This window comes from Mobula birostris, chromosome 30 (genome assembly GCF_030028105.1).
Source record: "Mobula birostris isolate sMobBir1 chromosome 30, sMobBir1.hap1, whole genome shotgun sequence".
Lineage (NCBI taxonomy): Eukaryota > Metazoa > Chordata > Chondrichthyes > Myliobatiformes > Myliobatidae > Mobula > Mobula birostris.
The window spans coordinates 31,345,304-31,562,099 of NC_092399.1; the positions used below are offsets into that span (position 1 = coordinate 31,345,304).

The 216,796-nt window shown below is 44.6% G+C and overlaps 1 protein-coding gene across 2 annotated transcripts; it reads right to left on the reverse strand.

The window, feature by feature from the left end:
• Positions 1 to 49,840: 49,840 nt before the first annotated feature.
• Positions 49,841 to 171,127, reverse strand: sh3d21 (SH3 domain containing 21). 2 transcript variants are annotated; one of them, XM_072247098.1, is made up of 17 exons: positions 171,056 to 171,127; positions 146,906 to 147,018; positions 144,608 to 144,695; positions 142,185 to 142,288; positions 138,982 to 139,051; positions 135,363 to 135,457; positions 130,077 to 130,172; positions 126,901 to 126,946; positions 117,622 to 117,716; positions 115,375 to 115,470; positions 114,852 to 114,897; positions 82,287 to 82,407; positions 76,388 to 76,458; positions 64,396 to 64,511; positions 60,630 to 60,877; positions 55,237 to 55,300; positions 49,841 to 50,212 (listed from the first exon to the last, which is right to left on the reverse strand). In XM_072247098.1, the coding sequence occupies exons 1-17, from the start codon at positions 171,105 to 171,107 to the stop codon at positions 50,162 to 50,164; spliced, it is 1,572 nt and encodes a 523-aa protein (XP_072103199.1). In that variant the 5' UTR covers positions 171,108 to 171,127; the 3' UTR covers positions 49,841 to 50,161. The 2 variants fall into 2 exon arrangements, with proteins under 2 accessions (XP_072103199.1, XP_072103198.1); XM_072247097.1 differs by having other exon boundaries at positions 60,630 to 60,880.
• Between the last annotated feature and the right edge of the window lie 45,669 nt (positions 171,128 to 216,796).

Consider the following 216,796-nt stretch of genomic DNA (forward strand, 5'->3'; position numbering starts at 1 on the left):
ACTTACTAGTCTGTTGCTAATTTAATGGCTCCACTGACCCCTGCGAATCACCAACCCGTGGCATCTGAAGGTAAAGAAAGAGCACGCAAAATGGTGCCGAGAACTTTGAGTTCATGAATCAACAACACGCAGAAGTTGTGTGAAACGAGAAGGAGCGGGTAACACCTCATTAACTACCCACCACCTACCCCACCTGTCCCACCTGTACCTCCCACATTGGCCTCATTGGTCACCTCAGAACCCACCAACCAGACAGATTGTAAGTCAGCCCAAGAAGCTGTTTAAACAGTTCATCATTTTATTCTAAGAAAATTAAAGTTTTCTTGTTTATCAAAGCACCAAATCCTCCAGGTTTCCACCTCACTTTGTTGGCGTACTCTCACAATCGAAAGTTTCCCTCCAATTATGTTTACAGGTAGAAAGACCACAGCTTGCATTGTGAGAGCAGTACCTCTTGTATATCAAACATGTTGCACCAAACCAGTCTACATATCTGAAAAAAATATGCTTCATCCTTCACAATGCCTCAAAATTAACAGTTGAATGGTCACAATGCAGTCAATTAGTACTGAGCAATATTCTGCCTACAACACCGGGTAAATGGATAGTTAAACTAATTTTGGTAGGTTTGAAGAAACTTAAATGTTCATTGGAATATTGGGAATTCTATTGAGCTCTCTGTTACCCTCATTCTTCCTCTTGGGTTCTTAGCTTGCAGTGTGACAAAGGTCATCGATTACCTCCTATCTCCATTGTCCAAAGATGATGGCATGGCTGGAGCTCTGTAATCCATTGTATCAACTGTACAAGGGATTGGTCCATACAGCTTCACCAGTGCCTTGTTGGCTGGCCTTGCCTGTTTCCACCTCTCACAACATATATTTCTCAAATTTTCTTCCAACATAGAAGAGAACATTCAACCCATTGAGTCAATGCCCAGGAGTCCCACTCCCCACTTATTTCCCTGTCACCTATCCTCTCTTGCATGCGAGTTTTCCCCCCTCCCTATTCTCCCGCCGGCCACCGCACTAGGAGGAATTTGAAGCGGCGACCACTGTAAGTTAACCCATCGACTAGTGTTTGTCTTTGGGATTTGGGAGGAAAGCGGAGCAGCCAGGGGTAACCCATGCAATTGCAGAAAGAACCTGCAAACTTCTCGCAGACAGCACTGGAGATCAGGATTCGTGGTCCCACTGCAGCCCAACTTGCACCACCAATGTGCTGCCCTACGTCTTCACTCTGTGGGTGGTGAGACTGCGGAATGAACTGGCAGTGGAAGTGGTAGGTAGGGTTTCAATTTCAGCATTTAAGAGAAATTTGGATAAGGAAGAGTTAAGGAATAGAGTACATTCCTTAATGTTGGGAAAGAATTCAACATTTAAGAAATATACATGAACGGGAGGAGGATGGAGGATATGGTCCAGGTGAAGGTCGATGGGACTGAGCAGAATAATGGTCCAACATGGACAAGAAGGGCTGAAGGACCTGTTGTTTGTGCTGTAGCACTCTGTGACCCTATGCCCATCCCTGTACAATTAATTCCCAGCAGAGACACCTCAGAAGAAAAATTCAAACTCAAAGGAGGTCAATTTTTCACAAAACTTTATGGGTTGCTTTATTGAGATTCTTAATAAGAATCAGAATCAGAAACACCCTGCAACATTTACATCAAAGCCCTTCCCTCGCAGGAATGGTTTCTCTATCGACAACTCCGTTTTTTGTGTTAAAGTGCTCCTTGACTCCTGCTGTACCTAACAAAATGGCCGCTGAGTGTATGTTAGAAACATAAAAAACCTACAGCACAATACAGGCCCTTCGGCCCACAGAGTTGTGCCAAACATGTCCCTACCTCAGAAATTACTAGGTTTACCTATAGCCCTCTATTTCACTAAGCTCCATGTACCTATCTAAAAGTCTCTTAAAAGACCCTATCGTATCTGCCTCCACCACCGTTGCCGGTAGCCCATTCCACACACTCACCACTCTCTGAGTAAAAAAACCTACCCCTGACATCTCCTCCGTACCTACTCCCCAGCACCTTAAACCTGTGCCCTCTCGCGCTAGCCATTTCAGCCCTGGGAAAAAGCCTCTGACTATCCACATGATCGATGCCTCTCATCATCTTATACACCTCTATCAGGTCACCTCTCATCCTCCGTCGCTCCAAGGAGAAAAGGTCGAGTTTGCTCAATCTACTCTCATAGGGCATGCTCCCCAATCCAGGCAACATGTTCATGGTCTTCTGCTGCTGTAGCCCATCCGCTTCCAAATTTCAATGTGCTGTGCACTCACAGATTCTCTTCTACACACCACGGCTGCAACGCGTGTTTCTTTGAGTTACTGTCACCTTCCTGTCAGCTTGAACCCATCTGGCCGTTCTCCTCCGACCTCTCTCATTAACAAGCCACTTTTGCCCACAGAGCTGCCCCTCACTTGATGTTTTTTTGTCTTGCGTACAATCCTCTGTAAACTCTGGACACCGTCGTGTGTGAGAAACCCAGCAGCTTCTGAAATACTCCGAAGGCAGCAACAATCATTCCATGGACAAAGTCACTTCACAATTCTTCCCCATTCCAATGTTTAGCCTGAACAACAACTGAACCTCTTGACCATGTCTGCATGCTTTTATGAATTGTGCTGCTGCCACATGATTGGCTGATTAGATATTAATGATCTGGTGTACAAGTATCCCTAGTAAGGTGACCACTGGGTACGCTGTGGGATTATTCCATTCCCGTAGTACTGGTGGACAATTTAACATCTCATTTAAAAGCCAGAACTTCTGGCAGTGTAGCATTCTCTCAGTACTGCCTGGTTCTTGTACTCAGATCCCTGGAAAGTTAATTAATATTCACTCAGTGGCAGGAGTATTACAAACTGGGAAAAAAAAGCTGTAGCTTTGAGTAGAGCTTCATCTAGACTGTGAGAGAAACAGGATCGGGAAAATCATGATGCATAGAAATTCCCACAGCATCTTCCTGCCTTACTGATGGCAATCACAGCTGCTACAGCGTTTTATTTCTTTTTCCTTTTACTAGGTAAAAATGATGGCTCATTTCATTGTAAGGATTTAGCGAATAAAGAACACAAAAAAAATGGCAACACGCATTTTGATGCAGACACAGATTGCAAAAATACTGACTTGATCATGACGCCGCTTAATCCAATGCAAACAAAGTGGCCAAGTATTTAGCATTAAAGTAATATCCATTTAAGAAGCCAATAATCTTGCAATGGTTCCTGAATTCCAAAAGCCTCTGGGTTAGTAGATTAGGAACATGTTAGCTTGTTGGCAGGCAAGTACCAGATATGATCTAATTGCTGCCAGGCACTCAGCTGGACCTGTGTGACTTGCCATTGACAAACTTTTTCCTGAATGGGGGCATGCCAAAAAACTGAGGCAAATCTACGAAGCACATTCAATGCATGATCTGTCCCTCAGAGGACTGGAATGATGTTTAAGCTCAGGACCTAAATGACTTACGATAACCTGCGTGTGTGCGTTTGATGTTTTCTTTGAATGGGTTCCATGGTGCTTCATTGCTTTGTGGGAAGTTGAAACTCAAGGTTGCACACAGCATGGAAACTTTGATAATAAACATACTTTGACTTTGAATCCATCACCATGGTCAAAACCCTTTTAGTGGGCAGCACCAGGAGTACAACTAGGGAAGCTTTCCTTGGGGTATACCTTCCAAGGAGGAGGAGGGATGTAAAATAATATCCAAAATTGTGAGGGGCTGTGATAGGAGTTTAGAAAACCTGTTTACATTGGCTGTGTTGGGAGGGTGATGTGAGGGATGAGTGGTGGAGGTTGGACGTTGGGTGGCAGGATTTTGGCAACCAAGCCACACAGATTTATAAACTTTGCAAAACTAACCAGACGGCAGAGGGATATATTGTGCAGTGGCCTCTCCCATCAGTGCTGCCCTCCAGTGTTGGATCAGTGGAATTACAGGCTGGTCTGCCGGGAACCATCAATTTGCAGGATTTATTTCTCAGGGTCTTGGACTACAAATGTGTTTTCTCACAGGAGGCCACACCTGAACATCGGATACAGAAGATAACCCCAGCAGACTCACAGGTGAAGTGTCGCCTCACCTGGAAGGACCGTTTCGGGTCCTGAGTGGTAGTGAGGGAGGAGGTGTAGGATTAGGGTTAGGGTTATCAATGGAGAGGGTCAAATGGAGAAGGGAGTTGCATAGGGGGTGATCCCTGTGGAGAGTGGAAAGTTGGGATGGGGTCGGCAAAGATGTGCTCGGTGGTGGGAAACCATTGGAGAGAAGGAAGTTGTTTAGAATTATGTGCTGGACGCAGAGGCTAGTGGGGGGGGTAGGTGAGGACAAGAGGAACCCTATCCTGGGTGGGGTGGCGGAAGGATGCAGTGAGGGCAGACGTGCGCAAAATGGAGTAGATGCAGGTGAGGTCAGCATTGACAGTGGAGGAAGGAAGAAGGAGGACATCTCATGACCTGGATGAGGAAGTGGAGGGAAGGGTTAGTAAATTTGCTGACGACACAAAGGTTGGGGGTGTTGTGGATAGGGTGGAGGGCTGTCAGAGGTTACAGTGGGACATTGATAGGATGCAAAACTGGGCTGAGAAGTGGCAGATGGAGTTCAACCCAGATAAGTGTGAGGTGGTTCATTCTGGGAGGTCAAATATGATGGTAGAATATAGCATTAATGGAGCGAGATTTTTGGCAGTGTGGAGGATCAGTGGGATCTTGGAGTCCGAGTCCATAGGATACTCAAAGCTGCTACACAGGTTGACTCTGTGGTTAAGAAGGCATACGATGCATTGGCCTTCATCGATCGTGGGATTGAGTTTAAGAGCCGAGAGGTAATGTTGCAGCTATATAGGACTCTGGTCAGACCCCACTTGGGGTACTGTGCTCAGTTCTGGTTGCCTCACTTCAGGAAGGTCATGGAAACCATAGAAAGGGTGCAGAGGAGATTCACAAGGACGTTGCCTGGATTGGGGAGCATGCCTTATGAGAACAGGTTGAGTGAACTCAGCCTTTTCTCCTTGGAGCGACAGAGGATGAGAAGTGACCTGACAGAGGTGTACAAGATAATGAGAGGCATTGATCGCATGGATAGTCAGAGGCTTTTTCCCAGGGCTGAAATGGCTAGCACGAGAGGGCATATTTTTAAGGTGCTTGGAAGTAGATACAGAGGAGATGTCAGAGGTAAGCTTTCTCACTCAGAGATTGGTGAGTGTGTGGAATGGGCTGCCGGCGGTGGTGGTAGCGGAAACAATAGGGACTTTTAAGATACTCCTAGATGGATACATGGAGCTTAGAAAAATAGAGGGCTCTGGGTAACCCTAGGTAGTTCTAAGGTAAGGACATGTTCGGCACAGCTTTGTGGGCCGAAGGGCCTGTATTGTGCTGTAGGTCTTCTATGTTTCATTTGTTCTCAGGATGAGGCTTTTCATTCCAGAACTAATGAGATGTCCTCCTTCTTCAAAGAAAGGGGCTTTCTCTCTCCACTATCAACACTGCCCTCACCTGATTCTCTTCCATTTTATGCACATCTGCCCTCACCCCATCCTCCCGCCACCCCTCCAAGGATAGGGTTCTCCTTGTCCTCACCTACTACCCCCACTAGGCTCCGCGTCCGGCACGTAATTCTCCACAACTTCCGCCACCTCCAACGGGATCCCACCACCAAACATATCTTTCCCCCCTCCCCACTTTCCACTTTCTACAGGGATCGCCCCCTATGCAACTCCCTTCTCCATTCGCCCTTCCCACTGATCTCTTTCCTGGTACTTATCCTTGTAAGTGGAACAAGTGCCACACTTGCCCCTATGCCTCATCCCTCACAACCATTCAGAACCCAAACAGTCCTTCCCGGCGAGGTCATACTCCACCTGTGAGCCTGTTGGGGCCATGTACTGTGTCTGGTGATCCCGGTGTGGCCTCCTGACGGAGATAGGGAGACAACTTCACTGAGCACCTATGCCCCATCGCCAGAAAAACCAGGATCTCCTGGTAGCCACTCATCTCAAGTCTACTTCCCATTCCCATTCCAGAATGTCAGTCTATAGCCTCCTCCATACCGCTGCAATGAAGCCACACTCAGCTTGGAGGGGCAACACCTTATCAGGGTCGCCTCCAACCTGATGGCATGAACATCTACTTCTCAAACTTCCAGTAATTGTCCTTCCTCTCTCCTTCACCATTCTCTTTACCCGTTTCCCTTTCTCACCTTATCTCCTTACTTACCCATCACCCCCCTCTAGTTCTCCTCTTCTTTCCTTTCTTCCTTGACCTTCTTTCCTCTCCTACCTGATTCCCCCTTCTCCAGCCCTTTCTCTTTCACCAATTGACTTCCCAGCTCTTAACTTTTCACCCCTCCGTTTCACCTGTCACCTACCAGCTAATACTTCTTCCCCCTTTTCTTACTCTGAATTCTCAGCTTTTTTTTGATTCTTTAATGAAGAGTCTCACCTGAAGTGTCGACTGCTTACTCTTTTCCATAGATGCTGCCTGTCCTGCTGAGTTTACCCAGCCTTTTGAGCGTTTTGTTTGGATTTCCAGCATCTGAAGATTTTTTCGTGTTTGTTGTTCTTGTGAACCTCCCCTGAACCATCTCCAATGCCAGTACATCTTTTCTTAGGTCAGGGCCCAGAAACAGCTCATAACACTCTGAGTATGGTCTGACCAATGTTTTATAAAGCCTCAGCATTACATCCTTGCATTTACAGTACACTCTAGTCCTTTCGAAATGAATGCTAACATTAAATTCCTTACCTAGGAATCTAAGTTCCTTATGAAGGAATTTAAGGTGGGGGGTTATATGGGAGGCAATGTTTAAGGGTCAGCACAACATTGTGGGCCAAAGGGCCTGTACTGTGCTCTATGTTACCACTGACTCAGCCAGCAAATTAATCTATAGGGAGTAGTGCACGAGGACTCTTCAGTCCCTTTGCATCTCTGAATTCTGAATTGGCTCCCAATTTGGAAAATAATTTGCACCTTTATTTATTCTACCCAAATGCATGATGATGTACTTCCCTGTTCTGTATTCCACTTGCCAATTCTTTGCTCATTCTCCTAACCTGTCAAAGCCCATCTCCTGCTTCCTCAACACTACCTGCCCCCCATACATGCCTTGTTTCATCTGCAACCTTGGCACAAAACCATCAGTTTTATCATTCAAATCACGAAAAGAAGCGGTCCCAACCAGCTGTTACAGAACACCACTTGTCACCAGCAACCAACCAGAAAAGGCCCCCTTTATTCTCACTCTTTGCTTCCTGTCAGTCAGCCAATCTTATATCCACGCCAGTATCTTTCCAGTAAGATCATCGGCTCTAATTTTGTTTAGTAGTCTCATGTGCGACAACTTGTCAAAGATCTTCTGAATATCCAAGTAAACAACATCCATTGACTCTCCATTATCTACCCTGCCTGTTATTTCCTCAAAGAATTCCAACAGATTTGTCAGGCAAGATTTTCCCTTCAGGAAACCATGATGACATCAACCTATTTTATCATGTGCCTCCAACTACCCTGAGACCTCATCCTCAATAATGGACTCCAACATCTTCCCAACCACTGAAGTCAGGCTAACTGGCCTACATTTGCAATTTTCCAGTCCTCTGGAACCATTCCAGAATCTAGTGATCCATGTAAGATCACTCCTCATGCCTCCACAATCTCTTCAGTTACCTTGTTCAGAATCCTGGTGATTTATCTACCTTCTGTCCTTCCAGATTCCCAAGCACCTTCTCCTTAGTAATAGCAACTACACTCACTTCTGTCCCATAACAATCTCGAAAAGAACATCATTGATGAATTTCTGGAAAAGAATGAGAGGGTGGGACATTGTGGACTGGTCTTTTGTAGAGGCAGTCGAGACATAGTTAGAGAATGAAGGCTAGGTAGGATTCTTAGCCAGAGCAACTAGGATCAAAAGTAAAGTCAGATTGTGGAAGAGGTAATTGACTTGAACTGTTAATTCTGTTCCTTTCTCCACAGACACTGCCTGAGAGGCTGAGTGATTTCACAATATAATGTACTTATTTCAGTTTTCCAGCATCTGCTATAATAGTTTTTTTTTGGTTTTGAAGATGGGAGATTCTGCTGAGATGTGATTTTAAAGGGCCATTTGGCATTTTAAGAGATTTTGCACAGTTGCTCACCTGAGGGAATCACCTGTTACTGAATGGATAAAGTGTTAAAATTCAAACACACACCACATCAGCTGGGAAGCTAGGAGAACCAACGTCAGTGTACTAAATGAAGCAAAAACAACAAGCATTGAAGCCTACGTCATCAAGAACCAACTAAGATGGAATGGTCATGTTGTTCGGATGAAAGACAAACGTCTGCCGAAACAAATCTACTGCCAGCTTAAAGAAGGCAAACATAAAAGAGGCAGACGACAGAAGAGATTCAAAGTCGTCTTAAAAGCCAACATGAAGAAATGTAACATCGACATCAACAATTGGGAAACCAATGCCAAGGACAGGAAACTCTGGCAAGCCATCATCCGAGAAGGAACAGCAACTTTCAAAGCCAACAGATGTGCTGAATTACAAGAAAAGTGAAGAAAATGGAAAGAGAGGCAGCAACAACCAAAGTCCGATCTGCCAGCTGGAACTACCTGTCCTCAATGTGGAAGAACTTACAGAGCCAAGACTGGACTCATAAGCCACTTGAGAGCCCATAAGTAGATCTACAGAATGAAGACCATCATCCTCGACCTTGAGGGATAGCCACGACGATGACGACGACATGGGAACAGTTTTGAAGGTTAGATAAAATTAGTTGGTGGTGAAGCTACTTACAGAAGGGTGCCTCTTGGCCCATCAGTTATGCACTTACAGAATATTTGAACATTAATATAAAAACCTAGAAATCAAGTATGCAATTCGTCATCTATGTTATCTGATCAGATCTTCAGCCTCAAGGAGGAAGGGTTTCTGGAGACCACTGTGATGATCTTCCCTGTTGCAGGCAACAGGGAGACATTTCTGTAGCTTGCTGCAGACAGTGTCATCTCCACTTGTGAGAAGTCATGACTGTAGCATCTCAGGATCTGGAATATCCTTCTCTTCCCAACAATTCTGTGGATTTGGGACAGAGATTCTTTACCACTGAGCTTCAGCATTTCAGTAGGGATAGCATCTGCTCCCCAGGTCTCGTTGGAGTTGAACTGGGATTGTGGCCATCTGTTTTGGGCTGGATTGAATTGGCAGCAAGACTGTGCCAGTTTGAGTATGAATACCATACCAGTGTCTTCAATTTAAATGAGAGTAATCATAATGGTGTGAGCTGGGAGTTGGGGAGCTGTCGAAGATACACTAGGTAAACATGATAACCAACAGGTCAGCAGATACAGAACGACAGATAAACAACATTGTGGGTTGAAGGACATGTCTATGATGCCCAACAAGTTTACCCAATGAGAAAGGGGGATTCCATGAGATTCAATGAGAGCAATTCCATTCTGTTCAACTTGGGAAATGAAAGGGTTAATGTACGAGGTGCGTTTGATGGCCCTGGGCCTGTGCTTACTGGAGTTTAGAAGAATGAGAGGGCATCTTATTGAAATCCACTGATTATTGAAAGGCCTAGATGGAGAGGGTGATTCAGGTAGCTAGAGAGTCTATGACCAGAGGTATCATAGAGGTGAGGAGGAATTTCTTTAGGCAGAGGGCTGGTGAATGTCATGATCTCTGTGATTTGCCATGGAGCATTGAGACTCTCGGATTTCTGAGCATCTGTACTTGCTCATTGTTATCTTAACTAGAGTTGTTAAGCCCTTGAGTTTTTGGTTTAATCTTGTCAAGTTAAGTGTGACTGGCATGTGTTGTCCACAGTCTATGATTACTTAAAGAGGACTCTCAGTCAGCCCCATAGTGGGGTCATTGTGTTGGAGAGGATGAATTACCTTGTGGTGTTGCTCCTCTGGTTCTGAAATTTAACCTCTTGTTTCTGTCTCTTCCTGGGGATCCTGCTGTTCCTCTGCACCTGGGTCCAATCTTCTGTGAGTGCACCAAGACAGAGTGACCCCACTCATATTGGAAACATGACATATGAGCCAGCAGAGGTTCTGAGCTTTTCCAGTCTATTCAAGGTTTTTTCCTGAGGTTCTCTGGGTCCACAAGGTTTGTAATACTTTTTTTTTTGGAGTTATGTGCTATGTTTCTGAGTCAGAGGCCTGAAACATTGACTGTACTTCTTCCTATAGATGCTGCCTGGCCTACTGAGTTCACCAGCATTCTGTAATAGTAATGCCTCTTGTGTATCTCAAGAGCACTAAAGGAAAAACAAACTTCCCAGATTAGACTGAATAAAAAGGCTTGGATTGTATTGGGACTGAAATGAAAAATGCACAGATGGATAATTCAGGAACTCTGAAGCTTTTGTGTTTAGGCTGTGGAATCTAGAGCACAAGATCAGGCCCTTCACCTCACATTATTGTGCCAAATTATTTAAGTAATTGTCTATTTACACTTAACCCTCCTGCCTACTCATCTGTATTCACATGCCCATGCAAAGGGCCTCTCAAGTGCCTCTATTGAAACATTCTTCACCACCTGCACCCCCCAGCAGTGCGCACTAGCCCCCCACCACTCTGTAACAATCTTGCCTCATAATGGTTCCTCCAAAATTCCCCCTCACATTACAGCTGTGTCTTCCTGTACCTGATATTTGTATTCTGAGTAAAAGATCTTGTCTATCTTTTACCTCCCTATCATCAACCTACCAAAACCTCTTTCAGGTCCCCCCCACAACCCCCCAGCCTCTGATGCTCCAGAGGAAACAAGCCAAGCTTGTCCAACCTTTCCCTTTTATCTAATACACTCTAATCCAGGCAACATCCTTCTGCACCCTCTCCGGAGCCTGCACATCTTTCCTATAGTGGGGCAACTAGAACTGCACCAGATACTCTGCATGCGACCTTTGTAATGGTTTATAGAGCTTAGCCAACCTTGATACTCGGTGCCCCAGCCAATGAAAGCAAGCATGCCATACTCTTTAGAATATTGGACATAGAACATCACAGTACAGCACAGCCTCTTCAGTCCACAATGTTGTGCTGACCTTCTAACCTACTCTGTCTAACCCTTCCCTCCTACACAGCCCTCCACAGTAGCATAACGGTCAGCTGTAACACTATAAATAGCTCGGGGCATCGGAGTTCAGAGTTCGGTTCCGGCATCCTCTCCAAGAAGTCTGTGCGTCCTTTCCGTGGGTGTGTGGGCACCGGGTGCTCTAGTTTCCTCCCACAGTCCAAAATAGTACCGGTTCGTAGATTTAACAGGTCACTGTAAATTTCTCTGTGATGAGGCTGGTGTTAATAGGTGAGTTGCTGGGTGGTGAATCTCATTGGGCTGGAAGAGAGTGTTCTGTGCTGTACCTCTAAATAAATCAACAACCTTTTCTTATCATCAATGTGCCTATCTAAGAGTTTCTTAAATGTCCCTGGTGTATTTGCATCTACCACCGCCCCTGTGTAAAACACCTACTTCTGACAACCCCAACTGTACTTTCCCTCATCCCCCCAAGCCTCTCATATTAGCCAGTTCTGCCCAATGGAAAAAGTTTTTTGCTACCCATTCCATCTATGCCTCTTATCTTGTACATCTCTAACTTGCCTCTCATCATGCTTCACTATGCGGAGAAAAGGCCTAGCTCACTCAAAGACATTTGTAAAAATCTCAAAGAGCAGAGGGTCCAAGCAGATTCCTGCAGAACACCACTGGTCACCGACCTCTGGGAAGAATACTCTCCAGTTACAACCACTTTCTTTACCATACGAAACACTTCTGTTGCCAACTACGGAACCAGTGCAGGCATCTGTGCTAAGAGCCTCCAAATTCCAATATGAGACACTTGTATTTTAGACCGTTAATCCCTGGAATACCGACAACTCGGTGGGGTAAGAGTATAAAGCTACAGGATCAGAGAACAGGCTTACACCATAGCTTAGTATTTATACATACATTAGGGTTCCCAGACTTTGATACAGATGGCTGTGCATAAGGTATTATGGGTAAGCCTGGGTAGTTCTAAGGTAAGGACATGTCCAGCACAGCTTTGTGGGCCAAAGGGCCTGTATTGTGCTGTAGGTTTTCTATGTTTCTATTCTTCATTTTGCCCTTTATCTCTCAGCCGTTTCTATTCTTTTTCTTGGAAAGAATTCAAGCATGCATGATATTCTTACAGAATGGCTACAAGGTGAAGAAGTTCAATCGTGCCCTTAAAGCTGACAGAAAAACCAGAAACCTAACGGTGAGGAGGAACCCATCCCTAAGTTTCAACTGTTTCTCAAACGATTGCCAGGATCCTGAATAAATACCGGATTAACAGCATCCACATACCCATAGGGAAGCTCAAATCACAACTTATGTAGGTCAAAGGTGACCTGGGACTCAGGACGGCTGGCATTTACAGGATTCCCTGTGAATGCAGAGCAGCGTATACCAGCCAGAGAGGACGCACGGTGGAAACCCATCTTAAGGGACACAGGAGGTGTATCCATTTTTGGGTTACCCAGAGAAATCGACAGTAACAGAACATTGCACATGCAATGGCCACAGGATTGACCTTGGCACAGAACTACTGTGCCATGCCAATGGCTTTTTAGACCACCTGGTAAAGGAAGCCATTGGAATAAGATGAGAAGAAAAGATTTTTAACAACGATGAAGGTCTTGCTCTAAGTAAGAATTGGAATTCAATTGTAAACAAGTTGGGACAGTGGAAAGCTGATTGGATGAGGACCAACCAATCAGGAGGGATGGACAATGGGGGTATAAATACCATCGGATTAGATATGTCCAGGCATCGTCCCTGATGAAGATGGCAAAGTTTGTCACCAAAACTTCAGTTAAAATCGATACCTGTACCTGACTGGAAGATCTAAGAGTTTGTTCATCAAGAATTCAAGATGTTAACTTTCTGATTTTAGCCAATTTTATCCTCCCCAAACTGCCTGACTCCCATTGAGGCCCAATTCTAACCATGCTGGCCCCATTCCAACACTTCTCTGATATAATACCTTCAGTCCTGTATTCACCCTTTTTGACCTTGTCCACCTTGTACATTGCAATTCATCCAGTTGAATGCAATTTTGCCTTATCAGTCTCTCCTTGTTAGGAGTCTCACTACATATTGCCTCTGTTTGTCAACCAACTACCTCATCTTCAGCACGATCACTCCAGTTCCCATCCCCCTGCCAAATTAGCTTAAACCCACCCAAATAACTCTAGCCAACCTGCCCACAGGAATATTGGACCCCCTCAGGTTCAGGTGTAACCCGTCCCTTTTGTAAAGGTCACGCCTTCCACAGAAGAGATCTGAACCCCTGCTCTCTGCACTAGTTGTTCAGCTATGCATTCACCCGTCAAATTATTTACCCTCTTTGGCATGTGGCACAGGCAGCAACCCAAAGATTAGTCACATTTCCCCTCCTTCTGACAGACCCCCAGTTACCCATCTCCTGCAGCCCCGGGGTGACTACCTCCCTGTAGCTCTTATCTATCACCTCCTCATTCTCCAGTATGAGTCGAAGGCTGTTGAGCTGCATCTCCAGTTCCTCGATACAGTCTCGTATGAGCTGCAACTCTGTTCACCTGGTGCAGATGTCTCCCAGACATCCAACATCCCACAGAGACTCCTGCCCCAACAGATGAGGAATGAACAAGAACAGAGAGAGTAATTTACAAGACAATGTATCTCACCTAAGCCTGGTGAGCCAAAGCCATTCTAGACACTGGCACACTCAAAGAGAATGGCTGGTCCAAGAAAGGTCACTCCCCTTGACCTTGAATTATTCTTATTGGCCCTTTCTAATTAATCTCTCTCACTGATTGGTCTCTCCTCAACTCAGAGAAACTGCCACGAAACTCTGCCTTTAAAATCTCTATCGCCCTCCTGATTTTTAAAAGGTAGCTCTTTTTCTGCAGCCTTGATGTGGATTGTCCAACTCGGAGAGAACCTGGTGCTTTTAAATCCTGAATGTGGACCTGACTGAAAGGTAGCTCTTCTCATGCACTGCCACTCGCTGACTGGTCGCTCCTCACCCAGAAACTGCAGCGAAACGCTGCCTTTGAAATCCCAATCCTGATTAAAAGGTAGCTCTTTTGGCCCAGCCCTGACGTGGATTGTCCAGCTCTGGGAGGAAGCAGGAGGTGCACAGAGAATTGATATCAGGTACGTAATCTAAACACCACATGCACTGGAAAGGGATGGGCTCAGACTAGTTTCCTGATGTGTATGAGTTAACCTGGAATTTTTACAGCAGAATTGGCAAATAATAAATCTGCTTTTAAAAGCTCAATTTTCTGGACTTCTGTGTGTGGATACACTGTGATTCTCTTGGAAGGATACCCATGTAGTGTGTCTGTACAGTAACTGTTGTGTCTGTACAACTACATGTGTGGCCTCAGTTAGTCAGAGTTGGCCATGGGTATTGCATCCTAGCTGTCTAGATACGCCAGTCTGGGCAGTACGATATGGAGAGCAAGTTGTTGCCCATGTAGCAAACACCCCCTCTCCATACATCTGATGAACCAAGGGAATAGTAGAGACCAATACAGTTTGGTACCAGAAGCATCGCAGAAGTTGCCAGTCGGCATTGAACTCAATGTAGGACTGCCTTGGGGACTCCAGCTCCAGATTTATCCCTCGGGGTTCACTCCCGAAGCCTGCCCCATGAATGGGTAGAGCTGCAAGGCAGTGGAGGTTTGAGATCAGAGTTTTCAATCTTCTAGATGAGCTGCCGACCACGGCTGATGAGCCCCATCAGTCATGATTAGTGCTAAGGGGAGTCATTGTCTAAAAGAAACAGATCCATACATTACACTTCCTCCCCTTTTACATTAATCTCTTTCTCTCTCTCCATCTTGTTTTACGGCGGTTGGCACCCAGCTTAATGGTGCATTACCGCCACCTTCTGCTCCGGAGTGTGTAATAGACTTGCATTCTAAATCCCTTCACCCAATCTCTCTCTCTCTCTCTCTCTCTCTCTCTCACACACACACACACACACACACACACACACACACACACACACACACACACACACACACACACACACACACACACACACACACACACACACACACACACACACACCCTAACCTACACTTTATCCTCCCATCTTTGGCCATCCTAGTACCCTATTCCTGCTAATCCATCATATCCTATTAAAAAAAACCCTGTACCCCTTAAGAAAGCTAAAAATACTCTGACCTGTGCTCTCTCACCCATGCCCAGCAACCCTTTTAATGTGAATTCCTGCACCCCCAATTCCCTTAATAAAATTCTCATCAGCTCTCTCTGTATCCCATACTTCCTGCAACTCAGAACTACATGTTCTACTGACTCCTCTTCCTGACATTCCTCACACAATCCTGTCTGGTGTTTCCCTATCATTTTCAATGTTTTGTTTAATGCACAATGCCCCAGACTTAACCTAGTCCACACAGTCTCCTCTCTTCTGTTTCCACTACCTACCCTAGTACCTGCTACACTTTTTTGTATTGGATATAAATGCCTCCCTGTCCCATCTTTCTTGCCACATTTGGTTGATTTTTTCCCAGATTACACACTTAACCTTTGCTTTACTGATACTAATGTGCATTTCTATATTCTCTTTCTTTAATGCCCTCTTTGCCAACTCATCCACCCTCTCATTCCCCTTCACCCCTACATGTGCTGGAACCCATAAAAATTTTACCTGACCTCCCTGATTTTCAATTCTTGTGACTAACTGAAGGACTTCATAAAGTACATCTTAGATTTAGATTAGATTATGAGGACACGCAGTCCTCTTTTATTGTCATTTAGTAATGCATGCATTAAGAAATGATACAATGTTTTTCCAGAATGATATTACAAAAACACATGACAAACCGACTTAAAAACTAACAAAAAACACATAATTGTAACATATAGTTACAACAGTGCAAAGCAATACCATAATTCGATAAGAACAGACCATGGACAGTAAAAGTCTCAAAGTCTCTCAAAAGTCCCATCATCTCACGCAGGCGGTGAACCTCCAGCGCCACAAACTTGCCGATGCAGCATCCTGGAAGCATCTGACCACAGTCCGACTCTGAGTCCATCTGAAAAACTCCGAGCCTCCAACCGAGCACCATCTCTGCTGAGCGCTTCGACCCCGGCCCCGGCAACAGGCAATAGGCAAAGCCGAGGATTTGGGGCCTTCCTCTCCAGAGATTCTCAATTGTACAGTAGCAGCGGCAGCGAAGCAGGCATTTCAGAAGTTCCTCCAGGTGTTTCTCCGTGATTCTCACTGCTGTCTCCATCAAATCTGGATTGTGCGTGGTCCCCTAGTTAACACGTACGATATTCATTTGGAACGGCCGCGTGCGCTGCGTCTTGCCACCATCTTCTCCTCTTGCTGACTGTTTGAGTGAAAAGACCTTAAACTTGCTAGAACTGAGGATGAATCTGAGCATATCAACGCTTTGACTTGTCTAGCTTTCTCCACCCATTGCAACGCAACCAACACTGCCAGCATCTCCACTGTATACACCCCTAACTTATTAGATGTTCTTTTGCTGATTCCAATTTCTTTTGCTGGTATAGCCACCCCAAACCCTTTCAGGTTCCTTAGCACCATCCATATAAATCTGAGTATAATCACTATCCTTTTCCATCACATGACAGTTAAATGCACTTACCAAATCAGTTTTATATTTTCCTTTTCTTTTTATCTCTAACAAATGCCAGTCTATGTCAGGCCATACAAGCTTCCACGGAGTTACAACCCGATAAACTACTGAAGGACTTATCCTTAGATCAAACACTCCACATTCTTTAGCAATATCATTCCCTACCCGACTAAAGTTATCCCTCTGAAACTTCCCATTTTCCCAGCACTCCTGCAACACTCCTTTAGCAGGGTGAGAATCATTGTGCCCCTGCAAATTAGCCCAGTAGTTTGCCATCAATTGCATCCTTCTTAGTTCCAAAGACACTTCTCCCATTTCTACCTGTAGGGCTGACACTGGTGATGTGTTAAAAGCCCCATGGCACACTCTCAAAGCCTGAGCCTGAATCACATCCAGTTTCCTTATGAGACCTAGCATAATGTAACATTAAACTGTACATGTAACAAAACATTTAATTTCTCTTTAACAAGCCATATTCAAATAAACATGCTTTCACAATAACCCTCCATAACTAACTTCACTATACTAAAGGTTCAGTCTTTTGGGTGGTGCTCTGTTTCTTTCAGGATCGCGCCTCCGGACCTGTGGAGTGACATCAGCTTTGACAGGTGTCTTGTCAAAGGTAACGTTCTCTGTTGCTGGTATCACGTTGCTGTTGGTGGCATGATCATCACTGAGAGATAAGTCTGATGGCTGTAATGTGTCCATCTTTTGGATGCGGTCAACTCGGGTATGTTATTCAGCTGAGCATTCAGTATCTGATCCACATGATGACTCTATATATGATCTCCGACATCCACTGTGTGCAACTTGTAGCTATCCTATCGGGTGTCCACTGTTCTTCTCAGTAATCACGCACTAGGACTTCCTGTCCAATCTCGAAACTCCTTGCCGGTTGATCTGTTTATTCTGCACTTCCCTCAGTAGGTCCGGTTTCAGGAGGTCTACGCGGGATCTGTTTCCTGGTCATGAACAGCATTGCAGGTGTTTGATTTGTCGTCGAATGAACAGAGTTCTGATACACAAAAAGGAAATTGTCCACCTTGTGCTCTAGAGGAATGTCCTCCTTGTCCATTGCTTTGATGGACTTCTTGGAGGTTCGGACAAACCTCTCAGCTATCCCATTCATTGCTGGGTGGTGAGGAGCTGACTTGAAATGTTTGATGCCATTTTTCTTCATGAATGGTCTGAACGCTCGTTCGCTGCTGCTGTTACTGCGCGGTCGGGAATCTATCGGAGGGTAGGCCTCAAAATTCCTGGCTTTGTCTGCTGTTGGCAACCGAGATTGAGGTCGAATTGTTCAGACAGAGATGACGCTCAGTACTCGGTGTCGGAGAGCTGATCAGAGCTCGAAGTTTTCAGATGACTCAGAGTCAGACTGTGGTCGGCATGGCAAGGAGAGTTCTTCCTTCTCCCGTCTGTGTGAGGCATGGGACATTTGAGAGGTTTTGAACTTTTACTGTGCTCATGGACTTCTTCATCAAGTTATGGTATTGTTGCACTGTTGTTATAATTAAGTGGTTTTGTCAGTTTTTTCAGTCTTGGTCTGTCCTGTGTTTTGTGATATCACACCGGACGAAATGTTGTATCATTTCTTAATGCATGCATTGCTAAATGACAATAAAAGAGGACTGCATGTCTTCATAATCTAAACTCCTCTGATGTGTATTGTGGTCTGTTGTCACTCACAATTTGTTCAGATAAGCCATTTCTGGTGAAGATGGTCCTCGGAGTGGAAGCGGTCTTTTGCTGAGGTGGTTGGCTTCATTGGTATAACTTCTAGCCACTTGGAATGAGCATCGGCAGCAAAGAAGAACCTGTAGTCCATGAATGGCCCTGCAAAGTCAATATGCACTCTGTCATGGTGAAGACAGCCACTGTGTAACGGTGTCTGTGGTGGTGCATTTTGAACTTTTTGGCATCCCAAACAGCTTTTGGTCAAGTCTTCAATCTGTCTATCTATCCCTGGTCACCACACATAGCTCTGAGTGAGGTTCATCATTTTGACTGTACCCAAGTGTCCTTCGTGTAGATTCTCTAGCACTCTGCTGCACCGTTTAGCAGGAACTACAACATGAGATGCACACATCAGCATTCTTTGACATACAGTTGGCCTGGTCTCACTGAGAACTCTGGAAACATGGGTTTACCAGGAGCTAGCCACCCTTGTATGGTGATGTCATAGACTTTTGACAATGTCAGGTCATTCCTTGTTTCATGTTGTAATTCAGCATTTGTTACCGGCAACTGGTCCACCAATGTTGCGTGAAACAATCCTGCTTGGTCACAGTCTGAAAACTTTTCTTCTTCAGTTGCCAACAGTGGAAGACATGACAAGCCATCAGTGTTGCTGTGTTGTTTGATCCCCTCATAAGAGTGGGAGAAGAACCCAATGTTGTAACTGGATAGCAGACATCACTGGAATTCCCTTCCTGCGATTGAAAATTGACACAAGGTGCTGGTGGTCTGTCACTAGAGTAAACTTTTGTCCATAGGGGTAGTGGTGCAACTTCTTTATTCCCCATACTAGACTAAGGGCCTCTTGGTCGATCGGTGCGTAGTTGCATTCTGCGCTCATGTGATCTTGAAGTAAATGCAAACATTCAGATCCTTCTTTCATAATGCGTGACAAAATGGCTCCAATGCCTTAAGGGGATGCATCACATGCCAGTCTGATGGGCAGGGATGAGTCATAATGGGTGAGCAGTTCATCTGATGTTGTTAGTCTCTTTGTTTCCTGGAATGTCTTTTCATATCTTTCCGACCACTCCCACTTTGATCCTGCCTGCAACAATGTGTTTAATGGGTGCAGCACTGTAGCAATATTTGGGAGAAACCAATGGCAGTAGTTTACAAAGTCCAAGTATGACCTGTGTTGTGACATATTTTCTGATTTGGGTGCCTGTAGCACCTATTCCAGTCTTCTCTTGTGACTTGTGTAAGCCATGCTTGTCAAAGACATGCTTACAACGTGAGACTTCATTCTTGAAAAACTCATACTTTTCTCTCTTTGCACGCAGACCATACGCACTCAGCCTGGTAAGCACTTTAGACCGCCACAATGATGTCATCAAACTAACATTGTGTTCTTGGGATATCTTGGAGAACTTGGTCCATTGCTGTTTGCCAAACCGCTGGAGCTGATACAACGCCAAAGACAAGATGATTTACACCGGAACAGTACCTTGTGAATGTTGATTGTGAGGAACTTCCTGGTTGACTCCTCAATCTCCACCTGCAGATAGGCTTGTGACAAGTCAATCTTTGAATGCCTCTCCTTGCCTGCCAAAGATGCCGAAACGTCCTCTATTCATGCCAGGGGATACCGCACAGTACGCAGCACAGGGTTGATGCTCACTTTGAAGTCTCCGCGTATGCGAGCAGCTCCAGCCTTCCCTTTCTTGATCATAAGGGCAATAGTCATGGCCCAATCACTTCACTCAACCTCGGAGACAATGCCAGACGCCTCCAAGCTCTTTAGTTCAGCATCCACTTCAGTGCGCAAGGCACTGGACACGTATAATGGAATCTTGGTGTTGCTGCTCCATCCAGTTCAATTCTGGCCTTCCTGCCTTTTGAGTTTACCAATACCCTTCTCAAACACCTTTTCACTAGCATCAAGTAGCTGTACCAGCCTCTGGTTAGTGCTACCATTGCCTCTTGATGCCACATTGAGAGCTTTGAGTGCCAGTCTAGTTAGATTTTTCTCAACCATTCATGTCTGAAAAGTGCCAGCCCTCCATTTTTCAACAAATAAAGCTCAACTGCTGTGTTTTGCCTCCATACATCACATTTACTTTCAGTTTCCCTTTGGGAACTGCTTTTTCACCTATGTAGATCTTTAGCATCGCTGAGATCTTCTTAGTATCTTAGAAAACAGTCTGTTGTAGTCAGCCTCGGAATTATAGACAAGACTGACCCTGTATCCAGCTCCATTTTCAGTTTACACCAGACACATCTATTCTGATCCATATAATTTTGTGTTCTGCTTCTGTAATGCTATGCAGCTATAGGCATGACAGCTCTCCTTTGTCAGACTCTGTGTTGTCTGACTCTGGTTCACATTTAGTCTCTTTATGCATTTGTTTAATTTTGTGTTTGAAACTTTTCACTCTTGTTTTTTCTCTTTGGTTGCGCTTTTTGTCTGACTTGCACACTGTCACTGTGTGACCTTGTCTGCAACACTTCCTGCAAACTTTTTCTTTGAACCAACAGTCATTTGTATCATGGAAGAGTTTGCAACATCAATAACATTTTTGGCTTTTTGCACCATTCAGAAGTATTTTGTGCATTTCACGTTCTAAACTTTTTTTTTCCTGTAGTTCTGCTACATCCTTTGCTGCAGTCTCTAATGATATTGCATTGGTTAATGCCCATTCTAAGATTAGGTCTCTTTCTGACAGTGGCCTATTTTGAGTGCTTCAAATATGCATGCCACATACAAGCCTGTCCCTCAATGCATCAGAAAGTCCATCTTAAAGTCACAATACTGGGACAGTGTGCGCAGTTCTGCAATGTATTCAGAAGTGTTTTCGTCCTTTGACTGGTTCCTTTTGAGAAATCTAAATCTCTCAGCTATTACCAGTGGTTTAGGACTCAAGTGATTTTGTAAAATTGTAACAACTTTGTCGATTGTCTTGCTGACTTTTCAGGAGTTGCGAAGTTGTATAAGAGCCTGTACGTTTTACCACCCATTAAGCGAAGAAGCATGGGGGATTTCTTTTCTTCATTCACGTCATCCGCGTTACAATACAATTTAACCCTCTCGATATACGATTCCCAGTCCTCATAAGTACTATCAAATTCATCAACTCTTCCAACTCAGGACATTGTCATGATATTTTCACTTTAAACTTGCTAGTTGTGTCTTTCACCGTGTCCTGTACTCTCTTACAGACACGTTCCTGACTCCATGACTGTTGTGACTGATTAACTCTTTCTCCTCACTGTCTCTCTCTGAAATAACTGTTAGTGCAGTTGATGATATTCGCTGACAGTCAACTAGTTGCCAATTTGTTGTCTCTGTACAATTACATATAAAGTAAGTAAAAGCATGGATGAGGGAGGTTAAGTTAACCAGTGTATTCACACTGCAGCAAGAGAGAGAGCAGATCAATGTGCATAGGAAAATTATCAGTCCATAAGTCGTGCTAAGTGGAGTCATTGCTCTAAAAGGAATAGATCCATTCATTACAGTAACAATAACATGAACTGGAGTAGGCAGTCTGTAACGCGACTGTGATTCGAGGTGTACATAGGTTAATAGCTTTGCCTTTCTAGTAAACTACATAACATGCCATAAAGCTCTTGTGTAAAAACCACAAGCTGTCAGTGAGACAATAGCTCAGGTAGATTTTCTACATGATCATTGAGAGATGTTGACGATTCTTGAGCGAAAATTTTACGTGATTTTCCAGCACTTGAACAATTTTTTAGCAGAGTTTTCCTGATGATCACATGTCCACAATATTGTTTGTCTGAGGCCTCTGTGTGTGCTGTAGAGGGAGCAAAGCCCAGCAAGCCACAGTGGTGTCGATAAATCGCTGGACTACTGCACGCACCTCAGTTAGCTACTGTCTACTTGTCAGTGGGTGTGGGATATAATACATACCCAGGTTACATTGGGAGAGTATCATGTATGGTCATACTTGAAATCAACAAATTAAAACCAGGCGTAGACATTTCAGGCCTGCTTGGCCATTCAATGTGATCATGACAGATCATCTTTCTCAACCTCACCTTCTCCGCATTCCCATCTTCTAGTCTAGAAGTCCGCTTACTTCATCAATCGCAGGATTGAGTTTAGGAGCCGAGAGGTAATGTTGCAGCTCTACAGGTGAGACCACACTTGGGGTACTGTGCTCATTTCTGGTTGCCTCACTACAGAAAGGGCGTAAATCCATAGAAAGAGTGCAGAGGAGATCTACAAGGACGTTGCCTGGATTGGGATGCATGCCTTATGAGAATAGGTTGAGTGAACTCGGCCTTTGCTCCTTGGAGGAGCAGAGGATGACAGGTGACCTGATTTAAAGGCAGCTGTTAGTCTTGTGAGACCATGGATCTGCGCCTGGAAAGTCTTCACTCTCCAGGGCGCAGGCCTGGGCAAGGTTGTATGGAAGACCAGCAGTTGCCCATGCTGCAAGTCTCCCCTCTCCAATGTTGTCCAAGGGAAGGGCATTAGGACCCGTACAGCTTGGCACCAGTGTCATCGCAGAGCAATGTGTGATTAAGTGCCTCGCTCAAGGACACAATACGTTGCCTCGGCTGGGGCTCGAACTCACGACCTTTAGGTCGCTAGTCCAATGCCTTAACCACTTGGCCACATGCCCACACATGATAGAGGTGTACAAGATAATGAGAGGCATTGATTGTGTGGATAGTCAGAGGCTTTTTCCCAAGGCTGAAATGGCTAGCACGAGAGGGCATAATTTTACAGTGCTTGGAAATAGGTACAGAAGAGATGTCAGGGATAAGTTTTTTACGCAGAGAGTTGTGAGTGTGTGGAATGGGCTGCCAGCAGCGGTGGTGGAGGCGGGAACAATAGGGTCTTTTAAGAGACTCCTGGACGGATACATGGAGCTTGTAAACATAGAGGGCTATGGGTAGGCCTAGGTAGTTCTGAAGTAAGGACATGTTCAGCACAGCTTTGTGGTCCGAAGGGCCTGTATTGTGCTGTAGGTTTTCTATTTTTCTATGAATACTGCATATTTAGCAATTTAGCCTCAGCAGCCTTCTGTAGTAAACAGTTACACAATTTACCTCCTCACAGAAGCACTGAGCCCTAACATGTCTCCCCACATGTTTTAAGCATCTCCGGACCGAGGAAACATCTGCCTGCATTCAGCCTGTCGAGCACTGGCAGAATGTTCAAGAAATGGGCATTATCTGGCCTTGACATTAAAATTTAACACTTTGAGAACCGGCCCAGAATGAAATTACCTCAATTTTTCTCTGGGTATTTAGCTCCAAAAGTCATAGGAGGAGAATTAGGTCATTCAGTCCATTGAGTCTGCTCTGCCATATGATCATGGCTGATTTGTAATCCCTTTTCAACCCCATTCTCCTGCCTTCTCCCCATAACCTTCTGACGCGCTTTCTAATCAAAAATGCATTAACTTCCACTTTAAATAAACCCAATGACTTGGGCTCCGAAGCCATCTGTGGTAACAAATTCCACAGATTCACTACCCTCTGGCTAAACAAATTTCTCATCTTTGTTCTAAAGGGGGTATCCTTCTGTTCCATTACTCCTGGTTATAATTGTGTGTATTTTTTTTTTAAATGCATAGATCAATTGAATAGTATTGACAATTTCTCCCAGGCAGAAATGGCTAATGTGGAGGGGAATACGAGGGGTGATTGATAAGCTCGTGGCCTAAGGTAGAAGGAGTCAATTTTAGAAAACCTAGCACATTTATTTTTCAACATAGTTCCTTCCTATATTTACACATAGGAGGGGGCTATGTTGAAAAATATAGTCCCCTCCTATGTGTAAATATAGGAGGGGACTATGTAACGCTCAGTTATATTGGCTCGTGTATGTCTAGGGGAAATCCCACCCAGCACCTGCCTCAATGCTTCCCATGGAGTCGGTTGTCGCCCGAATCAATCCCAAACATCAATCATCAGCCAGCACACCCAGTACGTTTTACCAAGTACACTTTATAGATATTACTAATTCTATGACATTAATGTAAATTCAATACAGAAAAGGAAGTAATGAAAAAAAAGGCACCAAGACTTATCAAATTCCAAGTTCTTCGCGCGCAACTGTTGGAGCTCAATCGATTCCTGTCGACTCACGACTCAGGACCACCCGAAGTGACCGACCGGAGCCTTTCCGCACGTCCGCCGTCCTCCCCGTCTCTCCTCCGACTCCCCGCCAAAACCCCGTCCCCAGTCATATGAGATAGCTTTATCATCCGAAAACAAAACGATACATAATCACCCATTAGCTAATAGCACCCTGCTATCTGTATTAACCCAAGCAAATGTCTAGCAAGAGACTTTCTCAGCATTTAACATAACAAAGAAGCATTCCCCAGTATAACATAACAAAGAAGCCATTTTAAATTTAACATTAAAAAAAAAGACCCCATACACACACTGAGTCCAGTGGTCGTGGAACATATAGATCTTGGACCTCCAGAAAGTGTCCACAGCAGGGGTGATTGATAAGTTCGTGGCCTAAGGTACAGGGAGATGAGTTATACAGCTCTCGTTACATGCACATGCAGTTCAACTCTTTCAGTGATTTATGCAGAAAGTTTGAAGTTAATAACTCATCAAGGGTGATGGATAAGTTTGTGGCCTAAGGTAGAAGGAGATGAGTTATAAACTTCACAAGCTTTCTGCATAATCATGCAAAGAGTTGAACTGCATGTGCATGTAATGAGAGCTGTATAACTCATCTCCCTGTACCTTAGGTCACGAACTTATCAATCACCAGTCTGTGGAGACTTTCTGGAGGTCCAAGATCCGTATGCTCCAGGACTGCTGCACTAAGTGTGTAAGTGTAGGAGGGGACTATGTTGAAAAATAAATGTGCTAGGTTTTCTAAAATTGACTCCTTCTACCTCAGGCCACAAACTTATCAATCACCCCTTGTAATTTTAGGGTGATTTGAGGAAGTGTGGCAAAGTGTCAAAAGTAAGTTCCTTACACAGAGACGTGGGTGCATGGGACTGCCAGAAGAGGTGGTAGGGCAGATACATACATTAGGGACATCGAGGAGACTCTTGGATAGACACCTGGATGAGAGAAAAATGAAGGGCTATGATTGATCTTAGAGTAAATTAAAAGGGCAGCACAACATTGTGGGCCGAAGGGCCTGTACTGTGCTGTAGTGCTCTATGTTCTAAATCTCCTCTCATTCTTCCAAGCTCTGGACCATACAGACCAAGTCAACTCAAACTCATATAACAATCCTGCAAGTCATGTGAATTCCCTCTGTGACAAGAATACTCTTCCTTAGGCAAAGAGACTAAACTTCATACCATGCTTTAAGTATGATTTTTTTTTCTCTCTGCCCTGTGCATGGACATCCCTATTCCTGAACTGATGTTCTTCAGGAGACAAATCTGCCGTCTTTACCCGATCCAGTCTCCTCGTGACTCCAGACTCATCCCTTGCAGTTGATTCTGAAATGGTACAGCCAACTAACTAACTTAACAAACAGTGGAAGAATAAAACTGGGCCATCTGGAAGCTAAAACAGCAATGTTAACCTCAGCCGTATTAACTTGGCAAAGTCATCCTCACACACATTTGGGGATTGGTGTCTAAATTGGGAAAGCTGTCCCCCAGACTGGTCAATGGGCACGACTATCCTCACAGACCGAGTGACAGAGTCTTCTATCACAATCTTGATTACATCATATTCCACCTTCTGGGCAGATCCACTAGGGGTGGCATCACAGTCAGGAGAGATTAGCCCCTGAGAGCCTCCACCTTGACTCCCTGTATGCCAAAAGATGATGGGATTATTGTTGTCTGTGACATGTATAAATGACTTGGGTGAGAAAGTAAGTGGTCGTAAGTTTACAAATTGATGGAGTTTTAGATAGCAAAGAAGTTTGTCAAAGGAAAGAGTGGGACACTTATCATGCAATAAAATTAACCCATCTCAGCTTAAAGCTATACCCTCTGACACTGGATTTTCCATCCTAGAAAAAGACTCCATCTGCCCTGTCTATGCCTGATTTTATGTTTCTATCATGTCATCCCTCAGCTTCCAATGCTCTAGAGAAAACCGCAGGCTAACAGTCAGGAATGTGAAGGAATCTATTTCACTCACATAGCATCTCATCTACCAGCCTAAATGAACACTCATTTTTGTTTTCCCCAAGTGGCTGTGGTGTGAACCAATTACAAGATGCACTGTAGTTGTTCGGCTTAGGCCCTCGGCCAAAACCTCTCATACCCGCAACCTTAAATGAGACGAGCAACTGGTGCATTTGGGGACGTGCAGGATAGGTGCATCTTAACGATGAAAATGTATTCCAAAGGGAGCATGTGCCAGCTGTGGTTGACAAGGAAAATCAAAGACAACATAAGAGCCAAAGAGAGGGCATATACTATGCCATAGAAAAAAAATACTGGGAAGTTATAAGATTGGGAAGTTTTTTAAAACCAACAGAAAGCAACTTAAAAAAACTAAGAAGAGAAAAAAGTGAAATATAAAGTTAAGCCACCAAAAACTATCAAGGAGGATACCAGAAGTTTTTTTCAGATACATAGAGCAAAAGAGAGATGAGTGAATATTGGACCACTGGAAAGTGATATGAGAGGGGTAGTAATGGAGGGGGGTGGGAGGAGAAACAAAGAAATGGCGGATAAACTTGCAACAGTCTACTGATAGTATGCCAGTAGAAGACACTAGCAGATTCGAGAGTGTCAGGAGATGGAAGTGACTGTAGTTGCTATTGTTAAGTAGATGGTGCTTGGGAAGCTGAAAGAGCTGAAGGTAGATAAGTCACCTGGACCAGATGGACTACACTGCAGTGTTCTGAAAGAGATAGTTGCAGAGATTGTGCAGGCACTAGTCACAATTTTTTAAGAAACTTTAGTTTCTGGAATGGTTCCGGAGGACAGGCAAATTGCAACTGTCACTCAACTCTTTAAGAAGGGCTGGAGGCAGAAGAAAGAAAATTCGCTTGACTTCAGTGGTTAGGAAGATGGTGCAGTCCATCATTAAGGATGAGGTACTTGGAGGTGCGTGATAAGATAGGCCAAAGTCATCATGGTTTCTTTAAGGGTGAAATTTACCTGACAAATTTGTTGGAATTCTTTGCAGAAATAACAGGCAGGGTAGACAAAGGAGAGTTGGTGGATACTGTTTACTTAGATTTTCAGAAGGCCTTTGACAAGGTGCTGCACATGAGGCTGCTGGTCCCGTGGTATTACAGGAAAGATACTAGCATGGATAGAAGATTGGCTGATTGTCAGGCAGCCTATTCTGGTGGGCTGCTGGTGACAAATGTTCTTCTACGGAGGTCAATATTGGGACTACTTCGTTTCACATTATATGGATTATATGATTTGGATAACTGAATTGATGGCTTTGAGGCCAAGTCTGAAGAAGATACAAGTATAGGTGGAGGGGTAGGTGGTGTTGAGGAAGCAGGGAGTCTGCCAAAGGACCTAGGTAAATTGGAAGAATGGGCAAAGAAGTAGCAGATGGAATATAGTGTGTGGAAGTGTATGGTCATGCACTTTGATAGAAGGAATAAAGGCATATACTATTTTCTAAATAAGGAGGCAATTCAAAAATCGTAGGTGCAAAGGGACTTGGGAGTCCTCATGAAGGATTCCCTAAAGGTTAACTTGCAGGCTGGGTTGGTGGTAAGGAAGGCAAATGCAAATTTAGCATTTATTTGAGAGGACAAGAATATGAGATCAAGGATGTGGGACTGAGGCTTTATAAGGCTTTGGTCAGACTGCACCCTAGAGTTTTGGGCCCCATATCAAAGAAAAGATGTGCTGGTATTTGAGAGGGTCCAGTAGAGTCTTGGGAGAATGATTTTGGGAATAAAAGGTTTACCACGTGGGGAGTGTTTCATGACTCTGGGCCTGTACTCACTAGAGTTTGGAAGAATAAGGGGAGATCTTATTGAAACTTATTGAATATTGAGACAGTAAATGTGGAGAGGCTATTTCCTATCATGGGTGAGCCTAGGACCAGAGGGCACAGTCTTGGAATAGAGGGACATCCATTTAGAACAGAGATGAGAAGGAATTTCTTTAGCCAGAGGGTGGTAAATCTATGGAATTCATTCCCATGGATGGCAGTGGAGGCCAAGTTATTGAGTATATTTAAGGCAGAGGTTGACAGTTTCTGGGTTAGTCAGGATGTCAAAGGTTACGGGGAGAAGGCAGGAGAATGGGATTGAGAGGGATAATAAATCAACCGTGTTGGAATAGCAGAGTGGACTCAATGGGCCGAGTAGCCTAATTCTGCTCCTATGTCTTATGGTCTTGGGTGCTAAGGAAGCACCACCACAATATGGTTCCCTTCCATATTCCACACCACTTTTAATTTTGAAATGTATCACTGGTCTTTCACCTTGGAACACTTTACCAAATAGCAATTTGGGGATACATTCCTCACATTCAAGATGGTCCCTCATCACAATCTTTTCAGGGGGAGTTGGTGTTGAGGAATACTTACGGACCTTCCAAGTGACACACAGCTCACGGGAAAAAGTATCAATAAATATAAACTTTAATTCCATAAAGTAGCTGGAAGTTATAAGAAAGAGAGAAACAAAGTGAAATGGGGTGAAACATTGACAAGAAAAATAATGGATATATTGCTTGATTCAATGACTTGTTATCATTATGGTGTGCTTTGGTGTTTGATATGTTGGTCTGGACTAGTAGATGAGCGAATTCATTTAAGAACATAAGAACTTAAGAAATAGAAGCAGGAGTCGGCCATCTGGCCCATTGAGTCTGCTCCGTCGTTCAATAAGATCATGGCTGATCTGACCATGGACTCATTTCCACCTACCTGCCTTTTCCCCATAACCCTTAATTTCCCTACTATGCAAAAATCTATCCAGCCTAGTCTTAAATATATTTATTGAGGTGGCTTCCACTGCTTCATTGGGCAGGGAATTCCACAGATTCACCACCCTCTGGGAAAAGCAGTTCCTCCTCATCTCCATCCTAAATCTACTCTCCTGAATCTTGAGGCTATGTCCCCTAGCTCTAGTCTCACCTACCAGTGGAAACAACTTTCCTGCCTCTATCTTATCTATCCCTTTCATAATTTTATATGTTTCTATAAGATCTCCTCTCATCCTTCTGAATTCCAGCAAGTACAGTCCCAGGCGACTCAATCAGTCCTCATAGTCTCTGGAATCAACCTGGTGAACCTTCTCTGCACTGCCTCCTTAAAGCTGTCAGAATCAGGTTTATTATGTCTTGCCTTGTGGCAGCAGTACATAAAATATATATTATCAGTTACAATAAGAAATATAAATTAATAAGTAGTGTGAAAAAAGAACAGAGTAGTGAGGTTGTGTTCATGTATTCATGGTTTGTTCAGAAATCTGATGGCAGAGGGGAAAAAGCTATTCCTAAAATATTGAGTGTGTGTCTTCAGGCTCCTGTAGCTCCTTTCTGAAGGTAGTAATGAGAAGAGTGTTGTCTTTTTTCTGCCTCGGGCTCAACTACAATTGGAGTGACGTACTCCCTTTGGTCCTTAATGAAGGATGTCGCCTTTTACAGATATAAATGCGAACATAGACCGAGGATGCATTCTACTCATGGCATACCTCGAATTATCAAAAGCTGAAATCCTGAGATGAGATGGGATTTGTCTCCCACTGACATCAAGGCAGCTTCTGAGCAAGTGTGGCAGAAGAAGCCCGGGGAGAACTGAAGTCAGTTGCTTGAGAACTGGTTATATGTCCAATACTGATGAATTCTGGCCACCATCTGGCATAGCTGCAGCCACGCACAGGAACTGTAGCAAATCCAAGGCTGCATTATAGCGTCAGAAGGCTACCGGTGAGAATAGCTTAATCAATGTCACAATCTCCGTGACTTCCAACAGCCCTGTGATTCAAGAGTAGCTGACAGATTGTTTGCCAGAGACCACATTTCGACATCGGATGCGAGGCCAAGACAAGCAACAGAAGTAATTTGAAGCAAAGTTCAAAACAATAACAGAAAACAGAGCTTCACAGAGAGCAAGTTCATACAGACAATTAGGAACCTGGGCTGCACAGAATTTCATGATTTATAACAGCTGCAAACTGGCTGCTGAGCTAAGGCATTGATTAATTTTGACATGTGAATTGATGCTGTAGCAGGCTGTTTGAGAATGACTCAAAGGCACTTAATCTAACATGTTCGAGCTGATAATATCGAATGAAAGCACTATCGTACTCGAAACAGTCTCTGGGGGAGTCAGAGATGGGTAATGCATACTGATCTTCCAATTGACACTCATCTCCTGAAAGAAAAATCAATGAAAACATTTTGGTGTTTTATATGATTGTTAGTGTATTTGAATTACTTAGTACTGGAAATACTTGAAAGCACCGTTGTTGAAAACTTGGAAAACCTGTCAGTCAACTTTAATAGGGAAGGACAGCATGAGCAACACAAACTGGATTTGAAGGATGTCTCATCACCGATGCTTCAAGCTCTTAATTTGCCAAAGTGTTAAGAGACATGTCTGCAGACAGCTACGGTGGCATATTACAGTGCACATCAATCCAGGTGCAAAGCCAGTTTACAGCAAGCCCTCACTAGTCCTGCACGCTCTGCAAACTGGGCAGGGACTGGCTGAGCTGGAACACACAGGTGAACTTGTGGAAAAAGCCATACGAACTGCAGTTAAGCCTAAGGCAGAGAAAAATCACCAAGCCACACAAAAAAAATGAAGCTGATATTGATGAGCAGTATCTGCCACCACTTCACAAGACTTATACATGAATTAAAGGTATTCAAAAAAAAACAAATGTCTCTCATGCCTACACATATTTTGCTCTTATTTCAATTTAACTTCCTCTTGTCATGGTCCGAATCGGGTTCCCTTTAAATTTACTTTGTTTGCGTTACGATCCGGACCGTTGACTCCCTGTTGCCCTTTGGTTCCCTGTTTTCCCGTGTCCCTCGGGCTTGGTGATTGGAGGCAATTTACTCTTGGCTGAACCGGCAGTTTATAGTCTCCGGCTTTCAGCCATTCGGCGTGAGAGCGTTAACGAGGTCACCGAAGGTAGTTGCGAGCCAATGTCATCTGGTTGGAGCAAGCCTAGTCTCTTCCCAAAGCAAGTGCTAGCAAGCCGCTTTCCCTTGCCAGAGCGGGTCAGTCAAAGTTAACCCGTCGGGATGAGTCAAGAGCTCGCCTCTGCTTGGAGCGTACTTGTGCCCAGTTAAAGTACTGGCTATCGTTGTGTGGTCTCCGTATCCATGTCCTGTGTCTAAAAGGGGTCCCAGCCCTGTACCCTGGAAGGGTCCTGACCCTGTGTCAAGTAGAGTCCTGACTCTGTCCTGTGTCTAAGGAGGATTCCCGGCTCAATGTTTTATGTACTGTGCCTGAGTCTGTCCCGTGAATAAGAGGAGTCCCTGGCTGGCCCTGGAGGCTCCAAGTATCAAGTCCTGGCCCTGGCAGTCCGTGATTCCGAGTCCTAGCCCAGACCCTTAGTCCCAGCCTAGTCCATGACCTGAGTCCTTGTCCAGTACACTATCCCTGCTTCTGCTTTGCTCTCCTTGTAATGAGCAATAAACTTAATTTAAGTTAACCTCACAAGATGTGTCTTGCACCCTTACTCACAGCACCCCCCTTTTGTGACACCTCTTCCATTCCAACATAGTTGTCCATGGCCTCCTCTACTGCCATGATGAGGCCACACTCAGTTTGGAGAAGCAGCACCTCATATTCCATCTAGATGTCCTCTAAACTGATGACATGAATGTTGGTAATATCTTCCCCCCTCTTCCTTATCTCTTTTTCCTTTCCTCATTCTTGTTCCCCTCTCATCTGTTCTGTCTCTTCATCAGCCATCACATTCCTCTGGTATTCCTCTGTCCACTGTCCTCTCCTTTAAGATTCCTCCTTCTTCAGCCCTTTATCTCTTCCCCCTCAGTAATGCAACACAAACTCTGATGGATAGGTCATGTTATTCAGACACCCAATTCACATCTCCCCAGACAGATCCTTTACCCCCAGTTGAAAGAGGTCAGTGAGCCCCAAGTGGGCAAATGAAACACTTCAAAGATAACATCAAACTCAGCCTGAAGAAATTCAACATTACTGAGAAAACACTGCAATCAACATAGATACATCTGGAGGAAATCTGTTCAAGGGGGAGCTGTGAGAGGAGAGACAGAACAACCAAAAGACATCACTAACACAGCAACACACATAAAAGTTGCTGGTGAACGTAGCAGGCCAGGCAGCATCTCTAGGAAGAGGTACAGTCGACATTTCAGGCCGAGACCCTTCGTCAGGACTAACTGAAAGAAGAACTAGTAAGAGATTTGAAAGACTAACCACAGCAATCACTTTCTCTTTCCCACAGTGCGCCAGAATATGTAGATCCTGGATTGACTTCTACAACCACCTGAGGACCCACCAATAGACAACCCTTGGGAGAACATCATACTCAACTTGAATAGTTGCTTTACTACTTCCTTTTCCATCTATCACCTCCCAGCTTCTTAGTTCATCATCTCCTCCCTCACCCACCCACCTTCCCCCTCACCTTGTTTCACCCATCATCTACCAGTTTCTACACCACCTTATTCTGGCTTCTGCCCCCTTCCTTTCCTGTCCTAATGAAGGGGCTCTGCTCAAAATGTTGACTTTAATACTTTCCACAGATGCAGCCTGACCTGCTCAGTTCCTCCAGCACTTTGTTTGTGTTACACATGGTTAACAAAGTTGACGCAGTACTATCCATGAATTCTTCCAGATCTTGTCACGTCAGAGGTACAATCGCAACGTGTAATGATTAAGCATCTGTGCCAGTTTTTATCTGTGCACTTGTCAAAATCTGATTGCCATTGTCTGTTCATGACACTACTTCAAGACGAGCCCTTCTTGAGTCTTGCCTGCAACCACACAGTTGCCAGATGTTGGGCAAGAGAAACCCATCAATTCCTGCTTCTGTTACTTTCAGAAGGGCAAAGGGCAACTGAGAACGAGGCACATGGTGCAAGGCATCCCATCGTTTCTTATTGGTCTGATGCTTTGCTCCATTTGCTCTCAGTGTTTGGATCGCCAGTTAGTAAGGATGGAATGATGAATAATTCTTCCATCCCAGTACACCATACTATCGGCACGGATATTCTGAGCAGAACACCACTGTGGATGTTCTGCAGTGGCCACTGCGTGACAACTCTAATGCTGGAGAGAAAATCGTAGTGGAGTGTGGCTGGTGAGGACTCTCCAGGAGTTGTCCTTGAAATCACAAACCAGACCCAGGGAGACCTGGTGTTTAAAAAATGTCTAAAAGCAATCATTGAAATGATGGGTGAGCAAACAAGACTGAAATCATTAAATAGTCATCAGGGCGAGTTGCCACAAGTACAGTCCTACACCAAGTGAGCTAATAACATTGGAGCAGCTACTACACAAGGGGAAAGTTTTCATGCCGAATATGCATCTACAATCAGCAACAAATCAATTGCTCAAAGGTTTGTTACTGATGCTATTTGGTCCTCTGAGAAGATCTTCACCATGTTGTGGTGGAGAAGTGTGTGAGATGCTGAGATCCCAAGAGTGATGCTGCCTGGAGTTTAGCCATCTGGTGTTTGGGTGCTGGTAGGATCACCCATGGCTGTAAAGTCAAGGATGAGGTTCCTGGCAAGAGTGATCCAACCAAGAGTGGAGCTGACAGAAGCTGGTGGCACATCACAAAGGCAGCGCAGGCAGAGGAAGGCTGCAATAGTGAAGGGTTCCCAGTCGTCTTGCACTCAATGCCTCTGGATCCTGACCCCAATCTGTCAAGGACCATGTAGAGGCTTCCTGTGCATCAGCCTCCTGACATTAAACAAAGTCATGTTCAGGCATTCTCCATTATGGAAATCCAACAGCCACTTGGGAGGATATCATACTCGACTTGAGTGATTGCACCACCACTGCTGTTTGGGCAGTGGACCTCAAATTTTTGGAGAGCTAATAATACTTTCCAAAGTTGCAGAAAAAAATCCATGATAAAAATTCCTTTGTAGTTATAGTTATAGTCGAGTTGATTACTGTCATGGCATGATTGCAGTGTGTCACGTGACCAGCAACAATGAATATAGGATTGAGTCAGGTTTTATAAAAACAATCAAACATTTAATAATCTCTGCTCAATATTAAAAAAAAACAAACAAAAATCTCAACCGGAAGTAAACTGCTATGCGGCCATTTAACAAACCGTCACTCAGTACTAGTTCTTAAAGCGATAAATGCGAAAACAGTTCTTAAAGTGATAAATTCAAACACAGTTCTTAGAACGGTAAATTCGAGAGTCCAAGAGATTTATACAGTCAATTAGGAGAGACTTTCCTGAAGTAAAGAATTCCTCGAAGGCACAACATCACTGCCGATCCCAGCTGGATCCTGCCTTGTCCGCATGATTCACGACGACAGAAATAAGATGGTTCAAAGGCACTGACCTTTCCTTCTGGATACTAGATACTGCACAACCTTTTCTGCTGCTTTTAGCAGAGGCTATCTCATGCAGGTCACTCTTTCTTGAATGAATTCAATAATAGTCGATCCTTTCAACCATCGAACAACTCCTTCAGGGTCCCGTCTTCACTCTCCAATACTACTGAAAAGATACATCAACAAACCTGGCAGCAATTGGTTAAACTGCCGGCCCAACATTTTTGTACCTTACAATAGAACGTAAAACTCCGTTTTAAATCAAAACTGCGTCATAAGGCAAAAACACAGCTGAGCGGCGTATCTGGCTGACGTTCTAACTGGAAAAACCCTACTGCGTCACCACAGGGGAACCTTTTATACCCGTGGGGAGCGTGTCATCATGTGACCTCACTTCAGCGGAAAAATTACATCAGGTGACCTCCAAAAGACCATTATATCATGCTCATCAGCTACTCAATTACATCATGGTCATAAGACAGTCACAAGATATCCACGAGGTATGTAACAAGTGACATACAGGTACAATGAAATGCTTGCAGCAACTTTGTTGGCACGCAGTCCAGACAATGAGCCCACTTTGGTAGCACTGGTCACTCCTGCACATGGGTGCCTGCAGCACTAGTGAACATATGTAGATAAGCTGATGTACATATTGTACATAGATACACACACAGTGGACATTTTATTAGGTATCTCCTGTACTTAATAAGGTGGCCATTGAGTGTATGTTTGGATATTTCAAGGTCCAATATGTTGTGCGTTCAGGGATGCTCTTCTGCACACCAGTGTTGTAATGCACGGTTAGCTGAGTTATTGTCACCATCCTGTCAGCTTGAACCACTCTGGCCATTCTCCCCTGACCTCGCTCATTAACAAGGCATTTTTCCTCCAGAGAATTGCTGCTCAGTGGATGTTGCCTTTCATTTTTCACACCATTCTCTGCAAACACTAGAGACTGCTCTGCATGAAGTCCACAGGAGATCATCAGTTTCTGAGATATTCAAATCATCCCACCTAACACCAACAATCATTCCATGGTCAAAGTCACTTGGATCACATTTCCTCCCCATTCTGATGGTTGGTCTGAACAACAACTGAACCTCTTGACCATGTCTGCATGCTTTTATGCACTAAGTTACTGTCACATGATTGGCCGATTATATATGCATAACAAGCAGGTGTACCGAATAAAGTGAGTGTATGTGAAGAGCCAGTCGAGAGAACACATTAGTGATGGCACTCATTTTTGATCTACTCCATTTGCAGAATTCATGAGAAGATGTACTCTTGTTCCTTCCTATCACCCACCTTCAAATGGAGTTCCTGGGAGGTGAATCTAAATGGTTAAAGAAAATGTCAAGAAGCAAAAGTTGCAAAGATATTCCAAACTCAACATGAATCATCACTTGCCCAATTTCTTACCAAACATCTCTATACTCAACCTTAGTTAACCTTACTTAACTGTTCATGAGGAAGAGCAGTGAAAACGTGGTTATCCCCAGTTTCATTTCACCCAGGTTGGATGAACTTTGGATGGTGCCCTGGTGACATTGGCCCAACTTTGCTTGTTTCATTTCCCTTCAAGCTAAAAATTTTGCTGAGGTCCAGTTCTACTGCATGGTGTTGACTAAGAATACTTTGACAATAGGATGCTGGCATACTGTTCAGTCATCTGGTGTCAGAGGATATTCAGGTGATGATTAGTCAGGTACGTGGACAGCTTTTTATCCCCTTCCATATAATGCAGTAACGGGAAGTATTTGTAGCAATCAGTCTATGACCAGTCTGGATTAGAATCTGACTGCTTGACAGAAACTGCCTCATGTACATGAGAAGCTGGCACGACATTGCAATCCTTTCCCTTTGGAAGGTTATTTCAATCCATGGTTCACTGAGAGAGTGGGCTTGGTCCAACATCACATCATCCCATATTACTCCATGTGTAACATAGAAGACAAGGTGACCAGTGAGAATAGAACTGGTCAGTCCTTTACACCAGTGGTCCCCAACCTCCGGGCCGCGGACCGATACCAGGCCGCGAAGCATGCAGGGGTGCAGTGGTAGCCGGAGCGCACCCAGCACAAATTTAAGAAAAAGGCCGTAGTAAACAAGCTAATTAATTAGGTAAATATAAATGTCGTCCCAGATCAGAGGCGATTGCCGATTTCACTTGCTCTACGCGATGTTCACTCCTCTTCCCAGGGCACTGGAGCCTTTAGCTGTTCCATTGTTTGGTCAATTTAAATGCCAGCCCAGACAGGCTGAAAAGACAGGGCTGTCAGGATTGAGGTGACATGTAGAGTCTACACAAACTTCTGATAAAGTATAGGCGCTGCCGTGCTTTCTTTGTAATGACAGTTACGTGCTGGTCCCAGGACAGATAATCTGACATTTTTCAGAGAGAGAAACGTCGATCCTTAACGCTGAAGAATTTAAAGTTATTGACCCTCTCCACCTCAGTTCCTCTAATGAAGACTGGCTTCTGGGCAGTACCTAATTAATTAGCTTGTTTATTTCAGCTTTTTTCTTGAAGTTGTGCTGGGTGCGCTCTGGCTACCACTGCACCCCGGCATGCTTTGCGGCCCAAAGGTTCAGACCACTGCTTTACACAACCGTATCCTGGCAATGAAAGCCATTCACTGATGCCTTCCCTCTTCCCATGACGCGTTGTTAGGTTTCTAGTTTGATAACTAGCTCCATCTTGCTCATTTTCCCACAGCCAAAGTTACTGATAACCCCATGTGTCCGATATTTGATACAAATGGCAGTTGATATTTTCTCACTTAAATTTGTTGATTGTGAGCTTTCCCTTTGTGTTGGGTCAAATGTGGAGAGGCTGCTGCCTGTGGAATAAGCAGCACCTGCTGGAAGTGTCTCTGGGCTCTTCCTACCAACCTTTCCAATGGAAGGAGACAGCACTGGGAGTATCCCTGAAAATCCATCAGTTCCAAGGGCATTCCCCACCCCTCCCACGGGATGGTGACAAGTTCTACATCTTATCAGCACAGACATAGGCTGCAGTGGAATTTCTAGGCTTTTCTGTTTTCACCTGCGATGCTTACCTTGTGAATAATGCCAGAGCCCACCTCCATTAAAGCTCTCCATATCTGCAGAGCTGCTTAACCTGCCTAAAACCTGATGATCAGGCTCAGGATCCCAGGGAGTTCCAGCTCAAAAATGATGATCAGGGGCCAAACACTTGAAAATGTTCGATAAAGCTCTCAAAGATAGTGCAGTCAAGGGATGTGGGGAGAAGACAGGAACGGGGTACTGACTGCGGATGATCAGCCATGATCACAGTGAATGGCGGTGCTGGCTCGAAGGGCCGAATGGCCTACCCCTGCACCTATTGTCTATTGTCTATTAAAATCTGATTATAAACTTGTAAAGCAAACATATATTTCCAGACACAGTTCATATCAATGGAGCCAGTCCGAGAGAGGGCAGACCAAGGTCATTTGAAATAAGACTGTAAAAACTTTGGTGTTTAGAGAGGAAAGAAAGATAGAGGACTATGGGGGAGAGAAGGGTTGGATTGATCTTAGAGAAGGTTAAGAGGTCAGCACGACTCTAAAGGTCCAGTACTGTGCTCGTACATTTTTTTGTTCTACATTCTGTTTCTGGACCATTGAAAACAGACTGCATTGCCATAATGGGTTACTTTTTATAAACTGATTATGTTCTCCCTTCTATTTATCCTTTGCTGCATGTGCTAATTATGTAATAAGATTTCAAGACCTGTTTTTTCAGAAGCGGATTTTAACATGCAGGAAGCATTATGTTCTGTCGTGTAACTGAATGGGGTATTTCTGTCTCGAAAGGCTGAGTTCAAGGTCTAGTCTGAGGCTCCTGGAGTGGTGCCAAGGACGGGTTGCTGTGCAACGACAGCTCCCCGTTCACCAAGACATGAGACAGACCTCTGGTCCAGATGCAAGCAAGGGGTTCCATAGGACAGTTCTGTAAAACAGCAGAAGAGTTCTTTTGGAGTTGCAGCCATTCAACACAGGTCATATTTTGCCTTAGTAGTCTCCAACCTCTTTGCAGCCTCTCTCTCTTATCCCACTGGCTCCCATCATTCCATCTCTTTGTCACTTCCACCTAGCGCTTCCCAGCTTTTTACATCATTCCCGCTCTTCCCCTCTCCCTCACCTGCCGATCACACCCTTACCTGGATTCACCTATACCTGCCAGCTCTCGCTCTACCCTTCTCCCACACCCACAGTTACTGGCTCATGAGCTGGAAATATTCCCTCGTTCTTTCCAGTCCTGATGAGGGGTCTCAACATGAAATATTGACCATCCATTCCTTCCGCAGATACTGCATGACCCACTGAGTTTTTCCAGCTCTTGGTGTGTTACTCCAGGTTCCCAGCACCTGCAGTCTTTTCTTTTTGTCTCCAGTTAGTAGATCCATATGCTGTTTTTGCATTAAAAATACCACAGGAACCACACTGCCTCCAGCAGTTTCTGTTTGTGCTTCAGATTTACAGCATCTGCACTATTTTGCCTTTTGTAGTATCTTTCTGTGCGCAGTATTGCCAAAAAAAACCCCTCATAACTGGGTGCTGCTGTTGAGATAAAGATTAGTGTCAGCACATTGGAAATCCATAAGCCACCCAGCACCCTAACTTATCAGAGCAATATGTCAATGCTAAGTTCCACATCCTCTTTTTCTCTGTTCTGAAGCATCAGTTTCAGATTCACTTTATTTGTCACATGTATATTGAAGCATATTTGAAATACATGATTTGTGGTGACAGCTAACACAACCTAAGGAAGTGTTGGGGGCAACCCACAAGTGCCACCACACATCCTGGCACCAGTGCAACATGCCCACGGTGCTGAGCAGAACAACACAGAACAGCAAAGCGGAACAAACCAAGCCGCAACGGCAATGCAGGTCCCATTTCTCCCGCACAGTCCTCCAAAATTAGGACAGACCCTCTCCAGGTTCCAGTCTCCAATGGACTTCGTCCCTCCCAGTGGGCTCAGGGCACCGGCGGTCAAGCCTCAACTTTTGATCTTCCGAACTTCCGACTGGCCTTCAGGCTTCAATCTTCATGTAAGGGGTTTCTTCTTTTATGTTACTGCTAAGGCTAATAAAAATGGCTTCTTTGTTATGTTAGAATAAAATGGCTTCTTTGTTATGTTAACTGCTGAGAAAGTGCTTCTCTATAGCAGCTTGCCTGGGTTATAATTACTGATAGAGAGAATTGTATTCATTTGCTAACCAATTGGGATAGATGTTATTCTTTCTTGTGTGTCTGTAAGTAATTGTTTTCGCGGGCTTTGGGGGAGAAGGCGCGATGGGGACAGAGAGAGGAGATGCGATGCTGAAAGATGTCCAAGGCCCAGGGTCTTCAGCGAGGAGAGGAGACGAGGACAGATTCGTGTGGAGCGTCTGGTTGACCACCGTGGTTGGTCCCAGGTGGCGGGTTGAGGAGGTCGGAGGGGATGGAATGGTAGAAAGAAGACTCCGTTAATTGAGCTCCAATGGTTGTGCACGAGGTGATTGAACTCTGATAGGTTTGGCGCCTTTTACTTTTCCTTTTGTACTGTATCTCTATTAATTACATAGTCCCAGTAAGATCTATAAATTGTATTCTGTAAATCGCATATGGTGTACTGTCTGTTATTTGGCGTGGTGGGGTACATCACACAGCATCTACACCAACTTAATTACCGAGTATGGCGGGGCCGAAGGCTGCTCCTCCTAGATGAAAGCGAGCTGAGCGAGCCTTTGGCTTACCAGGGGGCTACATTTGTATTGACCCTAGCACTATTCCAACCTGAAACACTCTTTCCACTGACGCTGCCCGAGTTTTCCAGCACTTCCTATTTTTATTTCAGATTTTGATCTCCACTGATCAGATGTAACTAGTTTTATGGAGATACGGAAGGATGCAGATGATGGAATCTGGAGGAGCAGACAACCTGCTGGAGAGCTCAGCGACTCAAGGGAGGAATTGAATAAGTCTAAAGGCAGGGTTTGACTCGAAGCATCAAGAGCTCCTTCCCCCACCCCCCAACACATATGCTGCTAGACCCACTGAGTTCCTCCAGCAGATTGTTTATTACTAACTTTATTGTAGGTTTTTTAAATATAAATCTGCAGAACTGATGTCCATGTGGCCAAGTTTGTGGATGATACAAAGACAGGTGGAGGAGCAGGTAGTTTTAAGAAAGCAGAGAGGCTACAAAGACTTAGACAGATTAGGAGAATGAGCAAAGAAGTGGCAGATGGAATACAGCATCAATATGTGTATGGTCATGCATTTTGTTAGGAGAAATACAAGCATAGACTATTTTCTAAATGGAGAGAGAATTCTAAAATCTGAGGTGCAAAGGGATTTTGGAGTTCTTGTGCAGGATTCCCTAGAGATTAACTTGCAGGTTGAGTCGGTGGTGAGGAAGGCAAATGCAATGTTGGCACTCATTTTGCGAGGACTAGGATATAAAAGCAAAGATGTAATGTTGAGACTTTATAAAGCACTGGTGAGGCCTCATTTGGAGTACTGTAAGTAGTTTTGGGCTCCTTATCAAAGAAAGAATGTGCTGACATTGGACAGTGTTCAAAGGAGGTTCATGAAAATGTAACGTTCCGTTATATTGGCTCGTGTATGTCTAGGGGAAATCCCGCCCAGCACCTGCTTCAACACTCTCCTCGGGGTCAGTCGCCGCCCGAATCAATCACAAACATCAATCATCAGCCAGCACACCCAGTAAATTTTAACACATACACTTTATAGATATTACTAATTCTATGACATTAATATACATTTGATACAGAGAGGAAAGTAATGGGAAAAAAAAGGTGCCAACACTTATCAAAGTCCAAGTTCTTCGCGCGCTACCGTTGGAGCTCAGTTCGACGTCAGACGACCACCCGAATTCCGTCGACCCACGGCTCGGGACCACCCGGAGTGATCGACCGGAGCCTCTCCGCACGTCCGCCGTCCTCCTCGTCTCTCCTCCGACTCCCCGCCAAAACTCAGTCCACAGTCATATCATGCAGCATGGCATCCGAAAACAAAACGATACATAACCACCCATTGGCTAATAGAACCTGGTTATCTCATTTAAAGTAAAACAAACTGTTAGCGCAAACTCTCTGCAGCGTTAAAACACAACAAAGCCGCATTCCACAGATTAACATAACAAAATCGCCATTTTAAATGTAACAAAAGAAAGACCCCATACAAAAATAATTCCAGGATTGAAAGGCTTGTCATACGAGGAACGTTTGATGGCTCTGGGCCTATAGTCACTGTAAATGAGAAGAATGAGGGGTGACCTCTTTGTAACCTATTGAATGGTGACAGTGTGGATAAAGAGGGAGAATGTTTCCTATGGTGCAGAAGTCTAAGACTAGCAGACACAGCTTCAGAATAAAGGGATGTCACCTAGAATGGAGATAAGGAGAAATTTCAGAGAATGTTGAATTAGTTTGCCACGGGCGACTCTAAAGGCCAAGTCATTGTGTATATTTAAGGCAGAGGTTGACAGATTAGCATGAAGAAACACAGGGAGAAGGCAGGATTCTGGGGCTGAAAGGGAAAATGGATTTGCCATGATGAAATGGCGGAGCATACTCGCTTGGCTAAATGGCCAAATTCTGTTCCTATACCTTATGGTCTTATACAGCACAGTAAAGGGCCTTTCTGGAACGAAGAACCAGTGCTGCCCAGTTACACCGACGTAACTAATTAACCCACTGATCCATAAATCTTTGGAATGGCACGGTAACATAGTGGTTAGGGCAAGACTTTTACAGCGCCAACTGTAAGATCGGGGTTCAGTTCCTGCCGCTCCCCGTAAGGAGTTTCTTCTCTCTGTGACAGCGTGAGTTAGCTCTGGGTGCTCTCGCTTTCCCCCAGTCCAAAGACCTACGGTTAGGGTTAGTAAGTTATGGGCTATGCTGGGGCTGGAGATCTGGTGACACTTCTGGGCAGCCCAGCACAATCCTCACTGATTTGATCTGGCACAGGCAATACATTTCAGTGTTTATATGCACATGTGACAAATAAAGCTAATCTTTAACTTTTAACTTTCCTGCAGCAGGATGTTTGTTGCTAACTTTCCTTTATTGTTTATTTAGATACACAGCATGGTGACAGTCCCTTGTAGCCTATCAAGCCTGTCCTGTCCAATTACAACCACATGACTAATTAACTTGGCTTAAGATGGCACTGGTGAAGCTCAGCGACAGCTTGCTGGTGGCAAATAAAACAAGGAAAACAATGAAATTCTTCATCAATTTCACTTTTTCTGCTGAACAATCACTGCAAACAATACACTGTAACCTCCCCGTTGGAGCTGAGCTTCTGAACCGATGGTATGACCTGGAATTTTTGCGCTGGGAACTGAAGTCTCGAAGCTGCGGCGTGGAGTGTACGGCTGGATCGAGGCAGCAGGATCCAGGCTGGAGTGCGGGGAACGAGCCAACGTTTGAATGGTGGGGACTTGGAGGCAATTTGATTTGGCGGAACCGAGGTGAGGAGAGCGGATGTGATGCAGAGGGCCCGGAGTCGCACCTGAGGACGAGTAAAGACCTGAGGTCCGATCGATTTGGAAAAGTTGGGTACAGACCGAATTGAGGCAGTGGGGCAATGGCCTGAGAGCAAAATCTGGATGATTAATGCGCCAGGCCAGATTGAAAAGGACAGGGTGTCGGCGCCAGAGGTGAGGAATGGTCCGGTTCAAATCGCTGCCCCGTGAGTTTTACTCATCTCTACACTGAACTGTGGCTATCACACTGTGAGCTCGCTTTTGTGAGCTTCAGTTCCGAATGCTGTTTGCTTTCTTCAATTGCTTGCATGTCTTTCTCTTTTCACTCTACACATTGGGTGCTTGCTGGTCTTCTTTCATTTTACTGGGTTCAGTTGGGTTTCTTTGTTTTGTAGCTGCCTGTAAGAGGACAAATGTTAATGTTCTATGAAGTGTGCACACTTTGATAATAAGTATATTTTGACTTTGACCCTACTAATGTGTACTGTCTTGGGAATGTGGGAGGCTTCAATTATACTGGTGCCCAAGCAGAAAGTGATAATCTGCCTCAGTGACTATCATTCAGTGGCACTGATATCCTCTGCCATGAAGTGCTTTGAGAGGTTGCTGATCATAATCATCAACTTGGATTTACTCCAGCTTGCCCACCGTCACAACAGATGCCATTTCATTTGCTCTTCACTCAACCCTAGAACATCTGGACAGTGAAGATGGACACATCAGCACGCTCTACATTGAATATAGCTCTGCATTCAATACTATCGTCCCCTCAAAACCAATCTATAAGCTTCAAGACCTAGGCCTCAATACCTCCTCGTGCAACAGGATCCTCGATTTCCTCACTTCCAATCCGTTCGGATTGGCAACAACATCACCTCCACAATCTCCATCAGCACAGATGCACCCCAAGGCTGTGTGCTTAGCCCCCTGCTCTACTCATTTTATGCTTATGACTGTGTGGCTAAGCACAGTTCCAATGCCATATTCAAGTTTGCCGCCAACGCCACTGTCATTGGCCATACCCAGGATGGTGACAAATCAGCATATAGGAGGGAGATAGAGAATCGTACTGAGTGACGCCACAGCATCAGCCCTTCACTCAATGTTAATAAATTTTATGACATATGCCAGTGATATTAAACCTGACTCTGACTCCGATGTCAGCAAAATCAAAGTGCTGATTATTGACTTCAGGAGGAGAAAGTCAGAGGTCCATGAGCCAGTCCACATCAGGGGATCAGAGGCGGAGAGGGTCAGCGACTTTGAATTGTGCAGAGTTCTCATTGCAAAGGATCTGTCCTGGGTCTAACACAAAAGTGTTGTAACAAAGAAGGCATGGCAGCATCTCTTCTTTCTCAGCAGTTTGCAAAGATTTGGTGTGTCACCTAAAAATTTGGCAACCTTCCAAAGATACATGGTGGATCTGTTTGCATCATGGCTTGCTATGGATACCCTTGAATGTAAACGCCTACAGGAAGCAGTGAATGCAGCCCAGTTCATTACACATCGAAACACATCTACAAGGAACACTGTCACAGGAAAGCAGCATCCATTATCAAGGACCCCCTCCATCCGTGCCTTGCTCTCTTCTCACTGTTGCCGTCAGGAAGGAGATGTAGGATGCTCAGGTCCCACACCACCAGGTTTAAGAGCAGTTATGATCTCTCAGCCATCAGGCCCTTGAATCAGAGTGGATAACTTCACTCACCGCGACACTGATCTGATTCTGCAACCTATGGACTCGCTTTCAAGGACCCTGCAACTCGTGTTCTCAATATTATTTGTTTACTTTTCTCTTTTGTACTTGCACAATGTTCTGTCTTTTGTAACGAGAGCAAATAGAGCAACGCACACACACACGCAGTGATGGATGAACTCAGCGGGTCAGGGAGTGTCTATGGAGGAGAATAAACTGTCGACGTTTCAGGCCAAGACACTTCATCAAAACTGGAGGGGAAGGCAATAGAACCCAGAATAAGAAGGTGGGGGTGAGGGAAGTAGCACAAGGTGGTTGGTAATAGGTGGGACAAGGTGAGGGGAGAGGGGATAGGTGGTAAAGGTAAAGGGTTGAAAAAGAAGGAATTTAGTAGGACAGTATAGCGGACGAGGGAAGAACGGGAGGAGGAGGGGAGTTAGTGGAGGATGATGGGTAGTGAGGACAATAGAAGGAATGAGTGGGGAAATGAAAAAGAGAGAAGGATTGAGGGAGGGAGAGATTTCAGAAAGTTAGAGAAATCAATGTTCATGCCATCAGGTTGGAGGCTATGAGAAAAAGAGGTGTTGCTCCTCCAACCTGAGTTTGGCCTCATCTTGGCAATAGAGGAGGCTATGGGCAGATGTGCAGCCACCAGGAGATCCTGCCTTTTGTAGCAGACAGCGAGAAAGTGCTTGACAAAGCGGAACCCCAAAATGTGTCGGGTCTCACTGATACGGAGGATAGTCCAATGGGAGCGCTGGATGCAACAGATGAGCCCAACAGACTCTCAGGTGAAGTGTCATCTCACCTGGAAGGCCTGTTCGAAGCCATGAATGGTAGAGGAGGAGGAGATGTAACACCTGTCCCATATGCAGGGATAAGTGCTAGGAGGGAGATCAGTGGTGAAGGATGAGTGGACAAGGGAGTCATGGAAAGAGCGACCCCTATGGAATGTGGAGAGTTGATGGGGGGCAGGGGACTTGGGGAAGATGTGCTTAGTGGTACAGTCCCATTGGAGATAGATTCAAGTTGAGTGAGATTCACTAGTTAAAGGTGACCCGACTTGCTTAGTATCTCTAGTGCGTTCGGCTCTTATTACGCTAAATCCTCATTAACCTCTGGCCTGTGGACCTGTGAACTTGTAAGGTTAGCCACCCTTTGCTGGGAGTGCCTGCTCAGACCTCGATGTCATGAGCAGAATTGCAATGGGCCAAATGGCCTATGTTTGGTCAAATGTCTTATGGTCTTTTGGTCTGTGGCTTTAGTTTTGTTGTCCATGCGAAGTCTGTGCCCTATCCCCACATAAATAATGAGGACTAGATGTAAATGGACAAGTAAATGGATAAATTTGCCACTTGAAAGAAACTTAATTTCAGCATTATTAGATTCCAATGCGCATACTTGAAGAACACTCTCAGATTCTGGTGAGTATTACTGCATTCTTGGAAGAAACTGTTTGACCATATCATGGGTGATCAGGGGTCATGAGTCTGGTGGTGTCCAAAACTTCCAGGCAGAGCTAGAAGCAGGGAGCCTTTGTATTATATCCCAGAAGCCAGTTACCCACACCAGAAACACCCCCACCCCCCCAGACATTTTCTCTTCTCCCTTCTCCCATTGGGCAGAAGTTAGAAAAATCTGAAAGCACATACCAAGTTGAAAGACAGCTTCTACCCCACTGTTATAAAACTATTGAATGTTTCCCAACGTGATAAGATAGACTCCTGACCCCACAATCTACCACATTAAGATCTTGCACCTTTTTGTTTCCCTGAACTGCACTTCCTCTATAGTAGTTACACTTTGCTCGACATTCTGTTATTGTGTGCCCTTGTACTACCTGTTCCATTACAACAAAAAGTTCATGAATCCAGCTCAGTAAGACAGAAAGACGCAAACTCCAGTTGTCTATTTAGAAATTTAAAACTTCATTTACTGGACAGAAAAGCACTACAGACTGGTCCCCAGCGCCGGTCACAGCCAGCACGTCAGTGAAGACTCAAAGAACTACTCCCAATTCCCCTGAACACTCTAATTTTGGATCCTCTCCACTGATAAGGAATGTTGCTGTAGGCTCACCAATACATTAGCACCAGACCAGAACCAATCATCACTTTTCACCACGAGTCTCGCCCTTGTGACCACCTAACTTTCCTCGGTAACTTACACCAAATGTTCCGACAGTTCTATTCCCACAGTCGGCGAGTTTCAATCCCGCATTCGTAATCAAAGCTTCCGCAGCTAGTTCACATATGCCCAAGGCTGCAGCGGTGAAGACAGCCAGCAAGCAGAAAGGTGAGCCCTTTGTGATATATTATCTCAATGTACTGTGTGTAACCATCTGATCTGCATGAACAGTATGCAAGACAAGCTTTTCACTGTATCCCAGCCCACGTGACAATAATAAACCAATCCAATTCCAGTTACAGTTATGGCGATTACATTCAGGGAGGTGACCGTGGTACACCAGCACTTCATCCTGATGTGCAGCCTCTTCCATCAAGCAGAACCTACCTGGAAACCAAGGCAGGATCTTTGCCCTCTACAGTTCCCCACCCCATCTCCGCAAGAAATAGAAGTGCTCGATTAGCAGTTGCAATCAGCATTTGCAGTCTGAATTAATCTGGTTTTATATTTTCCACGTTTGCTTTGGTAACCTTTGACTCCTTTCTTCCCTTTATCTTGCATCCTTTTTTTATTTTGCTCAGTATATTTTGTCCTGGTACCCAGAGCTCCGTGTTCCTTCCTATACAGGGACAATATGTCTATAACTTGCTCTGTTTTCCTCTGCTGGCAAATGGAGATCAAAAGTTCAGATGAACTCTGCCCTTAACTCAACCGCAACCTCTGCAGTTTAGCTTCCCATCACAAAAAAGCACAGCCTCTGCCTGTAGTCATCAGTTGCTTGCCCATTAATGAAGGTATGACTCTGTGTATCTCACACTCTACCTATTTGTGCTATTGTGTGTGTCTGTGTGCATATTTTTGCTTCCCTCTACCTCTGTGTATGTCACAGTTTTTCCCTGGTGTGTGTGTGTGTGTGTGGGTGTGTGTGTGTGTTTGTGTGTGTGTGTGTGTGTGTGTGTGTGTGCAGAGTGCCCTCTCATTTTGTTTATGTCTTCCCTATCTCCATTTGCTTTTGTGCATCTTTCAACATTTTCTTCTGTCGGACTGCCTCTCCCTCTCACTCTCTTCCTCTCTCTCTGTCTCTCTCGGTCACTCCATAGCTCTCTTTTGTTTCTCTCTCTTTCCCCTCCTTGCCTTCACACTGCCTGCCTTTCTCCCTATCTCAGAATCAGGTTTATTATCATATAAGTCGTAAAACTTGTGTCAAATTTGTTGTCTTGCAACAGCGGTACAGTGCAAAACTTAAAAAAGAATGCTACAATAAGAAATATAAAAGATAAATCAATAGTGCCAAAAGAGCTAAATAGTGAAATAGATCAGACACCTGATGGCAGAAGGGAAGAAGCTGGTTCCTAAAACATTGAGTATGTGTCTTCTGGCTCCTGATTGATTTTGGATCAAACATCACAATTTTTCAGCACAGTGTAATTCATTTTCTAGGTTGAGCTGTATAAAAGGCTGTGTATTGGAAATAGATGTGTCTAGAAACTGGAGCTTATATATGACAAACTATGTGGGTTCCATATGTAATGCTAAATCCCAATCGATTGATCCCACAAAATAATGAGAAATTAGAAAGATTACATTACAGTTTTTGGTCTGGGTGTTTTTCACCCTGATTCGTGGATATACAGTAAGTCTTGTGGTCCCGGACTGCAACTGCCTGCAGAGGTCTCACCCCTTCTGTCAGTACCAACCAGGAGCTTGGGAGTGTGGTCAGAGCCTTAGAGCATGTCTCAGCTTGGTAGCTGGTGAACTGGCGGCAGAAAATGCTGCTGTAGAGGAGGGAGGGAGATACAAGGGGTTTGGTATCAGTCACCCCCTCTTTGCAGTCACCTGCTCAGGCCAACTCCAACTACTCAAGAGGCGTGCCACGCCAGTGAGACTCGGACTCAACACTCTACAGCATGAATTTCTGCTTATTATGTCAAAAGCAGTGAGGACACACAAAAAATGTTGTTTGAGATATATTGTGTAATAACTGCTGTTCCTAGCAGGCCCATTGATGTGTGATTGTTAGTCAGTTTCCAGGGCCCTGGAGGCTTATTGCTAACCTCAGCTTTCCAGCACAGTCTACTTTGGGTCTCACCTGGAAGGACTGTTTGGGGCCCTGAGTGCAGGTGAGGGAGGAGGCATAGGGGACATATGTAGCACTTGTTCCTCTTGCTGGGGTACAGTAGATGGTCAGTGGAAACTCAGCTCTTTCTGCTCGTTGCCTTCTACAATGTCTTGCCTGACACTATCTCTCACCTGGTGCAGTCTCACCCTGATGTGGGCAGGCAGGCTGTGACCCACTGCTGCAGACTTACTTGGAAAGGTGCGGGCCTGGATCTGGTACAGCTCCACACCAAAATCACTGATCGAGGTTCACACCCAAAGCAGGGCTCTCGTCTGACATGATCTACCACCATTACATTGGCCGTTTTCTCGTGCCAAGAAGCCAGGAATGCACTGGATATCGGCAATTTCCTTGGGTGAACCTGGAGTAATTCATTCCTGGTTTTTCCCGGCCTTAACCAGCCGCTAAGCCATTTTCACTGCCTCATCACCCGAAATGTAATCCAATTTTGTTCATTGCAGTGTTTGTGACTGGAATCCTCAGAACGTCAAGTACTTAAAGAGTTCAATATGTTCGACTGGATGTGAAGGCCGAAACTACGGAAAAAAGTCCAGGCAATGCCTTTTACCCAACTGACATATTGGATTCACAGTACAACAGCAACCATGCTTCAAAAGTTATTTTATTGACAGTTATTGGGTGTATTGAAAGTTGTCACAAATATTGAGTCTTTTCAAGTCCTACTTTCAGAGTTGTGTGGAGCTTCATATCGCAGGATTCCTGAGGATTCTTGATGCCCACGGGATTCAGAAGAGGACACACAGGAAAGACCTGTGAAGATCCTGTAACTGCGGGAGCCAGATTCAGGTTTGTGAGACTCCCAGTACTGGTGGGTAATGTAACACGGGTAAGAGTCTGGTATTGGCTTCTCAGGTGCTGGACATATGCCCTCTATCCAGCAGAGGAGAGAGAAGGAAGGTTTGATCGAGGTTAGTGATCTGGCAGGGATGTCAACAATTTTTTCAGGTTTTCAACCTCCATCTGCAATAAAAGTTGTACAAAAAAAATCAAATAACGTTGTTAAAATACTTTACTTTCTTTTTGTTTTCATTCGGATATGCTAATTTCTGACATGATATCACTCCCAGGGCAGATAAGTCGGGTTCTTCCTGGAAGTCTTCTTCAAATGACTCTCCTGTCGGCTCAGGTTGCTGCAGATCTGCTCAGTAGTGCCACCATCAGGCCCTGCAATGACACTGCAGGGATGGAGCTTTCAGAATCAGAATCAGGTTTATTATCACTAACGGATGTTGTGAAATTTGATGCTTTGTAGCAGCAGTACAATGCAAAACACAAAGAGTTATAAATGATTTAAAAATTACATAAATAAATATATGAGGAATAGCAGGGTAGTGCTGATCCAGGCTGCTGTCCCCACATGCTTCAAATCAGCCACCATCATCCCTGGTACCAAAGAAATCTACACCTTCAGGACTAAATGACAACTGTCCAGTGGCACTGACCCAATCATCATGAAGTGCTTTGAACAGCTGATATCAAAGGCTCCATTCCTGCCACAATGGACACTCACCAATACGCTTAACAACAGGACCGTTCTACGACAGATGTCATAGGATCTGTCGTGCACCTGGCCCTGACACACCTAGAAAACAAGGATACTCATATCAGGATGCTGTTTCTGGATTCCAGTTCAGCATTCAACACTATCGCTTGCTTTGACCATCAATACATGAAGGAACTTCTACAAACTCCCGCAGCCCCCGATGACCCTGTGGTTTGTCTCTGAGACCAACATTAGAGCCTCTTTCAGGAGGGTGAATCCATGGAAAGCCTCCAGCCCAGATGGGGTAAATGGCTGAGTACTAAAGACCTCTGCTGATCAACTGTCTGGAGCGTTCACCTGTATCTTTAACCTGATATTTTGGCAATCAAAGGTACTCACTTGCTTCAAGCAGGCTTCAATTATACAAGTGCCCAAAAAGAATGTGGTAACCTGCCTCAATGAATATTATCCAGTAGCACTTACATCCACAGTGATGAAGTTCTTGGAGAGGTTGGTGATGCAATATATCAACTCCTTTCTGGGAAGCGACTTGGATCCATTCCAATTTACCTACCAGTGTAAGAGCTCCACAACAGATGCCATTCCATTGGCTCTTCGATCAACGCTCAAACATCTTGACAGCAAAGGTGCATACATCAGGATGCTCTTTATCGACCACAGGTCAGCATTCAACACTATAATCCCCTCAAAACTAATCAATAAGCTTCAAGACCTTGGCCTCATTACCTCCATGTGCAACTGGATCCTCAATTTCCTCACTTGCAGACTCCAGTCAGTTCAGATCAGCAACAACATCTCCTCCACAATCTCCATCATAGCCCCCTGTTCTGCTCACTTTATACTTATGACTTTAAGCCTCAGCACAGCTCCAATGCCATATTTAAGTTCACTGATGACACCATTGTCATTGGCCGAATCAAAGGTGGTGAAAAATCAGCACTTAGGAAGGAGATTGAAAATCTGGCTGAGTGGTACCACAACAACAACCTCTCACTCAATGTCAATAAGATCAAAGAGCTAATTATTGACTTCAGGAGGAAGAAACCAGAGGTCCATGAGCCAGTTCTCATTGGGGGATCAGAGGTGGGGAGGGTTGGCAACATTACATTCCTTGGTGTTATCATTTCAAGGGATCTGTCCAGCATGTAAGTGCAATTAAGAAGAAAGCATGGCATTGCCTTGACTTCCTTAGAGGTTTGCAAACATTCAGCATGACATCTAAAACTTTGACAAACTTCATGGAGAGTGTACACGTTGGTTGCATTACACCTTTGTGTGATAATACTAATGCCGTTGAATGGAAAATCCTACAGGAAGCAGTGGATATGGCCCAGTCCATCACAAGTAAAGTCCTTCCTATCCACCCTGGTCATGGTCCGTTTGTCCCACTTCCATCATGGAGGAGGTATGTGGCATCCATGACAGAACAACCAGACTCAAAAACAGTTACTTGCCCCAGGTAGTAAGGCTGATCAACACCTCCAACCACTAACACAAGCACTACTTTATTATTTCCCTCAGTTATCTTATGTGCAGCCTAGTGTCACTTTATATACAATCAATCTATGTATATAAACTATATTATGCATTTATATTTATTATGTTTTTTATTATTATTGCATACTTCATCTTTTGTGGGAGGGGGGTTGTGCTGCATCAGATCTGGAATAATAATTATTTTGTTCTTTACACTTGTGCAGGAAATGACATTAAACAATCGTGAATCTTGAATCTAGTGTTTGTGAATTCATGGACCGTTCAGAAATCAAACGGCAGAGGGAAAGAAGCTGTTCCTAAAGAGGTGAATGTGGACTGCTATTATGAATGAGTTAGTCTTCCCATTAAGTGTTAACTCAGTTAACTAGGTTTGTTAACTAAACCAGATAAGAAGATGTAGATGCTGATATTTATTGTCCTGGCTGGACGTCGCCAGAGTTGTCACTGCCAACCTCAGCATACCATTCATAGCAACTACGTGGCAGCCATATAGGACTGTAGTACTGGAGTCATATATACTGTAGGTCAGACTTGGTAAGTACAGTAAGCACCTACATTGGTCATTGACAAATCATAAACACGAGAAATTCTGCTGACGCTGGCCAGGCAGCATCTATGGAGGGGAGTATGTTTTGTCCTGAGACCTTTCATCATAATAAGAAGTGGGAAAAGGGGAAGGATTACAAGCTAGCAGGTGAGAAGTGAGACCAGGTGAGGGTGAAGGTAGGGAGGTGGGGGATCGAGGATGAAGTATGAAGCTGGGACGTGATAGGTGGAAGAGGTAAAGGATTGAAGAAGAAGGAATCTGATAAGAGAGGACAGTGGACAATGGAAGAGAGGGAAGGAGGAGGAGCACTAGAAGGAGGTAACAGGCTGGTGAGGAGAAGAGAGGGGATGAGAGGGAACAGGACAGGAAATGGAAAAGGAGAAAAAGGAGGGAGAAATTACTGGAAATTAGAGAAATTGATGGTCATGACACCAGGTTGGAAGTTACCCAGGCAGAATATGAGGTGTTGCTCTTCCACCGTGAGAGTGGCCTCATCATGACAGTTGAGGAGGCCATGGACTAACATGTCGGAATGGGAGGGAGAAGTTGAATTGAAATGAGTGGGCACCAGAAAGACCCAACATTTGCGGTGGATGACACCAACAGGCTCAGAGACTTGGTATTGCCTCACACGAAAGGACCGTTTTGGGACCATGAGTGCTGGTGAAGGGGCTGATGTAGCACCCGTCCTGTATGCAAGGGGAGATCAGTGGGGAGGGGTAGATATGCTTAGTGGTACGATCCCATTGTAAGTGAGGAAAATTATGAAAAATGGTGTGCTAGATATGGAGGATTGTGGAGCAGTAGGTAAGGACAAGAGGAACCCTATCCCTGTTAGAGTGTCAGAAGGGTGGGATGAGGGCAAATATGCAGGAAATGGAAATTGGATGAAGGTAGCACTGACGATGAGGTAAGGAAGAAGGAGGACTATCTCACTGCTGTGCACTATATCTAACATTTATACTTGAGTGCAGCTTTCACGGAATATGTCAATTTCAATGCAGTCTGGCAGAAGAGGTACCAATTGGAAAAACCTGTTGAGATGCATTGAAGTCTTTCGCTCCAGTGCATGTTTCAACTGCCCAATCTGGATGAACCTGCCCTGCCTCTGCATTCCCAGTCAGTCGCCAGGGAAGATGCCACGCTGTTGCATTGTAATCAATCTCCTGGACCATGCCCATGGTGGGGAGGTTTCGTTGGAAGGAGAGGGAGAGCCCTAGGTTTCTCGAGGAATTCTGTTCAGCACAATTGAGTGCCTGGCTGAAGTGAAAAATGAGGTGCTATCCTTGTGTTATGGTGTGTTAAATTTTGGAAAATATTAGACAAGAGTCTGAACAGTTCCAAGTGACACTCTAACTCTTTGTGAGCTCACAGCATGTAAAGTGTCTGTACAAGTTAAACATGTTTGCTGATAGCAGCTGGAGTCTTTCTTGGTCCCAGGGCACCAGTGGCATGAGGATGTCTGTCAATGAACACATGAGTTGTTAGAAGGAAAGAAGCCATGCCGAGATAGTGGTATGAGAACAAAAGACCAAAGAGTTTCTCTGTCTCTGTGTGCCTCTGAACGCTTGTGGATTGAACTCCTCTTTATTGAGTCACCTTTCGTTCATTTCTTGTGATTTCACCTAGATTGAAGAATTGTGATCAATCGATGCCTAGGATAGATCTACACGTCAGAATTCAGAGATCCCCTGACAACAGCAACAATCAAGTGGAGACTAAGAACTGTGAGCCCCGAAATCTTTGTAACTTACTACGTAGCATTTTGTGTGATTCATTGTGCTTTCTATTCTATGATAATAAATTAGGCTTAAGTTACTTTGTTGTGCGTGTACATTTATTACCACATCTCCTGGACACACGAATTGTCTGGGTCAATCCAGCCCATTACAATCCTGCACCATTCAAACACTCTGAGCAAGATTATTTGAGTTTCCTCATCACCCACCTGCAGGCACAGGCACCACCAAAGGAAAATTATTTGGAACAAAACTGCACAGTCTATTAGAAAGGGTAGACGAGGATCTGATGGTGATATTAGAAATTGATTCTGAACAGGGGAACAACAGCTTTTAGTTGGCTCATCAAGTTCACCGTGTCTGATCTGCTCCTCTCTGTCTGCCCTTAGCACGCTCCGCTGACAAAGATGATCAGTCTCAGGTTAGCTATTTTCCATGACTCCATGGGAGGATCCATGAAATGAGTCAACTTCAGATGATACAAGTCTTATAGACAAGGTAATAAGTGGGAAATCCTATAGAGGTTTCATATTACTCGATTCTTTGTGTTATGTAGTGTGCCATGACATTGCCTGTGAATGTCTTACATCCCTTGTTACAGACACCTCACCAGGAGAAAATTTCTCACTACCTGTTCTACCAAATCCATTAATAACAACAGATCCAATGGAGACAGTGGTCATTGTAAGAGGTTTACCTGCAGTGTATTCCATTTGATTCGCTCCTCTGCAATCTCTTCTTTTATGTCAGTTACATCTCTCCTGTCAAGCATCAAGGGAACACTCATTCAGCTGAAGTCATGCGCTGTATGCTCCAAAAAAACTTTCAACATCAAGGCACAGAGCCGCCGCATCATCTCAAGAGTATGAATCGTGTCCCTTTCCCCTTCTAAACTTGATATTGTACCGGGCTTGGTCATGGGATACTTTTCCAAATCTTACTCTGGTTAATTGATGTCCTGTAGCGTCAGAGCAAGGTTTAGATGTCACTTTGCTCCACCTTCCCACCAGCCACCATACAGAAGTCAAAAGCTGTCTGGGGAGCCTTGGGTGGCTTTGGGCTTTACTCACTGAAGCTTAGAAGAATGAGGGGGAGCAGATCTCATTGGAACCTATCCAATATTGAAATGCTTAGAGGATGTTTCCTTTAGTGAGGGAGTCTAGGATCAGGGATGAGGAGGAATTTCAGAGCAGACTTGATGGGCAAAATGGCCTAATTCTGCTTCTATGTATTATGGTCTTATGGCTGGACTCCCAAAGCTGAGGTCTGGGGTAACTACCAGACCAGTAGGTAGGTACCTCACAACCCATCTCTTTTGACATCTCTTTTAGCCTGTAACTTCCAGAAATTTTCCTCAATTAGCTTCAGTTATACGCCTCCATACCCTTATCTGCTCTCAGTCTCAAAGCAATCCATATTAGTCCTGACTCTACTAATCCATGTTTTGGCTGACCAATCCCATTTCTTCGAATAAAAAAAAGGCTACAAAGGCTGGAAATCTGAAATTAAAACTGAAAATGCTGGAAATGTTCAACAGCAGGTCAGAAGAACAGACATCATTGCACATAGGTGTTGTGCAATGAACCAGAATTAATTAGGGAGCTGAAGGTAAAAGAGCACCAAGGGGAAAGTGATTATAATATAATGAATTCCACCCTGAAATTTGAGAAGCAGAAGTTAAAGTTAGATGTAACAGTATTACAGTGGAGTAAAGAGAATTACAGAGGAGAGGAGTTGGCCAGAATTGATTGGAAAAGAACACTGGCAGGGATGACGGCAGAGCAGCAATGGCTGGGATTTCTGGAAGCAATTTGAAAGACACAGGATATATACATCCCAAAGAGGAAGAAGTATTCTGAAGGAAAGATGACATAGCTGTGGCTAATAAGGGAAGTCAAAGCCAACATAAAAGCCAAAGAGAGGGCATATAATAGAGCAAAAATTGGTGGGAAGTCAGAAGCAAACTGAAGACAACTGGAAAAAAGTCATTAAGAAGGTAAAGATGGAATATGAAATTAAGATAGCCAATAATATTAAAGAGGATACCAAAATTTTCTTCAGATACATAAAGTGTAAAAAAGAGGTGACAATGAATATCAAACCACTGAAAACTGATGTTGGGGAGGTAGTAATAGACAACAAAATGGTGGATGAACTGAATAAGTATTTACATCAGTCTTCACTGTGGAAGACACTAGCAGTATGGTGGAAGTTCCAGGTGTTAGGGGTGATGAAGTATGTGAAGTTACCATAACAAGAGAGAAGGTTCTTGGGAAATTGAAAGGTTTGAAGGTAGATAAGTCACTGGACCAGATGGTCTACACTTCAGGGTTTTGAAAGAGGTGGCTGAAGAGATCGTGGAGGCATTAATAATGATGTTTCAAGAATCACTAGATTCTGGAATTGTTCAGGAAGACTGGAAAATTGCAAATGTCACTCCACTCTTCAAGAAAAGAGAGAGGCAGAAGAAAGGAAACTATAGGCCAGCTAGTTGACCTCAGTGGTTGGGAGGATGTTGGAGATGATTATTAAGGATGAGGTCTCAGGGTACTTGGAGTCACATGATTAAATAAATCATAGTTAGTGTGGTTTCCTCAAGGGAAAATCTTGCCTGAAAAAGCTGTTGGAATTCTTTGAAGAAATAACAAGCAGGAGAGTTGGCTGAAGTTGTGTACTTGGATTTTAAGAGGCATCTGACAAGGTGCCATACATGAGGCTGCTTAAAAAGCTACAAGCCCATGGTATTACAGGAAAGATTCTAGCATGCATAAAGCAGTGGCCAATTGGAGGCAAAGAGTGGGAATAAAGGGAGCTTTTTCTGGTTGGCTGTCAGTGACTAGTGGTGTTCCATAGGGGTCTGTGTTGAGACTGATCCGTTCTATATTATATATCAATGATTTGGATGATGGAATTGATGGCTTTGTTGCAAAGTTTGCAGATGATATGAAGATAGGTGGAGGGGCAGGTAGCTTTGAGGAAGTAGAGAGGCTACAGAAGGACTTAGACAGAGTAGTAGAATGGACAAAGAAATGGTAGATGGAATACAGTGTTGGGAAGTGTATGGTCATGCACTTCTGTAGAATAAATGAAAGGGTTGACTATTTTATAAATGGAGGGAAAATTTTCTTCATTTTCTCTAGGCGCATAGGGACTTGGGAGTCTTTGTGCAGGATTTGTTAAAGGTTAATTTGCAGGTTGAGTCTGTGGTGAAGAAGGCAAATGCAATGTTAGTATTCATTTCAAGACTAGAGTACAAGAGCAAGAATATAATGTTGAGGCTTTATAAAGCACCGGTGAGGCCTCGGTGAGCATTGTTGTACCCTTTACCTCAGAAAGGATGTGCTGAAACTGAAGAGGGTTCTAAGGAAGTTCACAAAAATGATTCCAGGATTGAATGGCTTGTCATATGAAGAGTGTTTGATGGCTCTGGGCCTGTATTCACTAGAATTCAGAGGAATGAGGGGTGACCTCATTGAGATCTATCAAATGGTGAAAGGCCTTGATAGAGTGGATGTGGAGAGAATGTTTCCTATGGTGGGACAGTCTAACACCAGAGGATACAGCCTCAGAATAGAGGGTGTCTTTTTAGAACAGAGATGAGGAAGAATTTCTTCAGCCAGAGAGTAGTAAATCTGTGGAATTCTTTGCCACAGGCAGCTGTGGAGGCCAAATCTTTCTGCATATTTAAGGCAGAGGTTTATGGATTTTTGATTGGTCAGTGCATGAAGGGATATGGAGAGAAGGCAGGAGAATGGGTTTGAGAGGGAAATTGGATCAGCATGTTGAAATGGCAGAGTAGACTCGATGAGCCATATGACCTAATTCTGCTCCTATATCTTATTTCTGTTTCTCCTCTGTTCCACCAACATGCTGTGCATTTCCAGCCATTTCCTGCTTTAATCCCAGTTACTTTCTCAGATCTATGCTGTTCCAGATGACTTTTCTGGTTTGTCTATTCCCACGTGGTGGATATTTTCCCATGAGTCATCAATATTCTACCTTAACCCAGTTTCTTGATACCTCTCTGCCCTGTCCCAGTACAGTAATGCTGAACTGTTGAAACCCAGGTAGAATTTCATGGTCTAAATCTTCAATCCCCTCTCCAACAGTACCATGGGTGTACAGTGGCATGCAAAGGTTTGGGCACCCCTGGTCAAAATCTCTGTTACTGTGAACAGTTAAGTGAGTAGAAGATGAACTGATCTCCAAAAGTCATAAAGTTAAAGACGAAACATTCTTTTCAACATCTTAAGCAAAATTAGTGTATTATTTTTGTTTTGTACAATTTTAGAGTGAGAAAAAGGAAAGGAGCACCATGCAAAAGTTTGGGCACCCCAAGAGATTTGAGTTCTCAGATAACTTTTACCACGGTCTCAGACCTTAAGTAGCTTGTTAGGGCTATGGCTTGTTTACAATCATCATTAGGAAAGGCCAGGTGATGCAAATTTCAAAGCTTTATAAATACCCTGACTCCTCAAACCTTGTCCCAAAAATCAGCAGCCGTGGGCTCCTCTAAGCTGCTGCCTAGCACTCTGAAAATTAAAATAAATGATGCCCACAAAGCAGGAGAAGGCTATAAGATAGCTTGTTTTCAGGTAGCCATTTCCTCAATTCGTAATGTAATTAAGAAATGGCAGTTAACAGGAATGGTGGAGGTCAAGTTGAGGTCTGGAAGACCAAGAAACTTTCTGAGAGAACTGCTTGTAGGATTGCTAGAAAGGCAAATCAAAACCCCCGTCTGACTGCAAAAGACCTTCAGGAAGATTTAACAGACTCTGGAGTGGTGGTGCACTGTTCTACTGCGCAGCGACACCTGCACAAATATGATCTTCATGGAAGAGTCATCAGAAGAAAACCTTTCCTATGTCCTCACCACAAAATTCAGCATCAGAAGTTTAGTTTGCAAAGGAACATCTAAACAAGCCTGATGCATTTTGGAAACAGATCCTGTGGACTGGTGAAATTAAAATAGAACTTTTTGGCCGCAATGAGCAAAGGTATGTTTGGAGAAAAAAAGGTGCAGAATTTCATGAAAAGAACACCTCTCCAACTGTTAAACACAGGGGTGGATCGATCATGCTTTGGGCTTGTGTTGCAGCCAGTGGCACGGGGAACATTTCACTGGTACAGGGAAAAATGAATTCATTTAAATACCAGCAAATTCTGGAAACAAACATCACACCGTCTGTAAAAAGGCCAAAGATGAAAAGAGGATGGCCTCTACAACAGGATAATGATCCTAAACACACCTCAAAATCCACAATGGACTACCTCAAGCAAGCTGAAGGTTTTGCCATGGCCCTCGCGACCTAAACATCATTGAAAGTCTGTGGATAGACCTCAGAAGAGCAGTGCATGCAAGACGGCCCAAGAATCTCACAGAACTAGAAGCCTTTTGCAAGGAAGAATGGGCGAAAATCACCCAAACAAGAAGTGAAAGACATTTAGCTGGCTACAGAAAGCGTTTACAAGCTGTGATACTTGCCAAAGGGGGTGTTACTAACTACTGAGCATGCAGGGTGCCCAAACTTTTGCTTCAGGCCCTTTTCCTTTTCTGTTATTTTGAAACTGTAAAAGATGGAAATAAAAAAGTAATCTTGCTTAAAATATTAAAGAAATGTGTCATCTTTAACTTTATACCTTTTGGAAATCAGTTCACCTTTTACTCGCTTAGCTATTCACAGTAACAGAAATTATGACCGGGGTTCCCAAACTTTTGCATACCACTGTGCATGTTCCAGAAGAACTAGCAGTTTACCACCTCAAGGGGGGTTAAGAATGGGCAATAAATGCTTATCAATTAAAAAATAAATTCTCTGTCAGGTCCCAGTGAGTTGATACCGAGCTGTCTTATCCCAGGTAGTTGGTGTGGGCTTATCCAATATCGTTTGATGTTTTCTATTTTGTTATGGTCAATTAATGTAGGAATGGTCAGACCCAATTAATTGGCATTGTCTTGTCTCCTCCCGGTTACTTGCATGTCCCTCCAATCCCATCTAGATCATGCAGGCCCCTCCTTTTCCAATTACTTGATGTTGCCTTTGAAGCTAGCTGAAATAGGGGGTCATTCCCCAGTTGAGGATTACTTACGAATGCTGATTCTTTAGCAGGTTGATGGATAGTTTCAGCCTTCTTAGTTCCTCTTGCAGGCCTGCAACAGAATCCACCTTGTCCTCCCTTTCTTCATATCCCTGTGTTTTGTTTGGTGAACTAGCCGGAACAGGGCCTGCTCTTCCTGCAGTCAACTGATGCCTTTTGACTGATGGAGGCTCAAACAGCTGGACAGTTGGAGGCTTGACTTTAGCTGGTACTAGTGGTGACACTGACCCCTTGGCATTCTGCTGCAGGTGGTTTAAGCAAAGAGAATTGTAAGAGCAGCCGTAAACAGCCCATAAAATTAGAGCAAAATTAACCTTGGAAAGACTGCAGAGGACTGTTGGTGGATCAGGTCAAGGGATGAGAGACTTCAGTCGCAAGGATCTGGGTCAGGGTAGGGATTCCTTATTGAGCAGAGGAGGTTAAAGAAAGATCTACCAAGCATTGTACAAGATTATTATTGGATATGGAGGAGTAGATCATGACAAACTAAACCAAAGGACACAGATTTATTTTTGAAATACTGTTTGGGATGGGAGAGGGAAAGTAGAGAAGTTTGAGAGGATCAGAATGCATTCCATGACTATTATTTTCCCAGTGGTTTTGGATAAACACCCAACTAGAGAAAGAATTTGGATGATGCAGTGACACATGTTGTAGAGCCTCCACCTCACACCTTCTGCAGCCCAAGTTCAATCTATGCTGTGCGTGCGGTTTCCACATCCTCGTGATGATAGCACGGGTTTCCTCCGCGTGCTGTGGCTTCCTCTCATGTCTCACAGAAGCAAGAGAAGTCTGGGATGGTAAAGTAAACACTGGAATATTCAGACATCTGTAGAAAGATCTGCATTGATAGAGTGAAAAGCTGGAGAGGGTGAAATAGGGAGGGAGACAGCTCATTAGAGAGGGAGAAGTGGGGAAGGAGTGAGAGGGGAGGGAGAGGAGGGGAGAGAGGGAGAAGTGGGGAAGGAGCAGGGGGAAGGGTGAGAGAGGGGGGGAGGGGTGAGAGACGGGGAGAGAGGGGGTAGAGAGGGGGAGAGAAGGGGAGGGGAGGAGGGAGAGAGGGGGGAGTGAGGGGGAAGAGAGAGGGGGAAGAGAGAGGGAGGGGGAGAGAGGGAGAAGTGGGGAAGGAGCAGGGGGAAGGGTGAGAGAGGGGGGGAGGGGTGAGAGACGGGGAGAGAGGGGGTAGAGAGGGGGAGAGAAGGGGAGGGGAGGAGGGAGAGAGGGGGGAGTGAGGGGGAAGAGAGAGGGGGAAGAGAGAGGGAGGGGGAGAGAGGGAGAAGTGGGGAAGGAGCAGGGGGAAGGGTGAAAGAGGGGGAGGGGGAGGGGTGAGAGACGGGGAGAGAGGGGGAAGAGAGAGGAGGAAGAGAGAGGGAGGGGGAGAGAAGGAGGGAGAGAGAGGGGAGAGAGAGGGGCAGAGAGAGAGGGAGGAGAAAGAAATAGAAAGAGAGGGAGAAAAAGGGAGAGGTGGCTACACACTGTCATCAGAACCCACCACAGACCCATGATGGGCTGAGAAATAGTTTCACTTTGGAGGAAAGTGAAGAACTGAGCTCAGTTTCCCTCCCCGTTTCACCCCTGCTGGCTTTCCGCTATCCCTGCGGATCTTTCCACAGATGTCTGAATGTCCCAGGGAAGGAAAACACAAATGCTTTTGTATTCTAATTCTGTGAAGTTCATGATTTCACTTGCTGTTGGTTTTGTTCACTTCCTGATTCACACTCTTGACACTAATATTTAACCAGCTGTTATTGAAACTCAGAAATTGGATTTCACCTTACTTGGTTGCGCTAGACATAATGTCGATAGGGCTAATCCACCAGCACAACCATCAGGAAATTGGCCAAAGACGTGTATGACAACACAATAATGAATTACTCTGGGATTCATGTTAAAGGGGGATCTGTGATTACCTTAACAAAAGTTTCATGGAGAACTTCCGGCTACTGCATCTTTGCCATGCTGGTCATTGAGAAGGGCGTCAGAATTTGAAACAGTTCTCCCCCTGGCAGCCACAGGACAGTTATGGTAAAATGCCCCGCTCTGATTTCATGCCAACTGTTTGGTTTGGGATGATCAATGAAGCTGGGATGACAATTTGAAGATCAGGTTTGTACAACGTAGAAAGCAGCAACCGGTGATGGAACAGGCAAAGATGAGGGTCAGAACATGAAAACTGAGGCTGGCAGAGGCTGTGTGCAATATATCATTGCCAATGACATCTCACTGCTAGCCCCACGCAATATGCTCTTAGCATTTCTGGGACTGGTCTACCAAAGTCTTAGATTGTCCCAAAGGCTCCTACTTGCTTTAGCAGAGAAGGAAGTGGGTGAAGCGTGACTTGTGACAGCACTGATTGTATGACAAACCCTGGAAGGTGTCAGATGCCAAGGTGGTGTGATCAGGGTGGTTGATGTGAAGCCAAGCAAGTGGGCACATTATCCTGAGCTTCTTGAGGGTTGCTGGAGGTGCAGTTATGGACAGAGACGTCAGGAAAACAGGCTCTCCAGCCCGTCAACCTTCAGGTACTCATTTGCTCTAATCACAATTTATTCTTCACACATCCCACAAACTCTCCCCAGGCTTTTATACTCACCAATCCCCTCCCATCGTCAAAGCCTGGAGACTGGAGACTGGAGACTGGAAACCCGGCGGCCTGTCCTCGGGCTGGAGACTGTCCGCGTGTGTGCGTGGGTGGAGGTGAGGAAAGGGGCTTGCTCTGCTGCTGTTGTTGTGTTCTTTGTTGTTCTGCCGGGCATTGTGGGCACCAAAATGTGTGGTGACACTCATGGGTTGTTTCCCTTAGGATGTGTTGCAAATGACACTTTTCACTCTATGTTCCAATATACGTGTAATAAATGGATTAATCTAAACCTGAGCACTCGGAAAGAATTTACAGTGGCGATTTAATCTACGAAGCTGCACGTCTTTGGGTTGTGGGAAAGACAGGAGCACCTGGAGGAAACCCACATGGATACACACAAAATCCCACACATACACTATCCGAGGTCGGGATTGAACCCAGGGGACAGGAATCACGAGGCAACATCTTCATCAATTGCACTACCAAATCTTCCTAATCCAAGCCAGTGGAGAGTATTCCTTCTCATTCATAATCTGTGGATGGTGGAATGGCTTTGGCCATGCCAGGAGCTGAGACAGTCACCACAGCACCTCCGGCCTCTGATTTACACTTTTAGCCCCGGGATTTCTGCAGCCGGTGAATACGGCTTTCTGTTCAGTGATGATCCTCTGGGCAAAGATGGTGAGGACTTGGCAATGATATCTTCTTCTTTTGGTATAATTGTGCATTTATGGTAAGGGGGAAAGTTGAAGGGAAGTGTGTTGGACAAAACTTTTACACAGAGTGGAGAGAACTTGGAACGGGCTGCCAGGGATGATGCTGGGAACAGATAAGAGGTGTTTAAGAAGCTTTTAGAAGGACACATGAAAAGGCAATGAACGGAGAGCATAGGCAGAAAGGACTAGTTTGATTTTGCACTGTGCCTGGTACAGATATCGAGGGCCGAAGAGCCCATTAATGGGCTGGTCAGTTTATGTTCTATGCTCTTAGGTTATCAAGCAGCAGTTAGACTCTGGCTCAAGATGTTGTTTGTCTCACCCTTGGGGCTATCGGCCGCTTATCGCCCTGTGCCTGACTGCTGCCTAGCTTATGCTGCAGACATTTGGCATTTATTTGACAGCCTCTAAGCAATGGCTGCCGCTCAGGGTCAGAAGCTGCAGTGAAATGTCTACTCACAGCAGCTGTAGCTCTAAGGTGAGTGGGTGGTCTTCGCCCCTGGGCCCTGGGTCTGTCTGCCGTCAAGTGCCTCAGTGTCCCTGCAGATGGTACCACTATGTCAAACGTCAGAGATTCTAAATGGGGAAAGTATGAGAGAAAAAAATTGTGAATCACGGGATTTCCTGATTTGCAACAATTGTTTCTCATCCATTTCAGGTCCACAGCACTGATTATTAACCATCAGCTGTTGATAATTTTGAACATTGCCACTTTAAGAAATACATCATCTGCAGTGGTCATGTGATCTATTGCCCTCGTCTGGTTCAGCACACAATACTGTGTATTTCAGCAAGGCTCTGGGTTCGGTGTTTGATTGTAAGTCGACCGCAGCACTTCATCCTGATCCAGCGCTGTCCCAGCTGCACTTCACCCTGACAGAAGTGACGCCCCGCTGCCAGCCCATGCACCACCAAAGCTGTCATTGTCAACCATTTATCGAATACTTTTGTAATATATTTTTAAAAGTTCTCACATTTCATAAACGTAGCGGCATACCCATTCAGAAAAATTCGAATGAAGTGAAATAAACTTAAGTACTCGTCTTTCTCCTGGGAAGTGACTTCTCTCATTCAGTTCACCCGGCGCAGGTTCACGGGCTGGTTTCCGAGCCAGGGAGCCGGGAGCTCTGTGGGACTTTAGGCTGCCCAGCTGGTCTCCCCAAGGACCCACAGGATAGACGGGTCAGCAACACAGGTGGCTGGGCAGAAGGTGCCACCTTGAGCTCAGGCCAGCTCTGGATATCAAGGCTACTGCAGTGAAACCTTCCCCTTCCCTGAATTCCCAGCATTAGAACCGTGTCGGTTCGGAAAATCTGCCCCTTTAATCTCGTCTGTCATCTGTAGAAATAACATAGAAGAAAGAACACTACAGTACAGGCCCTTCAGCCCATGAAGTTGTGCCAAACTTTTATCCCTCTCTCCGATCAATTTAACCCTTTCCTCCTACATAGGCCTCTATTTTTCTATTATTCATGAGTCTATCTAAGATTCTGTTAAATATCCCACATGTCTTTGCTTCTGCCACCAGCCCCAACAGTGCATTCAAAGCACATAGTGGAAAAAAAACTTACCTAGGACATCCCCCCATATTCTCCTCCAATCAGCTTAAATGTATCCTCTCGTCTTAGCCAGGCTGCCCCAAGGAAAAGGCACAGGCTGGCCACTGTATCATCTTATACGCCACTATCATTGCTGTGTCTCATCCTCCTTCACGCCAGCAAGGAAAGCCCTAATTCGTTCAACCGTTCCTCATAAGACATGCTCTTTAATCCAGGCGGCATGCTGGTAAATCTCCTCTGCACTCTCTCTAAAGCTTCCACGTCCTTCTTATAATGAGGTGATCAGAACTGAACAAAATGCTCCAGAGGTGGTCCAGTCAGAGTTGTATAAAGCTGCAACTTTACCTCATGTCTCCCAAACTCCGTCCCCCAACCAGAGAAGGTCAGCACACCGTGCACTGCCTTAACATCCAGTCTTTGTTACCTTCCTGTGCCTAATACTTTATACTTTATTGTCGCCAAACAATTGATACTAGAACGTACAATCATCACAGCGGTACTTGATTCTGCGCTTCCCACTCCCTGGAGTACAAATCGATAGTAAGTATTAAAAATTTAAATTATAAATCATAAATAGAAAATAGAAAAATGGAAAGTAAAGTAGTGCAAAAAAACCGAGAGGCAGGTCTGGATATTTGGAGGGTACGGCCCAGATCTGGGTCAGGATCCGTTCAGCAGTCTTAGCACAGATGGAAAGAAGCTGTTCCCAAATCTGGCCGTACGAGCCTTCTGAAGTGGTCACTGAGTTTTGCCACGTTGAGAGATATTAAACACGAAAAATGCTGGGGGTGCTGGAAATCCGAAGAAACACACACAAAACTCAGCAGGTCAGGCAGCGTCAATGGAGAGAGGAATAAACAGTGGAGTTTTCAGGCTGAGACTCTTCTCCAGGACTGAAAAGGAAAGGGGAAGATGCCAGGATAAAAAGAGTTGTGGGGGGGGGAGGGGAACGATGATAGCTAGAAGGTGACAGGTGAAGCCAGCTGGGTGGGAAAGGTAAAGGGCTGGATAGGAAGGAGTCCGATAGGAGAGGAGAGTGAACCACAGGAGAAAGGGAAGACAGAGGATGCCTAGGGGAGGTGAGGGGTGGCTGAGGTCGACTGTGGACATTCCAGCTCTCAAGAAGAAAGGATCTGCATTTGCAATGTATCTTTTAGAAGCAGAATCAGGTTTATTATCACTAACAAATGTCGTGAAAATTACTGCTTGTAGTAGCAGTACAGTGCAACGCAAAAAAATTTACTGTAAGTTACAATAAGAAATATATTAAAAGAACAAGTAGAATAAATGAGCGAAAAGTGAGGTTGTGTTAATAAATTCATGGTCCTTTCAGAAATCTGATGGCAGAGGAGAAGCTGTAACCAAAATGTTGAGTGCATGGTTTCGGGTTCCTGTATCTTCTCCCTGGATAGTAGCAATCAAATGAGGGCACGTCCAGGGCAGTGGGGTTATTTAACGATTGATACCGCCTTCTTGAGGCATTGCCTATTGAAGCTGTTCTCGATGCTGGGAAGGCTAGTGCCCACAATAGAGCTACCTGGGTTTGCAGCCCGAGGCAGGTTTTTCCGAACCCTGTGCAGTGATCCATATAAACCAGATGGTGATGCACCAGTACATCTGTAGAAATTTGCTAGTCTTTGGTGACCAAATCTGCTCAAGCTTCTAATCGAATACAGCTACTGCCATGCCTTCTTCATAACCACATCAATATGTTTGGTCCAGGATATATACGAGGGGTGACTGATAAGTTTGTGGCCTAAGGTAGAAGGAATCAATTTTAGAAAACCTAGCACATTTATTTTCCAACATAGTCCCCTCCTAAGGTAGAAGGAGATGAGTTATTAACTTCAAACTTTCTGCATTATCACTCAAAGAGTTGAACTGCACGTGCATGTAGCGAGAGCGCCTTGGACCTCCAGGTGGTCCACAGCAGGGGTGATTGATAAGTTCGTGGCCTACGGTAGAAGGAGATGAGTTATACCGCTCTCGTTACATGCATGTGCAGTTCAACTCTTCGAGTGAAAATGCAGAAAGTTTGAAGTTAATAACTCATCTCCTTCTACCGTAGGAACTTATCAATCACGCCTGCTGTGGACCACTTTCTGGACGTCCAAGACGCTGACTTCTACAAAGAAGGGATCTGTATGCTCCACGACTGCTGGACCAAGTGTGTAGATGTAGGAAAAATAAATGTGCTAGGTTTTCTAAAATTGACTCCTTCTACCCAAGGCCACGAACTTATCAATCACCCCTCGTATATATCATCAGAAATGCTGACATCCAGGAACTTGAAGCCAATCAGCCGATCATATACAGTACAAGGGTATATGTTCTCCCGGTTTCGCCATCCTGAAGTCAGTTCCTTGGTGCAAGGTTGTTGTTGTGACATCACTGAACTAGCTGATCTACCTCACTCCTGTACACTTCCTTGTCACCGTCTGAGATGGTGCCCACAACCATTCTGTCATCAGCAAGTTTATTGACGACACAACTCAAGGCATGTCAAAGAACCTTTTGGCCAATTAAATACATCAGAAGTAAGTAATGCAGCAGCTAATTAGTGCACAGCAAGCTGCCATAGACATCAGTGTAACCTTGATCCATCCATTGTGGTGTTCATATTGGCAAGGATATCAGGACCTGCTCCCTTCAAAATGCAGGTCAGAAACAGGCCATTCAGTCCACTGTCTGTCGATCATCAAACCCCTATTTACACCGTTCCTGCACTACTCCTCATTTTTGTCTCCCCACATTCTCACCACCTCCTTTAGATTCTATCATTCACCTACACGCTGGCGGCCAACTAACCTACCAATGTACGGTTTTTGAAGACATGGGAGAAAACTGCAGCACCCAGGGGAAAACATGAAAACTGCCCGCAGACTGCGTCCGAGGTCAGGATCGAGCCCAGGTTTCTGGCACTGTGAGACAAGGGCTCTACAAGTGGGGCCATTATGTTACTTTCTGTGTTGAGGGACCTTTCACGTGTGTGAGAACTGGAGAACATGTTGGCTATCCGTCGATTTTGACAAAGGCGACAGGAACCCGTGCGGGAGAGCTTTTTAAAGTGGGAAAGCTGTTGCACTGCGGCAGTTCCAGAAGCCGTATTCCAGTGGTACGAGTGATCGTCACAACTGGAGACCTCCCTGGTTGCAGGGGCTGATCGCGACGTCTTCTGTGCCTCACCATGCCCTTCGTTCTCCGTGGCGCGCTCCCTTCCTGGCCGTTGGCTCTCACACATGATCTCATCCGCCCAGTCCACCAGGACTGGCTTTGGATGCTGGGATAGGCGTGTCCCCACCTCACTGGTGTTTGAGACAAACTGGCTGCCCTCACGTGGTTTAGCCCGCCTGTCGCAGCGGTGTACCGGGGCGCGGCCGTCGCAGCGGCGTACCAGGGCGTGGCCGCCGCACAGAAACAGCCACTTGGAGCCAGAGGTGGATGCTGAGTGACAGATGAGGTGGATGAGCTGTCTCGAGGGGGACACGACAAGCCCTTTCAGTAGAGATACTACCCTGGCCATCCCATATACTGAAGGAAAAGATCTTAGTATAATGTCCCATCCAAAAAGCAGCAATTTAGAATCTGAATGGAGCCAACAAGGTGGCACTAATGGGACTTAAATCCTCCGTGAGTGCAGCACTGCCTTGGAATTGACTTAGTCCATCAGTTTCATAAACTAGGACTTGAACCCTGAACCTGAGAATCTTTAACAAGCTGCTGCCCACTGGGCTGCAGTTCAAGACTCCAGAGTGGAAGACCCACGCTAAATCAAAGCCTGAGACTGAAAGGACGCACCCAGTAAACTTCTATAAGCAAAGTCAATCCAACTGAATAAGGTAAAATAAATTTCTACCATGCCAGACTTCTGGATACAAACTGAGGTTGGTTTTCCTTTAACTTTGAAATAAATCTGTCTGAATGAAGTCTCCTTTATTCTTAAGCTTCCAAGGCTGTTGTTGCTGTGGTTTCAAAAATCAGAATCTGAGTCAGGTTTTTATTCATTGGCTTATGTTGTGGAGTTTGTTGTTTTGCAGCAGTAGTAGACTGCTGGACACAAAAACTACTATAAGTTACAAAAAAGTCCTGTTACAGTGGAGGATGACGCTTTTTTATTTTCTGTGTCTGGCCCATTTCAACCCTGCTGTAGATTGCTTAATGGATGAAATGTCTCACGGTGGCGTAATGGCGCGATGCTCTTACAGCTTGCAACGTTCCAGTGTTTGGAGCTCAATTCCGGCGTTCCATGGGGAGGACATACAGGGACTTGCTTAAGGAGTCTCTGTATGTCCTCTCCGTGAAATGCGTGGGTCTTCAACGGGTCCTCCGGCTTCCTTCCACCATCCAAAGACGTGCCTGTTAGTAGGTTAATTGGTTATTGCAAATTGTCCTGCGATTAGGTTAGCATTAATTAAGTTTGCCGGGGTTGCTGGGGCAGTGCGGCTCAAAGGCCGGAAGGGCTGTATCACTAAATAAGTAAATATATATATTGGGAGAGTTCACACGCTACTGAAGGAATGCAGTGGGTCAGGCAGCATCTCAGCTCTCTTGTTCCACCCTTTCCCTCCACCATTTTATCCTTTCTATCTTTCAGTCAAATGTTGACTGCATTGATGCTACCTGACACATTGAGCTCCTCAGCGTTTCGTGTATTGCTCTAGAATCCAGCGTCTCAAGTCCCTTGTGACTCCATTGAGAGGGTTTGTACCAGTCAATGTTGCCATTGGGAATAATATTCATTTGATTACTTTTTCCATATTTCCTTTCAGCATAAAGGAGACAATTTCAGCCCACTGCGTCCATGCCAGCTCACAGAGCAAACCTTCTCCCCACTAATTTACTCTGCAATCTATTCTTCTGGCATTCCCATCACCTATCCCAGATTCTCCCACTCAATTAGACACTAGGCTGATTAACAATGGATAATTAGCTTACCAACTCACACATCTTAGGGATGTATGAATAAATCAGAGCACCCAGAGAAAACTATACGATAATGGGAAGTACTATACAATAATGGGAAGAACATGCAGACATCTCAGAGATGTGTGAATACGTCAGAGCACCCAGAGAAAACTATATAATATTGGGAAGAACATGCAGACTCCACACAGACAGCAAAGGGGTCAGGATTGAATATTTCCGAAGGACTAGCCAGTCAGTCTGGTAGGAGAAGCGATGGCCAGGCATTATGTGACACATGCGAAGTCCTCACATCTAGTAGGTGAACATCTAATGACAGTGGCGTAGCTTTTAGCACTATCACTTTACAGTGCCATCTGTAAGATCGTGGTTTGATTCCTGCTGCTGCCTACAAGGAGCTTGTATGTTCTTTCCGTTAGCATGTGTTTTTCTTTCCACAATCCAAGGATGTATGGGTGGGCATGTTGACCTTTAGCCCTGGGAGCATGGTGACACTTGTGGGTTTCTCAGCACAGTCCTCGCTGATTTGATTTAATACAAACAACACATTTTGAGTGCTACACCTGCTCATACACCTCCCCCCTCACCTCCAATCAGAGCCCCAAACAGTCCTTTCAGGTGAGGTGACACATCACCTGTGAGCCTGCTGAGGTTGTCCATTGCGTCCGGTGCTCACGATGCGGCCTCCTCTACATTGGTGAGACTTGTCATAAATTGGAGGACAGCTTCGTCGAGCACCTCCACTCCATCCGCCACAAGCCGAACTTCCTGGTGGCCAAGCATTTTAATTCCAATTCCCATTCTGACAGGTCGGTGCATATGCCAAGGTGAGGTCACCCCCCGGGATGGAGGAGCAACAACCTTTTATTCCATCTGGGGTAGCCTCAAACCTTCTCCCCCCTTTCTCTATTCTCCACTTTGACCTTTTACCTCTGCTCACCTGCCCATTGTTGCCCCCTTCCTCCTTCTCTTTCTCCAATGCTCCATTCTCCTCTCCTATCAGAATCCAGCCCTTGACCTTTCCTACTTACCACCTTCCAACTAGCCTCCTTCCCCTCCCCCCCCCGCCCACCTTTTTATTCTGGCATCTTCCCCCTTCCTCCCCAGTCCTGAAGAAGAATCTAGGCCCGAAACGTCGAATGATTCCTTAGCTCCATAGATGCTGCCTGACCTGCTGAGTTCCTTCAGCATTTTATGTGTGTTACACTTCAGTGTATGTTTCAATTATGTGTGATAAACAAAGCTGATCTTTATCTCTTTGTAATGAAATCAGGTTGCGACTGAGAGGGCAATAATGCATCCTTAGCTCAGGTGTCCCTCTGCTGGTTTCCTTGGTTACGACGATAATAAGACCATAGGGCAGCAAGGTGGCGCAGTGATCAACACACTTTACAGTACCAGAGACTCAGGGTTTAATTCCCACTGCTGCCTGTAAGCAGTTTGTACGTTCTCCCCGTACCTACATGGGTTTCCTCCGGTTGTTCCAGTTTCCTCCTACAAAGATGGACCGGTTAGTAGGTTAATTGGTCAATGTAAATTGTCCTATGATTAGGCTAGAACTAAATCAGGGGATTGCTGTGTGGCATGGTTCGAAAAAACTATTCCACGCTGTATTTCAATAATTAAATAAATAAACCATAGGAACGGAATTAGGACATTCTTCTCCATCTTCCATCATGGCTGATTTAATATCCCAGTTTACCCCATTCTCCTGCTTTCTCTCTGTAACCCTTGACAACCATCTTAATCAAAAACCTGCTTTAAATGTAGATTCAGAGTACATTTATTATCAAAGGATGTATAAATTATACAACCTTGAGATTTGGTTGCTTACAGGTAGCCGCAAGGCAAGAAACTCTGAACAAGCTAATTAAGAAAAAATAAAGACCAAACCCCAATGGGCAGAGAAAGAGAAAAAAAAAGCACAACTCACTTAAACTATAGAGAAGAGCAACAACAACAGCATTCCGAACCAAAGTGAGTCCTTCGATCCAAATCCTCGGAGCAGTCTGGAGTAGGCCCAAAGCCTCAGTATTCAGTTCATCATACCTATACCTAATATACCCAATAACTTGGCCTCAACAGCCACCTGTGGCAATGAATTCCACAGATTCACCACACTCTGCTGAAAGAAATTCCTCCTCATCTCTGTTCTTCTAGTCTGAGGCTGTGCCCTCTGGTCCTAAGTCCCTTTGCACCTCTGATTCCGACTTGGCCCCCCGTTTAGAAAATAGTTTACACTTTTATTTCTTCTACCTGGGTGCATGACCACACACTTCCATACATTGTATTCCATCTGCCTCTTCTTCACCCATTCTCCTAATCAGTCTAAGTCTCAGTCTTTCTGCAGAGTCCCTGCTTCCTTAGCACTACTTGCCCCTCCACCTATCTGTATCATTCACAAATTTGGTCATAGAGCCATCCATTCCATCATGAAAATCATTGGCATACGACGTGAAGAGAAGCAGTCCCAACATCAACCCCTGAGGAACACCACTAGTCACTGGCAGCCAACCAGAAAAGGCTCCCTTTGTTCCTACTCTTTCCCTCCTGCCAGTCAAGAAATCTTCTATCCTTGCTAGTCTCTTTCCAGTAATACCATGGGCTCTTACCTTGTTTAGCAGCCTCATATGCAGCACCTTCTGAAAATCCAACTAAACAACGTCCACTGACTCTCCTTTTTCTATCCTGATAGAATTGTTATTTCCTTAGGGAACTCCAACAGTTATGTCAAGCAAGGTTTCCTCTCAAGGAAACCATGCTGACATTGGCTTATTGTATCATTTGCCTGCAAGTACCCAGAAACCTAATCCTTCATGCTAACTGCCCTATAATTTCCTTTCTTTTATCTCCCTCCCTCTTAAAGAGTGGAATGAGATTTGCAATTTTCCAGCCCTCCAAACCAATCCAGAATCCAGTTGTTCTTGAAAGATCACTACTAATGCCTCTATAATCCATCTGGTCCAAGTGACCTGTCTACCGCAGACCTTTCAGCTTCCCCAAATGCCTTCTCCTGACAAATAGCATTCATTTCTGCCCCTTGACGCTCTCAGATTTCTGGTATACTGCCCGTGTCTTTCCCAGTTCATCTGCCATTTCTCTGACCCCCATTAATACTACTACAGCATCACTTCTAGTGGTCCGATGTCCACTCTCCTTTATATTTTTGCCAAGCTTACCTTCATATTTCATCCTTTCTCTCCTTTTTGCTTTTTAAGTTGCCTTCTGTTGGAAGCTTCAATCCTCTAGTTTAATTAATTAGTTAATTGATTTGCATTCATTTCTTTTCTATTGTATGTCCTCTCTTTTGATTTTATGCTGTCTTTGACTTCCCCTGTCAGCCATGGTGCTTTGCCTTTCCTGTAGGATATATTTTCTTCTTTGGGATGTGATTATCCTATGCCTTCTGAATTTCTCCCAGAAACTCTAGCCATTGATGTTCTGCCATCATCCCTGGTAATGTCCTCTTCCAATCAGCTTTGGCCAGCTCCTCTCTCATCCGTCTGTAGTTCCCTTTACTCCACGTAATACTGAAGTCTCTGACTTAGCTTCTCCTTCTCAATCCGCAGGGTGAATTCTATAATAATATGATTACTGCCTCTTAAGAGCTCCTTTGCCTTAAGCTCCCTGATCAAATTTGATTCATTACACAACACAAATCCAGAATTATCTTTCCCTGAGTAGGCTCAACCACACAAAAAGCCATTCTACAAGTTCACCCTCTTGGGATCCAGCAGCAACCTAACTTTTCCAATCTACCTGCATATTGAAATCCCACATGATTATCGCAATATTTCCCTTTTTACATGCCTTTTCTAAATCTCATTGTAATTAGTACCCCAAATCTTAGCTACTGTTTGAGGGACTGTATACAACTCCCAAAAGAGTGTTTTTACCCTTGTAGTTTCTGAACTCTACCCACAAGGATTCTACTTCTTCTGATCCCATGTCACCTCTTTCTAAGGACTTGTTTTCATTTCTTAGCAAATCACCCCACCCCCTCTGCCTACCTGCTTATTCTTTCGATACAATGTTTATCCTTAGATGCTAAGCTCCCAACTATGATCTTCTTTCAGCCATGACTCAGTGATGTCCACAGTCATACCTGCTTATCCCTAACTGACAACCTCATGATCATTTACATTATTCTGTACACTGCATAAATTCAGATCTCACACCTTCAGTCCTGTATTCATTGCCGTTTTTGATCTTGCCCTCATGTTACCAGAAGTTAAATTCTTATCCCTTTCTAAACATTTTGTTGTTTTATTTATTCTGGAGACTTTCATGATCTTTCCTGCATTCTCCTTCCCTTTTACTTTATCCTCACTTTTCTAAACTGTTAAATGGTTGAACCTGCTATACAGTTTAAAGACATACTTCTACCCATCCCACTGACCGTCATTTTGCCCTGGCCTTGCTCACAGCCTCACTACATACTACACCCTCTTCCAAATTAGTTTAAACTCTCCCCTTCAGCTCCAGCAAACCTGCCCACTAGGATATTGGTCCCCCTTGAGTTCAGGTGAAACCCGTCTTTTTTGCACAGGTCATAGCTTCCCCAGAAGGGATTCCAACGATCCAGAAATTTGAAACCCTGCTGCATACACCACTTTGTCAGCCACACTTTCATTTGCTAAATCGTCGTTTTCTTACCCTCACTAGCGCATGGCACAGCCAGCAATTCAGAGAATACTACCCTTGGGGGTCCAGCTTTTCAGCTTTCTACCTAGCTCCCTATATTCTCTCTTCAGGACTTTGCCTCTTTTTCTACTTACTGTATGTCATTGGTTCCAATATGGACCATGTCTTCTAGCTGTGACACCCTCCCTTCTTAGAATGCTGTGGATCCAATCTGAGACATCCCTGGCCCTGGTACCTTGGAGACAATATCTGGGTGTCTCTTTAACATCCACAGAATATCCCTTCTGCTCCTCTAACTACTGAATCCTTTCTCAATATTGAACTCCTGCCCCCTTTCCATCTGAGCCATTGAACCAATCTCAGTGCCAAGGATCTGGTTGCTGTGGATTTCCCCTGGTAGGTCACCCCCCTCAAAAGCATCCAAAGCTGTATACATTATTTAAAGGAATGGTCATAGGGGTACTCTGAATTGTCTGTCTATTCCCCTTCCCTCTCCTGACTGACACACGGCTACCTGTCTCCTGCAACTTAGGTATGACTGCCTCCCTGTAGCTCCTAGTTATCACCTCCTCATTGTCATGTCTGTGCCAAAGGTCATCCAGCTGCAGCTCCAGTTCTCTAACGTGGCTTGCAAGGAGCTGCAGCTTGATGTATTTCATGCAGATGTAATTATCATGGAGACTGCGGGTCTCCTGAGTTTCCAAATCTCACAGGAAGAACACACTTCCAACCCCAGACCCATTCCCACTGTACTAACTATGCACTAATAGACAAAGAAAGAAAGAAACATACGGGCTGGCTGGTGGCGCAACGACATCGGCGCGGGACCCAGGAGCGGAGGTTCCCGGGTTCGAAACCAGTCGGGTCCGCTCCTGAGTACGCTTTCCATCCGTGCCGGGTTGAGTGTCAAGATCACAACTCGACCTCGTAAAACAAAGGGAAAAATTCTGCGAGAATGTCTGTGCGAGGACAGCGCGCCACACAGTCTCTCTCTCGCTCTGCACCTTGGAAAAGCCATGAAAAAGACATCATCACGGACGCACAGACGCACACACACAGACTCGCACGCACGCGGGCACACGCCAAAAAACAAGAAAGAAACTTACCTGAAACCTACCAAGAGCTCTCACTTCTTCTTGTCTACGCGTCTTGAGCCGCTTGAAACTGACCACTCTAACACTGTCCACTCATACAATGGTCACTCCATTCATACTTAAACTTCTTTTATTGGCCTTCACCAAGTGCCTCATAAATCACAGTGGCTGAAGTCCACTGAAAAAGTTAAGCATTGCATTGTACCACGTCTGCTGCTGCTGTCCCCTTTACCTGAATCACTGCTCCTTTCTCTGGCTGGTTTGCTGAGTTCCCAAGGAGTCGACACCTGTTCCCCACCGACTCTGCAAGGAAAACATTGCAAATCACCACCTGTCCAACACCTTACCGTCTGAGCTCTTTTCAAACACAGATTAAAGCCTCGGTATATAAATATTCTTCTTTCAGGACTTTCTCTCTCAGTACATGTGACAAACCTGCCAAGAAATTCAATAGTTTGACAGTCCAAATTTGCCTTCCTCGCAGCCCAACATTACCAGTCCCAGCTCCCCCAACCATCACCATTCAGACCAACATACATCTGATTATGATTCTGACCTCATCCACCACCCACTCTCACCCCATCACGAACCTCTTACAGGCAGTGATGGGAATTGAACTTCCAGCACAGTGATCACTGAATGGAGTTCAGTTCCGGCCGCTGCCTGTAAGGACGTTCTCCCCATGACCACGTGGGTTTCCTCCACTTGCTCTGGTTTCTTCCCACATTCCCAAAAGACATACAGTTAGGGTTAGTGAGTTGTGGCCATGTTATGCTGGCATTATGAAGCATGGCGATACTTGCCCAGTGAAATCCTCACTAAATTGATTTAACGTAAACAACACATTTCTCTCTATGTCTCGATATACAGTCAGTCAGTCAGTCAGTCAGTGGGTGCCGTCCCGAATCCAGGGTTGGCGGCTATGTACCTCCATCTTCTTCGATCTTGCGACAGCACCGAGTACAGCCTCTCCTCTAGTTTGTTCTCGCTGGCCACCTTGGCACTGCCCACTGCCGCCCCCGCCGAACTCGAGCCCGAGGCCGTGTTGGCCTCCAGCCGCGGCTGCTTCTTTGAGCTCAGCCCCTCCTTAGACGGAGGCCTTGGGCAGGTCCAGGCACATGGTGCAGCGCCCAAGTTCATCATGTCTCTTCTAACTAGGTGCATAGCTTACGATTCGTAGATACGTGGTGAGGCTTTAATCTCTTCCACGGAAGATGGCCGTTGGCTCACAAGGAGCTCATCCGCCCTTTGTCAGGTCTTGTTTGTTTTCAGTCCTGCTGGGTGTCCTCACACTGTCCTCACCAGACTCAGTCTGGTGGGGGAGCCGGCCCAAATCGCCGACCACCTGACCACGGCCCCTGGCCGAGCACCGGACGCCCGCTCCCCATCAAATCTCTCCGAGTGTCCAGCACCCGACTGAAAAACCATGGTCGAGTGGCCGGTGACCAAACCAGAAATACAGTACATGTGACAAATAAAGCTCACCTTTATGTCTTTATAGTCACTGCTGAAATCACTGAACCCCAGCACCACTTCTTTCCAATTCAAACCCCTTATTCTTCTCACTCCACCATCCGAATGGCCAATCCCAGCTCTGCTTCATACCCGCATCCAAGCTGCTGGGCTCCAGTGCCTGATTGGCTCATCCTCAGCCACTCACACCCCACCTCCCTCATCCGGAGCCACCAACCGTCATGAGCCTGGCTGACTGGGAAGTGCACCTTCAAAGCTTCAATGCCTTCAGCCTTTTGGGAAGGTCCAGTAGCATACACAGTGCAAAGGAGAATGAGGGGAGGTATACAAAATTATGAGGGTTAATGTAAGTAGTGCTTTTCCACTGAGGTTGGGTGACACTAGAACTAGAGGTTAAAGGTTAAGGGTGAAAGGTCAACCTGAGGGGGGACTTCTTCACTCAGAGGGTGCTGAGAGTGTGGAATGAGCTGCCAGTGGAAGTGATGGATGAGGGTTCAATTTCAGCATCTAAGAGAAATTTGGGTAAGTACACAGATGGGAGGGGTACAGAGGGCTATGGTCCAGGTGCATGTCGAAGAGGTTAGGCAGAATAATAGGTCAGCAGGGACTAAATGGGCTGAATGGCCTGCTTCTGTGCTGTACTGGTCTATGTCTCCATGCACAACTTGTTCCCAGCAGAGGCACTTCAGGAGAAAAACTCAAACTCAAAAGAGAACTGTTTTTCACCGGACTTTAAGGCTTGACTTTATTTTAAGATTGCTGATAACAAACACCTTGCAAAATTTTCATCAACGCCCTACTCCATTGATACCTCAGGTTTGATAAGAGAACTGGGGCATGTGGAATCAGGTGAGAAATTGAGCGTTAGAGAATCCTGGTGTTGATCTGCTGCCTTTCCTCCAATGGAGATGGGGAGAGGCGGAATGTACTCTGCTCTCTTGTTCCTACATCTGCAAACATATGTGCTTCCCAACATCGTCACTGGATTAAAAACAGAAAATGCAGGAAATACCCAGTGTATCATATCTATAAACCCTTACTGAGTAATGGTCTTCCCTCAGACATAACTAGGCCTCTTTTAACTAATTCTCAATCAATAGAACTAAATCGACCATGAGTAAGTTTCTAGAGAAGGGAAATAGTAGTAGTATTAGTCATACTTTATTGATCCGGGGGGAAATTGATTTCCGTTACAGTTGCACCATAAATAATAAATAGTAATAGAACCATAAATAGTTAAATAGTAATATGTAAATTATGCCAGTAAATTATGAAATAAGTCCAGGACCAGCCTATTAGCTCAGGGTGTCTGACCCTCCAAGGGAGGAGTTGTAAAGTTTGATGGCCACAGGCAGGAATGACTTCCTATGATGCTCTGTGCTGCATCTCGGTGGAATGAGTCTTTGGCTGAATGTACTCCTGTGCCCACCCAGTACATTATGTAGTGGATGGGAGACATTGTCCAAGATGGCATGCAACTTAGACAGCATCCTCTTTTCAGACACCACCGCCAAAGAGTCCAGTTCCATCCCCACAACATCACTGGCCTTACAAAATGTGGCTAACAATCCAACTGGCTTGGAATCTTTAGGTATATTTATGAGAAGGGACTTAGAGTGATAAAGTGGGAGAGAGTATTGAGAACACAGGCAGGTCTGCAGACATTAAGACCTTCACCAGTTCCCCTGCCTCAAGTAGAATTCATCATCATTCTCCAGCCTCATAAGGTGAGCTCACCACAAGCCTCACGACCAAACCAGTTGCATGATTACATCAAGCCTCATACTTTCTAAAACCACAGTTACGATAGAGCTTGGGTCAGAGCCCCAGTGGCCGGAACAGAGCTGACTAGCATCACCACAAACCACTACTCAGACGAGAATAGTTCTTGCTGACTACCTGCCAGCAGACGAAGGAGAAACTGACCAAGGTGCACCAACAGCACACAAAACGATAAGTCAATTCATAATCTACTCCTTTCTACAATATGGATTTGTGGTCCAGAGCAGTTAGAGTTACACTGGTATTGTAATTGGTTTATATTGGCACATGTACCAAGATGCAGTGAAAACGTTGTCATGCGTACTGTTCATACAGATCAAATCATCACACAATGCCTTGAGCTAGAATAAGGTAAAACAATAGCAATGCTGCATTAAGTGCAAAAGCTAGCAAAAAAGTGCCGTGCAGGTAAATAATAACTGATGTTCTTGTAAAGTAAAGATCATAAAGAATAAAGTGCAAGGTAGTGAGGTGGATTATGAGGTCCAGAGTCCATCCTGTTGTACTAGAGGTCTGTTTAAGAGTCTGATAGCAATGGGATAGAAGCTGTCCTCGAGCCTGGTGGTACGTGCTTTCAGGTTTTCGTATCTTCTGCCAGATAGGAGAGGCGAGAAGAGAGGATATCCAGAGTGGGGGTGGAGATGGGGTCGTTAATTATGCCGGCTGCTTCCCTGGGCAGTGAGAAGTTTAGACAGAGTCCATAGAGGGATTGCTGGTTTCGCTGATGTACTGAGCTGTGTCCACAACTTTCTGCGGTTTCTTGTGGTCACGTGCAGAGCAGTTGCCATACAACGTTGCTATGAATCCAGAGAGACTTCTTTCTATCACAAACAAGAGAAAATCTGCAGGTGCTGGAAATCCGAGCCACACACACAAAATGCTGGAGGAACTCAGCAGACCTGGCAGCATCTATAGAAAAAAAGTACAGCCAACGTTTCGGGCTGAAACCCTTCGGCAGGACTGGATCAAAAAAGCTGAAGAGTAGATTTGAAAGGTGGAGGGGGAGGGGAGGGAGAAACACCAGGCGATAGGTGAAACCTGGAGGGGGAGGGATGAAGCAAGGAGCTAGGAAGTTGATTGGTGAAAGAGCCAGAAAGTTATGGAAGAAAGAATCCTGTGGTACATCGATGGGTATTGGTAAGGGTCAACAGGGACATGCCTAATTTATTTAGCTTCCTGAGGAAGTAGAAGCATTGGTGAGCTTTCCTGGCCATATCAATGTGGTTGGACCAGGACAGGCAACTGGTGAAGTTCACACTAGGAGCTTGAAGCTCTCAACTCTCTCAACTTCAGCACAATTGATCTGGACAAGAGCATGTGTGCTGCCTCCCTTTCTGAAGTCAAGGACCAGCTTTTCTTTGTCTCACATTGATGAAAAGGTTGTTGTCATGACACCATGTCACTAAGCTCTCTATCTCCTTCCTGTAGTCCGGCTCCTTGGCCCACTAAGGAGGTATCATCTATTGACTTGAAAGTAAAGTTAGAGCAGCATCTGCCAAGCAGTCAGGAGTAGGACACCAAGGACGCAACCTTGCAGGTCAAGGTTGTGGTGCTCCTGGTGTTGACTGATTGCAGTCCGTTGGTTAGGAAGTCAAGGATCCAGCTGCAAACAAAGGCATTAACTCCCAGGGTCCTGAGGAACATCAGACACATCTCAGGACATTTTCCATCTGTGAAATGAGAAGCCCTGGACAGCAGTTCCTAGTTAATCATATTCAGACACCAGTGTAGGGCAACTGGGAAATGCGTCTGGGCCCATCATAGCACATTTGGTCCCTGGTTCCAACTGTGGTAAAAAGCTGGAGCAATGTATAATGATGCTCAACATGATCCTCTGGTATGAATAATTGTCCTTGTGCATCTATAGATGTGTGCCCTTTGTTGGTTGTTTGGTTTACCTTCTTCAGCAGGCCTACTTCGTAAAGGAGAACTGCAGCAGTTGAAGTACTAAGTAAGGTTTAAAATGGCCAGGTTTCCTTCCAAAGATGTGTAGTTGGGAGATAAATTTGCCTCTCTGGATTGTTCCTAGTGTAGAGCATGTGGTAGAATCCAGAGGAGTTGATGGGAGTGTGAGGAGAATAGTTTGTACGGAATATTATTAGGGAATGGAATTGGTCTAGGAGCCAGCATGGACTCGACAGCCTAAATGGCCTTCTGTCAAACTGAAAAGTGGGAATAACTCTCAGGGATTGTTGAGCAATGCCTTTATTCTCTTCAGACACTCTGAGACCCACATGATGTTGAAACCAGCATCATCAACTACCAATACAGGGCAACAAGCCCTTTGCTAATGGAGCTGTGAGATGTTGGAGAGGGGCAGTAATCAAAGTGCCGTCTGGTCCACAACGACATAGGAAGGTGTAAAAGGACAGGGCTGCAGAACAACGCAAATAGAGACTGCCATCGAGAGTAGCACACACAAAATGCTCGAGGAACTCAACAAGTCAGGCAGCATCTGTGGAAGAGAATAAACAGCCCAAAGGACTTGGCCCAAAATGTCGACTGTTTTCCACAGATGCTGCCTGACTTGCTGAGCTCCTCAAACAGGTTGTGTGCGTTGTTCAAGTTTTCCAGCATCTACAGAACCCCATGTGTTTACGATAAGCTGCCTTTGAAAATATTAAGCAAGCATGATGTGTGACGTGGTCATGGTTAGCATGGTACAGCCAGGAATAAAGGTTCCGTGAGCCACCTGTTATAATGGGAAATAATACCTTTGGACTCTTCTTACCTTAGACTTAAAAATGCCCAGTTATCCATCATACATTTAACTACTTTCAAAGATCACTCCCCACTATACAGGTGGCATTAGCTGATAGAGAAAGAGAGCTCAAGCATTCCCACACATTGTGACACTCTGACTCTATCCTACTTACTTATTAGACAGGCTTGTTGACAGTGGCTTCACCTTCACAGGAGGTGGAACCTTTTTGGGAGGCATCAGGTTGTGCTTGACGGCAGACTCTGACCCTCCAGTCTTGGGCTCTTCCTTCTCATCTGCAAAAAAGACAGAGGTAATGCTGAAGAGAGGGAGAGAGGGTGAACCAGACACAGTGGACAACCCCAGCAGATTTGAAAATGAAGTGTTTCCTAACCTGGAATGATTAGGTTTTGGGGCCCTGAATGGAGGTGAGGGAGGAGATGAATGAGTGTGAACAGCCGCCGCTCGCAGGGATAAGTACCAGGAGGGAGATTAGTGGGGAGGGACATGAATGGACAAGGGAATCAGGGAGGAAGCAATCCCCGTGGAAAACGGAGAGCGGGAGTGAGGTAAATATGTTTGGCGGTAGGCTCCTGTTGAAGATGGCGGAAGTTGTGGAGAGTATGTTGGATGCGGAGGCTCACAGGTTGGTGGTGAGGACAAGAGAAGCAGCGGGAAGATTAGGTGAGCACGGGTGTCTGGGAAACGGAGGAGATGCCAGTGAGGGCAGCATCAATGGTGGAGGAAGGGAAATCCCGTTCTTTGAAAGGGGACATCTCTGATGTCCTGGAAGGTAAAGCTTCATCCTGGGAACAGATGTGACAGAGACAAAGGAACTGAGAAAAGGGAATGGCGTTTTTACAGGAGACAGGATGGGAAAAGGTACAGTCAAGATAGCTGTGGAAATAGCTAGGTTTATGAAATATATCAGTAGACAGTTTGTCACCAGAGATGCAGACAGAGATCAAGAAAGAGGAGGGACGTGTCACAGAGACTACATTGGAGATTTAACTGCCAAGGAAGAAATATGCCAAGACATTGGGTTTCATCTCTGTTTAAATGCACCAAGTTCTTCTCAAGTTTAGGGCTATTGCCAAGCTGTCCACTTGCAAGATATGTTATACAATTGGCCTAAACAAGGTTTGATAGGGCACCAGGATAGGTTACATCTCTAATGGTGTTCAAAAACATTGCTGCGTCTTTGCCAAACTATGAGCTGGGAGTCTGCCAGACCTTCAGGGTCCCAATATCGTGGCACCAACGGACAAGATGCATCAACGTTTGCCATGGAGGTGAGGGAAAATGAGACAAGGGTGCAGTGATTGTGATTGAGTGTGTGTGTGTGAGAGAGAGAGAGTGTGGTGTGTGTGAAAGTGTGTGAGAGTGAGAGAGTAAGAGGGTGAGAGTGTGAGTGTGTGCATGTCCATCCACTTTGCCCCACATTCCACTGCCCTGTGGGATCCCTGTGCCTGTGGGATGACTGACCCAGTGTCACACGGTGTTATAAGACTATTAACTAGTTCCCTAATACGATCAGTTTGACTCTTATTATAATCATGCACTTTATTGTCCACCTACACTGTATTTTCTCTGTAGCCATTACAATCTATTCTGCATTGTTAAATTTTACTTTGTTCTACCTCAATGTGTAATGATCTGATCTAATTTTTAATTATTTATTCAGTCAGAGGCGCACTGGCCCAATGAGCGTGTAACGCCCAGTTGCATCAATGGGTCCAATTAACCTACTAAGCAATCCCTGTTTGGAGTGTGGAGGGGAGCTGGAGCACTGGGGAAACCCACGTGGTCACAGGGAGAAGCTACAAATTCCTTACAGTCAGCGGCAGAGCTGAACACAGGTTGCTGGGCCCGTATTAGCTTCACATCAACCATTACACTACCATTTGTATCTGTACGAACAATATGGAAGAAAAGCTTTTCACTGTATCTCGGTACAGGTGACAATAATATACCAACTCCAATTCCAATTCCCTGTGGCTGGATGAGTGCTGTTTCATGTGCCTTTACAAGCAAGCTGCCCAGAGCACTCCTGCACGGGTATTGCTGGCAGCTGAGAGATCTAGACCTGAACTACCTATAGCCCATTCATTGTTTTGGAAGAAGGCCAGTTTAGCTTATTGGAGAAACCCACTAACCCCCTCTGGGAACTTCACAGCTGAAGGTTTCAAGCCTTACCTTCTTTCTGCAATGAGTGTTAGTTCAACCCTCAATAATACTCTAATGCTGTTAAAAGGTTGTAAAACAATTTCTACCTTAAATTGTTTACATAGTAGCTTACATGATTTCAAATGATTTTGATGTGCTTCAGAAATAAATTTCTCATTGGTCAGAAACAGGCCTTCGGCTCATCTCATCCATGCCAACCAAAATGTCCATCTACTCTGCTCGTATTTGCCCTATATCCGGCTAAACCTTTCCTATCCATGTATCTGTCAAACTGTCTTTTAAGAGTTGTTATTGTACATGCTTCAACCACTTCTTAAGACCATAACTACAAGACCATAGACACAGGAGCACAGAATTAGGCCATTCAACTCATCAAACCCGCTCTACCATTCCATCATGGGTGATTTATTATCTCTCTCATCCCATTCTTCTGCCTTTTCCCTGTAACCTTTGACACCCTGACTAATCTTCACTTTAAATATACTCAATGACTTGGCCTTCACAGCTGTCTGTGGCAATGAAGACCATTTGGTGCAAGTTCTCTAAGCATCAAAGGAACATTTTTTTCAGATCATTAGTTGTTGATGAAGGATAAACATTGGCCAGAGAGAGTATTTCTGCTCTTTAGTGAGGTGGAAAATCTAGTCAGGTGGAAGAAGGCAACATACATGAGGTTTAAGAAGTAAGGATCAAATGGGTCTATTGAGGAATATAGGGAAGCAAGAAAGGAGCTTAAGAAGGGGCTGAGAAGAGCAAGAAGGGGGCATGAGAAGGCCTTGGCGAGTAGGGTAAAGGAAAACCCCAAGGCATTCTTCAATTATGTGAAGAAAAAAAGGATGACAGGAGTGAAGGTAGGACTGATTAGAGATAATGGTGGGAAGATGTGCCTGGAGGCTGTGGAAGTGAGCGAGGTCCTCAATGAATACTTCTCTTCGGTATTCACCAATGAGAGGGAACTTGATGATGGTGAGGACAATATGAGTGAGGTTGATGTTCTGGAGCATGTTGATATTAAGGGAGAGGAAGTGTTGGAGTTGTTAAAATACATTAGGACGGATAAGTCCCGGGGGCCTGACAGAATATTCCCCAGGCTGCTCCACAAGGCGAGAGAAGAGATTGCTGAGCCTCTGGCTAGGATCTTTATGTCCTCGTTGTCCACGGGAATGGTACCGGACGATTGGAGGGAGGCGAATGTTGTTCCCTTGTTCAAAAAGGTAGTAGGTCTAGTCCGGGTAATTATAGACCAGTGAGCCTTACATCTGTGGTGGGAAAGCTGTTGGAAAAGATTCTTAGAGATAGGATCTATAGGCATTTAGAGATTCATGGTCTGATCAGGGACAGTCAGCATGGCTTTGTGAAGGGCAGATCGTGTCTAACAAGCCTGATAGAGTTCTTTGAGGAGGTGACCAGACATATAGATGAGAGTAGTGCAGTGGATGTGATCTATATGGATTTTAGTAAGACATTTGACAAGGATCCACATGGTAGGCTTATTCAGAAAGTTAGAAGGCATGGGATCCAGGGAAGTTTGGCCAGGTGGATTCAGAATTGGCTTGCCTGCAGAAGGCAGAGGGTAGTGGTGGAGGGAGTACATTCAGATTGGAGGATTGTGACTAGTGGTGTCCCACAAGGATCTGTTCTGGGACCTCTACTTTTCGTGATTTTTATTAACGACCTGGATGTGGGGGTAGAAGGGTGGGTTGGCAAGTTTGCAGACGACACAAAGGTTGGTGGTGTTGTAGATAGTGTAGAGGATTGTTGAAGATTGCAAGGAGACATTGACAGGATGCAGAAGTGGGCTAAGAAGTGGCAGATGGAGTTCAACCCGGAGAAGTGTGAGGTGGTACACTTTGGAAGGACAAACTCCAAGGCAGAGTACAAAGTAAATGGCAGGATACTTGGTAGTGTGGAGGAGCAGAGGGATCTGGGGGTACATGTCCACAGATCCCTGAAAGTTGCCTCACAGGTGGATAGGGTAGTTAAGAAAGCTTATGGGGTGTTAGCTTTCATAAGTCAAGGGATAGAGTTTAAGAGTCGCGATGTAATGAGGCAGCTCTATAAAACTCTGGTTAGGCCACACTTGGAGTACTGTGTCCAGTTCTGGTCGCCTCACTATAGGAAGGATATGGAATCATTGGAAAGGGTACAGAGGAGATTTACCAGGATGCTGCCTGGTTTAGAAAGTATGCATTATGATCAGAGATTAAGGGAGCTAGGGCTTTACTCTTTGGAGAGAAGGAGGATGAAAGGAGACATGATAGAGGTGTAAAAGATAATAAGAGGAATAGATAGAGTGGATAGCCAGTGCTTCTTCCCCAGGGCACCACTGCTCAATACAAGAGGACATGGCTTTAAGGTAAGGGGTGGGAAGTTCAAGGGGGATATTAGAGGAAGGTTTTTTACTCAGAGAGTGGTTGGTGCGTGAATGCACTGCCTGAGTCAGTGGTGGAGGCAGATACACTAATGAGGTTTAAGACAGTACTAGACAGGTAGATGGAGGAATTTAAAGTGGGGGCTTATATGGGAGGCAGGGTTTGAGGGTCGGCACAACATTGTGGGCTGAAGGGCCTGTACTGTGCTGTACTATTCTATGTTCTATGTTCTATGTTTAGTGAGATTGGTGGACAACTAAAGTAGCGGGATGGTCAGAACTGATTGGATACATCTCACCAGTCAACACTGTTACCCTCTTGGCTTGGAGTGTGTGCCTAAATTACATGCTTAATATTGTTGAGAACAAACCCTTACAGAGCTGGAAGACTGAGCACCAAATGGCACTGCAGGCAGAAAGTAATGACTTCCTGTATAGAAATCAGGACAGGAACATCATGAGTGAACTCTGAATACAGAACTCACAGTTACCCCAGAGGAATTGTAATGGGTTGGTAATTCTTAGAAGGGCACAGGAGGGGAAAGATGTAGAGACAGATATATAGAGGAAGGGATAGAAGAACAGGAAAAGAGATAAAAGGAGAGGGGGATGGAAAAAGAGAAAGCGAATGAGAGAGGGGTGATAAAGGAATAGAGGAAGAAAGATAGCTGAAAGAGAAAGAGAGAGGGAGAGTGCAGAGAGAGAGGAACAGAGAGAAAGAGAAAGAGAGGGGGAGAGAGCAAGAGGAGGGAGAAAGAAGAGGTGAAGAGCATGAAGAAGAGGAGGGAGAACAAAAGAGAGAGTGAGAGAAAATCAGAGCGATAGGGAGAAAGGGGAGAGAGAGGGTAGTGAAAGATAAAAGGAGAGTGCAAGAGAGATGAGAAATAGACAGAGTAAGAGAGAGAGCAATAGATAGCAAAAGATTGAATTTAAGAAGCTGTGCAAAGTGAGAACACGTGCAAAGGAAAGACAGCACACAAGGGAGCTGTAGCCTCTTATCAACCCTGTATAAGCATTAGTTAGTTTGAAAATGTCAAAAGTAAACGAAAGGTTATTGGCATCACAGAACTAGGTCTGTTACAGTTATTGATAGATGGGTGAATTGGCGGGGATTTTTGCTACATCTTGCCAGTTAACACGGTCAGACAAAACATGTTCAGAGTTTGCCCACACACTGCCAAAGTTCACAGGTTTCCTGTCAGCATCTTAGCAGTTTAAAATTTTCACCTCCATTCCCATAGCATTGGGAGAGGTGCCTTGATGTTTCAGGGCATGTTAATATTAGGAAAAAGAAGACATTGGGTCCCTTAAAAAACTTTATGGCTAAGTTCCTGGGGTCTGATGGGACTTATTGCAGGATAATGAAGGGGGTCTAGGAGGAGATTGCTAGGGTCTTGACAGAATCATTGTATCCATGATGAGGTCCCAGAAGAACAGCCAATGTTGTTCCTTAAACAAAAGGACAAAAAGAATAATGAAGGAAATTATAGTCAGTTGACTCTTACATTAATGAGAGGGAAATTATTGAAGAAAACACTTACAGACAGAATTGACTCGTATTTGGAAAAGTATGAATTTATTAGGTAGAGTTAGCATAGTTTTGTGTGGGAGAGTTCTTGTCTCACAAATTTGTTTTTTTTCTGGGAAGGTGATAAAGATGTCTCATGAGGGTAGGGCAGTGGATGTTAACCACTTGAAATTCAGTGAAGTAGTTGACAAAGTCCTTCATTGTAGGCTGGTCCAGAAGGTTAAAATGCATGGAAATTCACAATGAATGCAAAATTGGCTTGGTCATAGAGAGAGAAAGAGAGAGAGAGTAGTGATGGAAGGGTATATTTCTGCTGGGGGTCAATGACCAGTGTTTTTCCAGATGAAGTGGCCTGGGTAGTTAAGTTTGTGAACGTCACTAAAATTGTTGGAGTTATGAATAGTGAGCAAGGTTGTCAAAGGATACAGAAGCATGTGTATCAGTTGGAAATTTGGACGGAGAAATGGAAGGCGATCTAATCTGGACAAGAATGAGGTGGTGCATTTTGAGGGTTGAGATGCAAGATAAAAGTGTACAATAAATGGCAGGAGCTCTAGGAATACTGATGAGAGAGTGATCTTAGTAAGCAAGACCAAAAGTAGCCAAACAAGTGGATAGGCTGGTAAAGAAGGTGCTTGGCACGTTTGACTTCATTGATCAGGGCATTGAGTACAAAAGTTGGGAAGTCACGTTGCTGCTCTATATAACTTTGGTTAGGCCTCATTTGTGTACAATTCTGATTGCCGCAGAAGAGGAAGAATGTGGAGGCTTCGGAGAAGGTGCGAAAGAGGTTTACCAAGATTGGAACAACACCTTATATTCCATCTGGGTAGCCTCCAACCTGATGGTACGAACAATGACTTCTCTAACCATGATCCTCTCATATCCTTTTGCCAATCATCTGTCCAGCTCTTGGCTCCATCCCTCCCCGTCCTGTCTTCTCCTATCATTTTGGATCTCCCCCTCTCCCTCCCACTTTCAAATCTCTTACTAACGCTTCCTTCAGTTAGTCCTGACGAAGGGTCTCGGCCTGAAACGTCGACTGCACCTCTTCCTAGAGATGCTGCCTGGCCTGCTGCATTCACCAGCAACTTTTATGTGTGTTACCAAGATTGGAGTTGAGTAGAAATAAGTGGAGTGCAGTAGAAATAGAAATAAGGAGAATTTGGACATACTTGGGTTGTTCTCTCTGGAGTGTTGGAGGATGAGGGGTGACCTGATTATGAGTGGCCTAGATAGAATAAATAATATCTTTTTCCTAGGGTGGAAATATCAAGTTCTAGAGGGCACGGCTTTAAGATGAGAGGCAGGAAGTTGGGGTGGCATGGCAGCAGAGCAGTTAGTGTAACATTATTACAGCGCCACCACTACGTAAAGGGTTTGTATGTTCTCCCCATGACCACATGGTTCCCTCCGAGTGCTCCAGTTCCCTCCCACATTCCAAAAACGTACGGGTTCGTAGGTTAATTGGTCACGTGGTGTAATTGGCCGCCATGGCCTTGTTGGGCCAGGAGGTCCTATTAATGTTTTGTATCTCTAAATAAAAAATAAAATGAAATAGAATAAATCAGATTTACAGGGCACATTTATTTTCTACACCGAGCACGGTAGGTGCCCGGGCCATGTTGCCAGACGAGGTAGTGGAAACAATAGTTAAGAGGCTCCAAGAGAGGCAGTTAACGGAGGGATATTGACCATGTGCAGGCAGATAGGGATAGAGGGTGCTGTACTGTTCTAAGCTTCAGCAGCTGCTTCACCAAAACCAGGAAAAATTTAAAACTTTATAGAGTAACTACCGCAACCAACGTCTGAGCAAATGGTCTCCATCTTATCCCCCTCTAAGTCTCTTCTTTTTACTCTTAACCTGTGTCCTCTAGTTTTATCTATTCTGATGTGGGAGAAAGTTTTCAACAGTACCCTCCCATAATTTCATATACTTTAATCATGTCTCTCCTTAACCTCTTCTGCTCCAAAGAGACAAATCTCATTTCTCCTCATAACTACAATGCTCCAATCCCAGGCAACAGCCTGCCAATAAGCTAACTCACGTTTAACACCATCATTCAAAATCTCGCTACCTGCTACAGCATTCAGTTTCTTTATTGCTATCTTACAATGAACTGGTAAGCCCTTCAGTTAATAGAACCGGTCGGAATAATTGACATAATCTCACTTACACCCACACGCTGACATAGACTCAACAACATTAAAGTTCCTGCATTTATATAAATCCTAAGGACAGTTCTGTATATGTCACCGTTATTTTTCAAACCAAAACTTCTATATAAAGTTAATAGAACTTTCAGAACATTGCATCAAAAAAGCGGTGAGCTGGCCTCACGACTATCACTGGTCAGATTTCAAGCTGTCAGCATTTTCTACACTCACCTTTGCAGTCACTTTTCCGAAGGGACAACCCAGGAGTCTTTGCTGTTGCCATGGGAGTGGGTTTAAAAGCTAACTTAAAATAGGAATCCAAAGAGGCATTGGACTTAACAAAATCAACCACACATGTGCTACCAAGAAACTGCTGAGCTATCGGAACCTGGTCTGAATGAAGGATGGACTAGCTGCGAGAAACAGGGCCATACGTTCCTTGGGTCCATACCAACAGCATTTCAAAACCAGCATCTCAGCGTCTTCTCCACATTTTAATGCTTCAGAAAGAGGAAAACGATCAGGTTGTTTGAATTACACTTCCTGTTTCAGAATCACTTAAACCCCACCTCTACTCCTACGTGCATTTGGAATATACACTAAGAGGCAAGATATTGTTTAAAGGAACCTTTTAAAGAACATCCCATTGCAAAATAAAACCCTGGCAGAATTGCAGCACAGTTTAGCTGAGCCCACAAATTCATCCATATATGATGTGGTTTAAGTACAGCTTCCTCAGTAGAGTGAGAAACGGTTGTGTGGTAACCAACTTCATCTCTGCAAAAACAGCAAGCTTGAGTTCACCAGGTCCCACACTGCATCACAGCTCAAACTGCCTTACTAAGTGGCCTCAAAGTCATGGGTGCCAAGCCCCAAGGTATGACAGCCCAGGGATCACTCATTGGCTGGTGACCTTTATGTGCCAAGCCACCCTCTGACCACATGGGTTTCACCTCGTGTCAACGATATGCTCAGTTTTAATATCAATTAGTGCAAATGCACGACGTGTATATTCAGGAAGGCTTATGCAGATGAGATGCATTCTTCTCCTTGTGCATAAGAGTCATGTTTTCTCACTAATAATTGCCCTGAGCATTGTTCTCTTCTTCACTTGTGCTATTCCCCCCTGAACCTGAAAATCTGCTCAGGAGCTCGGAGAAGTTTAAAGGCGGATTACATTCAACTGAGACTGAGCTGAGGCAATCATTAGCGCTACCTTTCAAACAGCATGCAAGATCCTGGGCCCTCCAACGAAACTAAGCAGGCTGCTAGATCAGTTTAATTGCTACGGTGAGATTCCACTGAGAGTGTACACATTTAAAAGTCTTTGAGGAAGTGCTGGCTCTTTAACGTGAGCTTTTTACAAAGGATATTGCTGGGTTTGAGGACTTGGGTTATAGAGAAGGCTTGAATTGGTTAGGACTTTATTCCCTGGAGCGCAGGAGAATGAGGAGAGATTGGACAGAGGTATATAAAACTAGAGGGGTATACAGTACATAGGGTGAATGCTTACAGACCTTTTCCCCTCAGGCTGGGCGAGACTAGAACTAGAGGTCATAGGTTTAGTGATGCACTATCAATTACTCCAAAAGACTGGAAGTAGAGTAAATACTGAAAGGCTTTTATTACCAGTAAATGGCCCAACGTCCATGCTGAGTATCTGCCCCGGACTGAGGGAGGAGCAGTGACACAATCGCCTTTATTCAGGACTCTGTGGGAGGAGCCACAGGAGCAGTCAGTAGAGGGGCGTGTCCAGGCAGGTCCAGACAGGTAACCCAGTTACAACCTATATTTATGGTTTACCACATTTAGGGTGAAAGGTAAACTATCAAAGGGAACATGAGGGGGAACTTCTTCACTCAGCGGGTGGGATGAGTGCGGAATGAGCTGACAGCAGAAAGAGTGGATGCGGGTTCAATTGTAACATTTAACAGAAGTTTGAATAGGTACCTGGATGTGAGAGGCTGGGTGCAGGTAGGTGGGGAACTAGGCAGAAGACCAGGTCAGCAGGAACTAGATGGGCCCCGAGAGCCTGTTTCTGTGCTGTAGCTAAGAGGAAGAAACCAGGAAGGAGGCGCAGGATCAAGTGGCCAAAGGCAAACAAAATGGCCGACTGGCAGAGGCTGGACATGGGCCTCAATGCAATCCTTGAGCAGGTGCTACGCGGCCGATCTGGAAGACAAGCTTAACTCATTTGGAGGCTTCCTCTACAAGGCACGTAGTGATAGATCTGGCAAAGTTGACGTCAAGTGAGTCGCTGCTCCAAGAGAAGAGGGAAGGGCATAGAGCAGCTCATACAAAGGGCGGTGCCAGCTGTGGAAGGACTGGAAGAAAGCCACACAGGGGGAGAAGGTGGGCTTGAAACTGTTGTGGAATGAAGTGAAACAGAAGCTGGTCAGGATGCATTTGTAAGCGCAGGAGAAAGAAGGAGAGAGAGAGGGAGCCCACTTCTTCACGAATCCCTTCCAATGCACCCAACAGATGTTGGAGGATAAAAAGAGCGGGAAGCTGGAAGCCACCAAAGAGGAGCTGGATCTCCAGGGTATGTTCCATGCCTTGTTCCTCCAAACATCGGGTTTGACACCTCCCCTCACCAAGCTAAGTGAAGTCAGAGAGGACTTCAAAAAGGCAAGGTCAATGTCCGAATGGAAATCCTTACAAGCTCAACAAAAACAATGGCTCCGACACACTGATGGAGGTGCATCAGGCAGCAATGCTAAGCAGGAAACGACATCTTCCTGTAAATCCCATTAGTCTATGACTCCCAGATCCTAAAAGCAGTTGAATATACTAACCTACTGAGTATTGTATGGCTAAAAGCCAATAAATAGTTCTGTATGTTTGTTTTTTAAAGTCATTTAAAAGCAGGACTGGAAAGACACTGAGTAAAAGGCCAGTTTTTGGACCAATTTTCCTAATATTAATCCACCCTCATCATGAATTAAGGAGAATTTATTAAAGTATCAGCACTGGGTTAACATGATATTTCATCACAGCATAATCGTGCAGCTGGTAGTACTGCTGGCTTAGTTTCAGTGGCCTAGGTTCAATTTCAACCATGAAGTGGAGTTTCATGGAGTCGTAGAGGAGCAGGCCCCTGAGCCCACCAAGTCCATGACACCATCTGACACCAATCTACTCCAACCCCATTTCTTTACTTTTCTCTCATTCCCATTCACCCACATACACACTGGGGACAAGTTACAGAGGCCAACTAACCTACCAACCCACGACTTTGCGATGTTGGAGGAAACCAGAATGTCCAGGGGAAACCCGCGCAGCCACAGGGAGAAGGTAGACACTCCACGTAGACATTACCGGAGGTCAGGGTAGAACTTGGGTCTTTGGAGCACTGGGAAATCAGTTCTATTATCTGCACTTCTAGGTGCTCCATTTCCCTCCAACTTACCAAAGATGACCTGGTGATTAATTGGACACTGTAAATTATGCCTTATAAATAGAGCAGTGTCAGAAGAATTAAAGGGCAGTTGGTGAGCATCGGAAAGATTAAGAGCAGGCACGACGTAAGGCCTGTTTCTCGATTCTGGTTCTTGGCTTTCTCTGGATGTTTTGATCTCTGCCTGAACTTTGACGCCAACTTTGTTTGCACCTTGGGGTTTGTTACTCAATTAATATCACTGTGTGCACAGTACTGGGTCTGCGATTGGATCCCTGACGTATCAGGTCCCTCCTTTACTCCAGGGAAAACAAGCCTGGCCAATCCTATATCTCCCCAGAACTAAAGTACTCAAACTCAGACATTATTCACCTCTGCAGAAGACATGATAGTATTTGCTCTACTGTGAGCTGGCAAGGACCTCCTGGGCTGAATGGCCTCCCAGATAAAGTTACATTGAATAAATCAACTGGATCACGACTAATGTTGCATTGCAATTTTTTTGGAACTGCCCCTAAAGAAGTTGGTGGTAACTCACTGCGCTATATGAAGAGTTATATACATACGAGATCAGGATAAGGGTGTCAGGTCTCCTGCTCCTAATGGTGTTAGAGAACCATATGGGCCCACACCCTTCTTTGCCTTGCCTGCATAAATGTAGAGATTATATCTGATTCTACTATCTGCATATTCTAGATATCAACTATTCTCTGTGTTTAAAAAAAATCTCTCAGATCTGCTTAAAAACTTCTCCTCGTTTTAAACCAATGTACTAGTGCTTTTGATATCCTACCATATAAAAAAAGTACCTTGACTATCTGCCTTATCTATGCTTTTTATAAGCTTGCATACTTCTATCAGTGTCAGTACCTCCAGCTGAACTCTGTCTTTTTGTGTGTTTTCCCCCTAGCTGTCAGTCTGTGGTTTTGTATTGCCATGTGCTCCTGTCCCCGCTCTCGCTCTCGCTCCCGCTCTACTCCGGCCCCTGTATTACTGAGTACTTCGTCTCTCATCTGCTTCTCAGTATTATTGTATTGCTGCCACCTGTGCTCCACCTATCATCTGCCTCTGTCTATTGTTCAGTGTATTTCAGTCCTGTGTTTTCAGCTGTTTGTTGCCAGATTGTGCCAGTGAATTTTCCTGAGCCTTTCCAGCATTCGTATCTGAACTCTGTCCGTCTGAATATTGACTCTACCTGTTTCCCGATTCTGGTTCTTGACTTTCTCTGGATGTTTTGGCCTGAACTTTGACGCCAACTTTGTTTGCACCTTGGGGTTTGTTACTCAATTAATATCACTTTGTGCACAGTACTGGGTCTGCGATTGGATCCCTGACATATCAGGTCCCTCCTTTACTCCAGGGAAAACAAGCCCGGCCAATCCTATATTTTCCCAGAACTAAAGTACTCAAACTCAGACATTATTCACCTCTGCCCTTTCTCCAGTGTGGTCACATCCTTCCTATAGAGGGGCGAACAGAGCAACCTACTGGAAGTGCAGCCTGAAGAATTATAAATTTCCAAGTTTCTATTAGTCTCCAATAATAGTGGAATTCCAAAATTGGGAACAGTCCAATCCTTCACTCTGGATGTCCATTGTGAGTAGACATAATGGACAGGAAGTGTGGAATCTCGGGGAAATAACTGGCCTCTTCCTCGCCCACCAGTCATGCTATTGAGGTACTTGCTTTCACCGTAAAACATCCTCACCTCCACTCATTTTGCTGAGCATCCTAAGGACTGGAAAATCTGGCTGACAACAGTTAAATTTGAAAACCAGATTGAATTGGAAGTTACACGCCTCGTTAAAGTATATAAGCTGTCTAATTTTCTCTGTGAATGGCGAAGATTCAGAAAGTGATCGCAACACACTCATTTCTGGTGTTAATACTTCCAGCTGAGGTCTAACGGATGTTTTAATGAGCTAAAAAAGAATGAAACTCCAGTAATATTCTATTCCTTTAATAATTCATAAAACCTCTCAGCTCTACAACTATCTTAATGATGTAGTCCATCTACCCCCAGGTCCCTCTGTTCCAGCTCTTGCTTTAAGGCAGTAGTTCACCAGTAAATTATTTTCAGACTTTGCACATCTACAAACACCTTCTGGACCTTGTGTCTCACATGAATCTGACTGTAGGTTTGCGAAGCATGTGTTCCAGCCTGTCACCAGCCCTCAGAGTGGTGACTGACTAACACCAGGGCATCAGCAGCCACAGTTCCCATTGTGTGTTGCTGATCTCAGCTGTATTGTGAAAATAGAGGCACAGAGAGGAAGTAGCTCAAAAGTGGTTGCCGCCTGTCTCAGCAATACACCGGCTATCACGGTCTGCAGCGGGGAGGGCGGAACAGAGGTAACGTGCAAAGTAAATGCAGGAGGAAACCAGCAGGTCGGCCGGCATCTATGGAGGCTGAGATGCCGCCAAAGTTTTGTGCCCAAGAGCTTTCATCAGGACTTTATTAGGGCCTCAGCCTGAAACATCGATTGTTTATTCTTCCCCTTAGCTGACGCCTTCTTGCAGAGCTCCTCCAGAACTTTATTTTTTGAGTGCTGCTCAAGATTTTCAACATCTGCAGAACTTGTGCTTGTTGTTATGAGAGGTGGCTGCAAAAGTGAGAAATTCTGCTCTCAGTGGCAATGTGAAGGGGTACATTAGACTCAGGAAGGCAGGCTGGGGTTGTGGTCGACATCTGCTGCTGTCTGGTGTTTGCTGGGTCCCATGTATAAGAGGAAGCCTCATGTGCACCTGCAGTTTGTCTGTGGCCACGTCGCCGAACTAGAGAAAGGTTTCTGTTGGCACTCTATGTGCTGAATCCCAAAATATAGGGTAGACAGCTGGGCACGCTGGTCTAGGATGAAGACGCACTTGTTAACAAGGTCTGGGTCAGCACAGAGGTCTCTAAGCGTAGGAAGAAATGGTCTGAAACCAGGACAACAGTGAGCACCCAAAGTATAGAACAGTACTGCAAGGGAACAGCCCCTTGGCCCACAATATTGTGCCAGGCTAATAAGCTAAATACACATAATTGAACATCCCCTCTGCTGGCACATAGCCCATTCTCTGCAAATGTATGTATCTACTTAAGAGCCTGGTTGGCCAGAAAGAATGACGATCTACAAATCAGTGAATTTACATGAATCAAGGACAGTGGAAGTAGACAGATTAATTGACTTTGTTCTTGCCACATGCTTGGGATATGGAGGCTGCCATTTTGTGAAGACACTCTATCCTCCATTTTGTGAGCTTGACATGCTGGGCTTGATCAATGTTTTAAAGAAGACACAATGATACTTCAGGTAATCTGCTGGACTGGAGATCGTTTCCAAATAAGAAGTTATTTGTGAGATGTTCTTTGGTTGGCTATAACATGCAGGTTTGTGAATGTTGGGGTTGATGCCTGCCTGAAGTGATTCGAGCTCATTGCTGATTGAAAATAAAGAGCTATAAATTATCGACTGTCACTTGATGGGAAGAGGGCAATAAATGGGTGCCGGCTTGGAGCAGAGCCAATAACAAGGTGTTAAAGGGCAGACAGATAACCTGTGGTCAATGACACTGGAATGCGATATTCGAATTGATCAGGAATGGATATAAAAGTGGATGCTTTGTGTGTGCTGGTAGCGGTAAATTCAGAGAATAACCATCGCAGATACAAGCGTGAGCGACCTTGCATGAAACACGTTGGGAGTGAATCAGGACTACAAGGAATGCCTGACCAGCGTAGACTCCTGCCCTGGGTAATAGGTTTGCTATTCTTTGACTATTCGGGAGAGTCAGGGATACTTACACTCAGGTATTTAGTGTATGAGTTCACATACTTGTTAGTTTAAACAATAAAGGTACTTGTCAGTAAATGCAGATCTCTCTGTGCCTCACTAATCATCGTTATAAAAAGTTTTTTTTACAACAGCTTCTTCAACAGCTCTATCATATCTGCCTCAATCACCAACCTTTGCAGCACATTCTAGGCTCCCACCATTCATTTGTGTTTTATGTGCCATGTTGTATGACATGGTGATCGTGGTCTTTCTATGACCATGATTGTTCTTGGCAAACTTTGCTACAGAAGAGGCTTGCTATTGCCTTCTTCTGGGCAGTGCCTTTACCCAGCCATTATCAATACACTTCAGAGATCATCAGCTGCCTGGCATCAGAATTGGGATATGCACCAACTGCTCATATGACCATCCACCACATGCTCCCAAGGCTTCAGATGACCCCGACTGGGTGGCTAAGCAGATGCTATACCTTGTCTAAGAGTGATCTGCAGGCCAGCAGAGGGAAGGAGCGCCTTACACTTCCTTCGGAAGAGACGTATCTCCACCCTGTCACCCATGGCACCCTCCACTCTGCGTACAAGACTTTCTCCCTACATCTCCTTTAAAGTTTCTCCCTCTTAACTTATGCCTAGAATGTGCTGCAAAGCATCTATGGAACTGAATAAACATTCAAGACCCTTCATCAGGTCCAGCAGAAGTTCTATTAAGGTGCAACAACGCTCAATCATCAATATTCTGTTCCTTTAATCAGTATTCCATATGCTCTGTAACTCCCTTTTCAATTCATCACACCAGTTGCTGTGTTGCCAACAGGTCCATCCCTGCATGAAGGTACCAGCTGCTGTCAAATTATTTCAGACACTAGGGTACGGTGGTGTGGACAGTGTTTTGGTTGTGGAGATAATCTAGTATTGTGGACAGCGTGGGAGAAGGCTGTGCATTATGTGAGTGGTGAGGGGAGGGGAAAGCCAATGTAGAGGGTGGGGTCTTGCTTGAGAGGCCATGGAAGAAGTGGAGGCAAGCTTCTCTGTGAACCCAAGTGGATGTGGGGGATTGTGGAGCCAATCTATTCCAGTGAATTTATTATCGAAGTACATACTGTATATGTTACCATACACTATCTCCGGATTCATGTTCATGCAGGCACTTACAGGAAAACAGAAATACAGTAGAATGAAAAGCTGAACATGAACAGACAAAGACTGACAGCAACCAATCTCAAAAAAAGACGAGCTGCGCAAAATAGAATAAAAATGAGTGTAGTGGCCTTGAAAGTGAGTCTGTGAGTCTGTATGGCAATTGTCCCGTATCAGATCGCAAAGCACTCCAGCGGGTGGTGAAAACTGCCCAGCGGATTATCGGCACCCAATTGCCCACCACTGAGAACATCTACCATAAACGCTGCCTGGGCAGGGTGAAAAGCATTATCAAGGATGCATCTCACTATGGACTTTTTACTCCCCTCCCATCCAGTAGGCGCTACAGGAGCCTCCGCTCCCACACCAGCAGGCACAGGAACAGCTTCTTCCCTGAGGCTGTGACCCTGCTGAATCTCACATCACAGCGCTAAGCAGTATTGCACCCATATTGTACTGTCTCAGTACTTTTATATTTGTGTGCTGTAGCACTTACTTTTTATTCGCAGTTATTTTGTAAATAACACTATTCTTTGCATTTCTGGTTAGATGCTAACTGCATTTCATTGGCTTTGTATCTGTACTCGGCATAATGACAATAAAGTTGAATCTAATCTAGTCTAGATTGTGGAATCAGTTCAGAGTTGAGGTGAGTGAAGTTATCCACACTGGTTCAGGAGCCTGAAGTTTGGAGGGTAATAACTATTCCTGAACCTGATGGTGTGGTTCAGGAATAAAGCTAAAGCTTCTGTACCTCCTGCCCCATAGTAGTAGCAAGAAGAGGGCATGGCTTGGATGGTGGGGAACAACAGATGGATTAGCTATCTGCTTAGAATAAAAATACTATTTTCCTTCTTGGTTTTATTATAGATTTTTAAAAATTTAACATGGAATATATTATCAATTATTCTATCAAAATTCCAGTCTACAGGATGAGTTACAATACAAACGGTTGACAAAATAGAAAAGGGTTTTTGACAGGACTGAAGGTGTTATATTTTTATGCATGCAGTATAGGGAGTAAGGTAGATGAACATGTAGCACAGTTACAGATAGGCTTGTATGACATTGTGGGCATTATCGAATCATGGCTGAAAGATTATATCCAGGAGCTTAACATTCAAGGATACACATTGTATCGAAAGGACATGGAGGTAAGCAGAGGGGGTAGGTTGGCTCTGTTAAAAATAAAATCAAATGATTAGAAAGAGGTGACATAGGTTCAAAAGACTTTGAATCATTATGGGTAGAGCTAAGGAACTGCAGGGGTAAAAAGGCTCTGACGGGAGTTACATACAGACCCCCTAACCAGTAGTAAAGATGTGGTCTACAAATTACAATGGGAGATAGAGAATGAAGGTCCAAAATGCAATGTTATGATAGTCATGGGGGATTTTAATATGCACGTAGATTTAGAAAATCAGATTGGTGCTGGACTCCAAGAGGGGATATTTCCAGAATGCCTACGAGATGACTTTTTAGGGCAGTTTGTGGTTGAGCTCATGAGGGGATCAGCTATTCTAGAATGGGTGTTGTGTAATGAACCAGAATTGATTAGAGAGCTTAAGGTAAAGGAACCCTTAGGAAACAGTGATCATAATATGATAGAACCTGCAGAAGTCAGACGTATCAATATTATAGTTGAGTAATGGGAATTACAGAGGCATGAGAGAAGAGCTGACCAAAATTGATTGGAAAGGAACACTAGCAGGGATGATGGTAGAGCAGCAATGGCTGGAATTTTGAAAGCTATTTGGAAGACACAGGATATATACAGCTCAAAGAGGAAGAAGTATTTTAATGGCTGGATGACACAACCATGGCTGACAAGAGAAATCAAAGCAAACATGAAAGCCAAAGAGATGGCATATAATAGAGCAAAATTTAATGGGAAGGTAGAGAATTGGGAAGCTTTTAAAAACTTAAGGCAACTTAAAAAGTCATAAAGAAGGAAAAGATGGATTATGAAGAAAAACTAACCTATAACATTAAAGAGGATACCAAAAGATATACTTATTGTAAAAGAGAGGTAAAAGTAGATATCGAACTGTTGGAAACTACGTCAGTCTTCACTGTGAAAGACACTAACAGTATGCCATAAGTTCAAGAGTGTCAGGGGGCCTAAGTGTATGAAGTTGTCAATACAAAGGGGGAAGGTTCTTGGGAAATTGAAAGGTCTGAAGGCAGATAAGTCACCTGAACTAGATGGTCTACACCCCAGGATTCTGAAAGAGGTGGCTGAAGAGATTGAAGAGGCATTAGTAATGTTCTTTCAAGAACCTATTGCAAATACCACTAGACTCTTCAAGAAGAAGAGTCAGATGAAAGGAAATTATAGGCCAGTTAGTCTGACCTCAGTGATTGGGAAGATGTTAAGGATATGGTTTCGGGGTACTTGGAGGCACATGGTAAAATAGGACATTGTCATCATAGTTTCCTCAAGGGGAACTCTTGCTTGACAAATCTGTTGGAATTCTTTGAAGAATGTGGATAAATATGAGGTTATCCACTTTGGTGGCAAAAACAGGAAAACAGATTATTTCTGAATGGTGGCCGATTAGGAAAAGGGGAGGTGCAACGAGACCTGGGTGTCATTATACACCAGTCATTGAAAGTGGGCATGCAGGTACAGCAGGCGGTGAAAAAGGCGAATGATATGCTGGCATTCATAGCAAGAGGATTCGAGTACAGGAGCAGGGAGGTACTACTGCAGTTGTACAAGACCTTGGTGAGACCACACCTGGAGTATTGTGTGCAGTTTTGGTCCCCTAATCTGAGGAAAGACATTCTTGCCATAGAGGGAGTACAAAGAAGGTTCACCAGATTGATTCCTGGGATGGCAGGACTTTCATATGAAGAAAGACTGGATCAACTAGGCTTATACTCGTTGGAATTTAGAAGATTGAGGGGGGATCTTATTGAAATGTATAAAATCCTAAAGGGATTGGACAGGCTAGATGCAGGAAGATTGTTCCCGATGTTGGGGAAGTCCAGGACAAGGGGTCACAGTTTGAGGATAAAGGGGAAGCCTTTTAGGACCGAGAGGAGGAAAAACTTCTTCACACAGAGAGTGGTGAATCTGTGGAATTCTCTGCCACAGGAAACAGTTGAGGCCAGTTCATTGGCTATATTTAAGAGGGAGTTAGATATGGCCCTTGTGGCTACGGGGGTCAGGGGGTATGGAGGGAAGGCTGGTACAGGGTTCTGAGTTGGATGATCAGCCATGATTATACTGGATGGCGGTGCAGGCTCGAAGGGCCAAATGGCCTACTCCTGCACCTATTTTCTATGTTTCTATGTTAAATAACAAGCAGGAAAGACAAAGGAGAATTGGTAGATGTTGTGTACTTGGATTTCCAGAAGGCCTTTGGCAAGGTGCTACACACGAGGCTGCTTAACATGGTATTACAGGAAAGATACTACCATGGATGGAGCTTTGGCTGATTGGCAGGAGGCAAAGAGTGGGAATAAAGGGAGCCATTTTTGGTTGGCTGCTGGTTGACTAGTGTTGTTCCAGAAGGACTACATCAGAACCTCTTCTTTTTACATTATAGTCAATGATTTGGTTGATGGAATTGATGGCTTTGGGGACAAGTTTGCAGATGATATGAAGATGGGTGGAAGGGCAGGTAGTTTTGAGGAAGTAGAGAGGCTACAGAAGGACTTAGATTAGTGAATGAGTAAAGAAGTGGCAGAAGGCATAGAGCGTCGGGAAGTGTATGGACATGCACTTTTGTAGAAGAAATAAGAGCATAGACCATTTTCTAAATGGAGAGAAAATTCAAAAATCTGAGGTGCAAAGGGGCATGGAAGTCCTCATGCAGGATTCCCTGAAGATTAATTTACAGATTGAGTCAGTGGTGAGGAAGGCATATGTGATGTTAACATTCATTTCAAGAGGACTAGAATATAAAAGCAAGGATGTAATGTTAAAACTTTATAAAGCAGTGGTGAGGCCTCACTTGGAGTATTGTAAGCAGTTTTGGGCCCCTTATCTTAGAAAGGATGTGCTGACACTGGAGAGGGTTCAAAGGAGGTTCATGAAAATGATTCCGGGATGGAAAGGCTTGTCATATGAGGAGCGTTTGATGTCTCTGGGCCCCTACTCACTGTAATTCATGAAGTTGTAGGATTCAGCGATTGTCATTCCTTAACGTTCAAAGTACACTTATTATCAAAACATGTATACATTATACAACCCTGAGGTTTGTCTCCTAACAGGCAACTACGAAACAAAGACATCCAAAAGAACCCATTAAAAAAGATTGTCAAATACCCAACGTACAGAGAAAGGAAAACAAATCCTGCAGACAATAAACACAAGCAAATAGTGTTTTGAACTAAAATGCGCAAAGAGAGTCTGTCCCCAGACACTTGGTGCAGAGCAGGCCCCGATACCCTGACCTTTCCAATCTGGCCCGGAGCCTACATCATCGTTCAAATGTCAGGTTCATTCTCTTTGATATACTCTGGGGCTGGACCCCACCACCTCAATTCTGCTTGTACCCCGCTTTTCAATTCAGCCCGGTAATTAAATTGACCGAAACTCGGGTCTTCCTCACTCTCGGTAACAGGCCCACTGCCTACCTCACCTCGCTTCTGTTCTGCCACATCGAATTGCCTCCAAGTCCAAAGGGAAGACACAGGCTATTGTTTGGATGATCATTTGCCAGAAAAAAGAGTGATTAACAAAGTATTTAGTTGCTTCTCCTTGTTTCATCAGCCATGAGCCAGAAGTGGCTGAGATTCACCAGCACCAACTTAAACTTTCTGTATGGGATGTGTTCATACCTGGAATTGTTTAATGGGGCAATTCGTACGGAAATGTACTCTTCACCTAATCTTGTTGGAGCTGCCCATGGGCCTCTGCAGAGGTAGAGTATATCACTTATGTAACTGTCCTGAGAGAAACCAAAAGAACAGTACAGGAGAACTTTATTCTGTTTTCTTTGAAGTGCTGTAAGGAGATTGGGAATGTTTGATTTGTTGATTTAGAAGGTTTTATTCTGCACATATACCAAATTGCCTGTCTGTCTGTCTGGGTACCATATCCGATGCGGACTTTGGTGACCACGGTTTTCCTTATAGATCTATCCTTCGTCTTTCGGATGACTTCCATTTCCTCGATGTGCAGCCATCTGGCTATGCTTTTGATGTACATAAGCCGAGGTCTTCCTCTAGGTTTACTCCCCTCAATCTTTCCAGAGAGTATGAGTTTTTCCTAGTTCATCTTTCTGCATGATGTGTCCGAGGAATCTGAGTTGTCTTTCTCTTATTGTTGGTATGAGTGATCGAACTGCTTGGGCTCTTCTGAGAACTTCTTCATTTGATGTGTGTGTGGTCCATGATATTTTTAACATTCTCCTGTAGAACCACAATTCAGCTGCTTCTAGTCTCTTTTCCATTGCTGGAGAAATGGTCCAGCATTCACTTCCATACAACAACAGGAATTCTGCAGATGCTGGAAATTCAAGCAACACACATCAAAGTTGCTGGTGAACGCAGCAGGCCAGGCAGCATCTCTAGGAAGAGGTACAGTTGATGTTTCAGGCCGAGACCCTTCGTCAGGACTAACTGAAGGAAGAGCTAGAAAGAGATTTGAAAGTGGGAGGGGGAGGGGGAGATCCAAAATGATAGGAGAAGACAGGAGGGGGAGGGATGGAGCCAAGAGCTGGACAAGTGATTGGCAAAAGGGATATGAAAGGATCATGGATTCACTTCCATAAGTCAGGATAGAATAAATGTAGCACTGAAGTATTCTGTTTTTAGTGTACGTGCTCATCTTTCTGTCTGTTAATATGGTCTTCATTTTTTGGAAAGCTTCTTTCGCCATTGCTATTCTGTATTTGATATCTGTGTCGTACCTGCCATTACTTGTTATTAGGCTGCCAAGATATTTGAATTTGTTGACTTGTTTGATGTTTGTACTTCCGATCTTGATCACACATTGTGGGATGTTTGTCTTTCTGGAGATGACCATGCTTTCTGTCTTCTTGGTGTTGGTTGAGAGGCCACTGCGATTACTTTCTGCTGCCACTGTAGTGAGTAGTTCCTGAAGTTTTGTTTCTGACCACTCAAATGTAGCATTCAAATTTGGCAACCCAGGACTAGACTAGAAAACCTGGTATGACTTGCAGAGGGCTACCTCAAGGGCAAAAGAACAACTCCAAATGAGGTTGGAGATGGAATCGGATGCATGTCAACTCTGGCAGGGTTTGCAGACCACTACTACCTCCAAAGCAAAACCTAACATCGTGAATGGCAGTGATGCTTCACTCCCAGGGGAGCTCGATGTCTTTTATGCTCGCTTTGAAAGGGAGAATAGAACTACAGCTATGAGGATCTCCGTCTCGGAGGCTGACATCAGACTCTCTTTCTAGAGAGTGAACCCTCACAAGGCAGCAGGCCCTGATGGAGTACCTGGCAGGGCTCTGAAAACCTATGCCAGCCAACTGGCGGGTGTGCCCAAAGACATTTTCAATCTCTCATGGCTACAGTCGAAAGGTACCAGCTGCTTCAAAAGGGCAACAATCATGCCAGTGTCCAAGAAGAACAGGGTGAGCTGTCATAATAACTAACGTCCAGTAGCACTCACATTATTATTGTGTATGTTATTATTCTGCACTTTATTATTAGTTAAATCTGCACACTGCTAAGTGCGGTTTTAAATGTCACTGCTGTAACAAAAGAATTCCCTACTCGGGATCAATAAGGTACTTACCATTATTACTGCTATTATTATTATTATTATCATTATCTATGGTGATGAACTGCTGTTGGTTATTGCTAGGCTTAACTCCTGTCTCAGCAAGGACATGGACCCAATTCAATTTGCCTTTCGCCACAATAGGTCTACAGCGGATCCGATCTCATTGGCTCTTTATGAGGCCTTGGATCAGTTGGACAATACAAATACCTATGTCAGGATGCTGCTTTTTGACTACAGGTCAGTGTTGAACATCACATTCCTACAGTCATGATCAAAAAGCTACAGAACATGGGCCTCTGTAAGTCCCTCTGCAACTAGATCCTTGACTTCCTAACTGGAAGACCACAATCTGCATGGATCGAAAACATCATCTCCAACTAACTGACCTCAGGGATGTATTCTTAGCCCACTGCTCTACTCTCTCTATACCCTTGACTGTGCGGCTAGGCACAGTTCAATTGCCATCTATAAATTTGCCGATGACACAACTATTGTTTGCAGAGTTTCAGAGGGGACAAGAAGGCATACAGGAGCGAGATATATCAGCTAGTTGAGTGATATTGCAGCAAAACCTTGCTCTCAATGTCAGTAAGACCAAAGAACTGACTGTGGAGCAGAAAGGGTAGGATAAGGGAACACACATCAGTCCTCATAGAGGGATCAGTAGTGGAGAGAGTGAGCCACTTCAAGTTCCTGGGTGTCAATATCTCTGAGGTTCTAACCTGGTCTCAACATATTAATGCAGCTATAAAGAAGGCAGGACTGCAACTGTATTTCATTAGGAGTTTGGGGAGATTGGGGAGTTTGCGCAGATGTCTATAGATGTACCTTGGAGAGCATTCCAACTGGTTGGTATGAGGGAGACACTGCATGGGATCGAAATTAGCTGCAGGGAGTTGTAAAATTAGTCAGCTCAATTACGGGTAGTAGCCTTCGTAGTATCCAAGATACCTTCAAGGATCAATGTCTCAAGAAGGCAACATCCATCATTAAGGAACCCCACCACCCAGGACATGCCCTCTTCTCATTGCTGCCATCAGAGGGGAGGTACAGGAGCCTGAAGGCACACACTCAGTGATTCAGGAACAACTTCTTCCCTCTGCCATCTGATTTCTGAATGGACATTGACCCTAGCACTACTTTTTGATTTCTATTTTTGCACTACTTATTTAATTTAACTATTTTATATATACAGTATATACTTACCATAATACATAGTTATTTCTCTCTGTTATTATGTACTACATTGTACTGCTGTCGCAAGGACAACAAATCTCATAACATATACCAATGATATCAAAACCTGATTCTGGTTCTGAATTGTAGTTCCTCAAAGTGTGTTTAATGGGACAGTCTAGAGTGACCTTTATGCAATGTGATTATTGAGTAATGTAATCAGTAACGTTTCACACTAAAGCAACATTCAGAAAATAGCAAGGTTATTATTGTGAAGTTGTTAGTTTAATCAGACAACGTTATCATCGATTTTGAATGCAAACGGCTTGAAAACATCGCAACACACACAAAATGCTGGAGGAACTCAGCAGGTTAGGCAACATTTCGGACTGGGACCCTTCGTCAGGAGTGGAAAGGAAGGGCAGAAGTCAGAATAAGAAGGTTGGGGGAGGGGAGAAGAAGTATAGGGTGACAGATGATAGGTGAAACCAGGAGAGGGAGAGGGATGAAACATAGGAACATAGAAGTCTACAGCACATTATAGGCCCTTTGGCTCAATGTTGTGTTGACCATGTAACCTACTCTAGAAACTGCCTAGAATTTCCCTACCACATAGCCCTCTATTTTTCTAAACTCCATGTATCTATCGAAGAGTCCCTTAAAAGACCCTATTTTATCTGCCTCCGCCACCTTCACCACCGTCGCTGACAGGGCATTCCATGTACAAACCACTCTTTGTGTGAAAAACTTACCTCTGACATCCCCCTTGTACCTACTTCCAAGCACCTTAAAACTGTGCCCTCTCATGCTAGCCATTTCAGCCCTGGGAAAAAGCCTCTTGCTATCCATACAATCAATGCCCTTATGCACCTCTATCAGGTCACCTCTCATCCTCTGGCGCTCCAAAGAGAAAAGGCCGAGATCACTCAATCTATTCTCATAAGGCATGCTCTCCAATCAAGACAACATCCTTGTAAATTTCCTCTGCACTCTCTCTATAATATCCACATCTTTCCTCCAATGAGGTGATCAGAACTGAACACAGTACTCCAAGTGGGGTCTAACTAAGGTCTTATATAGTTGTAACACCACCTCATGGCTTTTGAACTCAATCCCACAGCTGATGAACGCCAACACACCATACGCCTTCTTAACAACACTGTCAACCTGCACAGCAGCTTTGAGTGTCCAATGAACATGGACCCCAACATCTTGCTGATCCTCCACACTGTTAGAGTCAGACCTACCGAAATGAATTACTTCATACTTATCTGGGTCGAACTCCATCTGCCACTTCGCAGCCCAGTTCTGCATCTATCGATGTTGCACTGTAACCTCTGACAACCCTCCAGACTATCCACAACACCCCCAACTTTTGTGTCATCAGCAAACTTACCAACCCACCTTTCTACTTCCTCATCCGGGTCATTTATAAAAATCACAAAGAGGAGGGGTCCCAGAACAGATCCCTGCAGAACACCACCGGTCACCGACCGCCATGTAGAATACAAACCATCTACAACCACCCTTTGCCTTCTGCGGGCAAGCCAATTCTGGATCCACAAAGCAAGGTCTTCTTGGATCCCATGCCTCATTACTTTCTGAATGAGCCTCGTGTGGGGAACCATATCAAATACTTTACTAAAATCCATATGCACTACATCCACTGCTCAACCTTTATCAATGTGATTTGTTACGTCCTCAAAGAATTCAGATTTATAAAGCATGATCTGCCCTTGACAAAGCCACACTGATTATCCCTAATCAGTTTATGTCTCTCCAAATGCTCATAAACCCTGCCTCTCAGGATCTTCTCCAACAACTTGCCCACCACTAAAGTAAGACTCACTGGTCTGTAATTTCCTGGGTTATCTCTACTCCCTTTCTTGACCAAGGGAACAATGTTTGCAACTTTCCTATCCTCTGGTACTTCTCTCGTCCCTATTAATGAGGCAAAGATCATCACCAGAGGCTCTCAATCACCTCCCTCGCTTCTCACAGTAGCCTGGGGTATATCTCGTCTGGTCCCGGCGACTTATCTAACTTAATACCTTTCAAAAGCTCCAGCACATCCTCTTTCTTAAGTAAAAAGTGAAGTAAAGCTGGGAAGTTGATTGGTGAAAGAGCTAAAGGGCTGGAGAAGAGGGAATCTGATAGGAGAGGACAGAAGACCATGGAAGAAAGGGAAGGGAGAGGAGCACAGGAGGGAGGCAAGAAGAGAAGGCGAGAGAGGGAAATAGGAATAGGGAATGGTGGAGGGGAGGAGTGAATTTCCAAAAGTTGGATAAATCGATGTTCATGCCATTGAGTTGAAGGCAGATGGAAAACATTGCAGTCTCCTTTTTGCCCCTCCCCCATACGAAAACACACCAAATAGCTCCAAAATAATATTTTGTGATTTTTGCTTTAATGTGAAACATGTCCAAAAGTTCTGGTTTTCTTGGAGCTCCTGCATCACAGGAGGATGGGTGAAGACCATTCAATAGGTTCATGACTACTCTTCTGCATCGACATTCAGATTCAGATTTATATTGATCACGTGTATCTCAAAACGTGCAGTGAAATGGGTCGCCTGCATTAACGATCAGCACACCCAAGGACGTGCTGGGGGCGGCCCACAAGTGATGCCAACATAGCGTGCCCGCAATGCTCAGCAGAATAACACAGAACTCGACAGAGCAGAACGTAACAAGCAGCCAAACGACAACAGCAAAATAAGCCCTGTTCCTCCCTCCTATCCACCCATACACCCACATATATACAGTATATAGTCATCCAATCCCAGGACAGGCCGTCTCTGGCTCTAGCCTCATTCACTTTCGTTCTTTTTTTTTCCCACTCATTGACTTAATCACTTGTTAAAGAGAGGTCTAATCCAAGTGGAGGAATTAAAGGGATCTCAGGGTGCATACACATTAGAAGTAGCGTCCAGTTAGTCATGACCAATAAAAAACCAACCACACACCTATTCCTCAATCTTTTTTTCCCTGGAGAAACCCTTGAAATAATTTTCAGGTCTCTGGAAGCCCCTGCATAAAAATGATTATACCTACAGCTTATAGTACGTTAGCATAACCAGTAAATTGTGGATATAATAATCCAAAAGTAATTGTCAATGCTCTGTTGAGTAGTAAATGAATGTTTTGCTTACCTTTCTTGACATTAATATCTTTCTTTCCCTTTCATAAATTTTATAAACTCATCATCATCATCATCAGGTGCTGTGTCCAGTTTGAGCTTTGACTGCCATGGCCCACACACTCCTCTTTCGGGTCAAGTGGATCAATTCATTGGTATTCATTTCCAGTTCTCTGGCTGCTGTCTCCATCATCATTTGTCTTTGTCGTCCTCTTGCTTTCTTCCCTTCAATCTTTCCCATAATTACCATGCATTCTAACTCCTCTTTCCTAATCACATGTCCAATGAAGTTACGTTGCCTTTTCATGATCTCATACATTATTTCTCTTTTTGTGTTGGCTCTGTTCATGACATCCTTGTTAGATATTCATTTCATCCATGATATTCTTTGCATCCTCCTCAAAAACCACAACTCTGCTGCTACAATTCATTTCCTCATGTTACTAGATATCGTCCAACATTCTGAGCCATATAACATAACTGGATAAACGTAACATTTTAGTACTCTGAGGTGAGTTGTTATGCCTAGTTTAGTATTGGTCATTATAATCTTCATTCTCGTAAAGGTGCCTTTTGCCATCCGTATTCTTCTTTTATAAACTCATAAAGCAAACATAATAAATTACTCATTCTGGGTCGAACTTGAGCAAAGCACACACGGATTTCACCTTCAGCTGAAATGAAGCAATTTCTATCCTTCTCATGATGCTTGTTAAACAGGAAAAAGCTTGCTCACACATGTAAGAAGTTGAAAACTGCAGCAAAGTGTTCATTGCTTTCCTATAAATAACAGGGTACCCTTCTTTTACAGAAATCCAGAACTTGACTGGGGCAGGTCAGTAAATCTCATCTTGAGTGCGTGATCAGAATGCAGCTCACAAAGTTCTTCCACTTCTCCCAAAGTCAAGTTCTCAGGTTGAGCAGAAGATTCAGAGAAAGGATCCCTCACCCAGTCATACTTGCGTTGAAAGGAAGGAAAAATACTGTTCGATTTTGTTCTGCAGTTCTTCCTGGTGGTTTTCAATAAGTCTCAAGACTTTCTGATATCCTTCCTCACTCTCAAGCCCAACCAGCAGCAAACACAAATCAAGATTTCCTTTTGCACATGATTTTTCAAAGATTCAGCTTCCTTTTAAATCCAAGAATCTTGTCACTTGAAGTCAAAACATTTTCTCCAGGGCCTTGCAGAGACTCATTCAACTGGTTCATATGATGAAAAATGGTTGTGAAGTAGACTGGTTTCTGCAACCATTCTTCATCATCAAAGCACTCAGCAAAATCTCGCCTACTATTTTCTTGAAAGTACTCCTGTAATTCAAACTTCAGCTCAAGCACCCTGTTGAGAACTCTTTCCCTGCTAAACCACCAGGTTTCTGTATGTAGCAAGAGGTTGGAATGCTCTTTGTCCAGGTTTTCACACAGCTTTTTAAACATTCTCTAGTGAACTGGTCTTCACGCTACTAAATAGCTTGCTTCCTGAAAGTTTTTACTGACTGTGATGTTGTTTTCAAAAGCTTTATTCTGTTTGTTTTGAGATTCCAGTAGTCGTTTAAAGTAATCAGCCTTTTACATGTCATTGGCTGTAATTTGTATTTTAAGCGTCCTTTCAATTTTGCTGGGGCCATTGCTACATTTGTAAGTTGTCTACCACAAACTAGGCACAATGGAATAGGACAACTTGGATCACCAGTCCATGTAAAACCCATTGATAAGTAGCTTTCATATAAAGACGGACATTTTTTGTGTGTCTGTAGTTGCACTAGTGCAGTGAAATGACTCAGAAGATTCTAATTCACCATCATTAGCCTTATCAGAATTGTCCATAGGCCCAGGCCTAGAATCCTCCTCTTCTATCTCACACCTCCTCTTCAAAAATTGACAGAATGAAAATTTCCCTCCAATTTTCTATTACACTGGTAGTTTGTTCACTCCCAAAAGTCAGTCAACGATGTGTAAGGGGAAGTTGGGGGAGCTAATTCAAGAGGGAGAGGCTGACATCACAGCCCTGGAGGCATTTATATCAAATACAAAAGAGTGTTGCAGTTACTAGGGTAGGTAATGGAAACAGAAGAGAGGAAATTGTGTGGACTAGGTTAAGTCTGGGGCATTGTGCATTAAGCAAAACATTGAAAATGATAGGGAAACACCAGACAGGATTGTGTGAGGAATGTCAGGAAGAGGAGTCAGTAGAACATGTAGTTCTGAGTTGCAGGAGGTATGGGATACAGAGAGATGATGAGAAATAAATTAAGGGAGTTGGGGATGCAGGAATTCACATTAAAAGGGTTGCTGGGTATGGGTGAGAGAGCACAAGTCCGGGTATTTTTAGCGTTTTTAAGGGGTACAGGGGTTTTTTATAGAATATGACGAATAAACTGGAATAGGATACTAGATGGTCAAAGATGGGAGGGTGAAGTGTAGGTTTGTGTGTGTGTGTGTGATTGGGTGAAGGGATTTAGAATGTATGTCTAGTGCACATTCTGGAGCAGAGGGTGGCGGTAATGCACCATTAAGCTGGATGCCAACCGCCGTAAAACAAGATACAGACAGACGGACAGACATCACAGCCCAAGTTGGGCGAGTCCATTCAATGCTCAGAAAACACACTTCACGCTCCTCAACAGCCTACCTTCCTCCCCTCTGTGCAATACAGCATTCACCGATTATCAACTATCAACTCACCCCATCTTGCGTCAAAAACTGAGAATGGTCTCAAGCAAATACGTGTCTACTGCACACTGCCATATTGGGCTGAGAGACCTCTGGTGAGATTGCTAGCGGACTGCTCAGTCACTGCCCATCATTATGAGCTCTAGCCTTGGACAAAGTTCATTTAAAAAGATGCTTATCTGGAAAGAATGGAAAAGCCTACAAAACGTGATGGATACTGCCCAGTCCATCAAAAGAAATGCCCTACCCACCATTGAGCACATCAACAAGGAGCACTGCCACAAGAAAGCAGCATCCATCATCATGGACCACACCTTCCGGGCCTTGCTCTCTTCTTAATGGTGTCATCGGGAAGAAGGTACAGGAGCCTTAGGTCCCACACCACCAGGTTCAGGAACAGTTATTAACCTACAACTATCAAGCTCTTGAAACAGTGTGAATAGCCTCAACTCTGAACTGATTCCACAACTTATGGATTCACTTTCAAGGACTCATTTTCTCAATATTATTTATGTACATTTTTTCTGCACTTGCACTGTTTTTCTCCTTTTGCATATTGATTGTTCTTTGCTTGTGTATGGCTTTTCATTAATTCTATTGCATGTCTTTGTTCTACTGTGAATGACTGCAAGAAAATGAATCACAGAGTAGTATATGGTGATATATACTACTTTGATAATAAATTTCCTTTGAACTTTGAACTTTGAACCAAGAGACTGTGGTCACCAAGGGGGTGAATGAGAAACTCACGAGGGAGCTGAGAATGCAAAGCCTGTCTCCTGAAAGAGACGGCTGAAGCAAATAGAGCAGAAGGTAAGGGAAAAGGAAGCTGAGGGTTATGCTTGCATAGATAGGGAAGGAATTATGTTTATTTCTGGTTGGCTTATTACAGGAAGGATTTGGAAGCTTTAGAGAGGGTTACAAGGAGATTTACCAGGATTTATCTGGATCAGAGGGCATGGCTCATGAGGAGAGGATGAGCAAGCTTGGGCTTTTCTCTGTGCAGTGAAAGAGAAGGAGAGATGACTTGACAGGTGTGTGCAGACAATAAGAGGCATAGATAGAGTGGACAGCCAGAGACGTTTTCCCAGGTTGGAAACAACTAATACAAGGGGACATAATTTTAAGGTGTTTCGAGGATGTCAGAGGTAGGTTTTTTACACAGAGAGAGGTGAATGCATGGAATATGCTGCCAGGAGTGGTGGTAGAGGCAGATTAGCTGTGAGGAGGATGCTAAGAGGATGCAGGGTGACTTGGATAGGTTGGGTGAGTGGGCAAATTCATGGCAGATGCAATTTAATGTGGATAAATGTGAAGTTATCCACTTTGGTGGCAAAAATAGGAAAACAGATTATTATCTGAATGGTGGCCGATTAGGAAAAGGGGAGGTGCAACGAGACCTGGGTGTCATTATACACCAGTCATTGAAAGTGGGCATGCAGGTACAGCAGGCGGTGAAAAAGGCGAATGGTATGCTGGCATTTATAGCGAGAGGATTCGAGTACAGGAGCAGGGAGGTACTACTGCAGTTGTACAAGGCCTTGGTGAGACCACACTAGAGTATTTTGTGCAGTTTTGGTCCCCTAATCTGAGGAAAGACATCCTTGCCATAGAGGGAGTACAAAGAAGGTTCACCAGATTGATTCCTGGGATGGCAGGACTTTCATATGAAGAAAGACTGGATGAACTGGGCTTGTACTCGTTGGAATTTAGAAGATTGAGGGGGGATCTGATTGAAACGTATAACATCCTAAAGGGATTGGACAGGCTAGATGCAGGAAGATTGTTCCCGATGTTGGGGAAGTCCAGAACAAGGGGTCACAGTTTGAGGATAAAGGGGAAGCCTTTTAGGACCGAGATTAGGAAAAACTTCTTCACACAGAGAGTGGTGAGTCTGTGGAATTCTCTGCCACAGGAAACAGTTGAGGCCAGTTCATTGGCTATATTTAAGAGGGAGTTAGATATGGCCCTTGTGGCTACGGGGATCAGGGGGTATGGAGGGAAGGTTGGTGCAGGGTTCTGAGTTGGATGATCAGCCATGATCATAATAAATGGCGGTGCAGGCTGGAAGGGCTGAATGGCCTACTCCTGCACCTATTTTCTATGTTTCTATGTTTCTATGCATTAGGGGTATTTAAGACAGATAAGCACATGGATAATAGAAAAATGGTGGGTTATGTGGGAGGGAAGGATTAGATAGTCCCTGGAGTATGGACAGCACGTTCTCGGTTTGAAGTCCTATGTGAAGCATAAATACAAACTGGGTTGGCTGGGTCAGTTGTCCCACTTGAGCCCATTTCAGTGCAGTATTTGTAAAATAAACATCAACCAATATTCCATCACTCTCAGTCCTCAATATACTCTTGAACTCAGCACCCTTCGGTCTTTGAGAAAGAGAATTCTGAAGACACGGGCATTCCCACACATTAACCAATGCCATCTGGCCCCTGCCTTAACCGGATTTAAGGTGGTACTAAGGTGGCCTTACTTACAGATACCTGCATCCATCACATCTCCTGGCAGAAGCTCCTCTTTCACCTGAGACATAAAATGTACAAAGGTAAAATAATTATTAAGAACAAGCCATTTAGTCCATAAGGGCCCACTCATCACCCTCTCATAGTCCATGCACATTTTCTCTCAGGAACCGCCTACATACGGTTTAATCCCCTTAACCCTCTTTGGAAAGTATCTGGAGGTACCTGGAAGAAACAGGGTAACCAGGTGAATATGTGTGTGAGTTACCTGAGAAGCGAAACGCCATTGGGTTGTAAGGTATACAAGCAGAATATGAATTGTATACGACTTCTGATATGATGCTTATGAAGTGACCTGAAGTTACAAGCTTTTGTAGGGCCCATTATGTGAGCGCTTACTTTCTTTCCCCTCACTATATCTCTCTCAGTGTTCTCCTTATCAGTGACTCCATCCAGGAAATGAAACAAAGAGTTCAGACAGCTCCTGACGTTTTTTTTCTGGGGCATTACACAATAAACAGGCGGAAAGAGTACTCACCTCCTCTGTACCTGCATGAGGGACCACGAGCCTGTCTGGGATAAGTCCCTGTTGTCCATTCACACATGCTTCCCACCAGCCGGCTTCTCCTGTGTCCTGTGAGTGAATCATAAGCAGATGCTCAGATGAGAATATGGAGGAATTATGGACCAGCTGTCACCAGTCAATGGATTGAATCGTGATGGCTGCTGTGAGCTGTTAATACTGAAGTCCCAGTCCAAAATGTCAGGATTTCAAACCATCCCTCCAGCACGGGTCTGTTTGCAGCTACTTCCAAAATTAAACTTAAAATTATAACATCAAAACCATTTAATTTAGCTTTTGGTTACCCACCACCTGGTTCAGTGTCTAATGTTCTGTCCCTTTAAAGGTCTAGAGAAGGTTTCGATGTGTAGAATATGCCATAGAACTCCAACCTACTGTTGATACCCACTGCTTGCAGTGGGTAACATCACTTCACATCAATAAACTCCGGCTGGACACCATACACCCCAAGCTCCCACATCAGCAACAATGAGCCATCTAGTTCCCCTGCTCCTCAGCAGAATGTTTACTGCATCTTATGTACCCTGAGGTCCAGGAGAAACCCTTGAAAGCTTTGGCAATGTACCTACCGTTGAATCTTCAGTGTCACCAGAATGCTTACATGTTGACGTCCTTATTTCATCCTCTACAAATTCAGCTTACCCAACATTCCTGCACTCACACCTAAACGTTCCCTATGTCGAGCCCCTTTATCTTTTTGCTGGCCAACTTTATTTTCCAGTCTCCAGACAGATTTCAGAACTTCTCTTTATCTACAAATCCCTCCATTGCTATCATTGTATCTTCCACCACATCCAGTCTAAAGCATTCATTGTCTGGGTTGTTTCATAACTCTACTCCCTTACTGTTTCTACCTTTATCACCACAAACTATCAGCAATTTGCTTCCATACTCCTAAACCCCAGCCTTTCCTATGAAACTGCATTTCAAAACCTTCTCTGATTCAATTATTCACTATGCTTATCCACTGAGATTGGGCACTCTATCCCAATTCTGAAGAAGAGTCTTCAACTCCAACTGCAAATTGCTTCTCCCTCCACAGTTGCTGTCTGACCTGCTGAGTGTTTCCACTATTTTCTGTTTTTGTTCTAATCCACTGAACCAAAGTTGATAAGTGAAAATGGTGAGCTGTTTGAAATTCCTGGGTGTCAAGGTCTCTGATGATCTACCCTGGGCCCAACATATTGATACAAAAACTAAGAAGGCACAATAGCAGTTATATTTCATTGGAAGTTTGAGGAGATTTGGTTTGTCACTGAAGACTCCGGCAAATTCCTACAGACGTACCGTGCATGGCATTCTAACTGGCTGCATCACCGTCTGGTATGGAGGGGTCACAGCACAGAATGGGAGAAAGCTGCAGAAAGTCGTAAATTCAGCCAGCTCCATCATGGGCACCAGCCTCCCCACCTTTGAAGATATACTCAAGTGGCAATGCCTCAGAAGGGCGGCATCCATCATCAAGGCCCTCATCATCTAGAACATGTCCCCTTCTCATTGCTGCTATTACGGAGGAGGTACAGCAGATCAACGTTTTAGGAACAAATTCTTCCCCTCCACCATTAGATTTCTGAATGGCTCATGAACCCATGAATGCCACCTCACTTGCTTGCTCTATTTTAACACTACTTATTTACTTTTTTATGTTTCTTATATAACTTATGATATTTTTATGTATTGCCACAAAACAACAAATTTCACCACGTCCGGTGTATCAGTGATGATCAAACTGATTCTAATTCTGCTTGGTTTAATCTCCAAACAACTGTGTGTCTTTACCTTATTAAAAACTATCAGTTAGAGCATGGGTTCCAGACCCAGGGTCCATGGACCCCTTGCCTAATGGTTTTGGTATATGGCATAAAAAAGTTTGGGAACACCGAAGTTAGAGCACGTGTGATTCTGACTGACTTCATGAGTTCTACCCTTAACAAGGTGATTACCATCAAGTGCAAGTCTTTTATGATGGGCCTCTCATGGACCAATAGCAGTGTCTTCACCTCTCCAGCAGTCCTACAAAGTTTAACAGTTATATTGCGTCATATTCAACTTGAAGCCAAGTTCCCTCCTGTCAAGGTTTTTCTCCAAAAGTTAAAAAATGGTTGTAAGGAGTAGCTGATTTCAGATGTGCATTTTCCTTTTGTTATGAGATTATTTGTAATGGACCTACTCAAAGGTTTTTGTGACGGAGAGAGAGATTACCTTCTCTAACACTAGGATGACATCCCCTTCGTGTAGACTCAGTTCATCGTCAGTTCTTGCAACGTAGTCAGATGCTGCCTTGTAGTACTCCTTTGCTGAAAGGAATGATAAACCGTTAAAGCATAGTTTCTTCGTGCTGGTCAGCGCTCGAAAGGTGCATTTGCCTGATCCTTGACGCAGATCTCTCGTTGTTTGGTGATCTGGGCACAGGGCACGGAGTGGAATACCAGGAGGAGTGGGTGAAAGTTAGCTACCATGTTAGACTGGCTGTAGGATCGGTGATAATGAAAGTGGGGCAGTGGTTGAGAGGTACAATGGGTGGTCAGGGGCCGGTTTATCTGATTGGCAGTTCCGTGCGTGCAGGGTGGATCAGGGGCTTGTGATTGGCAGAAGGGGGTCAATGGGCAGCTGCTTTAAGGGAGAGTCAGATTCCTAAGGTTCCCTGGGGCATAACACACTTCTATGTAAAGCCACTGTGGCTTTGGTAAGAGCAGCTCATTGACTGTGTGAACTGTTGCAAATCCTGGGCTGGAAGTTATGAGACCATTATGAGAATGAAGATTATAAATTGTGAACAATTCATTAATATTTAATGTTTAATTTTTCACAGGATGAAACAAGTTAACCTCCAGCTTGAGTCAGTAGTGAGGAAGGCGAATGCAACTTTGGCATTCATTTCTAGAGGAATAGAGTATAGGAGCAGGGATGTGATGTTGAGGCTCTATAAGGTGCTGGTGAGACCTCACTTGGAGTACTGTGGGCAGTTTTGGTCTCCTTGTTTAAGAAAGGATGTGCTGGCGTTGGAGAGGGTACAGAGAAGATTCACTAGAATGATTCCGGGAATGAGAGGGTTAACATATGAGGAACGTTTGTCCGCTCTTGGACTGTATTCCTTGGAGTTTAGAAGAATGAGGGGAGACCTCATAGAAACATTTCGAATGTTAAAAGGCATGGACAGAGTGGATGTGGCAAAGTTGTTTCCCATGATGGGAGAATCTAGTACGAGAGGGCATGACTTAAGGATTGAAGGGCTCCCTTTCAGAACAGAGATGCGAAGGAATTTTTTTAGCCAGAGGGTGGTGAATCTATGGAATTTGTTGCCACGGGCAGCAGTGGAGACCAAATCATTGGGTGTATTTAAGGCAGAGATTGATAGGTATCTGAGTAGCCAGGGCATCAAAAGTTATGGTGAGAAGGCAGGGGAGTGGGACTAAATAGGAGAAAATGGATCAGCTCATGATAAAATGGCAGAGCAGACTCGATGGGCCGAATGGCCTGCTTCTGCTCCTTTGTCTTATGGTCTTATGGTCATAGCACAACAGAATCCCATGTCTAAGCAAGTAACCATTAATACATCTAAAGCTTCTACTTATTTGGTAAGCAGTGGGTCCTATATATTGGTCCTTTGTTAAATTGGTATCAGCAGGCCATACATATGACCTCACAGCTGGAGAATTAAGTTTATAAAGTGCTGTGTGCAGTGTGTTAATGAAGACAAAGGGTATAGTGCTGTACACACACAGGATTAGATAAAGGGTCTGAGCCAGAAGTTTTGACTGTTTAGTCCCCTCCATAAATGCTGCCTGACCTTCTGAGTTCCTCCAGCATTTTGTGAGTATTGCTCAAGATTTTCAGCATCTGCAGAATCTTCTATTTTTTTTGACAGCGCTGTATACAGTTGTTAGGGTAGACACAGGGTATGTTGTGTATTTAATATTTTGGTAATATTTGAGTAATATTGCAAATATATTGTTTGATTAAGCATTCTTTGTTTGTTTAAATAATTCTTTACAGATACTGTGTATGTAAGAAAATCCTGAATTGTATATGGCATTATTCCACCATGTCATGCGATTCACTAAAGAAAAGGAAAGTAAAAATAAAGTAGACACATTTTATCCCCAAGCTCCCATGATTTTCTTTCATGTTTTGGAGTTACAAAACATAACAGTGGTGATGAATAAGTTTTAAAACAAACCCAAGATGACTACCTACCTGTTGAATGCAGCAAGATGTTCGACTTTAAAAAAAAGTGCTTTTTTCAGAAGGAAAAGAAGACAGTTAAGTTAAAATAAAAAGGCAGAAAATGGTCAGAATTCATGGGTTCATAACTAGTGAGTCACAGGTAATAATAATCATAAATTTTAAAAAGGTATATTGGAAAGATAGATGTGTTTGATTGCACAAAAGATAATTGGGGGAAGTATACTGAATAGGGAGGGAACGTCGAGGTATACTGAATGGATTGAGCAGTATTTTAAGGCAAATGGAATAGCCAATGAGAACCATATGCTCATTCTACTTAGTGTTATAGATGGAAAAACATGCAGCTTGCTTAGAAGTCTGACTGCTCCAACCAAAGAGCCAAAATATGCTTTGCTGATATCATTGAAGTAATATAGGAACATTTAGAACCAAAACCATTGTTGGTTGCAAAGCACTTTAGGTTTCATAAGTGGAGTTAAAAGGAAGGGAGGTCCATTTCAACTTATGCAGCTGAATTGAAAAAATTGTGTGACCATTGTCAGTTCAGTTATGGGCTCAATGATGCACTGAGATATCATTTAGGTTGTGGAATCTTACAAGAAAGCATTCAAAAATGACTCCTAACTGAAGCACAAATTGCATTTAAAAGAGCAGTTGAAACAGCTGTATCAATGGAAACTGCAGCTAGAGACACAACTGAGTTGCAGTTGGCAATGAAAGTGAGTGTGAACAAAATTGCAACATATAAACAACACCTGCTGGCCAAACAAAATTTGTTCCCCTTGTGGCAGTGGCTCACATACACTAGACCAAGGCAAGTTTAAAGGTGAAACTTGCAGAAAATACAATAAAGTAGGACACATACAAAGAGCATGTCAGGCAGACAAACATAAATAGACTGTACAGGGAAAAGAAAAAGATAAAAAGTGAACACAGTTTCAAAAAAGAGCACTAACCTGCATGATATTGAAAAATCTGATAATGATGAGAGTGGAACTGGACTGAGTAGCCTTGAGATTTAAAATGTGAAAACTAACAATAGGCAAGCAATATGGCTTACACCAGAGTAAATGGCAAATTAATTAAAATGGAATTGGACACTAGCTTGGTTGTTTCAGTCATTCCACAAAATGAGTTTGAACGGCATTTCAAATATGCTGAACTGAAGCCTGCAGATATCCAACTAAGAACTTACACTGGAGAAAAGATCGCTTCTGTGGGAACGACATTTGTAACAGTGAAATACAACAACCAGCAAGTCACATTTGGCTTTTATGTGCTAAAAACGGGAGAGTAATCATTGTTGAATTGTGATTGACTGTGGCAACTGCAGTTTGACTGGCGATCCGTCCAGCATGCTACATCCACTGCAATAGAGCCAACTGAAAGTGAACTAAGAAAGGTACTGAATAATGCCACAGCAACATTCAAGGATGGCATTGGAAAACTCAAACATATTAACGGCAAAATAGTATTACATGAAATTGCCACACCAATGTTTTACAAAGCCCATCCGATTCCTTACACCAGCTGTGATAAAGTAGCCAGTGAGCTAGATCTCTTGTAGGCTGAAGGAATTCTTTCCAATGTTGAGTGGAGCCCAGGGGCAACGCCCGTGGTTCCAGTAGCCAAGAAGAATGGGTCCGTCAGGATTTGTGGTGATCATAAGGTCACCACAATCCCAGTACTGAAAGTTGGTCAATACCCTCTGCTTGGGATAGAGGATGTCTTTACAAACCTTGCTGGAGGGTAATACTTCAGCAAAGAGAACTTAACTGAGGCATACCTATAGATGGAGCTGGAAGAAGAGTCAAAAGTGTTTCTCACCACAAACACTTAGAAAGGGCTTTATTGCTATAATAGTCTTATTTTTGGAGTAGCATCTGCACCTGCACTCTGGCAGAAAAGTATGGACCAGGTGCTGCAAGGTTGCCCAGGCACTCAGTGTTAGCTGGATGACATCATTATTCAGGTAAGGATGACAAGAAGATCTCCAAAAGCTCAAGGGAGTGTTAAAAACATTAGAAGATTATGGGCTCAGTGCACAATGCAGCAAATGTGAATTCTTGTACCCAAGCAACACACATCAAGTTGCTGGTGAACGCAGCAGGACAGGCAGCATCTCTAGGAAGAGGTACTGTCGACGTTTCGGGCCGAGACCCTTCGTCAGGGCTAACTGAAGGCCTGACGAAGGGTCTCGGCCCGAAACGTCGACTGTACCTCTTCCTAGAGATGCTGCCTGGCCTGCTGTGTTCACCAGCAACTTTGATGTGTGTTGCTTGAATTTCCAGCATCGGCAGAACTCCTGTTGTTCTTGTACCCAAGCATCACTTACTGTGGTCACCCCATTGATGCACAAGAATTACACAAGTGTGCTGAGAAAATTCAAGCAGTGGTGGATGCCCCAAGGCCAAAGGACATGTCCCTGTTGTGGTCCTTTTCAGGATTTGTCAATTACTACAAACCTGGCTACTGTGCTTCACCGCTTGAGCACATTACCATAGATCAGGACGAAATGGTAATGGACAAAGCAGTGTGAGGTAGCTTCCCGAAAGGTAAAGGAAATGGTGATGTCAGGCACTGTACTCACACATTATGATCCACATCATCCAGCGAAGCTTATCTGTGACACCTCGCCTTATCATATAGGTGCAGTCATGTCACAAGTTATTCGTGAAGGAAATGAACATCCCGTAGCCTTTGTATCATGTTCCCTCACCACCGCAGCAAATTATTACACACATATTGATAGAAAGACCTTGATTCTGATTTGGGGTGTAAAATGATTCAACCAGTACTTGTGCGGGAGAGACTTTACCCCCATTACTGATCATCAACCACTAGTGCCCATTTTCAATCCACAGAAGGGTGTTCCACTGACAGCAGCAGCACGAATGCAGAGGTGGGCTCTGTTTCTTGGAGGACACAATTACAAGGTCGAACTCAAGAGGACAACTAATCATGGGAACGCTGATGGGTTGTCCCGTTCACTCTTAGAAAAGGAAATACCTGAAAAATTTACAAAAGGAGTCACTCATCTTAACGTATTCTCCCTAATGCCATTGAAAGTCTCCCTATTACAGCAGAGATGGCCAAAGGGAAACCAGAAAAGACCCCACACTGCCTCAGGTCTGAGTGGCAACACAAAATGGTTGGAATGTGCAGCAGTAATCCCAGTTTCAGAATTTTTGCCAGCACCGGGGTGAACTTGCGCCTGATGGGGGTTGACTCCTGTGGGGTTGAGAGCCGTACTATCCAAGCTGAGAGTTGAGGTGTTGGAGGAGTTGCGTGCGGGCCATCTGGGCTTGGTCAACTGAAAGCATCGGCTCGAAGCTTTGTCTGGTGGCCTGGGGTGGATCAGCTGATCGAGCCGCTTGCCACGCACTTTTCGGGATGCCAACACATCCAGAAGATGCCAAGAGCAGCGCCTCTCCCTCGCCAGGAATGGCCTGCATTGCCTGGCAGAGGATCCATGTGGATTTTGCCAGACGATTCATGGGCACAAATATCTTGATAGTGGTAGATAAAGCTACAAAGTGGCCAGAGGTGTTCCCAGTAGCCTCCATTACTGCCTCGCACACTGTTGATGTGTTCAGAAGCCTCTTCTCAAGGACTGCCATTCGGCACAGCCAGTCTGATACAACGCACCACAGTTTGCTACGGAATAGTTTCAGTCATCTGCTCTGTACTGCCCAGCTACAAATGCCTTGGCAGAAAGGTTTATTCAGAGTCCAAAGAATGCACTGCAAGCAATGTCAGCAGAATGCGCTTCTCTGACACTGAGCCAAAAGTACGCCAACTTCCTTCTTGTATACCACAATGCAGAACACCCCACAACCGACAACTCATCAGCTACACTGTTCTAGGTTGGCCCTTGCGTTCACACTTGGATCTCCTCAAACCCATTCTCAGAAGGAATATGCAGCAGGATCAACTGCTGAGACAAATTGAAGGCACCTCAAAGAAGAAGATTCGATGTTTCCCTCCTGGACAAACAGTCCCGGTGAGGGATAACAGAAGTAATCAAAATTGGGTACTTGGCAAGAATAAGGACAGAACTGGACCACACTCCTGCACAGTGGGGATTACGTCTGCTGTCATCAGGAGATGACACGCTGCTCAGTTGAAAAGAGCAGAGTCAATTGTTGGAGAGGAAAGGTGTCCAGAGCCTCCTCCTGCAGTCCCAGAAGAGGCTCCTAGAACCACCACAGAGGATGACCCAGAACCGGAGACTGTTTCACAGTCACAAGTCTCACCTGCAAAGAAGAGGGATCCCCCAGGACAGGAAAGAAGTTAGCCCACAAGAGTAAGAAATCCTCCACAGCAATTAATCATTAAAACCTGAATGAGACAATTTAAAATTTACTATGCAGCAGATGTCCACCTGCATTATATAGTCTACAGTCTATATAGTTGAGACGTACTCTATATTAAGTTGGAGCTTATAGTGAAGCAGGGAGGAATGATGTAATATTTGAGTAATATTGTTTGGGTAAGCAATCTTTGTTTGTTTCAATAATTCATTACAGGTTATATGTAACAGTATGTGAACTGTGTACAACATTACCGCACCACGTCATAACCCTGCGCCTCACTAAAGAGAAAGAAAGAAAAAGCAAAGTAGACAGATTTTATCCCCAGACCCCCATATTCTTCTTTCGATTAGTTTTACGTTTTGGAGTTACTGAAATCTGTGTTGGGGCAGACACAGGACAGAGTGTTGGTACAGACACTGACACGGGGCTGCGTTCAGCGTGTGGGTGAAGACACGGGACATAGGGCCGTCAAATCACAAACAAGAGAAGATCTGCAGACGCTGGAAATCCGAGCAACACACACAAAATGCTGGAGGAACTCAGCAGGCCAGGCAGCATCTGTGGAAAAAGAGTGCAGTCAATGTTATGGGCCAAAACCCTTCGGCAGGACTGGAGAAAAAAAGCTGAGGAGCAGATTTTAAAAGGGGGGGAGAGGGGAGAGAGAACCGCCAGGTGATGGGTGAAATCTGGAAGGGGAGGGGTGAAGTAAAGAGCTGGGAAGTTGATTGATGAGATAAGGTGAGAGAGGGAAAAGGGTTTAGGAAATGGAAAAGGGGAGTGGGGATGGGAGGCATTACCGGAAGTTTGAGAAATCGATGCTCATGCCATCAGGTTGGAGGCTGCCCAAACAGAATATAAGGTGCTGTTTCTCCAACCTAAGTGTGGCCTCATCATGACAGTGGAGGAGGCCATGGATGGACATATCAGAATGGGAATGGAAATGGGAAGTGGAAGTGGAATTAAAATGGGAGATCCCACTTGTTCTGGCACATGGAGCGTAGATGCTCAGCGAAGCAGTCTTCCAATCTACATCGATTCTTACCGATGTACAGGAGGCCACACCAGAAGCACCGAACACAATAAATGACCCCAACAGACTCACAGGTGAAGTGTCGCCTCACCTGGAAGGACTGTTTAAGGCCCTGGATGGTGGTGAGGGAGGAGATAGCACTTGTTCTGCTTGCAAGGATAAGTACCAGGAAGGAAATCAGTGGGGAGGGACGGCTGGACAAGGGAGTCACGTACGGAGTGATCCCTTTGGAAAGCAGAAAGAGGGATGGGTGGGGTGAAGATGTGCTTGGTGGTGGGATCCCGTTGGAGATGGTGGAAGTTTTGGAGGATTATGTGCTGGACGCAGAGGCTGGTGGGGTGGTAGGTGAGGACAAGAGGAACATAGGGCTGTGTACAGTGTGAGGGCGTAGAGACAGGACACTGGGCTGTCTAACCAGTGTGTGGGTGTAGACATAGGACAGGGCTGTGTTCAGTGTAAGGGTGTAGGGACAGGACGGGACTGTGTTCAGTGTGAGGGTGTAGACACAGGACACAGGGTTGTGTTCGGTGTGTGGGTGTAGACACAGGACACAGGGCTGTGTTCACTGTGAGGGTGTAGACACAGGACACATGACAGGGCTGTGTTCAGTGTGAGGGTGTAGTCACAGGACACAGGGCTGTGTTCAGTGTGAGGGTGTAGACACAGGATGGGACAGTGTTCAGTGTGAGAGTGTAGACACAGGACAGGACTGTGTTCAGTGAGAGGGTGTAAACACAGGACACAAGACTGTGCTCAGTGTGAGGGTGTAGACAGAGGACAGGACTGTGTTCAGTGAGAGGGTGTAGCAACAGGACACAGGGCTGTGTTCAGTATGAGAGTGCAGACACTGGACACAGGGTTGTATTCACTGTGAGGGTGTAGACACAGGACACAGGGCTGTGTTCAGTGTGAGGGTGTAGACACAGGACACTGGGCTGTGTTCAGTATGAGGGTGTAGACACAGGACGGGACTGTGTTCAGTGTGAGGGTGTAGACACAGGACACAGGGCTGTGTTCAGTGTGAGGGTGTAGACACAGGATGGGACAGTGTTCAGTGTGAGGGTGTAGACACAGGACACAGGACTGTGTTCAGTGTGAGAGTGTAGACACAGGACAGGACTGTGTTCAGTGAGAGGGTGTAAACACAGGACACAAGACTGTGCTCAGTGTGAGGGTATAGACAGAGGACACAGAGCTGTGTTCAGTGTGAGGGTGTAGACACAGGACAGGACAGTGTTCAGTATGAGGGTGTAGACACAGGACAGGACTGTGCTCTGTGTGAGGGTGTAAACACAGGACACAGGGCTGTGTTCAGTGTGAGGGTGTAGACACAGGACAGGACTGTGTTCAGTGAGAGGGTGTAGACACAGGACACTGGGCTGTGTTCAGTATGAGGGTGTAGACACAGGACAGGACTGTGCTCTGTGTGAGGGTGTAAACACAGGACACAGGGCTGTGTTCAGTGTGAGGGTGTAGACACAGGACAGGACTGTGTTCAGTATGAGGGTGTAGACACAGGACAAGACTGTGCTCTGTGTGAGGGTGTAAACACAGGACACAGGGCTGTGTTCAGTGTGAGGGTGTAGACACAGGACAGGACTGTGTTCAGTGAGAGGGTGTAGACACAGGACACTGGGCTGTGTTCAGTATGAGGGTGTAGACACAGGACAGGACTGTGCTCTGTGTGAGGGTGTAAACACAGGACACAGGGCTGTGTTCAGTGTGAGGGTGTAGACACAGGACACTGGGCTGCGTTCAGTATGAGGGTGTAGACACAATACGGGACTGTGTTCTGTGTGAGAGTGTAGATACAGTGTATAGTGCTGAGCACTGAAGTGAATACAAGTTAGAGTTTCCACATATTGACCCATGTGCTCTGATCTCAGGCAGTTAGTTCTGATGTAACTGTCTCAAATAAGTGACTTGTATTAAGATGTCCTTACTTACAGATTTCTGCAACCATCGTCTCTCCTGGTGATAGTTCCTTTTGTTCCTGTGATATAAAATGCACAAAGACTGAATAACTGATAAGATCAGTCCATTTGGGTCCATGAAACCCTCTCACCACTCTCTCATAGTCTCTCTCAGGTATTGTCCATATGCATTTATCCCCCTTGGAAAATTTCTACTGGGGTGACAGGAATTATTATCCTAGAAACCATAGGAAAACTACAGCACAGAAACAGGCCTTTTGGCCCTTCCTGGCTGTGCCGAACCACTTTCTGCCTAGTCTCACTGACCTGCACACGGACCATATCCCTCCACACACCTCCCATCCATGTATCTGTCCAATTTATTCTTAAATGTTAAAAAAGAACCCGCATTTACCACCTCGTCTGGCAGCTCATTCCACACTCCCACCACTCTCTGTGTGAAGAAGCCCCCCCTAATTTTCCCTTTAAACTTTTCCCCCCTCACCCTTAACCCATGTCCTCTGGTTTTTTCTCCCCTTGCCTCAGTGGAAAAAGCCTGCTTGCATTCACTCTATCTATACCCATCATAATTTTATATACCTCTATCAAATCTCCCCTCATTCTTCTACGCTCCAGGGAATGACAACCTTTCTCTGTTAACTGAGTTTCTCAAGTCCCGGCAACATTCTTGTAAACCTTCTCTGCACTCTTTCAACCTTATTAATATCCTTCCTGTAATTTGGTGACCAAAACTGAACACAATACTCGAGATTCGGCCTCACCAATGCCTTATACAACCTCATCATAACATTCCAGCTCTTATACTCAATACTTTGATTAATAAAGGCCAATGTACCAAAAGCTCTCTTTACGACCCTATCTACCTGTGACGCCACTTTTGGGGAAGTTTGTATCTGTATTCCCAGATCCCTCTGTTCCACTGCACTCCTCAGTGCCTTACCATTAACCCTGCATGTTCTACCTTGGTTTGTCCTTCCAATGTGCAATACCTCACACTTGTCAGTATTAAATTCCATCTGCCATTTTTCAGCCCATTTTTCCAGCTGGTCCAAGTCCCTCTGCAGGCTCTGAAAACCTTCCTCACTGTCTACTACACCTCCAATCTTTGTATCATCAGCAAACTTGATGATCCAATTTACCACATTATCATCCAGATCATTGATATAGATGACAAATAACAATGGACCCAGCACTGATCCCTGTGGCACACCACCTGTCCCACATGTCCACCACCCAGCCCTGGTTCTCTGATCTCCAGACACAGCATCTGCCACCTCAGACTTGAACATCCATGTGTTTTTCGTTCAGCTTGATGGTCTTCGTTTTAATTTACCACCCCCCCTACTCGCACTGGGAACGGGAGCTGCAAGGTTAGTTTGTGTCGTTTATCAGACTGCAGGCTTGAGGAAGGGGAAACATAATTTTACCCAAAATGTCCAGGAGTTAATTTGCAGATCAGGCAGCATCTGTGGAGGACGGAGTTTCAGTTAGGACCCTCATGGTGCCACTGAAGGTGTAGAAGGAATATTACTGATATTTTGCAGGGAGAGAGGAAGGGTGGGGACAGAGGCAGATAGGTGATTGGTGAAATCAAGTGAGGTGAGGGATATTTGGCAGATGGAGCCAGAGAAGTTGGCGGGGGTGCAGTTAAGCTTAGAAAGAGAGTCAGAGGGGTGGTGATGGGCAACTAGAACCACAAGTGGAGACAGGAAATGTCAGTCAAGGGACTGGGAAAGGATTATGGGGCAGGTTGAGGTATGTGAAATTGGCAAACACAACATTCATACCATTGGGCGTAAGCTTCCTCATTGGAATATGACATGTTGTTGTTCTAGTTTGTGTTTTGTCTTACCCTTGTCGAGGAGAAGGCCATGGACTGACAGATCGATGTCAGAATGGGAAGAGGGGGTTGAACTGATGTGCACGTGGTCACCATAGACAATAAGACATTGGAACAGAATTAGACTATTCAGCCCATCAAGTCTTCCCTGTCTTTCCAGCATGGCTGATTTGTTCTTCTCTCAACCCATTCTCCTGCCTTCTCCCCTTAACCTTTGACACCCTCACTAATCAAGAATTTATCAACCTCCCCTTTAAATATACCCAATGGCGGCCTCCAAAGCCATCTGTGGTAACAAATTCCACAGATTCCCCACCTCCAGATAAAGAAAATCCTCCTCATCTCTGTTCTAAATAGACGTCCATGCATTCTAAGGCTGTCTCCTCTCGTCCTGGACTCACCCACTACAGGAAACATCCTCTCCGCATCCAATCTACCTAGTAAACACAAAGTAATCTGCAGATGCTGCATGTTGTGAGTGTCCCTGTACCTAGGCCTTTCAATATTTGATAGGTTTCAATGCGATCACCCCCTCTCCCTGCACTCTTCTAACCTCTAGCCCAGAGTACAGGCCCTGAGCCAGAAAATGTTCCTCAGCTGTTAACCCTTTCATTACTGGGATCATTCTCATGGACCTCCTCTGGAGACTCTTCAATGCCAGCACATCCTCTCTTGGATAAGGTGTCCAAAACTACTCACAATACACCAAGTGTGGTCTGGCCAATGCCTTATATAGCCTCAGCGTCACAAGCTTGCTTTTATGTCCTAGTCTTCACAAAATGAATGCTAACATTGCACCTGCCTTCTGTACAACACGTGGCCAAGTGGTTAAGGCATCGGACTAGCGACCTGAAGGTCGTGAGTTCGAGCCCCAGCCGAGGCTGTACTGTATTGCAAAAACAGTAAACTTCTCGATATACGAGAGGCGATTGATAAGTTTGTGGCCTAAGGTAGACGGAGATGAGTTATTGACTTCAAGTTTTCTGCACAATCACTCAAAGAGTTGAACTGCACGTGCATGTAATGAGAGCTGTATAACTCATCTCCTTCTACCTTAGGCCATGAACTTATCAATCACCCCTGCTGTGGACCACTTTCTGGAGGTCCAAGATGGCAACTGCTACAAAGAAGGGGTCCGTATGCTCCACGACCGCTGGACTAGGTGTGTAAATGTAGGAAAGATAAATGCACTAGGTTTTCTAAAATTGACTCCTTCTACCTTAGACTTATCAATCACACCTCGTATGACAGTGATAATAAACCTAATTCTTATTCCTGATCCAAAGAGTTTTGACTGCCTTTAGTGAGGTTTCCAGGCATTCCACAAAAACAGGCAGAAAGACACTCACCGCGCTTGTACCTTCATAAGGGACCACTAAGTTTTCAGGGAATAGTCCCTCTTTTCCATCTAGATAGCCTTCCCACCAGCCGTCTTCCCCTGTGTCCTGTTAATGATCATAAATTGATGCTTAGCTGAGAATATGATGAGAGGTTACAAATCAGCCCTCACCTGGCAGGTTACCGTCAGCTCTCGTATAGTAAATGCTTTTTGTTTATGACTTCATAAATTACCTGCTCAGTGGATCAAGCAGTATCTGTGGGTGAGGGGGCGGGGAGGAATGGTCAGCGGTTTGGGCCAAGACCCTGCAGTTTGATTTTTAAGCAACACGCATAAAAGTTGCTGGTGAACGCAGCCGGCCAGGCAGCATCTCTAGGGACATTTCGGGCCAAGACCCTTCGTCAGGACTAACTGAAAGAAGAGCTAGTAAGAGATTTGAAAGTGGGATGGGCCACTCTCCCACTTCCTCGTGTTTGAGTTTGATTTTTACTCCAGATTCCAGTGCCTGCAGTCTCCTTTGCCTCCATTTTTGTCGGACTTTCCCTGCCCGAAATGCTAAAATTTTTAAACTATCCCATGAGCATGAGTTTCTGTTGTGTTTTGCTTGTGTTTGCAGCTACTTCCAAAATTAAACGTGAGACTATAAAATTGCAATCATTCAGCTAAGCCGCAGACCATTTTGTCTCATATTTCGGCTCAGTGTCTTTGTCCCATTGAAGCTCTTGAGAAGTTTCCGGGTGTTGAACAGGCTGTGGAGCTCCAGACCGCTCGTGATGCTGCTGCGTTCAATGGATGGCATCAATTCACGTTGCCTGGGTGGTGTATGCTTCGATCAACTTTGGCAGCAGGTGCTGGCCACCGTGCACCCTGAGCTCCCACAGCAGCAACAATGAGACATCCAGTTCCCCTGTTCGCCAGCATCTCAAATAACCCTGAGGCCCAGGGGAAACCCTTGAAAACTTTGGCAGTGAATCACCACACCTTCAGTGTCACTAGAATGTTGACATTTTAATGTCCTTATTACATCCTCAGCTATCCAACATTCCTGCACCCACACCTAGACATTCCCTCTGTCAGGTCCCTCTGACTCTTTGCTGGCTCCAGACAGTTTTCAAATTTCAGAGTTCAAAGTTCAAAGTAAATTTATTATCAAAGTACGGATATGTCATGATGTACTACCCTGAGATTCGTTTTCTTGTAGGCGTTCACATTAGAACAAAGATACACAACAGAATCAATGAAAAGCTACACACAAAGTCCGACAATCAATTGTGCAAAAGAAGGCAAATTGTGCAAATACAAGAATAAATAAATAAGTCTGAGGACTTAAGCTGTAGAGCCCTTGAAAGTGCACCAACAGGTAGTGCAATCAGCTCATTGAGGAGCTGAGTGACGTTCTGCAAGCTGGTTCTGGAGCCTGACCGTTGTAGAGCAGTGACAATGACCTAAGGCTCCTGCACCTTCTTCCTGGAGGCAGCAGTGACAAGAGAACATGGTCTGGATGGTGGGGGCCCTATGATGGACGGTCCTTTCTTGTGGCAGCACTCCCTGGAGGTGGACTCAATGGTGGGGAGGGCTTTTCTTGTGATGGATGGGGCTATATCCTCTATTTTTTGTAGGCTTTTCCATTCATGAGCACACCAGGCTTTTCTCTTTATCTACAAATCCCTCCGTTGCAATCTTCCTTACCTCTGCAACATCTTATCTGAAGCATTCTTCGTCTGGGCTGTTTCGTAACCCTTCTTTCTTTTCTCCATAATTCACCACAGGCAACTAGTTTCCATGTTTCCAAACGCCCTGCCTTTCCCAGAAAAATGCATTTAAAGAACACTTTGCCTTTCCCGGAAAACTGCATTTAAAGAACACCCTGCCTTTTCTGGGAAACTGCATTTAAAAACCTTCTCTAATTCAATCCTTTGTCTTCATTCTCATCCACGTCCAATCCCATTTCTGAAGAAGGGTCCACGACCCAAAACGCCAACTGTTTCTCCCTCCACAGACGCTTTCTGACCTGATGAGCGTTTCCAGCACTTTCCGTTTTTGGTCTTTTGCCACTGTTTGGCTTCCAAATACATTTTCATTTCTTCAAACTACATGAGTCAGAATGCAGGGTTTTGTTCTGAACCAATAGCAGTTCCCTTTTCCTCCACTACGATTGCTCAACCTACTGAGTTCCTCCAGCACTGTGATCGTTACTTACGTACAAGTTGTTTTTGATGGGGCTACTTGGCAGCAGTGGCATTACTTCACCTACCCTGAAACCCCCACAAAATCTAACAATGGATTGCTTCCCTTCCTCTTAGTGTGAAGGTCTCTCCCATCAAGATTAGAAGAAAGATCGGCTTAATTTGTCACATGTACAGTTCATCGATACCTTGAAACACATGGTGAAATGCATCGCTGGCATCGCTTTGTGATGTACTGGGGGCAGCCCACAAGCAATGTCATGCATAGTATGCTCACAACTCGCTAACCCCAACTGCATGCCTTTGGAATATGGGAGGAAACCAGACCACCCAGAGGAAACCTACACAGTCATGGGGAGAACATACCAACTCCTTACAGACAATGGCCGGATTCAAACCACAACCAGAGATCACCGGTGTTGTAAAGCAATTGCGCTAACCACCAACACAAGAACATCTGCAGACGCTGGAAATCCAAAGCAACACACACAAAATGCTGGAGGAACTCAGCAGGCCAGGCAGCATCTATGGAAAATGTAAATAGTTGACGTTTCTGGCCGAGACCCTCCATCAGGACTGGAGTACCCAGGACATCTTTAGGGAGCGGTGTATCAGAAAGGCAGCGTTCATTATTAAAGACCTCCAGCACCCAGTTGCCATCAGGTAGGAGATACAGAAGCCTGAAGGCACACACTCAGCAATTCAGGAACAGCTTCTTCCCCTCTGCCATCCAATTCCTGAATGGACATTGAAGCTTTGGACACTCATCATCATCACCATCAGGTGCCGTACCCAGTTTGAGCTTTGACTGCCATGGCCCACACTCTCCTGTTTCGGGTCAAGTGAATCAATTCATTGGTATTCATTTCCAGTTCTCTGGCTGCTGTCTCCATCATCACTTGTCTTTGTCTTCCTCTTGCTTTCTTCCCTTCAATCTTTCCCATAATTCCCGAGCATTCTAACTCCTCTTTCCTAATCACATATCCAATGTAGTCACATTGCCTTTTCATGATCTCATACGTTATTTCTCTTTTTATGCTTGCTCTGTTCATGACATCCTCGTTTGATATTTGTTTCGTCCATGATTTTCTTTGCATCCTCCTCACAAACCACATCTCTGCTGCTTCAATTCATTTCCTCATGTTACTAGATATTATCCAACATTCTGAGCCATATAACATAACTGGATAAACGTAACATTTCAGTACTCTGAGGCAGGCTGTCATGCCTAGTTTAGTGTTGGTCAGTATACTCTTCATTCTCGTAAAGGTGTCTTTTGCCATCCCTGTTCTTCTTTTGATGTCCATGTCGTACCTGCCATCTGATGTCACCCAGCTTCCTAAGTAGCAAAAGTTCTGTACTTGTTTTATGTCTTCCCCGTTTATTCTCAGCCTGCAGATAGGATTCTCCTTCTTTTTGGATATCACCATACATTCTGTCTTTTTGCAATTGATAGATAGACCCATTTTTGCACTTTCTTCAACAACTATATCAATTAAGTTTTGTAATTCTTTCTCCATACTTGAAATTAACACAGTGTCATCTGCATATCTAAAATTATTGATGTTTTCATCGCTAAATTTGATACCCAAGATGTCTCTTATTTTTTGTAATATTGTTTCACTGTACACATTAAATAATTCAGGGGAGTAAACATACCCTTGTCTAACACCTCTCTTGATTTTCGTAAACTGACTCACTTCTCCATCTATTCTTACAGCGGCAGTTTGTTCCCAGTACAGATTTCTGATTAGGCGGAGGTCTTTTGAATCTAGATCTAGAGTTTCCTGTAATATTTCGAATAAATTATTGTGTTTCACTTTATCAAATGCTTTTGTGTAGTTGATAAAACAAAAAAACAAATCTTTTTGTACTTGAATTGCTCGTTCTGATAGTATCCTTAACATCAATATCGCGTTCCTTGTACCTTTGTCTTTCACAAAACCACGTTGTTCTTCACCTATTTCAGCTTGTAGCTTACTTTTAGCTCTTGTCATCAAAATTCTTAGAAGTATCCTAGTGATATGACTCATTAAACTTATGGTCCTATGTAATTCACATTCTATTGCTCCAGCTTTCTTAGGAAGAGTGATAAATACTGATTTTTTTTCATCTCTTCTGGTATTATTCCAGTCTCATAAATGTCATTGATTAAATCAGTAAGTTTTTCAATTCCATAATCTTCGAGGGTGATAATTTGTTCTGTTACTAATTCATCAGGACGTGCTGCCTTTCCTTTCTTCATCCTATTTATTGCATTACGAACTTCAGATTTTAAAATACTTGGACCTTCAATGTTCTTCTTAATTTCCGATTTTTCACCTCGATCATCTTCAAACAATTCCTGAATATACAGTCCATCTGTTCATAACCTTATCTTTTTCCATGATAATGGTACTGTGCTTTGCTTTCAAACATCCACCTGAAGAACAGAGGAGCTTCTTGATTTGTTGATGTAACCTTTTTGGATCAGTAATAGGGATTCTTTCTATTTGCTCACATTCCTGGTTTAACCATTCTTCTTTGGCTTTTTGACACAAGCTTTTAACTTTTTTATCTAAGGACTTATACTCTATAGGATTTGCTATCTTCCATCTCCTTTCTTCCATTAGATTTTTGATTTCATCTGTCATCTATTTATTCTTAGTGCTTTTTTTCTTTGGGCACTACCTCACTTTTTACAGTATTTCTGTTGTTTGCACTTTTTTAATAATCTATTCGATATACGTAATTGATTTACTTGTTTATATTTTACTGTTTTGTTTATTATTTATTATTTTTTCTCTCTCTGCTAGATTATGTATTGCATTGAACTGCTGCTGCTAAGTTAACAAATTTCACGTCACGTGCCGGTGATAATAAACCTGATTCTGAAAGAGAGATGAGACATCAAGGGTAAGAAGGTGAGGGGAGGGTAGGAAGAAGTACGCGGTGGCAAGTGATCGGTGAAACAAACATTTTGTGTGTGCACTAACCACTATGCTACCCAAATAGGAGAAAATGTTTTTTGAGGAATATCTGACCTCAGACGTGCATTTGCCTTTCATTTTGAGATCACATGCAATGCATTTCTTTGAAGATTTTGTAAGACGTACAGAGAAACTGATTACCTTTTCCAACACGAGGATGACATCTCCTTTGTGCAGACTGAGTTCATCCTCAGCACTTGCATCGTAGTCAGACACGGCCTCGTAGTATTCCTTGGCTGAAGGGAATGATAACCCATTGAAAGTTAGTTTCCCGGAGCGGGCTCAGTGCTCGGTGGTCGTCAGCCTCTCGTCATACTGTGACCTGGGCCCAGGGGAGCCTTCAGGGAGGTGGAAGGGTGACAGAAGGGTGGAAGGGCTTGGGTGAAGGTCGACTGCCATGTTAGGTTGTTGATAGTGAGGGTTGATCAATAGTTAAAGGGAGTGATTAGTGCTCAGGGGGCTGTCAGATCAGGTTGGCAGCTCAGCGTGAGTAACGATACAAGCAATTCTTCAGATGCTGGCCTTCTTGAGCAACAAACACAAAATGCTGCAGGAAGTCGGCAGGTCAGGTAAGATCTATGGAGGAAAATGAAAAGTTGACGCTTCGCCCTGAGGTGCTGAGTTCCTCCAGCACCTTCTACGCAAAGCTCAGTGTGTGCAGGATGGGTCAGGGACTTGTGACTGGCAGGAGTGGTCATTTGGGAGCTGTCTTAATGGAGAGTCATATTTGCTTCATTCCCTGGGACTTACAGACATCAGCTCCATAAAGCCACTATGGCTTTGGCGAGAGCACCTTGTTGAAAATCCTAGAAATACAACACTAGCTTAATGGCATGGTGCAGATCGGGGGTCCTCTGCATCCAATGGCTGTAGGGACCAGAATGAAGATTACAAACTTTGATCATGCCAAGACATGGATTTTCGTGTATGTTTTCCTTTGCATACGTGCAAGGCATGACAAACTCTTCACGGGATGCAGGTGTTGAGAAAGCAGAGGGGCTGCAGAAGAACTTGGACAGATTAGGAGAATGGCACAGAAGCGGTAGATGGAATATAGTCTAAGGAGGTGAATGGTCATGCACTTTGGTAGAAGGAATAAAAACAGTCTATTTTCTAAGCAGGGAGAAAATTCTAAAATCCAGGGTGCAAAGGGACTTGTGAGACCTTGTGCAGGATTCCCTAAAGGTTAATTTACAGGTTGAATCAGTAGTGAGGAAGGCCAATGCAATGTTAGTATTCATTTCAAGAGGACTAATGCCGAGGCTGTGTAAGGCATTTGAGAGGCCTTGCTTGAAATATTGTGAGCTGTTTTGGGCCCCTTATTTAAGAAAGGACGTGCTGACGTTTGAGAGGGTTCGGAGGAGGTTCGTGAGAATGATTTCAGGAATGAGTCAAAACAGCATGGACCATACATAGATTACTGAGAAGGAGATGTTTGCTGTCTTGCGGCAAATTAGGGTGGATTAATCCCCAGGGCCTGACAAGGTGTGGGATCTTGTGGGTCTAATGGAGAAATTTCAGGAGCCCTAGCAGAGATATTTAAAACACCCTTAGCAATAGTTTGGGTGCTGGGAGAATTGGAGGATAGCTACTGTCGTTCCACTGTTTAAGAAAGGGTCTAAGAATAAGTCAGGAAATTATAGGCCAGTGAGCCTGACATCAGCAGTGAGTAAATTACTAAAAGATATTGTAAAGGACTGAATTTATAAGCATTTGGACTGATTAGGGATAGAACAACATGGCTTTGTGTGTGGTAAATCATGTCTAACCAATCTTATAGAGTTTTTTGTGGATGTTACCAGGAAAGTTGATGAAGGCAAGGCAGTGGATGTTGTCTACATGAATTTTGGCAAGGCATTTGACAACATCCCATATGGGAGGTTAGTCAGGAAATTTCAGTCACTTGACATTCAGGATGAAGTAGTAAACTGGATCAGACATTGGCTTTGTGTGAGAAGCCGGAGAGTGGTAATTGATGGTTGCCTCTCTGTCTGGAGGCCCAGAGGGATCAGTGCCAGGTCCATTGTTTGTCATCTATATCTATGATCCGAATGGTAATGTAGTGAACCGGATCAGAACATCTGCGGATCACACCAATATTGGTGGCGTAGTAGACAGCCAGAAAGACTATCGGAGCTTGCAGTGGGATCTGGACTAGCCGGAAAAGTGGGTTGCAAGTGGCAGATAGAATTTAATGCAGACAAGTGTAAGATTGGGACCACCAACATGGGTTTATTCCCTAGAGTGTAGGAGAATGAGGGTAGATTTGATAGAGGTATACAAATTACGAGGGCATAGATAGGGTAAATGCAGACAGACTCTTTCCACCGAGATTGGGTAAGACTAGAACTGGAGGTCAAGGTTAAGTGTGAATGGGTTAAGGGGATTATGGGGGGGAGCTCAGAGGGTGATGAGAGTGTGGAACGAGTTGCCAACGTAAGTGGCGGATTTGGGCTGTATGTCAACATTGAAGAGAAATTTGGATAGGTACATGGATTGGAGCACTATGAAGGACAATAATCTGGGTGCAGGTCAATGGGACTAAGCAGATTAATAGTTCAACATGGACCAGATGGGTTGAATTTCTGTGTTGTAGTGTTCTATGACTTTGTGCCTCCATAATCCTTGATACATCTCAGCTTCCACTCATTGTGGCTTGATATTTCTTTGGTAGTTAAATTGGTAGCAGTAAGTCTGTCTATTGACCTCAAGTCCTGGAGTATAAAGGGGTTAAATCCTGCCAGACCACTAGCTGTGAGATGAAAGATAGGAACAATGATCAAGGATAGGTTTGGGTTTGGAGATGTTACCATGCTCAGTCAAATAGACCTAGAATGCAGCACTCAAAATCCAGAGAGCAAGGAACCATTCAGAGGAAATCAATAAAGTGAAAGCAGTAAAGAATGTGTCTTCTCAAATCCAGCAAGTGGAAAATAAGTTTATAATTTTGTATGGAATTACAGGGGCAAACGGAGAAAGAGGCCATTCAGTCCATTGATTCTGTGTTGCATGTAAATTTATATACAGATACATTTCCTGGTCAGGATCATGCATGAGCCTCTCCCATAGCGCCACCCAGAGGCTCCAGTGTGAATTTGTGGCTGATAAAACAACGGGGCATGTTTTGATCATGTGGATATGCTGGTGTCTTCCCCAGATAGATCCCACCAAGTTATCAAGTCTCTCGCCAAGCCAACGCTAAAACCCCAAACTGACTGCCGCCCTTTGTCAGTAACTTTCCAGCTGCCGCCCAGTGTCAGAGAACTCCTGGAGTGTAACGGGAGGGGTGTTGTTGTGACAGTTTCCCACCACCTGGGCCGGGGAAATGTGCCCCTGAGCCTGTACTGAGGCAGGAGCAGCAGCTGCAGTCACTTAGCTGGAGGCGAGTGGCTGAAGGGTGGTGAGGGGGGCAGAGATGGGGGGTCAGGGGGGTCTTACAGCTGGCACGGTAATAGTGTTTCACTATCATTCTGCACCCCCCATTGCCTGGCTCATTGTCTAATGTCTCACATTAACTGCTATGGCGTTAAGCCATTCCCACATGTTTGAAGCCTCCTCTGAGGGTGAGCAGCCTCTTCTTGGCTCTCTTCTTGTGTCAGGTGAGTAGTCGCTACCTCGCCTCTAATCCAGCTGGAGTATCCCTCATCCTACCCTGGGTAATTCTCACAGCAAAGTGCCTGGGCTCCAATCATTCACTGTGAAGTACCTTCCAGCGTGTAAGTATTGTCTCCACATAAGATCAAAGGCCCCGGCTACCAACCTGTCTGCTGTCCATTTTCTTCAATGCATCCATCTTTTTCTTGGGGATGTGCCGATCTAAAAGCTGATTCCTGCAAAAAAAGGAGGCATTTTGACCAAGGTGAAGCTTTCCAGGATTTTCTGAAGTGCTATCTATCCTTATCTTTCCGCAACGTGATCAAAACGATGGGAGTTCAAGTCCCACTTCAGACACAGTACTGAGGGTAGGCTGTACCATCACCAATGCAAACGTTTAAATCTTACATTACGCTAAGGGCCATTCAGCTATGTGTTAAAGATCCCAAGGCGTATTTTAAAGAAGAATAGGATAGATCTCTGAAGAAATTTTCCACTGCTGATTTGGAACTTTGTTCTATACAAATTGGCTTCTACACTTTTAATGCATTTTCAACAACAATTTCATTTCAAAGGTTGTCCATAGAGCACTTGGGAATATGGTTGTGAAAGATTCAATAAAAACACTAAATATGTTGACACGGGATTCTTGCCTGAAGTGGTTATTTCTCAGGGGTAAAATTATAATATCAAGGAGACTCCAATATGCTTTCTTCCAGGCTGAACGGTGGAGAATGGGATGGGTGACACACACAAGATGCTGGAGGAACTCAGCAGGCCAGGCAGCATCTATGGAAAAGAGTAGAGTCAACGTTTCAGGCCGAGACCCTTCTGCAGGACAGCCGAAGGCTCTCGGCCCGAAACGTCGACTATGCTCTTTCCCAGAGATACTGCCTGGCCTGCTGAATTCCTCCAGCATTTTGTGTGTATTGCTCGAGGGATTTCTAGCATCTGCAGACTTTCTCTTGTTTGTGATTGGATGAGTGAAATTGTTTTCATTTAATATTGCTGTGCATGTCCAATTGTGAAAAAATGGATATCGTTATACAGGGTTGATGGAAGGATTCTTGGCATTTTGGAGGAACAGAGGGAACTTGAGTTCCACACCTATAGGTCCCTCAGTTGCTGGGCAAGATGATGGGGTTGTTAAGAAAGCATATAGTGTGTTGTCTTCATTAGTCCAGGCATTGAGTTCAAAAGTCACAAGGTAATGTTGCAGCTCTATAAAAACCTGATGAGACCACACTTGGAATATTGTGTTTAGTTCTGGTCATCTCATTGTAGGAAGGATGTGGAAGCGTTAGAGAGAGTGCAAAGGAGATTAGCCAGGATGCTGCCTGGATTCGGGAGCATGCTTTATGAGGAAAAGTTGAGCAAAGCAAGGCTTTTCTCTTTAGAGAGAAGGAGGCTGAGAGGTAACTTGGAAGAAGTGTACAAAAGAAGAGGCACTGATTGGGTGGATAGCCAGAGACTTTCACCCAGGGCAGAAATGGCGAATGTGAGGGGGCATAATTTCAAGTTGTTGGAGGAAAGTGAAGGGGGATGTCAGAGGTAAAGTTTTTACGCAGAGAATGGTGAGTGCATGGAACGTGCTGCCGTGAGCGGAGGAGTGCATTAGGTGCATTTAAGAGACTCTTAGATAGGCACATGAATGATAGAAAAATGGTGGGCTATGTAGGATGGAAAGGTTAGATTGATCTTTGAGTAGGTTGAAAAGTCTTCACAACAGCTTGGGCCAAAGGGCTTGTACTGAGCTGGAGTGTTCTATGTTCTAAATACAGTGTGCACCTGGCATGGGGGCGTTGTGGCTATTTCTAATTGTAAGTGGGTATTTGGGTTTCTCTAGTAATATCCTCAGATAGGTGAGGCTATTTCCTGAGAATCCAGATCAACACAGGCCAAACGCTCGAGGAACTCAGCAGGTCAGGCAGCATCTATGGAGAGAAATAAACGGTCGATGCTTTGGGCCAAGAACGTTCACCAGGACTGAGAAGAAAGAGCATGGACAAGGGAAAGAAAGCCAGAATTAGAATTTGGGGGCAGGGAGAGGAGCACAAGCTGCCAGGTGAAGCCAGGTGAGGGGGATTTTTAGACTGGTCGTCTTCACGATTTGCCCCCTCCCCCAAGATGGTGCCCTGACTGAGGGTTTACTCCTGTGCTCCTTCGTAGTCTGCTTCAGCACAACAGAGCTCAGAGTTGGGGCTCGTGGTCGTGAGTCCAACTACCCCTTGGCCCTGATATCACATCTTTAATGTGATGTCAAGGACCTCAGCAAGCCTTTAGTAAATACTTCAGCAGCACATTTATCTGAGAGGGCCACCAGAGGCCCACTGTACAAGTCCACCTCAGAATCATGACCTGGGTCTCTCTCTGTCGCGACTCTAATGAAAACTTGTGCACACACCCACAATTTGTGACATGAAATGCAATACAATGTAACTTTGTGCCTCATTTTTTATTCACTCACAGGGCATGGACATGGGTGACAACGTCAGAAAACAAGAGAAAGTCTGCAGATGCTGGAAATCCGAGCAACACACACACAACACGCTGGAGGAACTCAGCAGGCCAGGCAGCATCTATGGAAAAGAATACAGTCGACGTTTTGGGCCGAAACCCTTCAGCGGGACTGGAGAAGAAAAGCTGAGTAGATTTAAAAGGTGGGGGGAGGGGAGGGAGAAACACAAGATGATAGGTGAGATTTGGAGGGGGAAGGATGAAGTAAAGAGCTGGGAAGATTGGTGAAAGAGACAGAAGGCCATTGAGGAAAGAAAAGGGGGGAGGTGCACCAGAGGGAGGTGATGGGTGGGCAAGGAGATAGTGAGAGAGGGAAAAGGGGATGGGAAATGGAGAAGGGTGTGGGGGGCAGTCGTGGACATTACAGGAAGTTTGAGAAATCAATGTTCATGCCATCAGGTTGGAGGCTACTCTAATGGAATATAAGGTGTTGTTCCTCCAGCCTAAGTGTGGCCTTATCATGACAGTGGAGGAGGCCATGGACGGACATATCGGAATGGGAATGGGAAGTGGAATTAAAATGAGTGGCCACTGGGAGATCCCACCTGTTCTGGAGGAATAAACGTCAGCATTTATTGCCATTCACTAATTTCCCTGAAGTGAACGGCCATCAACCGCCTCGCTGGTGTGGGATCTCACTTAGATCAGGTTTCTTTCCGTGAAGGAGATTAGTGAAGTAGACAGCTTCTTACAACAGTCTGGTAGATTTATGGCCGCCATTAGGGACCACAGCTTCACTCATGGTTTGTGTAATTACTGAATTTGAATTCTCCAGGTGCCATGGTGGGATTTGAACCCGTGTCTCCGGAGGAGTGGTACAGGCCTACAGATGCCAATACTCTACTGCTGTACCTTTGATCTTTCTGCCATCCCGCTGGCCATCATCTTTTCTGAATGCAGTGGAAGGTTTACATAGAGGTCTGAACTTGGCCCTTCTTGACTTTTCCTGCTGGAACCTGATGGGGAAAACATGAAGAGGAGAAACAACTGAACGCTGTCTCCTTAGATCAGATGGCCCGAGCAGTCCTTGAAGAACCTCCTGCTACTCCTGAAACAATTACAAACAAGAGAAAACCTGCAGGTGCTGGAAATCCAAGCAACACACACAAAATGCTGGAGGAACTCAGCAGGCCAGGCAGCATCTATGGAAGAGTACAGTCGACGTTTCGGGCTGAGACCCTTCATCAGGAGACTCTGTTGCACAAAAACAAGAACGGTCAGGATGGGAAACAGTTTCTTCCCTCAGGTCATTAGGCTTCACACTCAAAGTGTCACGGGTTAATCTGTTCTGTACCTTACAATATTTAATTTCTGCACTTCAGTTTGCTTATTTATGTGTAATCCATCTGTAGATTTCATCCTTACTTTCATAAGTTATTATATATTATGTGTGTTATCTATACTAGAGTATAGATCTACTATCTATACTATCTATACTTGTGTTGGTGCGTGGCCAAGTGGTTAAGGTGTCAGTCTAGTGATCTGAAGGTTGCTAGTTCGAGCCTCAGCTGAGCCAGCGTGTTGTGTCCTTGAGCAAGACACTTAACCACACATTGCTCTGCGACGACACCGGTGCCAAAGCTGTATCGGCCCTAGTGCGCTTCCCTTGGACAACATCGGTGGCGTGGAGATGGGAGACTTGCAGCATGGGCAACTGCCAGTTTTCCATACAGCCTTGCCCAGGCCTGCTCCCTGGGAACCTTCCAAGGTGCAAATTCATGGTCTCTCGAGACTAACAGATGCCTATATATATACTAGAGTGTATATGTACTCTATATGTACACCTAGGTTCAGAGAAACGTTGTCTCCTTTGACAGTATGCATGTATATAGTTAGATGACAATAAACTTGACTTGACATCACTTGAATAAGCTGTCCTCTGCTCAGTTTATGTTGACTGGCTGGCTGCTATTTACTCTACTGTCTTACAGCATATATCAAAAGAACAAACACTGAGTCTTCCAGTCAAAATGTCCGTAATTTTGTTCCTCTTAGAGATGCTATGGAGGAAATCCCAGATCCAACAAGGGAGGAACTGAACTTCCATCAGCCCACTGCTAACATCCTTAAAGCCTATCTGTAAACTTGGGCATATTGTCATTCTAGTAATTCAGATCATGGCTTGGTTTGCTGTTGTATCTGGTCCACTGTATCCTTAGCTCAAATCAGCTCATCCTTGCCCAACATCAAATGGGTTCATGTGAAAGATTTCTTCTTCTGAGCAACTACCAGGTTTCTTTTAACTGTTTGTCCTTTGTTATTTGTTCCCGTGTTAGGCGAGTTCTTATTGTCTGTACCTTATGGTTGCTGGGTAGGTGATGGGACTTCCTCCTAGGGATCCAAGTTTGGGAGTAGATCAGGAACACAATCCTCAACACATTCCTAATTAAATCTTCAATATTCAATACTCACTGGATGTTTTTTGTTTTTTACACCGTACTCTAAACTCTAGAGACTGTTGAACGTGAAAATCCCAGGAGATCAACAGTTTCTGAGATACTCAAACCACCCCATCTGGAATATTCTGATGGGACAACAAAGATGATGGATCCATGAAAACGTGTCAAGGTAGCTGACCTTTGTGTCAACTCTTGCCCTCCAGAGTCACTGGAACACTAGGCATTGGGAACCCACCTCAGATGAAATAACCCTGGCAGAACAGGTTCTTCTATATATTAGGGGCTAAGTTAATCTCTTGATCACCAGATACTCTAGCTAGTGGCATAGACAAACAACTGGCATATTTTTCCTAGGGTCAAAGTGTCTTATAGTAGAGGGCATGCATTTAGGGTGAGGGGGAAAACTCCAAGGAGATGTGCGGGACAGATTTTTTTACACTGGGAATGGTGGGTGCCTGGACTGTACTGCCAGAGGGAGTAGTGTAGGCAAATACGATAGAGGCATTTAAAAGGCTCCGAAGACAGGCAAATGAATGTGTAGAGAATGGAAAGATATGGCATTGAAGGGGCGGGAGGGATTAGTTTAGTTATTGTTTTAATTACCATTTTAATTAGCATGGCACAACATCATGGGCCAAAGGGCCTGCTAAGTTAGTTTGCTCTATGTTCTAAAATTTTATTCAGATATTTCATTCACACAGAAATGATGACAGTCCATCTATAACTGAATATTTGAGATTTATTTAGGGATGTGTTGAGGGTTGTAGTAATCAGTGTAGAGAACCAGAAGTTGAGTGTCACCATTTGAAATGATGAACGAGGTTAGCTCAAGATTTGACTGTAGGAAAGGTTTTCATTCCGGGCCCAAGACCTTACCGTCCGCGCCGTCGATTTCCACAACAAAATTGGATGGGAAACGCCCAGTCTTTCCGTTCTTTCTTCCCAGCCACCAACCACTTTCAACCTAAAGGGCAAAAGAAGACTGAGATAAAGTCAGAGTGCAGCAACTGGGAAAGTCGCAGTTCAATAATCTGAGAGCTGCTTGCAGAGTGAGGGAGAGAGATAGATCAGAGGATTCAGAAATTGAAATGTGCTGAGAGGGGAGTGGAGGGTCTTCTGCCTTCAAACTACTATGGTCTGGGGGCTGAGGGTGGTCCCACCATCACATTTGGTTGGGAATTCCAGAATATTGGTCAGCGGAGATATCCAGACCTTGGTCGTCTCTTTTCTCACCCAAAGATATTTCTCTTCATGTGATTGTCTCTCAGATATGTTACAGGGAGTTATAGATGAGCCAATGTATATTTACCGACAAAATAGTCACTCAGTGGCCACTTTATTAGGTACACCTGTACAGCTGCTGGTTAATGTAAAGATCTAATCAGCCAGTCATGTGACAGCAACTCAAAGCATAGAAGCATGCAAACGTGGTCAAGAGGTTCAGTTTTTATTCTGACCAAATATCAGAATGAGAACGAAATGTGACCTAAGTGATGTTGACCATGAAATGATTGCTGGTGCCAGGCAGGGTGGTCTGAGTATCTCAGAAACTGCTGATCTCCTAAAATTTTCACACTCAACAGCCTCTAGAGTTTAGAGTATGGTGCAAAAAACAAAAAAAAAATCCAGTGAGCAGCAGCTCTGTGGGATAAAACACTTTTGTAAATGAGAGAGTTCAGAGGAGAAAGGCCAGGTTGGTTCAAGCTGACAGAAAGCTAACAGTAACTGAAATACCTACACATCACAACAGCGCTTTGCAGAAGAGCATCTTGGAACAGAGAACACACCTTGAAGTGGACGAGAACAGCAGCAGAAGACCACAGCAGCTTCCAAGTGGACCAAATAAAGTAGCCACTGAGTGTAGTTCTTAATCCACAAGAACATTTTGAAATCATATTCTTATATGAAAATCAGTCCTTTTAACACCCATATGGGGTAAAACGTCATTAAATTATGGTCCACTGGGAGCTCTGTAGCCCTGAGTTAACAGACCAAGGTTCAAACCCTAATCCAGAGACATGACCAATATCACAATGCTGGACTGAGGTCATCCCAGGAGGAGAGAATACATACAATGGAGCTCTAGTCCCCTCTAAAGTTTAGAAGAAAGGTGAGATCATTTCATTGAACTGTACCAAACATTGGGAGCTGAGAGAGGGGCAATGTTCATCCTGGCTGGGGTGCCAAGAATGTGGAGTCACAAAGAAAGGAGCCAGCCATTCAGGGCAGAAACAGGATGGAATACATTCACCAGAAAGTGATGAATTTTTGGAATTCTCTGCCCAAGAGAGCTGTGTGTGCTCAGTCTGGACAGAGCAGTAGATCTTTAAAGGTCATTAAGGAAGTGGGATACGGGGTGGCCCCAGTAAAATGCCACGCAGTCAGTAATCAGCCATGACCTTATGAAATGGGAGAGCAAGCATGAGGGGCCGAACGGTCTATTCCTGCTTCTGTTTCTTCCTTTGTTAGTTATCGCTGTAGATTTGTTGACTGAGATGGGAATGCAAGTTCCATTCTCAGGAGAACTTAAAACATCCCATTGTCTGAAGAAGAGATATGAGGTCTGGCTGATGGTTATTCCCCCAACCAACAGAAACTAGTAAACATTTTCAGGAGCTTGCAATGTTCAAATCGCTGCTCCAAGTTCTGTATTACTATCTGACTACATTTCAATTCAACAACATTTTCGAAGGTTCAAAAATTAATTTAATATCAGAGAATGTATGTGGTATACAACCTGAAGTTCTCACTCTTCACAGACATCCTCGAAACAAAAAAAACCTATAGAATGAATGATAGGATCATCAAAGCTCCAAAGTCCCCTCCCCCTCCCTTCGCACAAGCAGCAGCCAAGACTTCGACCCCACCCTTCCCCTCCTATTCGCGCTACAGGAAGCATCAACCCCACCCCTCCCATTCCCTCACCATGCAAACGACAACAAAGGTCCCACAAAGAGATCTTGATCCAGAGTCATAAAATCCTGGGGTCATAAAATCTCCACGGAATTGCAACTTCCTTTTCTTAACTGGTTACCTCATTGTTTTTAAACTCAGTGGTACTCTGGCTGTGACTACATCCCTGAATGGAAAAAAAAATGTCTACTTAAAACTATCATAAACTTTGAAGAAATCCAACCAACTGCTATTAATACTTTATTGCAAATGAGATCTCACCTCTCTGAGGACCTCAATGACTTCTCCCTCGCTGAGCTCCAAGTGTTCTGGTCTCACGGGGCTGTATGAAATGACCACCTCACACAATCTCAGTTTCTTCTTCACCACATGCTCTGTAATGCAAACTTGTTGGTCAATGTCCCTTCATTTCACAGGGTGGCCATTTCTGCTCTAGACAGCATTAGCAGTTCGTTGTCTCCTGCTCTCTTTACACTGCAGTTCTCCCTCAAAAGTTGTCTTTGCTGGAGTGGAAATCCTCCATCTAATTCTCTGTGAATAACTTTGAAACAGGGTTCTCACTGTTTCCAGGTTATTCAGCAATGGAAGGCATCGGTTGAAAGTCCAGTGCTCATAGGCACTGACATGATCTTTCCTCCTGAGGTCACCAGATTACAGCCTCAGCTGACTCTGGTTATTTCCGGCACCATTCCTGCTGTCTAGTACATCAATTAATTGAACTCTGTGGATTCAGACTGACGCTTAGCTCAATAGCCCACTGATAATATGCATTTGAATTGGAAACACTCTCCTTGCATTCAGAGACAATGGCAGCAGATGGTTTGGATTCATCTTCATCATTATGTACCGTGTCGTATGATGTGGGTGATCTTGATCTCATGACCGTGATTACTCTTGGCAAACTTTTTTTAACAGAAGTGGATTGCCATTGCCTTCTCCTGGACAGTGTCTTTACAAGATGGGGAGGGTGGGAGGGGGGGCTAAGCAGGTGCTACACCTTGCTCAAGAGTGACCTACAGGCTGGCAGAGGGAAGGAGCACCCTAATACCTTTTTGGTAGAGACGTATCTCCACCCCACCACCCATTAGAGATTTGGATTGTTCTTTTAAAATATGGCTGAAGGTTAAGGCTCTACTTTGAATAATGGTTCTTGTATAATTGACATACAATTTATATATTATTTTTATTTTGTGAGTTGCCCGTGATGCTGTTGCAACCAAGATTTTCATTGCACCTGTACATCACCAAACTTGTGCGTGCGACAGGAAACTCCACCTGACTCTAATTCGTGTTGAGATGCCTCCAGGTGCATGTGTCAAATGGCAGCTGTCTATGCCTGCCCTTACTAGCTGGCATCTGTCTGGAAGTCTGAATCTTTGCACCAGGAATGTCAATAATTAAAAGAACAGCATGATCCTTTTTGAAGAGGACCCACGGTCCCACACCCGCTGTGGGAAGGATATTTCAAGTCAACTTCAGAAGACATTGGAGAAAGAGGAAGATCCCATTGTTGTTGACCGTCTGGGTACCAACAACTTATGGAAGAGTAGGAAAGGGGTCTTTTAGGGGAGTACAAACCGCTCGGATGTAAATAGAAAGAAAGAACCCTAAAGGCTCAGGTTTCATCTGAACAGTGATGAGAAGGTTAGAGAGGGATGGGAAAGGTAAACTTACAGGGGAGAATGGAATTCCATTTCATGGGCAAGATGGGAATTTTAACACTGCGACAGGCTCCAGTTGATTTAGGCTAGGAGAAGGTTCAAAGGAAGGTGATGGGGTTTATATAATGAAACGGGTTCAAGGAGTGTCAAGGTCTGGGAGAATAGAAAAATATCATAATCCTAAAACAAGTATAAAGGAATGGATTGGATTAAGTCAGGAACTGGTGCAGTGGGTAATTCAGGCAAGTAGAAACCAGAAGATGTAGAACCATAAAATCCAGTGGATAAGTCACGCCTCAGATGAATAAAACAAAAAATGCTGGAAAACTCAGCAGGTCAGGCAGCAGTGGTAGAAAGAGCAACAATCAATGCTTTGGCTCTGCAGCCCTTTGTCAGAACATTCCGTTCTCGATATGGAGGCATAATTTAAGGAAAACACATTATTGAAAAATCTTATCACAAGATGTTCTCTGCCAAAGTGGCTGAGAGCTGTTTGTTTTGCAAACAGCAAAGTGAGCCTTTTTGTTGCCAGACTGCAAATTTGGAAAGCAAAGCTTGAAGCTTACAGCCTTACAGTCTGTAGATTGTGGGGTCACTGTAGACACAGAATCAGCGGATTACCCTTGGGGATGCTGTGTGGAAAGAACTTGCAAGGAGGGAAGTCATCCTCTTCAGAACGCCTCACCTACACGCATTCTCTCGTGCCCAGCACTCTCTCCTTCTCGCGCTCCCATTTTCCCCATCTCACACTTCCCACCTTGCCCCTCCCAGTCTCCTCTCTGCCCCTCCCTCAACAGCCTCCATCTCATGGGAGCAGAATTAGGCCATTTGGCCCATCGAGTCAACTCTGCCATTACATCATGGCTGATTTATTATCCCTCTCAGACCCTCTCTCCTGTCGTCTCCCCATAACCTTTGATGCCCTTACTAATCAAGAACATATTAAACTCCATTTGAAGCATGTCCCATTGAATTGGCATCCACAGCCATCAATGGCAATGAATTCCACAGATACACTACCCTCAGGCTAAAGACAATGTTCCTCATCTCTGTTCTAAATAGACATCCTTCCATCTTCAGGCTGTGTCCTCTGATCCTAGACCCACACCTCCCACCTCCGCTATAGGAAACATCCTCTCCACAACTACTCTCTTTAGGCCTTTCAATATTCGATAGGTATCAATATAATCCCCCCCCTCATTCTTCTAAACTCCAGCAAGTGCAGGCCTGAAGCCATCAAACGCTCCTCTGCGTTAGCCCTTCCATTCCTGGGATTGTTCTCGCGAACCTCCCCTGGGTTCTCTTCAATACCATCACGTCTTTTCTTAGATAAGAGGCCAAAAACAGCTCACAATACTCCAAGTGTGGTCTGATTAATGCCTTATAAATCCTCAGCATTACATCTTTGCTTTTATGTTCTATTCCGCTCAAAATGAATGGCAACATTGCATTTTCCTTTCTTACCACCAACTCAACCTGCAAGCCCCTATGCATGCAAATATGAGGAAATCTGCAGATGCTGGAATTTCAAGCAACACACGAGAAAGTAAGAGATTTGAAAGTGGGAGAGGGCACCTCTCCCTATGCACCCTATGCACCTCTGATTTCTGAATTTTGTCACCATTTAGAAAATAGTCTACACCTTTATTCCTCCTGCAAAAGTGCATGACCATACACTTCCCGACGCTACATTCCATCTGCCACTTCTTTGCCCATTTTCCTGATTTGTCCAAATCCTTCTGCAGACTCCCTACTTCCTCGACACTGTCTGTCACTCCACTTACCTTTGTGTCATCTGCAAATATGACCAGAAAGCCAGTACTTCCATTATCCATGTCTTTAACATATAGTGTGAAAGTAAGCGGCCGCAGCCCTGGTCCCTGCGGAATAATACTGCCCACCTGCAGCCCTTTACATCAAACCACCACCACTCTCCATCACTCTTCGCTATTTCCATCTCTGACTCTCCCACCAATCTGCCTCCCTGTCCCTCACTGCTCAAATACTTCACTTACCCACCCTCCCACCTCAGTTCTCCACCATGCTCTATTTCTCTCAGAAGTGCACCTCTGAGGACAGAGGTGGTCCAAAATTCTGCAAAATTGGTCACTCAAATAAAAAAAAAAGACCTGCACCATTCAGCAGGCAAGAAGATGAGTTCAGCGCCCAACGTCAGAAAGCTCTGAGCACCACTGGTAGAACCACATACTATTGTTCTAGCCCCAGAGCCAAACCCAGCATCGGCTGAACATCCTGGGCTCTGCCTGTCACTGTTAGAACCCAGGTTGGGGCTGACATTGATTGGGTTGAAGGGAGTTGACTTGAGGGGCCTCGAGGACTGGGTCTGAAGCTGGGTCTGGAATTTTGCCCATGCCAACTCATAAATGGGATTGAGGTCCACGTGTTTGTTGACAGAATCGTTCACAGAAAATCATGCTTCTATGAATTCTCTTGCATGCCGCATGCTTGCTTGTGGTATGACTTCCAGTGATTCCAGTCGAATTTGTGCCTCGGCCCAAGTGGGTCCATGCTGAAAAAGATATTCTATCCAAGCTAGTCCCATTTGACCAATAACCTTCTAAATCTTTCTAATCCATGTTCCTGTTGTGGAAAAAAGTAGCTATTGGACTATCTAAACCTCTAAACCACTTCCTCTGGTAGCTCATTCCACATACAGTTCACACTTTGTGTAAAAAAAAAAGCCCCAAGATTCTTATTAAATCATTCTCCTCTCACCTCAGACCTAGATCTTGATTCCCCAGCTCTGGGGAAAAGGTTGAGTATATTCACCCTACCTAGCTTCTTTGTTTTTTCTTGGCTCTTGAGCTCCCAGTGGAGCATAGGCCATTGATGACCTCCTGTCTCCATCGTCCAAAGTCAATGGTGTGGTTGGAATTCATCAAAGTTTCTCTAATCCATTGTTCAGGGGATTGGCCCTATACACCTTCAACAGAGTCCTGCTGGCCGGCCTTACCTGTTTCCACCTCTCATGATGGGGCGTAGGGTTGGACTTTGGGAGGCCACCCCACCTATACCTCTCATGATTTTACACACTTCCACAGGATCACTCCTCAATCTCCTGTGCTGAAATGAATGAAGTCCCAGCTTAGCTGATCTCTCCCTATAGCTCCGCTCCCCCAAGCCTTGGTCGGTCAACCTTTCCTGCATTCTTTCCTCTTTAATAAGTCTTTCCTGTGACAGGTGACTAAAACTGAACACAACGCTCCAAATGTGGCCTCGCCAGCAGCTCGTAAAGTTACACTGACAGTCCAACAGCAGATGGGAGTTGTCAGTCTGACATCCATGACAACGTACATCGCGCTTTGAGCTGCTGTTGTAGCCGAGAGTTTAGGAGCACTCGGTGTAATTTGTTGTATATACATTGCTCCCCTTTACAACTACTTCAAAAATACTCATAACATTGTCCAAATGTAATGGTTGTTAACTTGGAAGAAAGTCGGTAAAATATTTGGAATAGAGAATTAGACATTAAAAAAAACTTAAGACTATGGTGCAGCCCTAGTGTCAGACTGTTTAACTGCACGGAATAGAGAACCATGTAGCATAAACAGACTGCTTTAAATACACAATTCGATCCCTTAAGGTTGATATAGCCAGGGCTGGTTAGTGGGGTTAAGTTCCCACTACCTATTAAACTCTCCCAACAGCGACTATCTCAAATAGCCTCTGACAACTAAGTCCAGCTCCTGGCCTTCACATGTAGCTTAGCTACTAATGCCTGGCAAAACCATGTCTACTGACAGGAGAAGGGGCAAAGACAGGTTACCGGTGCCTTAAAGCCAGTCACTCTGGGCAGATGGTGCTCGCCAGCCATGGTTCCCAGTTCATCTGATCTCAAACCTCCACTGCCTTACAGCTACACCCACTCATGGAGAAGACTTCAGGAGTGAACCCCGAGGAAAAATCCGGAGCTGGAGTCCCTAAGGCAGTCCGGAGCTGAGTTTAACACTGATTAGCTCCTGTGATGCCACCTGTGCCAAACTCTGTCGGTCTCTGCCGTTCCTTTGGATTCATCAGCTGCCTGGAGACGGGGAGCCTGTTGCATGGGGAACAGCTGGGTCTCCATATCATATTGACTGATGGTGCTACACCACCAACTTAGACAGCCGGGACACAACATCCATAGTCAATTCCAACCAATGGAGGGCCTCCCTCTGAGATAAACAGACCTTGAATTCAATTAACTTTCTTGAGTATTAACTTAAAGTCCTTAAACCAATATAGAGGCAACTGATATTAAGGCCTGCTGAGTTGCTGTTGAGGCTTTGTATTGTGGATGCTTCATACTGTATCTTGGTTGTCCAGCTGGCACAGGAAATGAATGGTTAGGATGTCACCAATAATTAGTTATCTTGTGCTAGGTGGTGTTTAACATCTTGACCTGCTTTTGGAGCTGCACTGGTCTAAGCAGGCAGAGAGTGTCTTCTAAAGAGACGAAAGGCTTTGGAGAGTTAGGGGATGAGTCACCCTCTGATCTGGTTTTGTGGTCACGTATGTTGTGTGATTGGTCCAGTTAAAGTTCAAGTTAATGCTGACCACACAATCTGGACAGTGGGGATTTTAGGGTGGAAAATATCACCAAACATCAGGGACAGTGGCTAGGCTATCTTGTTTGAGATATTTGTTATCTAATACTTAATATGTGTGAATTCAGTGTACTTATTAATGCCTAAAATGGCAGGATTTAAATCCATATATCCACCTCTGCCAATAATATGAAAGTCAATGTCACTATTCAGCATATAAATGATGGTGACATTTCAATAGGCAACTGATAAAATATATGGTTGAAAGACCAGGCCAGATGAGCAGGGATTCGAGAACGGTCAATATTCATATAGCATATTCAAATGTCCTTGAAACACCTTCAGTATACAAGGGTCAGGTAGTGGGTGGGCATTGGAGTGTGTACAACACTCAACAATTCCTGCAGGACATATAGCAAGCAGAGCTGTTAAACCATACAGCAGAGAAATGGGCCTTTCAGCACATCATATCTATGCCTAAGGACGCAAATCCCCTCTGCCTGCATTGCATTATGCCTTGTTTATTGTAGTGATTGCATCTGACTCCATCACCTCCTCTGACAATGAGGTCCAGCTGTTAAACAACCTCTCTGCAAATGATTGCTTTCAAAACTCCTTCCTTTCAATTTGAACCTATGCCCCCCCCCTTGTCTTTGAGACATCTATTTTTGACCATCTACTCCATATTTGCCTCTTACGATTTTGTACAATTCTGTCATTTCACCCCACAGCATTCTGGGGGAAGCAAGCCCAGTCTATCCAATCTCCCCGACCCCCCCTAACCGAAGTCCTCCTTAGCAGGCAACAACTTGGTGAATGTCCTCTGCACACCCGCCAGTGCAATCCCATCCTGTCTATAAGATAATTGGTAAGCAAAACATTGGTCATATTATGGACAGTCAGGCGAATTGTTAAAGACTACAGCAGGACATAGATCAGACAGAAATTTAAATGTAGAAATATAGAAAGGAAGGGAAATACACACAATACTCTAAACGTGGCTTGTCCAGTGTTTTGTAAAGTGGAAACATAACATCCCAACTTTTATATTCTATGCACTGACCAATGAAGGCAAGAATGTAACATATTTTACCATTATTATCACTTGTGTTGTCATTTTCAGGGAATTATGGACTTCAACCTCATTGTTTCTCTTTACATCTGCATTAGTCAGAGACCTACTATATATAGAGTCTACTATAAATAGTAGAGTCTTACTGTTTACTATATATAGCCTAGCCCTACTTGGCTCACCAAAATGTATCACCTCATACTGGTCAGGGATAAATTCCATCTGCCAGCTTTCCATCTGATCTCTATCCCGCTGTAGTCCTTGACAACTTGCCTCACTGCCCATAACACAACCAACCTTTTGTTCATCCTTATTATACCTCCTACAATCACATCCATGTCATTAGTATTTAGTACAAACAACACAGGACCCAGCATCGATCCACACAATACACCACTGGTCACATTTTTCAGCTCGACCATCTACCTCCTATCACTGAGCTGATGTTGGATCCAGTTAGCCAGGTCACCTTGGATCTTATGTGCCTTAAACCTCTGCACCAGCCTGCCTTGTCAAGTGCCTTTCTAACGTCCATACAGAAGAACATTAACTACCCTGCCTTCATCGATCTTCTTAGTTATCTTTTCAAAGAACTCAGTTAAATTAGTGAAGCACAAAGCTAAGCTGACTATTATTCATGTTTGCCTTTCCAAATTTACACAAATCCTACCTCTTAGGTTCCTTAAGGTTGTTATAGCCGAGGGTGGTAATGAGGGCAAGCTTGCACTACCCATTAAATGCTCCCAATGGCATGTACCTCAAATAGCCTCTGAAAACCAAATCCAGCTCCTGGCCACCGCGTGTGGCTGAGCTACTAATAACTAGCAGAACCGCTTCTACTGACAAGGAGCAAAGCCAGGTTACCCGTGCCTTAAAACCAGTCACTCTGGGCAGATGGGGCTCATCAGCCATTGTTCCCAGCTCATCTGGGAGAAGGAAAACTCTGATCTCAAACCTCTACTGCCTTACAGCTACACCCACTCATGGAGAAGACTTCAGGAGTAAATCCCAAGGGAAAATCCGGAGCTGGAGTCCCTGAGTTTAACACTGATTAGCTCCTGTGATGCCACCTGTGCCAAACTTTTTTGGTCTCTGCCGTTCCTTTGGATTCATCAGCTGCCTGGAGAGGGGGAGCCTGTTGCATGGGGAACAGCTGGGTCTCCATATCATATTGACTGATGGTGCTACACCACCAACTTAGACAGCTGAGACACAACATCCATAGTCAATTCAGACCAATGGAGGGCCTCTCTCCGAGATGAACAGCTAATTGGCTTTGAATGCAATTAACCTTCTTGAGTATTAGCTTTTCTGGAAATTAAAGTCCTTCAACCAACATAGAGGCAACTGATATTAAGGCCTGCTGAGTTGCTGTTGAGGCTTTGTATTGTGGATGCTTCATACTGTACCTTGGTTGTCCAGCTGGCACAGGAAGCGAATGGTTAGGATGTCACCAATAATTAGTTATCTTGTGCTAGGTGGTGTTTAACATCTTGACCTGCTTTTGGAGCTGCACTGGTCTAAGCAGGCAGAGAGTGTCTTGTAAAAAGATGAAAGGCTTTGGAGAGTTAGGGGATGAGTCGCCCTCTGATCTGGTTTTGTGGTCACTGTATGTTGTGTGATTGGTCCAGTTAAAGTTCAATAGGGTTCAATTTAATGTCAGAGAAATGTATGGAGTATACATCCTGAAATACTGTTCCTTCACAAACGTCCACGAAAGCAGAGGAGTGTCCCAAGGAACAAATGACAGTTAGAGTGTTAGAACCCCAGAGCCTCCCCCATGCCTAAGCAGCAGCAAGGCAATGATTTCCCCCACCCCGTCAAGTTAATGCTGACCTCACAATCCTGACAGTGGGGACTTCAGCGTGGAGAATATCACTGAACATCAAGGACAGTGGTTAGGCTGCCTTGCGGCTACACCCACTCATGAGGAAGGCTTTGGAGTAAACCCCGAGGGAAGAGTCCAGAGCTGGAGTCCCTATGGCAGTCCCACATTGAGTTCAACGCCGACTGGCAACTCTTGTGATGCTGCTGGTCCCAAACCGTGTCAGTCTCTGCCGTTCCTTTGGGTTTTCAGATGCGTGGAGAGGGGGAGCTTGCTACATGGGCAACAACTTGCTGTCCATATTGTACAGCCCAGGCTTGCCTATCTAGACAGCGATATCCATGGTCATCTCTGACCGACGGAGGCCCTCACTCACTGACTCACTCACTCACCTCTTAGTACTTTCCCCAATAATTTCCATACCACAGAAGTAAGATTGTCATTATCTGACTTATCCCTGTGCCTTTCTTGAATAGAGAAACAATTTGGGTCAAAGGCACAGTTCAGACGTCGAACTGTTTGAATATTGGTGACCCTCCTGTCTTCCGACACTTCAGTGGTGATTAATGAAAATGCAAAGATCTCTGTCAGGGTTACTGTTATCTTCTCACTTACTTCCTGTTGGCTATTTCAGTAAAATTGTTTGAATAAGCATTTTTTGTTTGCTTAAATAATTCATCACGATTATTCAGTAGGGATGAATGATGGGGTACATATATCACCAGATTAGAAATGCATTGGCATCATTCCTGATGAAAATAACATTTTGTCATTAGAATATCGATTGAAATTGGCACCTGGATTGGAAGCCTGAGAGCAGTTGCATCAAGGGCAAAAGCGTTTTACATGAAAATGCCACACCAAAGTTTTACAAAGCTCATCTGCTTCCTTATACCAGCTGTGATAAAGTAGCCAGTGAGGTAGATTGGATGGAAGTTGAAGAAATTCTTTCCAAGGTTGAGTGGTGCCCATGGGCAACGTCAGTGGTCCCGGTAGATAAGAAGACTGAGTCTGTCAGGATCTGTGACGACTTCCAGGTTACCACCAACCCAGTTCTGAAAGCCGATCAATACCCTCTGCCCAGGACAGATATCATCGCAAACCTTTCTTAACCCGTCACGGGGTACGTGACACCTCCAACCCAGTTCTGAAAGCCGATCAATACCCTCTGCCCAGGACAGATATCATCGCAAACCTTTCTTGAGGCAAACACTTCAGCAGAGTGGACTTAGTTGAGGCTGACCTACAGACGGAGATGGAAAAGGAATCCAAAGTGTTTCTCACCATAAACACTCACAAAGGGCTTTATCGCTCTAATAGGTTTATTTTTGGAGTAACATCTCCACCGACACTCCGGCAGAAAGCTATGGGCCAGGTGCTGCAAGGCTGCCCAGGCACTCAGTGTTACCTCAATGACATCATTGCTACCAGCAAGGATGATAAGGAGCATCTCCAAAACCCCAAGACAGTTTGAAAAAAATTGTGGGCACAGAGCACAATGCAGCCAGAGTGACTCCTTTAAACCAACCATCACTTACAGTGGTCACACCATTGATGCACAAAGTTTACGCAAGTGTGCTGAGAAAATTCAAGCAGCAATGGATGCTCCAAGGCCAAAGGACATGTCCCTGTTGTGGTCCTTTTTAGGATTTGTCAATTACTACAAGTTCCTGCTAAACTGCCAAGAAGGCCCACCAGCACTTTACTTTCTGAGAAAGCTAAAGAAATTTGGCCTGTCCCCTAAAACCCTCACTAATTTTTATAGATGCACCATAGAAAGCATTCTTCTGGGGTGCATCACAACCTGGTATGGAAGTTGTCCTGTCCAAGACCGAAAGAAGCTGCAGAAGATCGTGAACACAGCACAGCACATCACACAAACCAATCTTCCGTCCATGGACTCACTTCACACCGCACGCTGTCGGAGCAGTGCTGCCAGGATAATCAAGGACACGACCCACCCAGCCAACACACTTTTCGTCCCTCTTCCCTCTGGGAGAAGGTTCAGGAGCTTGAAGACTCGTACAGCCAGATTTGGGAACAGCTTCTTTCCATCTGTGATAAGACTGCTGAACGGATCCTGACCCGGATCTGGGCCGTACCCTCCAAATATCCGGACCTGCCTCTCAGTTTTTTTTGCACTACCTTACTTCCCATTTTTCTATTTTCAATTTATGATTTATAATTTAAATTTTTAATATTTACTAATTTTAACTATTTTTAATATTTTTAATATTTAATATTTGTAATCCAGGGAGTGTGAAGCGCAGAATCAAATATCGCTGTGATGATTGTATGTTCTAGTACCAATTGTTTGGCAACAATGAAGTATAAAGTAAAGTAAGTAAAGTAAAGTAAACCTGGTTACTGTTCTCCACCCCTTGAACTCATTTCTACAGATTGGGAAGAAACAGCAATGGTGTCAGCTGGCTTTCCAAAAGGTAAAGGAAATGGTGATGTCAGACACTGTACTCACACATTATGATCCACATCAATGCTTTGCCTTATGATATAGGTGCAGTCATGTCACATGTTATGAGTGATGGAAGTGAACGCCAAGTTCCCTTACTGCTGCAGAAAACAATTACGCACAGATTGACAGAGAGGCCCTGAGTCTGGCTTGAGGTATAAAATGTTTCAGCCAGTACCATTATGAGAGAGGCCTCTCATTACTGGTTTTCAACCACTAGTGCCCATTTTCAATCCACAGAAGGGTGGTTCCACTAACAGCAGCAGCAAGAATGCAGAGATGGGCTCTGTTTCTTGGAGGCTACAATTATAAGGTCAAATTCAAGAGCTGACTAATCATGGAAATGTTGACGGATTGTCCCATTTACTCTTGTAAAAGGAAATACCCGAAATATTTATAAAAGAGCGCACTTCTCTTAAAGTACTCTCTCTGATGTAAATCGAAAATCTCCCTAGTATGGCAGAGACGATCCAAAGGGAAACCCAAAAAGACCACACACTATCTCAGGTCTACATGGCATCCCAAAATGGCTGGAATGTGCAGCGGAAATCCCAGATTCCCCATTTTTACCGGGACTGGGATGAACTTGCCCTTATAACCACATAACCATATAACAATTACAGCACGGAAACAGGCCGTCTCGGCCCTTCTAGTCCATGCTGAACTCTTACTCTCACCTAGTCCCACCGACCTGCACTCAGCCAATAACCCTCCATTCCTTTCCTGTCCATATAGCTGTCCAATTTAACTTTAAATGACAACATCCAACCTGCCTCAACCACTTCTGCTGGAAGCTCGTTCCACACAGCTGCCACTCTCTGAGTAAAGAAGTTCCCCCTCATGTTACCCATAAACTTTTACCCTTGACAGGGGTGGCCTTATGTGGGGGTTGAGGGTTGTACCATCCAAGATGAGAGTTAAAATATTTGAGGTCATCTAGATCTGGTCAAAGTGAAAGCATAGGCCTGAAGCTTTGCCTGGTGGCCTGGGATGGATCAGCAGATTAAGCAGCTTGCCATGCCAACGTGTCCAGAAGATGCCAAGAGCAGTGCCTCTCTATCCCTGGGAAAGGCCTGCACTGCCCTGGCACTGGATTCATGTGGATTTTGCCAGACATGTTATGGGCACAAATTTCTTGGTTGTAGTGGATGCTGCTACAAAGTGTCCAGAAGTGTTCCCAATAGCCTTGCTCCCTGCTGATGTGTTGAGAAGGCTTCTCTCAAGGACTGGTGTTCTAGAACACTTTGTCAGTGACAATGGATCACAATTTGTCGGGTAACAGTTCCAGTCTTCCTGAAAATGAATGGATAAGATATATTACAGCAGCACCATACCTCCCAGATACAAGTGGCTCGGCAGAAAAGTTCGGCCAGAGTACAAAGAAGACACTGCGAGCAGAGTCAGCAAAATACACTACACTGAATCAGGAGCTCGCCAATTTCCTTGCATACCGCAATGCAGCACACTTCACAACCAACAACCCACCAGCTTCGCTGTTTCGGAGTCATTCCTTGTATTCACGCTTTAATTCTGTTAATCCCAATCTCAGAAGGAATACATGGGACAAACAGCTGAGACAAATTTCAGGCTCCTCAAACAAGGAGGTTTGATGTTTCACTCCTGGACAAGCAATCCTGGCGAGGGATTAGGGAGGTGATCAAACAAGGGCACTCAGAAAGATTAAGGACAGAACTAGACTGCTCTCCTACTCAGTGGAGGTTGCGTCTTATATCATCTTGAGATGACATGGTGGTCAGATGAGGGGAGCAGATTCAATTGTTAGAGAAGGATGGTGGCTGAAGTAGTCAGAACCACCTCCTGCTCGAGTTAACTCCTACAACCGTCACAGAGGAGGCTCCGCAACCTGAGATTGTTTCACAGCCGCAAGTCTCACCTGCCAAGCAGAGTAACCCCCCCCCCCACCCCCATCAGGAAAGATGTTATCCCATAAAAGTACAAAAGCCTTAACAACGATTAAATAATTCGTTATGGTTGAATGAATGAAGTACGTGAATGGCATACGTCACCATGTCACCGCATCATGTATGCTGACCTCTGTGAAAGTAAAAATCAAAGACTTTGGAGTTACAAGACATAACACTTTCCACAGCAACTTAGGATAGATCGTCCTGCCTGGGAATTGATCAATCCATTGACATCTAACACCTCCTCCTTCTTAAAGGTCAGCTTTATTTGTCACATGTACATCGAAACATACTGAAAAACGCATCGTTTGCGTCAGTAACCAGCACAGTCTGAGGATGTTTTGGGGGCAGCACAAGTGTCCCCATTCTTCTTCCGCCGACCCAGCACACTCACAAGTTACTAACCCGTATCTTTGGAATGTGGGAGGAAACCAGAGCATCCGGAGGAAAGCCACACATTCAAGGGGAAAATGTACAAACTCCTTTCAGCGATGGGCATTGAACCCAGTTGCCGGAACTGTCTTCTCTATCGTGCCATCTTTAATACTATCCTTGTCCAGAGTCCAGATGGTCATTAAACCCCTCCCGGAACTCACTACTTTCCCCAACTTTCTCCTTGGTGAATACGAATGAGAAAGGCAAGAAGCTTAGAACCAGACAAATGGAGTGCCAGAGCTCACATAGAACATGGTCTGGTGATCTTTTTAAAAATAACATTTTACATAAACAGTGTTACAAACAGACCCCAGCACCGACCTGTGGGGTGGGATTGGCCAGAACCATCAACAATTAACCCAACAGTACAGAAAACACAGTCTTCTTATTCATATCAGACGAAGCCATTTGCAAAACTATATTTCATCTGGTGGTCTGATCCAAAGTGAAATGCACAAGGATAATCCTAATAACAATGACAAGTCTAATCACATGGACACTGGAATCTTTCACTGAGACAATCCCATTGTAAACAGGGCACTACAATCAGACAAATACATCGCAATGGAATACTGGCTCCCTAAACTCATATACATCTTTTGATTCCCTTAATATCGTTGGATGGATTGCTTTATCTTGTACTCAAAGTCTGAGCCTCTGAAGATCTCTCGGGTAGAGAATTCCAAAAATTCACTACCACTGGGTGGAGGAGTTTCTTTTTCTCTCAGTCTTGAATATTTGACTCCTGAGGAGGCGGAGCTAAGTAGTTATGGTGCCCAGCGGCGACTCCTTTGCCTGCCTCTTCGAAAACAGTTCTATTTCCATCTTTAATATCTCTATTTTTTTCCTTTCAGGGTTCTTTTGAAGACCCTGACCTGGAGTTACATGCTGACTACAGTTCTTTGAGGGAATGGGACCCACTCTCAGGGTTCCACAATCGGCCGCTATTCGGCATGCCAAAGGCTTGGCCTAAGATTTCAGCTTGGATTCAGAAGCCTGGGATCTGGAGGAACTGGAGACGGGCGGATCGAGGGTCGGTGTTGCCACAGGAGACCCGTGTGTCGTCGGGGGAGTCAGGTTATCTGCGACTGTGTGCCTGGGGACCCGGGATCCTTGCGATCTTCAGGCACAGAGCTCGGAAAAAGGGACGCAATGGACTTTTAACATCATAAGCCAGCGAGTTGTTTGTTATGTTTCCCCAGTCACTGGAAAATGGAGTCATCTCTTTCTCCCTTATTAAGAGAGAGAGAGCCTGCAGCGTGTCGAATTATCGGGTGAACAATGTGGTCTTTGGGGCAACTGCAAGTCTGTGTCTTTGCTATTGCTTTGCTCACACTTGAGTGCTGGTAGCGGGTGTGCTTTATCTTTGCCGGGGAGGAGGGGGATTGTTGTTCGCTGCCGCTTATGCGCGGGAGGGAGGGGAGCTGTGGCAGGGGGTACCTTGGAGTTCTAACATTTAACTGTCGCTCATTCTTTGGGGCGCTCCCGTTTTTGTGGATGGTTGCGAAGAAAAAGCATTCCAGGAAGTATATTGTATACATTTCTCTGACATGAAATTGTACCTTCGAACCTTTGAACCTTTGATTTTGAGACTATGACTCTTAGAGAAAATTAAAAGGTCAGTACAGCATTGTGGGCTGAAGGGTCTGTACCGCGTCATAATGTTCTATGTTCTGTGAACACCTTCTCTGAAACTACCCTGTCAAGCTCCTTAAGAAGTGTTTTGATATGGTCACCTCTCATTCTTCTAAACTCTAGAATCTGCCTTCCTTTGGCGAAAGCCGATTTTTTTTTCTACTGTCGCTTGCTGCCTCTTTTCAGCAACTTTACCAGCCTTTCCTTTGATTAAATAACCAACTTTCCGAGTTCAATAACTGCAAACAAGAGGGAATCTGCAGATGCTGGAAATCCAAGCAACACACACAAAATGCTGGAGGAACTCAGCAGGCCAGGCAGCATCTCTGGAAAAGAGTAGAGTCGATGTTCAGGCTGAAACCCTTCAGCAGGACAACGATTACACCACTTTTTAAGAGACCTTTACTTGAGGAAACACTTTCTTCAACCTAATCTTGTTGCTAAAATCCTTCATCCCTGGAGTCACTTTGGCGATCTACCTCGACATACTATTGAGCAGTCTCGCTCCTATCTTATAATGCAGTCGCCAGAAATGGATGTATTGCTTTCATAAGACCTGACCAGAACTCGGAACGTAGAACAGTACAGCACAGGAGCAGGCCATTCGGCCCACAATGTTGTGCTGAATTATCTAAAAAGCAAGTCAAAAACACCCAAACACTACTCCCTCTTACCTACATGGTCCATGTTCCTCCATTGGCCTATCCAAATGTCTCTTAGAAGTCTCTAATGTATTTGCCTTTACCATCACACCAGGCAGCACGTTCCAGGCATCCATGACTCTCTGAGAAAAAAACTTACCTCTCACATCCCCCTTGAACCTGCCCCCTCTCACTTTCAATGCATGCCCTCTGGTATGAGACATTTCAACCCTGGGAAACAGATACTCTCTGTTCACTCTATCTATGCCTCACGTAATCTTACAGACCTCTATCAGATCTTCCCTCAGCCTCCAGCACTCCAGAGAAAACAACCCAAATTTATCCAGTCTCTTGAGATAGCACATGCCCTCTAAACCAGGCAGCTTCCTGGTAAACCGCATGTGCACCTTCTCCTGAGCCTCATCATCCTTCCTATAGTGGAGCAACCAGAACTGTATGCAATACTCCAGATGTGGCCAAACCAGAGTTTTATAAAGTTATAACATAATCTCTTGACTTTTGAACTCAATGCCTTGACCAATAAAAGAAAGCATTCCATAAACCAAAGTTTATGAAGTTTCAGACCATTCTTGCATTTGTGAAATTCAAGAGCGTATGTCTTCTGCTGACTGATCCCTCAATATTGCCTGCCATCTCCAAAGGCCTAAGTAGTTAAAGCTTCAGGACCTTCTAACCTTGCACCCTCTTTAGAACAGTGTCAATAATTTATACTTGCTTTCCACATCCTCTCTGATAAAATACATCACCTCAAATATTAAATTTCATCTGCCTTCTGTCTGCCCATCCTAACAATTTATCCATATCCTGTTGCAATCAACTTGTATCACCTTCAGATATTGCCACATATCCACGTTTGGTATCACAGGCAAACTTTGAAGTTTTACTCTGTACTCCCCTAACCAGGTTATGTATATAGTTGTCAAAAAAAAACTGTCATTTGAGCATGGACTCCTGGAAAACGTTACTGTCTACTATCCTCTAACCTGGACAATAACCATTTACTATAACTTGCTGCTTCTGTCACCCAGATTAACACTGGCATTCTTATTCTTATTAATCAACATTACATAAGATACATTGTAACACACTATCTAAAAATTCACATCGGCAATATCCTTTATATCAATCTTCTCTGCAACACCATAGACAGTTTGTTATCAACGAAGTGCAATCTGCCTTTTACAATCCATGCTGGGTGTCCTCACATAATCCAACATTCACCAAGCACCTGTTAATTTCCCCTTGCCTTTTGTTTCTTGAACACAGGGGGTGTCATATTTGCAACTTTCCTAACCTCTGGAGTCTCCTTGTACCTGGGGAAAATTGGAGGATTCTCAACTCCTGTGGCAATCTTTTCCTCAGATGAGGGCCTCTACATCACGATCCCACATGACAAACTCTGGGTGTAGCTCACCAGTCTTATTCACCACACGTATTCCAAATGTCCCTTTGCATTCCTCGTGGACTTTGTACTCTGCATCCGTCAAATATGGAACTATTTCCTCCTCTAGTATTATCCAATGTGCTTAATCCTTTATAAGCTGTTCCCATTATTACTGCCTTGTACCAATATGCAGCTCTCTACTGGTTTAGTTCAAAACCTCCACACTGACATTGGTGAACCTCTCCATGAGGAAGATTGGCCCCAGTCATGTTGAGAGGCAACCTTTTCCCTTTGAATAGACACTTACTGTCACAAGATCAGCCTCAAAGCCCCACAAATAGAAAACCTTTTCTCCTGCCCATGCCTCGTATTCTTCCTCCTTATCTTCCTATCTCCATCTTCACTGATGTATGGCACTGAGAATAACCTGGACACTGAAGCACATCTATCCTCCTGTCCCATCCCTGTAGACCTCACTAATATTCTGAACGAAGATGCAGGATGCACTTCGCATCAGGCCCCTCAGCCTTATGACCAACCATCTCTTCTTGTGATGCTTCATTTATTAGAATAGGTTCACCAGTCTTCATAAAAAGAATGAATTTAACCACTTATTTTTGTTTCTCTTTCATTATTCCTCATGCTGGTGAGGGCAGGAACAGGGAGATAGGGGATCTGAATGTGTGGCTGAGGAGCTGGTGCGGGAAGCAGGGATTTAGATTCTTAGACCACTGGGATCTGTTTTGGGGTAAGGATGAATTGTACAAAAGGTATGGGTTGCACCTTAACAGGTGGGGGACCAGCATCCTGGCAGGCAGGTTTGCCACTGCTGCATGGGTGTGTTTAAACTAAGTAGTGGGGGGGGGGAGGAGACGAACTGGAAATATAAGGATGGAGTTAAAGGGAAAGCGAGAATAAGAAAAGTTAAGAAAGACAACAGAATTAACGGGGCAGAAAGCTCAGGAAGGGATTGGAGAGTATGGCCAAGTGCAATAGGAATCGATGTGACAGGTGAAGGGAGTAATGGATTAAAAGTATTATATATGAATGCATAAAGTATAAGAAATAAAGTGGATGAGCTTGAGGCTCAGTTGAAAATTGGCAAGTATGATGCTGTAGGAATAACAGAGACATGGCTGCAAGAGGACCAGGACTGGGAAATGAATATTCAAGGGTATACGTCCTATCAAAAGGACAGACAGGTTGGCAGAGGGGGTGAAGTGGCTCTGTTGGTGAGGATTGAAATACAGTCCCTTGCGAGGGGGGACATAGAATCAGGAGATGTAGAGTCAGTATGGATAGAACTGAGAAACTGTAAGGGCAAGAAGACCCTGATGGGAGATATCTACAAGCCACCAAACAGTAGCCTGGATATAGGGTGCAAGTTGAATCAAGAGTTAAAATTGGCATGTCACAAAGGTAATGCTACGGTTGTTAAGGGGGATTTCAACATGCAGGTAGACTGGAGGAATCAGGTTGGTCCAGACCCCAAGAAAGGGAGTTTGTGGAGTCCCTCGGAGATGGATTCTTAGAGCAGCTTGTATTAGAGCCTACCAGGGAGAAGGCAATTCTGGATTTAGTGTTGTGTAATGAACCGGATTTGATAAGGGAACTCGAGGTAAAGGAGCCATTAGAAGGTAGTGACCATAATATGATAAATTTTAATCTACAATTTGAGAGGGAGAAGGGAAAATCGGAAGTGTCAGTATTACAGTTGAACAAAGGGGACTATGGACCAATGAGGGAGGAGCTGGCCAAAGTTGACTGGAAAGATACCCTAGCAGGGATGACAGTGGAACAACAATGGCAGGTATTTCTGGGAATAATACAGAAGGTGCAGGATCAGTTCATTCCAAAGAGGAAGAAAGATTCTAAGGGGAGTAAGGGTCGACTGTGGATGACAGGGGAAGTCAAGGACAGTATAAAAATAAAAGAGAAGAAGTATAACATAGCAAAGATGAGCGGGAAGCCAGAGGATTGGGAAACATTTAAAGAGCAACAGAAGAGAACTGAAAAGGCAATACGGGGGGAAAAGATGAGGTAAGCTAGCCAAGAATATAAAGGAGGATAGTAAAATCTTCTTTAGGTATGTGAAGAGGAAAAAATTAGTTAAGACCAAAGTTGAGCCCTTGAAGACAGAAATGAGCGAATTTATTATGGGGAAAAAAAGAAATGGTAGACGAGTTAAGCAGGTGCTTTGGATCTGTCTTCACTAGGGAAGACACAAACAATCTCCCAGATGTAATAGTGGCTAGAGGACCTAGGGTAACGGAGGAACTGAAGGAAATTCACATTAGGCAGAAAATGGTGTTGGATAGGCTGATGGGACTGAAGGTTGATATATCCCCTGGGCCTGATGTTCTGTATCCCAGAGTACTTAAGGAGGTGGCTCTGGTAATCGTGGACGCATTGGTAATCATTTTCCAATGGTCCATAGATTCAGGATCAGTTCCTGTGAATTGGAGGGTAGCTAATGTTATCCCACCTTTTAAGAAAGGAGGAAGAGAGAAATCAGGGAATTATAGACTAGTTGGCCTGACATCAGTGGTGGGGAAGATGCTGGAGTCAATTATAAAAGATGAAATAGCGGCATATTTGGATAGCGGTAACAGGATCGGTACGAGTCAGCATGGATTTACGAAGGGGAAATCATGCTTGACTAATCTTCTGGAATTTTTTGAGGATGTAACTATGAAAATGGACAAGGGAGAGCTAGTAGATGTAGTGTACTTGGACTTTCAGAAAGCCTTTGATAAGGTCCCTCATAGGAGATTAGTGTGCAAAATTGGAGCACATGGTATCGGGGGTAGGGTACTGACATGGAAAGAAAATTGGTTGGTTGACAGATAACAAAGAGTAGGGATTAATGGGTCCTTTTCAGAATGGCAGGCAGTGACTAGTGGGGTACTGCAAGGCTCGGTGCTGGGACCACAGATGTTTACATTATACATTAATGATTTAGATGAAGGGATTAAAAGTAACATTAGCAAATTTGCAGATGACACAAAGCTCGGTGACAGTGTTAAATGTGAGGAGGACGTTATGAGAATACAGAGTGACTTGGACAGATTGGGTGAGTGGGTAGATGCACGGCAGATGCAGTTTAATGTGGATAAATGTGAGGTTATCCACTTTGGTGGCAAGAACAGGAAGGCAGATTACTACCTGAATGGTGTCAAGTTAGGAAAAGGGGAAGTACAACGAGACCTAGGTGTCCTTGTTCATCAGTCACTGAAAGTAAGCATGCAGGTACAGCAGGCAGTGAAGAAAGCTAATGGCATGTTGGCCTTCATAACAAGGGGAATTGAGTATAGGAGCAAAGAAGTCCTTCTGCAGTTGTACAGGGCCCTGGTGAGACCACACCTGGAGTATTGCGTGCAGTTTTGGACTCCAAATTTGAGGAAGGACATTCTTGCTATTGAGGGAGTGCAGCGTAGGTTCATGAGGTTAATTCCCAGGATGGCGAGACTGTCATATGTTGGAGTACTGGGCTTGTATACACTGGAATTTAGAAGGATGAGAGGGGATCTGATTAAAACACATATGATTATTAAGGGATTGGACACGCTAGAGGCAGGAAACATGTTCCCGATGTTGGGGGAGTCCAGAACCAGAGGCCACAGCTTAAGAATTAGGGGTATGCCATTTAGAACGAGTTGAGGAAAAACTCAGATCCAGAGAGTTGTGGATCTGTGGAATGCTCTGCCTCAGAAGGCAGTGGAGGCCAATTCTCTGGATTCTTTCAAGAAAGAGTTAGATAGAGCTCTTAAAGATAGTGGAGTCAAGGGATATGAGGAGAAGGCAAGAACGGGGTACTGATTGTGGATGATCAGCCATGATCACAGTGAATGGCAGTGCTGGCTCAAAGGGTCAAATGGCCTACTCCTGCACCTATTGTCTATTGTCTATTATTTCATTGTGTATTTATTAGGATCAAGGATCAACTTTATTCGTCACTTCTGGCATGAAGTCTATGGAATTAAGGGAAACAAGTAGTGAGATCATGGAAACTGTACAGATTGAAAAGGAGGAGGTGCTTGCTATCTTGAGGCAAATTAAAGTGGATAAATCCCCAGGACCTGACAGAGTGTTCCCTCGGACCTTGAAGGAGACTAGTGTTGAAATTGCAGGGGCCCTGGCAGAAATATTTAAAATGTCGCTGTCTATAGGTGAGGTGCCGAAGGATTGGAGAATGGCTCATGTTGTTCTGTTGTTTAAAAAAAGATCGAAAAGTAATCTGGGAAATTATAGGCTGGTAAGTTTGACGTCGGTAGTGGGTAAGTTATTGGAGGGAGTACTAAGAGACAGAATCTACAAGCTTTTGGATAGACAGGGACTTATTAGGGAGAGTCAACATGGCTTTGTGCGTGGTAGGACATGTTTGACCAACCTATTGGAGTTTTTCGAGGAGGTTACCAGGAAAGTGGATGAAGGGAAGGCAGTGGATGTTGTCTACATGGATTTCAGTAAGGCCTTTGACAAGGTCCCGCATGGGAGGTTAGTTAGGAAAATTCAGTCGCTAAGTATACATGGAGAGGTGGTAAATTGGATTAGACATTGGTTCAATGGAAGAAGCCAAAGAATGTTAGTAGAGGATTGCTTCTCAGAGTGGAGGCCTGTGACTAGTGGTGTGCCACAGGGATCAGTGCTGGGTCCATTGTTACTTGTCATCTATATCAATGATCTGGATGATAATGTGGTAAACTGGATCAGCAAATTTGCTGATGATACAAAGATTGGAGGTGTAGCGGACAGTGAGGAAGGTTTTCAAAGCTTGCAGAGGGATTTGGACCGGCTGAAAAATGGCAGATGGAGTTTAATACAGACAAGTGTGAGGTATTGCACTTTGGAAGGACAAACCAAGGTAGAACATACAGGGTAAATGGTAAGGCACTGAGGAGTGCAGTAGAACAGAGAGATCTGGGAATACAGATACAAACTTTCCTAAAAGTGGTGTCACAGGTAGATAGGGTTGTAAAGAGAACTTTTGGTACATTGGCCTTTATTAATCAAAGTATTGAGTATAAGAACTGGAATGCTATGATGAGGTTGTATAAGGCATTGGTGAGGCCGAATCTCGAGTATTGTGTTCAGTTTTGGTCACCAAATTACAGGAAGGATACTAATAAGGTTGAAAGAGTGCAGAGAAGGTTTACAAGGATGTTGCCGGGACTTGAGAAACTCAGTTACAGAGAAAGGTTGAATAGGTTACGACTTTATTCCCTGGAGCGTAGGAGAATGGGGGAAGATTTGATAGAGGTATATAAAATTATGATGGGTATAGATAGAGTGAATGCAAGCAGGCTTTTTCCACTGAGGCAAGGGGAGAAAAAAACCAGAGGACATGGGTTAAGGGTGAGGGGGGAAAAGTTTAAAGGGAACATTAGGGGGTGCTTCTTCACACAGAGAGTGGTGGGAGTATGGAATGAGCTGCCAGATGAGGTGGTAAATGCGGGTTCTTTTTTAACATTTAAGAATAAATTGGACAGATACATGGATGGGAGGTGTATGGAGGGATATGGTCTGTGTGCAGGTCAGTGGGACTAGGCAGAAAATGGTTCGGCACAGCCAAGAAGGGCCAAAGGGCCTGTTTCTGTGCTGTAGTTTTTCTATGGTTTCTATATACTTACACGTATTAGGAAAGTGCTGTGGTGCTACATGCTACAAAAAGCAACATTCAACAATTATAAGAATAAAGGATTAAATAAAAAGTAACATTAGATGTTAAAGTATGAAAATAAAATAAAATATGCTTAAATATGAATACGTATTTACAATGTAAACAGCATTATAAAAAGTGGTTTAAATTGTTTATAGTACAGTGCAGTGACGGAGGTAATGGATGGGGGGGAGGGGGCTGACTAACTTGAATGGTTGATCACATTAATTAGCCTGGAGGTAGAAACTTTTAAAATGGCATGATGCTTGTGTTTTAGTAGCTCTGTAGAGCTTCCCAGATGGGAGCTTTGGGTAAAAGGTAGTTGGGTGGTTGGGTCATGTCCATAATGATTTTTCCTCCCCTCTTCTTTGGCCTGGACACATACAGGTCCTGTAACGAAGGTAGATTGCAGCCATCATGACCTTTTCAGCTGACCTGAGAGTTCGCTGTAGTACTTATATATTGTGAGAAGAGTCCTGCACTGAACTAGACTGTAATGGCTGACGTGAGGATGTGCTCTAGAATTGCACCCGTGTGTTCTGGGGAAGACGGGCTTTTACCAATGGTCGCACTCATTTTGATTATTCAAATTACATTGATTCATTAACAGTAACACCATGGTTTAAAAACTGCTGTAATTCCTTTTCAAGAACTTTTTAATGGGAATTTCTACTGATCTTACATGACCAGATGCCGGTGAATCAGTTTAAGCTGAGAGAGGCTGTCAGAGTGGTGACAACAGCTAGCGTCGGGATGTGACAATTGGTAGGATAGCCACAGACTGTAGTCTCAATGTTATAAGAATCTCCTGGCCACTAAAGGCAGGGTAAATGGAGGGAGTTAAGTTAAACTGAGCATGAAAATAACTGGTAAAGTCTGAAATAGTAAAAAAAAATCTGATTGGGCTGAGAGATAACAAATACTGACTCTTCAAGTTTACTTCAGCGACAACGAAAGTGGTCAACCTCTACCCCTTCAGTCAGTAAGCCAGTTCCCTGAACAAGTATGAATGAATGTGAATCTCTTTCAGACTCCCTGCCGCTTGCCAACCAGCCCCTTCGCCATTTAACCACCCCCCACAATTCCCCACCTCCACGAAAATCCAAAGCGCATTCCTTACAGACGGTGCACCCTACCAGGGGTGGGGGACAGGAGGGTTTCGGATCTCCTCCTGAAGCAGCAGCACATGCCAGTTGTCCTATCCGCCATGCGGGGTAAACTTCCGAGCTCAGGATGCAATTATAGGTGAAATGGTTTGAACAATAGGAGAGTGTGACTTCCTGCGCAGAGTCAGCTGCTGCTACCCACTGACCTGTTTGTTTCCACTGCCACGATGCAACGAGACTAAACTGCAGCAACGTTAGCCACTTCCTGAAAAACGCTGCCCACTCATCCTAGCTGTTGTAGTTACTTGGCGTGAAATAATACTGTCATACAGTATCGAAACAGGGTATTAAGTTTAATAGGTCTAAGTGTCTCTACTCACCCAACCCCTTCTCGTCCTATTAAACTATCTCTCCACTCCTTCCCTTCATATCTGCTTTGCTGGCTACAATGCCTTCAGTTAACGCACTGCTATTTAAAAACAAGCACTGTCCATCTAAGGTAGAGATCGGGCAAAGTTCTTTCTCCTAGATAGGTCCGAGTCTTTAGAAATCTAAACCCGCAGATGACACAAATCTGAAACAAAACCAGAAAATGCTTGAAACACTCAGCAAGTCGGGCTGCATCCGTGAAGAGAGAAACAGGGATAATATCTCAGGTCCTGAAATATTAACTCCATGTTTCCCTCTCCACAGATGCTGTCTGACCTGCTGAGTATTTCCAACATTCTTTTTTGTGAATCTATGTTCACCAAAGGTGCAAGAGGCAGCATCCTTGAGTATTTTGAAGGCGGAGGTTTAGATAGATCTTTGATTAGCAAGCAGGTGAAAGGTTTCCAGGGGTAGGAGGGATTGGAGCGTTGAGTTTTCAGACAGGTGGGCCATGATCCTACTGAGCAGCAGAGCACCCTCACAGGACTGAGCAGCCTTCACAGTGATGGTGAAGGACAAGCAATATATTTCCCAGTCAGAACGGTGCGCATTTTGGAGAGAACCTGCAGGTGGTGGTGGACCTGAGCCCCTCGGGTTTCTTGGTGGTCCAGGTGGCTGTCAGAGTAGCATGGGTGATTAATTCCTGCTCGCTTCACACCGCAGCCTCTGGAGGGAATCAATGTGTAATGTGGCGGGTGGCCTACCCAGTCAAGTGGACTGCTTTATCTTGGATGTCACTGAGATTATCGAGTGTGGCATTGCACCACTCATCTGCTCTGTATCTTGCTAATGGAGGAAAGGCTTTAAGGTGTCAAGAGGTGAGTTACAAGCCACAGGAACACCCAACCTCTGATCGGCCCTAATATCCACAATTTTAGGTGGATGGTCCAGATTAGTTTCTGCTCAGTTGTGAAGTTCAGGAAATTAACGCAAACTATATGAAATGGTGAACCTCTTTCTTGGCAGAGAGAGAGATGTTACCTAGCAACTGTGTGGCATAACTATTACTTGCCGTGTACTAACCCAGGCCTGAGTAATACTGGGCCTTGCTGCTCAAAGGTATAGCCTTAAAGAAAGTCATTGATGAAAGAACTGTTTGGACTTAGGGCATTGAAATAAAAGCAATAATTTATACCCTTAGTACCCCCAACTTTAGGTGGCTAGTTCAGTTTAAGTTTCTGATCAGTAGTGATGCTCAGGAAAAAGGTGCAGTGGGCGCTTTAAATGCCAGCGTTAAATGGTGAAACTCTCTGTTGACAAAGAAGGATATTTCTTGCCACTTATTAGCCCGGGCCTCGATGCGTGCAGGAATAGACTGAGAGAAAGTCACTAATGGAACAGCTGAAGACGGCTGGGCCTTGAACACCGAAATAAAAATAGAAAGTTCTGGAACCAGACAGCACCCATATGATGAGAAACAGAGTTAACACTTCAGGTTAAAGACCCTTCACTGGGTGTTTCCAGCATTTTCCAATTTAATTGCAGATTTCCAGCATCTGCAGGTTTTTAAAAAACTTATTTTTCATTCAGTTCTGTGTCACTGCTGTGGCGATCTCCTGCAGGGGCTGATTTAAATAAACTCCAAAAACCACAACCATCTTCCTTGTCGTATTGGAGTTTTTCCCCCCTTGTGGAACAGAGGCAACACCAACAAAGCCAACATTAAACATCCATTCTTCATTACCCAATACGAATCCGCTGTTGAGAGATCTGAGAGGGTCTGAATTCTGAAACTCCATATCAATCAGCATTGTGGTAGTACCTTAGACTGGAACAAGTGGTTTTTGGTTAAGGGTCAAGGGTCAAATGTTTAAGGGGAACTTCTTCACACAGACGGTGGTGAGAGTGTGGATCAAGCTGCCAGCAGAAGTGGTGGATGTGGGCTCAATTTCAACATTTAAGAGAAAATTCGATGGGTACATGGACGGGAGGGGTATGGAAGGTTGTAGTCTGAGTGCAGGTCAATGGGACTAGCATGGACTCGATGGGGGGAAAGGTGTGTTTCTGTCTGGTGACAAAGGACCGCAAGTGTTTCAAGAAGGCACCTGACCACCTCATTCCCAGGGGTAATGACGAATGAGCGATAAATTCTAACCTTGCCAACGATGTCTACATCCCAAAATAGAATAGACTTGTTCCCGAATTCTCTTGAGTTTAGAAGGATGGGAGGCAACCAGTTTGAAATGTGTGGAACTCCTTTGGGGCTTGACGAGGTGGAAGCAGAGTTGGTGCTTTTTTCTAGTTAGGCGTCACAAATCAGGGGGTCACAGTGTTATGTAAGAGGATGACCATTCAGGACTTACAGTACGTCACATGTTTGGAGGTGAGTCTTTGGGAGCCTGTGCTGGATACAGTCCAGTCCATCACAGGCAAACCCCTCCACATCATTAAGTACATTTATATGGAGAACTGCCACAAGACAGCAGCATCCATCATTAAAGACCCCCACCACAGGCCATGCATTCTTGTCACTACCATTATCAGGCAGGAGGTATAAAACCCTTAGATTCCACACCACTAGGTTCAGCAAGAGTCATTACCCTATTAGTCTCATGAACCAACGTGGATAACCTCACTCACCACAACTCTGAGCTGATTCTATGACCTACAGACACACTTCACGGATTCTTTTGAATTCATGTTCTCCGAATTTTATTTTATTTGCTGTTTGCCTTCTTCTGCATATTGGTTGCTTCTTTGTCTTTTTCTGTTTAAGTATAGTTTTACAGAACTTTACATTGTATTTGCCTCTTTCCCTAGAAATGCCTGCAAGAAAATTATTCTGAAATTGGTATATGTTAACGTATGCGTGCTTTAATTATAAATGTATTTTGAACTTTGAGGCTTAGTCTTAACCCATTCACGACTGCAGCTGTGAGATGTTTAGATTTTGGTAAGGACAGGGCTAAGGTTGAAGGTAAAGCATGAAGTTATTGAATGGGGACAGGAAGACCTGCTTCTCCTTCTGTTGCTTATTTCCTTATAACGGTGCTCAGGGAGGATAAGGTAAACAATAGACAATAGACAATAGGTGCAGGAGTAGACCATTCAGCCCTTTGAGCCAGCACCGCCATTCACTGTGATCATGGCTGATCATCCACAATCAGTACCCTTTTCCTGCCTTCTCCGCTATCTTTAAGAGCTCTATCTAACTCTTTCTTGAAAGAATCCAGAGAATTGGCCTCTACTGCCTTCTGAGGCAGAACATTCCACAGAACCACAACCCTCTGTGTGAAAAAGTTTTTCCTCAACTCCGTTCTAAATTGTCTACCCCTTATTCTTAAACTTTAGAACTGTAGCCTCTGGTTCTGGACTCCCCCAACATCGGGAACATGTTTCCTGCCTCTAGCCTGTCCAATCCCTTAATAATCTTATATGTTTCAATCAGATCCCCTCTCATCCTTCTAAATTCCAGTGTATACAAGCTCAGTCGCTCCAATCTTTCAACATATGACAGTCCCGCCATCCCGGGAAGTAACCTCATGAACCTACGCAGCACTCCCTCAATAGCAAGAATGTCCTTCCTCAAATTTGGAGGCCAAAACTGTACACAATACTCCAGGTGTGGTCTCACCAGGGCCCTGTACAAAGAAAATCAAACGCTGGACACTTTGGAAGCAATAAGCTGGAGTTTGATGTGAACGTCATTAACTCAGAGCAACTGTCCTGGTCACATCTGTCATCTTCTTCTCTCTCTACAGGTGCTGCCTGACCGGCTGAATTTTCCCCCCGTTTTCCTACTTTGTTCCAGTTTTCCGGCATCTGCAGATTTGTTTTTGATATTCATGTCCATTTCTAGAGGCGATAATTATTTCTTGTTTAAATGTGTGGAAGGTCTACAAGTGAGATTACAGCTGGACAATGCCAGAGGGAGGCATGAGGCAGAGGCACACTATTACAGCAAATGGCCATAATACACAGGAGCAGAATACGGCCATTCAGCCCATTGAGTCTGCTACACCATTCGTCATGGCTGATTGATTATCCCTTTCAACCCCATTCTTCTTTCTTCTTCCTGTAACTTTTGAAGCGCCTACTAATAAAGAACCTATCAGCCTCCACTTTAATTATACCCAATGACATGGTCTCCACAACCGTCTAAGGCAATGAATTAGAACATAGAATAGTACAGCACAGTACAGGCCCTTCAGCCAACAATGTTGTGCTGACCCTCAAACACTGCCTCCCATATAACCCCCCACCTTAAATTCCTCCATATACCTGTCTAGTAGTCTCTTAAACTTCACGAGTGTATCTGCCTCCACCACACACTCAGGCAGTGTATTCCATGCACCAACCACTCTCTGAGTAAAAAACCTTTATCTAATATCCCCCTTAAACTTCCCACCCCTTACCTTAAAGCCATGTCCCCTTGTATTGAGCAGTGGTGCCCTGGGGAAGAGGCGCTGGCTATCTACTCTATCTATTCCTTTTATTATCTTATACACCTCTATCATGTCTCCTCTCATCCTCCTTCTCTCCAAAGAGTAAAGCCCTAGATCCCTTAATCTCTGATCATAATCCATAATCTTTAAACCAGGCAGCATCCTGGTAAATCTCTTCTGTACCCTTTCCAATGCTTCCACAACCTTCCTATAGTGAGGCGACCAGAACTGGACACAGAACTCCGAGTGTGGCCTAACCAGAGTTTTATAGAGCTGCATCATTACATTGCGACTCTTAAACTCTATCCCTCGATTTATGAAAGCTAACACCCCATAAGCTTTCTTAACTACCCTATCCACCTGTGGGGCAATTTTCAAGGATCTATGGACATGTACCCCGAGATCCCTCTGCTCCTCCACAGATTCACTGCCCTCTGGCCAAGGACATTCCTCCTCATCTCTGTTTTAAAAGGACATCCTTGTATTCTGAGACTGTGCCTTCTGGTCCAAGACCTCCCCCTCTTCTGGAAACACCCCCTCTACGTCCACTCTGACTAGGCTTTCAAGAATCCAGTCTTGCTAGATGCTTCAAAATCACAATCATGATGGATTAAACTGGGAAGGTTTGCAAGGACATTCCGGGACACTTCCGTTGCACCACAGTCACAACACCCGGATTGGAAAAGCTCACCTGCTCCCATATGCGGACGACTGACCACATTAATTGCATGTATTTTATTTCATTTTAACTAGAGATACAAAGTGAAGCAGGCCTATCCAGCCCAACGAGCCACGTCACCCAGCAACCCACCTATTTAGAACAAGCCTAAATACACAACAATTTACAATGACCTGTTAGCCTACTAAGCGGTATGTCTTTGGACTGTGGGAGGAAACTGGACCACCTGGAGGAAACAGGAAGAACATACAAACTCCTTGCATTGGCACTCCGAACTCTGACATGCCGAACTGACGCTGATATTCATCGCTTTATCCATCCGACAAAGTTGGCGGATTTTGCAGAGACTGTGTTATTTTATAATCAGTGCCTATAGGTGACTCCTTTAAGAAACCCAGGGTTCAAGATCATACCAGGGAGCAAGGATTACAACTGGTCAGTAGACAATGAGATTTGTGCCCAGATTAAGATCTTGATATTCAAATACATTTTCCTCAAAAGTACGTGTCGGTGTTTTGAAGTCCGTGATTAATTTCATCATCAACATCTGCTCTCACTAAGAAGTGGCTTCTCAGATATTAGACGTGGTCCATGTTTTTCATTGTCCCTCCCCAATCCGTTATTGACAGTGCAGTGTGACAGAGTGAGGTCATGTTGGTAAGGGCTCCTAGTCTTGTTGGCATTGACTGTAAGCCCCGCCATCTTGCATGTTTCAGTGAACAGGTCAAAGGTGAACCTCCATTTGCAGACAAATGCAAGTGTCATCTGTCTTCTGCAGTTCAGCTCCTGAGGTTTTGATGACCTTAATTCTGGAGAGCATTCATCTCAATAGTCGTGATGTCGAGCTCCATTCCCAAGAGTTGAGATGTAACATTGCAGTGAGAAAGACTGAGGAAGTATTAGGGTGTTATTAGATCACCAACAGTAGGCCCAATGGTTAGCGTCATGGCTTGCTTGTCAGCATGGAGCAAAGATAAATGCAGTTGCATTTCTGTGGTGGCAGGATTTGAGGAGGATGTTCCATAGTTCTTTCCAACAGATGGACTCAAAGGCTTTAGTGAGGTTAAAGAGGCCATGTATGGTGGAAAGTGCTATACCTGGTATTTTTCTTGGGATTATGGTGAGGTGAAGATCATGTCAAATCTACATCCAGCTGAAGATAAACCACATAATCACACTTAATCCGCTATTATAGACAGAGCACCTCATTTGTATACCCAAATCTCACACTCTGTTCTAAATTCTGCCACAGAAGGAGATTGCCAAGTGGACTGAGAGAAAAAGAAACAGATTTCAAGGATGTGCTTAAAGCCCCCTTGAAAAAATGTACACTGCCCTTGGTATTTGGAACCTCTGGCCCATGAGTAAGGGGGAGTTAAGTATAGTGATCCAAACCTTGTGGTCATGCATCAGGGATATGCGGAAGTTTGTGCAGAAGAAGTGCTCCACCTCAAAAACTACAGACCCATCTTCTGTTCAGGTTCCTCCGTCCCACACCTGTGGAAAGGTTTGCAATGCCAACACAGCATCCTTAAACCACCCACAAAGCCAGAGTGGAGTGAGTCATCCTCAATCCTGAGGGACCATCAAAGAAGAAGGTTTGCAGTAGAAGCTGAAGCAGACAAAACTGTTCAACAGTGTGGTGAACGCAAGGTGAGCTAGCCTTGGGCACTTGATATCAAGCAGTATTTACTGTCAATTTCTCGGGATTATGCAGAGTTGGCAAGACCAAAGTTTTTAACAAATTAAACCACCGCATGGGGAGACTTCGTAACATTTGTCAATTAGGATCTTGCCTGCACACACAAAACTAACTATTGTGTGAAATTATATCTGAAGATCTTTCAAACTGCAACAGATAGGGTTGTACAAAATCATTGTGCAGTCAAGCTGATATACTAATAATAGCAAGGACCAAACATGAAAACCTTTGAATATTGGATGTGTTCAGATGGTTGTATGAACACAAAGTAGAGCTGAAATGAATGTCCGCAAACATTCACAAAGAGTAGGAACAAATCAGGTGCAAAATGGAAGCAACTGCGGAGACTCGGAAATCTGAAACTATGCAGCCATACAGAGCCAAGCCAGTGATGACATGTTTCAGAGCTGGAAATGGACAACTAGATCATTCTGAAAACTACAATTGGCTTACCACAAGAGAGGGAATATTAACTTCTTGTTGCTTATAGATTAAGAATCAAAATGGATTAAAATGAAACATGTACTACAACACTGTGTGTTTTCAAAGAACTAAGATCCGTTCTTTAATATTGTAGCTCACCAGAAAAAGCAAGTCTCAGATACTGGTTCACAGCTTCAATAGAGAGGTACAGACCTTTGGTCACACCGTTAGACAACAACCTCTCACTTACATGAATCCAACACTTGTCCCATCTTTTTCATTCTCCCCAGGTTCTCATCAGCTCCTCTCTGATTTTACCACCAACCTGTACACAACAGAGTTATAGAGTCATAGAGCACTACAGCGCATAGTCTGTGGCAACCTTACTCTGCACAGTCTCATCTACACACACCTGGACCATTGCCGTCCGCAAATCCCTCCATCCAGAATTATCCAAACTCCTTTTAACTGTTGAATTCAAACATGCACATACCACTTCCGCTGGCAGCTCATTCCACTCTCACACTACCCTCTGAGTGAAGAAGTCCCTCCCCCCTCAGGTTCCCCTTAAATATCTCAGTTTTTACCCCTATCATATGACCTCTAGTTCTAGTCTCACCCAACCTCAGTGGAAAAAGCCTGGCTGCATTTACCCTATCGATACCCCTCATAACTTTCCATAGCTCTATTAAACCTCCCCTCATTCTCTTATGCTCCAGGAGATAAAATCCAAATCAATTCAGCCTCTCTCTGCAACTCAGGTCTATTTTGGGATGTGGTGGTAAACTAGTGAACTTGGAGGAAACCCATTCAGTGACTGTGAGAATGTGCAAATTGCACGTAGACAGTTCAAGATTGGTTCAGGTCACTGGCACTGTGAGTCAATGGTTCGACTTGCTGTACAAAATTTAAAGTAAATTTTATTATCAAAGTACAAATAAGTCACCATATATGTACATCCCTGAGCTTCATTTTCCTGTAGGCATACTCAAGTCAAGTCAAGTCACTTTTTATTGTCTTTTTGACCATAACTGCTGGTACAGTACACAGTAAAAACAAGACAACGTTTTTCAGGACCATGGTGCTACATGAACAATACAAAAACTACACTGAACTACGTAAAACAACACAAAAACAACCCTAGACTACAGACCTACCCAGGACTGCATAAAGTGCACAAAACAGTGCAGGCATTTACAATAAATAATAAACAAGACAATATGCACAGTAGAGGGCAGTAGGTTGGTGTCAGGTCAGGCTCTGGGTATTGAGGAGTCTGATGGCTTGGGGGAAGAAACTGTTACATAGTCTTGTCGTAAGAGCCTGAATACTTCGGTGCCTTTTGCCAGATACCAGGAGGGAGAAGAGTTTGTATGAGGGGTGCATGGGGTCCTTCATAATGTCGTTTGCTTTACAGATGCAGTGTGTGGTGTAAATGTCTGTAATGACGGGAAGAGAGACCCTGATAATCTTCTCAGCTGACCTCACTATCTGCTGCAGGGTCTTGCGATCCAAGGTGGTGCAATTTCTGAACCAGGCAGTGATGCAGCTGCTCAGGATGCTCTCAATACAACCTCTGTAGAATGTGGTGAGGATGGGGGGTGGGGGTGGGAAATGGACTTTCCTCAGCCCTCGCAGAAAGTAGAGACGCTGTTGGGCTTTCTTTGCTATGGAGCTGGTGTTGAGGGACCAGGTGAGATTCTCCGCCAGGTGAACACCAAGAAATTTGGTTCTCTTAATGATCTCTACGGAGGAGTCGTTGATGTTCAGCGGAGAGTGGTCGCTCCGTGTCCTCCTGAAGTCAACAACCATCTCTTTTGTTTTGTTCACATTCAGAGACAGGTTGTTGGCTCTGCACCAGTCTGTTAGCAGCTGCACCTCCTCTCTGTATACTGACTCATCGTTCTTGCTGATGAGACCCACCATGGTCGCGTCATCAGCAAACTTGATGATGTGGTTCGAGCTGTGTGTTGCAGCACAGTCGTGGGTCAGCAGAGTGAACAGCAGTGGACTGAGCACACAACCCTGGGGGACCCCGTGCTCAGTGTGATGGTGTTGGAGATGCTGCTTCTGATCCGGACTGACTGAGGTCTCCCACTCAGGAAGTCTAGGATCCAGTTGCAGAGGGAGGTGTTCAGGCCCAGTAGTCTCAGCTTTCCAATCAGTTTCTGAAAAATGATTGTGTTGAATGCTGAACTGAAGTCTATGAACAGCGTTCGAACGTACGTGTTTTTTTGAACAGGTGGGTTAGGGCCAGGTGGAGGGTGATGGCAATGGCGTTGTCTATTGAACGGTTGGGTCGGTACGTGAACTGCAGGGGGTAGAGTGAGGGTGGCAGCAAGGTCTTGATGTGCTCAGGAATTCTTTAGAATAGTAACTATAACAGGACCAATGAAAGATCAACCAGCGTGCAGAAACTAACAGACAGTGCAAATGCAAGTATAAATAAATAGCAATAAATAACAAGAACATGAGAACACAAGATAAGGAGTCCTTAAAGTGAGATTTATGGTTGTGGGAACATCTCAATGGATGGGCAAATGAGTGTAGCTATTTCTCTTCATTTAAGAGCCTGGTGGTTGTCCACCCTTCATTTCTATCTGAGCATCTCAAAAACAAGTTGCTGTTAGGCAAGAATTTGCTCTGTGACATCATCCAAAGTCGAATGATGTGGTAGAGGGATCAGTGAGATATGTCAAAGAAGAACTATAAAAACAAATATTACATAGATACTTGAGTGCATCAGTGAGGCACTGAGGAGTAAACCTTTTGCTAAACTGCAGAAAGCTGTCATACTCCGCAACAGGACCACGGTCTAGCTGAACTGCCCATGCTCAAGTGCTCTGTGGGGAGAGTGGACGAGGGGCCGATTGTTTCAAAAATTGAATTGCAACAATCACAGAGAGAACCATTTTCAACAGTATGGTGGGTCATATGTAAACGTCATTTGGAAATAGGATAAAATATCTGAGTTACTTCTTGAGGAAGGTTAAGTGATGGTCACATTATGTGGAACAAAGAGTTAGTTCACCAAATTAGGAGACAGAATTATAAGTAACCTCTTGTGCAAGATAATGAGAGGAGTATTGTAGATACATGATTATGGCCTTTTCCAAAAGTAGACTCAAAGGACGCTGTGTATTGAACAACTCGAGATTCTATTAAATGAAGTGAAGCTTTGGAACCTTCCTCAGGTCAAGAAGTGTGTGGAACACTGACAACATGTTCCTTACAAAAGATCAGAAAAATAGATTAAATTTGTAAATAATATGAATATGTGAATTCTACTCTTCAGAAAAAAGAGACAGTAGTATCACTCATGCAAATAGGTGGCATGCTGGAGTGAGCTGGCTCAGAGGCAGCCAAATGTGTAGCTAACAGGTGTGATCAGAATCGCAAAATCCTTCCAGAAGCCCAGTGCTAACCTAGCAGGGCCCTTCCAGGGGCCCAGTGTTAATCTAGCAGGCCTGTAATAATGCACCTGATGTAGAATAGAACATGCATAAATAATTGAATACCTGCTCATATTTATCTGTGCACATTTTATTCCATAAACATCCCTTAAGCTCTAACTTTATTAGCTTTTTATATATAATTCTTTATCTTTATAATTGATGAATGTTGTTGTTTGGTGCATGTCGTGCCCTGACCAACACACCACAGCAAATACCTAATACACGCAAATACATACTGCATGGTGAAGAAGTTGATCCTTGAGCCTCGAGCACTTAATGTTCAATATCGTAATGTCTTTATGATTTCTTATCCTGTTGGGAATACAATGAATCTCTAGGAGCCAAGGAGAAGAGCGGAAGCAGTCAATATTGATTAATATCTAAACGTGGGCTGTGAGATCATTCAACCATCTTAACCATGGCTTCACCTCGACCGTAGTTGACAGTCCTATTTCCCACATCTTTTCTCTCACTCGTCTCCTCTTACACAGAGCAAGAATAGTACACTTTTGCTCTGTGTATGAGGAGAAGGGGTGAAATCTGCAAAAGATATCATACTGGTCCTCACCTTTGATTTAACTATCCCTTTATCCTTTGCAGTCTCCTCCGCCAGACACATATTCCACTTTTAACATTTCTAAGGATTTCTCTCTTTAGTTATGAAGACACGCAGTCCTCTTTTATTGTCATTTAGTAATGCATGCATTAAGAAATGATACAATATTTCCTCCGGTGTGATATCACAAAACACAGGACAGACCAAGACTGAAAAAACTGACAAAACCACATAATTATAACATATAGTTACAACAGTGCAACAGTACCATAAATTGATGAAGAAGTCCATGAGCACAGTAAAAGTTCAAAGTCTCTCAAATGTCCCACATCTCACGCAGACGGGAGAAGGAAGTAAAACTCTCCCTGCCATACCCGACCACGGTCCGACTCTGAGTCATCCGAAAACTTCGAGCTGTGATCAGCTCTCCGACACCAAGTACTGAGCGCCATCTCTATCCGAACGATTCAACCTCCATCTCGGTCGCCAACAGCAGGCAAAGCCGGGGATTTTGAGGCCTTCCCTCGGAAAGATTCCCAACCACGCAATAACCACAGCAGCGAACTGGCGTTTCTGAAATTTTTTCCAGATGTTCCTCTGTGCTTTCACGTCCATCTCCATCAAATCAGAATTGTCTACGGCCCCTATTTAACGGATACGATATCATTTTTCACTGGAGGGCTGTGCACACGTGGCGCGCTGCTCTCTCTCCTCCCACCGTATGAATCACTCATCTACTCTTCTGTCATCAACAACCACTCCATGTCTCCGCCCTCAAGCGTAACTGCTGGAAGCTCCACACCTGTACTTTCAGCTCTTCCCTCCCACCATCCAGGGACGCAAACAGACCCCCCTGGTGAAGCAGCGATTCACTTGCACTTTTCCAAATCGAGTGTTCTGCATTAAGTGATGGTAATCGCTTTGCAGAGCGTCTGTATTCAGTCCACAGAGACGCTCTGAGGCCCCTGGTGTCTCCCACTATAACCTGCCTGACATCTCCTACAGTTACAATAAGGCCCAACGTAAGCATTATCGACAAACTCACGCATTTTGTAAGGCCTGTTGTAGCCTTTGCATTTCAATAATGAATTCTACAACCTGCTTTCTTGGTCTGTACCAGAGCTGGCCATTTCATTTGTAAATTGATCAGGTGTGATTTTAGCTCATTTTTTCTTTTCTCATTCGCACAGCCTAATCTTACTGAGCTTTACCACATCCCTGCATTTCACAATTTCATACTCCTTTGTATATTCTCACTCTCTCACTGCCCTGCTGAGTGTTTCCTGCCGACAGTGATCTGATTTGATCTCTGCAGCGCTGTCAACTTTGATAAACTATCAGAGGCTCTGGATTGTCTCTGGAGAGTCTGATGTTGATGTCACTGCACTACCAGCCGGCAACCTCCATCATTAACAAGATGTTTTTGCCCACAGGACTGCCACTCACTAATGATTTTGTTTTTGTTTTTTTTTTTTGCGCTATTCTCTGTAAACTCTAGAGACAGTCGTGAGGGAAAATCTCAGCAGAACAGCAGTTACTCAAGCCAACTTGTCCGGGACCAAGAATCATTCTACGCTCAATGTCACTTAGACCACGTTTCTCTCCCATTCTGACATTTGGTCTGAACAACAATTGAACTTCTTGACCATATTTGCTTGCCTTTATGCATTGAGATACTGCCACATGATTGGCTGATTAGATATTTGCATTAATAAGCAGTGTACCTAATAAAGTGGCCACTGACTGTATGTTTCTTAAAACTAGAATAAAGTCGTTTTTTGGGAAGTCAAGTGGCAATAGAATAGAAACATAGAAACATAGAAAACCTATAGCACAATACAGGCCCTTCGGCCCACAAAGTTCTGCCGAACATGTCCTTACCTTAGAAATTACCTAGGGTTGCCCATAGCCCTCTATTTTTCTAAGCTCCATGTACCTATCCAGGAGTCTCTTAAAAGACCCTATTGTATCCGCCTCCACCACCGCTGCCGACAGCCTATTCCACACACTCACCACTCTCTGTGTAAAAAAATTACCCCCGACATCTCCTCTGTACCTACTTCCAAGCACCTTAAAACTGTGCTCTCTCGTGTTAGCCATTTCAACCCTGGGGAAAAAGCCTCTGACTATCCACACGATCAATGCCTCTCATCATCTAGTACACCCCTATCAGGTCACCTCTCATCCTCCATCGCTCCAAGGAGAAAAGGCCGAGTTCACTCAACCTATTCTTAAAAGGCATGCTCCCCAATCCAGGCAACATCCTTGTAAATCTCCTCTGCATCCTTTCTATAGTTTCCACATCCTTCCTGTAGTGAGGCAAACAGAACTGACCACAGTACTCCAAGTGGGGTCTGACTAGGGTCCTATATACAAAATACTCTGCAAATGCTGGGGTCAAAGCAACCTCACAACATGCTGGAGGAACTCAGCAGGTCGGGCAGCATCTGTGGAAACAATCAGTCAACATTTCGGGCCGGAACGTTGACTGATCATTTCCACGGATGCTGCCCGACCTGCTGAGATTCTCCAGCGTGTTGTGAGCCCAGGGTCCTATATAGCTGCTCCTAAACTCAATCCCATGATCGATGAAGGCCAATGCATCATATGCCTTCCTAACCACAGAGTCAACCATTGCAGCAGCTTTGCATGTCCTATGGAGTCGGACCCCAAGATCCCTCTGATCCTCCACACTACCAAGAGTCTTACCATTAATCCTATATTCTGCTATCATATTTGACCTACCAAAATGAACCACCTCACACTTATCTGGGTTGAACTCCATCTGCCACTTCTCAGCCCAATTTTGCATCCTATCAATGTCCCGCTGTAACCTCTGACAGCCCTCCACACTGTCCACAACACCCCCAACCTTTGTGTCATCAGCAAATTTATTAACCCATCCCTCCACTTCCTCATCCAGGTCATTTATAAAAATCATGAAGAGTAGGGGCCCCAGAACAGATCCCTGAATGCTGGCAGGGTAACTTGTGGGACTGTGAGCAATACCCTCTGAGGTGACAGTATTTAGGAGATGTTAGGAAGCTAAGGAACTCACACCCAAAAAAGTTCACCTACAATCACTAGTTTTAAATGAGTAACATAGCAAGGACTTTCTCTTGTACTTCTGTTTTTGAAAGGTAGGTTTCACTTTAGTCACAGGAAGTGAATTATGCAGTGAAGCCCAACACACAATCAGTACCATTAGTGTGTTCAGTGCTGGGCAGCACAGTCACCCCATGGCACAGATCAGTAACGAATCATTAGTGTGTTCAGTGCTGGGCAGCACAGTCACCCCATGGCACAGATCAGTAACGAATCATTAATGTGTTCAGTGCTGGGCAGCACAGTCACCCGATGGCACAGATCAGTAACGAATCATTAGTGTGTTCAGTGCTGGGCAGCACAGTCACTCCATGGCACAGATCAGTAACGAATCATTAGTGTGTTCAGTGCTGGGCAGCACAGTCACCCCATGGCACAGATCAGTAACGAATCATTAGTGTGTTCAGTGCTGGGCAGCACAGTCACCCCATGGCACAGATCAGTAACGAATCATTAGTGTGTTCAGTGCTGGGCAGCACAGTCACTCCATGGCACAGATTCGTAATGAAAACCAAAACAGCTTCTAGAAACCCGAATTAAAATTAGAAAGGGTAGAGACAGTCGAACAGCACCTGTGGAAAGTGAAACCAAGTTGACGTTTTAAGTGGACGAATTCTTCAGAAAAGCTGCCTAACCTGCCGAGTTTTTCCTGCACATTCTGTTTTTATTGTTATCCAGTAGTGATCTGACCAGATAGCAGGCCCTCAGAGTTGAATGGCTTCCTCAGTTTCTCTTGTCATTTTTTTTTATGATGGATCTGTCTGTCAACTCCCTTCTTATGTGCTGCTACATCGTTAGCCCATGAGAGAGTTTAATCATGCAAGCATGTAGCATGTATATATGGTTGAAACCAGCCTCTCCCGTCTCTTCTCATAGCCAAATCATGCCATCCCAGGCAGCATCTGTACCTTCCCACATGATTTGTAACTGCTTCTGCTCTCTTGTCACACTTGCCATCACGAAAGGTTGGTTTTCAGGTTCAGCAGGCTATCAAGAAGGCAAGTGGAATGTTGGCCGTCATTGCTAGAGGGATTGAATTTAAGGGCAGGGAGGTTATGCTGCCACTGTTCTGGGTACTGGTGAGGCCGCACCTGGAGTACAGCGTGCAGATGTGGTCTCCTTACCTGAGGAAGGATATACTGGCTTTGGAGGCGGTGCAGAGGAGGTTCACCAGGTTGATTCCAGAGATGAGGGGGTTAGACTATGAGGAGAGATTGAGTTGCCTGGGTCTGTACTCACTGGAATTCAGAAGAATGAGAGAAGATCTTACAGAAACATATAAAAATATGAAAGGGATCGATAAGACAGTGGCAGAAAATTTGTTTCCACTAACAGGTGAGACTAGAACTAGGGGACATAGCTTCAAGTTGGGGGGAGTAGATTTAGGGCAGAGATGAGGAGGAACAGCTTTTCCCAGAAAGTGGTGAATCTGTGGAATTCTTTGCCCACTGAAGTAGTGGAGGCTACTTCATTAAGTATATTTAAGATGAGGTTGGATAGATTTTTGCATAGTAGGAGAATTAAGGGTTATGGGGAAAAGGCAGGTAGGTGGAGATGAGTCCATGGTCAGATCAGCCATGATCTTATTGAATGGCAGAGCAGGCTTGACGGGCCTGATGGCCGACTCCTGCTCCTATTTCTTATGTTTTTATGCTCTTATAGAAGGTCGAGGAGCCTCAGGACCCACCAGGGTCAGGAACAGTTGTTACCCCACAACCATCAGGCTCTTGAACCAATGGGGATAACCTCACTCAACTTCCCTCACCCCATCAGTGAACTATTCCCACAACCTATGGACTCTTCGTCTCATATTCTCAATAATTATTGCTTATTTATTTATTATTACCATTATTATTTCTTTTATTTCACTTTCTTTTTGTATTTGCATAGTTTGTTGCTTTTTGCACGTTAGCTGTTTGTCTGCCCTATTGGGTGCGGTCTTTGTTTGTTTCTATTATGTTTCTTGTATTTACTGTGATTGCCCACAAGAAAGCAAACTTCAGGGTTGTATATGGTGACATAGATGATCGCAATATCATATATGTCACTACCTATGGTACCCAGCAATATGGTAGTGTAGTGGTTAGCACAATGCTTTATAGTACGTGCAACTCTGCATCAATTCCCGCTGCTGGCTGTAGGAATTTGTACGTTTTCCCTGTGACCGTGTGGGTTTCCTCCGGGTGCTCCCGTTCCCTCCCATAGCTCGAAGGCGTGCTGGTTGATAGGTTAATTGGTCGTTGTAAATTGTCGTGTGATTAGGTTAGATTTAAAACAAGGATTGCTGGGCAGTGTGGCCTGAAGGGTCGGAAAGGAACTGTATCTCAAAAAACATTTTAAAAAAATAAAATAAAAATTTTACTTTGAACTCACCTCGTAAAGCATTCCTGCAGTTTTTTTGAAAATGTTCGGGTATCATGTCGGATTCGACTTTCAGGAGCCGCGCTGCGCTGTGTGGGGCTGGGTTTGCAAGGTGGGACTCTGCCTCCTGACTTCCTAAATTCCGCTGAAATGCTTCATTCTGGTTTCAACAGAAATAGATTCCCCACATTCAACTTACTTAATGGGGCCCTCTGGTCCACTGTGATGTTTTGACCTTTTAACCTATTCCAAGATCAGTCTAACCCCTCCCTCCCACATAGCCTTCCAGTTTTCTATCAGATCAAACGTCCCACCCTCAGCCCTAGTGTTTGAGGCTGCAGAATGGAGTGGCGCCTGAAATTCATGTCCGACGTGACACTGAAACTTCCTCATCGACGCAGGATTGTTTCGGTACAACGAGTTGATCTCATACAAATCACGTGGGAAGGTGCGGAGGAGATTCGCCGGGATGCTGCCTGGGGGGGGTGTGGTGGGTAGCGCAATGTGTTTGAGAAGAGATGGGACACCCTGGATTTGTTTTACTGGAGCAGAAGAGCTGAGGGGAGACCTGTTGGAGCCCAGCAACTTAGCGTCGGGCAATGGCAGTCACAAAAATCCTCCCCCCAGCAGATATCTAAAGCTATGGAGCTGAGGAATGGATAATGGGTGAGGGGACATAGGGGAGGTTAGTGGAAGAATGCTTTTAACCCTGAGGGTGGTTGGAATCTGGAGCACACTGCCTGAGTGGGCCATGGAGGCAGAGACTCTCACAGTATTTATCTAAATGAGCATTTAATTCACGAATACAGACCAAGAGCTGGTAAATGGGCTGAGTATGGATGGGCACTTGATGGTCAACATGGGCACGGAGGGCTGAAGGGCCTTTTCCTGTGACTCTGCAACTTAATACTGCAACACAAGGCCAATGTGCAATGCAGCAAACACAAGAGAACGACCATTCTGCGTCAGTAGTTTGGAAACCCCACCAGAGTGCTTGACTCACTCTGGAATGGCTCTGAGGGTTTGCCTGGTTTCTCCCTACAGACACAGAAAGCAGAAATCCTAGGAACCCCCGGTTCAATTTCTACTCCCAAGATTTACAACACCCTTTGCAGGCAGAGGCTCCAAAGCTCATGACCTCCTGAGAGGGAAATAGAGAGAAAATCTCATGTCTTTCTTAGGCAGGCATTCCAACTTTTAACATCCACTCGTCTCATTACGGTCACTGGGTCTAATCTCGGGCTCTCCCTCTTGTTCTTACAATGGGGTCAGGGATGACTCTTGACGTATTGACCAAGGGTGACGGTGGGAGTCTCTGTTTTGTTCACTTTTGTCTCCTGATCCCCACATTCAGGGAGAATGAAAATAATTGAGAGCACAAATGAATTATCAAAAAGCAGCCGTGATACAGACAGATGTTGCTGATGATCATTGCTAGTTAAGGGCAGAGAGACATTCAGAGCTGCATCTAGGAACATCCCAAAGCCTCCAGTCAGGAAATTCTTCCCAGTCATTCCAATTCTGGAACCTTCACAGGGAAAAAGGCCGAGAGGGGTTGGACGTCATAATGCTCTGACACCACTTGGAGTCTTGGGTCATTTAGGAGCAACACACACAAAATGCTGGAGGAGCTCATCAGGTCAGGCAGTGTCGAGAGAGAGGAATAAACACTCAGTGTTTCAGGCCGGAACCCCTCATATTCCCCTTAAACTTCTTACCACTCACCCTTAACCCATGACCTCTGGTTATAGTCCCACCCTTCCTCAGTGGAAAAAGTCTGCTTGCCCTCAGAATTTTGTATACCCCTATCAAATCTCCTCTCAATCTTCCACGTTCTAAAGAATATAGTCCACCATCATCCCTGTAACTAAAACAGCAAGGTAACATGTCTGAACGACTGGTGTCCTGTTGCACTCACCTCAATAATAAGCAAATGCTTTGAGAAGCGGTCAAGGATTACGTCTGCAGCATGCTACCACCTAAACTGGACCCCCTACAATTCACCGACCAACGTAACCGATTGACAGATGGCACAATAACCTCTGCTCTACACACCACCTTTACACACCTGGAGAAGAAGGATGCTTATGTGAGAATGCTGTACTTGGACTACAGTTTAGCATTCAACACTATAATTCCCTCCAGGCTTGACAAGAAGCTCAGAGACCTCAGCCTTGACAGGGCCTTGTGCAGCTGGATCCTGAACTTCCTGTCAGATCGCCGGCAAGTGGTAAGAGTGGGCTCCCTCACCTCTGCCACTCTGACCCTCAACAAAGGAGCCCCTCAGGGCTGTGTCCTAAACCCCCTCCTTTACTCTCTGTATACCCATGACTGTGTCGCCACCCACAGCTCCAATCTGCAAATTAAAATTGCTGATGACACTATACTGATTGGCTGATAACGAGGCAGCCTATAGAGAGGAGGTCATCACCCTGACACAGTGGTGTCAAGAAATCAACCTCTCCCTCAAAATTACAAGAACAAAAGAGCTGGTTGTGGACTACAGGAGGAATGGAGACAGGCTAACCCCTATTGACATCAATGAACCTGGGGTTGAGAAGGTGAACAGCTTTAAGTTCCTTGGCATACACATCACCAAGGATCTCACATGGTCTGGTCATACTGGCTGTGTGGTGCAAAAGCACAACAGTGCCTTTTTCACCTCAGACGGTTGAAGAAGTTCGGCATAAGTTCCCAAATCCTAAGGACTTTTTACAGGGGCACAATTGAGAGCATCCTGACTGGCTGCATCACTGCCTGGTATGGGAACTGTACTTCCCTCAATCGCAGGACTCTGCAGAGAGTGGTGCAGACAGCCCAGCACATCTGTAGTTTTGAACTTCCCATGATTTCAGGACACTTACAGAGACAAGTGCATAAAAACAGCCCAAAGGAACACTGGGGACCGAAGTCACCCCAACCACAAACTGTTCCAGCTGCTACCATCTGGGAAACTGTACCGCAGCATAAAAGCCAGGACCAACAGGCTCAGGGACAGCTTCTTCCACCAGACCATCAGACCGATTAATTCACACTGATACAATTATATTTCTATGTTATATTGACTGTCCTGTTGTACATACTATTTATTACAAATTACTATAAATTTCACATTGCTGTTTTAGACAAAGACATAACGTAAAGATTTTTGCTCCTCATGTATGTGAAGGATGTAAGAAATAAAGTCAATTCAATTGAGTCCTAACTATTCAATTTTTTCATATAACTCAGGTCTTCCAGACATGGTAACATCCTTGTAAATCTTCTCTGCATTCTTTCAACCTTGTTTACATCTTTCCTGGAGGTTGATGACCAAAACTGAACACAATACTCCAAATTAGGCCTCACCAACTTCTCATACAACTTCAACATAACATCCCATCTTCAGTACTCAATACATTGATTTGATTGATGCCGTAAAGAACAGATAATAAATACTTTAAAGATTCATACTAATTGGGATAATTCAAATCTCTTTTAAGGTTAAGCTTCTGCTCTGCCTTCCATTTCTGAATTCCAGCAACGTGGCTGGGTGATGAATGGCATCTGCAAACCAGGTATCAGCTTTGTTCCCAAAATCCTTGCAAGTAGGAAACACGGTGAGTGGGGGGCGAGGCCAGACATGAGCACCAGGAGCTCATTTGTCATCAGCTAGTTGGGAATTCGGTACCGAAAATCGGTGCCTGAACGCCGATCAGAAGTCTGGAAGTTGAGGCCCAATGGCCGAACTCGGAGAATGGAAGCTCGGGGGCCTGTCGTGGAGCCGGACGTCTGTCCGTGTGCGAGAGCAGGTGGGAGGGAGGAAAGGGGTTTGTCTTGCTGTTTTAGCTTTGTTGCTTGTTTCGTTCTGTGCCGTTCTGCTGAGCACTGGGACCAGAATGCGTGTCAACCCTGCACATCCTCCGGTTGTATCGGTTGTTAATGTAAACAAGGCATGTCTCAATGTACATGTGATAAATAAGTCTGAGTCTTATGAAAGTTTGAGCATAACAGCGATCTTGCATCGGGTCTCTGTGAGTTAGCTCAAGGGAAGCCAGACAGACATGTTCATGTTGATTTTGGTCCTTGATTTCTTGTTTAACTTGGCTCATGATGTGGACTTTGTCAGTGCAGCAAAATTATTGCCAGGCCTGTTGTCGTAGGAACTCAGATTCACATCTGTTTATTCACTTTGGTGTTAAAGATTAGAAAGTACTTTTGAAGTAGAATCGAATGCGCCCAGGTTTCTTCCCTCTAACAACATTGCAACAAGGGAACAAACTGGCTCTAAGACAGAAACAGGAAGCGTTCTACAGGTTAGGCAGCTCCTTCGCAGATAATTTGAACTTATTTAAATCTTACATCTTGAGGGAGTAAAAGTCTTTGCGTTATGACTCCGTCGCAATGTTCAGATGTGAATTTATAAGTCTAATGGCTTGCGGAAAGAAGCTGTCCCGTAGCCTGTTGGCCCTGGCTTTAATGCTGTGGGACCGTTTGCCAGACAGAAACAGCTGAAACAGTTTATGGTCGGGGTGACTGGGTGTCCCCAATAATCATTCGGGCCTTCTTTCTGCACCTGCTGCTGTAAATGTCCTCAGTGGAGGGAAATTCACGTCCACAGCGGAGGGAAGTTCACATCCACAGATGCGCTGGGCTGTCCATACCACTCTCTGCAGCGCCCAGCAGTCAAGGTTGGCGCAGTTCCCATACCAGGAGATGATACAACCAGTCAGGATTCTCTCAAAAGTGCCCCTATAGAAGGTCTTGAGGATGCCAAATTTCTTCAGACACCCAAGGTGGAAGAGATGCTGTTGCGTTTTTTTTTGCCGCACAGCTGGTGCGTACAGACCAGGTGAGATCTTCGGTGGTGTGTATACCGAGGAACTTGAAACTACTCAACCTCCCAACTGTAGTCCCATTGATGTTGATCAGGACGAGCCTGTCTTCATTCCTCCTATTCCTCCAACAATCAGCTCATTGTTTTTTGGACATTGAGGGAAAGGTTGTTGTCCTGGCACCACTGTGTCAGGGTGTTAACCTCTCCTCTGTAGGCTGTCTCGTCACCAAGAGTGAATATTTCAGGTAAAGGACCCTTCGTGAAGCTGGTCAGCTCAGATGAAGGGACTTCGACCTGAAATATTCAATCATGTTTCTCTCTCCACAGATGCTGTCTGACCTGCTAAGCATTTCCAGTGCTTTCTGTTTTTTTTTCTTTGTTTCGGGTTTCCTGCACCTGCAGTTTTGTTTTGATTTTCAAACCAGTTCATCAATCATGATCATGTGATGTTCATTCAGGGAAAGAAAGTGCAACATTTTCCCACGAAGAACAAAAAGAACCACAGGAGGGACTTGATGGGTGTGTGTGAGAGAGAGAATAAAGGCAGAAGTTAAAAGGAAAGACAAGGATGGGGAGAGGATTGGTGTAAGGGGGTCAGAGGCAAGCTGAGGAAAAACCCTTTTGTGCAGAGGATGGTTAGAAACTGGAGCGCACTGCCTGAGGGACTGCTTGACTTTCACAACATTTAAATATCTGAGAGCTGGTAAATGAGACCATATACTTGATAACTGACATGATATTTTTCGGTTTAGTAGAAAGAATTTCCAAATCAGCCAGAACAAGCAGTTAGGAATTTAATCTAAAGTTTCATCTGAATAGTGCTGCCACCATTTCCTGTTGTGCCAGAACAGTTTGTGCATTTTAATGCAAATTCTAAGTGCCAATTAAGTGAAGTGTTTTGAAAAGTATTGCCAAAACTAACTTCCACAAATATAAGTTCTCCAATTTTCAGTGTTAAGAGTAACACCAAATGAACGTGGGTTGTATTTTCCAAACTAATGTCCCTGGCAGAGTTTTCACAAGGTTTCTGAAAAATATAGATGAGGAACCAGGCTGTTGCCCCTGATCCTTTACTCAGTAACGCAGACAACAGTGAAGGTGAGATCAGAAAGTTGCCAAAGGGCTGAATGCTATGGGTTAATGTCGGGAACTGTAACTCCATCCAAGATCAAACCAAGGATTCTCAAAAAGAAGGAGGCATGGAACTGTGGATCAACTGAAGTCCAAGTATATGGGCACTGAGAGTACGACAGGCCAGTGGGATGGTACAAAATGTGTTTTGTATTCAAACTAGTCAAAGAAATCTCTGCCATTTTCGTCAAGTGGGTTAAAATACAAAAGGCAGGATGCCCTGTACAGATTGTATTTGGTACACTGCATTTCATTCAGGCCACTGGGTCTCAGGATTAATGCATGGACCATAGACAGGTTTGCCATAAATAGCATAGCAGTTAGCGTGGAGTTCGATTCCGATGCCGTCTGTAAGAAGTCTGTACGCCCTTCCCATGAGTGCGTGGGTTTCCTCCAGGTGCTCCGGTCTTCTCCCACGTTCCAAAGGTGTACCGGTTACTAGGCTAATTGGTTATTGTAAATTGTCCTGTGAAAAGCCTAGGGTTAAATAGGCGGGATATGGGGGCGGTGTGGCTCGTTGGGCCGGAAGAGCTCGTTCTGTGCTGTATCAGCAAATAAAATAAATAAATGGTCTGAAAGTATTAAATTAGGAGCTCGAGTTGATTAGTCTAATGCTATAAGTTAGGAGCTCGAGTTGAATAGTCTAATGCTATAAATTAGGAGCTTGAGTTGAATAGTCTAATGCTATAAATTAGGAGCTCAAGTTGAATAGTCTAATGCTATAAATTAGGAGCTCAAGTTGCATAATCTAATGCTATAGTCCAACAAGTACAGAACAGTTCAAAGGTTCAATTTAATGCTGGAGAATGTATACGGTATACAACCTGAAATCCTTACTCCCCACAGATATCCTTGAAACAGAGAGAAAAAAAACCCAAGGAAAGAATGACAGAAAAATGTTAGAGCCCCCCAAAGACCCTCCCCCTCCCAAGCTCAAGCAGCAGTAAAGCATCAACCTCCCCCCACTTGTTCCAGCAGAAAGCATCAGCTCCCCCCACACCCACCAAGCAATAGGAAGACCCCAATGACCATGATCCATAGTCCATCAAAATGTACTGTTCATCCCAGCACCATGGCATCTCAATGAACAGAAGATTATGGCACAATCAAAGACATTAAGGTGATTATTATCTCTCGAGGGAGAGACCAGAGTTAAGGGGGAATTAAAACTGCAACCGCATCAGGGCTGCGTGGTAGCATAGCGGTTAACGCAATGTTATTACAGCACCAGGTTCAATTCCCATCACTGTCTGTATGTTCCGCTTGTGACTGCATGGGTTTTCTCGGATGCCCCGGTTTCCTCCCATGTTCCAAAGACGTATGGTCAGAGATAGTGGGGTGTGGGCACGCTCTGTCGGTGCTAGAGGTGTGGCAGCAGTAATGACATCTAGCATAACCCTTGGTGATTTGAATTGAGGCAGACAACGCATTTCACTGTATGCTTCAATGCTTTGATGTGTATGTGACAAATAAAGCTAATCTATAAATCTCCAACCTGATGGCATGAACATTGACTTCTCTAACTTCCGCTAATGCCCCACCTCCCCCTCGTACTCCATCCGTTATTTATATACACACATTCTTTCTCTCACTCTCCTTTTTCTCCCTCCGTCCCTCTCACTATACTCCTTGCCCATCCTCTGGGTTTTCCCCCCCTCCCCCTTTTCCTTCTCCCTGGGCCTCCTGTTCCATGATCCTCTCATATCCATTTTGCCAATCACCTGTCCAGCTCTTGGCTCCATCCCTCCCCCTCCTGTCTTCTCCTATCATTTTGGATCTCCCCCTCCCCCTCCCACTTTCAAATCTCTTACTAACTCAGTTAGTCCTGATGAAGGGTCTCGGCCTGAAACGTCAACTGCACCTCTTCCTAGAGATGCTGCCTGGCCTGCTGCGTTCACCAGCAACTTTGATGTGTGTTGCTTGAATTTCCAGCATCTGCAGAATTCCTCGTGTTTGCGTCTATAAATCTCTCGTTCAGCACTTCTCCAAACAAAGAATGGAGGAAGTGCAAAACTGCCTCTCCCCAAGTCTGTTTGCATTCGGGGACCTGAAGAAGTCCGGTAGCGATAACCCCTGCTGGAGCATTAAGGTTTGTGAGAGAAATTGAGACGATTAGGCCTAGAACAGCCATGAAGTGAACAAGTTGGAGCCATTTCAACAACCCTCTGTTTCTGTGTGCATCTACACTACTTTTCATTCACCTCCTTCCTTTAGATCCAAATATTTGAACAAGGCAGAAGAGTCTTTGAGCAAGATGTCTGAAACTTTGTACGTAAAAAAAAATCGTAAGACCATATTAGTTCTGCTGAGTTTTATTTGTAAAAACTGTAATTAGTTGTCATTAGCAGGGAATTAGTGCTAGCCTGTGTTCTCCAGCTGACCGTACCTGACTAAATGCACTAAAGCTACCTGTGCAGTGCCAAGATGTTCCCGAGTGGCTAAAGATTCAAAGATTCAAAGTACATTTATCATCAGAGTATGGATGCAGTATATAACCCTGAGACCCGTCTTTCCACAGACAGCCACAAAGCAAAGAAAACAATGGAACCCATTCAAAGAAAATCATCAAACCCCCAACACACAACAAACAAGTGGAGCAAATAGCACCAAAAAATTATGTCAGGTACTTCTGATATTTGGCCATTTCTGTATCAGAAACACTGCAGCCTATTTGTGAAGAACATACTTCCACAAGAAGGAATGTGATGGCGGCTATCATATAACAATTATAAAATCATAGAATTGTTGCAATGACCATTTGGCCATCATGCAAGTGGAGCTTTTGCTTGGAGCTATCCAATTCATCCCATTCCCTGGTCTTACGAAAGCTTTCCTCGAGTACTTGTCCACTTACTTACTGAAGGTTGGGCATGTGGCCAGGTGGTTAAGGCAATCATCTAGTTATCTCAAGGTCGCTAGTTCGAGCCTCAGCTGTGGCAGCATGTTTGTGCCCTTGAGCAAGGCACTTAATCACACATTGCTCTAGTCTGTGCAAGGAGTGGTGCCCCACACAGACTTCCAATCTGCGCCTTGTAAGGCATGAAAATGCCCGACGCAGGCCTCTCATGGTCTGAGTCGATGTTCCCTCCCCTACTTACTGAAAACACATGTGTGAATTCCCTTCCTCTGCTCTTCCCGGCAGTGCATTTTGGATTTTAATATTCATTGTGCTTGGCCTGTCTCAGCCCTTAGTCATTTTGAAGACATGCCAAATCTTCTCTCAGCATTCTGTGCTTAAAGGAGAACATTTTAGTGAATTTTTTTTTTCTTCCTGCAACCTTTCTGATGACTTTATATCTTTCCTCAAGTGGGATGCCCCGGTTTTGATGCAGTGTTCCAGTGCGGGCAGACCAGTGCTACATAAACCTTTACAAAGTGGCAGCTTCTCTGGTGGAGACACGAGAGATGGCAGATACTGCAATCCCATTGCTGGCCCAGCACAGAATAGAAGAATAACACTGCGTATTCCACGTGGGTAGCCCACAACCCAGTCATATGAATATCTCCCGGTAACCTTTCATACCCTGAGAAATCAAGACCCTATCAACCCCCACGTTAAGTATACCCAATGACCTGGCCTCCACAGCCGTCTGTGACAATGAATTCCACAGATTCACCACCTTATGGCTAACGAATTCCCTCCTCATCTCTGCCTTGTATTCTGAGGCTGTGTCCTCTGGTCACCTCTCGCTGTTGGAAGCATCCTCACAATGAGCTCTCTATATAGTCCATTCAATAATCGATAGGTGTCAATGAGTCTTCCCCCTCATTCTTTTCAACTCCAGCGGGTACAGGCGCAGAGCCAGAAAACACTCCTCATACTTTAAAAGTCCTGACAAAAGCCTTAGACCTGAAACATCAGTGATGTCTTTCCCCACAGATGCTGCCATGCAGAGTGTTTTTAACAGGGCTAAAGTTAGCAACCTACTGACAGCCGCCCCTGGTACAGCCATACAAAGGAAAATCATGTCTGACGAATCTCATAGAATTTTTTGAGGATGTAACTAGTAGAGTGGATAGGGGAGAACCAGTGGATGTGGTATATTTGGATTTTCAAAAGGCTTTTGACAAGCTCCCACACAGGAGATTAGTGTGCAAACTTAAAGCACACAGTATTGGGGGTAAGGTATTGATGTGGATAGAGAATTGGTTAGCAGACAGGAAGCAAAGAGTGGGAATAAACGGGACCTTTTCAGAATGGTAGGGAGTGACCAGTGGGGTACCGCAAGGCTCAGTGCTGGGACCCCAGTTGTTTACAATATATATTAATGACTTGGATGAGGGAATTAAATGCAGCATCTCCAAGATTGCGGATGACACGAAGCTGGGCGGCAGTGTTAGCTGTGAGGAGGATGCTAAGAGGATGCAGGGTGACTTGGATAGGTTGGGTGAGTGGGCAAATTCATGGCAGATGCAATTTAATGTGGATAAATGTGAAGTTATCCACTTTGGCGGCAAAAATAGGAAAACAGATTATTATCTGAATGGTGGCCGATTAGGAAAAGGGGAGGTGCAACGAGACCTGGGTGTCATTATACACCAGTCATTGAAAGTGGGCATGCAGGTACAGCAGGCGGTGAAAAAGGGGAATGGTATGCTGGCATTTATAGCGAGAGGATTCGAGTACAGGAGCAGGGAGGTACTTCTGCAGTTGTACAAGGCCTTGGTGAGACCACACCTGGAGTATTGTGTGCAGTTTTGGTCCCCTAATCTGAGGAAAGACATCCTAGCCATAGAGGGAGTACAAAGAAGGTTCACCAGATTGATTTCTGAGATGGCAGGGCTTTCATATGAAGAAAAACTGGATGAACTAGGCTTGTACTCGTTGGAATTTAGAAGATTGAGGGGGGATCTGATTGAAACGTATAAAATCCTAAAAGGATTGGACAGGCTAGATGCAGGAAGATTGTTCCCGATGTTGGGGAAGTCCAGAACGAGGGGTCACAGTTTGAGGATAAAGGGGAAGCCTTTTAGGACTGAGATTAGGAAAAACTTCTTCACACAGAGAGTGGTGAATCTGTGGAATTCTCTGCCACAGGAAACAGTTGAGGCCGGTTCGTTGGCTATATTTAAGAGGGAGTTAGATATGGCCCTTGTGGCTATGGGGATCAGGGGGTATGGAGGGAAGGCTGGTGCAGGGTTCTGAGTTGGATGATCAGCCATGATCATAATAAATGGCGGTGCAGGCTTGAAGGGCCGAATGGCCTACTCCTGCACCTATTTTCTATGTTTCTATGTTTCTATGATGCTACAGTGATGGCTTCTGGGAAATGTAGTGCAGATGCTGGACTCAAGGTCAGGTTTTGACTGGGTGAAGTCGGTGTGAAGGGTGAAGGGTGACACAGCTGAATGGGATCAAGCGGAAATGAGCAGAGGGAACAGAGTGCTCCCTCCCCCTCCTACTGCAATGTTTTAGTGAACGCCAAAGCCCACTGAACACACAACAGAGACTTCACTTACTCCTATGAAGAAAACGAGGTTGTAGGGGTTTTCCGTCAGTAACTGGCTGAGACGGCACTTCCTGAAAAACATAAACATGAGTTATAATAAACTACATCCACATCAGATACCCTGTGTAAGGGCAGAAGTTTCTACAGAGTCCTCCATCTGCACTAACTGACTGGCAGGCCCCTCGCAAGCAACAGGGGTAAATGTTAAGGAACACACACAAAATGCCGGAAGAATTCTTCAGATCAGGCAACACCTATGCAAGGGAATAAACAATTGACGTTTCAGGCCAAGAACCTTCACCAGGACTACTGATGAAGGGTCTTGGCCTGAGACATTGACAGTTTATCCCCTTCTGTACACACTGCCTGGCCAGCTGAGTTCCTCCAGCATTTTATGTGTGTTGCTCTGGATTTCCAGCATCTGCAGAACCTCTTGTGGAAGTGGTAAGTGAAGGTTTTCATGGTGGCCACAACTGCGCGCAAATCAGCTTAAGATCTACACAGGACGACACAGGGTGAGGCCACTGCCTTGCAGCTCTAGGGAGCTGGGTTCGGCCATGTTTCTGGGTGCTGTCTATTTGGAGTTTTTCTGCCTTCCCTTCGGCCATGAAAGTTTCCCTGGGTGTTCCAGTCTGATTCTCCTCCCACATCCCAAAGATGTGCCAGAAAGGGTGTTGTAGATTTGACTGGGAGGAAAATGAATGATAGAACGGGTGGGGGGAGGAAGTTGTGGATGTGGGGATGGGGTGGTGGGCATGTGGGAGAATTAAAAAGGATTGGTGAAGGGTTAGTGTAAAGGGGTGTTTGATGTGAGTATGGACTCCTTGGGATGAGGGGCCTGCCCATTCTCTACATGATTCCCTGCAGGGTTTGTGCATTGTCTCACGTTCATCTGCTGGTTAGAGCAAACTGGGAATAATGCAGACCTGTAAATATGGCAGAGAATGGAATCGTAAGACAGTTGCAGAAGGAAAAGAGTACTTTAATGTTTCTTTCACTCGGAAACCTCAAGACACTTTCTGGATCGTTGATCTGTGTTTTCCATTCAGATGCAGAACAAGGAGTTGTCAGTAGGAGCACTGATCAATAACATACATTTTATTATGATTCACGCTGTAGCAATTCATTGGCCTGTTCAAAGCTAAACCCTCCATTCTGAGCAGCAGCTTGTGTTTGTTAACCGTGAACAAAACACACGTGATTTTCCCAGCCCTTTCCCACTCACCTCAACAAATATCCTTGGGAAACGGCCCCATTTCCCATTTAATTCTCCTTCCCACCATCCTTCCTCGTCAGTGCACTTCGAAATACTGATGATATCCCCAATCTGGAGAGACAGTTCCCCCTCCGCCTTGGCATCATAGCAACTCACGGCGACAAATTCTATGAGGGCATGAAAGCAAAATGTGTGTTAGGAGAGCGGGTCAAGAGGAGAAAGGAGTTGTAGGAGTGCATGGGGATGGATGGGAGACAATGGTTGGCACCTTGCACAGTGAAAAGATTCCAGGGCCTGATGTCCACTGGGCACACAGGCAGGAATAGCATGAGCATTTACAAGGAACACCAGTTGGAATGGTTGATCGATGCCACTGATATAACGTCTCATTCAATCCTAGCAGAACTACAGAGGTGATTGTCGACTTCGCAAGGGGGAGGGAGGATGGGCATGGACCAGTCAAACTGGGAGAGCAGCAGTGGGGAGAGTCAGCAGCTTTAAACTCCTGGGCATTAATATATCAGCGTCACGTGCTGAACCCAGCAAGCAGACGCGATCACAAGGAAGGTGTGTCAATGCTTTTACCTTCTTAGAAGGTTAAGGAGGTTCAGGTTACCAACAAACACTTCAACAAATCCAGAACAACACACACACAAAGTTCTGGAGGAACTCAGCAGGTCAGGCAGCAGCTACGGAAATGAATACACAGTCAACAATTTGGGCCGAGACCAATCTACAGGACTGAGAAGGAAGGGGGAAGATGCCACAATAAAAAGGTGGGGGTGTGGGCAAGGAGGTTAGCTGGAAGGTGACAGGTGAAGCCAGGTGGGTGGGAAAGGTCAAGGGCTGGAGAAGAAGGAATCTGATAGGAGATGAAAGTGGACCATAGGAGAAAGGGAAGGTGGAGGGGACCCAGAGGGGAATAATAGGCAGGTTAGAAGAGATAAAAGATCATAGAGGAGGTGGGGGGGATCTTTATTTGCCAGAAGGAGAAATCAATATTCATACCATCATGTTACCCAGACGGAATAAAAGTTGTTGCTCCTCCACCCTGTGGTTGGCCTCATCTTGGCACAAGAGGAGGCCATAGACCAACATGTCGGAACAGGAATGGGAATCAGAATTAAAGCGTTTGGCCACCAGGAAGTCCGGTTTGTGGTGGATGGAGCGGAGGTGCTCGACGAAGCAGTTCCACAGTTTACGACAGGTCTCACCAGTGTAGAGGAGGCTGCGTTAGGAGCACCGGGCACAATAGACAATCCCAGCAGGTTCGCAGTTCTACAGATGCACTGTGGAACGTACACCAACTGGATGCACAGTGGCCTGGTGCTGGAATTCAAATGAGCAGGAATGTACTGTCACATACCCCGTGACGGGAATAAAGAACCAGCAGAAATAGAAAACACTTTGGAGTCCAGTATTGCTATTAAATAATAATATTTATTAGTAATTACGCAATACAGTAATATAAATGTAGATAAATCAAACAGGTTAGCAATGATTATATATACATAAGTAAGTATATCAGTAAGTGTGGAAATATATGTATGAAAATCCAAGCTTCTTTAAGTCTAGGGGTAAAAAGATACAGTCTTATGATGATGAGTAAAGTTCAGTTTGTGGTATTGAGTTGAGTAGTGATGGAGAGAGAGAGGGAGAGAGAAAGAGGGAGAGATTTGAGTTTTCAGGTGAGCTGACGCCATCGATCTTCTCGTTGTCCTTCAAAATCCTTTAAAAGTCACCGACTGTGACTTCAACAAAGGGGACCAGTTTTCTGTGGTGGAATCATCAAGCCAGGCGAGGGTGGACACATGGACAACTCCCCACCAGTCAACCCCTTTCCTTTTCACTGCAAGAGTCATTGATCGATCCTCCAAAAACCCACTTTTTCTGCAGCCACAACAAAGCTCATTCAGTGTCCAAAACATGTGTCTGAGGTCTATATCATCTGACCTCCTACTTATCTCACTGTACTGGATACCAGCTGTCATTCAAATAACTCCTTCTTCCTCTTTCTGTGCAAGAAATGCCAGCAGGCGAATGTCCTTGAAGAAAGTATAAACAACCTGTGAGCAGTCTTTGTCTCTCTCTCTCTTTTTCCAAAAGCACAGTTAATAGGGGTAAATGAGCACAGTTCATAGGGGTAATTCAGGATCCCTTCACAGTACGAAGCTGTAGAGAATCATGGACTCAGCCCAGTACATCATGGGCACAGCCTTCCCCACCTTTGGAAATGTCTATAAGAGGCACTGCCTCGAGAAGGCAAAATCCATCATCTGGGCCGGCTGCCGTTGGGCAGGAGGTATCGAAGGCTGAAGTCTCACACCACCAGATTCAAGAACAGTTACTTCTCCTCAGCCATCCAGTTCTTGAACAGATCTGCACAATTCTCATCATTCAGTATAACATCACTACGACCACTTTGACCACTTTGTAGTAAATTGGACCAGTTTTATTCTATTTGTGTTCATTCTTGTAAAAATTATGCATAATTTATGCTAATTTCTTGTGAATGCTGCCTATCTGATGCTGTGCTTTCATAGCCATGCATATGACAGTAAACTCAGCTTTGACTTTAACTTGCTACCTGTCCACTCCGCTTGGTTCAGCCTCACTGACCCTCTGCACCCAGGAGACAGGAGTGAGGCCTCATGGTGAATAGGCCCTCAGGAGAGGTGCTGCCAAAGCCCCCATCCCAGATTGTTCTGACAGCCCATGCACAGAGGTAAAGACAGTGGGAAGGGTTGGGGGAAAGGATCTCTGTCTGCTCACTGAAACAGTGAGATTTTTAATTACACATTCCTTTTAATATCTTCATTCAAGGGACGTGGGCCTCACAGGTTGAGCCAGTAGCTAATTGCCCATCCCTCATTGTCCTCGGTCATGAGCTATCTTCTTAAACCACAGCAGTCCTCGAGTCCCTGCACAGTGTTTTTTGTTGGGGGGGGTGCACAGGGGGGAAGTTCTGGAGCTACAGCCCAGCATGGTGAAGGAACAAAGCTATGTTTTCAACACAAGGATGGTAACTCTATAAAACTCTGGTTAGGCCACACTTGGAGTACTGTGTCCATTTCTGGTCACCTCTCTATAGGAAGGATGTGGAAGCATTGGAAAGGGTACAGAGGAGATTTACCAGGATGCTGCCTGGTTTAGAGAGTATGCATTATGATCAGAGATTAAGGGAGCTAGGGCTTTACTCTTTGGAGAGAAGGAGGATGAGAGGAGACATGATAGAGGTATACAAGATATTAAGAGGAATAGATAGAGTGGATAGCCAGCGCCTCTTCCCCAGGGCACCACTGCTCAATACAAGAAGACATGGTTTTAAGGTAAGGGGTGGGAAGTTCAAGGGGGATATTAGAGGAAGGTTTTTCACTCAGAGAGTGGTTGGTGCGTGGAATGCACTGCCTGAGTCAGTGGTGGAGGCAGATACACTAGTAAAATTTAGGAGACTACGAGACAGGTATATGGAGGAATTTAAGGTGGGGGGTTATATGGGAGGCAGGGTTTAAGGGTCAGCACAACATTGTGGGCCGAAGGGCCTGTACTGTGCTGTACTATTCTATGTTCTATATGTATGTGACATGGAGGGCAACTTCCGAGAGATGGTGTTCCCCGTGCTTTACCTGCCTTTTACCTTCTAGCTGGTAGAGGTGGTAGTTTTGGAAGATGCTGACAAGGAGTTGCTGCTACTGTATGTTGCTGGTGGAGTGAGTGAATGGGGTGCCCAGCAAGCAGGCCACAACATCCTGGATGGTGCTGAGTTTTCTGAGTACTGTTGAGGCTAATCTCATCCAGGCAAGTGGGGAATATTCCATCACCCTCCCGACTTGAATCTTGTAGATGGCGGACAGGCTTTGGGGAGTTCGGAGGTGAGTTTCTCACCACCAGATCCTTGCCTCTGGAGCAACAGACAAAACACAGCAGGAGCTCGATGGGTCAGTCAGCATCTAAGGAGTGAGCTGGACAGAGCCAGTTTGATTCGAGACTCTTCAATACATGAATCTTTAGATGTCCATGGTTTTAGATTAGACCCCTCATTTTTATTTAGATGAAGGGTCTCATCCTGAAAGGTTGACTGTCTGTTTCCATCCAAAGGTGCTGCCTGAGTGGCTGAATTCTTCCGGTGTTTTGTGTGTACTTCCTGATTCCGGCATCTGACACCTTGCGTGTCTCCCTTCCGAGCCTCTAGCCTGCTTTTGTATTTAAAGATCTTTGATATGCCAAACATTGTTGGAGGTGCTGTGCAACATTTCAAAGTTGAATTTAATTAACAGTAGCTAAGTAAAGCATGTGAAAACACTGACATGCTGATAAAAACATTAAACTGCAATTATAATCAAAAGCTGAGGATGACAATCCTCATTAAAATCAAGGGGCACCAGAAAGGTGGATCTCTCAGTGGAATGTTGGGGTTGGAGGGGTGGATCCCTCAGTGGAATGTTGGGGTTGGAGGGGATGATCCCTCAGTGGAATGTTGGGGTTGGAGGGGTGGATCCCTCAGTGGAATGTTGGGGTTGGAAGGGTGGATCCCTCAGTGGAATGTTGGGATTGGAGGGGTGGATCCCTCGGTGAAATGGTGGGATTGGAGGGGTGGACCCCTCAGTGGAATGTTGGGGTTGGAGGGGTGTATCCCTCAGTGGAATGTTGGGATTGGAGGGGTGGATTCCTCAGTGGAATGTTGGGATTGGAGGGGATGATCCCTCAGTGGAATGTTGGATTGGAGGGGTGGATCTCTCAGTGGAATGTTGGGGTTGGAAGGGTGGATCTCTCAGTGGAATGTTGGGGTTGGAAGGGTGGATCCCTCAGTGGAATGTTGGGGATGGAGAGTGGATCCCTCAGTGGAATGTTGGGATTGGAGGGGTGGATCCCTCAGTGGAATTTTGGGGTTGGAGGGGATGATCCCTCAGTAGAATGTTGGGGTTGGAAGGGTTGATCCTTCAGTGGACTCCTCAAACTCCATTGCTCATTCCCAATACAGGAACTCTTACTGACTTGCACAGTCAGACAAAACCCTCGATAATTACCTCTGTTAATTTCAGGATTTCCACAAAAATGAATGAGCAAGTTGCAGGAGATATCAGTGATCACTATCACCCCCCTCACTGTCACACCTCCCCAATCTTAGTAGCTACCTGCTCTTTTTCATGACATCTGCTAACCTCAGCATCCTGTTTAATTGGTTTACACCCCACACAGCATTCTCCAGACTCCTATGCAAGCCAATTCTATCATTCAGAGAATTAGTGCCTGAATTGTGTTTGATGGCCCTCAAACCCTTTGTCTCATGGGTACAACGATGCAGGGCTGATGTTAAACAAGTAATTGAGATCTAGGCTAATAATTATTAGGTATGCTATCCAATCCCAGCACAGCATCTATTAAATTCAGCTCATAAAATTAATCCATAATACAGTGTTGGTGATTGTAACATTACTGAAGGGATGGAAACCATCCCCTGAGTTCAGAGGGAAGGACGGAAAGCTGCTGTCTCTAGTTCAGCTTGTTTATCGTTAACAACAACCTCTCTGTCCTCTGAAAAGGCTCAGAATCTTCTCACTTCAAGGGTTACCGGGAATGGGCAATTAATAGTGCTGCTCCCATAACTCCACAGCAAGGGAATTTAAAAAAAAAATCAGCCAGCATTAGTTTTAAATTTTAAGTTAAGCCTTATCTCAACTCATCCTCACCTGTACATATTTCTAATACATGTCAAATGAAACAGGGCTTTTTAATGAAAGGTTTGAAAGGCCCAGATCTAGATTTAAGATTTTAGGTATGAGACTATTCCATCAGTTAAAACTCTCAATTTAACCAATTATATCCTTTAGTCATCTTCAACATCTGAATTAGATAACGCATTAACCTTTTCCATGCAATATATTTATCCAATCTAAGCAACCTACCCACAGGACGTTTTTTATGTGTCCTGTGACCTACACACGGACACAAATGGACTAATCACAGGACGCGTAAAAGACAAACAACGTACAACACCAACATTTCATTCGAAGTTGCACTGACGATGTTGCCTAGCTGGGTAACGAAACGTCTTCAAGCTAACAAGCCAGCTCGGCGAGTCACTCAGCAACAACAGATCTAGTGTTTCTGTCTCCATGCCGGCATTACTTGACCAGTTAACATTTGACTAACTACTCAGTCACTCTGGCCCTAACAGGAGATGTAGCTGCAGCAATCCACAGCTTGTCTCTGAAGTTGACAGCACTGTGCAAACAGGAGTTTCATTTAGCACAGATTACTTTGGATCTTGCATTCTTCTCTTCATGTTTGTAATTTACCCAGTTCTGAGCAAGTTTAACTCCCTCACTCCTTAAAGACCAGCGATAAAGCTCCATGGGAGAGAGTGCCTGAGCTTACAAGCCTGTTAACTGAGAACTTTGACGTAAGCACCAGTCTAGTGACCGTTGCCATTCCAACTTGTAGAACTCTCTCAAAATATTTCACGTTCCAAATCAAAATGAGCTAGCCATATGGCCACAGGCAATTAAGTACATGAAAGCAGTATCCTCCTTAATTGCAGTCTCCTGCCTGCCACCCCCACAGCTAAGAGCTTAAATACTTTTAAATTAGGTCTTGATGAAGGGTCTCAACCCGAAACGTCGACTCTTTATTCCTTTCCTGCTGAGTTCCTCCGGCATTTTGTGTGCGCTAGCCTAAATTCTTTGCCGGGGCAATCTACCTAAACCTTCCTTGCTATCATTGTGTGTCTGAGTCTTCTTCAAATCGTACAGTTGCTCACCAGGAGACAGACGCCATCTCCCAGGACAGTTAGTTCATTGTGGTCCGCCTCTCACCCCCTCTCAGGCCGATCGTACTGCCCTCTACGTGCTCCTTGTTTCTCTGCTTAACTTGATTCCCTGTTGCTGAGCTGGTTGTGCTTACCCATGGTCTTTGCTCCGTGATCCACTCGTACAGTTCCACTCAGAGAAAAGGCCACTCGCAAGAATTAGTGGTAAAAATGAGATGTGCACTTCAGTACAAGAGAGCCTCCTGTGAGAGCTGCTGTCTGAGGAAGAGTTAACACACGACACTTAGCATGCCGGAAGGACAGGCAACCACACAAACAGGTGAGGCAGGTTTGGCGAAATAACCTTCCACTAAAGAAAAGCGTGCAATCCCTTACGAACATGGCCCTGAGGCAGCGGGAGGGCTGAGGGAGAGACGGTGATGGTGAAGAAAAAGGGCCTGCATTTAAGTAGAAACATTCGCAGCCACAGGACATCCCAAAGAGTTATCTGAGTGGACAGTGGTCAATGCTATAATGAGCAAGGCAACTAATTCATTGACAGAAAGCTTCCTAAACCACCCAGCAGGCCTCCACCCTCACCCCTTCTGGTTCTTTCTTATCAGATTTCATCATCTGCAGCCTTTGTTGGTTCCACTATCACCTCCTCACCTCCACCCTCCCCGCCCCACCTGAGCATGTGAACAACAGGCAGATGTAATCTGTCAGAACATTACAGTAAGTTAAATTTAAACAAACAACTGCAGATACCGGAAACCTAAATTAAGGAGGCGCTGTCTGTCAACCAAACCCTCCTCACCTGGATATGCCTGGCACCTGCCAGCTCCTGCCTCATGCCTCCCCCTCAACACCTTGGACTGGCTATCTCCCCCTTGCACGCTCGGTAGTGGCCGGAGACCCACATCTGCGAATCTCTGTGAGCCTGCTGGAGGAGTCAAAGAAATCAATGGCCCAGTATCTGTGAATCCGAGGGTCGGCTGGAGGCTGGAGGCCAAAGGCAGCCTGGCCTGGGGTTAGGGGACCGTGTATGTGTGTGTGGGTGGAGGGCGGTGGGAAGGGGGAACGGGACGTGCTTGCTGTTGTTGCTTTGTCGTTCGGCGTAGTCTGTTCTGTAGTGTTCTGTATTTCTCTGCCGAGCATGGTGGGCAGGCTACGTTGGCGTTGGAATGTGTGCCATCACTTACAGGCTGCCTCCAGCAAATCCTCGGCTGTGTTGGCTGTTAACACAAATGGTGCATAAATACGAAAAATAAATCTGAACCGCATCTGTTGCGCGGCCCCAAACCAAGAACGTCATCTGCCACCACACTTTACCTCTTGCACCTATCATCTTCCCCCTTTCCCTCACCTACCCTCCTTCCCCTCACTGGGACTCACCTATCAACTACCAGCTTGTACTCCTTCCCCTCCCCTGACCTTCTTCTTTTGGTTTTTGTCCCCTTTCTTTCCAGTCCTGATGAAGGGCCTTGACCAGAGATGGTGCCTGACCTGCTGAGTTCCTCCACTGGGAAGATGTTGTTCTTGCTTCACAGATGCCCCCGCTGGGGTATTACTGCCAGCAGAGCATCAGCCCAAGTAACAGCACCTTCAACGATGCTGCATTTGAAAGTGAACTGGGAGTTTGTTACTGTCTCTAAAGGGCTGGGCAAAATGGCTGGGGACAAGGTGGCCTTTCTATTGCATCGAGTGACACACGCAAAATGCTGAGAGGAATAAACAGCCGAGACTCTTTCAGCAGGACTAGAAGGAAAGGGGGCAGAAGCCAAAATGAGGGGGTGGAGGGAGGGGAAGCTGGCTGGTGAGGGGGAAGGTGGGTGGGTGGGGAAGAGGAATGAACTGAGAAGTTGGGAGGTGATAGCTGAAAAAGGTATTCACTATTTCTGGTCCCATTTGGTTTAATTTTCTTCAATTTCTTTCAACACTGCGGTGAATTTTTGCTGTTACTGTATTTAAATATTGGATGCCTTCTCAGTAAAGGCTCAGATGCTTAATTCCTGAAGCAGTGAGACCTGATGGGTGATCAGGCGCTTACTGCTGGAGCACGGGCTCCAGGATGGATCATCGGGACCTCCGGCCTTACAGCTGGCAGACGATGCATCGGAAATAACGAGCTGCTGGTTGGCCATTTACTGAAGCAGCAGTTCTTACGGGGTCTCGGCTGACCTTCAGAGGCGGAAGGAGCAATTGTTTCTGGAACTGAGGGAAATATCAAGAGACAAGGAATGTGGGAAGGGTGGAGGGAGAGAGAGACTCGGAAATCGAGGTGATTGACTCAGGCATGAAAGGAAGTGGAACGGACTGAGGGCCCAGGCAGAAGTAAGTGCACATCACACAAGATGATGAAACTGGGAATGAAGGTCCGGATAGAGATAATGACCACAATGACTCAGGAGAAGACATGTAGGAGAAGCAGGTTACTATAGAACTGAAAGGATGAACTAAATAATGAAAGATCCTCGAGCAGGCAGTGGCAAGTCATCTCATAGAAACCACCGCAGGTCCTCTCATGAAGGTGCTCCCAGTTCATTGAGAAAGTGGACAAAAGAATGGTGGCATATTATTAAGTCAAGACGGCACGCAACACGAAGGAGAACCTGGAGGTGATGGTGTTCCCATAAGCTTGCTGACAGGTTTGCACGGTGCTGTCAGAGCTGGATTAGTATCTGCAGCCACAACGCGCTGGCGATGGAGGTACTCAGTATCTGGAGTGGGGGGTGGAGGTGATGTGGTGCCAATCAAACACATGTTCTGTCCAGTTTCTCACGGGTTGTTGGAGCTGCACTTGTCGAAGCAAGTGGGGAGTCCCTAGTTGGGCACCATGGTACCTCGGATACAGGCTGAAGGGCCTGTGTCCACTCTGTTTTGCTCTGGCTCTGTTCCACCACCTGTAGCTGCTGGAGAGGGTGTCAGAACTTACCACAAGAGACCCAGATTCTGACCTGCTCTTCTAGCCGTGGCGTTTATGTAGTTGCTGCACCTGAGTTTCTGATCAACAGCAAGCCTTAGGATGCTGTTCCAATACAACTTACAGACTAAAAGCAGACCACTTGGCCCTCCCAGTCTGTTTTACCATAAATTGTGACCTCATTTCTACATTCTGTCCTACTCCCAGTAATCTTTCACTCAGATGCAATCAAAAATATATTGAAGTCTACCTTATATACTTTTAAGACTGCTTCTACAATTGCTTGAGGAAGAGAAACAAAGAGATCATGAGTGAGCTCAGTTTTAGTCTGGAGGCTTTTGGCTAAGGTTATGGGTCAGCTTCAGTGTTACCCCATTCCTCAGTCAATGCCAGGCTCTTGCTGTGTGTAGCCATGGAGGCTTGATTGATCTAGGTGCCAGGCTGATTTGTGAAGGTCGGGTACAGGCCGAGACGGGGCGATGGGGTGGGGCCCAGGCCCAAGGCATATCAATGTGACAGGGCCTGAGCCCTAGTGTGAGGAATAACCCGCTGCTTGGACGAGTTAAACACCGGGCCAGATGGATGGAAAAGCCAGGGATTCGGAACAAGAGGCAAGGGTCAGCCTGGTTCTGCTTGCTGCTACGCAGCATTTACTTGGCTTTGATTGACCCGAGGCTGAGGCTGCGGCCTACTTCAGCCGTTCTGGGCTCTGAGGGCTCCTCGACGTTTATTCAGCTCTGCGCCGAACTGAGGCTGAGGCTGCGGCCTACTTCAGCCGTTCTGGGCTCTGAGGGCTCCTCGACATTTACTCAGCTCTGCGCTGAACTGAGGCTGAGGTTCTGGGCTTTGTGCCTAGGGGCTCACTTTTGTTCTGAATGAGATTTGCTTACGACCTGTTCTTTTTTTCTCTCCCTACACATTAGATCTTTTTTATATCTTTTTGGGGGATTCTTTGTTCTGTGGCTGCCTGTAAGGAGACAAATCTCAAGTCTGTATAATGTATAGATACTTCGATAATAAGTGCACTTCGAACTTTATCTGGTTCCATCTCACTTTCCAGTCCCTGTCTCCATCTGCCCTTCTCCTCCTCCCACCTGGTCTCATTTGCCCAAGACCATTTTGCTCTTTATCTCTTGTCTGGTTCCAACATCAAACATCCCCTTCGCAGACAGAACATAAGTCACTACAGTACAGTACAGGACTTCCAGCCCACAAGGTTTTGAAGACGTTATAAACTACTCTAAGAGCAACCTAACCCTTCTCACATAGCATTCCAATTTTTCTTGCAATCACGTGCCTATCCAACAGCATCTTCAATGTCTGTAATGTATCTGCCTCTACCAGCAGCCCTGACAGGGCATTCTACACAACCACCACTCTCTGTGTAAAAAACTGGCTTCTGACATCCACCCCTATACTTGGACTGTATTCCTTGGAGTTTAGAAGAATGAGGGGAGACCCCATAGAAACTTTTCGAATTTTGAAAGGCATGGACAGAGTGGATGTGGCAAAGTTGTTTCCCATGATGGGGGAGTCTAGTACGAGAGGGCATGACTTAAGGATTGAAGGGCGCCATTCAGAACAGAGATGCGAAGACATTTTTTTAGTCAGAGGGTGGTGAATCTATGGAATTTGTTGCCACAGGTGGCAGTGGAGGCCAAGTCATTGGGTGTATTTAAGGCAGAGATTGATAGGTATCTGAGTAGCCAGGGCATCAAAGGTTATGGTGAGAAGGCGGGGGAGTGGGATAAATGGGAGAATGGATCAGCTCATGATAAAATGGCAGAGTAGACTCGATAGGCCGAATGGCCGGCTTCTGCTCCTTTGTCTTATGGTCTTATGGTCTATACTTTCCTCCACTCACCTTAAAATAATCCCCCTTGGCCCAGGATTTTGTTATGACTATGCTGGAGCTGGATCATGCAGGCAAACACTTGTGCCAGTACATGAACTCACCCCTCACTGCTTGGCCAGGTGGTGGATAGGTTCTGGTGAATCAAGAGGCAAGTCAGTCATTGCTGAATAATTTAACTCATGCAAGATGGCTCTGAGGCATGGTGACTCATTCCAAAAGCAAGCTGTTCCTTGCAGATTTATTCATTACTTCTTTAAATATTCCACTCTCTTCCCTCATTCATGTAAAGCAAGACTAATGAATGATATCCTCAATCATTTCTGCAGTAGTATGTTTCATAATTAAATGGCCGGATCTCATCAGATTTTCTTTTAAACCAGAAAGGCTTTGGATTTTAATTAATTCTGATGGGCACAATCTCTTGCTTTAGAGACTAGTAAAATCTTCTTCATCTCTCCCTGGTTGCTTGTATCCTTTTTATGATACAGCAACCAGAACTCTTCATAGTATTCCTAACTGTGCTCTAACCAGAGCTTGATAACGTCATTTTATATTCTGCTCATTCAGAAATTTAAACAAAAATATTGTGCTGTTTGCTCTTTTTAACTGGTTTGTGTTTCTTTATTTTTTTTTAGTTTATTTGTTCTATTTCGTCCTTGGGCTGCTCGCTTATTCTGTTGGATTGCATTCGGAGGAGCTCAGTCAGCTTTCGGTTCCCAGTAATATCCACGAGATAAGATGATTCTTGTTTTAACTAAATTCTCAATTTTTGTGTGTGTTTGTTTGCTTTCCTTTTACTTTTAGTCTGATTGATCTTTAACTTTGTGAAATCTTCCCTACTGAACTGCTATTGCATTTTTCAACAGATTTAATTCCTATAGGCAGTTCCGTGAAGACTGTTCCCTCACTATTTTCTTTAAATTTGTTATGCCCTGCCCACAAAGAGTGCAGTGATTACATTACTGGACTCATCCAGTTTCCATGGATTAGGAGTTCAAATCCCATTGCATTGAAGCTGCCCCCAGAGCTATTGTGCAAGTCAGGCCCATGATGGACCGCTCACACTTCCCTGTATGGATGCAGTTCCAAGCACCCTCCTAATGCTTCACACTGAACTGGGCAAAGTGACCTGATTTTTCTGGCATCCCATCAGACACTGTATTCATTATCTTTATCACTTCTGCACTCTACCTTCTGCAATAGCTCACCAAGATTTTGTTGACAGCACTTTTGAAGTACACAGCCTCTACACACAAGCAAAGGGTTGGTGAAGTGCCAGCTCCTTTCTATTCCTCTCCCAAGTTTCATGCTACCCTGACTTGGAAATACATCATTGTTCCTAGTACCTTACCTGACAATGGTGTACAGATACCTCTTATTAAGGGATTGTAGTGATAAAAGATGTTCACTGCTGTCACTTTAAGACTAGTTTGAAGGTTCATAAATGCTCCATTGCTAAAGACTGTTACATTCAGCAAATGTATTTTTTAAAAATGATTTATTCCCAGTCAATATTCCCTCTAAGGTGTGCCAGTGTACCGTGCACAGATCTTTTACTACTAGCTCACAATAGAACCCAGTCCTTATTTTGTCACTGTGTCTTACTGATTCTGGCTTTCCCCAGCATTATGAACCTTTTTCCTGTTGTATTATGAAATTGTCCATTATATCAGTTTTCATCATTGAATCTGGAAGTGTGTTCCAGATTATAATTGTAGTTTGTTTTAAAACAAAGCCTTTTATGTGCATTCTCCCTGTATCTTGTTCACGTCACCTCTGTACAATCTGTAGTTGAACCGCCTGTTAATGGGAACCGGACACTTAAGGGTGGCAGGGAAGAGAAGTGTGCGCAGTCACAATTACGACGGAGAAAGTACTCAGGAAATGGTAGATAAATCTCACAGACCAGATTCTGAAGGAAGTAGCTGTGGAGATTGCGGAGGCATTAGCGATGATCTTTCAAAAGTTGATAGCTTCTGGCATGGTTCTGGAGGACTGGAAGTTTGCAAATGTCACTCTGCTATTTAAGAAGGGGGCAAGGAAGCAAAAAGGAAATTATAGAGCTGTTAGCTTGACATCAGTGGTTGGGAAGTTGTTGGAGTCGATTGTGAAGGATGAGGTTATGGAGTACCTGGAGGCATATGACAAGATAGGCAGAACTCAGAATGGTTTCCTTAAAGGAAAATCCTGCCTGACAAACCTATTACAATTTTTTGAGGAAATTACAAATAGGCTAGACAAGGGAGATGCAATGGATGTTGTATATTTGGATTTTCAGAAGGCCTTTGACAAGGTGCCACACGAGGCTACTTAACAAGATAAGAGCCCATGGAATTACGGGAAAGTTATATACATGGATAGAGCATTAGCTGATTGGCAGGAAACAGAGAGTGGGAATAAAGGGATCCTATTCTGGTTGGCTGTCGGTTACCAGTGGTGTTCCACAGGGGTCTGTGTTGGGGACGCTTCTTTTTATGTCGTACATCAACGATTTGGTTTATGGAATAGATGGCTTTGTGGCTAAGTTTGCTGATGATACAAAGATAGGTGGAGGGGCCAGTAGTGCTGAGGAAACTGAGAGTCTGCAGAGAGACTTGGATAGATCGGAAGAATGGGCAAAGAAGTGGCAAATGAAACACAATGTTGGAAAGTGTATGGTTATGCACTTTGGCAGAAGAAATAAATGGGCAGACTATTATTTAAATGGGGAGAGAATTCAAGGTTCTGAGATGCAACGGGACTTGGGAGTCCTTGTGCAGGATACCCTGAAGGTTAACCTCCAGATGAGTCGATGGTGAAGAAGGCGAATGCAATGTTGGCATTCATTTCTAGAGGAATAGAGTATAGGAGCAGGAATGTGATGTTGAGGCTCTATAAGGCACTGGCGAGACCTCACTTGGAGTACTGTGGGCAGTTTTGCTCTTCTTATTTAAGAAAGGATGTGCTGATGTTGGAGAGGGTACAGAGAAGATTCACTAGAATGATTCCAAGAATGAGAGGGTTAACATATGAAGAACGTTTGTCCGCACTTGGACTGTATTCCTTGGAGTTTAGAAGAATGGGGGGGACCTCATAGAAACATTTCGAATGTTGAAAGGCATGGACAGAGTGAATGTGACAAAGTTGTTTCCCATGATGGGGGGAGTCTAGTACGAGAGGGCATGATTTAAGGATTGAAGGGTGCCATTCAGAACAGAGATGCGAAGACATTTTTTTAGTCATAGGGTGGCGAATCTATGGAATTTGTTGCCATGGGCGGCAGTGGAGGCCAAGTCATTGTGTGTATTTAAGGCAGAGATTGATAAGTATCTGAGTAGCCAGGGCATCAAAGGTTATGGTGAGAAGGCAGGGGAGTGGGACTAAATGGGAGAATGGATCAGCTCATGATAAAATGGCGGAGCAGACTCGATGGGCCGAATAGCTGACTTCTGCTCCTTTGTCTTATGGTCTTATGGCCTCTCCTATAATGGTCATTATTCTTCTCAATCATCTTAGTTCCAAGCATCCTCAGTTTCTCCAATATCACCATGTAGCTGAAATCTCCCATTCCCAGAACCATTGCGATGAATCTTTTCTACACCTCCTTGAGAACATTCACTTTCTTCCTGAAGTTTGAACAAAATGAGATGCAGGACTACAAATGAAATCTCATTTGGATTTTATAGAAATTTTCTCCTTCGCAATGATGATAACTTTTGTAATCTGCCTCTATTTATTAAACTTGGGATTGTTTTTGCTCTCACAAATGTCCTACTTTAAACTAATTCTACAAAGACCCCAAAGCAACACACGCACAATTTTCTCATGCTTGTATACTGGTGAGGAGGGTGGCTAGACACCCTGCAGGACAAAAAACAAGACCTGTAAAAGGGCGGATGAACCCTCTCGTATGGTCAACGGCCATCCAGCAAACATGTGCCGTGAAGCACGGAAAGGGCATCCCTTGCATCGAAGCTTGGTCTGGCCATTCACTGCAACAGAACATCCCCCAGCTGTCTTGGACCCCACCATGCCGCTGGATCCGGGAGGGGATGTCAAGAGGGTGGGTCTGGACCTGTGCAACCCCCTACTCACCTAAAATCCATTCACGCACACACTGTTCCTTTCTGAGGAGTGGGGTACCACCCCACTAACTGACTGAAAGGAACCATCATCATCCTATGGGATGGATAGCCAGAAGAAAAAGAAGATGGGTAAGTTACAGTGGCCAATTAATCTATCACCCTTTGGGATCTGGAAGGAACCCTGAGCACCTGGGGTAACAATGATCACAGAGAAATGCGGGCAAACTCCACGTATGGTCAGCATGGCAGATCAGGATAAAACCTGGGTTATTGGAGCCGTCTGACAGGAGCTCCAAGAGCTGTGTGACATCAGTACCATGAACTAGCTGTGTTGCTGAAGTCAGATAGAAATGGTTTAGTGAGGATTTAAGTCATTTGTTAAAGGTCTGCCTATTCTGTTCGACATATCATGTTGTACTCCAGTGCTATCCAACTTGCTGTTTACCATATATACAAATTTCAGAGATTTACTT

Bases quoted from the DNA above. Each gene is read 5' to 3' on its own strand.
- sh3d21 (XM_072247097.1), bottom strand. From the start codon at position 171,107: ATGTGCTGCTGCTTCAGGAGGAGATCCGAAACCCTCCTGTCCCCCACC. The intron at 135,458-138,981 runs GTTGGTAGCCGG...CATTCCCTTCAG, and splicing joins AGAAAATGGACAGCAGACAG to CCAAGGAATACTACGAGGCC. The intron at 115,471-117,621 runs GTAATCTCTCTC...ATTCACTCACAG, and splicing joins TCATCCTAGTGTTAGAGAAG to GACACAGGAGAAGCCGGCTG.